The sequence below is a fragment of the Agelaius phoeniceus genome, chromosome 18 (assembly GCF_051311805.1).
Source record: "Agelaius phoeniceus isolate bAgePho1 chromosome 18, bAgePho1.hap1, whole genome shotgun sequence".
Taxonomy (NCBI): Eukaryota; Metazoa; Chordata; class Aves; order Passeriformes; family Icteridae; genus Agelaius; species Agelaius phoeniceus.
Genome location: NC_135282.1, coordinates 1,041,574 through 1,329,176, shown reverse-complemented (window position 1 = coordinate 1,329,176; position 287,603 = coordinate 1,041,574). Strand labels below are relative to the sequence as shown.

Below are 287,603 nucleotides of genomic sequence, written 5' to 3'. Positions count from 1 at the left end.
ATTTAAAGGCCATAGATTTAAAGGCCACAGGGGAATGGTTTAATCTGAATACCAGTCTTCATATTTCACTTAAATAAAATCACTTAGTATCTGACTCTGATAGCTAAGGTGACTTTTTCCCTCCCTTATCCAACTCCATGAAAGGGTCCCTTGGGTATTTTTATACTCCCAGGTGCCTTTGTTAATTGGGTAATTCATGTGCTGTTGTTGCTCCTGCACCACAAAAGCACTTAACCACTTGAACATTGCTGCAGGACCTGCTCCTGAAAATGCCAGTTACTAACCAGAGAACTGAGCAGCAAGAAAACCAGTAGCCTTGTCAGCTACTCAGGGGTCCCAGCAGGACAGGATCAGAAATAACTTTTTACCCCACCCCATAAGCTCCTGAAGATCCCACACTCAGAACAAGCCAGAGTCAAACACCAAGTCTGTAAAATCTGTGTAATTGTGTACATAAAGAATTTCCTGCATGGAGAAACGGAGTCCCCTGTGCTTTACTGCAGCAGGCTCTGGCAGTGATGCAGCTGGAGAAGCTGCAGCAGGCTCAGCACAGGGGACCCTCCCTCAGTGGGGCTGCAGGGTCAGCCTGGAGCCCTGGGCTCTGCTGCAGCTCAGCAGCACGGCCTGCACTCCTGCAGCACATCCTGCACTCCTGCAGCTCTGCACCGCGGCCTGCGCTCCTGCTGCTCTGCACCGCGGCCTGCGCTCCCCGCACCGCGGCCTGCGCTCCTGCTGCTCAGCAGCGCGTCCTGCACTCCCCTGCAGCACATCCTGCACTCCCCTGCAGCACATCCTGCACTCCCCTGCAGCACATCCTGCACTCCCCTGCAGCTCTGCACCGCGGCCTGCGCTCCCCGCACCGCGGCCTGCGCTCCCCGCACCGCGGCCTGCGCTCCTGCTGCTCTGCAGCACGCCCTGCACTCCTGCTGCTCAGCAGCACATCCTGCACTCCTGCAGCACATCCTGCACTCCCTGCAGCTCTGCACCGCGGCCTGCGCTCCCTGCAGCTCTGCACCGCGGCCTGCGCTCCCCTGCAGCGCGGCCTGCACTCCCCTGCAGCGCGGCCTGCACTCCTGCTGCTCAGCAGCACATCCTGCACTCCTGCTGCTCAGCAGCACATCCTGCACTCCTGCAGCACATCCTGCACTCCCTGCACCGCGGCCTGCGCTCCCACAGCTCTGCACCGCGGCCTGCGCTCCCACAGCTCTGCACCGCGGCCTGCGCTCCCCGCACCGCGGCCTGCGTGCCCTGCACTCCCCTGCAGCGCGCCCTGCACTCCCCTGCAGCGCGCCCTGCACTCCCCTGCAGCGCGCCCTGCACTCCCCTGCAGCGCGCCCTGCACTCCCCTGCAGCGCGCCCTGCACTCCCCTGCAGCGCGCCCTGCACTCCTGCTGCTCAGCAGCACATCCTGCACTCCTGCTGCTCAGCAGCACATCCTGCACTCCTGCTGCTCAGCAGCACGTCCTGCACTCCTGCAGCAGCTCCTCCTGCAGGCCCCAGACAGCAGATCTGCATCTGAGAGCTATCAGATCATTGCTTTCCTGACAAATGGAACAGCAGATCACTTCCTAAATATAGCAGAGGCACTGGTGTAGTACAGACCAGCCTGCTCCACACTCCTGTAAAAAATTTCCATGGCACAAGGAGGATGAGAAGGAGAAATTCTGTCCAGCATTGTGCTGGATTTGTTGGTACAGTTATCTCTGCATGGTCAGCCGAGGGAAATGAGTTGACATTTTAGCTCCCCATCACCCAGCAGATCCCTGTCCCTTTGAATCCCAAAACCTTGCATGAGATGAGCTGACTGATTTCCCAGCTTTTGAACTGGCACTGCTCCTGAGGCAGCACAAGAGAAGAGAGAAATTGGTTTAATACAGAGAAGTTTCTCAGAGAGAATGGACAAAAAAAGGAAATGTCACTGCCACAAGCTGCAGAGTGATACTTGAACATGGCACCTAATCCCAGGGGTCAGGTAAATTTGCTGTTCTACCAGAAAGCCCATTAGCAGAGACATCCCCTCCGTCCATCCACAGAGAGGGTTAATGAGCTTCCTTAATTAGCTACAATGGAGAGGGGATTCTGGAATTTCATATTTTAGCTCTGCAGTCAAACAAGACCTTCCCACCCTCGGGGCATTGTCTTTAACAAGAGCCAGCAATGTGAATAAAAGCACAAGCACAGGCTCCAGCAGGGAGAGACCAGACCCAGCCGGTTTGGAAGGCACCATTCACAGTGTGCAGCCCCAGCTTTGCCAGAACTCATCTTCTTCACCTCCCTGCCAGCTCTGAACTCCCCTCCCCGGGCTGCCTGTCCCCAGCCTGGCAGGGGCTCTGTGCCCAGGGGCCAGCAGGACACTGCTGGGATGGAAAACCTTCTGCTGGGTGCTGGGAGAGGGCAAACATCCCCCTGTTCTGCCACAGGGCTGGACAGGAGCATGTGGAGGCTGTGGATCCTCTCAGGAACAAAGCAAAGCTGCCCCAGAGCCTGGGGTCTGCAGCCACAGCAGGACAGAGGTGCCAGAGCTCCCTGGCAAAGCTCCTGCTCCCCCTTTGCCTGCTCCACCTCTCATCAGGAGTGAGAAACTCTTATTGAATATGTCTGAGCACTGGTTTGAAAGAGTTTTCAACAGTTCAGAGCATATTCCCTGCTGTCCTACAATCACTGGGGTTTCTAATCCATTTTGACCCAGATCCTACATTGATGTTTCTCAACTCACCTTCAAAAGAAAGGAGATCTGAGAGTGGCCAAGCACCTCAGAAAATTGGAGTGAATTCTTCACTGCTGCCTTGGCCAGGGCTCAGGCATCATCCTGCTTCTGAGGGAGGTGGATTGAGGCACTCTTTGTAATATGAAGGCAAAAGGGTTTTCTTTTCACAAAATTATGCAATAAATAAAATAAAGGGCAGAGTGTGATGCAGAAAAAAAAAATCCTACTGAAGGTGAAGCATATGGAGAAGTTGCAAATAGAGAGGAACAGGAAGAAAGGCTTTGTGTTAACCCATGTTCTGGGAATATCAAGTGGAAAAAAAGCCCAAAACTCAACAAGTGTGAGACAGAAACTTGATTTGTAACTAAACCCCACATCAGCCTAGGTCTGCCTATTCTCTGCTCCATTTGGGCAGCATTTCCAATTCTGCTAGAAGCTCACATTTCCTCCTGCAGTGAGCAGAGGGGGAATGCAGAGTCAGCCTGCCCACCAAACTGCCAGCACAGGAATAAAGATAAGTTTGGGTTCTTTAGTCCTTTGCAGTGCTTAAATGATGATAAATGCCATGCCATAATACAGCAGCGAGCTGAGTGTAATTGCTTTGACTAAGTCTAGAAAGAAATTCATTTACTCCAAATGAAATTATTCTGAGGACTTTAGGGGAGTGTTTTTAACTGGGAGCTGTTGAATCCCAGTCCTGCAGTGCCCCTGCAAGTCTGGAGTGGGAGCACAGGGAAGGCTCAGCCCTGGGCCTGTTTGGTGACAGCTCCCAGCACGGACTGCCAGGCACCTGGCACAGGCAGCATTCACCCCAGAAACCACTGCAGCTCCAACACACAAACCAACCTCTGCACCAGCAGCCCAGCAGATCTGCAGGGCTTTTTGGGACATTTTACAAGACTTTTAGTAAGTGAGTGAAGGGTTCCATGAGCCAGGCACAAAGAGGAGAATTTGCCTGGCTGGCTGCAGGTTCAGGGCTTGTTCTGAGTGTGGGATGGGGTAAAAAGTTATTTCTGATCCTGTCCTGCCAGGATCCCTGAGTGGCTGACAGGCCCACAGTGTGCCTGAGATGTTTGATGCCCAGGAGATGATGAAGGTCTGGATGCCTCAGGAGGAAGGAAAGTGTGTTAGGGAGATGTCCACAGGAGAAATAACATTGCTGCCCTCATTCCCAGAGACCACCTGCCATAGCATTTACTCGCTAATGAAAAATTTAATATGATTTACAGATTATAAAATATATATATTATTATATATTAGATTGGAAGGAGCTAATTCTGATCTATATCATCCATATAGCTAATTTTGATCCAATTCTGATCCATATCTCATCCATACAGCAAATTCTAATCTGATTCTGATCCATATCTCATCCATACAGCAAATTCTAATCCAATTCTGATCCATACAGCCAATTCTGATCCATACAGCCAATTCTGATTCAATTCTGATCCATACAGCTAATTCTGATCCATATCATCCATACAGCTAATTCTGATCCATACAGACAATTCTGATCCAATTCTGATCCATACAGCCAATTCTGATCCATATCATCCATACAGCTAATTCTGATCCATACAGCCAATTCTGATCCAATTCTGATCCATACAGCTAATTCTGATCCACATATCAGGGAAAACTCCCTGATGCAACACAGAGATAAATCAGAAGCAATGAAAAATACCCTAAAACTTGAGTTTTTTTTTTTTTTTTTTTTGTAAACCACATCAATTTGAGCTTTTGTTCAGCTCTGACCAGCTTGGCTTAGCCTTGCTCCCTGTCCAAGGAAGTGGCTGGTTCCTCCTCCTCTTGCAGGATGCTGTGCTGGAGCTGGGAGCAGCACCAGGCAGGGCTGGATCCCAACAGGGAATATGAAGTAAATGAGTAAATGAAAAGCTCCTCACAGCCAGGGCTGAGCAGAGCAGGCGCCAGAACTTCCACAGAAAGCAAGGGGATCACGAAGTGCAGCAAACTCCAGCAAGGTCAAAAAGCATTAGCAAACTTCAGAGGAGCTGCTGTGCTGGCAGCATTCCTTCCTTCATCCCTGCTCCTCGATGTGCCCATCACCCTGGGCCAGGCTGCTCCTGGTGCTCAGCCCGTTTGAAGTTTGCCTCTCACAAACACTCACATGGCAAAGGTGGGTAACAGAGCTGTTGCCTTGGCTCTTTCTCTGCACAAATGGGCTTGGAGAAACATTTAGAGCTACTCTCTAGCCCCTAGCACCTCCTTCTTCTTCAATAACTCTCTGAAATATAACTCTCTTTTAATTAAGGTCTCAGCCTTTGCTTCTTGCTTTCATCATGTCTCAGTCTGGTGCTTAAAACTAAATCCTGTTCTTGTCCTACAAAGATCCACAGCCCCTAAAGGAACGTCTGTAATGATGAACAAAAAGTACTTAATGCTGTATTAGCAATTAGATTAAAACTCAGCAAAACTTTGCAAAAGCAACAGCTAACAATCTGTTACTGTAAATTAATCTCTGACACAGCCATGAACTCAGAGCAGGGCTGCTCCTGGAGCAGAAGTGGATTCCTCACCCTTGCAGGATCAAGCACAGTGACTCAAGGAATACAAATATTTAGAGAGTTAGAAGGGCCTTAAGGCAGCCTGAACTTCTGCCTTCATTTGTGAAGGTGCAACTCCTGTCCAGCCACACCAGAACTGTTCCAAAGTGAACATCCCCACAATTCCTCAAAGTTTCTGCACTAATCCTGGAGCAGGCATGTCAAAATGCTGAATTCCACCTGCTCTCCACCCCAGCATTTGCAAACACCCCCAATTCTGTTTCACAAAGCCATCCCTTATTTACTGAGTTTCAAACATGAGGGTGAGAAGGGCCACAAAGCTGCCTGGCAGTTCTCACAGGTTCTCCTTGCTCCAGGATTAGTTCCACGAGCCAGTCACAATGAGGAGAATTTGGCTGGCTGGCTGCAGATTCAGAGATTTCATAGATTTCAATTAATTGCAATAATGAGGGCGAGCTGGTGTGGTGTTCTGGGGCCACACCAGGGACAGCGTGGGCTCTGTTCCTCAGGATCTGCTTGTCTGCTGACTGACAGCCAAAAGAAACACATCAAGGCTTTTCAAATAGCAAAAATTGTGTGATGAGCTCTGGAGATTTCAGAAAGTTGTGCCTTTTTACCAACTATTGCAGACTAACACAAAGACTGATGTTTCTGGATGGGTATTTCCCTTCCTTCTCTTGAGAACTTGCCACCTCAGAAAAACAAACCAAAAGGAGAAAGGGAGGTACATCTTCTGAAAATGGCAAAATAAAATCCTTAGAGCCTGGAAGGTCATCCCTGAATATGCAGATTCTGGGGAGTTCTCTGGGCAGGAGCAGAGCTCAGCTGGACTCCTGAACTCTGGGACACAACTGCACTTGATTCAAACACACAGCAGGGAATGCCCTTCAGGGGCAGGGCAAGGGAGATCACAAGTCAGCACAGAGTGAGAAAAGCATCGAGAAAACCCCAACTAATCACCGGCTGGCTGATGGGCAATAAACAACCCTGGCAATAGGGAGGGAGCCCAGACAGTGACCTTGGAGAAGGGGGAGGCTGGAGGCAGCAGCACCTGTCTGACAGAGGTGTTTGGGTGATGGATGGGCTCCAGGCTGTGCCTGGACATAATTGAGACTCATGGAGCAGAGGGGAGGGTGAGACTCTGCTGCAGGGATTGGGCTCCCGGGTGTAACCAACCTGCCAGGCCTGCATTAATTGGAGCCATTCAACTCCATCCTGAGCCCAGGCTGCTCACACCTCTCCAGAGTCTGATTAAACCCTGGGCTGGCTCACAGGCAAACAGGGAGCTGGCACTGAAAACACCCAGTTCCACTCTGGGCCCTGGGAGATGGGGCCAGGAGCAGGCAGGGAGCACTGGGCAGCAGCTTCTCAGCCAGGCCCAGCTGCAGAACAAGAACTGGGATGAGCAGGGAGGTGAGTGCTGCCCTTCCTCACCCCCAGCCCTCATCATCAACCTCAGCGCCTGGGAATCCAACTCATCCTCACTCCACCCAGAAAACTGCTTGCAGCTGGGGGTGATGGCAGACTCTTTGTGGCAGGCACAAACATCATTTCTACCAAACAAAGTGAGAAGGACACAAACTCACTGGATGAATAAACTCCATCATCATCATCATGCTTTGTCTTTGATACCTGAGTAACTGACCCAGTCCTGACTGTAGTTTAATTTTTAATGTGCTAGCAGTATTAAAATCCTAAACAGGGTCCTGTGAATCTATTTAGAAGCTTAGGAAACCATTTCCAAGTCAGTAGAATTGAATAGAGAGTGGAAGAATAGAGAATGCATTGATTTTCTATGTCAGAAATGAAGCAATTTAGCATTTCTTTTACTCAAGGTTCTACTGTTCTGTGCCAGCACTAATTAAATCTAATGTTTTCTGAGCACAGAAATGATGTTGCCTCATGGAGGACTAACAATATCAAATTGATGGGCAGAGACATTAATGGCCAATTGGTTATATTAGTGTAACTCAGCACTCCTTCTCCTTGCATAAACAAGTTTTTCATCAGAATTTACACTTTTGTGGAATGTTTTTAAAAACAGGCTGCTCAGTGGAGGGGATAGGAGTAGGAGTTAAGTATTTTACAACTCCAGAATTAGGAACTGCAGAAAAAGAAACTGAAAATTGTTTGGAGGTTTAAAACTAAATTTAAAAAAATTCACGGGACCGAAAAAGTGACTGGAGCTGGACTTGTTTTCCTTTGCACGTGGCAATGGCTGCTCACAGCCCTGTGAAACCAAAGGCTCTGCTCCTCCAGGGGGGATCAAGTCCCCCTAGAGCTGGGTCTGGCTGTGCTGCCCCTGTTGGCACTCCCAGGGCAGCACGAGCTGCCAGGGCTCTGGAGTGCAGAGCACCAAGGAGTGAACTCAAAAGTGTGGAGGGTGAAGAGCCAATTTCACTGAATTCATCAGTGTGAGGAACACCTGCACTTGGTACCATCTCCCAACTGAGATGCCTTAAATTAAAAACCTACCATGAAGGGTTACTTGCAGAAAAGAAAGCCTTGAATTTAACCACAATTATTTCAACTGGCTATCTGTTCTTTTAGCTCCTTTAATAAAAACACAAATCCAGAGAGAACAGGATTAGGATTTGTATTCATTACTTCTCTTCTTGATTGAGGGTAAGAAAAATAATGAAATGTGAGAATTTGCCACAGGACAAAAAAAATGTTCCCACTTGGGTTTTGTTAATAGCCTGTACCAACTCCCTGAAGGTGTGATCAGAAGGATCAGATCACTTGTAATTAGTTGTGAGCTGATCTGTGGGTAAGAAACCTTCCTGCCTTACCTTGGACAAAACCTGGTGAGGGAAACCTGTGGGGCCCCTCTTGGCCTCTTTTGATTCCAGAAGGGAGCCAGACAGGTCAATCATCTTTTGGGGAAATCCTCCTGCTGCTCTCCCCCTGGGGTCCAGATCCAGCTAAAATCCCCAAATTCCAGCTTGCTCCAGGGGGTGCCCTCCACCTGTGCCACAGAGGGATTTTGTGCCAAGCTCAGAATGTCCACGTGGATGGAATTGTCAGCCCCCTTCTCCCCAGCCCTGTCCTGCCCCTCAGGGGGCTCTGGGTTTGGAGCTCCTGCTCAGAGCCCTGCCGTGGGTCCCTGCAAGGATCCACCCAGCCAAGGGCTGCCAGGACCCCAGCACTGCTCTCTGCCCAGGGAGCAGCTCAGGGTCAGCTCACCTAGGGCAGAAAGCATTTGCAGAATCCTTCAAAAGCAGTTTTCCAGCTCCTGCTTTCAGTGGGAAATGGGGGTTTGGTAACTTGAACCAACATTCCTCATTTCAAAGGCCCAGTCTGCTTAAACAGCTTATTTTGGATATCATGAGCCTGTGCCTCAGTTTACCTACTTGTAAACAGGCAAAAAAGAGAAATACCTGCCTATCACCTACACCTACAGAGCTCTGCCTACTCTCAAAATCGATATGCTTGAACTACACATCCCTTGGGCAGAATTAGCTGTAGAGGGGCACAGCTGGTGGGGAAGGCTGGAGGAGGTGGATGAGAGCAGGGCTGGTGAGCAGAGGGACGCTGGTGTCACCTCACACAGGTGGCTCTGCCAGCAGCAGTGTCCTGGCTGTCCCACAGCCACTGAGACCCCACCATTCATTATCCTGGCATCACTTTGAAGCCCAGTTCTGAGGTGACAGGACTCATCTCAGCTCCTTAATTACCATTTGCCCCGGCTCCTGCAATCACAGACCCATAAAGGAATCCCAGCACAAATTGGTTTTGGCTAATAAATATCAGTCAGGGATAAATAATGAACCAGAGCTCTTTCACCTCTTTATTAATCTGGGATATTTGCTGTAAAAGCCTCCATGAAGGGAGCTCTGCCCTCACAGGCAATGAGGTGAGAAGGAATGCAGCAAGTTCTTGGGATCTGAGGCTGCCAGCAGTGACTGATGGGGTGTCCCTGCTCTGTGAGTCAGAAATACAAGACACAGACCCTGTCCCACTGCCAGGGTGTGCAGGATTCGTCAGTCCTGGCTGATTTTCACTTTGTCCCTGCTCTGTAAGTCAGAAATACAAGACACAGACCCTGTCCCACTGCCAGGGTGTGCAGGATTCCTCAGCCCTGGCTGATTTTCATTCCTGCAGGGCTCATTTCAGCTGGACACAGGTGTGGAGGGGACAGAGCATGGCTGTGACTGCAGCACTGGGCTCTCAGTGGGGCAGCCAGCCTGCACTGGCACACCAAACTCGAACCACATCACAGAAAGAACATTTTAGCAGAAAAAATGAGCCATTTGCTTGGCTGGTGTCCACCTGAACAACAGGATGATTCCCCTCCTGGCCAGGGTGAAAACACAGACATTTGTGGAGGCTGCAGGCAAGAGCTCTGTGGTCCCTGGAAATGTCCCAGCCAGGCTGGACAGGGCTGGGAGCAGCCTGGAATGGCAAAATCCTGGCAAAAACCTGGTGTGAGAGGGCAGAGCCTGAGCTATGAACTGGGGCTGAAATGCCTCCGAGTGTGTTTGTCAGACAGCAAAGAGAGCTGAAGAATGAAGCAGTAGAAGTCATTACCTGCTTTTATATAGGGGTTACACAATTTGAAAATGGCTCTTATTTCCCTTTAATCCTTAAAACCGCCAGGAGATCCCATATTCCCACTGCCCACACTTTGGCACCTGTGCCTCATTCACATCCCACAAAGGAGGATCCCTAAATGAGCTTTCCCTTCCAACTCTTTGCATTTCTACCTTGCCTCAACACTCATCTCGCCAAGCTCCACAAAGAACAACATCCTAAGGTGCTGGAGTAACTGGGGTTAAACTTTTGGGAATATTTCAGCTCTTCCTTTCTGGTTTTATTCACTTAAAAAAAAAAAAAACCAACTCCCAAGTTTGCTGTCTTGTTGAGGATTAATTCTGCCTTGGGTCTGGAGGCAGTCATGGCATTTTCTGACTGGCAGTGGAGGATTTTGGGCCTCCAGCAGCACGTTCTCCTCCTGTCTCCTCTGAGGAACAACCTTGAGATTTTTTTAACTCCAAAATTAGAATTCTGAACTTGCTCTGGAGCACCTCAAAAAAAAAAGCTCTGTGTGAAATAGCTGTTTCTTGTCAGGCTCCTAAAATCCCTGGCGGTTAAATGTAATTTTTTAAAGGCTTTATTTGCTATCAAGCACCTGAATCCTGTATATTTCACAAGTTAATGAGCTCGTTTTTGAGGAGAAAATGTAGCTGTTAGGAATATTAACTGAAGTTATGCTTACTGCTGGAGCGTGTTAGGGTGTGTGTAAAAATCCTGCTTTAATGTCTCATCTTGGAGTAAGTCCCAGAAGAGATTGATTCAATTTCCATTCATTATGGGAGCAAAACTTAAAACTACCCCCATGTACAGACACTCACTGCTGGCAGCATCTTCCAGGCAGCAGGGAAACCCTTCAAGTGCTGGGTAAAACCAAGGGTGGGAATGGGAAGCTCCAGGGCTGGGTCTGGCAGTGACAGCTTCCATTGACCCCCTTCTTAGGAAAGGCTGCTTAAATGAGAATTCCTGCTTTGTGCTGCCTTGGCAGCTAAAGCACAAGTTCTGAATAAAAATATTATCACTTAAAACATATTGATATATTTTGTACAATACTTAGAATATTTACCCATTGTCAGGTCCCATATTTGCTGTGAAGGCCCTTGTCTATCCCTGACCTTTGTGGGGTTGAGGCAAGTTCTACAAGCCAGAAAAACTACAGGGACTGGGAAATAAGCTGATCTTTAATAAGCTTAATAGACCTTAGTCAGGGACTGAATCCTGCAGCCACCAAGTGTCTGTAGCAGAACACAGAGCCAGGGCTGCACAAAGCACCTCCAGACAAGAAACATCCTCTGCCTCATTAAATCATCACCTGGACATGAGTGTTGACTCTGAAAGGTTTATTACCCTGAATGCTATTGATTAGCAATAAAACACTGCATTTCCTCCTTCACCATCCAGTGAATCAGTTCCTGACCTTCCCCAGCCCTGCAGGTGTGACACAGCTCTGGCTGCCCACCCACCCCAGCTTCCCTGGGAGCATTTCCCCCAATTCCCAAGGTCTGTGACAGAAACCTTTGGTTGAACACCACTTGCTGCTTCCACCACATGAGCAGTTACCAATATTTCGGGAGTTTTCCCCACTCACTCCCCAAATTACAAGCTCAGACTCCGCACACATCCTTTAACCTCAGCTGGGCTAACCAGGAAAGGGAGGAATTCCTGCTCCTTGAGAGCATCCAGGGGCAGCTGTCAAACACATCCCTCCCTGTGCTCACCCTCTGCAAGCCACAAACCCCCCAGCTGGGTTTGGGGTAGGGCTTTTGTTGCTTTGAGTATTTGCAGTTCCTAGCACCACTTAGACTGGCAGAGCTGCTTCCTCACAGAATTTTTCTGATTGGCGTCAAATCCCACCACAGAGGAGGAAATGTTATCAATCCTGCTATTGACAGGGTTGTAAAGGAAGACCAAAGACATGAGAGCCAATTAAGTGATCAAGAATCTCTTAATTGCAAGAGTATTAGGTGGAATCCTAAGTAAAGATAAAGGATTAAGAATTTAACACCACAAGGTCGTTTTCCTTTTATCTTATTTACTGTGTTCAGCCCCAGAGGAGCAATTTGTGTCAGTGGGGTATTGTACATCCTCAGATCCCACCTGGGAAAGTGGTTTTGAGAATAATTTCCCTGCTTCCACTTAGTGGGAGTGCAACCATTGTTTGCAGATTTGCTGCAAACACTATGATTACAAAACCCAGTGCTGCCTGTAAAGCAAGGCTAAACCAGCAGCATCAGGATAGCAGTGGACAGCTGAATTAAGGGTTCATCTCTTGGTTAGCACGTGCTTTGCTCACAAGGAGATCATTTCCCAGCACAATCCATCACAATTACTCCACATCATCTTTACAGTTTGCCCACTGCATCCAAATTCCACGCTGTGCTCTAAACCCAAGAGAACCTGCAGCCAGGCTGAGCAAGCTTCCCAAGGAGATGCACTCCCTCCATCCTTGGTGGTTTCTGAGCAACAGGAATCTGCATTTTCCAATCAAGGCTGACATTACATCTCAGGATAGGGGAGGGTCCTGCTGAGCTCCTGCCTTTGGCTGGGCATGATGGGATGGAGTTATTTGGGCAAGGTTGGATGGACTTCCTCTGCCTGGGTTGGAAGCATCTGGGCTGAACAGCCAGAAGGTGCTTTCTGTACATTTTTGTACAAAATCAGTACGTTTTTGGCAGCCCAGGTAAGAGTCAGTGCCTTTCCAAGCCACTCTGTGCAAAACTGTGCCCTGCTCCACTGGGCAGAGCTCATTAATGGGGCTCTAACAGCCAGGAACACCAGAGGGACATTTCAAACCCAGAAAGCAAAGGTATTTATGTGAGACCCAGAGCTGAAACACCAACTCACAACCCAATGCTTTTGCAATCCTTTCTTGGACATTACTGAATGCTTGGGTGTGACACACCATTGTGGCAATTATTTTTAAGGTTAGAAAGAAGCCCTACTGATTTTTTATTCAAAAAGTAAATTTCTGAAGAAGATTAAACCCAGAATTAACTCTTAATTAAAATTCTATGGTGCAAATCAAGCATTCAGACTCTAGGAGACTTCCAACCTCGAGTTTCCATCAGTTTTATCAATTCAGCTCCAATGTTTATTGTGTTTATTGATGTCCTGAACGCTCAGGCCATTGGAATGTGTCTCTCAATACAGAAATTAGAGGATGAAGTGCTTTATTATCCACCCATGCTGCCTAAGCCCTGAGGGCATCCTTCCCAACACCTCTGGAATCCCAAACCCTGCAGGTTCTTCCCTCTCCTCTCTCCCTGGGTGCTCCTTTGCCACGGGCTGGGGCAGAGGGGAAGGTATAAACCCCAACCCTTCAGCCTGTTCAGCACAGGAAACATTCCTTACAGAAAACAAACAAAAACACAAACACAAGCTGACAGGTTTCCCACACAGCTTGAGCTGCAGATTTGTCTTGTTGGTTTCGTTTGGGGTTTTTTTTTTTAAATCTAAAATTTCTGGAGAGCCCACAGAGACATCTTGTGCCTGGATGACACATAGCAAGTCAGCAGAGCAGGAGGGGTCACGCTGGGGATTCTGGAAGGAATTTTCAATGAGCTGGAGACTTCAGGAGAGGATGAAGTCACCTGTTGCTCTCTGAACAGGTAAACCCTGTCCTTACAGGGAAATATCAGTGCTGAGAGCAGCACAGCTCTGGGTGCTCGAGCAGCTCTGCTTGTTTGCCATTTGTCTTCACAGTGCTCTATGTGATGCAGGAGGGGAGGACCCAAAAACCTGCCAGGCTGTCCCTGCAGGTTCTTTTGCCATTGGGCACTGAAAACCTGCTCTGCACCCAACAATCAAAACTCTCCTTTCAATGCTTTTACATGAATGAAGCGTCCTGGCTTTGGGAGATAATGTGCCTGGCCAAAAACCTGCCTGGATATCCCACCAGACCTGCCTGGATATCCCACCTGCCCTGCCTGGATATCCCACCTGCCCTGCCCCTGAGCATCCCCCCTGCCCTGCCCTGCCTGAGCATCCCCAGCCCTGCCCTGCCCTGAGCATCCCCAGCCCTGCCCTGCCCTGAGCATCCCCAGCCCTGCCCTGCCCTGAGCATCCCCAGCCCTGCCCTGAGCATCCCCAGCCCTGCCCTGAGCATTCCCCCAGCCCTGCCCTGAGCATCCCCCAGCCCTGCCCTGCCCTGAGCATCCCCAGCCCTGCCCTGCCCTGAGCATCCCCAGCCCGGCTGGCTCAGAGCCCCAGGCTGGGCAGCCCAGAGGAGCTCCATGCACGGCTCCAGCCCCACCCAGGGAGGACTCTGCACTACAAGGAGACACTTTTATAGAAGAGCAGTGTTTAACTCCTCCTTGCTGCAAGTAGGGCGCTCCTGAAATATCTCAGCAGCTACGACAGGCAAGGTGGGAAACTCATAACACGACGAGAAGAGGCTTTGGAATGAGGTAAATGAGTATTTTAGGCAAGTGAGCAGGGGGAGAGCCAAGTGAGAGCCCAGCAGGCTGCTGTTGTCAGGAGCAACCCCACTTCCCCCACAGGCAGCCGTGCCCCAGGGCTCCCAGTTCCTCTCCTCCCTCCTGTGTGTCCCACTCTGTTTGCTGGCACCACAGGGATTACAGAATGTGCTGACGTACATGGAATGATTCCTGCCCAAAAGTGAAATTCCAAAATTCACAAATGCAAGAGACATAATTCCGAGAACAGGGAGAAAGATGGAAAAGAAATTCTGGTGGCAGATCCCAGCTCTGTTTAGAGGCCAAATTTCAGAGTTCTGGTCTATTCAAGTTCCTTGGTTCCCAGTTGTTAACACCCACACTCTCCATTCACAATGAGAGACTTTAACTGCAGACATTCTGTAATCCCCAAGAACCTCTCCCCCAAAGCCAGTGGAGATCAGCAGATATTAAATGAGCTGACACTCCTGTTTATTCCTTCATCCCCACATTTGGAGCCACAGCTGGCTGTAATGTGCTGGTGGTCGATGCATTCCTCTCTATTACTTTCCCCCTCTTGCACATGGAACAAAAGGCTACAAAGTGCAGACATCAAGGAGAAAAATCCAAGTTCCACTACATTAACTAAAGCTGTCTACTACTGAAAGCAGTGATAGGTAATCTATAAAATAATTTCCACAACCCCACCATAAAAGAATCCCATTGTCAATGCAATCCAATAGTACCAGCGGCTGGGAGGGAATTTATTCTGCAATGAAAGTTACTCCACATGAAAAAAACAAAACCAAACAAACATGTTTTTATCTTGTAAGCCACACGTGTTTATGATGTGTAGAGCAGCAGCTTTGGAAATCGCTGGGCATGAATTAAGGAAGCTTCTATCAAGATCAAAACTTGAGTGAGAGCAGAGAGATATGAAAACTACAACTGTCTATAAACAAAAGGAACACTGGTAAAACCAGGTTTAATCACAGTTTGACAAACGGGCTGGATGAGGAGCCCAGCTTACTTAACCTCCTGCATTTAGGATAAAATAAGTTTCCAAGCCACCCTCCAAAACAAGTCCAATTCTTTATTCCATCTTATAAAAACACATCCAGAAATCCAGAACTCAGTTCTTTGTCCCTGGTAAAAACCCCCACATCCAGAACTCAGTTCTTTGTCCCTGGTAAAAACCCCCACATCCAGAACTCAATTCTGTCCCTGGTAAAAACCCCCACATGTCTGCACTTTTCCCATCTGGTGCTCAGCCTCAGTGGTTTAGGAGCCAGGCTGGCTGGGCAGAGGCAGCACAGATGTGCCCCTCAGTTTCCAGAACAGAGAATATCCAGTGCCAGCTCTGTGCTGGCCATTCCCCTTCTGGCAGCACATTCCCAGGGCAGGGGTGCACACAGATTATTCAGGATGCAGAGCCAATACAGGAAACTTCCCAGAGAGCTCCAAACCCTGCCCTCTGTTACTTGGCAAACTGGGATTTCCCCTGTGAGCTGCCCAATCCCTTGGATTAAAGGCACTGCAGCCCCTTTGTTGCAAAGCTTGCAGCTGATCTTTCTGATCCAGCCTGTGTCCATCCCCAGCACGGCCCAAGGAGCAGCAGGACCCTGCTCTGCACCGCACAGAAACGAGCACCAGGGACAGAACAGGAGTCAGAGATGAAGGCAGCTGCTCCATCCGCCTCATTGCTGCTGCTCCTGACCCACCCCAAGGCTCTGGGCAGGCAAACTGAAGCAGCACAGCCCGATTGCAGCTCAAAGGAGGTGGGGCTGAGCCTCCCATCCTGAGCCCTGTCCACGCTCTGCCCTCTCCCATCTGCTTTCCTCCTGCACCCTCAGCTCTGGGCAGGGCAGATTTGGTGGGGCTGGGGCAGAGGGAGCCATGGGAAAGCATAACAAGCACCTCAGCTAACAAATGTGAAGCTTGTGAGGATTTTATCTGGCCAAACCTGTTCCATTTCCAGCCAAAGAGCCAATGCAATGCAGCAGGCTCAGGAACCCAGCCCTCTGCTCCCCCAGCTGAGGCTCTGCAGAGTCAAACATTAAAATGATTCAAGGCAGAGGTAACACAGCTCCAGTCCCTGGCACAGCCTCCTCAGCTGCTCATCTTTCAGTGTATTTTGGAATTCCTGAGCAGTGGAGGAAGCAGCAGTAAAGCTGGTGCTTCATGCCTGGCCCAGCTACAAATGGAGACAAGCTATTATTTTCTCTTTCCAAGAACTCATTCAATCGAATCCAATTTCAAAAGCTTTGGAGAATAATTTGAAATATCAGGAATTCTGGGTTCCTTCTGAGCATCCACAGCACCTTGACACTTCTCAGTGGCTTGGAGGCTACAAATTCAAGTAGAACTAATGGCAAAAGAGCTTCTTTGATTACATTGTGAATGTGCAGCTTGTGTAAGCAAATATCTGTCAAACATTCCCACCTCTATGAAGCTCCTGCAGATACTTACTTCAAGTGGAAGTATTTTTAGTATAATTGCCATTAAATGAATTATAGGAAGCCAATATAATTTTACAACTGATGAAAAATATTGCCACTTTACATCATTAAAACGATTTTTAGAACTGCTGCGATCGCATTTTGCCCATATATTGTCTGTCAATAGAGCTGAGATTCATAAAAGCAGGCCAGCTTTACAGAACACTTGAAATGCACTTTATGTGCAGCCAGAGACACTTTATAGTGAGCAATATGTGCTTTCCTCTCTCCAGGCTGGAGGTACAGAGCAGATTGTGGGAACACAGAGCTTTGCCTGCGTCCCCACCATGTCCCCAGCAGCGGCACTGCCCCAGCCTTCCAGGGCATCCCAAAAAGGGCACTCAGCCACACAGGGAGCTGTGGAGCCCCAGTGCAGCTCCTGGATGCAGTGTGCCCAGCAGCCACAGGTGATTTTCCCCAGCACAATCAGCAGTTCTGTTTTCCAGGAGGGCAGAGCAGGAATTCCAGCCCCAGCCTGGCCCTGCTGCTGCAGCAGGAGCCAAGCCCTCAGAAGGGGCAGGAGAAATCATCCCCATCACCCTCAGCCCATTGCTCTCTGGCAGCCAGAGCTGACCCCTAACGCTGCTAGGGAACCATGCAGAACTTGGTTATTTTCTGCAGTATTTTTAGACTGTTGGCTCAGTAATTTTACAGTTTAATTCCCAGAAGAGAAGGGAGGCACAGTGTCGCTATGATATTTTCTGAAAAATCCCTTTGCCAGGATTTTTTTTCTCCTGAGAAGCCTCAGAAGAAAAACAGTAACTATCTGCTGCTGTGGAAGGCAACAGGTGCATCTGGGATTGGGCTCATGTGGTTGTTTTTAATTAATGGCCAATCACAGTCCAGCTGTCTCAGACTCTCTGGTCAGTCACAAGATTTTATTATCACTCCATTCTTTTCCTTTCAAGCCTTCTGATGAAATCCTTTTTTCTATTCTTTTAGTATAGGTATCATATATCATTTCCTTTTTAATATAATATATATCATAAAATAATAAATCAGCCTTCTGACACATGGAGTCCAGATTCTCATCTCTGCCCTCGTCCTGGGACCCCTGTGAGCACCAGCACAGCACAGGAGCCATCCCAGAGCAGCAACGAGTGCTGGGGGACTCAGGATTTGGATGAGCGGCCCCTCATTGCTCTTGGCAAAAACCAACCTCAACAAAGAGGCAAAAACCAATCCACGGCACTGAACAGAGCAAGAAAAATAAAAGTATTGCTGTTCTTTTGCAGGATAAAATACTTGAACAACCAACTGTGATATGTGAGCTCAGCAGTGATGGCTGGGTTTGCATTTGGGCTGTTCCAGTGGGGAGAAATCTTCCTCAAGTGACTGACCACTGTCACTGCTGGGGTAAATGACCAAAGACTCTAAAGATGCAAAAAAAGAGGGACAGCAGCAGAAGAAGAAAGGCCCAAGCCACATCCATGGAACCAACAGCCAAAAAAGCCCCAAACAAACACCCAGCATCCTTCCCCCAAACCAAGCTCCTGAGAAAAGCCACAAGGCATGTTTTGAAATGAATTAATTCTCTTCTCTGCTTCTGATTTCCTCTTTGGCTCTGCAGTGATTCCGTTATCAGGCTTCCCTAATGACACAGAAAAATAAATTCTAGTTTGCCATTCTTTTCCTTCAGATAATCTGCTCTAATTGAGTGTTTTACTGAGCAATCAATCGCACTTCACTCACTTTCCCAGGCTTGAATTACAGAATGAGAAGGGAAAAAAGCTTGCTTGTAGAGACCCCATTGCTGTGATCCTGGTGTCAGGATGCAGTTCACCATGGGCAGAGCATTCCTGTGCCACATTTAACCCCTGCTCTGGGCTGGTGAAAGGAAACCTCGTGCTCATCCTCTGGGTTTGAGCAGAGTTTGGGAGAAGCCAGCACCATCCATGGGATGGCAGCTCCCACTGCAGCACCGAGCACTTCTCTTAGGCTTTAAATCTCCAGGGCTGAATGTCCCTGATAAATAATGATAATACATGATAAGCAGTATTTCAAGGTAGGGGTAAGGAGGAACAAAACCTCATCCCAGCCTGGTTCTTTCCCTGTTTTCAGCCCCTGCAAACCCCTGAGGAAGAGCAGGGCCAGTGAGAGGGAAGGAATGGCTGGAGGCAAACAGAGCACTGCTCTGTAATTGATACACAACAGGCATCACACAAAAGATGCCATATTCCTGATTTAATAGTCTGCTATGTAAAAGTTGGAATTAGCTTCCAGTGCATCCTATTAGTGAGGCTGCAATGTGTTAAGTTAATGTGTGAAGGCATTTTTAATATTAGCTCTGGCTACAATTTCCCATCTAACTGAATGGAGAGGAGGGAAAGAAAAAAGGAGTTTGTAAATCTGCCACTGCAATGGCCAGTTACAAGGTTTTTTATGGCTCCCTTGTAATGGAAACATCAAGTCCACAGGTAAGCACTGTAACTGTGGGTAAAAGACATCAGTTTATTAGAGGATGTAAAGAACCAGAATAAGCTCCTTGCTCTCAGACTCATCCCAGTTCTTTATTGTACCAGAGCAGCACAAAGGGATGGCTTTGGCCTTTATGGAATGTGCAACACAAGCTGATAACTGAAATTGGTCTCTCACTGGTGCAGGCAGCCAGCCAGCCTTGGGAATGCCAGTGCAAACATTTGAAAAATCTGAAAAAGCCACGTAAAGCACAATGTTGGGCTGTGTTTGCAGCTCTCAGACCAAGCACCCCCATGACTGGATGATCAGAGCTTAAAAATACATTCAGATAAGAAGGTTGTGGGGGTTTTGCCTTAGTTACAGTAAAAACTACAGAAAGGTAGCCTGGAAAAGTAAATATTCCATAAAATTTACCAGCATGAGGCTCAGCTTGGGATGCCCACCATGGTGGTGATGTTCACCCTCACCTGAAAGATGCAGTGTGCTGTTTATTGTCTGACTGCCAGCTCTGGAACACACTGGAACCATCAAGCAGACTCACAACTGCTGCCTCATTATGTATTTTTCCATTACAGGGAAAGCATATTTAATTTCTTTCATTTGGTCCTTCTGCTTCAGGATCCTTCAAAGTCCAAGTGAATGGGAAGGTCCAAGAATGGTGGCATTTGTTCTGCAAACAGCAGATTTGAATGGTTAAATGGTGTGAAAATAATGAACAGTCTATTTCTTTTTCTTTATGCCTGTATCCCTGTAACTGGGAGTTCCTTCAGACATGGGCTGCTTCTCATCATGGGGTCCCACTGCAAAACAACAGAGGTGGGAAAGGCAGCAGCTGCAGCAGGCTCTCCAACACTCTGTCCACCTCTCCTGGGCTTTAATTCCAGGCTTGGGTGTCTCTAATAAACAGCTTTTACAGGTGGGGGTAAGGGGGAGCAAAAGCAGGAGGGGTTTGCTGGGGAGACAGCAAAGGACAATTCCCTCCTTGTCAAAGCAGGGATGGTGGAGTGACACCTGCTCTGTGCCAAGCTGTTTGCAGACTCAGTTAAAGGGAACAAGCCATTTTAATTAGCTCTCCCTGGACTCAGGGACATGAGGGTCCCAGGTGAGGGGGGAGCACAGAGAAATAAATATATATATATATATATACACTTAAATGGAGAGCAGGCTGGCCTTGTTGCCAGCTCTCTCAGCTCTGCCTTAATCACTTTGAAGAACACAAGTCCACAGTGACCTCTGTTGTTCCTTTCATATTGGAGATTAAAAGATGAAGCACCGGTTCTGCAGCTGGTGAACACACAGAGAGGAAATCAATGACTCTTTCAGACAGGTCCCTGTGCAAAAAGGGTTATTGCAGACACGAAATAATTAATTTTAACTCAACTGTTTAAAAATAGACACTACAGAAAGAGAAATGGCCTTTCTTTCTAAAAAAACAAGGCAAATGGATTTTTTTTCAGAAGCCAGAAAATCAGATGCCTCTCATTTTAGAATAGGCCTTCAATTATATATTTTTCCCACTTCTCATCCTTACTTTCAGGCAGCAGATCTGCTGGAGGAGAACCTCAGGCAGTCCCTGGGATGCTCTGCCGCTCTCCAGGCTCCCATCACCATCCCAGAGCTGTGAGCAGCAGGGGCTCAGGCACAGGATCCCGTGCAAGGGCAGGGGTAGCACAGACACTCCTGATGTGTCAAACAGCCAAACATTCCACCAGCACCTGCAGCCTGGGCTGTGGCTGCAGCTGGGGCAGCCAGGGAAGCACAGAGCCCTGTCCAGAGCCACCTCTCCCTGTCCTGCCCAGCAGGGAACAGAGGGCACAGAGCCCCAGGGCTGCACACCCACCAGGCTGGGGGACACAGGATGGCCTCAGCACTGGCTGGACCCTCCTGTCCCCCCCTCTCACCTCCTGGTGGCTGAGGTTGAAAAGGCAGCACCAGCTGAGCCTGGAGCTGGACCAAAGTCACTGCAGTGCTGCAGCCCTGCAAGGGGAGCCTTTGAGGCTTGCCTGCCTTCTGTGCCATCCCAAGCTGCTCAGGAGTGATAAGCAATTCCACGTGAAGAGGAGCTCAAGGCACTGTTTATTTTTCCTTCATGTGTAACAATAGCAAGCTGTATATTGATCCCATTTTCTGGAAAACAGCCTCCATTTGTGGCTCAGGAATTGCAGCCAGGTTAACTGCACAGTGCAGTTTGCTGTTTGACCTCCTATTTTCCTCTTCCCTGGCCATTTCCACAGCCCCTCCAGGGAGCACCAGATGTTTGAGGAGCTGATGCCACACAGCTGGATAGAGAGGAGCACACAGCCATGAACCCTGCAAACACTGAGCAATGCAAGATTTCCCAGCAGTGCTCAGGCTGCCTCTCACATGGCCAGAGCACAGTTTGTGTCTAAACACAGGAACAAGGACAAGCTAAGCAAAATGCCATAAAGGAGCTGTTGTAGGAGTGGAAGCCACACTGAACACAGCCAGTCCCAAGCCTGGGAGTGGAGAACAATCCTCCTGTTCCTGCCACAGGCCCTGGGAGTGGAGAACAATCCTCCTGTTCCTGCCACAGGCCCTGGGGCTCCCAGGCCAGCTGGGGAAATCACCCATGGCTCCAGCACCCCACAGCACAACCACACCTGGGAGGCACCAAGAGCAGGATGCCCCTGAATATTTCCCAGATGGGAAGGATTCCAGCATTCCCCCCATGCAGGGATGTGGGGCAAAGCTTCAGGCACCAGAGAGCTCCTGCTATTCTGAATTTCTGAGCTGAAGCAGGTCTGTTCCCCACAAAGAGCTGCACCCTTGGTGATCACAGGGAAGTGAGGAACTGTTTGATTATTTAAATGATGGGAGCTGAAGAGGTATGCTCAAAGTTGGGGGGAAATGCATGTTCCTTTTGATAATAATTTTATTTATTAATGAAATCATCGTGCTGTAATGTCACCTAAATTAGCCTCAATTAATTTCTGAATTAATTAGGTGTGTTCCTGGTAATTTCTTTCTCTTCTTACACTTTTCAAGAATCTTTAAATGATAAAAGGAATTCTAGTACAAAGAAATGGAGAGGTCTCTTTATAACACACATTCAAGATAAGAATAGAATAGGATACAGAAGGCAGGAGGGTAAATCTCATCAAACTGCTTTGAAACCACATATTTGAAGTCAATCATTATATCAAAGCCACCAAAAGTCATCAGCCTCATTAGCCACAAGTTTTGATTTTCAGAAGTGATAAAGGCTAATGGAACTGCAAGCTTTTCACCCCAGCTCCAAACCATCCCCAGCACCAAATCTGGACACTGAAAGGGGTTTTTGACTGAGGAAACATTTCTATAAATGTTGTGTGTGTGCCTGGCCCTCCATTACACAGCAAACTTTGAAGACAAATTGAGCCTGCTCTAATTTTAGGTAGAACCTGTCCCTGGAGAGGACCCAGACCCATGTGGATTAAGGGTTGGTGGTGCTTTGCAGCAGGGCAGATTTAACAGGGAGCAACCAAAATTCTCAGGGTGCTGCACACCCCATCGGGGTCCAGGGGCCCCTGGGTGTCCCCTGACAGGGCCCCAAAGGTGACACTTTCTCCCCTAAATCACAACTGGGGGTTCACACAGAACTGCAGCATTTAATCAGCAAAATGAGCCTGACAAGCAGCCTGCAGATTTTCTAGGGGGGGGTATGAGGGGAAGGAAAAAAAAGGCCCCAAAATCTCCTGGAAAGGAATTGTCCAAAACTGTTTTTTTGCTCTCTTCACCTTCCAAGGATTGCCAGAGGGGTCTCTGGGGCTGCAGCTGATGGGTACAGAGAAGCTGCTTTATCTAAATCAACCCCCACCGTGTATTACACATTCTTTACTATTACTCTGATGCTTCTAAAAATACAGTTGTGAAGCTGTATAATCTGATATGAAATTACAGCTTATTTTGCCACAGAAGGAGGAAAGAAAAAAGAAGAAAGGGAGAAGAGACTGATGCCACTGACACATTTGAGAACACACGATGTGTTTTGATAGCACATTGTATTTGCAAAGCCTGTCCCCAGGCAGGCTGTGCTGGAATGAATTTGGAATCAAAAGGCACGTGGTCAGGCTAACTGGAAATAATTCTGGTACCTTTCTTGCTGGCAGTACAGAAATGACAGAGGATCCAGAACAGGCATCCAAATATACATCCTCAGAATTTAATTAGAGAGAATTATTCTTGCCTACCTAGGATAATTGCAACATTATGTTGTGATGGCTGTTAGCATCACATATGCTTACAGATTAATAGTGTTTCTTCCGTGTCTGCTTTTGATTTAATCAGGCCATCACTCATTACAATCATGCATGGCTGGTTCTACAAGATGAGAATGCATAAAAAACAACTTGCCTGGCACCACAGAGCTGCAGCTCCAGGGCTCTGCCAGCAGCTGGGCAGGGAACTGGGCAGAGCTGCCCCCAGAATCCACACCTGAGCTGCACTGGCCACGTGTGCTGAGCGCTCTGGGCACTGCTGCCCTCACCTGCAGGGAGCCCCAGCATTCCCAGGGGATTCCTGCCCTGCCCTGCTCCTGTGGGCCCTCACACACACCTGGAGATGCTGGGAGGGAGCCCCCGTGGTTTGGGATGTGCTGCAAGCCCCAGGGCTGGGTTTGCGCTCAGCCCTCTCCAGGCTCTTGGCCAGCTCTGCCACACCAGCAAAACCCACCTGGGGACACTTGGGGAGTTCTGTGGGCCTCAGACACATTAAAAGGAAGGGAAGAAAAAATAATAAAGGTATGTGGCTACTTTGAAGCACAAGTGATCACAGAGGACCTAGATTTACACATAAAATATACATTTATACATAAAAGCAAAATATACATTTCTACTGTGCCAAAACAGAAACAGAACCTGTGTTTGATAGTAACACTGCAGTCCTGACCACAACAGAGCAATTCACAATGGTATTTGTAAAAGCAATAACAAGAGATATGTCAACCAAGTTAAAGCCTCCTGAACAATTCTCCCAACTCTCCAACATCACCCAGACATTGACCTGAGAACTGATCACAACTCAGATCAAAGCAGCAGACACAGACCCAGCAGAGCACCACAAACCCCCAGGGAACAGCACTGTGATGCCTTTTCCATGTGACAAACATGGCAGCGATGACTCTCATGCATTCCCAAGTACATTTTAAAAGTCTTTTTTGGGTAATAGTTTAACTCCACAAATTCTGGCTGAACAAAGCTGCTTCCACACTGTCCATTGTTTGGAGCTGCTATTCAGTGGGAGAACTTTTTGCCTCGTTCCTTTCCTGCTACAGGAACGCAACTCCTCTGAAATGAGGCATCAATGCCTAGGACACACATCTCTAATGCAGCCCAGAGGCCACGATCACAGCCTTAGAAAGAAGCAATCCGTAAAGCAAACCACACTCTGTGCCTGCATGCTAATGCAGCAATTAATCATTTTGATATCCTTGCTCTCTCCCCTGCTCATTTTCCCTTGATTTTTTTGATGTCAGAACCAACTCAGTAGAACAGCACACTTTTAAAAAATCATCTTTCAAGTAGCAACATTAAACACCTCAGAGTGGAAAGCAAACAAATCAATACATATTACAGCACTCATGGTATAGCGAGCTCCAGAGCTACAGTTGCAAAGACACAGAACTCTCTCTCTGAAGGGAGCAAAACCCACCTGAAATCCAGCAGCAGCTTTGTTCCAAAACCCACCCAGCATTCCTCCTTCCCAGCCCCCAAAGAACCCCACAATGGCTGTGCCACCAAAAAAACCCAGGGCTCTGAAGGGAAATGGGTCCCACTTATTCCTCCAGAAGCACAAAACCCTGTTCCAGGCAAAACTCTCCCATCAGCACAGCATGGCACAAAAAACACCACTGAGGAGGCCAGGAGTGACCCCACAGCAACAGCAGAACAAGAATAAATTCCACAAACAACACAAATATTCCAAGGGTTCTTTGAAAGTTGAAAGCCTTCCCTTACCTTTAGAAGCACAACAGGAACCAGCAGCAGGGCAGGAACCTCCTCCAGCAGCAGTAGGTGATGGAATGTTCTGGTGGTGGGGTTTGTGGGCTTTGTGGTGGGTTCTGGTTGGTTCTGGCACTGGTGGTGCCAGTAACGAGGTTGGTTCTGGTTGGTTCTGGCTGGTTCTGGCACAGGTGGTGCCAATAACGAGGTTGGTTCTGGTTGGTTCTGGCACTGGTGGTGCCAATAACGAGGTTGGTTCTGGTTGGTTCTGGTACAGGTGGTGCCAATAACGAGGTTGGTTCTGGTTGGTTCTGGCACAGATGGTGCCAATAACGAGGTTGGTTCTGGTTGGTTCTGGCACTGGTGGTGCCAATAACGAGGCTCATTATCTATAATGAGGTTGATTCACTGCACCTGTGGCCAGTGAGAGCCCCCTGGCCTGGGTGGGCTCAGCCAGAGGAGATGGCAATGCCCAGCTCAGGTTTAATGCATTCTGTGTTTGGATCCATACGTGGCAATTACCATTCATTTGCAAGAACAACGGGCTGATTAATCAGCTGGCATTGCAAATGACACACTTGCAGTTGAGGCTCGTTTTGTTTTGCACCGTGCATGGTATTCAGCTAAACCTGTGATTAAAGGCCAACTTCTGAGGCCTTGAGGAGTAAACTCCAGCTTTGATGTTGCTGATAAAGGCAGGAGTTTTCAGAGAATTCAGTCCTGTGGAGGAGTAAAGAGAAATTAGGTGTTTTGCTCTTTGTCAATGATTATGAAATCCAGGAGCATTTTAAATTCACTGAAGATTTGTGCTGCAGAGGGGGCACAGGACTTTATGAGCAGAGGGTATGATTAAAGCTGGGGTGCAGAAATCACAGTGACAGGAACACAGAGCTTTGCTGCTCCAGGTGAAAGCAGCTCAGGCTCTGTGGATTGATCCCAGGGCACCCAGAGAATGCCCTGCAGTGCCAGCTGCTGTGGATGGAAGCAAGGAATAAAATCACCTTGCATTACTCCTTGCTTGTCATGATATTTATCACGTCTTTATTACCATGGCTCTCTGATTTTCAACAAAGAGTTGATGTTGATTTATGGGTGAGAAGGAGGCCAGAAACAGGAAGGCCTTGGGGCACCCCAGCTGCAGTAGGGGTGCAAACCCAGGTTCAATCCCATGTTCAATCCCATGCTCCAGCTTTCCTTCCCAAGTGCCTCTCTCCATACAATTTGCTGCCTCCTCTCCTTGGCTGAGCCTGACACTTTCTGTCATGCTTTTGGTTATTCTCCTGCCTTCCTCCTGAGTCATTCTGTCATGCTTTACCTGACCTTTGCATCCCAGGTGCTACAGACCCACTACCAATGGGTTCCTGCTCGTGTGATCCACCCTCCTGAGCACAGCAGCTGCAGAGGAATCCTCAGCATTCAGGCTGAGAAAATGGTGATACTGCCTTTAAATGACTAAATAAAAGAATTCTTTAACTCAAGTGCTGTTAGGCTGCAGAGGAGAATGACCAGAGCTCCCTTCAAGGTTTCCTTCCATGGCCTTGGGTCTGTCTTGTTGATTACTTTGAATCTTTTGCTCATCCCTAGAGGATCAGCATTAGTCACTGGGAAATGGGATGAAATTCCCCTCCCAGTGCAGAGGGCAAACCCAGGTCTGTGACCAGTTCTGTGCCCCCTTCACACACGTTGGCAGCACCTCTCTGCACACAGATCTCACCAGATTCTGCTTTCCCCTGCAAAGCTGCATCACAGGAGCTTTCCCTCTGTCAGCCAGAGGAGGCTGAATTGGAAAGACTCATTCCCAAAAAGAATTTTAATAGAAAAAGGATAAGGCTCTCAACAGATACTGTTTGCATGAGATCACTGAACTGCCAAGCATCAGTTTGTAGGTGAGCAGCAGCCAACAGTCAAGGACTTCAGCCTTCAGTGTGAGCTTGCTAAGAGTAGTTCTTCTGATAATTAAACACTAATGTTCTTCCATGAGTACATTATAATGAAATAAATTGCTTCAAGGGAACAATAAACTACAGGCAGCATCTGAAGCATTTTAACAGCACAGAGCATTTGGCTGCTGCAAGATTCACTCAAAGGGGAGAAAGGTAATAACATCTCAGAAACCATTTAGAAAACAATTTTCTGAACTTTCATGGTTTGTAGGGACAAACTGGGGCACTCCAGTGTGTGATTTGGCTCGTTCTCAGTGGCTCACCTGGAATGGAAGCACACACATGGTGCTCACCTGTGCAGCACTGGCCACGATGGCCCTGGGCTTAGGGGTGGCTTTGGCACCTGTGCTGTGCCCTGAGCACATCCCAGAACGTTTCTCTTCAGTTTCTCTTGCTCATCTCTTATTCCAGCTCTTGCCTGCAGTGTTCTGGATGTGAAGGCTGCCTGTAACCCACCTGGGCAGGCTGGCTGTCCCCACAGCCCTCGAGCACTGTTCCCATCTCTGGGGACACAGCTCACAGCAAATTCAGTAACAATTCCACACAAAAGCCAGGCCCTCAACAGCAACATTGACTTCAACATTGACTTGCCTCCTAAAGCAGAATACATGAAATTTTCATTGTAACTTCCTAATACTTACAGTGTGCTATAGAAATATTTATAAAGAATTGAGAAAGTGTATGGCACATATGCTTCCAGTTGAATGAAACTCTGCACGTGCCTCTCTAATTTAAGATAATATCCTGACATTTGAAGATGTAAGTTGTGAGCACAACAATAATAAAAAATTTTAACTGTCTGTTTTCTCCCTGCAGGGCAGCAGTGAGGGATTTGTCTTTCTTGGCTTCTTTAACTTTTGGAGCTGATAGAAAATACATTTTTCTATCATTATGCTTGTTTTAAACACCAGGTTGAGCTTGTTCTGCTTGAAGAGTTAGCTGCTGCAAAGGGTTGATTGAAAAGAATAAATCATGTTCATGTTTATAGTGCAATTTGCAAGCAGTGATGAACATGTTCTGTGAATGGGAGCTGCACATGGTAAAAACTCTCTGGTACCAAATTCCCAACAGCCATTGTGAATGTAAAAATCCAGAGATCACTCTGAGTCATGGGCAACAAGAAAGAGAAATCTCCTTTCCTCTGCTCTCTCAGTGTGCCACAATTGCCTGTTCATTGGCCTTTAGCCAAGACAGATGGATTATCACTAAACAAATTTCAGTAAAGCCTCCTTGCATTTACATAATGTAAGTTTCTAACATTTAAGCAATTAAAAGGATTGGTGCTTATGGCTTTAAAGAACTTGTGGGTTAATTACGACTCACTCGTTCTGTGCATATGATGGGAGAGAGAAAATGAAGATTTTGGGAGTTAAGGAACTTGCTCACTGCTTTACCCTACATGGGGCACACTGCTTTGTTGAAGGACTTTTTTTGCTCGAGGAAGAATAATAAGGGTTGAATTTCAATTTGGTTTCAATGCACAAATGCCCTTCCATAAAATCTGCCTTTCAGAATGGGATTGACTTCTTAAAGTTGTGAGGATACAGTTTTGTCTTACATGAAGAAGCTAAAGACAGCCCTTCCTGGCTGTGTTCTCAACTCTACCCTTTCATTTGAACGTGTCCTTGCAGTTCAGATAAACCCAGGTCCCTTTGCTGAGTCTCCACAGCCCTGTGGAACAGAAACCCTGATTTAGGCAGCGCCACAGGGAGCAGGACCTTGGCTGTATCTGGTTTCCAGCAAGGTGAAATCTGGATTTTCTCCCACAGGAAAGGGTGGCATTCCCTGCAGTTGTGGGTACAACAGGAGATGGTGCCACTGCCTGCAATGGGCCAAGCAATGAACACAGGCACAGCTCCTGTTCTCACACAGCAGCAGGAACTAAGGCACAGCTGTGCTTTGCTTGAAGTTCCATCACTCAGTGCAGAATAAGTTTAAAAAGTATTAAATTTTTTATTTTTATTTTCAATGATCTCGGTTTCCTTTCTTGTTGTGACTCATTTCATTTTGGAGGTGCTGTTTCTTTTCAAGGTAGGAAAATAGACATTAAAAGTGGGTTCTGGTACACAGCATTCAACTATAATGAAAAAATACAGCAGGCAACTAAACTGTAGCACAGAAAAGCTTCACTGGATTCTGCTATTGAAACTGAATGATGGTTGTGCCAAATGTTTGCAAAACTGAATAAGTAGTTTTTTATTGTTAAAACAGGGCACAGAGGCACCAATCATCACCACTAAAATTCCAAGCAACTCTTGCAGTGTTGGGTGCTGCACAAAGATTGAGTCAATAGTCTGTGCTAATCAAATCAAATAAACATGGAGAACACATCAGGGGAAAAAAGAGAGATCAAAAAAGCCCATGGGTTTATGATTTATCAGCTGATTTACCCAAGGACATTTAGAAGGTCTTCACCTGGTATGAGCATTTAAATCCAGACCTTTGCAGCCCTGTTCTTTCAGTCCTTAAAAAACTTCCTGTCTCAAAGTGCAAAGAAAATTTTCCTGATCTTTTACCCCTTTTATTCTCCCCAATTTTATTACTTTAAGCTATGTTTAGAGGACACTGATTTTTCCTTTGTGAAAACTAAGTATTAAAGCTCCATCCTTTGATTTCTCTACATTAGATCAAATTTAAAACTGCATGTTACTCCAGAAAAAAAAAAAAAAAACCACCCAAAAAACCCCTAATCCTTTTTTTATGGAATTCAGCTCTATTTTTACTTACATTTTTATCCTTTCTATTTTGTTCTGTTCTATCAAAATAGGCCTCCTGGTAAGTAATACCAGTTAATAGCAATTACTTAAAGTATATTTTGTTTAGTAGAGAAGCAAAAATCATCCTTGATTTCTTGATGTGTTCTGTAATCCATGTCATATGGATGGCTCTGTAAATCTTTCTAATGCCTAATAAAATACACTACTGAATAGCACACTCATTACATATTAAACTGAAAATTCTGCTGCCTAAGTGCTGGTGTGTGGTTTGAAAACAATAAAACCAGCACGGAGTTATGAATTACAATCAGTTTTCTACATTTCTGATTCATAAAAATACATTTTTATGCTCTCTCCTTAGCCAGCATCTGAACTTTTCATCCAGCCTGTGCCAAATTAATGCAATGAAAGCAAACTGTCTTTATTTAGTGCTGCATAAGAAAATGTCCCATCTTTTCTAAATTTGACCCCACCTGAATGTTCAGAAGGTTGGGTTTATTTATTCTTGTCACTTTTTGTTTTGTTTTGCTTCCAGGTAAGGGCTCAAAAAATTTGAATTTCCTCCTCTAAATGTTTTTGTATTTCCTGTGTGCTGCTTTGGTATTCCAAATAAACACATTTGGGTTCTACATGTGGCTCAGTTTGGTTTGGTATTCCATTCCTCTCCCTCTCCTTCCAGTCTCTCAGAAGAGATGATTGCTTTCAGAACAACCTGTTTCAAAATAACCCCAGGAACCACAGACCTGAGGAACTCTGTCATTTCCCACGATTTCACCTTTCCTGAAGTCTCCAGCAGCACAAATTCTCTGTACACAAATCATTTTCCTTTTGCTCTAAAGGTGTCATTTGTAAAGGGAGGAGAGCAGCAGGAGCTGCAGCAGTGCATTGTGAAGGGGAGGCCCTCAGAGGACTGACACCATCCAATGGGGTGGTAAAATCAGAATTATCAGCATTTATTGTCAGCACTGGTAATCCAGATTGAAGTCAATGGCTCAGCACACGGAGAGGGAACAATGAAGAGGGAGGTTCTGCCCGATAGGTTGGGATGGGAATGAGCTGGGATGGAGTTCCCAGCACTGCAGCTCTTCTGGGGCTTGGCGCTCTCTGGGATGAACCAATGGCGCTCTCTGGGATCAACCAATGGCACTCTCTGGGATCAACCAATGGCACTCTGGGATGAACCAATGGCACTGTCTGGGATGAACCAATGGCACTCTGGGATGAACCAATGGCACTCTCTGGGATCAACCAATGGCGCTCTCTGGGATGAACCAATGGCGCTGTCTGGGATGAACCAATGGCACTCTGGGATGAACCAATGGCACTGTCTGGGATGAGCCAATGGCGCTCTCTGGGATGAACCAATGGCGCTCTCTGGGATGAACCAATGGCACTCTGGGATGAACCAATGGCGCTCTGGGATGAACCAATGGCGCTCTGGGATGAACCAATGGTGCTCTCTGGGATGAACCAATGGCACTGTCTGGGATCAACCAATGGCGCTCTGGGATGAACCAATGGCGCTCTCTGGGATGAACCAATGGCACTCTGGGATGAACCAATGGCGCTCTCTGGGATGAACCAATGGCGCTCTGGGATGAGCCAATGGCACTCTGGGATGAACCAATGGCGCTCTGGGATGAACCAATGGCACTCTGGGATGAACCAATGGCGCTCTGGGATGAACCAATGGCACTCTGGGATGAACCAATGGCACTCTGGGATGAACCAATGGCGCTCTCTGGGATGAACCAATGGCGCTCTGGGATGAGCCAATGGCGCTGTCTGGGATCAACCAATGGCGCTGTCTGGGATGAACCAATGGCGCTCTCTGGGATGAACCAATGGCACCTGGCAGATAAAAGCACAGAACCATCCCTGCAATGGCAGAGGAAATCCCAGGCAGCAATCAGCAGCAGCCCCACCAAGCCCCTGCTGGATCCCATCACAGGGGATGAATTCAGCCAGGGCCACCCGGCTGCTCCCATCCACAGCTCTGCTCCCGATGCCTGAGCTGGAAGGAAGCGGTTGGGAAAACATCTCTGCTGTGCCAGCCTCCTGCAGGATCAAAGCTGGGGGCTATTTTCAGTTTGAGCAACTCTGGCGGGAAGAACAAGAGAAAAAAAGGTGGAATCTCCCAGATTTTCCTGACAGTGCTGCCTGTGGCTGGGTGTCTGTCTTGGCAACTCAAACTCTGCATCCTTCTGGCTTTGCAGCACTTCCTGCTGGTGGTAGTTTTTTCCACCACTGCTGTCCTCATCATTTCCATTTTTCTGCTGGTCTTTTTCCTTTTGCCATCCCTGCCTGTAACCTGTAGCCATGAGACCCCAGGGAATTACAGAAGGGAATGAAGTTCCTGTGCTGGCAGCACCAGGTCAAGAGGCTTGAGAGGCAACTGGGAGTCGCAGAAGATATCCCAGCCACAGAGTTCAACTTTTCTCACAGGTCTGTAAATCCCTCTTCCCCCACATTTATCCATGTTGACCCATATTATTTTGGACACAGTTTTAATCTTTCTGGCCCCAAGATGTGGGGTTTTTCCTCTTTTGTTTGTATCTTGGGCAGCTGCCATGGTTACCCACCCCACCTCATGGGAGCTTCAGCTCTTTCCTCCACGTGCTCTGGGTGAAATGAAAAGTTTGGCTCCAATTAACAATTCCCAGCAATTGCTGAAGGGAGAGAAACAATCACTTCACTACAAAGCTGAATCCATCTGGGTTGTACAGTATTAAACAGAGCACAGAGGGTGCAATTTCTGGAAGAAAAGAGGATCTAAGGGAAAGTAACATCACTCAGATCAGGTTAAGAGATACTTGACCGGAGAAGGTCAGGAAAACTTTTAAAAGTTTTGGATAGAGAAATCTGCAGCTTTCTCAGCTGGGGATGACTGAAAACTCATAGTTCAACCTTACACCTCACATGAAAGCATTTCCCATCTGTGTAACAGCAAGACTGAGGAATTTTAGAGAAGAGGGCCTAGGAGATGGCAGGAGGATATCTGTGTTGGTCTGTTGTTGATTGTTAAAACATCCTCAGCTTCTCACCAGAATGTTTCATTCCCAAAAAGCCTCTTATCAGGTCAGTTGTCCTTGAAGAAACTTTATGACTTGAAAATGTGTAGAAAAGGATGAGGAAATATTAAGGGTAAGTACGGTTTTCCAACACCCCCACTTGCAAAAAAAGTCTGAAATAGCTCTCAGCCTCATTTGCTATTTGGTTTTTTAAATTTTTCTGATAAGCTTCCACATCCCTAAATATACTCCACTAGTTTAGCAAGGTGGCTGGAAAAATGAAGTTGGATTTGATCTGTGGATGGGCACGGCAGGGAGTGCTGGGACTCAGACTGATTCTGAGCTTATGCAGCAGTTAATTTATTGCTGGGCTAATTGAATAATGCATGAGACCTTCCACCTGAGACTGCTGAAGTTCCTTTATGATCTCCATGCAGCTTTGGAAGGACTGTGATAAACCTTTTCCAGCTTACATTCAGTACCTACACTGGAACATTCTGAGTGTCAGCTTCTGAAATATGGAGTAGTGATTGCATGCTATGGAAATGTGCTAGATTTGGCAAGTATTTCATGGTGCTTTCCATATTTTCCCCAGAATTTTTATCATCCCAATCAATTCAGAAGAAGATGTAACATTCAGATCTTAATAAGGCTGTAAGCAAGCATTTATTTCCTTTACAATTTTCTATTAATTACACAGCAGCTAATGACTTTTAAGAGTCTGCTATTAATTAATTTACATTGGCTGTCTTTAATTGCCTATTAAGTACCTGGACTCATTTGCGAGATTTACATGGAATTGTTGCCAAAAATGTCTTGTGCAACTGCACCAGATCCTTTTTCTGCCTGAATTCTCTATTGTTCCATGCCATATTTATCATGGTTACTTTCCTTTTGCACAGCTAGCCTCTTAGCAGCTTAGATCTAAAAGCATTTAAAGTAATTATCCTCTGTAATTACCTTCCTCCACTTCCCTGACTCTTTTCTAATAGTAAAAAAGCCAAGGAAAAAAAAAGCCCTGCTCAACAACAAAACAGATTTGATCAGCTGTTGGCCAGGCATTAATTATTTACAAAGAATAACTGTGTAGTCTATAACAAAGCATACAACTAACAGTTAAGACTTGTCCCTGAGGCTAAAAGATGAATTTATCCTCCAAGGAAAATTTTTAAATTGCAAAAAATTCCTGCAATTCCACGCTGGGAAGAAAATGAGCTATTTTTAGCATTTCAGATTGGGCAGGATATTTCCCTGGTCAGGGCCTGCAGAGATGGGAATGAGGTTTTCCACCTCAACCAGATTTTCCAGCAGAACATCCCCCAGCACATCCCTCCCTGCCCAAATGCCCAGCCTGGAGGAAGCTGCCAAGAAAACAGGGATGGTTTTGAAACTGAACCCATTGGAAGGTTCCCTGACATGAACACATCACTGCCAACCCTTTTGCTTCACAAAAAAGCATTTCCAGGGGAAGAATATTCCACAGGAAAATTTGTCTGCCTCTCAGTAATTGGCCATGCCTGGAACCAGGAGTGCTTCTTCCTTTTTCCCCTCTGTAATCTTATCTAACATAGCTGTGGATGTTCCTATTATCCATACAAATGTCTAATCCCTTTTGGATCCTACTAAATCCTTATCTGTCCCACAGGGTAAATTTTCTTTGTGTGAAAACCCTGATTCCTTTTAGCCTTTTTCAGATTTGTAAGTGATCCATCTCTCTTGTCCTTGTATGATGAGAAAGGGGAAGCAGGAGTTTCCTTCCACCTGCTGTGTGTTGTTTTGCATACCTCTTACACATTCTTATTTCATGAGCTCCTCCACTAGGATAATATCCTTAATCCTTTCCAGTCTCATTTTGCAGGGAGGGGGTTTGTTTAAACAGGACCTTTTTTTCCCTTTTGGATGGAGAAGAAAATAAAATTACGAGATGTGAAATCTATAATTTGACTGACCAGAACAGTAATTTTACGCAAGTGTAATTCCATTGAAATCAGCATCCCCTGATGTGCAAGGCTTGGCTGTGCTCTGCCTGTGCCTGCAGTGGCACCATATCATTTTCTGTCCTCTGCTGCACATTAGGGAGCAGTTTCCATCCTTTTTTTGAAGCACAGCTGTACCCTGAGCAGAAGGCTTCCTGTGACTCTCCCAAGGCTTTCTGTGACCTGCTTCCAAATAATTTGGACACTCACAGCGTGCCCAGGCAGAAAGCTCTTGGAGAGACAATCTCTGGGCTGATTTCACTGCTTCAAATATGCTTGGCAAGGAACAGGAGATGGATGGGGAGGAGGGAGACACCACATGTGACCATTTATTTTAGGATATGTAAATGGCTGGCAATACTCTCGTTCTATCATATTTTATACCAGCAGCTGTATCTTAATTCCAGAACAAGTTATATTTTATTTTTTGATATCCAGAACCCCCACCTTCACTTGGGTGAGGTGCACTAAACAAGTGTCTCAGCTACAACAGTGAGGATAAATGAAGAATATTTTCCCTGCTGCACAGATGAGACACAGGAAGAGTTAATGTTATGCCTGGAGGCTCGTAAGAGATTTGTTATGAAGGTGGGAGCTGGATCTGAAGTTTCCAGGTCCCAGTGTGGAAGTTTGGAGCCCCAGCACTGCTCTGCCTTGTTCCTCAGAGCAGACAAGCTCTGGGCCTTTGCTCCTCTCCCTGTTCCACCTCTGCCCAGCTACTCCTCCTGCTCAGGGCCTTCAGAGTTTTGTCTGCTTCCCTTCCTTTGATGAACTCGGTGTCTTTGGGGGTCTGGCATGGAGAGACCCCACTCCTGTGACACCCAGAGCTGAGTGCCTCCTGAATTGGAGTTGAACTGGAATTAATGAACACACGGGAGCTGCTCCAGCTCTGCTCAGCTCCACAGGAGAAGCAGAAGCAGCAGAGATAAAGCAGCTCTTTTTCTGCTGATAATTAAGTGACCTTGTCAGAAATTATAGATGTTTACTTATTCAGCAGAGAATACATGAGGACAAAAAAAAAAATCATAATTGCCTTTATATGTCAAATCAACTATAAAAAAATTCCAGCTTAAGATAGAAAAAGAAGGAAAATCTGTCACCTAAATCTTTATTTTCAGAAGCCAGTATATAATGGAACTAATGTGACAAAAGCTTGAAGAATACCTTCATACATTTTTTTGTTTTTATATATGCAAATCAAGTAAATGTAGGGCTTAAGGCTGCTTATTTAACAGCTGTATAATCTGGGAGCATTAATGTGCTTTGGCTTGAAAAATGCATGAACATTCAGGCAAAAAGAATTATTTCTGTCAATATTACTGTGTGGGTGATAGAGAGGTGTAAAAGAGGATTGATGATCCAAATAGCAGCAAGTAATTCCATACTGCCCCAATCAGTGGGGAACCCCCCTGATGCCTGCAATGAGTTCATTCCTGTCCCAAATGACAGAACTCTGTCCTTCCCCCAGGCCCAGAACACACCTGGGGCAGCCTCCACAGGAAGGGCTTTGCCAGCATTTGCTTTGTGCAGCCTGTGAGAAACCTGAGCTCTCCTTGGCCCGGGAATAATAAATCATTGTAATCAATTGTAATAAATGTAATAAATAATTGTTTGTAATAAATCCAGCTCGTGATGATCCCACACAGGCTCCACACCTCAGGAGGGGTCCATGGGTCCAAGAGATCCCAGATTCAGGGATGTGTCCCAACAAGGCTCCTCCCCAGTGCCTGGAGAGCTGGCCAAGCACCACGGGCTTGCTCCTCATGCATCAGTGAATTGGGCTCTCATGCATCCGTTAATTGGGCTCTCATGCATCCGTTAATTGGGCTCTCATGCATCAGTTAATTGGGTTCTCATGCATCCATTAATTGGGCTCTCATGCATCCGTTAATTGGGCTCTCATGCATCCATTAATTGGGCTCTCATGCATCCGTTAATTGGGCTCTCATGCATCAGTTAATTGGGCTCTCATGCATCCGTTAATTGGGCTCTATGCATCCGTTAATTGGGCTCTCATGCATCAGTTAATTGGGCTCTCATGCATCCGTTAATTGGGCTCTCATGCATCAGTTAACTGGACTCTCATGCATCCATTAATTGGGCTCTCATGCATCCATTAATTGGGCTCTCATGCATCCGTTAATTGGGCTCTCATGCATCAGTTAATTGGGCTCTCATACATCCGTTAATTGGGCTCTCATGCATCCATTAATTGGGCTCTCATGCATCCGTTAATTGGGCTCTCATGCATCAGTGAATTGGGCTCTCATGCATCCATTAATTGGGCTCTCATGCATCCATTAACTGGGCTCTCATGCATCCATTAATTGGGCTCTCATGCATCCGTTAATTGGGCTCTCATGCATCAGTGAATTGGGCTCTCATGCATCCATCAACTGGGCTCTCATGCATCCATTAATTGGGCTCTCATGCATCCGTTAATTGGGCTCTCATGCATCCATTAATTGGGCTCTCATGCATCAGTGAATTGGGCTCTCATGCATCCGTTAATTGGGCTCTCATGCATCCGTTAATTGGTCTCTCATGCATCCATTAATTGGGCTCTCATGCATCCGTTAATTGGGCTCTCATGCATCCATTAACTGGGCTCTCATGCATCCATTAATTGGGCTCTCATGCATGAAGTAAGTGGCTGTTCAGACATGCAGCAGCGGGCACTCGTGCAGAAGTTATTTGGGCACTCATGCATGAAATAATGGAGCACTCATGCATGAAATAATGGAGCACTCATGCATTGAATAATTGGGCACTCATGCCCAAATCAATTCTGTGCTCCTGCATGAAGGCACTGAGCAGTCATGCAGCTGTTTTTGACTAACTACAGGATTTTTTTAAACTATGCAGTGTCCCAGCTAGCCAGATGTTGTATCACTGTCAAGTCACCTGCCCAACAAAGTGCCTGAACTGAGAGATTTAGGAACTGAAAAGATTCTTCATATTAATTAAAATGGCATTTTTAGTGAATGGAGTAATTACGACATTTACTTGATCATATACTCCAGAAGCAAGTATCATAATTTCAAGTATTTTTAAAAATAAAATTATGACTTTTATGCTTTTCATAAACAATGTGATTCACCTCTAGCTATCATCCAGAGCTCCATGCCCACCTCACTGCTGTGCCCAAGGGCTCTGCAGTTGTACTGGAGAAAACCTTTAAAAAGGAACCAAAACAAACACCAAGAATCCAAACATACAGAGAGCCTGAGAACTGTTTAAGGCAAGCAATTCTTGGGCCTTGCAGTGCCTGCATTTTCTTAAATGTGATGGCTGTAAAACACACCTGGCAAATTAGGAACAGGGTGAATTTTAAATGCTGCATCAGGCCCCTCTGAGTTTAAATCAATGTGGCATAATTAACACTGTTCCTCCCAGATAAAGGTCTTCTGGGCTGTCAACATTTTTTAATACTCTTAGGTCTGAATAGAATGTTCTTTTGGCAGTAGATATTAGTTGGCAGGAAAAATTACTCATGACCTTTTAGCTTACACAAATGATTCAGGCTTCTTTTTTTGCTTAAAGCCTGCACACTGCATCTTCCAGAAAAAGTGACAAAACATAATGAAAATAATTCTATTTTAGCATTTGGTGTTGGATGGTTGTTTTCAGGCAAGAAAAAAACAATATGCAGTTTTGGTTTTTTTTAAGGGCTAAAGTCCAAGAGACACAGAATTTCATTATTAGACCATGTAAATTACTCAGTGGCCTGTGCCATTGGTACTCATAATATTTGGATTTTCTTCCTGCATTCTGAGCATTTCTGGCCAAGTGCTGGAAGCAGGCAGGCTCTAAGGTGCAGCAGTTGTGTGGATGGTGTCCCTCTCAAGGCATGGACAGCAGCAAGGAGAAACCTTGATCCATGTCACTGCCAAAGCCACCTTTGTGCCATAAATCTGTGCTGGGGTCCTGGGTTGTGTGGGGTTCTGTACAAACAGCTTGGGAGAGGGACTGAAAGCAGAGGAGCCAGGCTCAGAAATTCTGGTTTAGAGCTCAATCTCTGCAGATGTGCAGCTGATCAGCACCAGGGAGGCAGGGATGGGGAGCAGATGCTCCCTCCCAGACCCAGCTGTGCCTGTGGAAGAGGTGATGGCCCCCGAGTGCCCACAGTGACCCTCCTGCTCTGCTGGGAGTGCACTGGGCATGAATCACTCCATTTGTTCAAGGCCAGAATCTACCAGAACCTCTCAGATCACTTGTTCAAATCAGCTAAATGGAACCTTGCAAATCTCTGCTGAATTACTGGGGAGAGAAAACATCTGCCCAGAAAGTAAAAGGTGACTTCAGGCAGGAATGTCTCCAGCCACTGGGGCCAGAGCTGGAAAAGTGATTTTTGCTGGTTTTACTCCTCAATTTGGTGGCAGTGCTCACACACCAAGGGGAAACAGGGCTGAGTCTAAAGCCCTGACCCAGCAGCTCTTGCACACCCTGAGAAATTACCCTGCCAGGTTACCTCGCTGCTTTGCCAAATTCTCATGGTCCAACCTTCATAAAGACAGCACTTAATAAAAAGTTTTCACTCTGTAGTAAACTTCAGGCACTCTAAAATGTGGATATTTGTTCTCATCTTTTGGTATTCCTGATAAAAGCTGAAGTATTTCCCAAAATATTTACTGTAGTCAGTGTTCATTGGTTATTGTACTGCCTGGAGATATGGATAAAGTTGTAAATAAGGGTTAAATGTAATTTTATATAAAATCTGGGGGCTAGGTATACTTAAATTTGGGTATAAAGTTGTGAATAAGAGTTAAGTGTAATTTTATATAAAATTTGGGGTTAAGATGTACTTAAATCTGGCCATTCTGTCCAAATTTACATTTGGCAAAATAAGCAAAAAGCCTAACATTGACAGGAGGGAGAAAGCTCTGCTTTGCTGACTCCATGTTCCAGTTAACAGGAACAGAACAGAGCTGTTAAAAATTGTATTTTTCAGCACGTGTGGTCAAGAACAAGGCTGGATTCCCATCAGTTCAAAAACCCAGGGCCTGGCATCTCAACTCTTTTCCTCTGGCTGCTTTTGCAGTTCCCACACGTTTTTTTGCACGGCTGGTGTCAGCCATGGGGAATTTTCACACTCCATGCCAGGGCTGCTGAAATTGCAAGGAGCACAAGAGCAGCAGCAATTAGAGCCTGTTAGAGGTGGCTGAAAACCCCGCAGCAAAACCCAGAATTACCCAGATCTCAAAGCACTCTGCCTCCATTAAGAATGTAGAGTGAGGCCATTTTTCCGTGTAGAAAATAGAAAAGATTGAGCTATTTCCATGGTGAAGTATTGGAGGCAAGTAAAGGTCTGTGTTACAGAGATCTAGTATCTAGATTTATTTTTTCTTGCATATAGGAGCATGTTTTAGGCAGAAATAACCAAATCAGAGTCAATTTCTTCATATTGGGAGTGTTCTATCGTGCAAAAAACCCCTCAAACCAACCCACACCTTGGGCTTTTACCTGGAGGGAAATATCTTGTCAGCATTTCAAGAAAATCCAAGCTCTGTGCAGTAAAGCAGGAACTTAGGTGACAAATATCTTCGTTTCAAAATTCAACACCCACTCCCCTCCCAGCCAGGCAATCTTGTCCTGACTGGTTTTGTTTTATGGAACTGGGGGACAGGAGTTACTGACACTTATTTGTTCTAAACTGAAATCCTCTGCTTTTGCCATCTGCTCGGGTGAACAACTTGCCACTCATTAGTGCCTTTTTCGGGTTAATTAAGCTTTGCAATAGCCAGAGCCTCGAACAACACTGCCTGACACATCCAATTTATGCTGTGCCATTGCCACTGGATGGCATGAGTTAGTTGTGCTACAGCAATGGATGTGGAAGGCATCAATTAAACGTGGACAGCTTTTGCCAATAGGTATTAGAGCATTAAACTGGTTTAGTTCCCATTAAACTGGGAGCTCTCACTGTTGTATCAGGGCATGGCCATGGACACTGTGTTTGCCTCCCAGTGCTCATGAACTGAATGGAAAAGCAGTGTTTCCTCTTGTTGAGATAAAAAAGACAAATAACCTTGTCCTGGCAGTGATAACCCTTGGTACAGCACTGCTGCAGTTCACTTTCCCTCTCAGATTGGTGTTTCAGCTATGGTAACACCATTCCCTAGAAATTCCAGTTCCAGCAATGGAAACCACCGCAGGTCAGACCTTCATGCCAGCTTCAGAGCCCTTCCAAAATCCAAAGGCACCTTAGGCTGAGTGTTTGGAGCTAAGCTGATTGCTAGATTTCCTTCTCCACCAGCCATGTGTTTGAGGACCATGCCAAAACCCACAATAATCCAGCTGAAAGACAAACACTCTCAAACACAGCCCATTTTTAACCCTCCCAGCTGGACCCACACCATGGCACAGGACAGGGCTTTGTTCAAAGGCTGTCCCTGCGTGGGGCATTCCCCAGCTCCCATGGTGTTCCCTCTTTTAGCTGGGAACACTGAGGGAAATAACCCCAAAAACAAACCAAAGGGACCTCTGAATTATTTTCCCCCGTTCACACTTTTTTCCTACCTCACATCCAAACAAAAGGGAAAATACAGTAGCAAATATCTCTTCTCCTGTAAGAGGATCTAAATGTAATGTATTTATGAATCACATTAATAATGGAATAAGGAATTGATGCATAAGAATGAAAACATTTACATAGCACAAAGAAGCAGCTTTTACTATAAATTATTAATAGCCTAATAATGACAATATGAAATAATAATTAACAAAGGCACAGCTATTATCACCCAAACAAGAAATAGCTTGACTTAACAAAGGATCCTACATAACAGATATGCTAATCTTATTTTCCAATTTCTGGAAACATTTTCTGTTACTTTTCAAAAACTCATTATCAAAGTCACAACTAGGAAACTACTCAAACATTGCAATATTTTGGTTGTAAAACAATTTGATAGTTATTATAAAGGTTTTTTTTCATCTCTCCGTGGGAGAAGAGGATGAATTCATTAATGCAAGAGTAATTTCTTCCAGAGCCGTTTTGCGAGATGATTTATTTGTAGAGCGGGACAGGCAATAATAAAGTCTCAGATTTAAATAGTGCCTTTCATCCCGAAGGATCCCAAAGTGCTTCCCAAGATGTGTGTCTGCTCAAGAATGAGGGAAATAACCCCAGAGATGCCCAGCTCTGCAGGGATGGATGGGGCTGTTGGGCAGCCCAGGTGGAGGCAGGCACTGAGGGCAGCAGCACCCACAAAGGGGATCCCAGTCTGTTCCCAACCAGCATTTCCAGGGTAGCAAAGGCGGGTTTGGGTCCCTGGGCCTCCCTGTGCTGCTGCTGGGCTGTGGTTCAGAGCAGCTCCCAGCCCAACAGGGCACAGCTCTGCTGCTTCTGAGAGCCTCTGGGGCACAGCAGGGCTTTGGAAATGCCCAGCTTGCTCGGAATTGATTCTCCCAGCACAGCGCTCTCCCCCAGCCATGCAGAGCAACCCTCCTGCACACGTTTGGGAGCCACTTCCCCATCACAAATTCTCTGTTTTGTGTGCTCAAAAGATTTGGGATGGAAAAAAATCATCTGCCCTGTCCAGACAGCTAATCCCATTCTTTGGGATAACTTCCAGAATAGAATTTCTGACCTGAGAGACTGGACATGAGCAGTCCAAGCCCCAGGGAAAGCATTAAACAGCAATTCACTGCTAAGGAGCAGGTGACCATGGCTTTTTTCAGCAATCCTCCTGCTGACAAAGCGAGTGTTAAACACCAGCCAAGCACAGCAACATTCACCTGTTCCCCTGCTTTTATCCCAAATTCACTGCAGGCAGCCAAAAGGCTCCCAGTGCCTCCACTGGCTTTGGGCCACGTGGTGTTTTCTTTTTCAAGTCTTTTGGAAGAGAGGAATTTCTTTTTGCTCTTATTTCTTCCATGTTATCAAGCAATTCTTGAGTCGAGTTTCTGGCCAGGAGTTGCTGCACTCAGCCCAGAGGAGTCGTTCTGAAGCCCCACAGCTGCCAAGAGCAGAACTGAGCACAGACAGGATTGTTACGTGCATTGTTGCACCAATCCTGGTGATTAAAGCAGTTTAAAAACACCAGCAACTCAATAGCAGACAATTTATGCCACACTTGATAAACATTTCTAATGACACAGGAGTAGTAGTGGTGTAGTCTTTCCCAAAAAACCAAAGAAACTGGGATGGCACACCCAGAGCTGCTGGAGCACCGAGGTTTCCCACTGAGCTATTTAGGTCACAAGAATTACAGACAGGGAATTTAAGCATGGATTAATAAAAAAGCAATTTCCACTATCAGTGTTTTTCAGTATGCTTGATAATCCTTTGCTTTTCATGAGATATAACTGCCCTCACCCCCAGGTCAGTGCCCAAATGGTTTGCATAAGGCCTAGAGAGGATAATAAATTGGGGCTGCCATCTCCTGATCTTTGTTTAGTCCTAGAGCAATCTGTTGTGTGACAGCCCCACGCTCCATGAGCAGCAGATTCAGCTTATTTTACAAAAATCACAGTTTCTTGGGCAGGGATAGGAGCAGCATTCTGTGGGGTTTATTTTGTTTTATTCTTTAATAAGGAATTATCCTTTATGTAGAAATAATTGTCCTTTATGTGGCACTTGGGGATATGGGTGGTTATGGTGGTGCTGGGTATTGATGGCTGGAATAGAGGGTCCTGAAGGTCTCTTCCAACCTTGATGGTTCTGTGGAACATGGACCTTTTTTATTTATGCACTCTGCAGTTATATATAAGAGCCTTTCTGTATTTACAGCATGTAATTCAAAATGTCCAAGGTCTGCATTTCCTGTTCTCCATATCTAAGTCCAGAGAACAGAATTTCAATTCCTTAGCAACTTCTTGGTGTTTCTAAGTGTTTCCATCCCTTGGTAACAAAGAAATGGCTTCTGGACATTTGGAGGAGCCAGAATGACCCCACGCTTTGTATTTTCAGATTGAAAATTTGAGTTTTCCTCCCAAACCTCTCTCTTTCTCCCTCTCTCTCTCTCAAGGAAAGGATAAACATTCAGCAGCAGATGTTTAATAAAGGTCACTACATTTATAAGCATGAGCAGAATCCTCCAGTAAAGGATGAAATTTAATACTAAGTGTTTCCTGACAAAATGGAATTAATTACTACAGTCTTCCTTGCCTAAGTTCCCATTAAATTAGATTTTTAAATTATTGCAAATCTAAATAGAGCAAAGATGTGCTGAAGGTTTGTACAGGGGATTGTCAATCAAAGCCCTGCTCATCTAAGGGGAAGCCTAAAACTTGCTGCAGCAGCTGCTGGGAGGGGATTTAAGGTCAGGTTTGGAGTTGGTGGTAACTGGCCATCCCCAAATGTCTGTAAGGTGACATATTCGAGTGATTAGGCCCAGTTGGTGGATTTATTTCCAGACAACTCATTAGCAGCAGCAGCAGCAGACTTTTGCAAGGACATTTCCATGTATGGGATTTTTATAACATTTGATTGGCACTTCTGGACAACGCTGCACCATAAATATGGAAATATGCACACATTTATTTTTCCATTGTAATGGTGCAAAACCAGGATTTCTATGGATGTCTTTTCCAATATCTGCATAAAGTAAGGCTGTGGGTTCCCAGCACACACAAATACCACGGGCTGGAGTTCAGAAAGCAGAGGAGGTGTGCACAATGCAGAGAGAGGAAAAGCTCCTTTATTAACATATTCCTACTCATATCCCATTAGCATTCTCATCTCTTGGGAAAACCACATTCTTGGTGGGAGATTTAATCACTGTCAGGCTGAAACACCTCCAAAAAACGAAGGACTCCAGTACTAATAAGCTCTTAAAATGTATGGAGATACTCTGCAAATTGATGTAAAGTGTTACTCAATTAGACAAAACCAATATTATACAATGCCATTAAATGGTGAGCAGCAGAGTAAATCTCTTGATTCCAGCCACTTGTTGCTATGAAGGAGATTTTCCCTTCGTAGTGGTGATTCCCAAGGGGTTTCCCCAGTGAAATGAAGGCATGGAACCCAGGCAGGCACACAGGAGCCATCAATCACATGAACCATGGCCCTGGAATTGTCTGCCACACAAAGCTGCCAGGCAGAAACATCGGGGTCATTAAAAGCCATGATAGCATCTTGTGCTTAATGGAGTACCACAGAAAAAGGAAATGAGCCTTGAGAAGCTGAATGCCCTTTACTCAATCCCCAAACATTATTTGTTCTTGTCCTTATGTTCCAAATTAATATCTTGTTTTCCAAGCAGTGTAGCATTTCCATTACAATCACATGCCACTTTGGGTTAGCAGAATCATTAACCAAGCTATTTACATCAATTCCCAGGCAGCTCATTCTCCCAGGATCGCTGCTCATTCCCTCTGCTGAAGGTCCTGGTCTCAGAAGAGCCATGAACAGGCAGGAGGTGTGAGATGTGCCAGCACACTGGTGTAGCTGTTTGGGGCTTGTTTAGGGATTTTCACTCTTGTTTAACTGTGGGATTTTCTATAACTGTGGGATTTTCAGCCCGGAGCCATCCAGGACAGCCCCACTCTGCAAGAACAAAAATCAGCTCTGGGGTAGGATAAGAGAAAAAGCTGCCAGGGAATCTGAGACCTTTGGGTGCCTCCATCCCTCAGCATGTCCTGACCAGAATGTTCCTCAGCAAAGCCACGCCAGGCTGCTGTTCAGGTCATGAAGGTGTCACCAAAATCCAGGAGAAAAAGGAAATCCCTCTGGCACTTTGTTCGTAGTGATGGAGAACCAGGAATTGATTTATTCTGGCCATGGAAAACGTTCCACTGCCACCTCTTTGTACTGGACCTTCCACAGATTTATGCACACAAAACCAAAACCAGTTCTCCTTCACTGGTCCCAAAGGACACAAGTCTAAGGATTTGATTTCCCACTGGTCATTGATCCCTTTGTCTCCAATGCTGTTTGTCCTCATTCTGTGGTTCTCTCATCAGTGCTTCTCCAGCCCAGGAGTCTCTGAGCATGCCAGGGTGATGGTTGGAGTTTAAATTCATTCACATCCAACAACGGCCCCAAATCTCCTGCGCAGCTGCATGAACATGGAGATGTTCAACTCACCAGGCCTGACCCCGTGGAACAGGAAAATCCCTTCAATTCCCATCCCTTTGAGAAGAACCTTCAATTCCCATCCCTTTGAGAAGAACCTTCAATTCCCATCCTTTTGGGAAGAACCTTCAATTCCCATCTTTTTGAGAAGAACCTTCAATTCCCATCCTTTTTGAGAAGAACCTTCAATTCCCATCTTTTTGAGAAGAACCTCCAATTCCCATCCTTTTGAGAAGAACCTTCAATTCCCATCTTTTTTGAGAAGAACCTTCAATTCCCATCTTTTTGAGAAGAACCTTCAATTCCCATCTTTTTGAGAAGAACCTCCAATTCCCATCCTTTTTGAGAAGAACCTTCAATTCCCATCTTTTTTGAGAAGAACCTCCAATTCCCATCCTTTTTGAGAAGAACCTTCAATTCCCATCCCTTTGAGAAGAACCTTCAATTCCCATCCTTTTTGAGAAGAACATTCAATTCCCCTTCCCCTGGGCAGAGGCAGAGAACCCCCTCACCACAGCTACACAAACATTTTCAAAGCTGCATCATTTCCAGCAAAGGCAGGCTGGTTATGTCAGGCTCAGATTTTCCTGGGGGCACAGGGAATTTCCCCCAGGCAAGCAGTTCACTCCTGCAAATTCCCCAGGATGAAGAATCCAGCACTGTGCCCCGTTCCAGCACTGGGAAAATTCCAGCATCCTGAAAAAACTATAAAAGTAGGGACAGAATTCATTTATATGGTGACTCCTGCACTCCAATTCCTAACTTTGATTGCCTATCTCCACCTAAAAAACTCATAATTAAACTTTTTAAAATATAAATACTTTTTAGTATTTGAAATCTGCTATTTTATATCTTCAGGATTGATCTATCTTGTTGAATAAAGGCCAGAATATCTGGCAAATATATTGTGCAGGGCTCAAACTCATCTATTTCTAAAGAAGAGAGAAAAGAGAATGAACTGGGTTTTTTTCCAAATGAAAAATTGAAGCTGCCTATCCCTGAGAAAAATTGTCTGGACAGGAGTTGTGAGACCATTCTGATGATGCTTCAATCCAGCATATTTATTTATCTATTTATCTATCTATCTATCTATCTATCTATCTATTAATTTATTTTTCTCATATTTTAATATATATCATTAATCATGCAAGTGGAAACTGGACTGTTTTGTTAAAAAAAAAACCCACACAAATTGTTAATAAACATACTAACACAATTTCTTAATAAAACATTAGAAAATACCCTGTCCTCCTAAATTTAAACACTGACATGGCATCAGTTTGCTTTCTTTTCTCTAAACTTTTCCTGTGTTCTGAGGCTGACTGAAAACCAACAGTAATGGCCCTGGGTTTCTTGGCCAACCCTTTAAAAGTGGAGGATGCAGCCAAACCTGATTTGCCAATTTAAATATGACAGTTTTATTGCCTGCTGTTTAGCATCTGCCATAATTAGAGCCATTAGAGGAAAATATTTTATCATTATATGAGAATTTCTCATCTGTGGAAATATTTCTGCACAGCATCTAGTAAAGTATTCTTACACAGTCTCCAATTATTCAAATTTTTCAGTCTTAATTCTTTCTCTAAATCAATGTGGCTCATAATTATTTTAAGCTTTATGGAATTAGCTCTTTTAAAAGCACTGCTGTACATTCCATGACAGATTTGGGCTTTATTCTGTTTGCATATTACAAATATAATCCAGCTATAATCATCCACTCCTAAAACACGGCGATTTTTTAGTCCTCTAATGTATCAGCCTTTTGTTCCCAACGCCCTAATTCTGTGCTAAATGTGCTTTTTGCCTTTCACATTTTCATTTTGCTGTCAAAGGCAGCTTTGTGGGATCAAGCTGGTGCTGGGTAAGGGCCAGGCAGGAGGGAGCTGTGCCATCCCTTTTCTGGGTGTGTCCTCCCCTTCTCGGCAGGTCATGCTCCACCACACCAAGGATTGCATGGATTTTGCAGAAGTTGGAGAATTCTGTTGAAATCTGCTTGATTTTACCACCAGTTCTTTAATTCCCATTGCTTGGTGACCTACGATTTCTTTTGATTTCAGGGGCAAAGCCTGAAATTCTTAAATAAGAAATGTGGATCCTCTGGGCTTTGAGATGGAGCTCCCTCAGTGGGGTCTCAGAGAAAGCAGAGTTCTCTGAGATTTGGGATGAAATTTGGGATTTCACAGTGGCTTTTGTGCACATGAGAGTAAAAAGAACTTGAAGCTGAAGAGGAAGAGCAAACCCAGGAAATCTCAGAGGTTAAATCAGAGACTGAAGGTGCTTTGCCACTTTGGGAGGTTCTGCCAGCACCATGCATTAAGAGCAGGGAAGTGTTGATTTTTAGCTGAACAATGCTGGACAAAAATTACAGGGTAATTCTTAAAAAGTGCAATTTGCTTCTGCTCCAAGTGGTTGAGCACAGCAAACCACAACTCCCCGAGGAGATATGGAAGTTCTCTCTCAGAGGAGATTCGTCAAGTGTGGTATCAATGTCAGGATGTTCTCCAGAAGAGGAAAACACTCTTTTCTGGCAGGTACTTTCATATATTTTTCAAAGTACTTGGCTGGTTTGCACATTAAGTACTATTGGATCCCAAGTTATGCCAAAATTAGGCATATACCAGCAAATAAAAATAAAGAGAGACAACAGGCCAGAAGACTGCAAGAGAGAAAGGCAACTGGTCACAATTCTGTGCCTGTTTGGAACTGACAGATTTGTCAGACAAATATGAAGATAATGGGGAAGGAAACCAGCTTGATAATTTTGCACAACACAAAATTTGCCTGCAAACCTCTCTTAACACTGCTCCTTCAGTCACAAGGGCAGGGAACCAATAGGCTGGGCAAGGAGTGATTCAACAGCAGCAAATAAAAATATGCATCCCTTGGCATTTTGAAAAAAAACCCCACACATGTCACATCTAGGCAATTACTGGGCCTCAAAATGGACCATGCTGCAAATGGAAATGAGAAATGGCATTTACTTCCTCCCAGTTTTAATAACATATGCAGATATTGTGTAATGTGTGTCAAATGCCATTTGGCTCAGCAGAATCTAATTAATCTCAGCTCTTTCCACCACACCTTCTGCTCTGCAGACTCCACGCCATGGGGAAGATGTTCTGTGCCTGTCAGGGTTGACTGAAGAATCTTTAATTTCTCCTGCTTTGCTAGCCCTGCTTGTTGTGAGGCCTGACCCAAGGTGAGCACCAGCAGGGTCCCAGCCACACTCCAGTTACAGCTCCCAAATGGAAGGGGAGGTGGGACAGAGCTCCCACTGATTCCCAGAAGAGATGAAGTGCTCGGTATCTCAAACAACCAGGCTTTAATGGGAGAAATTGGATTTTCTTTTCCATGGCTGTTGTACGGCAGAGAGCCCAGCTGCCTGAAATGAAGTTAGAGCCGTGCCTGCCATGATTTCATTTTCCAGCAGGCAGGCATTGCTGGCATCTCGCTGGGGCCCTGGGCTTGGAGGCAAAAAAATGGGGATGGGGCTCCATGTGTCCTGTTTGACTTTGTGCAAGACACTGCACTGGCTCCTTGGCTTCTGCAGAGTAAAATGAATTTCATCTCTCAGACGAAACTGGTGACTCAGGAATGCATGTGGGCTCTCCATTCACCCCAGCACATTTCAAAACCAGAGCCCAGTGTCACTTCTTGTTCTTCCTGGAGATCTTTGATTTCTGTGGGCCCTAAGTCCTTTGGAAGAGTTAAATGCCCATCAAACTGTAGGTTGTTAGAAATGCAGGAGTACAATTGGTACTAGAAATGCAGCAGTTTTTAGCTCATCAGTGAAAATGAACTTGTGAATTGAAGTTGTCCCACAGAAGGTCTTTGGGAAGTTCTCATTTTTCTTACAGTGATGAGCATAAGCCTTGAATAACAGCACCTAAAATACACACCCAAGCCAAAAACCAGTAATTTGGAGAGGCAGGATACACTGCTTTTCATCCCTTCCACTTGGCACCAAAAATGTTCAGCTATTCAAATCAACTTTCAAGAATTTAGGAGCAATAAATCATGCTACAGCTAATTTACTTAGGATTTTCTCCTAAGTTAATTTTTATATTATACTTAAGGGAAACCAAAGCACTTATTTGCAAGGCTCAAGAATGTCACATCATATAATTTCTGTTTCAACCCTATTTTAAAAGAAATAGCAATGTTTCACTTGCATTAAATTTAATTTAGGGAAAAGAGAGAAATTACAGCAACAGTTTTCACCACAATATCTCATGCTAATGGTGAGTGCCAGGCATGGCAGGAATCCTGAACTACAGATCTGAGTCCTTATCACATCTCAGGGCCAGGAAGGATTTTTGCTACAGCTTTAAGAGAATTCCACTAATTTGTCTTCATAATTTGTCTTTTTGTCTAATTTATCTTCATAATTCAGCTTTTAATTACTGTAAAAGCTAAAATATCTCTGTAAATTATTGATTTTGAAATGCCTTATTTTCATCCCACACCACGAATTCAAATAAAAGTGTGATATAAGAAAATACAAGCCTTTACCCCTGCCCTGCTCTAGCTGTGATGTTTAATAAGCTAATGCTGATATCAGATCACAGGGGGTTTCCAGCAGATGATAAATAGTGGACTCTGAGCAGCTTTATTTTGCTGTCATAATTCTAGAATGTGTCACTAGCAGTTGCTGTATTTAGAGCTAATTTTATTTGTCTTTAGCTCTCACGGCTGCCCTACCTCTCTGTTTACATAAGAAAGAGATTTTAATACTAAAGAGAAAGGTAAAGTAGCAGTGAAATGCATTCTCCAGGCAACAGCTGTAAGTGTTTTAGAGACAGACCCCCGTGGAAAGCTCCTATTTTTATCCTGCAAGAGTCTCCTCTGACAGTATCTCACAGTCGGAATCTAAGGAGCCGCTTGAAAAGAACTTTGCCCGGCTTTAGGGGAAAAAAAGAGACTCGGGAAACAGAAAATCATCTTTTTTTTTTTTTTAAAGAACACTTGAAAAATAGCTGCTGACAAATCACAACAGCAGCCCACAAAAACTCTGCTTAGCAGCGGCTGCTAATCTGTGAAAGGGACAATGAAAAGAGAAAGGGGTTTGAAAGGAGGGTGCCTGGTGTGTCTCTGGTGCCTGATGTGCTGTTCTCCAGCTGTGCTCTCTGGAATTGGCATTTGGCTGATGTCACCCCGAACCCACCCAGAGCTGGAATGGGGCACAGCCAAAGCCCCTGTGGCCCCTGGGTCAGTGCAGGGCACCCACACACAGCAAACGCTGCCCCCGAGCCAAACACGGGTGGGAAATGGGACAGAGCATTTGTTAGCAAGGAGAAACCTCCACAAGGTTACTCTGGCCTCAGTGAAAGCCACCAAAGGCACTCACTTGTCCCTGGGCACTGCACAGGAGGGACATACCCAGCTGCCAAGGAAAGATCCCAGCATCACCAGGAGCCGGGAGCAGGATGGGATCCCGGCCTTCAGTCACAGGGATTCTGATGCTGGTCATCCCAACATGAACCCTCTTAACGTTATTCCGAGGAGCAAAGGAAAAGATAAAAATGATCTTGAAGTTGCCCTAAGAAGCAAAACCAATTTGCTTGAGTCTTGGCCTGCCAGACGCAAACTGCCCAAGTTCAATGGCTGGAAGTCTGTTTCACTCATTTATGCTCCCTTTGCCACAGCAATTGATGTCAAGTGTGAGCCATTGGAAAGTTTAGAAAGGCAGCAAACAAGCTGTAAACAAGTGACTGAGGGAGAGGGAAATGCTTTATGGCTGGCAGCTTGCATCAGGCTGGAGCGTGGTGTTTGGGAGTGCAGTGCAGTTACAGTGCACTCTGATTTATTGTGTTTATGGCAGCAATATTCCAGGGCTGTACAGTGTAAAGGAGTGTCAGCCCTGCATTACAATGGCTGTGCCATGCTCCATCTGGGTGATTTACAGGAAAACACATTCTGTCATCAAGCTTCTCCCACTTTTTTTCTTTTTTCTCTTTAGGAAATCTGACTCGAGTTCTGTGTTAAATGATGATTGCTCACAAACTGGAAAGGGTGAACAATTGCAACTGCAACAGAAGCTGAAACCTTCAGGGACTTATAATTTTATTTTTGGTATGAAACAATTTCACTTTTAGATGGATGTGCACGACTTGTAAGAGGAGAAGGAAACAAGGAACATGAGAAATGGAAGAGCTGGAACACAATAGGATCCAATATTCTGTGCTTTTGATCAAAACAGAGATGAATAATCCGGAACCAAGAGGCAACATTAGCTTGCAGCAGGCAGTGTTATTAATGGAGCTAAAGAAATTGCTGAACAAGAGGCATCCCCATGATAAACTGCAGGTAAATCACCACACCAGGACTGTTGGGTTTATTAATTGGAGGCATTTTTATTTGCTTTTCCAGGCCACTGGCTTCTCTGAGATTCTCTTTTGGAGTATTTTGAAGCGTATAGTCTAAATTTTAGCGTGCTGAGTGGTCAGAGAGCCAAGGACATCCTTGGTGATGAAGAGAGGAAGTCTCTCTAGCAAAGGGGAAACAAAGGCTAAACAGAGGAGTCTGTTCAGAGGTTTGTTGTTGTTGTTTTTTTTTAATTAACTACAGAAGAGCTCCACTTGGAGGAACCAGAAAAACAACTGGGAACCACTTCCTACTCAGGAGGCAAATCATCTGTGAGCAGGGAGAGCTGAATTCAGCCTGCTGCCCTTGCTTTGGCTGTGGAGAGAAGGGAAGGGAAGGGAAGGGAAGGGAAGGGAAGGGAAGGGAAGGGAAGGGAAGGGAAGGGAAGGGAAGGGAAGGGAAGGGAAGGGAAGGGAAGGGAAGGGAAGGGAAGGGAAGGGAAGGGAAGGGAAGGGAAGGGAAGGGAAGGGAAGGGAAGGGAAGGGAAGGGAAGGGAAGGGAAGGGAAGGGAAGGGAAGGGAAGGGAAGGGAAGGGAAGGGAAGGGAAGAGAAGGGAAGAGAAGAGAAGAGAAGAGAAGAGAAGAGAAGAGAAGAGAAGAGAAGAGAAGAGAAGAGAAGAGAAGAGAAGAGAAGAGAAGAGAAGAGAAGAGAAGAGAAGAGAAGAGAAGAGAAGAGAAGAGAAGAGAAGAGAAGAGAAATCTCTCCATTTGCATCAGTGAGCCAACCAGAAAACATCTACAGCCTGACCCAGGCAAAACACACAGAGAAAGTTTCTTATTCCTTTCTGTTTCTTGATGAAAACATAAATGGAATTTGATGATCTGACCCTCCATAAATCTTCCTAGGGAACACACAGCCCATTTTCACATGGGCAGACTTAAAGCTTCCACATGACTCTGAGTTTCTTTGAAAACAGAATAAAAACTAAAAAAGGGATAACTTGACACTCCAGTGCCTGAAAGAAGTTGCTGCATTTGCACAATAAACAGCAGCTGGGAGCTGCCTCCCAAATAAATATTCAAAATTATTTAATTGACAAATGCATCTCTTAAAGGAGGGAGAGAACTGTCACTTCCTCCACAAGGTGAAACCAATTAAAGTTTCCATTGTTTTTATCAGAAAAGAAAAACAATCCAGCAACAAGAGTAAGGAGCAATTATAGGTATTTCATGACAAAAGAGAAACTTGACAAAAAAGAAAAAAAGGTAGACAATTTTTATGAAAAAGTAAAGCACTTCATCTTCCCTAGCAGGGAGAGTTTGAATTATGGCTGCAGCTTACAGGTCTTGTGAGTGCAATTGTTCTTTTAAACTGTATTTTTTTATAGCAAACGGTGGTGAGAAGGAGCAAATACACATTTCTGGACATGAACAGAGGGGAGATATGAGAGCCCATCCCTGCAAACAACAGATGATGTGGGAAACACTTTTTGTTTCTAGCACAAATGGCAGATGGACCATGGAGAGTGGATTGGAGTGACCACTGTGTGATTCTCTATTCCTACACAGTGCCACTGGCTTCACAGCATCTGAAGACACCAACATAAAAATGTGTCAGAGTGACTCCTTTCTGAGCTTAGTATATAACACTTCAAGTGGAAGAAATAAGTGTGGGGCTCTTTTTATCTTCCCTGTATGTCCAATATCTTGGAGTCAGCAAACCCTCATTTTTTAAAGAAATCTCTGTCTCTGTGTTAAGGAAACTGCTCAGTTTGATCATTCCTGAGAAGAAGGAGTTTCTCAAATACAAGATCCTCATTAGGAAAATATTTATTTTCCCCTGCCTTCTGAGAAAATGCATTTCATTGCAATTAGATCCATGCTGCAAGCACTAGATGTGAGTAAAGATTAGGTTCCTGGAAGGCTGCTCTATAAACCCATCAGGATAAATTTGCTGGTAATGTTTTTTTGGATAGATCCTGTACAATTGCTATTTGTATTATGGTGGAATTAGAGGCTCTCAGTTGGAGATCCTTCATACTCAAAGCATGAAGTACCTGATAAGATCTCCAGTGGATTTCGTGGTTTTAATTGGGAAAAAAATAACTCAGAAGCAGCCACTTTCTCGTAGAACCGTGGGAGGATAACACCAAAAAGGTATTTATCAGGAGACTGCCCTAATCTCCAGCCTGTCAGATAAAACTGTCAGTATTCATAAAATCTTGACCATTTTCTTTCAGTTCTGCAGTGTTACCTCAGCATGTTTGGGGCTTTGCCCCCTCCCTGTTGCTGAGGGTGATTTGACAGGAGCCTGAAGGGGACAATGGAGAAGTTTCAGAAAACTCCTGAGCTCAGCACTTCCCCCAGTGCCAGGCAAACACTTCAAACCTGGACCCTGTGGAGGGCAGGAATTTGGATTTACAGGACATGAGCTCATGTGAATCAGCCTGACCTCTGTGTGAGCAAGCTGTGAAGAAGCTGACAAACACTCCACATGAGTTCAGTTATTCACTAATGCAGTAGAGGATCTGGAAAATACAAAAACTAAAAACTTAATGCATCACAGGGTGTAGCTGTCTCTCTCTCTGGGTAATTGAGTGGAGAGCATTTGCTGGATTTTTATCCTCAGTTAAAACGGGAGGCTGGAATGAGTGAGGTGTCTGTGCCATTTCCATGGGAGACCCTTTTTCCTGCCTGTAATCCATGGCTGCAAATCCCAACAATAATTTAGAGCAGTGATAATCCTCCACAGCACTCACTCTAAAGATCTTTATAGCAGCACAAATGAGATCAAAGGACAAATAAAAGTCTCTTAATCCCTCTAAGTGTGAGTTCAACCTAATCTTGCATTTCTGTCTTTTAATTCTCTCTAAATCTGTTTTTAACTTTGCTTAACATTCATTATCCTTTTTCATGCCCTAATTCTGCAAGGGAAAAAAGAGCCCATGTCCAGGAGTACACTGAACATTTCTCCATAGGGAGGGCATTTTGAACATGGCACACTGGTTTCTCCTGTCAGCTCTGGAGTGGGACTGGATGGAGGGGAGAAGTGGATGGAGGATGTGCAGTGGAAGATTAAGACTGATGAATGAGGTGCAAATCAGCTCCGTGGTGACAGCTCTGTCACTTGGACGAGCACAAAATCTAAACAACTGCATCTCAAAAACTGTCAGGAAAAAACAAAACCAAAACAAACCCAAACCACCTGAAAACCACGGACAAGAATTCCAAAAAAACCAAAAAACCCCCTCACCCACCCCACCCCACCCTCACACAGCATTCCTGGAGTTCCCTGGCACTAACAGACCATCATTAGCTATTTCTTCTACCTGGCTGAGCTCCTGTCATACATAAAAGATCTCATAGCTTTTGACTGTTTCATTAATGAGGTCCTGGATCAATTGTGCAGTGCAGCTCTTGCTCAGGAATATTTGGAAGCCATGCCAACATTTCTATGTTCCGCTGATTTGTGTATTTTGGGATATTGAAGGCGTTTTTCATTAAGCATTATTCTTTGCTAATGTGTAGTTAATAACTTAATGGAAAAGCTTTTAAACTGCTCTGAGAATTAATCCACTCATACTTGTTTAACTGCTTGATTTCCTAATGGATATAGTGCAGGATTTAATATTCTGCTCATTTACATTACTTACCAGAAGAAAGGAGACCTTTAACTGCCTTTTCTAAAAACAACAGTAAATCATGTTTAAGTTGATTGATTTCTGCATACATATTAACACAATAATGAAAGGCACAATGTCTTCATAATCCATCCATTGTGTTCAACTACAGCTGAACAGTTAGACTTATTTTTTTTTTAATTTTTATTTTTTACTTAGACTGGAGAAACAGCATCCCTACTGTCTGAATGTGACTTATCTCACAGCTGGATTCACTCCTTGGTACAAAGGGTGGTGCTCGTTTAAAATGAAATTCCATTCAGTCCATAATTAACAGAGCTACACTGATTTACATCAACCACTGCTCTAGCCCTAGACATCTGGTATCATAATTGAAAATCTTTCTTCAAATCCATCAGACATTAAAAAAACACTAAGGATTAGATGATATCCACTTAATTCACTCTGAGGAATACTTCCTCCCCTAACACAGTCATTGGGATGGACTCTGGATGGAGCAACAGCAGGAATGGAAGCAGCACACAGGGAACTCTCTCCTTTCAGCCTTGCCTCCCCTCCTGCAGTTATTTCAGCAGCTCTATCATGATGGTGAATTTATGGCACAGATTAAAATCTTCATATATAACCCCAGCCTGAAACCTGCCCAGCCAAGCCCAGTGAGGATGTAAAAGCTAACTGAGCACAAATCTCCATATTTAACTATCAACTTCATGACCAGCTAACATTCACCCACATCAGTGTCTCCAGCAGAGGAACAGCTCAGGGCACCTGCCAAGCACAGCTTTCTGAGCAAGGCCATTCTGCATTTCAAAGGTAATTTCAAGGTAAACTGGTGCAGGGTGATGCTGCTGGGTCCACAGCCTGCAGGTCTGGTTATCCTGCACCAGAGCTTCATCCTCCTCCTTGGAAGTGTCCCAGGATCTCAGCACTGCTCAGCATGAGCAGGACACAGGGGCAGGGACACACTCAGAGCTGATCACAAACCTCTCACCCATACCCCTAAAATAACCCTGGGATACCCCTAAAATAACCCTAGGATACCCCAAAAATAGCCCTCTGTCTGTGCCTGGGCTGTCCCAGCCCTCAGGGCAGTGGCAGAACTGATATCCCTGGGCTGAGCTTCCTTATGGAAATGCCACATTTAGAACCTTGGAAACCCTGACAGGTTTTACTGAGGACGCTGTGAAAAATTAGTGTCGTGAGTGCTCAAATAATCATAATCAAAGTGACTGAGAATTACTGCCATGAATGCTGAAACAATCAAATCCATAAAGAGCACCACAAAACTGAGGAGCTCCTCCAGGCCACATGTCAGGTTTGTCAGATGATATTGCTGCTGTCTGAGTGGCAGCTGTGGTTCAATGCAATCACACCCAAACGCCCCCATAAGCTGAAAGGCTGATACAGATGGTGTGACCTGGAAGAGCTGGCATCCCACAGAACTCTCCTAGGCAAACAGAACCAGCAAAGGTCAGAGAAACATCCAGGCAAATTAAACAGGATATGTGCAATCCTCTTCGGTTGTTAATAAATCTTCATTTTTTTCTTTTCTTACGAGGCAATATCCTTTAAGAGAACTTCTCAGGAAATTAAAAAGAAAGATGAATTGCCAGACAAATATTTCAGTGTAAAGATCTGGAGCCCTAAATCAGCTAGTCAGATGGCTCACACAGCACCCTGGGTTCCAGATGGGCACTGCCCTCCTCCCTGCTCCCTGCCAGGTGAGCCAGGACACAGGAGGCAGTCAGAGGAGGCTGGGCAGGATCCTGGGCAGGTTCCAGTGGCACCAGGGCACATCCAGGGCACCCTGCCTTGCACTGAGGACACTGGCACAATGCATCCATGGGGCCCCAAGAGCGCAGCATGCCGGTGGCATTGTGGCTTTAAGCTAAAGGAGGCTGGGTTAGATGAGATATTAGACAGAAATAATTTACTCAGAGGGAGGGCAGGCCCTGGCACAGGGTGCCCAGAGCAGCTGAGGCTGCCCCTGGTCCCTGGCAGTGCCCAAGGATGGGTTGGATGGGGCTTGGAGCAGCCTGGGACAGTGGGAGGTGTCCCTGCCATGGCAGGGGGGTAGGAACAAGATGAGCTTGAAGGTGCCTCCAACCCATTGTGTGTTGGAGATATGTTTGTGTTTATGCACATTGAGGGAGCCTTTGAGCTGATGGAAATGCCTCTGTAATACTCTGCAGGCCAGCAAAACAAAACTCCTAAATGCAAGGGAATCTGTTCCCCCTAAAGTCACAGGAGGGAAGGGGGCCCTCCATCATGGGAATAAGCAGCTGAAATAGCATCAACAATTCCATTTCAGCCTCAAGTTAATTATGGCACTGTAGCTGTCAAAAACTCATCTGAAGCACTTGCTGCCTGAATTGAAGGTTGGACATCCAAATTGAAATGTCATTTTTATTAGTGTCTGACACAGAGGAATAGCCTCTTCTCTTCTAGGAGGCTGTGCCCATTAGCTGCCATTAGTGCTAATGGATTTATGCACATACATCACATGCACAGACATCACTCAGCACCTTGGAACACTCCTGATGTCACATTGGATAACAGCTGCTTTATTGCAGCCTGCTAGGAAAGATTCCAGGTGAGGCTGGGCAGGGTCTGTACTGGTGCTCTCAGTGCCCTGACATCTGGGGCAAAATAGGGTTTTTAAATAGACACTGCAAAGAAACTCTAACCCAGAGCTGCCAAGCCAAAAGGGATCATATCTCAAATTTTGCCCAAATTATAGATACAATTTCAGAACTTTTGCCACCTTTCCCAAGGATTTGCTCTCCCTGCAGACCTGTGGCTGGGATGCTGTCCACACCAGCTTTGGGGATCACCCAAAACCTTCCAGCCACCAAAGCTGTGGCTGGACAATCCCAGATATCTGCACAGACATAGCTGCATTTCCAGTTTTAGCATCATTATCCTCATAACCCCCTGTTAGAACATAGCTGAGCAGTCTGAAAGCAGCCATCCCTGATGCCAGCAGCAGCACAGGCCATTCTGCCCCTGCCTGGCATGCCCACCGTGTCATCTCAGGAAAGTGAGTGCACAGAGAGGGAGCAAAGCCAACCCCACAGTGCTGTGGGTGTTTATTGAGCACTGTGCCTTCTGCCACAACCCACCATGCCTTCCATCACTGATTTATGGATTTGGCATTCCTGGCAGCACTTCTGCCACAACCCACCATGCCTTCCATCACTGATTTATGGATTTGGCATTCCTGGCAGCACTTCTGCCACAACCCCATCATTCCTTCCATCACTGATTTATGGATTTGGCATTCCTGGCAGCACTTCTGCCACAACCCCATCATTCCTTCCATCACTGATTTATGGATTTGGCACTCCTGGCAGCACTTCTGCCACAACCCCATCATTCCTTCCATCACTGATTTATGGATTTGGCACTCCTGGCAGCACTTCTGCCACAACCCACCATGCCTTCCATCACTGATTTATGGATTTGGCATTCCTGGCAGCACTTCTGCCACAACCCCATCATTCCTTCCATCACTGATTTATGGATTTGGCATTCCTGGCAGCATTTCTGCCACAACCCCATCATTCCTTCCATCACTGATTTATGGATTTGGCATTCCTGGCAGCACTTCTGCCACAACCCCATCATGCCTTCCATCACTGATTTGCCATTCCTGGCAGCCCTCTGCCAATAGAAGTTGAGTTGAATCTTTCAGCTGGAGGTGAAGTGTGACTAATTGCCATCTTCAATCAGCTCCTGCACTGAATTAATCCTTGCACTGAGCCACCATGTTTTATTAATGCTGGGATCCAATCTGCCACAAGGGCAGTGTGAAGAGTGACAACATTTTTACCTCTGGCTGCAGGATCAGCTCCTGAGGCACCTCTCACATACCTGCTAAGGTATCCCAATAAACTGTGCTGAGTTCCAGGCTGTGGGGTTCATTTCAGGGATCTCAGCTCCTTTTGTGCAGAGAGCAGATGGGATGGGAGCTGATTTCTGTGGCTCTGGTCATCCCTGCTAAGTGGCTGTCAGAAATGGCTGCAGGTGCTGTGGAGGCAGCACATGGTGATTCCTGAAAGGCTTTTATGGACACCACTGGAGAACACTTTCACCTCTGGGGCAGTGTGGTTGAGAGCCCTCCAGCAAGGCCAGAGAGGCTGTACAAAATAAGGATGGGAGAGAGCCCCTCACTGAGCCCTGAGGCTGCATCGTTTTTGGGACAGAAGTGGGAGGTGGAAGGGACAGAAGGGACAGAAGTGGGGGTTATGAGGGTAATGATGCTAAAACTGGAAATGCAGCTATGTCTGTGCAGATATCTGGGATTGTCCAGCCACAGCTCTGGTGGCTGGAAGGTTTTGGGTGATCCCCAAAGTTGGTGTGGACAGCATCCCAGCCACAGGTCTGCAGGGAGAGCAAATCCTTGGGAAAGGTGGCAAAAGTTCTGAAATTATATCTATAATTTGGGCAAAAATTGAGATATGATCCCTTTTGGCTTGGCAGCTCTGGATTAGAGTTTCTTTGCAGTGTCTACTGAGAAAACAAACCTGCCTTTAACACAAGGGTCACTGGGTCAGAGCTGCTCACCCCAGGTTCCAGCTGGTTTGGAAGCTGATCTCATGCTTGTATTGCAAGTTTATTTTGCACTGGTTTGTGGGGAGACATCGTGCAGAATGAAATAACTTAGAGACCAAACAGGAGAAAATGAAGGACAAGCATTGATTTTCTCATCATCTTCTCATCCCCTGGGCTCCTCAAGGCACACAGGGTGCTCTGTGGATGGGAGCTGCAGGAGCAGCCTGTGCTCTCTGCCCTGCTGGAGGGTGCCTGTGCCTGTGCAAGCTGGGCAATGCCCACCCAGAGGGGCCCTCACAGTGACAGTGCAGGTGAGCCCCGAGTGCCCTCCCTGTGCGGGCAGGTGTGAGCTCCAGCCTGGTGGGACCCTGGGCCTGTCCCCGGGGCCCAGGGCAGGGGCAGGGAGGGACAGCAGCACAGAAGGGCCCAGTCTGATGCTGCTGCTGCAGGAACTGCATTGTTGCTGCTGCAGGAACTGCATTGTTGCTGCTGCAGGAACTGCGTTATTGCTGCTGCAGGAACTGCATTGTTGCTGCTGCAGGAACTGCAGTATTGCTGCTGCAGGAACTGCGTTATTGCTGCTGCAGGAACTGCATTATGGCTGCTGCAGGAACTGCGTTATTGATGCTGCAGGAACTGCATTGTTACTGCTGCAGGAACCGCATTATGGCTGCTGCAGGAACTGCATTATTGCTGCTGCAGGAACTGCGTTATTGCTGCTGCAGGAACTGCATTATGGCTGCTGCAGGAACTGCATTATGGCTGCTGCAGGAACTGAATTGTTGCTGCTGCAGGAACTGCGTTATGGCTGCTGCAGGAACTGCGTTATTGCTGCTGCAGGAACTGCGTTATTGCTGCTGCAGGAACTGCATTATTGCTGCTGCAGGAACTGCATTGTTGCTGCTGCAGGAACTGCGTTATTGCTGCTGCAGGAACTGCGTTATGGCTGCTGCAGGAACTGCATTATGGCTGCTGCAGGAACTGCATTATTGCTGCTGCAGGAACTGCATTATTGCTGCCGCAGGAACTGCGTTATTGCTGCCGCAGGAACTGCGTTATGGCTGCTGCAGGAACTGCATTATTGCTGCTGCAGGAAGTGCATTATTGCTGCTGCAGGAACTGCATTATTGCTGCTGCAGGAACTGCATTATGGCTGCTGCAGGAAGTGCATTGTTGCTGCTGCTAGCTGTGAGCCAGCCTGGCTGTCACTGACCTGCTGCTCTGGCAGACGTGTGGTGACACTGCTAAAACTGAGCCACGGAGAAAGAACCAGCAGCTTGCCATGAAACAGGCTGGTCGGTCATTCCAGGGTTGAAAGAAGCTTTTATATTAATGAAATAGCTTTGTATTACAAGCCTAGTCTGGATAACCTGTTTAATTCCTTGTCATCTTAATTCATGAATTTACATTAGGAATTCCCAGAGGTCTGGAATGCTGGCCTGAAAATTTTAATTGCTTTCAAAATCATACATCTCAATCAGAAATCAAAATACAGTGTACCAAATATTTCTTAAACAAGTGGAGCCTGAAAGTAAATATCTCTCACGTATATTTTATGGATTTTCCTGTTGAAAATCATTGTAAATATTAAGTATATCACTTTAGTCTAAAATTCAGTTAAACGGATTTATATTACTTAGCAATTCACATGTAGATTTCTTTTTCTAATGGAATTTTCAAACGTAGATAATCCTCACAACATGTTCATGAATGCTATTTAAGCCTCATAATGTTCTTACAAGGCAGTGTAGAAGAATTTTCTCTTTCAACAGAAATATCTTGGGAATGGCAAGCAAACCTGGGAATCAGCAGAAATCACAGAATGTCTCTGCAGCCTGGATGTTTCCAGCTCCCAAATCCCAGTTATCTCCAGCACAGCTTGCTTAGAACCAATTTTGCTCTTCTAGGATTGGGAATGCAGCTGTGAGGTTCCACCCACCTTCAGCCATGGCCCTGGTGAGCTCAGCCCATCAGTAACTCCAAGCCATCAAGAGTTAATTTTTCTTCCCTTGGCAATGAAAAGGTTTTCAAAGGGACATTATCGATCCCCTCAATTCCCTCAGGAAAATGTTCTTTGGCTTACAGGAGGATGCTCCTTTATTTTGGGAGTGCATCACTGTGAGGTGACCCATGCTGCTGTGTGTGTTTCCATGGGTTATGCTGTCCCACACCACGGAGGCCAGCAGAGCCTGCAAATGCAATTTTTATTTGTCTTTGTTCTTGCTGTACAGCCGACACAGATAATACCTCCGGAGTTTTCTCAGCCAGCACCATCAGAGAGCTGGCTCATTTAAACAATCCCTGAACTGGATCCAATTTGGCTGCAAGGCTGGATTTTTCATAGCTCAGCACAGGGCAGATAAAGACCAATTTTTGCCACGGATTTCTATTCCCTCCCAGCTCTCTCTCACACCTGTACATCAATACATCATTTGGGTTATTGCTCAAAGCATCCCGTGCCAGTTGCACTTTTATATTTTCTGGGGTCCTGCTGTACTTTCAGGTGCAAACTGATGCTGAAGTGCTGGCAGTGACACGCACGAGGCTCCTGCCAGGCTTGGCAAGGACAAGGCTGAGGTAACCAGCCTATTTATACAATGCAAGACCTGCTAAAGACAGCTCTCCCCAGTGTGAGAACCAGGAATAACCCACACACCGGGCTGACAGAGCACAGACCTAAGAACTAACACAGCACAGAGCAGAATGAATGGGAATGCCTGGACTGGGCACCCTCTGACAGTGACAGTCCAAGGGAGTTTGATTCCTCCCTGTCATGCAGAGTTCCTGCCTGATTTCTCATCTGGCTGCAGCTCCAACAAGACACCACAGTACTTTTCCATCCTCCTTTTACCATTTCTGATGGCAAATGCCAGCAGTGTACAAACACCTGCTATATCACACCTCCCCCTGCCTGAAGGTGAAAGGAGGATATCAAAGCTGAGCTGAGGTGGTTGACTTTGCTTTTCCTTATACCAGCAGGCAATAAATGACCACAATGACCAGCTGAGAAGCCCTGAGGGATGTTTGCAAACATGATCTTGGCTGCATGTGCTTGTTTGTGCAGTCCCTCTGAGGCTGCACAGGCAAGGCAGGTGCTTTGTGAGAATCATTTCTAGCAGATGGAGATCTCTAGATCACCATCCTTCAGAGTGTTTCTGAGAGGAGCCAGCCTGGGCTCCAGATTGTGGCAGTCCCACAGTTTTACCATTCTTCAGTGCCCAAAAAGGCCCTCTCTAGGCTGGTTTGCTTCCTCAGGCACATGGAAAGCACTGCCTCTCTATCAAACTGTGCCCACCCAGGGGTAATGCCCCATCAAACACTGAGTTTGCCAGTCCATGCTTTGTGCAATGTGTTTGATTTACCAGATTTACACGTGCTTTACTCCACCAATGGCAACATCAAAGCGGTTGCTCTGCTGATTTATTTCATTTCATTTCATTTCATTCCTTACCTACTCTTCAGAATCTCAAATTTGCCCAGTATTTTCCACACTCCTGTGCTTCACCCTGTTCTTCAGACTTAGAGCTATTCACAGAGACTTTGCACCCTGGACAGCCAAACTCAGTGCAGACATACAGACCCCCTCTCTGTTGAATCCTGCCTATGGCTCTTCTGGTTTTTCCAAAAATTCTTTCCCAGCTACACTACTACAAATCTCAATTCTGCATGCCTATTCAGGGCAAGAAAACTGACATTTAAGAAGAACTAGTATCAATTTCCCATGTTTCAAACTGGGTTTGCAGATTTATTCACAAAACTAACCTCCATTCCTTTGGGATCACTGAATGGAAGAAGAAACCCTTCCAAGAAAATTGAGGCATGTTGAAGCAAATGCTTGCCTGAAATTAAGTGGTATTTTGGTACTCAGTTCTGCTTTCTCTACTGGGAATTGTGATCAGATATAAAAATCATCTGGCAGACATCTTTCACCCTATTTACATGTTATTTTAACATCATCTCAACCCTCCTTCACAATCAGAAAATATTTTGCATATTGTTTTTGCTCTGTATAGGAGACAACTCTGCAAATTGGTGCAATATGTGAAATTTGAACTATAGGGAATAAGTAGCTGATGATGCTAAATGTTATGACTTTAATTGCACTTTCTAGGAGGCAGATTATTCCACTTTTCAAAAATGGTTTCCCAAGACACTCTGGTCTAAAAATACTTCAGTTATTGTACTCACTTTTCTTGTCAGGCTTTTCAATCCACCCTTGAGTTTCTCAGCCAAACCATCCTAATGGGCACCACCTCTCCCAGGGCAGGTCCAGCCTGTGTTTCCATCCTTGGACACATCTCCTGGAGGACAGAACATAGAAGGATGGTCAGTGCAGATTCCACTGCAGGCAGCCACAGAGAGCTGAGCTTTCCTTTGGTGAGCTCAGACCCATTGATGCATTCTCAGAATGGACAGGCCCATTTTTATGGAGCGATGCATCCCATGCAGCCGCAGGAGCTGGCACTTTGTCACCCTAGACCTGTTTGAGTTCAGCTTGGCAGCAGATTTTGGCTTTCAGAGCCTCCTCTCTGCTCAGCAGTTGAGGCAACTCTTCCATGTCCCTTCTAAGCCCCACTGGCTCGTGAAGAAAACCCTGAAACTCAGCTGAGGCAACAGCCAGGAGAGAACACCTCAGATCACAGAGGAGGCATAGTTCCATTATCCATCTACTTCCATAGAAAATATCTTTCCTCTTTTATTTTTGTTGTTTGTTTTTGTTTGTGTCATTGCCAGGTGTATCTCTCCTCAAAGATAAACTGATTAGCTTTAGGAGATTTTAAGGAAAACATGCACAACAGCAAATTTTATCTTCACACCTGTAATATCCAAACACCAACCTGGCTCTAAAATAAATTCGAGCCATCAGAATATCAGCCATGTAACGACAGACAGACTCTATAATGCAGATGTGTGTAAAATAATCACTCAATTATGAAGTGTAGCTCTGGCAGTGTTTTGCCACACTACAAAATGACACAGCATGTAATATGGAGAAGCAGTTCAGTGCCCAGATTAGTGATTTTCTGCTGCCTGCCTTTGCAGCAAGCCCTGCTATTGCTGCTTCAAGTAGCAGGGCACTAATTCAGAATGCAGGAGTTGAATTGGCCTTCCCAGAATACAGAGTGGGCTGTTTAAAGAATCTGACAGAGTTTTTGCCTTCCTTTTCTCCTGCCACCCCCCAGCCTCCACACACAATCATATAACATTGTTTAGACAAATTGTTTCAAAGCAGCATTCCCATTTCTTTTTTTCCTTTATTTTTCTTTTTTTTTTTTCTTTCTTTTTTTTTTTTTTTCTGATGTGAATTTATGAGGGCACTCAGATCCACCACAGACCAGGAGCTAAACTAACACAGTACTTATGCACATGCTTTATTCAGCATCACCTCAGGGAGATTTCCTGCTTCTGAGCTGCTGTGCAAACAGCCTTTGCTTCATAGCAGCAGAAATCTCTTTTGTCAACATTAGCATTCCGTGTTTGGATTTATTACAGATCCTGAAAATAATAATCACGTTTTCCTTCTTTAAAAACACCGACCCATTACATAACTCCTGTCGCTGGCTCTCACCACAGCAAAGGGATTTCCCAGTCCTCAGGTGGGGAACCTGTGGCAAAAGGGGGTTTTCACAGCCACCCCTCAGCCCAGGGAGAATAGAACCACTCTTTGCTCAGCAGAACCCTTCTTTCTCAGCAGAACCCTTCTTTCCCCAGCAGAACCCCTCTTTCCCCAGCAGAACCCCTCTTTCCTCAGCTGAACCCCTCTTTCCTCAGCAGAACCCCTCTTTCCCCATCAGAACTCCTCTTTCCTCAGCTGAACCCCTCTTTTTTCAAGGGTCAAGAGACCCCACTGTGTCGAGCTGGGGTCCCCCAGCACCAGCAGCATCTCCTCAGCAGCAGTGAGCTCCTAGGCACTGTTAATTTGTCCTGTCAGAAGTTGGTATTAATTGATCACTTCCTCTCCTTAGTCCCCCTGTTTTTGTCCACACCAAACAATAACTTCCTCCACAGAAGCCTCCCTGATCACACAGTGCAGTGGGAAGCAGGGGAAGGTGACCAGAGCATGGCCTCTGTACTTGAGCTTTGACCACAATAAATAAATAAATCTCTCTGCCATCTCCTTTTCAAATTCTGGACTATTTCCTTTGGGAATGAGTGTTAGCAGGCCATGGCCAATGCCTGCTTAGAGTTTTTCCTTTATTTTCCAGTATCTACCACAAGAACTGCCATCCTCTTTACTGCTCATGGTGTAATTTTCTTTCCTTTCATTTGCTGCTTTGTAACTTCAGCCTCTTGTAAATCACATTAAAAGGACTTGCTTTCTAATAGTTTTTTTATTGACTAATATATTTTATTTGGCACCTGTTACCTTGGTGGAGATTTCTTCTTGCAGTAATTTACTGTATGTGCCACAGTCCCTTGAGCACTGGGCAAAGGAAACCAGCACAGTTAAACACGAGATTTACTTGATGCTCCTTGGGCTTGGGGTTAAAAAAGGAACTTGTTCCTGTTCAGAAAACCCAGCAGCATCCTCAGACCTGCAAGGGGAGCACTTGCCACCCTGAGTACTTACACCAAGCAGCTGGCATGATGGATTATCATCTACAAGTTGTTTAGGCATGCTGGGCCCATTTATCTGTTTAAAATATGAAATAACTCTTAGCTAACACAGAAGTGTTTAGTGAGACTTAATGAGCTGCTCATGTGTTTATTACAGAGATTCCTAAGAACCAAATGGCAGAATGTTGCTTTGGATATGAAAGATGACTAAAACATCTTGTGAAGTATCAATTTGTAAGTAAAAAAGGCTCCAGCACTGAAACCACATGTGCTATTACACTCCAGAGGACATGCCATAACGCCTGTGTATTTTAAGAATATTTGTTTAATTTTGGTACAATATTTCTTTATGACCACAGTTTATGTTTCTATTAGGGATTTAAGCACTACAAGCTCCTGTGAGATGGGGTTGGTTTTCACATATTCTGTCTGCTGAGCAGCATTTCCTCACTGAGTGAGGGAAGCGTCAGCTGAGTTCACATCTTTGTTTTTCCAGGTGCTGGTGCCTGTGTGTTATCCTGTGCAAGACACAGGTGTCAAAACTGTCCCACTCCTCCAGATTCCTCCTTTTAGGAATCTATTCCATTATGCTCTGAAACATCTAAAGGCTTCCAAATAGTCCCAGACGTGGTTGGCTCTCAGTGCTGTAAAGCGAGGCCTCCGAAAGGAAAGAAGAAAAATACCACAATCAAGGCAGAAAAAGCCTCCACTAAAGGGAGCTGTGACTAGAGAGAAGTTTCCCAGCCTTGGGCATGGCTGGCCCAGGTGACAGAGCTCAGCCCTGAGGGCAGCACCAGTGGCAGCTCTCCTGCCTGGGCCCCGGGCAGCAGGCCCCAGCTGGGCCTTGCAGAGAAACACATGGTTTGAACCAACCTTGGTGCATTCTGCAAGAAAAGAAGAAAAGATCACCCAGCTCCCTCCTCTCTGTCTGCCTCCTTCACCCTGAGCCCTCCCCACGGCAGCGTGGGTGATGGAAGAACATCCCTGACATCCATGGGGCAGGAAGGGCAGGGCAGGAAGGGCAGGGACGCCAGGGCACAGGGTAGGGCACAGACACAGCTTCACTTCCTGCAGCTCTTCAAAGATGGAGCACTGTGAAAATGTCATGGTAAGAAATGAGAAATGCCCTGATACTCCTCCTGCAGCCCAGCGTGGACAGCAAGGCTTGAGCACAAAAACATCAGGAGAGGGTGGGCACAAAAGCCCTGTGACCCAGAAATCATGCTACACATATTTGTACCAACATTGCATCTCCTTCCTGAGAGAAATGTGCCTGAGGTTGGTTTTAAACACATTCAGTTCCACCAGCCCAAAAGATCAGGTCCTTCAGCAGAGATCCCCTCACGTTAGAGCTGCCCTAGAAGAAACCAGGTTAAAATCACTGCAGTCTCAGGGGTTAGACACAGCCTAATGATTTTATCTCCTCTCTTTCAAAGCATGAGCACAGACAGTGCTGAGGGAAACTTCAGGGGGCAGAGAGCAAACAGCTGCCTACAGTGGATAGGGAAGAACTAAAAGAATGTGTGTTTGGAGGAGCCCTCTTTAACCAAGATCTTTTCTCTAATAGTTCAAGCAGACAAAATTTGATGACCTCCCGTGGAAATGAGTTCCATAAGCTGATCATAAAGTCAACAAATTCACGTTTCATTATGCCTGTTACAAATGAACAGCTCTTTGTGACAACATTTTGTTCCAGAAGAAGAGCAGCCAGATTATGAAAAGGGCTCCATGGCTTAGCAAAGCTTGTAAGCTTAGCGTAGTAACAAGCAGGGTTTGATTATTGAGGATTACTCCAGGTGTTCCTCCAAAGCCACCTCACCAGCTGACCCTCTGAATCTGTAATATCAAATGTTTTATGAGGCACATTGTAATGAACACAATGGAAATGGGAAACTTGGTGGCTAAGACAAAAGTGCTGCCTCCTCCAGCACTGTCTGAGATTTTTACTATTGTCCTGGTCATGATCTGTGAAGTCAAGAATGGCAAGCAGAAATAAAGGGAGAAAAACGAGCTCATGAAAAAAGAGACTTTTATTACATCCATGCAGGAATGTTATTAAAGTGAAAGAAACCTGAGGGAACAAGAGCTTTGAGCTATGATATTCTTTTCTGTAGAGCTGATGAAAAGAGACTATGAAAGGTCAAACAATTCTAATTCTCCTCCCTGAAGTTAGTCATTCTTCCTGTTGCCCATGTCCCTCTGTAGTGTGCTTGGCCAAGGCAGGATTGCATCAGCTCAGGCTGCAGCAGGAATGAATTAATAGAGGCATGGATGCATTCCTGCACTTCCCTGAGGTGCTGCCAGTCTCAAAGCCAGCCCCCAGCCCCTCAGAGCCAGAATTCCCCGGACAAAGGAGATTCCAGCTGTGGGAAGGAGCTCGGTTTTGTGCTTTGTACATCCCAAACCTCGCTGGGAGTGAGTGTTTGCTCCTGTTCCAGAGCCACTGCCCACCCCTGCTGACGTCCCTCCCACACCTCCTGCAGCACTCCTGGAGATTTGGGAAAAGGTGCAGAGCACATGACTCTGAAATAAAGTGTGGAATCCCAGCTTGATGAGAAACCATAGGGATTCACTCCAGCATGGTGAGGATTTCACCCAAAACACCAATTCTACACACAGATGAATGAAATTTTGTGTAATTTCTGGGATTTTGTAATGTCCTAAATCAGCTGGGTACAAAGGGTTAAAGATAAATATTTATGTAGGGAAGGAAGAAATTTTTATTAGTAGTATCTTTAATGAATTTTATGTCTCCTGCAGATAATATTTAAGAGCTTAACATTTCAGTGTCACAGGCATGTGACTGAATTTTCTTTTTGTGGAACACAAAACTGTGGTTAGGCAGTTGGAGAAGAAAATACAATCTTGCTTCCTTTCCATATTCATGATAATATTTGTCATAATAATTTAGTTTTGTTTCAGTAACAGGAATGTTGGTGTTTTTCCATTTCCCCGATGCATTTCCATTTTCACACTTCCCCATCCAATATTAAATACATTGAAAATGCTGCCAAAATATTCAACAACATTGAAAAAGAAGAGGAGAAATAAAATTACAGTCACAGATTTCACTTCACTCCTTTTTCTAAATTAATAAATATTTCATTTTCTTGTCTGAAGAAGTAGCAATGTACCCCAATGAACTTCCACTCCCAAATCCCAATCTGAAAATCTGACAAGCTGGACTGAAAAGCATGGCTTACCAAGTAGACTGTCCTAAAATGAAACCTTGATTATTACAAGCAGGAATCATTCCCATGAGGAAAAAAAAACCAATTAGATCTTGTCACATGATTCTAGCAATAAAACGTCTCCAGAGTGAGAGGTTTAACAAATAATTTCAGGTCACCTTGCCAATGGAGCCGTGGAGAGGGAGTGCAGGGTCACTGAAGCGAGGCACATCCTGATCAGGATGAGGTTTCCCTGTGCTGTGAAACTCCTTCCCTCCCCTGCTGCATAGCAAAGCCCATAGTGACACTTGCTGGTGCAGCGAGGAGCCTGAAACACAGCGCTGAAGGAAGCAGAGCTGCGTTTTTATTCCTCTCTTCCCTCGGGGATAAATGCCCTGAGGGCTCTGTTTGCTGCTTGGCCGAGCAAAGGATGTCCAACACAGAGGCAATGATCCTCTCCTGACCTGCAGGGCCAGCCCTGAAACAGCAGCCTGGGCTCTCAGGAGCAGGGGCCGCCTTGCTGAACTCAGTTCCCTCCATTTTCCCCTTTCCTCCCTTTTTAAAAGACATCTGAAGAAGAAAACGACCCCAATCCATCCCCCCCTTTGCCTCCTGCCCCTGTCCTTGAGCCCCTGTACCCCTGCCACCCCTGGGCTGTGAGAAGCTCTCTGTGCAATGAGCAGGGATTGCAGGGTGCCTCTCCTCCTGTGCCTGGGGTTCTGCAGCCCCTCAGCCCTGCTTGGGGCTCTGCCCAGCTCCCAGCAGAGCAGAGCATGGCACTGACCCTGCAGGCACAGCCAGAACCTCAGGATGTGCCCCCAGCCACAGCAACTTGCACAGTGCCACCAATCTTGTCCCAGCACAAGGGACATCGGGAGACACGAGCTGACCTTAGCTAGGGAGTTCTGCACTCATGCTATCCGTTTTGTAAAGCCACTTGGCCCGTAATATACTCTTAAAACCCCCCAAATTTGTGACAATATGAAAATATTTTAGCTGGGAAAACTCATATTTGTGCAAGAGCGGGAGCAAGTGCCTGTCCTAAATTCCTCTACAAAAGAAACATGGAGTGGGAGATTTAAATAGCTGCATCGAATGAAAGAGAGAGAGAGAGAAAATGATACTTCACCAAAGAAACCCAGGCTTCAGATATTGCCATATTTCTTCTGGGAAAAGCATTAAATAAAGCAAGCCTGAGCTACTGCTTAGGTGATACTTCAGAAATGCAAGTGGAGTCCCAGTAGAATGTCTCAAGTTGCTGTCAATTTATTCAGGAGAAATACGACTTAGCAAAAGCCATCAGCACAACAAGCTTCTGTTTACCCACTCCAGGGTTTTGATCTCTCCTCTTCAAGCACAATCCTAAGGAGAATTTCTGTTTGCTGTGGTTCAGGATTTCTGATCTTGATTCTTTTTTAAACAAGCAGGCCTGGATAGACACAAGATTGTGCAATCTAAATGCACAGTAGCCCTTGTTTGCAGCACTCCAGCCAACCAAGCACAAACTGAAAACTGTTGCTTTTCCAGGACCCAAGCATCAGCTTACCCGTGAACACCTCATGGCAAAACCAACACAAAAATGTGCTTTTTGCCCCTTTTCAGGCCCAATTCACTTACATCCTTTATCTTAGAGGCAAATCCTTGTGGCCTGGAAGCACAGTTTGTATTTTTTTAAGCATCATACAATCTTGTAGGGCAAGTGTTAGAGGCAAGGGGCCTATAGCCACTGTCTGTAAGCTTTTCCCAGCTCATCAGAAGCAGAAACCTGAATAAGGCAGGAGCTGAAAACACAGGGGGCACAGGGAGCTGCTGCAGCAGGACCTGCCTGCTCCCCTCCTGAGCTGTGGGGCTGCTGGGCTGGGACAGCAGCTCCTGTCCCAGGAGATGGGAAGGGTCCCTCTCCATGCCAGGGGCAGACCCTTCACCTTTGGAACAGAATGCTTGAAAACCAAGGAGAGAAAGCAGCTCTGCAGCTCACCAGGAGGAGATGCCTCTCCCTCTGCTGCCCGAGGTGGGATCTGTCAGCACAGCCCTTGGCCAGGAGACTGGGAGGGTCCAGAAGGCACCTGGAGCCTGGAAAGTGAAGAGACTCGTGAAAGCAGGAAATTAAAGGTGAGCAGAAAGCTGTGCTGAGGTAGCAGGCCTTCTCCTTTCCATGTGGGACATCCAGCATGCAGGGAACCTTTTTCTCTATAAGTCTATGATTGTGTCTGTATTTTCATCCATGATCCCACCCCAAATGCTGAAGACAAAACCTCAGGATGGACACAGACCACAGCTCCTGTAATACTTCAAAATACAGACTTGTAGCAAAACCAGAAAAGGAATCTTTCCTTGCAAAATGCTGATGAGAAAGACAAACACTGCTCTTGGGATTACATATGAGGGAATGTAGAACAAATTAAGTTCTCAATATAATGACATTGAGGTTGCAGAGAGCATGAATAGAGGTGAATTTGATGTTAAGAGTTTAAATAATTTGCTCGAGGTCACAATGAAGTTTTCTGCCTGCCCTGAGATTAGAAGCCAGGAGCTATTAAAGTCTTTCTTTTGTTCCCAGACTGCCAGACTGGGGAATGAAGCTCCCTGCAGGGAGGAATATTCAAAAAACAGAAAAAGAAGGATGGAGACTTATTTACTCAGTGCAAGCCCTAGAGTAAGAGCACATATGTACTGCCACCAGTGCTCCTCTGTCCCTCCTGTACCCTCCCTGACCTCCCCTGACTGACAGAAGTACTGACAGCTTCTCAGGAGCCATCTGTTCCAAGCTGAGGCTCAGAGCTTCTGGGGCTCAGCAGAAGGGGGCTGGAGGGTGGCTCCACAACCCCAAGTGTGAGAAATAACTTCCCCCCTGCCCCTCAGACATTGTGGGGAGCTGTCCCCGTTGGCAGCTGCCCTTAGATCCACTGAGAGCTCGACAAAGGCAGTAGCAAAGCGGGGCTGTTCCTCCCAGCCACTGGAGGAGCACAGAAAATAGGCCACCAAATCCTGACGTGCTCCAGCCTCCCACAGGCGGCCGTGGGAGGCGGAAGACGGTGACACATTTCAGTCTGGTCCTTCACTCCTGCAGAGCTGTCAACACTTCAGAGCAAGCACCTGCAGGAGCTCCCCCAGCCTCTGACTGCATCCTGCTCCGCTCCGTGCACACAACAGGCCAGCCTCTGGGTCCCAGCCTCTCTTCTGGAGTGCTGGAATTCCCACCAGTGCCACAGACACCAGGAGAGGACCCAGGGCCACCTGGTGTCCCCAGGGCAACGCCCCACTGCCTCCAGGGCTCCTGGGAATGCTCTGGGGATGCCGAGGGATCCACTCTGAGGGATCCACTCCGAGGGATCCACTCCGAGGGATCCACTCTGAGGGATCCACTCTGAGGGATCCACTCTGAGAGATCCACTCTGAGGCAGGTGCTGTGCCACGAGAGGGACACCTCAAACAGCCCAGGGGAAGGGAGAGGCAGGGAATCCCACCTGGAGCAACCAATCCCACCTGGAGCAGTCAATGCCACATGGACCAGTCAATCCATATGGACCAGTCAATCCTACATGGACCATTCAATCCACATGGACCAGTCAATCCCACCTGGACCAGTCAATCCACATGGACCAGTCAATCCTACATGGACCAGTCAATCCCACATGGACCAGTCAATCCCAACTGGACCAGTCAGTCCCAACTGGACCAGTCAATCCCAACTGGACCAACCAATCCCATCTGGACCAACCAATCCCACCTGGACCAGTCAATCCCATCTGGACCAGTCAATCCCATCTGGACCAGTCAATCCACATGGACCAACCAATCCCACTTGGACCAGTCAATCCCATCTGGACCAGTCAATCCCATCTGGACCAGTCAGTCCACATGGACCAGTCAGTCCACATGGACCAGTCAGTCCACATGGACCAGTCAGTCCCAACTGGACCAGTCAATCCCACCTGGACCTATCTTTACTCCATGCAGCCCAGCAGCACCAAGAATGTCCCATACCAATGAGTATCCCAGGGAATAGCACCAGTTTTTCAGTAATGGCTATGTTTGCATGGATTCATATTTCTGATACTGAAAATCAACCTTAACATGAAATCTTTTGGAATAACTACAGGGTTTTTTTTCTCTATCTGAGCAATTCTTACTCAACCACCGTGGAGATTTGGCCATTTACTGGGCCCCCAGTTTTTAAACTGACTTTACCTCAGTTCTTTGGATTATTTATTTTCCTGACAAATGAGGAACAGCTGATTAACAAATACGTTGCTCTTTTTACAGCAGAACTTTTTTTTTCCCATGCTGTAATGATTGAGAACAGAACACACGAAATCTGTCAAAACAAAATTTCTTTGGAATCGAGCCACAGAGGAGAAAATGAAGTTGCCACTGAAAATTAATTAGCACAAAGCACCAATTGATAGGAGGAATAAATCCTTAGACCTAAAAATACCAGTGCAATACAAGCTGAGAGGTTATTTTTAGTCCTACTCTTAACAAGAATACCTCAGTATGTTTAATAATAACAAATTGGACCTCCAGGGTGAGATACTGAGAAAAATTGTTTACAGCAAGCACTTCCAAATCTCAAGAACTTACCTCAACAGATTTTAAGTTGTTATTAAGGTTTTGCTGGCTTTTTAAAGAAATGGGTTTGAACCATTTTTCCATTATGTGCTTTCATTATTGGTTATAGCAAGTGGGGTTTCTGTGTAACCAAAAATCATTACAGCACAGCAGCTCCAGAGCCTGAGCCCCCATGAAAGCCAGTTTTCTGGAATGTATGTGTGAAACATGGATACACAAAAAATTGCTTTTCATGTAAAGAAAAGAATGTATTTTGAAATTAATTCAGAGTTCAATTAAATATCTTTCATCTTTCTTTTGTAATAAATAGCTCCTTATGACCAAGGAGATGGCAAGAATTAAATCTTCTGAGCTTCTTTTAAAAATCTATATCCAGTTCCTAAAAAATCTATATCCAATTCTAAACACATTAAACCACTGGGGCCTTGTCCTGGCTTCACCAGAGAGAGGGAAAAGTCTCATCTGCTGAGCCATGAGAGCTTTTAACTTTCTCTCTGGGAATTGGATGAAGCTGGATACACTTTGAAGGTTCTTAGTGCATCCTTCTGCAGCAGCTGGCAAACCCCACAGCTGTGCGCTGGGAACTCCACCCTTCTGCCAGGACTCTGGCTTTGTGTCCCCTGAGAAACAGAGCGAAAAATGGAGTGGAAAACACCTCTGTGCATCTCTACAGACACACAGGAGCTCTTGCAGCTGGGTGCAGGCAGGCAGAGCACATCCCTCAGCCCTGGGACTCCCCCAGGCCGTGGTTTGGCCCTGCTCCCTGCGCTGCTTATGGGGAATTCTCCCCTCAGCTCCAGGCCAGAGCTGAGCCCCTGTCTGCACCCCCTGGGCATCAAAGGGAGGCTTTGCTGCCACAATCTCATCTCAATTCCCTTGGAAGGCTCAGGGACTGTTCAGGGAAGTGCTGGATGGTTTTGCTTCCTGAAAGAGCACGTTTGAAAAAAAAACCAGCAACAAAGCTTCATGCAGTCTAAATATATGGGGCTGAAGTGTATGTCCAAGTGCTGGGAGATAAGTGGATTTGCACTGGCAGGAGGCACAGACATTCATTCAAACATAACACCCCTGTTTATTCACTGCAGATCAACCAGCTGAAGTGGACACATGAGTTAATTGAATGATTCTCTAGAAAGAATTCTTTTTACTTCCTCATGTAAGAAGTGTTTACCAATGGCTAAAATCACTCTTTAACATGAGGAACACATGTCAGAAGACTCATTAGTATTCAGGAAGATCCATGCATGCTGGAGGCATTTGCTCCTAAGAATTTTTGAGAATATTAGGCATCTTAGAATGAAAACTAAGACACAAATGTGCTGTGCAGGACAGAGAAATACCAGTTCCCTTGAAGGCAGGAGCCCAGGCTGGGTAGAGGTTGCAGGGAAGTGAGGTGGCACTGCCTGGGATGCACAGACAAGGCAATCCCAGTGCTGGGTGAGGACACACAGTGATGCTGGGAAGGTACAACCATGAATTCAGCCCCCTCCTGGCTAAGAAATCATGTGCAGGCCAGTCCTTACCACTGTGTGCTGGATATTCACAGCACTTCATTGGGAGTTTGGATATTCTGTGAATTTTTGCCACACTTTCTGTCATACCCCTATGCCAACTGTCCCTCAGTGATTGTTATTGTTTCTCTGCCTTGGACTGCCTAGTTAAAATTTCTGTTTTGTCTGACTAAAAGAGAAGAAGGGGAAAACAACGTTGGGCACAAATTCCTGAGCAATCAGTTGCCATGAGCTCTGGAACTGAGAGTTTCAAAGATAATTTATTAGGAGATGGGCAAACAGAATTAAATAGTCTGATATTTGCAATAGGCAGCTAAACACAATTTAAATCTGAGCGACATCCAGTGCATTCTGGATTTTCTCCTGGTTGCTGCATTTAAATGACAGATATTAGGAGTACCCTCCCATGACAGCATATTTTCTTCTCAGCACTCCCTCTCACGTTTCAGAGTCAGTGGTTGAGCTGTTCAATACATTCTGGATTTGAGGGCAAATCCAGCTTTTCCTTTCGTGGCTGTGGACATTTTCTGAGGAAGAATTCACCGACCACTTGCAAGAGGGCAAGTGAATGGAAAACAGAGCAGAGCAGGACGGGGTGAAGGAAGAGACAGAGGCCACTGGTTGTGAGATTCCTCCCAGCTCCAAAATGACTGCACGGGCCCAGGGGACTGCCCCAGCAACAGGACAAACCCTGGGGCTCTGCAGTCCCTCCCCACCACCTCTGCAAACTGCAGCACCATGGGAAGCACTGGGCCATGGCTGACCCCGATTTCAGCTCCAGCAGCTAAAATTCACTGTGCCAAGGGGAATATTGGGAATGTTCTGTGGGAATAAATTCAGTGTCCTTCCTGCTGGAGATGCAGCACCTTCTTGGGAAAGGGTCCTCTGTAGAAGATGGGAAGATACAGAGGGAGATGCTGTACTTAGTAAAAGGTTTGGATGTGCCACTTCTGCTTACCAAAGAAAATTGGACAGAAAAAACCCTTGGCTGCTTGATGAATTGTTCAAATGCTCATTAGCATCAATCAGATTTATTTGAACAGATAATTATCCCCATATTGTGCTTTCATCACTGGAATTGTTTATGTTAAACTGTCAAGCAGCCGTTTTCAGATTTTACTCCTTGATCTGTTGAAGTTCCTTTTACGGCAAGAAAAACAAAGAAGAGTTTATTTTTTTTTCCCCCTCAGCTCCATTTTAACCCTATTTGAAGTCTTCCAGGAGGGTTCTGAGTCTGCAGGAGCAGCATGGAGTGATTTCCATTTCAGATGCTCTGGGTGTGCAGGTCTGTGTGTCCTGCTTTAACCCCTTCAGGGCACAGGTGAGTGGCCCCAGCACGGAGGGTGCAGCTCACCAGGGACATTTCCCCCCTCCCAGGATGATCTGGCAGCTGCAGCCCCTCAGGGCTCACTTTGGGGTTGCCATCAGTGTGTTCAGGAAATGAGGTTGTGTTCAGTAAATCAGCCCCTCTGCACTTACAAGTGATCAGAGCCCCTGTGAGAGAGCAAACTGCTCTGCCTGGGTAAAACAACGCAGCCCCTGTCTCCAGGCTGCTCTCCATGCATTTATCTGCTGCTAAAGGACGAACTTTATGCCAATTTATGTGTCCTTCAAATTTTCTGTGGCTGTCAGGCCCCTTTATATTATATTCACAATAGAAGTTGATCTTGCTAACCAGTAGAAATCTGTTTCCAATGGTAAATGACTGGCCAAATGGAATAATCTTTGATGATTGTTTTCCCACCCTTTTACCTCCCACAGAAATAAGGAGAAATTCTTCAAAGGCATCTCTCAGGAAGATTTGTAATTATTCCCATAAAGAACCACTACATAAAAAAACAAACAAAAGCAAATAAAACCAAAACCAGAACAAAACCCCCAAACCTATTAATAATACCTTGAAAGGCAAATAATCCTAAATAAAGTCCAAATTTCCTACTCTGCCAGTTCTCTAACTGCAGCTATGTGTACTACAGAACTACACATGGGAGATACAACCAACTGGTAAATGGCAATTTTGATCCCTAACTCTCTGTCAATAAGGAGCAGAGAATTTTATCAGTGCTTCACACAGTTCTCAGCCTGAGAATTTAACAGCAAACAGGAAAACAAAGCGTTCACCAAGCCTTGCCCATCAGGCAACGAAAGACAAGCTCCTCTGTGGTCCCTGTCTTTTATCCTCATAAAACCCCTGTTAAGCATTTTTCAGTGGAAATCTCCAGTCTCATATTCAAAGTGCCCTGGTTGTGGCCAGCTGTGCTCTCAGTGAATCTCAGTGAATCTCAGTGAATCTCAGCACGCTGGAGCTGTCCAGCAGCCAGGCTCTACATCCTGTGTGCTGGGCAAACAGGCACCTCACCTTCATCAGGCAGGGCTTTTGTTGTTTTAGAGCAGAGGTAGAAGCCTGTTGAGGAGACATGGTGTCCTAGGGTGCCGTTATGATGCTTGTATCCCCATTCATGTGTTCTGTTAATGTTGGATATTATGTTCTGTACCTTTAAGACCGGCTCTGAAGAGGGAAAGTTTTGTTTTGGTTTTCTTGTCAGCCTGGCGGGACACAGAGACTGCGGCTTTTGCTTTTGCTGCTTTTGCTTTTTGCTTTTGCTCTCTCGCTCTTGCTTGCTTCGCTTCTGCTTGCTTTTGCTCATTGGCTAGTTTAGCTAAACTGTCCAAATTTCTTCCTGGACGGTTTCTCCTTTCCTTTTTCTGATCATTTTGAACCTGCTCCGGACTGGGACCCGGGAAACACCGAGAGTTTGCACCTTGTGGCCTGCAGCAGCTGGCCCAGCACAGGAGGGACTGAGACCAGAGTGACCACCCCCCAAGAGAGACTTTCTGAATTTGTCATCTTTTTTCAGAGTGTTGCCATCCGGTATTGCTCATTTTGTGTGCTGGGGGTGCTGTGCTTATTAAATAAACAGGTTCTTTCCACTCCTCTCCGAGGAATCCTTCCTGAACCGCTTGGGGGAAGGGGCTGTGTGGGTTTGCTTACTGGAGGAGCCCTAATTTGGAAATTCTCCTCCAAATTTGCCCTAAACCACGACACATGGAAAGCCCCTCCAGCATTCCATAGAGGAGCACATGAAGATTGGCACCACCATTGGGAATCCCCAGCAAGAAACCCTTGGAGCTGTGGGAGATGCCAGTGGCTGCTGGCCCCAGCCCCAGCTGTGCTGGCCCCAGGCACCAGCCTGGCACAGCCACACTCAAAGGCTGGGCTGTGCTCAGGGCTGCAGCTCCAGCTCTGCCCCAAGGGCAGCCACAGGAAGCTGCTCTCCTCAGGGCAAATAAATCAGGTGGTTTAACTCTATGGAGCAGAGGAACTTGCTTTATTAACTGTTGGTTTTGAGACTGCACAGGCAAGGCTTGAAAAATGAAGTGAGGATGGCGCCTGTGTTTTGCATTATAATTCAATTTAGAAATACCACACACACACACAGGGCTTTATTGCTAATGGATGCACCAAGCAGACCTGACTGCTCTACATCAACAGCAAAACAAAGAACTGCACATCAGCAGTAGACTCTCATTAGCAGTAATGTTATTGCAGAGCGTGGAGTATCTGTCAGGCAAATGTAACAGCCCTGACATCCACCACAGCTCCCTTTCCCTGGCTGGGATGATATGTTTCAAATTGAGGAACATCTGTTTAGGGCATGTGATGAATCATCTTCAACTATATTTCCTATTTCCTGCTATCCTGAGAGATCAGATAGTGGAAAGAAGTTACATAACACCATGATTGTATTGTTTTTCAGCATTTCTGAAATTTTAGAATTTTTTCTCATCTATGGTTCATTTACTGGCTTTAAAAAAAAATCCAACCCAAAAAACCCAACAAAAAACCCCCAAAAACAAAAACCCAAAAAAACCCCAAAAAAACCCAAACAAAAAACCCACGTTCCCTGAGAGGATATTTCCATTTCTAGACTAGCAAGAAGTTGAAATCAAAATGTTATGGACACCATTCCTTTCCTGTTGGTACTGAGTTGGCTGAAGTGGCTCACCTACCCCAAGATAACAATTCTAGAGAGGTACAATGATATTTTTGTCAGTGTCCTCTTCAGCTGATAAATTGTCTCACTGGATGTATTAGAATTGCAGCTGCTTGCAGAGGTGTGGGGGAGTAAGCAAGAAACAGGTAAAGTGTAAGGTAAGTGTGGGTTTAACTAAAACATAAAAAGAACACTGTGAAAGCTTTGGTCATAGAGGAATTTGGCAATGAAAAATAAGACCCTCTGATTGAAATGTAAAATTTCACACATCAAAAAAGGGATTATTATTCAGGCAATGGGACCTGACAGCATATCAGCACAGCACATGTAGCAAATTTAATGTAGCTCTAGTGTGCATGTCTTCTGCATTTCAAATGAAAATCGAGAGCTGTTGAGAAGAATCAGGATGTTTTAAATGTGCTGGATTGTGAGCAGCAATATGAACACCTTCATGCATGAGAAAGCACAATTTGCCAGCTCCCAGAAGGGGATCCCTGTGTATTTAGCTCATCCACCTGCTGATACACCACCACTCCTTTCTCTGGAATAGAGTTCATAAGTGTCTTTACAGGAAGGGTTTTGGACTGCTCAGCTGGTGGGAGGCAGCAAGTTCTGCAGCCTTTGGAATTCACTTTGGTTTCTGGACCCTTGACATTGTCCTGGATCACACCAGGTGGTTCTGGCTAAGCAGAAATGTCTCTTTCCCTCAGCTTCAGGTCCAGACATGGATCCCAGCTTCCCTTGAATTCACTGGAATGTGAAGGAATTAAATCAGGGATTTAATTGGGCTCCTAGGCCACCACTCTCCATTCAGGAGAGTCCTGTCCCTGAGCAGTTCAGAGCAGACTTGTTAATTCAGCTTCCAAAGCTGAATCCCTCACAGCTGGCCATGAGCTCTCCTCCAAGAGCAAGCTGCCACCTCAGCAGGGCATCAGGAGCAGCAGAGCATCTCCAGCAGCAGCAGCATCTGCTGTCTCCCACTGCTTTTCTCACCCTGCTAAGTGCTGCAGGTAAAGGAATTAGCACACAGAAATGAGCACAGTGGGAGCCCCTCGTGCCTGGCACTGCCACTGCCCTGTCCCAGCTCCCACCATGAACAAATGATGCCATTGGTCTCTTTCTCTGTGATCCCACGCTTGTCCACATCCAATGCATTCAGGGTTTGCTTTGCTTTCACAAGGAGGCTGATTTGCACCTTTTTGCTTGCAATCAAACTTGGGCTGCATGAGGACAACCTGGGAACCGTGACATTACCTGTGCAAATCAGCCTGAAGAAGTTAAGGAGGTTTGTGATCAGTCTGTACCAGATACTTCTGGAGAGGCTCCCTGTCTCTCACTCTTGGCTGCTTCCAAGGGTGCACCTGCAGCCCAGGTGCTCTCAGAATACAAAGAAGTTTTTTGGGCATCAGACAATGCTAAGGAGGAGATCACTCTTCAGTTCCCAGGAAGATCAATGACCTTGGGAAAGTGAGTTCAGTATTTTATTCATCTCTACTTTCTACAGTATTCTGCTTTATTAAGAGCGTGTAGTATCCCAGCTAATGAGGACCAGGAGATATATACATATATATATATACACACACACATATATGGCCAACAACTTCATCTCTTTCTAAATGAGTGTCTCCTGTGACTGAATTCTCAGGGAACGCTGCTCTTGAAATTAATCTTGAATGCTCTAATTAGAATGGTAGTGGTTACAGAATTCTCTAATGGCTACTTTGAAGAAACAATTACTGTCTTTATTATGATAACTCTCCAGATGAGATACTACAGTTGACAAAAGATTATTAAACAAGTTATTATTCAGTCACTGGCTCACTTAGGCAATAGCTTGTGCATGTAATGATGAAGGCCAACATGCCAGCACTTAAAAGTGTTCTAATACAGTGCCCAAGTTTTTAATACTTTTTGGACAGTATGATATTGCAATAGACTGGAGCTTTTTTTAGAAAATCGATGGTAATTGTACTATAATTAGATCTTCATAAGAATGTGTAAGGTGTGATTAGCATACGGAATTTTAAACCTTTTATTTTACGTCTCTCAGAAATTAGCGTAGAAGGTCAGAATCTAAGACAATGGGCTTTATTTCCCACAGTGAAGAATTTATTTAATCCAATTTGTGTCTCCTTATAGCCATAGCCATCTGTCAATCAGAAAAGGGACTTCAGGATAAACAATGTCAAGTCTTTGATAAAGCCTGAAAAAAAAAATCAGAAGGAAAAATTAAATCCTGACTTGTACCACTGAAAGCAGCATAATTTGGGCTAAAGTAATTTTTATTTCTACAACCCTTGGGTTGTATCTGCTTGTAAAATATCTTGGCAAGAAAGGCATTGCAGGAATGCAAAGATGTTATCATAAGACTACCTATAACCACTTTGCTCAATTATTCTCCCTAGGGGTGGCTGTGTGAATAAGTGAGTAGTCATCGAGATTTTGAATTAGTCTTGTGTATTGTAACCTCACTGCATAGCTCATATTCCTCTGCTGTGGAGAACACAAAGATCCTTTCTAAAAAGGCAGTGCACCAAGTTTTTTAATCAGATTCTTATACCCTGGTGACTCTGCAGACCATTTTCTGATAGAACTGAGGCATGGGCTATGGAGCTAAAATAGAACAGGCTATTAAAAATGTTATCTCTATGGAAGCTTATAATAACAATACTAAAACAATTCCATGATAGAGAAGAACCTGCTTGGAAAAACGATGCATTAATTTAGAGTCACAAAAAGCTTCCAGAGAGAAAGAGATCTATAGAAGGAAGGTCTGCTATCAAGGAAAGCAGCTGCATCTCTAATGGCACAATTCAGTATACTAGACAACAGCTTTTTTTAAAAAAAATCGTGCAATAATGACTGAATCACTGGTGATTGTTTTATCTGATCTCAGATTGGCTGTGTAATTACAACAGTCGTACTCGGGATTCTCTAAAGACGAGCATACATATGAGCAAAGTCTAAAGAGAAGAAAGCAATAACACAACAAGTGGGAAAAACGATTCCCTGCATTTTGATGTCCTTGGATGCTCTTTTGTTTGCCTTGTGCCATGTGCTGTGCTGGCAGAGCTGCACCCAGTGCTCCCTGGGCCCAGCAGGCTGGGCTGCATTCGGATCCTGGAGAGAGCAGCTGCATCTTTCACCGCAGGGCACGGCCGTGTGTCAGCAGCAGGAGCTGCAGCTCTGTGCGTGCTGCAGGCAGGGCTAAGCTGGGAAGGACTCTGCTGATGCCCAGAGAGCTGGGATGGCAGCACAAAGGGAGAGGGGTTTAACACCCACATGGCTTCCAAGTGCCACGGTCCATCTCTGTGGTCTGATAAACAATTCTCCAGAGAGATTTCTTTCTCTGCAAATAACACTGTTTGCCTCCTTCTAGCTGAAGGTATGTGTGAATATATAATAATTAAACAAATATAAAATTAAAATAGCAATGCTTTGCCAAAATGGCCCACTGAACATCCACATCCTTGCTATCCTTCCATGCCATCATCTGCCTTTTGGGGAGGTGCTCACAGTAATCTTTTATTTTCACCCATGACTTAGCTATTTTGAGATGAACATGAGAGAAAAAAATACGAAAAAGGTGAAGTACCTTGGACAAAATAAACTCGTGTGCCCAACAATCCACACTCTACATCAGTGCTGGCCTGCCAGCAGCCCTTGCTGTGGGAGCCTTTCTCACCCAGCGATCTGCTCAAACCGCAGAGCCCATCTTGCCGCACCAGCCCTGGAAACCTCCCGACGCTGCTGGATGCTGTCCCTGGCCAAGGCCGTGTCCTTACAGCAGGGTCAGGCCCAGGGTGCTCGGTTTCCCGAGCAGGAATTGGGCAGCGCTCCCTGGCGAGGCTGGGATCAGCTCCTGGGCAGCCACGGGCACCCCTTCAGTGCTCTCAGCCGGGCTTCAGTGCCCGCAGGAGCTTTGCTAAAAAAACCTCATTAGAAACTTTCCAATCGCACCCACCCAACAGCAAAATACTGTCCGTTCACTGACTCAGGGAAACAAAGACTGCAGGCCCAGGTGTTAATAGAGAAAATAATGGTTTTCTTTGATAAGCGCGTTCACAGTCTAAGCTTGCACAGTCTGTAATTCACATAAACCCAGCTCAGGCTCTGCCAGGGGAGCAGCTCCATCGCTCGCAGGACATTGTGTCTGTCTGTGAGCCTTCCCAGCCTGTCAGCTCGGGAACCGACACATTCTGGGAAGGCTCTCCTGGCTCAGCCCGAGCTCCCTCCCTTGTGCAGCTCTTGGAGGGTTCAGGCTGCTTTGATCCTGCTCTCAGCCCTGGCCAGGGTCCCCTCGTTAGCGTTCCTGCAGTGATGACCCAGCCATCACCGCCCCGCTCCTTTGAAGCCGCCTATCTGAAGTTACTTTTATCTGAGTCATTGTCTTACATTTCCTCTTTGCTCCTTTAATAACTCGACAGGCTGCTTTGATTTAACTCCGTCCATGCCGGCAGGGAGCAATACGGAACTGGACATGCAAACACTAAGAACAAGAATGGGAATTGTGTTCCTGATGAGAAAAACGGGTTTTCTTTTTCTCCAACACCTGTTTCGTCTTCCTTCTTATGAAGTCAGAGGTGTATAAAACAACAGAGGCGTAGAAAACACTTCTAGCCTGTCCTGGGCCTCATGCTGCTCCAAATAATATTATGAAGTCAGAGAGGTAAGAGGAAGTGCTCAATGATTTCCACTAGGTCTGATCCAGAATAAAAAACCTTCTGTTTTCTTTTCTCTGCATACAAATGCGTCTGGTGAAACTCTGGTACCTCCTGAAATATTCTTATAAGGATCTTGAAAGATTCTTTTACTTGAGCCATTGAAAAATTGTTCTAAAGCCATAATCCAACAAGTCATCAATGAGTAAACTTCCTGCAAGTGTCCCAACAGTTCTGTTAAATCGGGATCAGGCATTTGCCGGATCCTTTCCTTGGATGCAGTTGTGAAGATGGAGCTCAGTCCTTCCCTTCTCACATCCAAGTTCAGGCCAGAGAACACCGGCTCATAAAGAACAAAGATCACGGCCGAGTTTTCAAACATCCGACCAGCCTTCTTGCCCTCCTGAAAATCAACCATATTCACTCAAAAACTCCATGGAGGAAAGTTCAAAGAAAATGCTCGGGCACCCTGAAAACACCAACCACAATCCAAGCAAGGACAGCAATTTGCAGTTACCTTCAGGTGTGAAGAAGGCATTAGTGGATCTCTAACAAGATAAGCTCATTTTGTCACTGCTGCTTTTCTAGATAATTTCGTTACAAGAAATGTAAGTTATTTCCACGGATTTGGCCTGATTGAAATTAAAAATGAGCCGGATGGTTTGTGAATATTTTGAAAGTGCAGGTTATTGGTGTAAAAAGTGCAAAAGTCACAGGTAGGCTCTGCTCCTACCTAATGAAGCTTGAGACAGGAGACTGGAAGTTTTGGAATGAGCTGCTCATGAAAAATAATTTCACAAAGTCAATCATTCGTTCTCCCACAGGTGAAATTCACTTGTGGTTTGGAGAAAAGTACAAAAGAGCTAAATCTCTCCTGCCCTGAGACTAAAGTTATTACTCAAACAATGAAATATAAATGAAAAAAGGTATCCAGTCATCTTTACCAATTGCCCATTTTCAGGTTTTCTTATGAGATCTACTCAGTATATTTCAGTTAAAGAGATTCAAGTATTTCTGATATTCTGGTTAGGTTTGCCTTTTACAAGTTACTGTGGGGTTTTTGGTTATGGGACTCAGGATTTTATTAAGTATTTGCAATTTTTTTGCCATTGCCTTCAGCAAATCCAGGATCAGCCCCCTTTCTGAAACTTTTACATGGCCTTTTATGCCTCTATTTTATTGCACATCAAGGCTCATTGATTTTTTTGTGGCTAGCACAGTGGAAAATGAATTATTCACTAATTATTATTCAAGTGGGTGTGACTATGTAGCACCACGATGTTAAAGCACTCCATCAAGTGTGGAGCATGGCACAAACTGATTAAACATGTCCCTTCTTTGATAAATGTGTCCTTCCCTGTCCATCAGGCTGGGACAGCCGGCTGAGTGAATGACAAACTCCTGTCATCCTCATGGAGGTTAGCCAGGAGGGAAATGCCTTTCTGATCTCACTAATTCACTTTTCACTCCAGTTTTGGTCTAACAGAGCATCTCAGGTCTGACGTGTCTCCTGCCCTCTGTGGATCGAGCACATTCGTTATGCAGCAATTGTCTGAACCCTCCTCAGTGCTCAGGCTCAGCCCTCAGCATCCTGGGCTTGGGTAAAGAGGACAGAACATGGACTTGCCACGGGGAGCAACTCCAGCAGAACATCTCTCTTACAGAGATGGCTTCAGGAAAAAAAATAAAAGTAATGTATTTCACAGGCCAAGGAAAAGGAAATCCCCAGGATTTTAAATAGAGATCTGCCTGAGGTGTAGGAAACACTCCTTGCCTGTCCTGGGCCTCATGCCCCTCCAAAACTACTCTGCAAGGCTCTATCTTCTCCTAACCAGCTTTTTTAGGCTTGTCCCTACACCAACTGATGTCTCCTCAGCTGGGCTCCATCTCATGCAACACCTTTGTTCTGAGGTACCAGAAACCCATGAGGGATTAGATCACAGAACAATCTTAGAGTATGCAGACAAAATATCTCGTTTCAGCAGGCCCCCAAATGACTTCTGCAGTATTCTCCCCTGTTTGGGGACAGGTGTGAACTTCCTTTTTAGGACTAATTTCCAGTTCCAGGTAATATCTACAGGTAACTTTACATTAATGGTATGTAAATACATTCCTGGCTCCAGCAGCTGATATAAACCAACATTTTTTCAGAGATTTCTGTGGTCCATGACTGAGAAGGAAGAGGGCTAGAAGAGCTGAAATGTGACATTCAGTTATTTTGCTTGAGACACTGGAAGAATTTACTTAACTGTTGTCATGGTGGTGGTTATATAAGGCCCTGCAGGAAAGAAAATAGAACACAAGACATCCAAGCATTTCTAAAGTGCAAACATTTAAATAGCAGCTTCTGTTTAGTTTGTAGGGTTTTCTCACCTCCTCACTTCAGTTACAGCTCTCCCACATTTAATTAGCTCCCTCCAAATGGATACCAGATCACGTCATGCTTAATGCAGGGTCTCTATCAGATGTTCTACCTCTAGCTCTGCCTCCAGCAAATATCCACTTGTTTTAATTATGGATAGCACTGCTGCAGTGATAGAAGAATGTAGGGTCCCTGGGAAACAGAGATTTTCATAATTCAGGATAGAATTTTAAGCACAGTATCCAAACTCAGAGTTTTAAATGTCTGAAAGGCTTCAGTGAAACGCCAATGGGAGTAAAATAATATTTGCAGCTTCCAACGACCATCTCCGATGTGTTAATGGCTCGGGCAATTTAATTTACATACAAAAGCACAAGTGGAAAGCAGTTTCCTTTGAACACCTGTAGTACTTTCTCTGGATATACTGGGGGATATTGCAAGTGCTTCCAGTGAAGACATGTGAGGAATGTACTAGCCAGAGTTCATTAACTTCTTCTACTAAATACCAAATAATCGTGTTTCACTTGAAGGTGTTTGTGTTCAGAGAGATCCAACTTTTATCTCTCAGTCTCCAAAGAAGGCTGTGGGAGGAAAGGCTCAAGCAATGTACTTTTCTTTTCCTTTAACTTGAAGGACACACATCTGAATCCTTCCAGACAAAGCTTCTTTGCCTTCTTTCTTCCTTCTAGAGAAAGAATATGCATATTTCATCACACTTTGCTCTTAAACTCTTTCACAGCTACCAGGAGATGTCTGTACTCCCTCAAAATGTGCTCTATTAACTAAAAGATACAGGCTGTAGCTGATTTCCATTATAAAAACCCCAACAAATGAAATAAACCCTGGTTGGGAACTGTTGACACTCCAGCAGTTCACACAAGCAGCTAAACTAATTTCAAGAGAAATTAATTGAGAAAAGCTTTAAATCTCATGCACACGCCTGAAGATTTTAAAAGCTGGGCCTAGAAAATAGTATTGGTCTATTAATAAATATCAAGGACATTTTTGCCAGCTCTATTAAATGCCTCCATCAGCTGAAAATGTGTTATTTTACAGTTAGAAGGGTGTTAACCTTTTAGTTGTGAGGGAACAATAATAAATCCATCCTCTTCTAACATGGTTTATCAGGTAATGATGATACTTTAATAAATTACAATGAGCTCTTTATTCAACAATACATAAAATATAACTAGAATTTTGTTCAATGACTCATAACAGTAATTCCTTATTTTGCTGCTTTTTTGTTCCTTTTTTTTTGCAATTCCCTGGCCTATTGTCCCTGGTATCCATAAGATACTCATGTGCAACCCTTAAGAAATGAGATTTATCATCATGCCTTTGAAGCACAAAGGATCACGGGCCTCTCTCCTGATGGCTAAGATGTATTTTTTAAGGCAGTGCACCATTTTTAGGTGTTTCTTTTCTCATTCACATCCCACCAGTGTCACTGCACTCCGCACTATGATTTTCCAGGGCTCCCATCTGTGGACAGCTGTAGGATTGGAGAAGGCAGGGGAGATCCTTAAACTGGTACAGTCAGTGTGGGGACTAAATAACTCTGTGCTCTGACATCTCAGACATTGTCCACATCTCTGGCAATTACAAATGACTTTTTCATATAATAAGAAATCACTTTTTAAAAGGTGATTTCTGTATTTGAAAATTAAATGTCTTTTCCGGAGTGACCAGAAACTTCAGATAATACCAAAGCTGTGATATCTCTAAAGCATTTCTAAGTGCAAAAGCACTTCCAGAGAGAATACAGAGGTCAGCAGCGTTTTCTGTCTAAGTGGAATTATCTGTAAATATCAGTTTTCCAGGAAAACTGATTCAAGATCCATGCAGCACAATAAAAGAAAGTGGTTTTTGTTTGTGATGAACTTTGGGCAAAGGCTGCTGACCTGGAAAGAGAATCCACATCCAAAAAACCACATTGAGGACCTGGCAAGAAAGGTGCCAGGCCTAGAAAGGAGGGACTGAGGGAAGAGTGAGTTTGTTTGCTTCATCTGGAAGGGATCCTTTGGATCCTTCCCATATCCAGGACTGAAGCTGGGGAAGAAAGGGAACAGCAGTGGCCCAGGCAAGCAAAGGGCTGTTTGTGGATATTTGATCTCAGAAACCACTAACAGCTCAGCTTTAGAAAAATGGAGAAAGGATGCTCATAATGGTTTTACTGGTCTTTCTTTCTCTAGAGATTGTGGGAGGAATCCAATCCAAGTCTGCTGCTGCTCTTGGTAGTGGAAGATACAAGGGAGAAAATGAGTAAAATGGGCATCTAGAGGGATGTTTTGGAAATCACTGTTCTTATGTTTTCTGATTGCTGAATTCTTCTGGCCTCCCTGCAGCTGTAGTTCTGTATAAAAGCAGCTAAGCTGCAATGTTGTGAGCAAAGGTTTAACAAATAATGGCCTGGAATCTATTTATTTCCATCTGCAAATGTCTGTGTCTTGCTATTCACATTTGCATGATGAAAAGTGTGTTAGAATCCAGATGCTCATCAGCTTGGACACACATTCAGTTGATTGGAGGGACAGTTTTGATGCCTCAGCTCCAGACCTGACCCACTGTGTTTGAAAGTCAGTGCAAAGTCTCCCATCCATTGATGCAGGGGTTTTCAGTCCTTAGCACACAAATTCCATGTCGGCATTTGAAGACTTCTCTCCAGCAACCACCTCTTCTCCAAAAGGTCTGAGCAAGCCATCTGCTCTCCAGGGTGATGAGAAGGTATTTCCAATCCCAAACTGGTGCACACTCACAATCTCACATTCCCCAGGAACAACACAAGGTTTTCTCAGACCTCCACTCAGCTCCAAGAAGGCAAGCCAGGCCTTTGGCTGCATCCTTGCATGTGGAACCAGCACCATTTACCTGACATACCAGGGGGCTGGAGAAGGTGTTTTACTTCCCTGCTTCTCCTTTAGTTTTTGCATTTTTGACTAGGCTGTATTCTCAAGTTGGAATCTGCTAGCTGAAGTGGAGCCTCAGTCTGATCAAGACCATTAATCACAGTATAACAACAAAAAAAGACATTTTAGTAAAATTCAACAATATTCTCACCATATCCATTCATACAGGATAGATATTAACCTATTAGTAATCTCATTTTCTTAGGTCCCAAACTAGCATCTTTAGAAGTGGAAAAGCATCAGTGTAAAGATGTTAAATAATTTCTCAATGCAATAATGAAATTGTTTTTGTCCTTTTCCTCAGTAGCCAAAGACTGTAATGAGTCACTTTATTTTTAATGAAGTCTAACACTCACTGTGTCAAAAAGACTTTTAAAGTTTCAAAGGAAGCTTCATTTTTACTTTGTCCCATAGTAGCAGATTTCCAGCACCAGTATTTTCAGATTGTTTGACTCGCTCTGGGGGCAAGAACTCTTTGGATACCATGTGATTTCTGCATCTGTTTGCACAGCTTTCTGTAAAAGTGTTTTGGTGGCTGTTCCAGCCCATTTTTATTTGTCACTCTGTTGCTCCAAAACCGTGGATCTTTTTGTATCTTTTTCTGAGTGGGGTAAGATGGAGCAATATCACATTCTGACTTTGTAATGCACTGCACATTCTGCACGGGTGCAAAAGATGACATGAATTATTACAGAAGCTTGTTAGAATCCCCTCAGTCAGAAGATACTATTTGTCCAACAAAGTAATGAATTTTACTACCATAAACCTGCATTTGCTCATCATGTTGCTAATGGCTGCTGCTCCCAACATGACAGGAAACAACCGCATATTGACAAATACAAGCAAGCCTGGAGCTGCTTGGAGTAGCTCTGCGAGGCTGTGGAAATGGAGGCAGTTCAGCAGCGGTGCCATTGTTGGTGCGGAGCTGTGCGACGGGGCCCTCTGCCGTGCGAACGGCACAAACCCGCCGGGCTGGGCCTTGCTGCGCTCTAAAAACCCCTTGGGGCTTTCCTTGGAGCTCCCAACGGGGCCAGACACATCCGGCACCCCCGGGAGGAGGCACAGCCACCTGCTGTGATTGCTGCTCCATCAGCTCAGCCCCGCAGCCCTGGAGAGGGGACAATGGCCCTTAGAATGGCCGGGCTCAGCCTCTGCTGCTGGGTTAAAGAGGAGATGCCTCTTGACCTTGGAAATGTGGCCTTTCACAGCGGCTCTGGGGCTGGAATGTGCCCTCAGAATACCCCAGCGCTCCTCTACATTATCCAAGGCAAATGTTTGTTTATAAAAGTTGGAGTAAAACATTGGCATGATCAAAAGAGGAACGAGCAGGCACCTGGTAGGTGCAGTAAAGAGATCCCTCCAAAGGGGAAACTTCTCCTGTCTCAGCTGAGACTGCTCTGACTCCAATTAGGACAGATGAAAACATTTCTCTCACTTAACTCTGAAATTAGAAAAAGAACAGGAACCATGGGGGGAAAAGAGCCAGTTGATATCCTGATTTGCTCTGCTGTGAGTGTGAACTGCTGATGCACTGCTGCCAAAAGCTGTGCCAGTCCATTGCAGCAGCTGGAGGCTGGACTCTGGTGGCTTCTCCTCGTTCCTTGGGGTACAGCTCCACAGCCCAACAACCCCCCAAAAGGGACAGACCTGCATCAGCTCCACAGCCCAACAACCCCCCAAAAGGGACAGACCTGCTTCACTCCACAGCCCAACAACCCCCCAAAAGGGACAGACCTGCTTCACTCCACAGCCCAACAACCCCCCAAAAGGGACAGACCTGCTTCACTCCACAGCCCAACAACCCCCCAAAAGGGACAGACCTGCTTCACTCCACAGCCCAACAACCCCCCAAAAGGGACAGACCTGCTTCACTCCACAGCCCAACAACCCCCCAAAAGGGACAGACCTGCTTCACTCCACAGCCCAACAACCCCCCAAAAGGGACAGACCTGCTTCTCCTTCCTTCCCCTCTGCCTCTGCCCTCTCATCTGCTCCCAGCTGCCTCCCCTGCCCTGGCTATGCTGCTTGTTTGGAATCTTCACTGAACTGATTGAATTTATCAGCTATCAGCTTCTTTATTTTTTTATTATTATTTTTCCCAATGGCTGGTGTGAGCTGGATCATTTTGGTGGGGAGCTCAGTGGAAGAGAACCAGGAGAGACATGCAGGGAGGAGGTGAAGAAAGCAGTGGAGCTGGTACAGAGGTATGGTGGCACAGCAATAAATCAGCAAGATCAACATCTGGTTTAGTTTCCCCATCCAAGAAGTGAGAATAGGAAATTCAGCTGAATGTGATATTTAAATCATTGTCACCATCAGAAGGAAAGAACAGGAAAAGCTTTTGTGAAATAAATGGCAAATGTCCTCAGGCTGACATTCTAGAAGATGGTGAACACTTCAGACTGTTCTTGCAGGTCAGGAGGTGGATTTTATGGATGTTTTTGAGAACAAGATTGGGACTGTTACCTTCCTAGGAGAAAGAAAGCAAGAAAGCAAGAAAGGGGCATTAAAACCATCTCCTGGCTGTTCTGGCAAGCAAAACCATCCCACAGAACAGAGAAAGTCCTACACAAAAGTCATTGACATGTCATTTACAGACAGGTTGTGAGTATGCAGTTATTTCCTTCCTCTGGATGGAAGTCATTGTGTTCTGGAGAAGAAAATGCAGTTGATATTTGAAATCAGAACAATGATTGTTTTGAAAGAACAGCACAAGTCTTCTTAGCAGAAAATTACAGAGAAGTTCAATTCCTACACTGCTGATTGCAAGCTTTTGTATCCAGACTTATCAGAGACACTTTGTACCCTGCCTTGGACAGACATGGCATGGCAACCTGCAGGTGCCAGTGCAATGTAATGATTTCATAATAAAATACTATTAAAATAATGCATAACAATATAACAGATAATAAATATTATTATAAATACTCTAGAGAAGAAAAGTGCCAATCAAAATACATTCTTAATAAAAATGCTTCTATTGTATTGACATTAAAATCAAAGTATTCTTGCATGCTGTCACATGTAGCTTTAAATGAAGCCTCATAATAAAATTAGAATTGAGTAGCAAAAGGCCTCATGTTCAACCCTCTTAGAAGCAGTGGCAGTAAGGGATTTGGATTAATGCAGTGTATTGTTACAAGATAATTTCCCCTGAAATAGAGTTCCTTAATTTATTTGGTTAAAAGGTGGTTAATACTCTGATGAATGAGAGCTTTTAAATTTCCTGAAAATGCTACTGTTGTAATTTCAGACGTTGTCAATATAAATTTCCTGTACTTTTATAACACTGCTGATAACTTCCACTGCTGGTGTCTGTGGGAAGGAGTTCCACAGACACTGCCTCTCTTCATAAGGGCGATTTAAAAATTGCTGTATTGCAATTCTATTGAATATCTCTTTGGCCTAACATTAATATAAAAATTAATGAAATTCCTGATTTACCTTTCCATTATTGTTCATTATTTATGCCATTTAATCATCTCTACCAAGAGCAATAATTTAACTGTTGACTGTTCTTACCCTACACTTAGGGAAAATGCAAGGTTGTCTCATGGAACAGTTGTGCTTTAAGTTCATGCATGCTTGAATGTAGTTGTGGAAATTTGGACAATCTCTCCCTTTCTACCTCTCAATTTGGCAGGGCCAGTGAGGAACAGCACTCCTGATATTATAAAAATCATGATGTCAGCCTTAAGTCTAAATTTGTAAGCACAGTAAAATCAAGAAAACTTATAAAAGTTCCTCCAGGAGTCTTTCTAAAGCTGTTTTTTGTGTTAGCAGACAAAAATGACTTCATGTACAATCTATTCCTGGCACTAAATGTGTGAGCCATCATTCAATGGAAAGATAACTCTCAGTCTAAAATGCCAAGTTTCCATCTTGGTACTTCAGACAAAGTCCTCCTGTTCTGATAGTGTGATTTATCTTTGACACTCAAGAGTTAAACAAGTCTGTCTGCTTCACATATGGCCCTGTTAAACTATTGATTAGAAGCCCTAAAATTTGTGGAATGCATCAGAGAATGCTTTGGGTCGGAAGGGACCTTAAATCCCACCCAGTGCCACCCCTGCCATGGCAGGGACACCTCCCATTGTCCCAGGTGCTCCAGCCCCAGTGTCCAGCCTGGCCTTGGGCACTGCCAGGGATCCAGGGCAGCCCCAGCTGCTCTGGGCACCTGTGCCAGGGCTGCCCCCCCTCTGAGGGAGGAATTATTTTGTAATGTCTGATCTAAATGTGCCCTCTTGCAGATCCAATCCATTCCCTCTCGTCACTCCAGGCTCCTGTGAGGATTCTCTCTCCATGTTTCCTGTGGCTCCTTCAGGTACTTCAGGTTGCACTCAGGTCATCCCAAGTCCTTCTCCTCTGTAGGTGAACATTCCCAGCTGTGCCAGCCTTTCCTCCCAGCAGAGCTGCTCCATCCCTCTGCTCATCCTGGAGCCTCCTGGAGCTCCTGCCTGGGCTGGGCCAGGCCTGGGGCAGCTCTGCAGGTGGGAAATCACCTGAGCAGGGCACAGGGGCACAATCCCCTCCCTGGATCTTTTCCCACACTGACTTTGGAGCAGCCCAGGACAAAGTTGGCTTCCTGGGCTGCCAGCACACAATGGAGCCCAGAGCATCAGAGATTATCCACACACCTCCAGGTTCAGTCTACTTCTTTTTTGGGCATCTTCAAGTTCCTCTTCTACCAACTTCTGTCTGCAAAGATGTTCAAAAAAGCAGCAAGCAGTGACAGAACAGTTCTGTGGAGAGCTCTCTGCCTTGATCTTGTTCAATCTAAATAAAACACATCACTTCAGAAACTGAGCTGCTTTTTGGAACCACAGAACCTGGTGTATGTTACTGAGGAGGGAAGAGCAGGCAGACTTACACACCCCCTCAGGAGCTCCTGTCGGTCCCTGGGGATGTTCTGAAGTTTACATCATCACTCTGCATGTCACAGCCTGCCAAACTGTGCTCTTCAGACCACAAATATTTAATGGGAACATAACTAATAGTCTCTGGCTCATCTGTAGACTCATATTGCCTTTCATTTCTAATTAAAATTCTCATTATAGTAACAGTGGTGGTGGTTCCTGCAAGAAACATTCTGGGCTGACAGCTATCCATTGATCCCACAACCTTCTCTAACACTTCTTGCCTTGAGGTCATCCCTCACTTTAATGTCCTACTCTCACTGCCAGTGATCCCTGTAGCATTGGTGACACTTGTAAATGAAAATTCATCCAGGTTACTTCTGTTGGTGCACTGGTAATTTCATGTAAATTAGTCTGGAGACATATTTATGGAGAGCTCAGCATGGACAGTTATCACTCTTTTCTTCTTCTTCTCCTCCTCATAATGTAACAGTGATTTTCAGGTTCCCATAAAGAACAGAACTGCAGAGTGTTTTAGATTGAAAGAGGCCTCTGGAGGCCATCTAACACAAGCCCTGAGACACCAAGAGTTGTATCTGGGGTGATTCCAGCATTTCTGCTGAGAACTGAATGCCCTGCTAGAACAACTTTGTAGCCTGTTTCAGGCCTACTAATTAATTAATATATAACAAAATGCCTGAGCACTGGACACTGCATAGTGAACTGAAATTGCAGATTTGTTATCCCCTGGAGACAGTCATAAGGTAGGGCTTAGTTCAGCAAATGCATGATTTTGTGATATGACTTTGGCACCTGGAGGGAGTTTTGGAAAGTAAATACATATATCCTAATATTAAAGGAAGTCTTTAGGACCTTCAGAAGAGCCAAGAGGCTGCAACAAAACAGTTCCTGCAGCATGTGCACGTGCTTCTCAAAACCTGTTTAGATGGCTATCCTAACCCATTAGATGCCTAAAGTGTTTTCCTAATACTCCTCTAGTTCTGGTTGTTTGTGTGGTTTTTTGTTTCAGGTTTTTTTAATCTGCCCTGTGACAGGCAAGACTCAGCACTCTTATTATTAAAAGACAGCTGTATCTAAAGTGCCATTTAAAATCTGTTTGTTGCAAATTTCCTTCATTTGATTGGGGAAAAAAATAAAACCAGGCAGAAGTAACATCTAAAAGTTCCTGCTCCTTGCTAGACTATTATTAATTTCTAACTAGGACTATCTAATTGCCTCTTCACTGATTTACAACAGTTATTGGCCACAGTAATCAAACAGCTATTAAAGCAATTTGAAGCATTATACCCTTCTAAGACTGCATTTGTTTTGCAACGTTTTCTTTATAAATAATATGCATTAGTTTGTAACATTATCCTCATCAGCCCAGAGGGCTGCTGAAAAGCAGCAGTTACGTGAAAGATTGAATTTCAGCATTTCAGGTCCTATTACGCTGGGTAATTAAATGAGAACCTCTTCTAATTGTAGCGCATCAAAGCCCAACAGTGCCCCGGCAGAAGCGGCGCGTTCCGTTCATTAGGCAGGGAAAATGCGCTGCTTGTGGCCGAGGAACGGCGCGGGATGGGCGCGGGGTGCGGGGTGCGGGGATGCGGAGCGGTGCGGAGATGCGGGGATGTGGAACGGGGTGCGGGCATGCGGAGCGGTGCGGGGATGTGGGGATGTGGAACGGGGTGCGGGCATGCGGAGCGGTGCGGAGAGTGCGGGGATGTGGAACGGGGTGCGGGCATGCGGAGCGGTGCGGAGAGTGCGGGGATGCGGAGCGGTGCGGGGATGCGGAGCGGGGATGTGGAGCGGTGCGGGGTGCAGGGATGTGGAGCGGTGCGGGGATGCGGGGATGTGGAGCGGTGCGGGGATGCGGAGCGGTGCGGGGTGCAGGGATGTGGAGCGGTGCGGGGATGTGGGGATGCGGAGCGGAGTACGAGGATGCGGTGCGGGGATGTGGAGCGGTGCGGAGTACGGGGATGCGGTGCGGAGATGCGGTGCGGGGATGCGGTGCGGGGATGCGGTACAGAGCGGTGCGGGGATGCTGTGCAGGGATGCGGTACAGAGCGGTGCGGGGATGCTGTGCAGGGATGCGGAGCGGGGATGCGGTGCGGGGATGCGGTGTGGGGATGCGGTACGGAGCGGTGCGGGGATGCGGTGCGGGGATGGGAGCGGGGATGCGGAGCGGGGATGCGGAGCGGGGATGCGGTGCGGGGATGCGGTACGGAGCGGTGCGGCGGTGCCGCCCGGCCGGGGCGCGGCGCTCCCGGAGCGCTGCCGCAACCACGGCGCTCCTCCTGCGCTAGGGGGAGCTGCGAGCGCTGAGAACCCAGCCTGGGGATCGCATCCAGCCTGGGGACGCATCCCCAGGATCCAACCCGGGAACGCATCCCCAGGATCCAGCCCGGGAACGCATCCTCAGGATCAGGCCGGGAACGCATCCTCAGGATCCAGCCCGGGAGCCGCATTAATGCCGGGACCGCATCCCCAGAATCCATCCCCGCGATCCAGCCCGGGACCGCATCCCCAGAATCCATCCCCGCGATCGGCCCGGGACCGCATCCCCAGAATCCATCCCGGGAGCCGCATCCATCCCGGGAAGCCATCCTCGGAATCCAGCGCCGCGATCCAAGCCGGGAGTCTCCCGGCAAGCCCAGTCTCAGAGCGGCTCGGCTTAAATCCGCCTGACAGGAGGCTTCTCCTGGCTCCTGCGGCTGTGCCTCGGTTGTCCTGTCCGAGGATCCAGTACTGACACGACCATTCCCAGAGCCCAGCTCCGTTCCGTGCATCCCTGGGTGCAGCTCCAGGGACCAGTAACTGTTAGCACGAGTTGGAGGCACTGGCTGAACTCCAGCTCGGTGTCAGGGGCTCCCCCGGATTAGCAATTTATCCTGGGCACAGCACTTGGAAGCGGCTCTCCTTTGTCAGTGCAGCCTGCAACACGTGGGGCTTGAGTATTCCAAAGGTTTGCAGGCAAATCCAAATATGCAGCAGGGAGGTGACAAACACCTTCGAAAATATTGTATCTGACAGATATTTTGTTTCTAGAGTAAGTACACATGAAGATAACTAATTGTCTTAAAGCTGAAAGCAGGACACTAATTCACATTGCAGAAAATATCCCAGAGTGCCTCATGGTATTCATACTTAAAGCTTATCAACAGATCTTAATTTATTTTACTTTATGTAAACAAGAAGAGAAGGAGTAAGAGGGATCAGAAACACTTGTGGGTGAATCATTCCAAAGGTCATTCATATATATAAATACTGAGAATACACAAATGAAAAGTGCTGTGTAAGGCACAGACTTAGTGGGTTATGGAATTCCATTGCAATAGAACCTAGAGCTCATAATTATTGCAGCATGGTCCTTCCCAAGAATATATAGTCCCAGGCTATAATACTTGGATAAGACAAAGAAACAAAGAGGAGAATAATTACAGATTGAAAAAAAATACTGCCAGCAGAACTTCAGTAAGTATTTGCTATATGAAAATAAATACTCATTCTTGGCTCTGTCCAAGTTCTGTTGCATTTGCTGTCCTCAAATGATGAAATTGTGTTTGTGTTCTGGAAGCTCATAGTCCCAAATGTTACTGGTAATTGAGTATTTACTGCCAGTGTGGGTGTTTTGGTAGCTGTGTTGAATGGTAGGAAGGAAGGCCACAATTTAATCCCTCTGGTCTCAGTGATTTTGATATTACTGGGTTTTTGTGGGGTCAGTTGCATTTTGAGGAGTGGTCTTCTGGTCCAAAAAGCCACCTCTTCACTCCTCAAGCTGAAGGTATCCACCTGTGGCACCCCAAATTTTTGATGCATACAGTAGATACCTATGGTGTACCAAGAAAGATCAGGTGAACTGATTCCTTTTGCAAATATTGGTACCTTGTGATCCCCAGCCCTTGTTAAAAACATTTGTCAGCCAAAGAGATGGCAATGCCAGGCCCTGTGGTAGAAAAACCCCTTTCAGATGTGCTGAATACAAAGCCAGGCCATGCTGTCTGCATGCAGCACCAGTGAGTAACTGTGAGAGATACAAGTGATATCTCTATTACAAGGATAGATGCTGACACTGGAGTATAATAAAATCACTTTAAATGGCAATACTCCTAACTGCAAACAAAGCACAGAAGGCAGAAGAGAGATGATAATGCACCCAGGCACAGGGATGGCATAAAACCGAGTGTTGAGTATTTTTGCACTCTATTCCTTTATGTGACTTCAGATCTCTGGCAGAATTTGGGGTGCATCCCTCTCCTGTTCTTCCTTTTGAATCCTGTATAGATGGGACAACACAGGATGTGATTTCTGTATGGACACTTGCAGTGAACTGGCCACAGTCACATTCTAAGGATTTCAAATTCTGTATTTAAAGAGAATGAGTTATTATAATAATGAATAATTCCACGAGGGAGCAGAAAGCTACATTAAATGACACAGACAGATACTCACCCAGTCTGACCAATTTAAAGAATAGCAGAATATATGTGCAGCTCTTCCCTCTCTGCATCCATCCCCAAAGCACGTGGTGTCATTAGCACATTTCACATCTGAGGACACTGAGGGACCTTGTTTAAGGTGACAGCAAAGCCAGAATCCCTGGGATGATGCAGTGCCAGGAGTGCAGTGCATGGCAAGCTCAAAGTGAGCAGCAGCTCCACAGGCCTTGGAGGAGCAGCCAGTGCTGGGGTCACAGACAGAGCTGGGGATCACAGACAGAGCTGGGATCACAGACAGAGCTGGGGTCACAGACAGAGCTGGGGATCACAGACAGAGCTGGGGATCACAGACAGAGCTGGGGATCACAGACAGAGCTGGGGTCACAGACAGAGCTGGGATCACAGACAGAGCTGGGGTCACAGACAGAGCTGGGATCACAGACAGAGCTGGGGTCACAGACAGAGCTGGGGATCACAGACAGAGCTGGGATCACAGACAGAGCTGGGGATCACAGACAGAGCTGGGGTCACAGACAGAGCTGGGGATCACAGACAGAGCTGGGGATCACAGACAGAGCTGGGGATCACAGACAGAGCTGGGATCACAGACAGAGCTGGGGATCACAGACAGAGCTGGGGATCACAGACAGAGCTGGGGATCACAGACAGAGCTGGGGTCACAGACAGAGCTGGGGATCACAGACAGAGCTGGGGTCACAGACAGAGCTGGGATCACAGACAGAGCTGGGGTCACAGACAGAGCTGGGATCACAGACAGAGCTGGGGTCACAGACAGAGCTGGGGATCACAGACAGAGCTGGGATCACAGACAGAGCTGGGGATCACAGACAGAGCTGGGATCACAGACAGAGCTGGGGATCACAGACAGAGCTGGGATCACAGACAGAGCTGGGGATCACAGACAGAGCTGGGATCACTCCAAACCCTCTCACACAGACCCAGGGCAGCTGAACTCTGCCTGAGTGACAGGGTACTGAGCAGGGACCACTTTCCATTCCAGGGTTATTAAAGTCACCATTGCAGACTGCAATGTCTTTTGCACTCAGGTATGTCAGGAGTGCTAAGCTGTGGGAACATCCCAGTCCCAGCTCCTGCACTCTGAACTTCTGTCAGGTTATTCCCTCTGACACACTTCTGCTGCCAGTCCAGTCCTAGGGTTGGTTGACAGGTTTCTGAATTTCTTTTAATATTGGTTAATATTTTAATATTGAAAGTCTACTCAGCACAAATTTTAGTCAATTTTTGCCTTAAATCCCCCACATTTTCATATTAAAAAGATTGTGTACAGTCTTATACTTCAATTATTTTTCCATTTTCTGATGAACATTATCCATCCCATGCACGGAACAAGACAACTATATAGCTTTTGTATTCCCTAACAAAAAAATAGCAATTTGGATGGCTATAGTACCTACTATCATGCTCAATCACCTACACAGAATGCTACTTCTCCAAGTATATGATCATGTTTTCACCTGAGAAATGCTGGTGAGATATATTTGATGAACAGAATTTCTGCATGACAAAATACAAAACACCCCAACGCCTGCACAGGGGGTGGAGGGTTCCTCTGGCAATTGCTACCTGCACATGGAAATAGGAGCTTTGATTTGATGGGTTTTTCTTTCTGCTTTCATTTGTTAGCATTGGGTCAGTGAATTGGCACGTGATTTCAACATCGTGGCTGGCAAAATATAGAGAGGGAGCTGAGAGCCCTCAAAGGCTGCATTTTCAGCCTAAAGTACATTATATGGTACATTTGAACATTTTTAGAGGCTGACTGACCTTAGGAAGCCAACTTTAGTGCAATCACTCTCCCTGCTTCTGAGCGTGATCCTTATTTCCTTACAGTTTTTGCAGGGAATATGCTACATGTAAGACTGAAAGTTTTGGTTTTGTCTATTCAAAGTCATGAGAGCCCATAAAGACTTCAAAACAAATTCCTGACATTCTGATGTTCTATAGATTCTCCAAACTAACCTTCAGCTGAATAATGTGAGGAGCAGCACAATAATCACCATTAATAAAATGTCAAAATTTCACTTTAAACGTACAAACTTACTCTGGAGCAATCAAACATCACAAAATCCAAACCTGTTCAGGATTAGAGATAATTTAAATGGCTTTGATTAATGTTTAGAGACATAATTTGGACTGTATCAAAGGTAGGTAATGACATTTTCTGTATTATTTAGTGTTACAGTTTCCTTTTTCAGGACTCCTACTATACCGTCCTCTGCCTTCAGACACACTGCTCTGTTTGGTGCTAATTGAGTTGTTGTCATAAACTATTCACAGCAAGCCATATTTTCATTATAAATGCATTAAGAAATAAATTAATCTGGGTTCTTTGAGTGTGATTTGTGTACTTAACTCCTTCAGTTGAAAATGCCCAAACAAATCATCTTAGGCAGAGCTGCTACTGAAAATTCTGGTCCTGAACTGCTGTACCTAGAAGGACATGAAATCAAATTTCACAGGAGTAAGAACAGTTGTAGCAAAACCTATTCTGTCCAGACTTCTTTACCATTTTTTCACCTGTTATTTGACTTCTGCCTCTTATCCATGGACTCAAGGTGCAAGTTGCAAAACTTTGTTCTCATACAAGTAACGCGCAGACTCCAGCTCAGACTCGATAAACAGGACCTCTACTGCCTGTCAGTACTTCTGAATAATCTCATATTCCATCTAATTTACATCAGACTGGTTTGTTTTTTCCACAATTCAAAGAAGACAGATGTTGGTAGTTTATGAATTATGAATATTATAGGATTGGGTTTTGGTCCCTTAGTGAAAGTTGCCTTGGAAAGAAATAGCATTTCTTGGCACCGTGGCTACTTTTTCTTATAAATGAGCTGAATTGTCTACATTATCTACAAATTTAAGATACAGGAAATAAATGTTTGATAGCTGCTGTGTTTTAGTGTCAACTGCTGGATTCTTATATTTAAACTCATCCAACAAGTACTTGTAGTGTCTAGTGAAATCTACAATCAAGCAGAAGACACTAAAGCAGTTACACATGTTTGAATGAATTTTTCAATGAGAAACGCTTCTTTATACTCTTGTGGGAAAAATTACATTGAAATTTCATCCTTATGATATCCTCTTTTTGCTTTTTCCACATTTGAATTAGCTGCTACTGACAATAAAATCATGTAAACCATGACAGCACAAAGCACACTCCTGACAAAGTTCTCTGCAGTTCCTCCCTGGAAATCTCTGTGCTAGGGAACTCCTTCCTGACTTGGCTTATCAAACCAGGATAATGTCTTGCACAAACAATAGGCTTTTTAGAATCTGCCAAAAGATGCTTTACTCATGTTTTTAGGCTAATATCTACTAACAAACTTTGACATCTTTTTCAGGAACTGACTACAGATAGAGCCTCACTGATTTTGGCCAGCTACAGGGCTGCATTTGCCTGAAGGATCAGAGCCTGATTTCTCAGGATAAAACCAGCAGATGGGGAATAAGCCACCATTTAAAGGTGTTGCTTTGTCACAGAGTGTTCGTGGAGGGTTTGTGGAAATACACTAAGGGCGGTATTTGAATTATACTAAGGGTTTTTTTCCTAAGCAGAGAAAAAAACCCTTAGTATATTTTAAATACCACCTTTAGTATATATTTCAAATACTGCACTTAGTATATTTCAAATACTCACTACTTTGATACCAACCTGCCCCTTGCTTGCTGTGTGCTACAGCTGTAGTAAATATCATTGAAAGTGTGTTTACTGTTGGGCCACAAATATTTACATTTTATTTTGCCACAAGAAGGAGGAAAGAGACGCCAGCTATCCAAGATGCCCAGGGGAAAGCATCAAAACTAAAGGAATAGGGATGAAACAGCTGCCTGTGAATTACTTTGGAAGATGGGACTGAGAACGTGTATAAAAGGCAAAACAAGAGAGTGAGGAGGCGGTGGCGGGGCCTGATGAAACACAGGTGGGGAAACACAAGTGGGGCAAACCCGGGCGGGCCCAGGTGGTCCGCGGTGGGTTTTCCTCTGCCCGGAGAGGAACGCACGCAGGGCATTCCCATCTTTTGGCAGGGCTCTTTTCCCGCAGCTCGCAGTTTTTCCCAAGCGCCGCTGCCCAGCAGGAGCGGAGGCAGCGGGAGCGCCGCGGTGAGGCCGGGGCCGGACCGCTCCGTCCCTCGCTCGGCTCCCGGGCTCCCCTGGCTGCCAGGGCCGCTGCCCGGAGCCCCTCTCAGCCCTGCGAGCCCTTCGCCCTGAGCCGCTGTCTCAGCGCATCGGCCGCGGGTCCCGCTCCATCGCCGCCTCAGCCGCGCGTCCCCGTCCCCTCACGCCCCTGAGGGTGGGGCTCGGCGGTGCCCCCTCCCTTCATCCATCCCCCCCTCCTTCCCTCCCTCCCTCCCTCCCTCCTCCCAGGGAAAAGTGTCTGAGCGCGCCGCGGCCCCTCACACGGGCGGAGAAAGCGGCGGAGGGCGCTCGGGGCCAGCGCAGCCGGACAGCGGCCGTGGGGACGCTCCAGCCGCGCCGCTTCTCGCATCTCCCCCTCCCTTTGCTCAGCCGCTTCAAAAGTTTTGTCCGGGGAGCGTCAGCGGTGCCGGCCGGGGCAGCCGCCATGGGCTCCGGCGGGGTGAGCGCGGAGCGGCGCTGAGGGCGCTGCGGGCGCGGAGCGATGGCGCGGGCGGCGGGCGCGCAGAGCTAACGGCGGAGCAGCCCCGCAGCCTCCGCGGGACGCGGCCCGGAGCCTCGGCCGCCCCTCGGCATGGCGCGGGCGGCCCGGCTGCTGCTCGGAGCGCTGCTCTGCGGAGGTAAGCGGCGCGGGCACCAGTTGATCTTGTCAGCCGTGTGAACTAAGCTGCCCCTTCCTCCTCTTCCTCCTGCCTTTTCCTTTCAGTCCTGCCGCTGCCTCTCTCTGCTGCTTTCTCGCTCGCCGGTTGTGTGAATGGTGGGAAACCTTGCGAGCTTGCGTTTGTCTAAGAGGAGAAACGGGCAAAGTTTACTTTCGTGCTTAACAATGATGATTTTACAGATGCTTGTTAATTACTGCGTTGTGTTAAAGGAGCGTCTCTGTGGGAGGGGGTGTCCCAGCGCCGGCTTGGGGCGGAATTTGGGCAGCAGTGAAAGCTCCAGGAGCGGCACGGTGACAGTGTTTGGGAATAGCGTCCTTTAAATTCTATTGGAATGGTGCGGTGCTAGCTCCGGAGCCTGGATGGAAGGGCTGTCACCTGGGTTGGACAAGATGCTTGTTATCTTGATTAAAGGGACAGCTGAGGAACAGGTTTGGCTTAGCGGAGGGGTCATTTGGATGATGTGCTGGTTTTTATCATCGCTGAACTTCTGTGATGAGAGAGTTCCTTTGACAAAGGCAAATCTCTTCTGAAGTGGCTCAGGGATGCAGACAGTGCATGCTCCCAAGGGAGATTTCTGTGCAGAATCGTAGGTGACTGCCGTGTCTCAACACTTCTTGTTTTCTTGCTCAGACGAAGCATGATGGTTGTGGATGCTTTATTAAACCGTGCCCTCCTCCTCGTCTGGGTTGGGAGGGTGTGGAAACTTCCTAAGCTATCTGCGATGCCTGCTGTTGTTGCCATTCCTAGGAATAAAAACATAATTTTGCCGTTTATCCTGCTGGTATTAGTGTTGCTCTTTGACTGTCGTAAGAAGATTACTCCTAAAAGACTCTTCATTGTTTAGCTCGGTCCAGCGCTGCCAACCTCTCTCCCAGGGCAGTTGATTGTGGAGGCAGCCGTGAGAGATACAGGAATATCTCAAGGGTGAAGCAAGAGCGGAATCAGGAGCAATTCATAAAAGGACTTTTCCCACCCCATTCGGCAGGGAAAACAAAGTACTCGGCAGAAAATTGCATGGCCTCTTAATGCCGGTCATTTCAACGTGCATTAAAATTAATGGACAGCCCGGTGACTTGACACGCTCTGAAAGTGCCGATGTGAGGAGCCTAAAATGCAGGTTTCTGTTCTGATTGCTGTAGCCTGGAGGTGAGAATTAGATCAGCCTCATGCTCACCTTCAGAGACTGCCCGGGATTAAGGTTTGTGAAGAGTGCCTGGCGTGGTGTGGGGCTGCTTTGATGGTCACCAGCGCTTCCATCCTCTGCAATGGATCCTCATCCTTCATATGCTGAGTTAGGCACCAGTGTATGGGCGCTCCTCTAGGAAGGTATTTGTACAACAGAAATAGGTTATGATTCTTCATGAAGGCAGGAGAAAGTGCTACAGGGAGAGTTTATAAACAACGCAGCTCCTGGAGCCCTGCTGGACCTGCCTCAGCCATGCAGGAATGGTGCCCCAGCCAGGCACTGCCAGCAGCTGCTCTGGGGGCCCCGGGGCTCTGCTCTGCCAGAGGAAAAGACAAAATATTACCTTGCTTCAGGGAAGAGAGGCAGAGGTTCTGAGCGGGGAATTGGCCTGAGCATTGTTGGGCACTGTATGATTTAGAAAAGAGCCACTTAATTAAACTTATTAAATAAGGTGTTTGTATAGTTTCCTGTGGCGCCTTAATGAGCGTTTCATTTGCGCTCCCCTCGTGTATTTGCGCTCTCTTTGTTGGCGTGTGAGGATAGTGATTGTTCTTGAGAGCTAAAGTCCAACTAAATGAAAGTCACTTTGTAGCTCGCAAGCAAAAACGTTTGTAAATGTGCTGAGAAACTTACTGTTATAGACAAGTTGTCGTTTGCTATTTAAAGAGCCATATTTACTTCTCTAAACTCATTAGCATCTCCTATCAGGCTTGAATTTCTAAGAAAATTCTCACGAAATGTTGCCTTAGGCCTCAGTGCGCCATTATGCTGGGGTTATTATCTGGCCAGTAATGTTAATTCATTCAATCTCAAGAAAGAAGCTTGGCATTTAATTTAAGCCATGCCTCTAGTCAGAGCAGGATGTATAAAAGTCAGCGTGCAAAAGTGCTCTTGCATTTAGGTGCAAGCACATGTTTTACATACCAATTATTGGATGGCTGCTCCTTAGGTGGAGAGGATGTGTGAGAAATTGTATTTACATAAGTAAATCCCAAGTGTATATATATTCCTTTCAGGAAATGACCTCTTTTCAGCAAAGTGCTAATGCATGTGCTTAAGCCCCTTTATAGCCTATAGGAGGTATTCATGAGCTTGAAGGAAGATTATTTATTTATTTTAATAGCTTTTCTGAGGCAGGGCGAAATGTGAACACACATGTACAGATTTGCTTCATTTTGTAATGGATAGGTAAGTGGGGATCTTCATTTTCCTATTAGCAGTGAGCTAGAACAGGGCTCACAGAAACTGCAAGTACACTGAGCCCTAAAAAAGCGTTTAAGGATGCCCAGCCAGAGAACTGATTTGTTTGCACAAGCATCTCGAAGTGCAAGGAAGTGTTGAACAGGAGCAGTTGCTCAAGGTGCGTGGAGTTAGCAGGATTTTAGGTACAGGAACAGTGTTTGAGCCCAAATGCAAACACAGCTGTGCATGCATAGGTTGGCACAGCACCTGCCAGGGTTCTGCTCTGCCCTTCTGCCTCCCACAACCCTGCAGTGCATCCTGGTTTTTGTTACACTGCAGTGGACACTGAGTCAGGCTCTTTATTTTCAATATTGTTTCTTTCTGATTTTAAATTAATCAAGCAGCAAGGTTTTTTTGTATCTTATTTTGGAAGTTCAGTAGCGTGGCATGCCCTACTGTTACGGAAAACTTCCTAAATTTCCTTTTTCTCAATTTCATCACGTTAGTGCCAGCCAAGAGCATAGCAGGAGCTTGCATTATGTTAAATTATAGCTGCGTGGAGTTTTTATAAGTGGCTAATCTCTCTTCTGGATAGAACCCTTTCCAAATGGAGATAGTGCTATTAATATTCCACTTTACTTTGTTTTCATATTTGGTAGTAGATCAAAGTTTATTAGACACTGTACTTACCTAGTAAAACACCCAGCAGTTGTACTACAAATGGCTGTTCAAAGCTGCTTCTAAGTGCATGACTGTGATATAAAATATCATCCCTGTAATCGCTTTTCTAATGCATAAATGTATGTCTGCCTCTTGAATTGCAGAACTAAATATCTGTGTAAAATTAAGTTCTAAACAGCACAATGTTATGCTTTCTTAAATGGCCAAATGTTAGTAAGCATTGACAAATTCTCTTCTTTGGGATGAAGGGATGGGGTTTTATTGTGAATTGGGATTTAGTTCTGTGTTTTCAAACTCTAATGACAAAGCAGAAGTTCAGCACTACTGAAAAGGTGGCTTGTAAGGAATAGCCAGAATTCTGAATGATGGCGAATTTGCCAAAAGTTTTGGAATACAAACTTTCCTGGTTAGAGTTCTCAAGGGAACGCCCCTCTGCAGTAAATCTTCCAGAGCTTTTGTTCCCAGGTGTGGTTAAGGTTGTGTCTATCTAAGACAGTTAAGTGACAAAAAAAGTAAATTAAAGCCTGCAATCTTCAGGGTGTGACCATGCCATGAGGGAGGTGTCAGAGATTTCTGTGCAGAATCCCAGTTTTCTCCAGGGCTTTGGTAAATTTTTGTTTATTTACTCATAAGCTGCACGCAAGTTTGTGCTGCCACAGCGAGATTTTGGCAGTGGTTCATATCTGGCAGGCTGCACTAGAAGTGTCCCAGCTATTCCCAGAGAGACAAAAAGCATATTATGATAAAAGATGTTAAAATGGCGACAAGTTGAGACAACTGGGGTGTAAAGGCAGTAATGGAAAACCATCCAATAGGGACGTTAAGAAGGTGAACTGAGGATGCTGGGGAAAGCAAATGCGTGTTTTGGGTGGCTTCCAGCCACACCTGTCCGTCAGCCTGGAGGGGACATTTCCCGTGCAGCAGGGAGAGCTGCCCACACAAAGGAGGCGGCTTTGGTGTGAGGGAGGCGTTAGCAGGGCTTGTACCTGCTCTCTGCTGCCAGGATTACCTCTGCCTTTCTACTTCTGGCAATCATTTTGCTCTTTGTCTCTTACCCACTGTGGTTGCCATTTTGCTGAAAGACTTGGCCCCGCTTTGGCCACCTTGTCCAGTGGGACTTTTTGGTTTGTTTATAACCTAAACAGTCCAGTGATAAAAATCCAGGCAATATTTTGGGATGCTGTAAGGTGTTAGCTTAAGGAATTTGGCTGAAATTTCACTTGCCTGTCCTTCATAGTCATTAGCAATAACTTTCTGGCCAGAAAAGTTGTTTTTGTCTAGTTCAAACTCTTGTCCTGACTTGCTCTTAGAGGCCTGAGTCCTTTATATTTTATTCAGCCTTCCTTACAGACTCAGTACCCTGGCAAAACAGTTTCACAGTGTTCAGCTCTTCAAGCAGTTGTACTGTTTTGTGTTCTGTGGACTGGCTCAGGCTCTAGTGACAGATGTGACCCCTTTGAAACAGGGACGGACAAATGGTGCATTCAAAGTTCATAGCTTCTGCAGTCTCCTCACTCAGAGGTATCTGCTAAAAGCTGCGGATGCATCTCGCTCTGGAAATCATTTCAGCCCAGCAGTGCCTGTGTTTTAGTTAGCAAATGGAAATACTCTCTCTTTATCTATTTGTTCACATTTTTTTGGGTCAATACACAGCCTCAGGTCAGCATTTTTCTTTTCAGCTGTATCTAGTGAAATTACCCAGTGAGTGTACTCTTCTATTTTCCTTGCTAGTCTAAAGCATATTAATCTGCAGAGCTTGGATTCCATAAACAAAGTGTCACCCCCATCACTAAAATTACTGGCAGCTCTGCAGCCCTGGTCAATTAAGTGAACTTTTCGTTAGGGGAGTACATTGGGACTAAGTGGTTCTTTCCCATTACACTTAAGAAATGTGCTAATGTCTTCCTGTTGCAGGCTGACATCTTGGGTCAGTACCTTTGTGCTTGCAGACAGCCTTTGCTGGCACTTTTTTTTGCTTGAATAACAGAGATCATGCGAGTTGTAGTGCCACTGTCATTAGCAAAGCCTGCTCTTACAACTGTGCAGTTTCAGCAGCTTGACAGATGTGAGCAGCCAGACGAGTCCCCTTAAGTGGACGCTTTTATTGTACATTGCTGCAAGAATTTAACCTGATTTTGCCATCCACTGGTGCTACAAGTGTCATGGGTGAGGTCAATTTACTTAGATGATTCTCTGTTTTTGGTGACCTGTTACACATCAAGTGACCATTTTGACTTCAAGCAGATGTATTCAGATATAAACTGACAGATATTCTGTTCATGTTTTTCTGTAATTTTGAATTGTATTGCTGTTACAAAAATGAGCTGGGATGAAAAGCCTTGTCATTCCAAACAACTGCTGAAAAGCATTGTAACTCTGTGTAACCATTTAATTTTTCCTCCTGATTAAGAGTGAAAGTTAACTTTTGAAATGTTCATTTCTGTCCTTGTGAAATTCCATTTTCTAACCAGTTGTATTGCCTGGGGGTGCTGTTCCTTACCAGCCTGAGCCAATGGAAATTGATGCTGCCAGGTTTCTGCCCTCTCCCAAACTGAGCTACCCTCTTTTTGTGTGCCAACCCTGGTGTGCCTCTAATTCCTCTGGAAACTGCTTCAGGGGAGATAAAGCACATAAAATACACTTTTTTATTAAAAAAAAAAAGAATGGTGAGTTTGTATCACCTTGGGATCAACTTACTGCTTGAATAAGCAGGAAGGGGGGAGGGAGAGCAGGGCTGAGCTGGGTCCTGCAGCCCAGCAGTTGCAGTGGTATGGCTTTAATTTATCCCTGGGACACTCCAGGAAAAAAAAAAGGGATTGTTCTGGGAGTTGCTTACATCATATATCCACTGCAGGATATTAAACACTGAGAGGTTAGAGAACATGAGAGGCGCTCTGTAAACGATGCAACTTTGATTTCTCTGTCCCGTGGAGTTTTTTCTCATTTTGCTGGTTCTGTGTCGTGTTGAACAAATAAAAGTGAGGCTTACATTAATATACTGCCATTTCCTCATGCAGGTAGAATGTGCTTTTTGATGCATAAGATAAACCTGTTTTCCTGAGCTCAAACCAAACACACACTATCACCACCCCCACAACAAACCAAAAAACCCCCAAACCCTGAGTTTCTTGCACTATTACTTCAAACAGGATTAATAGCACTACTTCTAACAGAGTTGTCATTAGGAGAGTTTGGTTTTAGTTTCTTATAAATTCCCCAACCATTAACTGTTTCAGCTAAAGGATTCTGTGCCAAGCATCTGCCTCAGATTGAATAAGTTTTTTTCTTTTCCAGAACTTCAGCCAAGAATTCAGTGGTTTACAAGAACAGAGCTCATGGAGGGGGGCAGGGGGGTAGAAACTCTGGATTTTCCTTTGTTTAAAAATAGTTGCTGGTCTCTTGTTTGGAGAGCACTGATACCCTGATGAAACACGCCAGGAGGAGACTGGGGAGACATGGGTGATTTGGTGGGATGTCAAGTTAGCAGTGTTGGAAAGGATAATTTTGCTTATGGCAGGGAAAGGGTCGATGTGTCCTTAGAGCTACAAGCTGCAGAGATTGCTGTGCCCTGGGCATGTGCCTGCCAGGGTGAGCTCTGCCCTCCTGGCAGCTCCAGGTGCTCTCTGCAGCAGGGCTGGGCCAGGGCAGTGCCCATCCTTGTGTTTTCCATGCCCTGTCCCTCCAGGATGCTCTCCTGGAGCAGTGCTGGGGGAGAAGCAGAGCAGGACAGGTGGGCCCAGACCTTCTGTGGTGTCTCCTGCTCCAGTGCCCCCTGTAGCCAGGTGAAACCTCCCTTGGTGGACATGGAGTCAGACCCTGCTGCTTTGGGGCTTAATTAGCAGTTTTAATTCCTGCTGTCTGAGCTGAATTCCCCTGTCAGTCATTGTGCAAGGCCATCACACTCGTGTGGAGACTGAAGCCTGACCAGTGGCCTGTATTTGCTGGGCTGCTGAAGTGTGTTTGATTCATGCACTCATTTCCAGCCATCGCTGGGTTGGTGCTGTGGGTGTGTGCTGGAGACAGCAGTTATGCCTTATCCATCTTTTTTTCTTTTAAATCATTTTTTCACGACTTGAAGTGGTGGTTTTTTTACTTTCTAATTTCATATCTCTCTGGAAACAGCCAGAATGTTTGATTTTTGCACTGTGGAATCAAATGACCTCTCACTCTGCTGGCATGAAATAAAGGGTACCAAATAGAATAAATAACTACTGTGGGGAAGTTAATATAGCATTGACTTCTGAACACCTGCTAATTTTCACTGATCAGAACCTGGGGGAAGAGAGAGATTGAATTTGGCTGCCCCTTAGTGAGGGGTGGATACCTACTTAGAATAATATCATTCTAAAAACTCATGAGGGCTTCAATTTTGCTACAGATTTATGTAAAATCTTGCAGAGCATCAATTTGTATTACAGCTTTGTCATACTTCATAGCATACTTTGTTGTTATTCCTTGCATTCCCACATTTTGAATGATGAGCCTAATCTAGGCTTTCTCTGTCTCTGCTCTTTTGGTGGGATGTGAACTTTGATGTTTCATGGCTGCAGGTGTGCAGCATTGAGCTGTGTAGATGGAGAAGATGCTTCTCTTTGTGCACAGCTGTAATTTGGGGTTTAGACTCGACCCATACAGCAGATGGGTGGTACAGCTAGAGAGAAAGGGCCCCTCATTTTCTGGGCAGTGTCTGTGCTGTGAGATGCTTGTTGGGTGACTGTGTGTGTGACAGGCTTTGGCACCAAGGAGCCAAGGAGAGCTGCACCTGCCTCAGCTGAGTGCAAAGCCTCTGCCCCCTGGAAAAGCTGATGTGACACTGCTTGAGCTTGGCATCCTTCTTGACTGGGTCCTTCCTCAGCAGGTCCATCCTGCTGTGTCTTCAAATCTTTGGCTTTTAGATGGCCTTGTTTTTACAGTTAAAAATAAGAAGTTGTGTTTTATTTGGCAGAGTGACTAATTGCTATATTTTCTGTCTTTAATAGGTGCTCAAAAAAACCAGTGTTTTATGACAGATGTTACTGAGCTCTAACTGTATCAAAAGTCTTTGTGCTTCTCTTTTTCATAATTACACCCTTGATAATTCTGGAGAGAAATCTACTAAAGGAATTCAGGAATAGGGAACTCTCTTCCCTGTATATGTGTTGAACACGCTCCCTTGTCATTCCATCACAGTAGAAGAGGGAAGAGCAAGCAATTCCAAGGGGTGTTCCCTATTTTCTGTAATTCTCTCCCCAGCTGTGTGTGCAGATGTGAATGCTGAGGTCACCTGGCAGATTTCATTTGTTCATCTGTAAAATGGAAATGACTGCAGCACTTGATTACCTTTTGTTATCATAATGTGGATAGGAAAAATATTTTTTACTTTGGGGTAAATTGCAAGTTCTTTTTACAACAGTACCTGCAGCTGACTGGGGAGTACTGTGAATTATTGCTGTTACATTTTTACTGAGGAATAACCCCAGTCTGATAAAAGATCAGGATCACATGATAGTGCTCAACAATTCACTGCAGGTGCCCATTAGTTACATTTTCATATTGATTCCATAAGCTGATGTGTTGTGCTTTGAAATGTCAGCAAGCTGGTAAAAGGAATTTTTCCAATTGTATGCGACATAATGGAATTAGAATATTCTCCTTTTTCCCTTGGAGTGTCACCAGGAGTCTGGAGATGAAAGGGTGGTGCTGACTGGTCTTGAAAGACAAATGTGGAAACACCTATGGTGCAAGGTCCATCTGGAAGGTCTTTATTGCATTATAGCTTTATTCAAAGCAGCAGAGATTCGTCTGTTGCCTTGGCTATTTCACGGATTAAAGTTGGATATCGCTCTAGTTCAGGCTCAAAGCTTCACAAGTCCTCAAAGCTTCAGGCTTCCATTGAACTTTAGTCTTGGTTTTGAAAATTCATTTAGAATGAAATTAGCTGTAGCGATGAAACGGTGGCACTTTAATAGGAATCATCAGATGACATTTAAACATGATCCTGTAGTGCAGTCATGTCAGAACTGGTTTGAGGTAAAAAAATCATGCCTTTAGGCAATATTGTTCAGGAAAGTCACCAAATGCAAATGGTTCCTTTGAACAGAACTTACATTGATTTGTTTTTGTTTTGAGAAGAGGCAAAGGATCCACCTTTGTCAGGTGCTGAGATGTGTCAATTGGAATTGAATCCACAGTTCTGAATGTCTCTCAAATTTGGATCCTGATCTAGGCCCTGAATTGCCTCTCTCAGCTTTACAGAGCAAATCAATTCAGCAGTGCTTCCAAGCCCATTTAGACTTTAGCAATGTTCTGACTCCTGCACCTCCTCCCTTCTTTTTCCCTTTAATAAGGGTGTGTCAGATTGCAGCTATGGCTCTCCAGAGCTTGCTGTTAGTTTCTCTTGACTTTTGCTGGTTCATTATTTTATGACTGTGGACTTTTCTAAAATTAAAGATGAGATTTTAATGTTAGAACCTGTACATAAGACCTGCCAAGACACTGGCACAAGCTGTTGGCTGGCAGAGTTTATTTATCTAACAAGTCATGGTTGCCTGGTAAATGCCTTCAGCCCACCTTGTTTTCCATGCAATTTCCCTTCCAATGAAGAAAACTGGATTTGATGTGTCATTTATTCATAGTGTTATTCACAGACAGTTCATAGTTTACAGCGATTTCTTCCCCCACCCCAGCATTTATGTATTCCTTTGTTGGAAGAGGGGAAAGTTCAGGATGTCAGGTATCATTTGGCACTGCTAGACTGTGTCAGAATCGAAGTGATTTTGGAAATTTCTCTCTTTTAGTGATAATTATTCTCTTTATAAGTGATAGGTGCAGTTCAAATAGAACTATTTCATTATCCTTCACTAGAGGATGTTTGAAACAATCTGAGTCCATTTGTTCGGCTTATTAAAGGGCATTTAATGCAAATTATTTGGCTGTTACAAGTAGGGGCATTTTAAATGCATTTATCCGTGATTACTTATGTGGTTTTCACCTCTAAAGAAATAAAATGTAACTGGAATTTTCCTTGCTCTGCCCTGTGTCAGAAATGCTGTAGCCTGGCACAATTTCTGGATGTAGAGAGAAGCTCAGTTTTGGTGGAATTTTGCTCTGGAGTTTATCAGCACAGCAGTTGCACATTTCATCAATGGCTTTATCAAATAATAAATAGTTCCTGTGCTGGTTTCTGGCTCCACCTGATGCTGAGAACTCCTGAATGTCAGTGCTCTCTCCAGCAGACACAGGGGTGATACCCAGGGAGGGTGGGAAGGAAGCACAGTGTTTTCATTGCTGGACTGGAGAGTTTGGGTGGCTTGGTTCTTACTGGGAATTGGGACTTAAAACTCAGTTTTGGTTCAATGTACTGGCCCAAGTTATTGTCACTGGTGCTCAAGGGAATGGCCTTTGCTCAGGAGGGTGGTTTGAGTACCCAAATGCAGATATGTGCTTTAGAGGGATGGGATTTGCTCAGGAGGGTGGTTGGAGTTCCCAAATGCAGATATCTGCTTTAGAGGGACAGGATTTGCTCAGGAGGGTGGTTGGAGTTCCCAAATGCAGATATCTGCTTTAGAGGGACAGGATTTGCTCAGGAGGGTGGTTGGAGTTCCCAAATGCAGATATCTGCTTTAGAGGGGATGGCCTTTGCTCATGAGGGTGGTTGGAGTTCCCAAATGCAGGTATCTGCTTTAGAGGGATGGATTTGCTCAGGAGGGTGGTTGGAGTTCCAAAATGCAGATATGTGCTTTAGAGGGACGGGATTTGCTCTTGGGGCTGCACCTGGAGGTGTTTTCTGTGTCCTGCACTGGTGGGAACAATTTAACCGTGCACAGGTGTTGGTAACAGCAGAGCTCAAATCACAGGTGAACTTTATTAAACGAATTATTTCTCAGTGAGCATGAGGGGCTGTAGCTCCTGGGGAGTGGGCAGCATTTTTGGGAATCCATCCCCCAGACTTGTAGATAAAGTTAAGATCCTGAACTGCTCTCTGCTCCAGTGATCACAGAGGAGTAAGGAATGCTTCCAGAGGATAATTCACATTGATGGGATGTTTTGACTCCCAAAGGAATTTCTTTCTTCCATCTACAGAGTAAGTTCATATTTATGGGCATCAATTTGGGGTGAAAATCTCCCTTTCTGTTACCTGTGCTCTGTTTTGTGCATTTGGTATCCAAATATTACTCTAAGTTATCAAACCTTCTTAGAAAACAAGGTGGAGTTGCCAGCCTCTGCTTTTGTTAAATTTCTGGTTGTTACTGAAGAAATATACTTGGATTTATATTGGAATTTACTATGCTAAAGCGACACAAAAGTAAATAGAACTTTACATAAGCACAGAATATACAGATCCCCTCCTCAACCCCCCCTTTTATAATTTTTAATTTGTCTCACCAGATTTCAGGTTTTAACTCCCTTGACTGAAAATGAAATCAAACAGTGTGAGCTTTTGGGAAACTGTTTTGAGGAACAGAAAATGCAAACCACATGGTACATTCCCGATGTGAAGATTTAGTGGAGAAATCTATTTTCATTGGGAAAACAAACTCCACTGGGTTTACTAAGTGACATTTCAAAGCAGTTTGAGATGAAAGGACTGTGGTCTAATTCATTGCATATGTGATATTTCCTGGTGGATAGGTGTTATGTTGAGAAAGAAGCCAGGGAAGTGCAGTAAAACTGAGAGGGTTTTGGTCTGAATTGAGAGTTTAAAAACGAGCCTAATCCCATTTTTCTATCTAAAAAGTGGCAGATACCCATGATCAGAAAGTGACAGAGTAACTGCGCAACACTTTGCACTGTAATTCTTTTAAAATGGGACTGTCTCGAGCTCAAGCAGTTTTAGCTGAGGTTTTTCCTGCTCTGTGTTTTCTGACTGATTCAGAAGAGTCTCTGTGAAGTGGTTCAGTTGTTTCTGAGAACAAAGGCAGCTGGAGAATCCTGAGCTCCAGCCAGCTAGAATCATTTCCAGGAGCAGCACTAGTTGGGTTAAATCCTGTGATTTTCACTTTTGGAGGCAAAGATAGATGGTGTTTTCCTTAATCTCTCTTTCTGAAGTGATGATGTATGAATGCTAGCATTCATTTTTACTAAGTAAGATTCATGACTGCAGATAACTCCTGCAAACATGTCCCTGCATTACAAAAAGGCACATAAAAAGGGGGATGAAAATATTTTGAGGCTTTTGGTCAAATTCCACACAAAATCTATTCAAAGACGCCAGACTTCTCGAGTCAGAAAATTGGGTTTAGTCTGCTCTTAACGCAGAATTGAGGTGGTGCAGCAGCATTATTCTGGAATCCTGCCTCTGGGGAGCAGTCTGCTTGTGGGATGGCAGAGCTGCAGGTGGGTTTTGCTGGGTTTGCTCCTCTCTGTGAGCCGTGCTGGGCCCAGTGTGCAGGGGGAGAGCAGCAGAGCTCTCAGTGCCTCCTTCTCCAGGGAGGAGGAAGCACTCAGGGCACACCAAGGGTTAAGGAACAGGTGCTTACCCACAGGCCTGCTGTCTCATTTTGCACACAGGATGGATAGCTTCCTGGGAAAAAATCCCAGTTTTTGGGCTGAAGGAGGGTATTGTCTGCAGGCTTGGGCTCTGTTTGCTCCAGGAGCTGGAGGTGTGGGGCTGGTGGGGCTGTGCTGGGCTCTGTGAGCAGCTCTGGGAATCAGTGGTGGGGCTGTCCCTGCTCTGCACACTCAGTATTGGGGCAGCATCCTAGAACATGTCCCTACCAGCCCTTCAAAGCCCACAGCCTTGTTCTGGAGCAGCTCTGGCACTCTGGGAATCAGTGGTGGGGCTGTCCCTGCTCTGCACCCTCAATCCTGGGGGCAGCATCCTAGAACATGTCCCTACCAGCCCTTCAAAGCCCACAGCCTTGTTCTGGAGCAGCTCTGGGAATCAGTGGTTGGGCTGTCCCTGCTCTGCACCCTCAGTATTGGGGCAGCATCCTAGAACACGTCCCTACCAGCCCTTCAAAGCCCACAGCCTTGTTCTTGGCCTCTGGAGCAGCTCTGGGAATCAGTGGTGGGGCTGTCCCTGCTCTGCACACTCAGTATTGGGGCAGCATCCTAGAACACGTCCCTGCCAGCCCTTCAAAGCCCGCAGCCTTGTTCTGGAGCAGCTCTGGGAATCAGTGGTGGGGCTGTCCCTGCTCTGCACCCTCAGTCTGGGGGCAGCATCCTAGAACGTGTCCCTACCAGCCCTTCAAAGCCCACAGCCACATTGTTCTTGGCCTCTGGAGCAGCTCTGGCACTCTGGGAATCCATGGTAGGGCTGTCCCTGCCCTGCACACTCAGTATTGGGGCAGCATCCTAGAACATGTCCCTACCAGCCCTTCAAAGCCCACAGCCTTGTTCTGGAGCAGCTCTGGGAATCCATGGTGGGGCTGTCCCTGCTCTGCACACTCAGTCCTGGGGGCAGCATCCTAGAACATGTCCCTGCCAGCCCTTCAAAGCCCACAGCCTTGTTCTGGAGCAGCTCTGGGAATCCATGGTGGGGCTGTCCCTGCTCTGCACACTCAGTATTGGGGCAGCATCCTAGAACATGTCCCTACCAGCCCTTCAAAGCCCACAGCCTTGTTCTTAGGAGCCACATGCCAGCCACAGAAGGAGGATAGGCAGGGGATATATCTTCTAGGCATCTTGGATTTCCTCTCTGCAATTTCCATTGGTGTTCAGGGCTATTTTCTGAATCCTTCTCTTACCTTCCCTTGCTGTAGCCAGAGTGCTGGGTAAGTTTGCAGGTTAACTTGTGTCTCATGAGGAGCAGGGACTGTAGAAGGACAAAGAAGTTCAGTAACACTCTGGGGAATTATTTTGGTTCATGTTCCTGCTGCACAGGGCTGTTCTGGAGAAAAAAAGGCACATTTCTGTTCTGCTTTGATTTCTTTTATACTGTCCCCAATGTAAGCAGGAGATTTGATCAGAACGTGCACTAATAGTGAATCCTTCAGAAAATCAGGCCACAGGTTTTCTAATTAGGCATCTGTATTAGCAGATGCTTCTGAGAGTGTAGCTGCTAATTTTGCTGTGCTGCAGTTCAGCCTTTTAAAATCATGGAAAATTCTGTTCAAGCAAAGGGCTGTGTAAGTAAATGTAATAATATTTCTGAAGTGTGCTGTATAGTACCATGATAAGCTGCCTAAAAAGTTTATCAGAATGTTCATAATTCAGTGCAACACTTGAATATTGTGTCTTGAATGACTGCATGGGGTTATACATAATGATAAAGAAATGGTGAGCAGCTGTCTGTGCTGTCAGCCTTGCTCACAAGTACTCTGGAAGAAATAAATTGTCATTAAAGGCTGGGTCTTTATGCATATGTATGTGGGGATGAATTAAGTTTAAGTCTGGATTTCCTTATTACTTTTTTAGTGCTTTCCTTGGCAAACTTAACATTCTTTTTTTGTGAAGGAACCTTCTGGCTCATTGTAGGCTATTCCTGCTGCTTTTAATATCCTTTGAGATTGATTCATGAAGTGCCAACATCTTGAGCTGTGGAAAAAGGGTAAGAATCCTAAAGAAAGACCCTGGATACATGAGAATAAATTTGAACTCAGACTCTTTCTGTGCCACTTTGATCTGAAAGAGACATCTTGTGATTCAAAGGAGCTTTGCTGTTAACTAAGACCATGAATTTAGTCAGTTCCATTTTGATTTAAAACTGATAGCATTAGCAAAATACATAAAAACAACATCTGGTTCAAGTTTACTGGAGTGATACTTTAGAAAATGAAAAGAGCTATGTCTGGTAGTTGTTGAGTGTGTCTGTATGTGATAACTGCTCGGAGGAGAAAACTCTGTGTGGCTGGGAGAGCTGGAGAACATTTTTACACTGGTGATGTTCAGTGATTATTGTGCTGGTTGGTAGAGGATGGGTTGGGCTGTGTCCCCTTCACTGCCTGAGAGCTCAGCACAGACAGGGAAGTTGTGAGGAAACAAAGAACATGAAATGCAGGATGGGATCCATCATGGAGGGTGTTGGGATCCCTGGCTGACCTGCAGGAGGAGGTGGTGGAGCCAAGTGCAAGGAGCTTGGAACTGTGCATGCTTTGAAAATTTACCAACAACCCAGGGTGTGGGAAGGAAAACCTGTGGCTTGTTGGCTTCTTTGGGTCTCTGAGCAGAGGGCAGGAAAAAAGCAATCCCAGAGTAAGATTTTCCTAGAAATGAATCAAGTGTCCCCCTCTGGCTTGCTGTGTGTGCTCTGAGCAGCATCAGGAGGAGCTGCCATTCCCTTTTTGCACCCTGCATGCAGAAGAGAGATTTTCCCCTCCACCAGAATTCAGATGTTGTAGAATCCCCTAAAAGCTCTTTGCTAAAAGCTGTCAGGGAATGAGGTTTCAACACCTTGCAGAAAAGGCTGAGCAGGTTGAAGGTCAGGAATGGCACTGATCTGTGTGGTTGAGAAAAATACTACAGGAACCTCCCCCAGTTTTTGATCTGATGTGTTTGTTAGGTTTAAATTTAAATTTTTTCTGGGCTTCAACCACAAAAGTCAGGCTTTCTTTAAGATCTTTATAAATATTCCTGCTAATTAAGCTATTGACAGTGAAGCTGAGAAAATCCACTTACAATTTTTTCTGAGTGTCGTGGTTAATGCTTTGAGAATTATGTTGTCCATTGAATGAAGTTCCTTACAGTCAGCTTACAGAATGAAACTTTATTTGAATGTCAAGTGGTAATTTCCTTCAGCAAGTAGCAGAAATAGGCATAAGACACTCCATTAATTAATTTATTTTAAAGGAAGGGAAATACTAAGTGTTTAGAGAGAAAGAAAAAAAGAAATGTCCTCTTTTAAAGTCTCAGAAGTCTGTTCAATGGCTCTAGAGTTCCTTGATGCTTCCTAGAGTGCCTGTCAGTGCCTTACCTGATGATATTTTCATCTGTTTACTGACACATCACTACGGAACTATAGTGCAGGAGGTTCTTTAGCTGATAAATCAAGCTTTTATCCTCCTATCCTTCTTGCAAGAGGGTTTACTTGAAAGAAAAGTAAATATTTTGTAGGTTCTTTTTACAGTGTGAACGGAGCTGTTATTTGTAGTTCTGAGGGCTTTCTTCTGGGACCTGTTTTGGTTTCCTCAGGAAATGTACCTTATTCTTTTTCCTCCCTTAAATGTCATAAACTAAAAAATCTAAGGGAACGGTGCTGCTCAAATAATTGTAACTGAGAACAGCAATCTTTGGTTCAGACAGCCCAGCAGAGCAGTCTGTGCTTCACAAACCTTCCTTTAATAAGCAGAAGTGGCCTGGAGGGTTTCTGTGAAGTTGAAGTGGTGTGATAGCACGGAGATGGGATAAAACCCAGCCTGAACTGCAGGTTTTTACTGCAGCTGTGGTCCCTGCAGCCCTGTGTGCTGTGCACAGAGAGCAGCCCCAGACTGCAGCAGGCACCTGGCTGAGGTGCTGTGCTCCCGCCCAGCCCTGCACACCCAGCTCCACCTGGCTCTGAAGGCAAACCCACCTATTCCATGCCAGGGTAGCAGCTGCAGGTTTGGGTTCTGGCCAGATCGTCCTTGACAGGACAGAGCTGGTTTTGTGCTTTGTGTTTTGGATGTGGCCATTAGGTTGGCCAAGCTCCCACAATAAATTATTTTTATGTGCCTAATTCATCCTCGATGAAAAAGAGCAATCCATTAAGGATTCTGCACTGTTATGTGTTCTTGTGGTGTATGACATCAGTAGAATGCCACAAGTTAATTACATTCTTAATTACAGCTTTGTATTGAATTAGGGTTGTATTATCCATAGAATAATTGAAAACCTGCTGAGATCATGTCTGGTAATATCTAATTGTATCCCATGATTTTTTCCCCTAAACTTTAAATAAAAACTGGCATTTCGTTTAGCATGGTTTTAATTAATTGACATGAGAAATGTAATTAGGGCTGAGGCAACAGACCAACTATCTTAAAAAAACACACTCAGAAATTACTGATATTTTGGGGAACAATTACCAATTTCCAGAGCAGGCTCTGTTCTCCTGCATTTCTGGAGAAACCTTGAGCAGGCACAATTGAAGAGAGGAGTTGCTGCTATCAGAAGAGAAGAGAAATTTGAATGAATGTTCAGAGACATTCTCAGTCCTCTTTCAACTTGAGGAAACTCGATCCGCTCGCAGCTTCAGGCACAAGAAACCTCAGCATAGCCCAGGAGGAGCACAGGGATGGGATGATTCTTCTGGGGCTGAGGAGGACAGGGCATGGCTGGGTTGTACCAGCAGCAGCAGAGCAGCCTGGAGCCCTGAAAGGCAGGCAGTTCTCTGCCAGCTTTTATGGACCCCAGTGGAATTTGTGCCTTACCTCTCACCTCAGCAGCAGTGAGAGCTGCTTGTGAGCTGGGCTGGTTCCCCTTCCTGCCTTGGAGCTTGTTTGGAAGCTGCTTTGCCTGCCAGCATCCCAAGAGCACTGCTTCAGGTAACAGGGAAATCTTGATTTCCTCTTTCCTTTCTCTCTGCACTTTGCTTTAGCAGATTCTTGTCCTGAATTTCAAGGCTGAGTTAGGCAGGACCCGGTAGTGAGAACAATGGTCAGGTACTTGGCCAAAACACTGGGCATCTTTTCTCTTTTTTGATAAAAATCTTGTCTGGGAACTTAAAGAAAACTCACTGGACTTGAAAGAAGTCATCTGAGAAGGAAATGCAGCTGAACAATGTGTTCAGTGTCAGAATTTCTGAGCCTGACTTTTAATCAGAAGCTTTGGGTCTGTCCTTCTTTTTCACTTTCCTTTTGTAGGAGACTTGGAAATTGTTTGGGTTTGTGTTTTGTTCAACAAATTATCATTTTTTTCTATTGGTGTTTTTCCATAGAGACAAAGCTTTTCATTTAAATATACCTACAACAAAGCTTTAATTCCAGGGTGAAGAACAATGTCCTTTGGCTGTTTGCAGAAAGATTTATTTGTTTCAGGACATGCAGTTATTTCCTGTGTATAACCTGACTTAGAGGTTTTTCTGTTTGATATCTCTGAAATTAATATGCACTATTCAGACCTGCCCATACATAAATCTGCATCTGCTTTGTCTCTGAAGGGAGAGCATATGCAGGGGTGGCAGTGCTGTGTGGGAGCAGGTTTGAGAGATCTCGCTGTGCTTGGACACCAGCAGAAAGCCCTGGGTACATCAACTGAAAGCTGGCTGGCAGCCATAGCACACAGAATGGAGGGAATGTTTGCCTAAAAGACTGGATTGTGTCAGGCGTGACTAAGCAGGAATTTCAGCTAAAATGCGTTAGCAAATTGAATGCTCGGAGCAAAAGAAGAACGTTCATGCTCTTATCTTTGTTCACTTGAGACTGGGTTTGATTTTTAATATAAAACATCAATGGAGGGAGGGAAGGGAAGTTCTGCGGAGTGTTCCTTGATTTTTAGGAATGCTGCTGGAGGTGACTGCTGACTATTTTGCCATGGCTCTGTTTACATTCCTTGTGGAATATGCGTGCCCTTTACTCGCCTGTGGCTCGTGGGGCACTGGGCTGTCAGTCAGGCAGTAAAATACTTTAATTACCCCCGTGCACCAGACAGAGCAGAGAGAAAGGGTGGGAAGGGATGAAAGGAGTTCACTTCAAGCTTACTTTCTGACTGTCAGAAGAATGATAAACTGTAAGTCCTGGCTATTATTATCCTGCTTTTCTCCAGGAAGGGCATTCCTGATGGAAAGAGGTGTTGGGGTGGATGTGCTTTGTAGGTCCTGCTTGAGTGTCCGAGGGTGTGGGAATGGCCACTGCAGAGTGCTGGCTCCATGGACTTGTATCCAGCAGCTCAGATAACCTAGAGCTGAGAGGGGGAGACATCTCCTCCCCCTGCTGCAGGACCATTATGTGTTTGAGAGGCTATGATGATCTTTTTCATAACTTTTTCTTCCCTTCAAACTCTTGATTTCCTTTTTGGTTTTTTCTTTCTTGATCTCAAAACCGCTTCCTCCCGGGTAGAGATCTTCCACAGTTAAATTGTGCTCACCTGGAATAAATGGGAGCCCCTGTTGCTATAAGGTTTATGGAAAGCTGTCTCAATTAATTAATAAACAGGTAGGAAGCTTTGCTGAAATACATGACCCTGCCTGCTCAATCTCTTTTTTTCTGGCCTGCTGTGTTCTTTGTTCATTACTTTTCTAATGATTATGTATGCAGCTCAATGAGCAAATCACCATATTCATATTTGTCCTCTACTTGGGTTTAGCATGTCAAACACTGCTGTTCTGGCAAGGTTCAGGGAGCTTCTGGAATGGGAGAACAGGGCAGCTGGAGGCTCACAAATTAGTTAAAAGGTAATTCTTCTGCAGCTTTGCTCTGCCACTGTATCCCAATGTTCTTGGGAATATAGGGAAAAGGGGATTTAGTAATGGAACAGATAAGGTGTGGTTACAAAAAAAAAAGGGCTTTGGGAGTTAGAAACCATTGCCTGGCAGTGAAGGAATGCACTCAGTACTGCCTGGAGAGAGCAGTGGCCATCGTGCTTGGACCTGGGATGGAGCTGGAAAATCCTCTGTGCTAGGAATAGCATTGGAGCAGTGGGGCAGGAGGAGTCAGCTGTGGGATATGGTGTCAGAAAGTTCATGCAAAGCTGGTGTGTTGGACTCACATTTCCAGAAAATGCTCCTCTTGTTCCCTGAAATCAGGGAGTGCATCAGTAGGGACGGTGTTTGTGCACAAACCTTGTGTCAGGCACAGAAAATTCCTCACTGAGATCACATCTGCATCCAGGCTGTTTGCTCTCAATTGATGCTGGGATCAGCTTTTGGGGGCAGAAAAAGGGATCCAGTAGCCTGAACTGGTGAAGTTAGGGAGCTCAGTTTTGCTTGCTGTGATTTCTGGCAGGTTCCTGGAGGCTGGAGAAGTGAGCCCATGGAGCGAGCTGACAGCAGTGGGCAGCCGTCTGTCCTCCCATCTCCCTCCAGGATCGCCTAAGCCTCCCGTTTTTCTGTGATAATGCTAAATGAAGTACGGGCTTGGACAGCAGCCAGGTGTCAGCACATGGCAGAAGGTTTTAATTCTGCTTTTAGAAACTAGATAAGTGGTGTGCTAATATAAGCTAATAAAAGCACAACCTCTCTTCTCAGTTGGACAGCTTGAGAGTGAAGATGATCGTGACACTGCCATGTTGTAGGGTTTTGTGTTGGAGCCTGTTAAAGCTCTGATTATTACAGCTGTCTCTGTAACGTGCTGCCTCGCTATTATAACATCTATTTGATTATATGCAATGACAGAGCAACCAGACACATTCATTCCCTGGGAGGCTTTTTGTCTCTTGATTATGTGCTTTTTTCACAGTTGTGTTCGGAGTCAGGCTCTGCTCAGGATTCATCACTGCTGTTGTCCTTTTCCCTCCCCCTCCCAATTCCTTTTCCCTCCCTGAGAGCTGTGTTTCTGAGCAATCACCAGGTTATTGCATTAACTGCTTCCTCTCTGAGAGTCCCCAGTTTCTTTGGATGTGCTGGAACTTGTGCCCAGGACAAGCTGATTATGCTGTAGTCTGTGCATTCTGGTGATCACTGCAGACATCTGGTTTCACTGAAGAAATTCAAACCAGAATGCCTGTGAATGCGCAAATGGACTGAAATTAGTGTTTTTAACATTAACTGCAGTAGTGCTTTTTAGCCTTTTTCTCTCATTCTCCACAGATTTTAACCCCTTCCACTCTTCAGCAAGTCTGTGCTTGAGTTTGTGTACACTCCTCTGTAGAATAGGAGAAAGGCTGCTTTAATTTTATGGCTGTTAAGTATTTTTTTGAAGATGTGGGAATAATGTAAATTGTTTCAGAGGGATCAATGAAAAGAAAGTGACCACCTCTCCCGCTGTGAGACTGGCTCTGCTGCAGGAGGTGAGCATTTCTCCTATACAAAATGCCAATTACAGAGGAGCTGGTCATCTGGCACACTTTGGGCACTGAGGAATTTCAGGATTCAAGTCTGGATTTGCAGAGGAGAGTGCTGTTTTCAGTGCATCAGAAAACTGGCTCTGAGTTCTGCAGTGCTGGATGGGTGCATTTAAAAGCTGCAGCTCCTCTGCTGGGGCTGCTGAGGGGACCCAGGACAAGCTGTGCCAGCGCACTCGGGAGCGTCTCGATGGCTCCTTTGCCAGGCTGCTGTTTGCCAGCTGAATTTAGCATTCTCCTTCCCCTGATCAATGAATAGATTTTTCCCTCAGATCCTCTTTTATTTTTCGGTTTCCTCTGCAGCTTTTTTTTCCCCGTGGAAGATGAAATCTGTCACAGGGGCTTAGATTTATTAACTGCTGCCTGAGTCGCTTTGTGTGATGTCAGGGCGGGAGAGGAACTGATTGTATCCTTAGAACTGGCTTAACAGAAAGGCTTTGGATAATGCCGTAGATTTTTAAGATGTTGTGTTGGCTTAAGTGATTAGTGTGAAAGCTTCAAAGAAGACTAAATATTTAAGGCTTTATTCTGCCCTTACTTGTACCCATGCATATCTCTGGATTTTCACGTTTGAATGGAAAAGTAATTCTGCATCTCCCTTTCACCCTTTCCCTTTTCACCTCTCCCCCCTCGGATTGCAGAGTTGGTGAGCAGCTGTGGAATACTGCCAGGTCCATGGGAATGGGGGAGGCAGGGCATCCTGGTGGCACACAGGACATCATCCCCTTCTTCAGCAGTGACTGCTGAGTGCTGCTCTTCTGATCCCATTTGCCATCTGTGGCAGTCTGTAACTAGGAACTGTTCGTTCAGTCAAGGTGAGAAGCTCACTGAGCCTGGAATGAACTCTTTACAGTCCTGTCAGGCATGGTGTGGTAGGGAAGGCAGAATTTGGGTGGGAAGGACTGACTTGATCCACTCTGTTCCCTTGGAGTGTCTCATCAGGGTTTTTCACAGTTCATGTGCAGCTGAGCTGTGAATTTTGTCTTTGCCAGGTGAGTTCTGGTCATGGCACTGCTCTTCAGCCCCCCTTTCAGAAGCTGATGCCTGCAGGGCTGGGCAGTGGTGCAGCTCCAGGGGAAGTGTGTATTCTTGCTTTGTAGCACCATTGCTGTATGCTGGGGTACCCAGGCTTGCTGCAGGGCTGGGCTGGGTGGCACAGCTGGCAAATGCTGCCAGCCCAGATCAGGTCTCCCTCATTGCCAGGGAGGGCTGCTGAATTGATCAGTAGATGTGTTTTCCTTGTTGGCCCTGGATCAGTAGATGTGTTTTCCTTGTTGGCCCTTGCTGTGGCTGGTGTGTAACTGCACCAGGAGCAGCCCAGCAGGGCAGCTATTTGCCTTCTGCCCACACAGCCCTTCCTGGTGGGTGTTTCCTGCCCTGGCTCTGTGTCCTGCCAGGTCTAGAAGTGTCAGCCCTCGCAGGAGCACTGCTGGAGTTGTTCAGAAGGACAGCTTGGGCAGACTCAGTGTGGAGATGCTTTCCCCAAGAATGGGCTGCTCAGACCCATTCAGCTGAGGTGTGGGAGGAGTCTCTCAAATGTCACTTGCAAGAAAATTAATCTAGTGGCTGTGGCCCTGAGACAGGTTATAAAGTGAGCTGCTGGTTAGCCATGTGTGCTCTGGTGACCTCTGCCAGCCACAGCAAGCAAACAAGGGCACTGCTGTAGCTGCATAAAGGAGGATGCTGATTGTTCAGGATGTGGAGGGAGTTCCACCCCTGGAGAAAAGCCTTAGAGGACTTTTTATTATAGCTTTGAAGGGCACAGCATTTGCTGCGGTGATTCACTACTTCTGCCAATTTCTAGTTGAAAGGTGGGCTCTCTTCATTCAAAGGGATTGATGGTTCTGAAGAAAGCAAATTTAAGTTGGTTTTTAATCCTTTTTTTCTTAAGTAAGAGCATTGCTTTTCTCCCAGCTGTGCAGAAAGTGAATCTGATTGCTTTCAGTTGTTCCTTTGTGGAATTCACTTGCATTCCCTCACAGTAACTGAGGAAGTGACTGACTTTTTCATTATACTTTCGATAGCACAGATTGGCATAGAAGGTCCCTCTTGATCTTTCATGAAGTGGAATTGTGATTCAGGAGAAGGAGGGAAGAGGGAGAATCTTTTTCACTTCTCCCTCTACCCTGCTCAAGTTCTTTCTATAAATCATTCTTGTGCAATGAAATAATTGCTACTGCTTAGTAAAATCGCTTGGAATTTATCACTCAGGTGGCAAATGGTGAAGCTGGAGGAGTCTGTGGAGCTTTGGAGCTGATGGTGGAAGGCTGTGAGCTCCAAGGGGGGTCTGACTTGAGGAATCCTGGGTCCCAGAGAGAGTCAGAATGACACTTGGGCCCAAAGGCGAGGAGCAAGATTCAGCTGATGCTTTGCATTAAGATTTATTGTAATTTGGCTGTTCCCCACTTGGTGCTTGAAAATAAAGTAAAACCTAAACTGAAAATGGAGCATTCTGTCAGAGTGGGTACTTTTGCTATAAAAGTCATTATTCTTACCTTTTGTAAGAGGATGAGGTTTCATTTTACCTCTGCAGTAATCAAGATGCAGCATGTCACAGAAACTAGTGCATTCATTTAGCTCTTTGCTTTGGGACTTCTTAAGAAGTATCAAACTGTGTTCCTGACTATTCCTTCCATGCAAAAAAAACCAAAAAAGTGTAAATATATTTATAAAAATATTTTGATGAGCTGCTTCTCTGCCTGCCTCCCGCTCATTGTGCCCGTGGGGGACATTGCTCCCTCGGGTTTGTGTGCTCACTGCTGCCCTGCTCTGTAACCTGTGGGATGAGCAATGGGCAGGTTGCTGTTCAGCCTGTGACAGATTGCCAGGGAAGGCAGGAGGGCTCCAGAGCCCTCATTGCTGTCCATCCATCCCGCTGGGGCAGCCACTTAGGAAATGTGCTGCCTGCTTCTGGGGATTCCTGGGGTCATCACCTTGGGAGAGCAGGTTTCGGGACAGAACTGCCCACGTAGAAGAGAAACTGGTGTAAGACCTGGTATTTCTCATGAGAATGTCATTTCACACGATAAACTTGGTGTATTTCTTCATCCTCATGCATGTTAATTCCTCTCTGTGGCTCACTCTGGAAGACTTTAGACAATGTGTTGGTTTTGAGCCCTCCTTCAGCTCCTCCCGTATTGCTTCCTTTGGTGTAATTTCCCACAGTTCGACCATCCCTCATCAACTCCCCCTTCTCACCTCACCTTTACTGAGCTGAAAGAAGAGTGCTGCTCTCACATGTGAGCAATCCTGGCAACACCTGGATTTGTACCCTCAACACTTTTTATCCTGCCTTTGTCCGTGAGGAGCCAGCCCAGCTCGCGTTACAGCCAGCAGGGAGCAGGAGCTGGGGGAATTTGGGAGCTCAGAAATGAGCTCATGAGCTCACTGCAAACACTGGGACCCCAGCAGCATCAAAACCTGACTTCGTTCTTTTTCAGAAGGAAGGGGAGAATGAGAGATGTATGTTACTGAGACACTGCCTCATTTATCTGTATCTTCTCTAAAATCTGGGTATTATTAAAATGCCACAAAAGTTTAGCTGGAGCAGAGGAATGTGGAATCTCTGTTAATATTGAAGAAGCCCTTTGACTTATACCAGTTGAGAATGTGATGTTGTATAAAGACTGTTAATAAGGAAGATGCTTCAAAGCTGGGTATTTTAAATGTATTTCTAAGTGGGAAAAGCATTTTTTTGGTGCTGGTTATTTAAGTATTGTAATTTGCTATAAATAGTGGTTAAGAGAATGGAGACATTTGTACAGTTATATTCTCCAGTTCTGGTGACTTGAACCTGTTTTCAGTAAAAACCCTTCAAATGCATGCTAACCTGCAAAATGAGATTGCTGCGTGCTTCATCATACTGAAAAGCATATTTTACCACAAGAGTTTCACAAGAAATCAATATAGAATATTGTACTTGTAGGAACTATTCTAACACTCTTCTATTAATGCTAAAGAAGTTCCCCTTTTTCCCCCAAGATCTTTGGGTTGTTTTACTTTCATTTACTTGCTTTGTGACATCTTCTTTACTTTCCTTCTGTTGGAGACTAATTGCAGGAGCTCAGCTATTTTGTGTTTTGAGGAATTAGCCATTAAATAGCCACGACTTAAAATCTTCTTTGATTGATTGCATGTAACTGTCTGAATTGCAACAGTAATTCAGTGTAGCAGCCCTTGCTTATGAGGTGTAAAGTAATTTATCCTGCTAATAAAACATCATTGTATGCTTGCTAAGAGAAAATATTAAATTCATTTCTATTACTTTGTATTTTTAGATCTTGATTCTGTTCGAATTTCTGCTGGAATATGAAAAAATATTCAATTGCTTCTTGTCAGGAAGATGACTTTGAAATCCTTTGCAGTGGAAAAAATCAAGACAAAGCGCTGCCAAACAGAAGTTGTATTCTGTGAATGTAAATAGGTTCTGCACCGTAATTAGTGATTTTCTAGGGCCGGGCTGGAGGCCCTGTGTTTTCCTGGGAAAACACGTTTGATGTGTACCATCCCTAATTTCTGCAGCCCTGAATGAGCCGGCTGTGATTCTGCTGTAATGAAGCATGTGTTAATGTCACAGCCTTCTGGCCAGCCAGGAGCCAGAACACCATGTCTGACTTTGTCATGAATCTCGCAGGGCTCTTGTTGGCTCCCTGGGTAGGCTTTTGTTCCAACCTGCCCCCAGATATTGCGAGTTTGCCTGGAGACCTGCAAGGCTTCCTCCACTGTGCTGGGCTTTGCTCAATTTGCCAGCTTTCCTGGAAAGCGTGAATGTTTCAAACCACTGGGGGAATTGTTTGTTTGTTTGTTTCCTTGTTAGTTTTCCAGCAGTGGGATTTAAAACAGGGGAACTGACTAGAACTGCTTCTGTTTCAGTAATGTTTCAGCTGTTTGTTTCCATTTCGTTTTCTTTCTTTTTTTTTAAGCTGTGAGTCACATAGAACAGAGATAAGGGTTTGCTGTGTATCTCAAGGTGGAAAGTTCTATTCTTGCAGCCATCAGTTCTTAGTGTCGTTCAATAATGAGCCCTTGTCCCTCTGTTCTTATCAGTAACTTTTGCAAGTGGGCTGTTAGTTTTTTATTCTTTTTCCTCAAATGATTTTCTGCTATGACGTTGTTTGGTTTTTTTCCATTTGAGCTGTGATTTGAAATCTTGCAAACAGAACACAAGGTTTGGCACAGGTAGAGCCAAGAAGACACTGATTGACTTCAGGGGCTTTTGGTATTGAGGGTGACTTACCAAATCCTACTCAAATGTGCAGAGCCCAGGTGAGTGGGATTCCTCCTTCCCTGCAGGAAAAGCTTGTGGGAGCAGCTGTGCTGTGCAGAGTCCCACAGCAGTGTTCCTCAAGCAGGGCTGCTGGCTCCCACTGGGATCACATCCTGGTGGCACCTGCCAGCGTCCCGGGCTTTGGGAATGGCCCCAAGACTGTTCCAGGTGTGCAGAAGGTGTGGGTGGCTCCTGCAGGGTGCAGGTAAGGAGTATGCAAGTGTCAACACCTGTGTCAGTGGTAAGTGCTGGGCTGTGAGCTGGGTTCCCCCGAGCTGTGTTGGTTTTCAGGCATGTGGATGGCACGGGGACTTTGCACTGAGTCTCACCAGCTCCAGCGAGCCCTCGGACTCTTTGTCTGCGGCTCCTCCGCATTAGCATAGCTGTTCTCCCGAGAGTATGTGTTCATTCATTGCATCTCAGTGTGGCAGTCAAAGAATTAATTACTCTGAGAAGGGACAGGCCTCTTGTAAAGAGTTTCACAACTCCAGCTTTTAATGGCTCAGTGTTCCCCGCTGGGGCTGCAGCACAGCTTGTCAAAGCATTGGCGGCGGCTGCACGGGTCAGCGGCTCCCAAAGCGGGACACTGTCCCCAGGAGCAGGCCCTGCTCCTCAGGCTGATCTCCCTGGAGCTGCACGCACTGGGGAACGGGCACGGGGGGGAAACTGGGAGCCCTCGAGGCATTGTTCACAGGAAACAGATTTGGAGATTCTCATTAAAACAAACAAAAAGCAGCGCTTTATTGAAGCCCGCGTTGGCGGCACGCTCAAGCGCTCACCTCGCTGAATCCTTCCCAAGCTGATTGTCTAAATGGCCTGGCCGTGGTGCTGCTGCATGTTTGTTTCATTATCTAATGTCACTTATTGATTTTCATTAAAAACATGTCAGCATTGATTTTTCTAAAGCACCCTCGGAAATGCATTCTGACCCTTTTTTTTAGGTTGAATCCACTGCAGAGTCTCCCACTGAATCGGTCTAAAGCAGGATTATTTCCTGACTGAGAAATGTTGATTAAATATTTTGATGTATGAGTGGTTAAGACTGCTTTAAGAACAAAGCGTGCCACGGGGAAATGAACTGAGACAAGGGAGAGGCTGAAAGGGAGGATGCTATAAACCAGGCACTTTGGCCATTCATGCATTGTTATTTAAAGTTAGCACTGGAAATAAGCTGAAGGCCTGGTGCTGTGTGTGAGCATCAGTTCCCACTCCACATTGTATTGATGTGATAGGAGAAAGGAGATATTACTTTGAAATGTAGTTAAAGCTGAGTACAGAAGATTATTGTTTTTTCTCTTACCTCACTGTGATGACTTTTCAGGGAGCCTGATGTATTTGTTGGGTAAGTTTTAAAATGCTGACAGTCACAGAATTTCAATTACCAGCTGATTTTGTCATATGCCCGAGTTATTATTCTCCTGCTCTCCTCCTCTGTTGTGCTGATTTCCCATCTCTGAGCAATGGGCTCTCAGACACTCTGGTGATGTGCAGTGACACATGAGTGATGCTTGGGTCCCACAGTAACTCCAGCACAGCTGCAGGACTCGGAGCTCACTGCTCCAAGACTTGTGCTCATGTTCCTGCCTTAGTTACCATTCACAGAACTGACACTCAGCTCAAGTTCAGTGACTGGAAAGTTCTGGTACTGCCAAATTGACTGTTGAATTTAAAGCAGTGGCCTGCTTTGGGTAGTCGTGTGCCACAGCAATCCAAACTCACATCTGGAAACAGGAACAGGCTTTCAGAGCCAGCTTTGTGTGCACCTCTTTCTAATGACAGACTAATTGGTTTCCCTATAATTTTGACTTGCTTCTCCCACCCCATAATCTGGATTTTGAGTAAATAATTTTGCTTGTTTTTCTCTAGATTTTTATATTTCTGAGGCAGAAAATGTGATTGTACAGCAGACTCTCAGAGCAACAACACTTTACATTCATTAGGTAATTAATAGGCTTATTTGCCTGGCTGTTGCATCTCATGTTCTTACACTGCATGAGAATGTGTTCTTTGAACAGCAATGCCATCAGCAGACTGGTGAGGCAGAGGGAGTGTGCTCACAGCTGAGGGAAACAACTGCTCTGTTGCTGGAATAAACCCTGCCACTGCTTAGTTAGCAAAGTTCAAGCTCAGTTATGCAATTTCTTGGGGCGAAAAAGTTTCATTAATAGGAAAGAATATAAAAAACCTCGGTATGGATGAACAGCTTGGTGTGTGGAGGTTTCCTGCCCTAATACTCCCTTTTTACAGGAAGGGAATATAGATGGGAAGGTCAGTTTGAGTCTCCTTCATGCTGAAAAATACCTGACCAGGTGTGACTTGTGTCACAAGCAGGGAAGGCTCAGGGTCTGCTCTGGAGTCTGTCTTTGTGCCATGGTGTCCCTTGCAGTGGTTCCTGACTTTTTGGTAGCAGATAGGCAAACCCTGATGTGGATGTGGATGTGGATGCCTCTCAAACCTCTTCACACAGAGCTCCTGTTCCCTCGGTGCTCATTAAGCTCTCAGCCTTTTCCTTGCTCTTTTACTGTGCTGTATTCCTGGTACCCCTGGCTGTTAGCAAGGCTCAGTGCTCTGCAGCACAGCAGATTTTTGGGATGGGCACCCTGTCAACACTTGCTGTGCTCCCTGAGGGTTTGAGAGGGGGCATCTCTGTAGCACCAGGAGCAGCTGAGCAGGTCCCTAAAGGCAGATGAATTGAGATTTCTCACCTCTGCATGGCACAGCTTCCTGTGAGCACAGCTGCTGCTGCCCAGAGCAGGGCAGGAGCAGCGGCAGGGAGCTCTGCAGGTTCAGGTGGCCCAGGAATGCAGCCAATTCCCCGGTGTGCCCAGCCAGCTGTGCAACCCTACACCCCTTACAGGCTGCAGGGAGGGCAGGGGCTCCCTCCTGCCCCCCACCTGTCACTTAGCTCAGCCCTAAGGGATAAGCTGATCTTTTGAAGTCCAGGCTTAAAATGGTTGAGGCTGGAGGGCATTTGTAATAGGTTACTGGGTTAGCAAGGAGCAGCAGCAGGCTGGGGATGGGATCAGCTCTGCTTTGATCACACTCTGGAGTGCTGTGCACACACACATGAATTCAACAGCTGCTGCTTGGTGCTTACCTGCACTGTTTGTGTTCCTAAATCAGAGCCAGAGGATGGCTGGCACCATCCTTTCCTTGGGCAGATACATCCAAGAGCTTTTCTCCAGAGTTAAGGAAGAGGTTCTTTTCCCTGATGGACCAGTGAGGGGACAATGAATGAACTTCAGTGTGTGGGTAAATGTGTATGAGTGTAAAATGTGAGGCTGCCCCAGTTTGGAGATTTCAATGCTACTGAAATACTAAAAATTAAAAGCAGGCACTGGCACAAACCTACCCAGAGCAATGCACTGCAAATAGAGCTCCTGAAGGGGAGACACCTTCCTTGCCCCTCAAACAACCACACCATAAATTCTCCCCTTCTTTTGGTTTTAGTACTGTTGTAAAAAGCCCAGGCCTGCTTTAAAAACCTGAAACTTTCTCTTACAATGGCTGGGGCTGAGCTTTGAGGCACTGCCACAACTCATTGTCTGTGGAAGAGCCCTTGCTGGGAAGGCTGTGATTTATATCAGCCTGCCTGTCATGGGGTGAAAGGAATGCCCGGTTTTTCATTTTGATCAAATGTTAGGTTTGAAAACCACCCACTGCTGTAAACTCAGTTGGAGTGGAGAGATGAGATGGAGCACATTGCATGCTTTGTTGCTGAGATAGTGTTTTAAGGCTGGCTGAATCTGTTTCCCATTGCTGAGAGCAGGGAGCAAAGATGTGGATTTAAAAAAGGGAAAACTAAACCGAGTTGGTTTTTTTTTTTTGTGTGTCTGCTTTCAGTGAAGTAGAAGATGGGGTGAGGGCAGTTCAGGAATATGTTCTGTCTTCAGTGCAGAGACGAAAGGAGGAGAAATCTTTGGTGTAGATGAGCGTGTAGAGAAGGTGGGGGTGGAATTCATGGAGGTGGAATTTTCCAAAGGGACTAGCAGAGATAATCACCTAGTCCCACTGAAAGCTGCTGGGCCTGCCTTCATGCCTAAAACTGGGAGGGGAAGACAAAATAATTCTCATCTGTAGTTGAGTTTATCTCCTTTATGAGGTTTTCAGTTTCTCCCATCCCCTCTTTTTTTGTTTTATTTTGTCTTCTGTTCAGCAGCTTTCACATGCCCTGTCCTTTTGAAAGTTTGGATGCTGATACAATTCCAGAACCATGATATTCTTTCTATTTAAAATGCACAATAGTTTCTGTGGCTTTTTCTTCTCTTGACTGTGCTGGCAACAGCACAGAGGGCTTTCCCAGTTTTGAGTTTCATCACAGATTTCCAGCTTGGACTGCCCTCAAGGTATAAAAGCATCTGATCTGAGTTTGTGGCTTTGAGTTTGTGACTTTCAGTTTCTGATCTTTCTTAGGTTAATTCTCATTTTGGCTGAATTTCATGATCTAGAGTAACATTTTTACCTCATTAATATGAATTTTTATTCACTTAGTCCTAAAATGAGCATCAAAAAACCACAATCTGAGGTCTTAAACTTAGAGAGCTGGGAGCAGTCCTTGCTAAAACTGTATTAAGTAAAAGCTGTGATGAGTTCCTATGGGCTCTTCTGTTAAAAACATAAATAATTCTGTGCTGTTGAGTGTCTGTAGACTCATGATCACAGTCTTTAGATAGTTCTGTGTGATGCTCATGAGCAAGTTTTATGATTAAGGATTGACTACTGTGAGTAAGAAAACCATTGTATCTTGCTCTGCTGCTGTTCCATTTGTAAATGTAAAATTAGGAGATGCAGATAATGTCCCTGCTCTGCCCAGGCTGTGCAACCTTGGGCAAAGCACTCTGTGTTCAGCTGGTCCAAGCAGGGATAATGCAGCCTCAGAAGGGTGCTTTGAAATAAGCACGACCAAGATTAAAATATTCTGGTGGCAGTGGTGCAAAAGCCCCCAGTGTGCCCCAAGCAGTGCATTTGATCAGTCCTCCAGGTCACAGGAGATTTAAAGGCCATCTGTGCTACGACTCCATTGACTTCTAGAAACCAGGATCAAACGTGATTCATGCATCTGTGTGGTCTGACCCCTTGGAATTCTCTGGTCAAGTTATGTCAGGAAGGGAGAGAAGCTCTGAGGTTTGCTATCAGTTTTTATGTGGGTCTTTAGAGGAAACAAAACCGTGTCAACAGCTGATGGGAGTTCTGCACTTTTGGTCACAGTTTCAGGGACACGAGGAGCAAGTTGAGATGTGCCTTTCAAGTTACAATAGAAAAGACCTCTGAATATTTTTGAGGCAGTTAATATGGGTGTTATAAAGGAAATTTATTTCCCCCCCCATGAAATAGTTCAGTGCCAGAGATGCTGAACTAGAGCACCAGCTATTATTTTAGGAATACAATTTAAACCCATTGCTTTTCCATGGTTTTTTTTTTAAGCCATAGATTGCACCTTTATTGGTTTTGCATTTCCAGACATAAAAGGGGAGTTACTCTGTGGCCACATAGCTCTGTCCCAGCTGGGAATGGCCAAAAGGGCTGACTGATTACAGTCCCTAACAGTGCTCCACAAAGGGGGTTTGCAAATCTAGGAAAAAATCCAAGCTTTGTTTCATCAGGGCATCAAAGGCTGAGTTTTTTTACCATCAGACTAGTACTGCTTCCCAGCTGGAATGTGTTAACTGCAGGCACTATTGTCAGAAATGGCAAACATCAGGTAACATTGCACTGTGGAGCTGGAAATGATTCTCAGACTTCTCTTACAGCTCTCATTCTTGAAATCCATATCCTGTCTTTTCCTCCATAAGGTCCAGGCCTGCATTTCTTGCTGTTTGGTATTAACTTTGTGCCTGCTCTGTTCAAGGTGTGATTTAGCAGTGAGCAGAGTACCAAATGTCAGCCTTTTGGAATGTTCTTGTCAGAGATGTGGGGTTAGGATAACGTTTGCTTCTCTGTTATTTTGGTGATGTGTTTGTACCTGGAGAATCAAAGCAGGGCTGAGCTCTGACAGGTCTGGCTCTGTCTGTCTGAGACTGTTTTGCAGATAAGGATTTTAGAGGTGGAGTTTAACAGCCGTTCAGAAAACACTTCAGGGCTCCCAGCAGTGAGATTTCTTGCTAGTGAGAGCAAAGGCCTTGGAAGTATGAGCTGAAGCTGTTTCTGAGTAGAAATGATGTTAGAACTGTGTCCCCAGCTTCTGTAATGAAAGTCTGCTCAGTGTATCTTGGTGTACCATCAGTAAGATTCTTCCTAGTTGATAAAAGGAGATTATCCATTGAAGAAAAGCAGTGTCAGTTCATTTAAAGTCCTCATTACATAAAATGGGAGACTTAGCATTTCTGCATTTTATTTTATATTCATATTTAGTTGCTGCATTTCTATCACTTGGATCAATCTTTGTGCACAATCTCATTTATTTCATTTGTGGGCTTTCTAGAAGAGAGGTAAAATTATTTGCAGCGAGAACTGAAAACATGGGAAAAGCAAGCTTTGATGTGACAGAATATTATCACAAAGTGGATTACTGCTTACTCTTACTTTACCTATGTAGATATATTTGATTCCTTGTTACCAGGTTAAAATGTTAATGATAACTATTGCAGGATAGCTGGGTACTTATAAGAAAAGGAAAAACTTTTGAATTTACTGCTAAATAAAAATTCAGTATAAATTAGGGAGTTCTTTGGACCGGTCCCATCGGGCCCTGGAAGTTTGGGGACCTCAATATTTCCTAGAAGCCACAGTCCTCTGATGGAGAGAGATCTGACAATAGCTGCAGGGTCAGCTCTGATCTCTCTGGTGAGGCTGGAATTTGTCCAGGGGGCTCTTGGCTGGGAGCTTCCCTCCCACACCTCAGCTCTGTGCATTTGTTGCACACATTTTACCAAGCAGAAAAGGAAGGCTGCTAAAAGCTGCCTGAAAAGCACAGGCTCTGAAGGGATCGAGGGAAAAGAGGGCAAATTCTTTTTCATTCCCATTTGTACAAATAATTCGCAGATTAAGGGTTTTGGCTGGGAAAGAGAGGCTCAAGTCTGAAATGTATGGCCCCCATGTGGGCTTCATAGGGAGCAGCTGAACAAAATGCTTCATTTCCAAAAGCCACTGCTCAGCTTCCCACTGTTCTCAGGGAGATGATGAAGAAGAGAAAAGACAACGAGTTTGCTGCTGATTAATCACTGGGAAACAGTAATCACTGGTGCTGTGTTTGGGATCATTATTCAAGGACTTCCAGACAGAAATAAACCCAAGAACTACCACAGTAGCTTTTTCTAATTATTTTCCTGTGCTCAGCCCTACTTTGTGTATTGAGCAAACCATTCCTCTTCTTCCAGTTTGTGGGCAGTGATCTCTGGGGCACAGACTCAAACCCTCCTGGGGAGCTCATTCCAGAAGCTGACTCAGTGTGACCATATTTACACCTTTGAAAGAGGCTGTTTGTTATGGAATTCATTCTAAAATCACAGCTCAGGGTTTATATAGCACGTTTAAATGGATATATCTGCTTGAAAAATAGTTTGAGATAGATCTTAGTCGTGTGTAAGCTGGCACAGCCTTTCCAGAGCAGAAAGAAACCAAATTTCCACCCACAGAAGTTTGGACCCCTTTGATTTTCCTTTTCTCTTCCGTGTGTATAATGCAGGGAGAGAGACGACAACCCTCTTTAATCTGGGGAGAATTTAGACACTCATCAAGCACTAAAGAGGCACCATGCCGGGGCTGAGAGCTGAAATCCCAAGGATGAAATCAAGTAATTGCTTTATCTCTTTCTTTTCAGACATCTAGAGAGACGCTTAAAGGCAAAACTAAAAGTAAATGAATGAATTGAGCCGAGTGGATTTAGGGGTGGGTGGATGTATTAAACTTGCAGGGAAAATAGCAGCAAGTAGGTGACATTCTGTGCAGCTTCCATTCAGGCTGCAGTGGGGCTCTCTCAGGCACCTCGCTGAAGAGAAAATACACTTCAGAAAGGACAAGAAGTTTGATCTCAGCTTTGCTTTTTAAAGTAGCCTGTAATCAATTAACTGCCATAAATACTGTGTTCAGCAGTTAACTGTCTTCATGTCTGTAATTGCTCTGAGATCCCAATATTTGCCCAGGCCCTGAGCTGTTGCAGTAGTGATTTAGTGATTTTTCTCATGAATATAACTTGAGAGATTCATATTTGCAGAAGGACAAAAAGTCTAGAGGAGGGAAGGCAGGGAAGGGTTGGGCACTCTTTTTAAATGAGCTATTGAGTCTGCATAACAACATGACCGTTTTACAGTCACATTCTGTTGCAGCCAGTTTTTCATACTTTGCAATAGGTTGGGATCTGTTTATTGCTACTGGAGGGCTTTTTTTTTTTTTCCCTCAGCCTTTTCTCATGTAGATGGTTTTATGCTTCTCATCTAGGTTAGGAACAAGAAATGCAAATTTTTTACCAGACTTGAATAACCAAGCTGTTTCCAAGGAAAAAAGTTTCAGGCTTGGATGTTAGGTTCTGGGCAAAGAATTTATGGTATTTTTGAGCTCACTTTGTGTAAACCAGTAAATGAATAGTGATACAGCAAACTTAGGTAAGGCTAGTAATAAAAAGGTTAAAAAAACCTATCAGGTTCTTTATTTATGGCAAGGAGGCTCCTGGCTTGTTGGGAAAACTACTGACAGCAACTTCCAGCTGTAAAATGAGGAGTTTACACTACAGACCAAATTGTGCCTAAACCCCAGGGCCAGATTTGCACAAAAGCTCAGGCTACAAGCTAAAAAGGAAAGAAATGACCAAATTTCTAGAGCCCTGTAGGCTGTCTCAGAATTGCTGCCTCTGGGTTCTGCCTGCCTCCAGACTCCAAATGTGGTAATGCAAGTTCAGCCTGAAAGTCTGCACCCTAGATGTGTTGTAGCTTTAATTTTGGCCCCTGAGAAGGCCAATTAACTCATACAGACCTAATGACAGCTCATCTGCACTTTAATTAACTGGGGCTGTGATGATATTCAGTACAGGAGCCATACAAAAATGCCACTCACATTTCACTTTAAGTGTTCTGTGTCAGACACCATCACCCAGGAATGAGCTGCTGCTATTAAATTTCATAAACAATCATTTGAAATAAAGAGTTGTCACAGGAGCAGACTTAAGCAGCATTTTAATGTTGCACCAGTGGCACTGCTGAGCTGAGAATTGCAGAACTCCCCTCCAGTCAGAAAGGAAAGGTCACCAGGTGTTGGTCACGCTCACCTGAGTGGCCAGGTGTTACCTGGGGCTGGTTTATCTCTTCCTTCTGGAAGTTCAGGATGTACTTTGGGAGATCCTGAGGCCACCAGCCCTCCCTTGGCATCTGCCCTGGGTCACCCAGAGCGTGTGTGCCAGTCCTGGCTGGTGCTGGGAGCTGCTTGCCACTGATCTGACTCTCCACAAGGAACAACTGTGGCAGCAGGGCAGTAATAAATTCAGAGCAGTCCCTGTCATGGCCAGAGTGGGAGGATATTTACATTTTGTTTCCCATCTCCACTTTCTAAAATGTTGGATTTAAGTGTACCATGTATGTGATGTGGCTGGGGGATCCCTGAGTGCTCCCTGACTGATTCCAGAGGCTGGAACAGAACAGCAGCCACCTTTTCCCCTTGTGTCCTGAGCTCCTGCTGCACACAGGGCTCAGGCAGCACACGGGGACCCTCTGCAAATGCTGGTGCTCCTTTTAGGACTGAGGAGTACTCAGATGGGAAATTCAAGGTGCCTTGAGGAAATAAATGATTCCTGCTCAGTGCAGAGCTGTGGAAGTTATGGCCCTGCCAAAGATGAGATCCATGACTGCACCTCCTAAACAACATCACCTTGCCAGAAGTGCAGGTGAGAGCTAATTCAGGCTCTTGTTTGACAGCTCTTTGGGTGTAGTATTTGGGGAACCTTGGTATTTCTGGGGAATCCAGAAATGTTTGGGTGAATCAGCTCAGTCACAGAATGAAATGTGCAAATGCACTGTTTGAGCAGTTTGCAGTTCACTCAAATTGTGAAATCAGGGCAGGGAAATGGTGGCATTCAACCTGTGCCTGTGTGGTATGAGCTACTGCCACAGCTCATGCCTCCTGGCATCATTGTTCTCTGCAGAAACAGAAATAGTTTCTGATAGTTAATAGACATTCAGTTCTTTGTTTTGTTGAGAATTACAATTATATCCACAAATACATATTTTTAACTATCCAATCACTTTTGGAGTTGCTAAACAGAGTTCTCCAGTTCTCTGATCCGTTCAGTAGGAATAGTTCTGTCTGTCTGCAGTAGGACCCCAGATCAGGCTCAGTCTCCAGGAGTTGGATACCTTGGAGCAAGTTCATGGATTCTAAGAGGAGCTGCCAACGCCATCTAGAGTTGAGGCTGCCTGGGATTTCTCATTATTATAGGAATTATTGTAAGGAAATAGCACCTATTTGTCAGCACTTTTGGCAGAAAAGAGAGAAATAAATATTACCCATTTCATGTGCCTTTTTCAGCCTCACACTGCACAAGGAGAGATGTGCTGCAAGTTCCTTCTCTTCACTTGGGGGCTGTCTTTCATTTTTCCTGAAGCAGCTTTTTGCTTCTTGAATCCTTTTCCTTTGCTCTTAACTGCCAGGTCTGGTAAGGTCTGACACACCCAGTAAATCCCCCTCATATCTGCAGTTACAAAACCCTGCAGAAATCCAGACCCACCATGGGACCATGTTGCTTTAATCAGGATTTTTATCAAATGTTTTGCTTCGCTCCCCCAAGTGTTTCAGGGCGCTTTCATAGTAGGTGCAAAGGAATTCTGGGAGATGGAAATGAGGATTTCTGTAACATGTGGGATTTGAGGGGGTTTAGGAGGAAAGATGAACTGGGGGAAATGTTCAGATCCCACCATTTCCTGCAGACAGTGCCTGTTTGTCAGGTGGGAAGGAGGGACAGAGGGAATGGTCTCAGATCCTTCCCTGCAGCATGCTGGGATCAGCAGGATGGTTATCTCATGATAGCAGAAAATTCTTATTTGCTCCATGTCATCCATTAAGAGTTTCATCCTGCTTTGTGTGAGGAATGTGGTCCTGAGTGCAAGTAGTTAGTTCTTAAATGAGATTGAAAACAGCCAGTATTTAGTATTTTGGTGAATAATCTAGAGACTAGGAGTCAAATCTAGGTGTGCCAACTTCTATCTTACTTCTCTGCCCATTAGCCTGTGCTCACCTTTCAAGGTTTGCTTCAATTGGCAGCATTTCTAATGAGAAATGCAGCTTTAAAGGCAGAATGTTCATTTGTCTTCTTTAGTTCTGGAGGTGCTTTATTGTGAGGCTCGTTATGGTTCAGTTGAAGCTTTTTGAGTTGGGGACAGTGTTGAGGCTGGAAGGAAATGAATGGAAAATGCAAAAGAGAAGGAGATTTAACAGGACAAAGTTGTTCATGTGGTTATTTGGTGGTTATGGGAATTAAATCTGCCCAAGAAGTTCCCTACTTGACTGTATCATACAACTGATTCCCACTAACAGAAAATACTAATATTCCATCAGTGAGGTTTATTTATGCTCTTGTGGTAATAACTTGAAAAATGCTATGAAAAATCCTTTATTTACATTAATAATGCCACCAATATTTCCTGGATCTGGTGAAGTTATTGCTTTTTGCTGCTTAAGGAGATATGGTAATTCAAGTATATAAGCTTGAAGGAAAAGGGGGAGAGGAGTTTCTCTGAGAGGAAATGAAGCTAAAAACTCCTAGGAAATATTTCTAGCCCACATCAAATTCAGACATCTCCAGCAGAGAGCTTTGGCAGCAGTGTTCAGTGGGTCTGCTCTGAGCAGGGGTGAGAGGCAGCACTGACAGGAGCCAGGGTTCTCCTGTGCTCCAGATGGATGGGACGGCCAGGGAGGATGAATCAGCTCTGCTGGCCATGGCTGAGGCTGGGAGAGACTCCCAGAAAACTGAATTCTGCTGGAAGTCTGCAGGGAGCTCTGGCTGTCAGTGTTTGAGGAGCGGGCTGGGCGGGTTTGTGGGTGAGGGAGGGTGAGATGGGCTGGAGACAGAGCAGCACCTCAGGCTCAGCCCCTCCCTGGCCCTGCTCTGCTCTGGGGGCACATCATGTTAATAATTGGGTCTGGTGGCTCATTCAGCAGCACTGCTCACAGCCTCGGACTGAAATCACCACAGAACAGTCCTCTAAGAGCCTCCAAAGCCTTTAAATGCCAGATAAGGTTGGTGTGGCTGTGAAATGCTGAGCAGTAAATATTTTGCTTGTTTGCTTCTACTTAAAATTGAATCTTGGAGGATTTACATGCAAATTCTATCAAGTACCAATCTTTGTTCAGCCTTTGCTATGTGTTTTGTTTTTGTTTTGTTTTTTTTTTCTTTGTCTCCTCATTAATTTGAAAGCATTTGGGAAAGGAAAAGAGCCAGTGTTTTCTAATTGGCTAACATAAAGGGAAATTGCTAAATCCATATGTGGGCACCAGACTGTGCTTTGTTTCTTAATGGGGCTAATTTTGCTGGGACCTGAGGGACCTGAGCATCACAAATCAGGTTGGCTGTGCAGGTATTTCAGTTGAAGGGGCTGGTTCAGTTCTCAGCTGTAGGGGCCCACCAAGGGGGCAGGAGTTACATCTGCATACTTGAGGAAAACGTTTGAATTGCTGCTGGAATCCAGATTATTTTCTATGATAAGATCATATAGCTTTGTATATTGGAAAATTTAATTTCTCCTGCCCAGATTTTCAGTCAGTTCCAAGAAAGCCAGAAGGAGTAAGTCCATTGCTGTGACTGAGATGCTATCACACACTTATTTTTAAGATGAGTTGGACTTTCTTTGCCTTCTGTAAATATTATTGAGAATGAAATTTGTCCCCTATTTGCAGTGAGACTGGTATCAAATACCTAACAAATTTCTGTCTCTTCTTCCAGCACCTGTGCTATTGCTAGAATCTATGTGGAGCTACGTGAACAAATAATGAAAATACATTTAAATATACATTTTCCCATTGCTGAGTCAACCATTAGTATATTGGTATACCTTAATATGTTTTGGTTTTATAATTTGAATAGTATCACTCTCCATTATATAATCACCCTTTCAAAGACCCCAAGGCATTTTTGAGCATTAGTTAAAGCTCCAGGCATTTCTTTCTGCAAAAGAACTTTTAGTGATTTTACTTTAGCTTCTGCCTATTAGAAATGAGTGGCCTAAGGTAACTCAGCATCCCTAGGAGAATGACAGATCTGGTGCCTCTATTGTGGGATTGGCTTATTTTGGGTAACAAACCTTCATCTGAATTCAGAGTTTTATCATCTTGGTCTAACTACAGTGAGGAGTCCTATAGGTTATTCCTGACCAGTTGATCTGAAATACTCTGGTTTTTCTCATCACCACTGCTTCCACAAAGGATCCCTTGCCTCTTGATCTCTGCTGGTTTCTGACCCGCAGTTTGAGAAAGACAGTGCATTTAAAACAGCTAAAAATCTATTTCCAGCTCTTTTGCATTGGACAGATCTTGGTCCTGTAGGAATATTTTGCCTTTAGTTCCCCTCTAGTTACCAGCATGAGAGCTCTGAGAGGAGCAGAGCTGACAGGAGCCCCTTGGAGCAGCTGGGAGCTCCTTGTGCCTGCTGCTGGGAGAGGGGAGGCTGGAGCAGCGAGGCACCAACCTGGCTGCAGTAGCTTTGCTCTTTACCTGTTCTGCTGGGGATTAAATGAGAACAGATTTTTGGCTCCGAGCATCTGCGCATAAATTCCGTCTGAATAGGAGGCGAGTTATGAAATGAGATCAGCTCTGAAAAGTAATTCTAACCACGGCTAATTTTTTTTTTTTTTAGAAAAAGGAATATAAATTGCTACATTTTGAGCAGCCAAAGAAAATTAGGGGCTGGTGTAGGCTCTGAGATGTTGCCAGATTTTGTATTGATTGGTGTTAAGTCTGGTTTGCCTGAAAGGGTGTTTCAGAATGGGTGTGAATTTTCTGCATCCAGAGGATAAATGTACCTTTACATGGGGTGAGGGCAGGTACAGAATGCTGTGCAACAGCTTCAGTTTGATCCACATCACCAACAGCCTCCTGTCTGAGCAGAGCAGGCTCTGCTGACCTTTCCTGCTCCTTGACTGTGTCTCCATCTGCATTTTCTGATGTGGGCACTGGCTGTGCTGGCATCTGTGCTCAGATGAGATAGGAGCAGTTACCAGGCTGTGCAGCTTTCCTCTGCTGCCTGGCTGGACTGCATCTGAGTTTGGATTTTTTCTGTTTTCTGAGCTGAAGGATGACAGCTGAGGAGAGGGCACTAGAGGGCAAAAGTAAATACTGGTCATGTAAGGAGGAAAACACAGTGACACCATCACGACAAATAGCTGTGTGTCATTGAGGGCAGTGCTCAGTGTGTGCCAGGAACCCTCTGCTGTGCTCCCTGAGAGATGGCCTGGGACATTTCCCCAAGTGCTGGGGGCTCCCAGGCCACTTCAAAGCAGCGCTCTGAGCCAGGCAGGCCTGCAGAGCTACAGCACACAGCAGTGTCCTTTGAAAGGGGCTGCAAAGGGCTCTCCCTGCTGCAGGGAGCTGATAGCAGGAACTCGGCTCTCTGTGACTTTGGGGGATGTTGGACATGCTGTTTGTTCCCTCAGTTCTGGTCTCTTGACTCCAGAGGGAGGAGAGCAGCACACCTCTGCCTCTGGTAAGGGCTGCAAGGCTCTGGGGCTGGTTACTGCAGCCAGCCAGGGGCTGCCAGGGCATCCCAGGGTGTTGATCCCAGTCAGGACTGAGGTTCAGAGGGAATGTGTGATCTGCAGAGTGCCTCTGCTAGAGCTTGTTCTAATTAGTCATTTTTATGAGCTCCAGAGTCAGACAAAAATGAGGAGCCCTCCCCTCGTGTAGTTTCCTGTTTGCTGGGTGCATGTAAAAGAGATCTGGCCCTGATGTATGTTAATAATGAGCTGATAATGTAAGCCAGCTGAGAGATGTGGAGTTAGTCTGGTGTGCTGCCAAGCAGGAGGTGAAAGTTCAGGAACTGACTCATGTTGCCAAGACCTGGTCCTGTGGAGAAGGTCTGCTCATTAATAGATTGAGTTTCTCATTAGGGCTACAGAGCATATGCTTACAGCTTTTGGGTTGCAGGCTGAAACCCAATCCCAGTAAAAGCCTGCTGAACAGAGAGGCAGATTTACTGGTAAATAAAGGATTAAAGGAACACTTGGCAGGGTTGTTGGACTGGAAACCTGACTGGCCTTTGAAGATTTCTCCATATTGTAGGTCCTCCCTTTAAATTTATACCGAGAAGAGACGTGCTCTGCTCTTTACCGTGCAGCCCAGAGGGCAGGAGCTTTCCATAGGCTGCTCTGTCTCCAGCAAGGGTAGAAGGTGCTTCTGTCTGTCTTCTAAATCAATGCCTGATATTGCCTTTAAAGTAAAAGTTGTTAGCTCAGAGGAGCCTGGTGTAAACAAGGCTTCCCTCCCACACCCCCCTCGCTCGGAGGCCTTGTCTGCACAGAGAACAAGGCTCTGCATTAGTTTTCAGAGCAAGCAGCTCAGCATTTACAGCATCTCTAAAACTACTCTTGTTCTCTTTGGTTTTTTGAATGAGAGTCTCCAGCAAACAGGCACCACTGCCTGCTTGGGTTACAGCCTGTGACGTTCATTACAGCTGGCCATGAATGGACTTCATACTTGGCTAAACAGCTTTAGCAAACTGAAATGCAGGCAGGTTCAAACAGACTTATAAAGGGAAAAAAATGCATGTATAGCAGTCCAAAAGCCCTACAGCTGACAAGAGTGCTAATACAGCACTTTGGGAATTCAGGGTGGCATTAGCTTTTTATTTCTTTATTGAAGGAAAAATGATCCCTATGGAAGTTTTGGTTCTTGAATGTGGATGATGTAATGGCTCTTGTAGCACTCTGCCTTAGCTGGCAAGGGTTACCTGGGGAGACGTGGAGCCAAAAGGAACTGCAGGAGAGGCACTGGAAGCTGGTCAGGATGATGAGTTTCCTTTTCTTGTCATGGAGTCATTGCTTTGTTGGCTAACGAAGGAGACTGAACTGCAGGAGTGGAGACAGCCTGAATTCTATCGAACCCCTCTTCCAGCAGAAGGGTTTCCTTTGTTCCTGCCTGCCCACAAGCCACAGGCATCTTTAACCACTGCTGAAATCCTATTGTCTAGCTCCAGCAGCCATGCTGGAGCACAGGTTCACTGCAGCCAGGGGTCTGACAGCAGCACAGCACACTTGGAGCAGGGAGAAGGTACCAGCCTGTGCCCAGCTCAGGCACCATGTGTCAGCCTGGAGTCAGTTCAAGAGCTGCATTCACACTTTATCCTGCAGGAACAGGCTGTGGTTGTGAGTGTATGCACAAATACATGTTTTACCTGGGCTTGTGCATGCAGCAATTTCCTTGTGATGGTGCACACTATTGCTGTTACACAAAGAACTGCATTATTTCTTTTGTGTCATTGAGAATGGAGTTAGAAAAAAATCCTTCTGTTCAAAGCCTCTATTGAATATCACAGACCAAGAAGTGGTTGTGGAGTCCACCAGGAACTGAAATTCACATCAGTGCTGGAATTCCTGCAGCAGAGAGGCTGCTGGGGATGAGCAGCTGGGGTCCAGCTTGGCTCAGTGTGGATCACAGTGGGTGTGTGGGCAGGGTTGGTGTCACCACAGCAGTGCCACAGCTCTGCCTGGCCCTGGGCAGGGGTTGTGTCAGCACAGCAGTGCCACAGCTCTGCCTGGCCCTGGGCAGGGTTGGTGTTAGCACAGCAGAGGTGACACAGGGTTTGTGTCACCACAGCAGTGCCACAGCTCTGCCTGGCCCTGGGCAGGGTTGGTGTCACCACAGCAGTGCCACAGCTCTGCCTGGCCCTGGGCAGGGTTTGTGTCACCACAGCAGTGCCACAGCTCTGCCTGGCCCTGGGCAGGGTTGGTGTCACCACAGCAGAGGTGACACAGGGTTTGTGTCACCACAGCAGTGCCACAGCTCTGCCTGGCCCTGGGCAGGGTTGGTGTCACCACAGCAGAGGTGACACAGGGTTTGTGTCACCACAGCAGTGTCACAGCTCCTGCCTGGCCCTGGGCAGGGTTTGTGTCACCACAGCTCTGCCTGGCCCTGGGCACAGAGTCACAGCCAGGTGACAATGGGGACAGCCTGGCCCTACAGCCCCCTCAGCCCTGGGTGAGCCTTGGTGTGCCAGCCCCTTGCTGGCAGTGAACTCCTGGCGAAATCAGCTTTAATTCAGCTTCACCCCAGCCCCTGCTCCAGGCTGTGCCAGCAGAGCTGCTGTGGCTGCAGCAAAGCCAGCAGGGTGTGAGTGCTGCTGGGGTGAGGGGACAGCAGACATTGCATTGAGACATCTCTGGCCAGACACATCCGTCCCTTAGAGGGCAGATAAAAACACTCCTAATGCTTAATAACAGAAATTTGGAGGAGATCTTATGTAAACACATTCAGTGAGCCCTCATTAATTTCCCTTTGGAGCCAGGCTGAATGAAAATGAGCTTCAAAGAAAGGAAGAAATTAAATTTGTTGTTAAGGACTGCACATGTTGGAAAAATTGTAGGAGGCACTGTGTGTTTTTAGCTGTGTGAAGTAGGGATCTGTGGCAGGGACGTGGGGGAGGAGGAAGGTTTGGAAGTTATATTAGGAAAGGATAAAAATAGGGCTTACAAAATGTATAGCAGGGCTCTATTGCATTGATTTGCAGGGAGCTCTCAGTGATTCTTGAGCACAACAGCACTTTGGGAGCACGACACATTCAACCTCTTAAAAAGATGGTGCAAGTCATTTGCTCTGTGCAGTTCTGTGGTGCTCAGCATAACAAACTGGCATCCATCATTGTCATTTGTCTTTGCCAATGACTTTAAGGACACTTGAGAAGCAGCAGGAAGGTAGGATTCTGCTTTCCACCCACCCCAGAAAATAGAGAGTTACTCTGATGTACCTTGAGAGCTGCACAGCTTTGCCTCTGGCATTAATGCCCTCCCTGAAGCTGCAGCAGACTCTGCTTTGAACATAAATGGATCCAGGTTCTTGTCTTCATCTGAGGCAGGCCTTTATCTCTGGCTTCTGTATGTGCTCCTTTTGTGTAAACATCATCTTGGGAAGCAGGACTTGGTCCCATTGGCTTCTGCCTCCTCATTCCAGAGCTGGAATTGCCAGAAGTGTTCTCCCAGGCACTTCCCTCAGGGATGGCACTGATGGAGTGTTCTGGTTTGGCCCTTCCTGGGCAGGTTATAGCAAGGCATTAGAGCAAATAAAAGAGACTTTAGAGAGAGAGACTTCTCAATCATTTCTCTGCCTTAAAAACAGAATTAAAACCACGTGTTCATCATTCTTCTGCTGCATTTTCTCACTGTGATTTAGCATTCTGTCAGGTCTGCTTGTGTTCCTCTGGAAGATTCCCTCTTCTGGATCTCATTTTCCCTTTTGTAGTTTTGCCTTTCCCCTTCTCACTGCCAACACCGCAAGCACTTTGTTCTCCCTGGCATTTCTGGCCCCGCTCGGATTTCTGGTGTGGGTGAGGTGGGAAGAGGGGGTGCCAGAAGGGCTGAGGCTGGGGTTTGAGGAGCCCCTTCCCTCCTGCCTCTGCTCCTCAGTACCGGGGCTCACCAAACCCAGGGGGAGCTGGGCTGCTCCCACAAAGCTTCTGAGCCAGGACAGGATACTTGAGAGCCAGAATTTGGGGGCTGGGGAGTAGCTGCTCACCCCAGGAGCCACAGTGGCCTTTGCTCTCTTAGCAGCAGCCAGGGCTCTTTAAACACAGCCCTTGGAGGTGCTGGGAGCACAAAGACACCAGCGCTCCAGCCATCCCTTTTGATTAATCCCTGGGAAAGGAGGTGTTTAACCAGATAAATTTCCGCTTGGTTTCTGTCCTGCTGCTCCTCTGGAATGATGAGTTGCTTTGTGCTCTGTGACAAAGAATTGCTTGGAGGTTAAAGGTGATGCTGAGTTCATTTCCCCAACAGGCAGGGCTGTCCCCCACCCCCTCAGCCTCCTTTCTCAATTAATCTTCTCATAAATCCTCATTGCATCTTTGAAATGGAGATGATTAGCAGGGCTGTAGCCAGGATATTGGGATATCCTGGCATGGTTTAAATCACAGTTTGCATACAAGCAACTGTTTAATACATGCAAGTATTAAAAATGTGCATGCATTGCATCTGTTAGTGTTCCAAATTCCTCCATGAAGGAGAGGAGGAGAAAGCAGCCAGTTAGTCTTCTTTCCTTTGCTCTTAAATTAAATTTTCACATAAATAATAAACTTCTTTTTTTTCAAGAAGCAATTAAAAGATATTTTTGGGGGTGGGCCATTGCTGGTATAGCACATGGTGGTTTTTCTGTCTTCTATGAAACTTTATTGATTTATACCAGTGGTGAGGCTTTCCTGAGAGTGGAATTCTGCAACAGTGACTGCTGATCCAAGTCAGTACTTCCAGGGCCTTTTCTTCTCCATGATTTAGATGTTTTACACCGAATTTGCAGATTCCAGGAGCCGCCAGGCAGCGGAGGTTGAGGCTCTTGGTTCCCACTCGGAAAAGCTGACAGACTAGAGTCTAATCTTGGCAGCATTTGCTGCCTTGCCTTGCCTTGCCAAGTCCCATCCATCAGCAGCAAGGCTCTTGCATCCTCTTACCTTCCATGCCCTGGTCTTTCCCCTGCTGCCCACGCAGTGCCCTGTCCCTGCTCCTGCTCCTTTCTGTGCCTGGCTTTGGTAGAACCTTCTGGAAAACTCAGCTTCACTGCCTCGGTTCCCTGTCTGGGTAATGGGAAAAATGATTGCAGCTGTTGGGTATTGAGTTGCTGAGGTGGGATGAGAGGTCAGAAGGGGTTTATTCCCAGCAGAGCCCAGGACCCTGGCAATACCAGCCCTGAGAAGTGAGTTCCCGTTAGGAAGGTATCAAGATGTGTGCCACAAGTGTATTACAGAGCCCAGGGAAAGCCTGGCTCAGGTCTGATTGCAAGAAACCCCTTTTTCCTTTTCAGCCTTGGCATTGCTCACTGCCAGGTTCTACCTGGCTCTTTGAGTAATGTCCCTTGCACCTGTGTAATGCAGAGCCCAGTGCAGGCTGGGTCTCAGTGTGGGATATGTGAGATAAAGTCCTGTTGTTCATGTTGCTGGCTGGCTTTATTTTTCATTAGTACCTGTTTACAAGAAAAAATACTCTTTTTCTTTCTGGATGGTAAGGGGAGAAACATTGTAATTAATTTCTTGGGTCCTCGGTGTCCTCCTACACTTCTGCAGCTGAAAGCTTCAGCCTGTGCAGGTCTGAGCTCTTTGGTGCTCTTGGTTCTTGTTGGTTTTCGTGGCAGTCAAGAGTGCTGAGCAAATTGCCCCATTCAGGCTCTAGGACTCTAATCTCTCTTTAAACAAGGAGCTGTGCAAAGCAATTCAGTGTCTAAACAGAGGAGTGAGTGCCTATCAGCATCTGACAGAGACTTAAACAGCAGAGCAAAGCACAGAGCTATTAAAAACTGGAGAAGGAGATACAGGACAAGGAATTGATTCATTGCCAAGGCCAGAACTTGTTCAAGTTTGTAACTTACATCTTGCATGTTCCCATTTTTATGACACTTGAGAACTTCAAAAAAAACCAAACCCAACTAACTGTGATATTCGTGTATTTCAATCATTATGGCATTCTGGCCAAACTTTAAAATGTTGGGCAGGCTTTGGTGAGCCATCCTGTAAAGCTAAATTTGATACATCCCCTGCAGAGAAATGTGTTTCATAGAATTGTACTGCCATGAAAATTAGATTTCTTCAGTGGATGAGCAGTCCAGGTCTCTGAAAAGGTGCTGCTGAAGGTAGAAAATACTGACCCCACTGTCTGCTTTTCCCCCTTTCTGGGACTGCCACTGGGTTGTTTCTGCCTGCTTTAAAGCCCAGAAACCCCCCCAGACAGACAATGTTTTACTTGGCCTTTTGTGTGATGAACTCCACGTGGTTTTGACTTGCAGGTCAGTCAAACTGAACGATGGCTGCTCTCATTTCCATTTCCCTGCCAGAGAACCTGGGCTGCAGAGGTTTCCTGTGCCTGCCATGAGTCTGTGATGGAGCTGGCAATGAACTCCAGTGTCCTAAATGCTCCTCTTCTCTCCAGCTATCAGACAGGACAGGCTGAGGTCCTCTTTGCTTTGTCCTTGTTGTGCTGGCACAATGGGTGGCTGCAGGATGCATGGGGTGTGCCACAATGGGGTGTGCCACAAAGGGGCCAGCAGGATCCATGGGGTGTGCCACAATCCCTGCAGCCCTGCTTGCCTCAAAGGCCAGCGTGTGACATTTTGCCCACCGTGTGCTGCTCACAGGACTCTGACATTTGCAGCCTCTGGGCAGCACAAAACCTGAACAGTGTCTGTATAGAAGTTTTCCAAGCCTTTTCTCTTAACAAAAGCTTTCATCAGTGGAAATTGGAGGTTCCAGGTATTTATCTTTGATTCCACGCAGCAAAGTGGCTTAAATAGGTCAGATGGCCTCGGCAGTGGAGACAATTGGGAATGGCAGCCCTGGGAGGGGGAGTGATTCTGGAAATCTTCACTGACCTTTGCATGTACACTGTTGTTTTACAGACTCTTAAGGTCATCAGCCAGTCTGAGAAAACCATTTATAGATTTCAGTCCTGAATGCCAGGCAGCCTTTGACTAACAGAGCTCTGTGAGTAGAGGGTCAGAGAGAAGACAGGCCTGTAATAAAAGGATATCTTGGTATTTTGGCAGCCAAAGGGGGGCATGTACAGAACTGCAAAAAGCATTGGAGGCTGTTATTAAAATATTGGAAATGCCTTTCTGATGTGCAGTTTTCTGAGAGTTCTGTGTTTCCAAAATAGACTTTAAAGCTTCTCTTTCCTGTTGGTGAAAAGGCTGTGCCTCACAAGCAGCTATTTGTGGTTTATACACGTGTCTGTTGTGTTGGTAATCCTGAGGAAAATGGAACAACCTGACAGATGTTGGATAAGGCTTTAGAATGCAGAGGTCTAATCCTGGCTTCTAATCGATGCAGCTGTAACAAGGAGTTTTACATGTGGTTAATGGCAGTGCTCTGCCTGGGCTGCACGTCAGTGATCACCACCCTGTTAACTCTGGGGCAGTTCCCTGGCAATGAGCTCTAGCATCGAGCCCTGCTCTGGTTGAAATGGGTTTTATCCCCTTGGCATTCCCATCGTTTAGTTTTGGTGGCCATGCCATTGGTCTGTGTTTTCAAGGAGTGCAGAGGTTGCTGGTGTACCTTTGTTCAGTCCTTGCTTTAGGAGCTTGTCGTGTTCTGACAGCTCTGAAATGCCACTGTGCTGCCTCTGCTGGAGAAGAATGGGGCAAATGTGCACTTCTGTACTAAATCCAGGACTGGCTGTAGGACTTCAGTGCAGGTTTGATCTGTGGGAATGTACAAAGGATAAATTCATTAAGGATATACTCTCAAAATGTGAGAGAAGTCTATTTAATAGAATATTATTGCAGTTTTTCATTTAACAATATACTGAATGAATGAAGTTAATATCTCCCACTGAAATAAAATAGGAAATTTGTTCACAATAACTGATTATAATATAATGTCTCCCAAAAATCTTTGCAATGTGGTTTAATTGAACTCTGATCTAGGCTAAATAAGACTGTGTCTATATCTGGGATTAAAATATGTCTGGTAACCAACCAGACTCCCTACTCCCATGGGTGTGAAGAATAGGAATATCCCATTTCAGGTCAGTCTGCAAAACCCTGCAGGTACAAACCTATCCTTGGACTTCAGCTTGCAGTTTAGGGAATCTGGATAAAAAAAACCTCCTAAAATAATTTTGTTAGCATTAATTTTGTTTGATGAAATTGCCCTCACCAGGTGCTCACAGAACATTGGGTAATAGGCTGCAATTTCCCTCAAATGTTTGCTCTGTGGATTTCTTGGCCAGATTGGTTTGCAGAGCTTATTTTTAACTTGACAAATTGGTCATCATGAGCATTTGACACTTGACATTGCCTGTGTGCAATTGGTTCCAGAGTCCCTGTGGTGGCTCAGAGGATGGGGAGGAACTGGGGCTCCTGCAGGTCCCCTGCCCCAGCTGATGTTTAGGAATGCTCACAGAGCTGCAGCTTTCAAGCCAGAGGGGAGTGAGAGTCTGAGCTCTGCCTGTCAGGGGGGAATCAGTCTGGATGTGAATGGCTGAGCCACTGCTCCCTTTGTTGCTGTATTTTATCAACCTCACAGTCCAAAATCTGTTCCGTATCCTCAATCTGAGCTTGTTTGGTTTAAGATTCCACTCAGTCTTTCCATCAGCAAAGTCTCCTATTTCTAGAAGGCAAGAAAAGGGGGCTTGGAGGGGATGAGAGCACAGCTAAGGTCATCCTGAGGTCTAAGTGAATGTATTTGCTGAGCTCTAGTTCTGAGCAAAACATTGCTACAAAGATTTCATACACTGTGAAGCCCTTAAATGTGACTGAGTGTGGTGCTGGCACAGAAAATTAAGGGAAAATGAACCAGCAAACAGAGCTGTTGACATTTTGGGTGAAGGAAACATTTGTGCTGATTGAAGAGAATCTTCCCTATTTCCATTCTGCTGTGCAGTTCCTGAGCTGGAATATGTGATTTGCTCTGCAGGAGCAGGACAGGTTTGTAGGGGAAGATGGAGTCAGAAGAGAATCCAAAGTTGGGATTTTGTGAGGGCATGGTTTGTGTCAGGGGCTCATCTGGGTACAGGGGCAGGTGGGAATGGGTGTCCATGGAAAGAACAGGGATGATAATTTACAGCATTTGCAGGGTTTTAGGTGATGGTGGTGCTGTGAATAACATTAGGTGGGGTTTATTTCTTAAAACTCTGGTGGCATGGAAGTGGAACAAAAATTAAAATCAGTGTGGTGCAGCATTCAATGATAGCTAGGTTCAGGAATAGAGGAAAGGTAGTTGGAAAAAGGAGGGAGAAGATCCTGCCTTAAAAGTTACAGAATTCTTGGTGGGAGCTGCAGCTGTGCTGGGGTTCCAGGAGGACACACAGGCACTGGAATCTCTTCAGCTCTTTTCCTCTGGCCTGTGTCCTGCAAGGACAATTATAAATGTGCCTCTGAGGGCCAGGCAAGGCGCAGGAAGGCTTCTCACATCACTCCCCCTTTGCATGGGCACGTGTCTTCTGCTCCTCACTGACTTCCCTGGCCCAGAACCTCTGACTGAGGGCACAGGCAGATGGTTGAAGGCTCAGTGGCTCATCCAGCACCAGGCACTGAAGATCTGTGGCCATTGGCCAGTAATCTCCCACCCACGAGCTAAAGCCTTCATTCCCTGCCCAACAGAAAGTCACTTCAAACCAACCTCCTAAAATAACAACTCCAAGACATTAAGCTTTTATGACTGTTCCAGTGAATCCAGCTCCATGTGAAATACCCCCAAAGAAAATTCCTCTTATGCTGGAATCCAAGAACTAATAATAATACTACAGATCAGAAGTCACTGTTTCCCATCCAATGAGCTCACTGGGTTGCAGGAATTTGAGCTGCTCTGTCACACTGGAGCCAGTGATGTGCTTAGCAGATGCCTGCTTGGGTTCAGATGAAGTGCTGCACAGGCATATGATGCCAGAAGAAGGATTAAAAAGTCACCAGGCTGTTACAAAGAAGAAATAATTACTTGTAAGCCTTTGCTTTTGTTCTTGGCTAATACTGGCTTTGTTTGATGGTTGTTAACCTTTTCCATGCAGGACTTCATCTCTGGGCAGCTGTGACTCCTGTTGGGTGATGGAAAGGGGTGTAAAGCATTTTAAAATGCAGAAATCTGTTCCGGAGCACCTGAAAGCACTGACAGGCAGAGCTGCTTTTTAAAAGTTAGTTTTTCAGGTCGAAAAAGTAAACACCGCTTAATGGTTATTTAAAATAATAACTTGTGCTGTGAAACTCAGGAAAACCCATGGCATCTTGTTTAAATAGATTCTCTGATAAATTAAAGAACTTTGAAACGGAGCTGATTAAGCATACAAAAGTGTTCTCTGGAAATGCAGGTAATTAATTATACCAGGATGTGAAAGTTATTGGGTAGAGATGAAGAGAATAGAACAAGTCCCTTAAGTGGTGGCCTGCAGTTGCTGATGCATGGTGTTGGTATTCTAAAAATAAAATGGACAATTTTAGCTACCAATTTTATCAGTAAAAGGCTTAAAGTGCTTAAATAAATTGTCTAAAGTACAGCCTTCAGTATAGAAATATAGGAACCCATTATGTATGGTATGAAAGTGGGTGGAAATCTTTTGACTACAATAAAAAAATAGTGAAGCTTTTTTCCTTTCTGCTGTCAGTCTGGCCACATGGGTTTTGCTGTTTGTGTTCAGCTTCTTAAGGCAGAAGTTGCATGACTGTTTTTCTTAATATTGGGCCAAGTCCTGCATACCTCCTGCATGTGACTAACCCAGGATAAATGAAGTGCCTGCAAAAGTGAGCCCACTGTCTGTCTGAGGGTAATGTGCTGCAGCAAAAGTCCTGGGAATTGCACAAAAACAGCTGCTAAGCCTCTAGCTTAGATCCTGACCAGCAACCCTTTGGAATCACAGGACTTCACTTGTCTCTGCAGCCTGCTGAGCTTATTTCTGATTTGTGTGGCTCTGTGGAAGGCAGGGATTCCCTCAGGAGCAGTGGGGCCGTGTCTGGAGAATCTCTGGGCATGGAAAAACCCTTCAGAAAACTTGTGAGCTTAAACCAGTTCATGCTTTCCTTCACCAAGAGCTCCTGTGCCTCCCCTAAGCCCAGCCCTGCCCTCTGGCAGCACGGCTGAGCAGCAGGACACCTAAGAAAGAAACTCTCACCAGTCACCGAGTCAGACTCAGGAGCCACACTGGCCCCCAAGGAATTCTTGTCCAGCAAGCCAGGTGTTTTCATTGAAAACCATGGGGGCATCTGTCCCAGAGGATGTTGGTGGCTGCTTTTTGCACAGGGCTGCAGGGAGGTGAGCACATCCCAGCAGGCTCATCCAGGGTGGGTGAAGGGGCTTGGAGAGGAAACTCCAAAGAAATCTGTAGGTTTTTCCTCTTCCCTTGAAAGGTCCGTGGTCCAACGTGGATCTCCCTTGTGTTCCTTTCAGAAGTGTTGGAATACCTGGGGATGGAATCCTGACAGACTCAGGTGAGGGAAATCAATCAGCTCAGGAGGTGGCATTTGTAACATCTTTTCCAGCAGAATTAAACTGTGTGCCAAGGACTGGAGACTTGCAGGGCTGTAACAGTGGGCTAAACCGATGTTTTATGTTTTAAATGTGATTCTGCCTGACAGAGAGGGTGTTGTGCTGCTAATTCACTGTTTCTTTTCCTTTTTTTACCTTTTCATTTTGATTTGTTTTAATTTCTGTCCAGTCATGGCAGTTTGCTCAGTTAGGAGAACAGTTCCATGGCGGCTCATGAATTAAATATGAGTGAACACATCTTAATTCCTTATTTCAAATTTATGGCTGCTGTCCTTTGAGAGTTCGGATTTCCCCCTCCTCTACATTTGTCTCCTTCTTTTCTTAGTTACCTCACACCTGCCTCCCCAAGCTCTTCATTCCCTGCACTCTGGCACTGCACACTCCACAGGACTGCAGTGGGGCTGTCTGTCAGCAGCCATTTGGTTTCATGACAGGTATCGATTGTTTACTCCTTACTTGAAAACATTTAATTAAATCTGACTGCATAATTAGCACGTTAGCAGCCAGACATGCCAGGGCAGCAAATGTGACTTGCAGAGCTCCCCAGGCTGCAGCCCTTTGTGAGGGAGGTGGTAAAGCAGTGTCTCTGTGGGCTGGTTTGGGATCCTCAGGTGTTCTGAGGTCCAGATTAATCTCTGCATTCTGTGTTGTCCTTGTGATTACTTTTATTCTTTAAAGAGCTGAACCTACACAGAACCTTAACTCTTCATTCTGCTGGGATTCCCTTAGGGCCCTCAGCTGAGGGCAAGCTCTGTTTTTTCAATACTCAAGAAGTCCAGCACTAGATGCATTTACCTTTTGTATCTGTGGTAAATCCCTTCAGCAGGGGTTAAGGAGAGGGGTTGTAAGCTGTATGACATAATCAACGTGTATTTGAACTCTTCTCCACTGTTATCTACCCTAATTTAGACAATACATTTTGCTTTTCAGCAATTTGTTGTTAATCTTAACAGGAAAACATTTAGATCAAAAGGGATCTGATGTTCAGCTGAAACTTGAAATTGGCCAGCACATGCTGGTTCTCTCTGTGTGCATCTTAGATATTTGTACTTGCTGAAATACTTCTGGGTTGTGATGTCCATCTGCATTTAAGAACATAGGAAATTGTCCGTATTTTACCACAGAGATATGGACTCTAGTGCCAGGAACAATAATACAAGAGCAAGGTTACTTGACAGAGAGAGTGAAATGGTTTTGTGTGTGTGTGTGTCCTGAGAAAAGCAGTTTCTTTGCACCTGGAAGAGAAGCTCCCTTTGATCCTGCAGGGCTGGCGACTGGCAGCCCTGGGGCTGTTGGTCATTGGGCTCTCTCAACATGCTGCATTTTATTTTCTTTTGCAAACATCGTACAGAAAAGAATTATCTATATCTAAACATGTCAATGCTCTTTGCATGGAATAATGCTTGAACCTAACTAAACACTGAAGTTGTGCTCAGTGTCCCATAAGCAGACTTGGTCTAACTCACCTTTTCTTTTATTAGTGACAGAGTGCCGAGGGGTCTTGGACAATAATCAGCGATTTTCTTCATTACCGACGTACCTACCTGTGAGTTACCGGCTCTTCAACGCCGAGACGTCTTTCTTCCTCAAAGAAGCCAACCAGGACTTCATGAGAAATTCCAGTTTGCAGTCCAGGGTGGAGTCCTTCTTCCCCTACAAAGCCAAGAGGCCGCCCGTGTTAAACGCCAGCTACGGACCCTTCTCGGTGGAGCAAGCAGTGCCCCAGGACCTCCTGCTGACTTCCAGCTCCTTTGGATCCGCCAACAAGTTCACCTACAACTGGAAGCTGCAGGCCTACATCCTGAGCAGCAAGATCTACCTGAGCAAGCCGCGGGTGCAGGTGCTGTTCTACATCGTGGGCAGGGACTGGGACGAGTACAGCCCCGCGGAGCGGCTGCCCTGCCTGCGCGTGTTCGCCTTCCGCGAGACGCGCGAGGTGCGCGGCAGCTGCCGCCTGCGGGGGGACCTGGGGCTCTGCGTGGCGCAGCTGGAGCTGCTGCCCAGCTGGTTCAACCCCCCCACGGTGCTCACGGGCCGGAAGAAGCCAGCGGAGCAGCTGGAGGGGAGCCCCGTGGAGCTCTACTACACGGTGCAGCCCGGGGACGAGAAGGGCGAGTGCACGGCCGAGGATCTCCGCAAGGGCAACGCCATCCGGCCCGGGAAGGATGGCGTGGATGAAAGCATGTCCCACCTGCAGAGGATTGGCTCTGTCAGCCTCTACCGTGGCCAGGAGGCCTCCCAGCTCACGGAGCTGCGGCTGGACAGCAACGTTGTGGTGTGGCTGCCCTCCAAGCCCGTCAAGCAAGGCGAGGTTGTGAATGTTTACGTGACGATTGCCAACAATTCCACCGTGGATCAGTTCATCCTCAGGTAAGGAGGTTGGCCGGGCGTGGTTCTGGCGCACAAAGACGTCGGGGATGCGGGATGGATCTCGGCTGATTTGAAGCTGATCCCCACTGAAGGTTGCTCCCAGTCACTGAAATACCTTATTTTCCTCTTTGCATGCTGTGAGGAGGATTGAGAGCCCCGGTCACGGGGAGGTTTTCAGCGTGTCTGCAGTGCCGTTTATCACAGGCCCACGGTGTGCAGCAAGGTACAAAAGTGCTGCTTTAGCAGGGCTGTTTCTGTGCTGTGACAGACAGCCAGGCATCAGGAAACTTCTCTGCTTTATGGCGCTTTTAAAACCAGGTTTTTATTGCGCAGGCATGGAGTTTGAATGTAGAAAAACTTCAATTACCTGCTTTTCTGTAAGTGCTCTGGCAGAGCTTGCCTCTCCCACACACAGAGTGGTTTTGTTAGGAGAGCTCTGTAGGGAGGGTTTAACTATCCACTTGCAGTTAAGCGGTGTTTGTCTTTGGCAGCACATTTGTCCTTTAAATAAAGCCCAAGGTGTTTGATATTGCTGCTGCCTGTAAGGGACTGTTAGAAGTGAGTGCCATTATTTTGGCCAGGAGTGGGAACACAGGAGCTGCCTTACTGGGTCAGATCACTTCCCTTTTATTTTCATTTTTAGCCGTTTCCCTACCGATCAGATGAAAATCCTTTGAGGATGACAAAGACTGGGAAACTTGTTAATCACTGAAGAATTTGATGTATCTTTTTTTAACTTGTTACCAGGCTTTAAATTCAGTGGAAATTTCCACGGTGATAAGCAACAATTGCTCTCTAAAGCCTCAGGGAATCAGTTTCCCAAAAGATTCTGCACATGAAAGAATTTATTTCTAAGGCTTATATGAATTAGATTAATACATAGTTGACAACCACCGAGGAGAATAGCCTTTAGAACAGGAAGTGTCGCTTGGCAGATAAAAGGCTTTTATTTGAAAAAAGGGGGATTTTAGTCATCCTAGAACCGTTGTGGTGTTTGCAGCTTTGGTTAAATTGGCGAGATAATCTCCCAGACACCTGTTTACTGAGTGAAACCTCTGTGCTAGAAGTATTTTCTGATGTTGTTACTTCCCTTCTATTGAAAATCCCTTTACACAAAGTAGTAGAAACAGAATACTTTTGCACATAACAAACATAGCTGTGGTGAAAGAAGAAATCCAGAGGCAGTGAGCTGGGTGTTTGTTGGGTGAATGGGAGTGGGGATCGCTCTCTGAAGGTCCATGTCACTGTCTTTATTTTCCTGAAAAGCGAGCTGAAGAGCAACAAGCTTGTTGAAATCTGGGGCTGTGTTTCTTTGCTCGGAAATGAGTCTGGCTGAGAGGTGCAGGAGACAGGGATGGGAATGGGGGATGTTGGAAGCTGCCTGTGTGACTCGCTGTTGTGTACAGAGAGAGGATTGCCTTTAGTGTTGGGAACATTTATCTGGAATGCACAGGCTGACACAGGTTGGTTCTGGGGCTGGAAAAGGGTTGTTCTGTCTGACTGAACTGTGAGGAGAGCTTGCTAACACTTTATATGGAGTTCAGAGTTACACATTAAGGCAGTACAGAATGTAAAAAAATATGAAAGCTAAAACTGAAGGCATCAGCAGAGGGCTGGTGAAAGGCTGGCAAAGAATGGAGCTTCCCATTCTGTGGTGGGAATCTGATGTCTTCAGAGCAGCTTTGAGGTGTGGAAGGGGTGGGGTGTGAGCCAGGAACCCGTGGAGTGTCTGTGTCTGGGGAGAGAGAGCCCAGAGAGCAGAGCAGCCAGGGAATAGCAGTGCATATGCTGGGCCTGCCTGGGGGCCCCCTTAACCTTCTCCCTGGCCATTTGCCTGCCTGGAGAGAGCTGTGTGCTCTCATCCTCCTGGGCTCCCAGCACAGCAAGCCCTACATCCTATGACATGCACTCACATTTAATCATCCTAAAGAAAAACACACCACACGTTATCCCCGGGCACAGTGGGCTTGTTTATTTTCTGCTCCTTGTATATTATTCATTGAGGTATTGCAACATGCAGAGCTGAAGCAAACAGCATGTGATCATTGCTTGGGGGGGTGGGAAATAATAGCTACAAATCTTCTCTGGCAAAAGGGAAGCAGACTGGTCTCAATGACCTCATAGCCACAAATCATGGCAAGTGAAAGCGTGGTCTTAAATTGTGTCTTCATTCAGAATCCTGGTACTGTATCTGTTAATTTATCAGTGTCCTTAAATTGTCTTAATTCAGCATCCTGGTACCGTATATGTGAATTTATCTGTGTCCTTAAATTGTCTTAATTCAGCATCCTGGTACCGTATATGTGAATTTATCTGTGTTCTTAAATGGTCTTGATTCAGCATCCTGGTACTGTATGTGTGAATTTATCTGTGTTCTTAAATGGTCTTCATTCAGCATCCTGGTACTGTATGTGTGAATTTATCTGTGTTCTTAAATGGTCTTGATTCAGCATCCTGGTACTGTATGTGTGAATTTATCTGTGTTCTTAAATGGTCTTGATTCAGCATCCTGGTACGGTATGTGTGAATTTTTCTGTGTTCTTAAATGGTCTTGATTCAGCATCCTGGTACTGTATGTGTGAATTTATCTGTGTTCTTAAATGGTCTTGATTCAGCATCCTGGTACTGTATATGTGAATTTATCTGTGTTCTTAAATGGTCTTGATTCAGCATCCTGGTACTGTATGTGTGAACTTATCCCTGCCCTTAAATTTTGTCTTCGTTCAGCATCCTGGTACTGTGTATATGAATTTATCCGTGTTCTTAAATTGTGTCTTCATTCAGCATCCTGGTGTTGTATCTGTGAATTTATCCATGTTCTTTAATTGTCTTAGTTCAGCATCCTGGTACTGTGTACATGAGTTTATCCACGTTCTTAAATTGTGTCTTCATTCAGCATCTTGGTGCTGTATCTGTGCATTCATCAGCCCAGGAGCACCAGTAAGGTCAGGAGGATGGCTGGTGTGGCAGGGGTGAGGAGGGTGGTGCAGGGCAGTGCGTTAATGCCATAGGAGCACCGTGTGGATAAACACAGCTCCTCCTTTCCTGCACCCAGTAAGCACAAGAGTGTGGTGGGAACAGTCCAAACCATCCTGAGAGGTTGTAGGTCCTGTTCCTGTCCTGCTGTGTCACCTCTGGTAGGTCTTCACAGGCATTTTCTACCTGCAAAACCAGAAAATGCAAACAGTTGGTCAGCATCACCCTTGGGAGTGTTCAGCCCTTTTGCTGCAGGACTTTGATTTCCTCTCATAAAGGGTTTCAGGTTTGCCTTATGTTACCAACAACAATATGAATGGGAAAATCTTGATGAAAGAGCTGAAGGAATAGAGAAGGGGGAGGAAAATATTGCCCTGCTTTCCTACCACTGGATTTCTGGGCTCCCAAAAGAGAGATGAATTGCCTGCTTGATGTACAGTAAGGAAAATTGCTGTTACCTCTAGCAGCTGGTAAAGTATGAACGGAAGGAAAGAAGCATCAGTAGAGGAAAGGAAATGAAAAAACCCAGCAATTTTAAAAATGAAGATCATTGAGGTCTTGTGTCCTTCCCAGAGCTGCCACAAATTGTTACCACTGGCTTTGGCAGAGCTACCAGGACTGATTGTCACCTCTCTAAGTGCTGTTGCCCTCTTCTCTAATGTGAGAATCATTTTGGGTGTGTTGTCTGTGAGGATTAGAAGCAAAATCATTAGGGCATGACCCTGTTCCTGACTGCTTTCATGAACCCTCACACCTGCCAGGCTGCAGGAAAGGGAAAGCATCATAAGCAAACTGAAAGGAAGGTATTCTTGTGGGGTTGACTTCCAGAAGTTCCACATAACTGGATGTGATGCTTGAAGGGGTGCTTGAAGGTGAGGAGGAGGCTGGGGAGGGGTGAGCTGAAGGCACCAGGCAGCTCTGAAAAGGTTCTCCTGTGGGCACTGCTGTGTGTTCTGGAGCTGGAGATGCTTCTCCAGGTGCTCACCACGACAGGACCCTGCCAGCTGTTCCTCATGCCAGGTTGTGCCAGTTTTTGGAGCTCAAAATACTTCTGCTCCATTTCTGGAGCTCAAAATACTTCTCCAGGTGCTGAGCATGGAAGGACCCTGCCAGCTGTTCCTCATGCCAGGTTGTGCCACGTTTGGCTGGGCAGAGCCGTGCCCAGCACAGGGCTGAGCAGAAGGGTGGCAGTGCTGAGTGCTGCCTGTCCCTGGGCACTCTGCAAGGTGCTGAACCAGCAGATAACCTGATTTACAGGAGCTATCGAGCGGGAGAAGTGAAGAGAAAGGGGATGAAGTTGTTACATCCTGATTAGAGAAAAGAGGTGTAACACAGGAGAGGCTTTTCCTTCCCTTCAGGCTTCTCATTAGAGATTTTGCAGTGCAGCTCGCTGCACCTGGAGGCATCCAGGGTGTAATCAGTGTCCAGCAAACAAATCAAGCCAACACAATGGATAATGAGGAGTAATAATAAATCTACAAATTGGATAAGGATAAATGCAGTGAGGAAGGCCATTAAACCCATGAGCTAGGACAGCTCTCACATGTCAGTGCCTAATGAGTATTGACAGCAGGGCTGTGTTGGGTGCTGCTGGCAGCAGCTGAAGGACCTGGAGGAGGCTGCATGTGAAGAGCAGCACCAGAGGTAGGAAAGGTTGTTATGGTCATAACATCTGTGTAAGTGCTTGGGAATCTCAATATAAAATCCAGTTTGGAGGCACTGGTCATGAAAAACAGGCATCTTCAACACTAACCCTGCCTGTTGTGCATGAAAGACCTGTTTGAGCCTCCCTAGGGAATAAACCTGTCCCAGGAGCTTGGCACTGCCCTCAGCTGCACCAAAAATAACCAAAAATAGTAACATTTTCAAGCAGCTACTGTTTGCTTTTAGATAGTGACATTTTCATCTTACCATATGATGAAATAACATTTACTACCCTGAGTTCTGTACTTAATTGTTGGTTCATTAGATCTTGACACTGCAGTGTGGTGGCATCATGGCAAACACAAGTGACATCCTGAAGCTGAAGATATCAAAACATGCAAACCTAAACCAGGGCTGGAATCGCTCAAGTTTTGTGTTAACCCAGAATTTGGGATGCATTATCCCAAGGATCTATTTTCCACAGTAAATGGAATGCAGTTTTTAAGCTCTGAGGTGAAGGGTGGTTTTGTTTTTTTTTTTACACTGATTCATATTTAAAACCAGCAGAGCTTGGAGTGAAATGAAGAGAGACAGAAGAGTTTGGTAGGATGCTCTTCTGGGTGTACATGTCCATCTCCAAATGGCAAGAATTGCAACAAAGCATTTTTCGTGTCCTATGCAGCTTTGCACTGCTTAAATATTGAAGAGTCATTTCACTGCATGAAAGCATTTCAGGTGGCATCTGAAGGGACAGGAGTTTGAATCTCATAATTTCAGGGTGTATTTTAATTGGAAAATTGAGTTGCTTTATGGCATTGATAGGGCCCCTAGAGCCAGGTGCTAGTCCAGAGTTGCTCTGCAAAAATGCCCAGAGGTGTCAATTATGACTTGAAGGGGTTTTATATATTTTGTTGACAGAGGTTTATATACTTCACTGTCTGCTGTTCAGCCTAGTGGAACTTTACATCTGAACTGATTTTTTTTTTGTTTGTTTTATTTTCCCTTCTGTAGAATGATTAGTAACAATTCAGTTGCACATCCACAGTGGAGCAGGTTATTGAAGTACACTGGGGGATTATGTCTTTAGCAAGTGCTGAGGTACAGCAGCACCTTGCAGTGCTTTGTTGAGATTTCTCCCAAGTAGATTCATAGCAGTGGTGCCATCAGCTTGGATGTTCTGCTCCAGTAAGCAATGGGGGCAGTCTGCTGGAGCACTCCTAATTACCATTTACTGGAGAAGTGACACACTAAAGGGGGAATATTTCCCAGTGTAGCTTTAAAAAGCATTCGTGATGTAAAAAATACTTCTTCAAAGAAGGGAACGTGTTAATGCTATTTTGAGAGAGTGGCATGCGCTCCAGTTTAATTTCATTAGCCCTTAGCAGGCACTTTTCAGGGACATTGGTGTCACACCAGAGGCAGCTGGGTCCTCCAAACTAATGACTCGTTCTCAGAACTGCTAAGCTGGGGAGGAGGATGTCCTTTAAACATCTGAGAAAGGTGCTTCTCACCAGAGCAAGGGAAGGAGGAAAGAGCTCACTGTGGCAGCAGCAGTCTGGTTTAATAAAGTTTTAAAAAGAACTAATTATTAACTTGAAATTGAAGCTACCTAGAAAAGAGGAAACAGGCACTCTCCCCTGACTCTTTAAATGCCTCTGAAAAACTGTGGAGCCTGAGAAACCTTTTGAACAATTATCCAACAAAATGTACTCATTACCTCTGAGAATAACCTATGGATTTATTGTTGGAAGGCTGATTCTGTGTCTGTGCTTTGGAAATCATTTGCTGATTGACCAGGTGGGTGAAGCACAGCTTTGCAGCCAGGAGGAGGCCCCAGACCCTGCTGAGAGCAGGAGCTGGGCAGGGAAGCTCAGTGCTGCTGAAATCCATGGAGACCTCAGGTTAGAGCCTCCCTTGGGAGAGCATCACCTGCACACCTCGGTCAGCTCCTGTGTGGTGGAATTCTGTCCCACAGAAGTGGGCAGGGATTAACTGAACTGGCAGGGCAGCACTTGCACAATGTGGGAGCAGGTGCTCCCAAAGTGAGGAGCTGTGGGTGCTCTGAGCTGGCTCCAGGGCTATCTCCATGGAGCTGTAAACAAACCCGAACTACATATCAATATTATATATAAATATATATACACACTACTATGTATAAATACATATACACTATATATAACTATATATAAATACATATAACTATACATAAATATATAAATAAATACATATATAAATGTTGTATATATATACACACACTATATATAACTATATATAGTGAATATATGTATATTTATAAATATATTCTCTGAGCTGGGTCCCAGGCTATCTCCATGGAAGAACTGTAAATAAACCTGAACTATATATAGACATTTATATATAAATATATATATTTATATATATATATTTATATATATAAAATATATATATTTATATATAAATAAATAAATATATATTTATATATAAATATAAATCGTTATGTATAGTTATAGTATATATATAGTTAGTATATATAATAGTATATATATAGTTAGTATATATAATAGTATATATATAGTTATGTATATATAACTGTACATAAATATACATAAAGATATAGACCTGTACATAAATGTACATAACTATATATAAATAAATACAAATATAAACATAGTGTATATATGTGTGTATATATATATATACCTATATTGTGTGTGAGTGTATATATATACATATTGTGTGTGTGTGTGTATATATCCACACACACAATATAAAATGGATTTGGATTTTTGCACTTCGGGCTTGTGTGTTGGAAAACTTTTCCTAATGTGTTGATTGGAGCAGTGGAGGAAATGGATGGGGGCAGTTGTAGGGATTGGCCGTGAAGGGGAGAGCAGGAAATCAGAGAGTTCTGGCTCCTGGTGCTGGAGCCAGGGCTGCCTTCCCTGCTGGCAGAAGTGTTGGGGTGCAGGGATTCGCAGCGAGGTGTGCAGATAAACCCCGGTGTGCGGTGCTGCCCTTGCCGTCCCTCCAGCTGTGGCACCGCTGGCTGCCCCCGGTGCTGCTGCCCTCCTGCCCAGGGCTGCCTGCAGCGGGACAAGGCGCCGCTGCTCATTCATTCCTGTTTAGACTGTTAGCCACTCGTGTGACTCGAGTTACAAGCGTTAATTAAATCCCTGCTTCCCTGCCTAATTAGTGACAATGGTGGCTCGTTAGGAGATCACACGGCGTAAACCCCAATCCTCCCGAGCCAGCAGAGAGGAGGGAAATCCCGCTCTGCTGGGAGTTCCATCGAACCAAGAGGATGTTCCGTGGCTGTCTGGAACAAGGCTGTGATCTGCTGCATCGGGGGATCCCCCGGGAATCCTCAGTGTCATTATCTGACAAGCTGTTGGGTTCCAGGGCCGCTGGAAGCAGGGAAGTGTGTGAGCCTCTGGGTCTGAATGGAAATGAGCATCCCCGAGAAAAACCGAGGCTTTGACACCTTCGTGCATCTGCTCGGGCTGCAGAAGCAGGAGTGACTTGCTGGAGTCATACTGGGGGGACAGCAGCAGCCCCAGCTCAGAGCTTGCAGGGAGGAGGATTTGGGGAGCAAGGATGAATGGGGGGAAATCCAAGAGCGCCAGCAGAGCTGTAAAATCTGATGGGTTTGTTGTTTTATTGGTGCTCGTGGGGCTTATTATTGAAGACAGAAAGTGTCAGATTGATTGAAGTTTCTGTTCTGGCAGAATGCTGCTCCTCACTCATGACAGCACAGGCACAAAGAAATCACATTGTTGATACGTTCTTGTGGCACTTCACAGTTAAAACTCCCACAGAAGGCACCAGGATCTTGGGAAGAGCTGCTCTGCACCACTCTGCACTCAGAATGCTGAGTTTTCCTGTAAATTATAGAGTGTTTGACTCCAAGTTTTGCCACCATTTCCTTTGGGACCCCCTTGGGTGTGTTTCCTTGAAATCCCACCCTGCCCAGGTGTGCTGTCTCTTGAGGGAGGTGTGTGTTGTTGTGTTTAGTATTCTCTTGAAAAGCAAGCTGCATTTTTACAGACTTTGAACGCACAGAAGAGCTGATTAATTCATGGTTGAGATGAGACTGGGTTAAAAGGAAATTCAGCAATTTTTTTGTTGTTTGTTTGCCTGGTTCCTGGTGTGTTACAAAGTGTGTGTATTAGCAAAGCTGCCAGGGGGTTAATTTACACTAACAGCCTAATCATCTCCAGTGACACCGTGTTAGGTTTTCATACTGCTGCTGAGATCAGCAAGGCTAGAGAGAGGAGGGCTTGAGGAACAGCCTGGGTCTTGGGAGGAGAGAAAAATGGGGGGCAGCACTTCAGACACAGCCCTCTGCATTTCCAGCTGTCAGGCTGCTTAAAAGAATCTCTTTTTCATCCAAGCTCTGGCTCTCAGATGTAACCCTTCATTTCCAAAGTGCCACCAGAGCGAGCTCTTTGTACAAGACAGACAGGCTCATTAAGGGGAATATGTGGCACTTTCCAAAATGCAGAGCTTGCTTCCTCAACCTCCCTGATTAGTTGTGAACCAGAACACATAAATAGTTGTGGGTCATGAATCACAGCTTGGTTTTGCAGATAAAAGAGTGTCTGACAGACCAGACCATAAAGTCATGGTTCATCTTCCATTCACCCCAGGAGTGCTGGGATAGAAGTTCAGCCCTGCAGGTGATCACTGAGACAAAAATGTGACTGACCAGCCTCAGGGGTTCCTCATTTGGCATACTGGACATTCCTATTTTGAGGAACCTGAATTTTCCTATGGCTTGCATGGCTGCTTGCTCAGGGCTGTGAGCTTGACTGCAGCTTTTAAGAAATGAGGTGGGGTGATGGTAATTGCTGGAGTCACTGAGTCACTCCTGTGCCTGCTCTCTGCAGGTTCTACGGATACCACCAGTAGCAACCAAAATATTTTTCTGCTTGAGGTGATGTCTAGCTTAGAAAAAGCTCTGATTGCATTGAGAATTCTTCCTGTGGAAAGGAAGCACCAGCCCTCAGCAGGAGGCTGTCACTTAGGAACGGGCCCAAATTTAGTCCTGTGGAAAGTAATGAGGATATTCACAGGCTTTAGGCTACTTTTTATTCCTCTGGATTCCAGACATCCATGACAGGCCACATTAGCAGCAGCCTCTGATTTTCCCTTCTATAGCAGCCTGATTACAGTTTTCCAGTAGAAAGGAATGACAAAACCATTTTTTGGGTATGTACTTGGTCACTGTTGGTTGTGTGATGATGACTGTGGACAATGTACCCTTGTAATACTGGGGTTTGAGACAGAAGATGATAAAAGGCTGATTTTAAAGCTGTGGCTCATTTGTGAATAGAACAGAGCTGGCCTGAGCAGAGGCTCAGGGCAAACACAAGAAAGAGCAGGGAGTGTGTCACAAGCCAGCCATGGGGACAGGAGTGTCCCAGTAGTGTTCAAGGAGGTGGCTTTGGGTCCTTGGGACTGGACTTGGGTTTGTGGGAGGGTCCTGCTGTCCTCAGGATCCATGAGGGTGGTGATTCCAGGTGGAAGGAGCCTCTAGAGGGAAGCCCCAGCACCTTGGGGCTCAGGTCCCTCGGGGCTGAGCTGGGTCACCCTGCCCTCCCAGGAGCTTCCCAGTGCCTTTCCTGGTGCTGTCAGTGCCCCAAAGCACAGGAACAACTCCCCCAGTGCCTTTCCTGGTGCTGTCAGTGCCCCAAAGCACAGGAACAACTCCCCCAGTGCCTTTCCTGGTGCTGTCAGTGCCCCAAAGCACAGGAACAACTCCCCCAGTGCCTTTCCTGGTGCTGTCAGTGCCCTAAAGCACAGGAACAACTCCCCCAGTGCCTTTCCTGGTGCTGTCAGTGCCCTAAAGCACAGGAACAACTCCCCCAGTGCCTTTCCTGGTGCTGTCAGTGCCCCAAAGCACAGGATGAACTCCCCCAGTGCCTTTCCTGGTGCCTGAGAGTGCCCTAAAGCACAGGAACAGCTCCCCCAGTGCCTTTCCTGGTGCTGTCAGTGCCCCAAAGCACAGGAACAACTCCCCCAGTGCCTTTCCTGGTGCCTGTCAGTGCCCTAAAGCACAGGAACCCCCCCAGTGCCTTTCCTGGTGCCTGAGAGTGCCCTAAAGCACAGGAACAACTCCCCCAGTGCCTTTCCTGGTGCCTGAGAGTGCCCCAAAGCACAGGAACCCCCCCAGTGCCTTTCCTGGTGCTGTCAGTGCCCCAAAGCACAGGATGAACTCCCCCAGTGCCTTTCCTGGTGCCTGAGAGTGCCCTAAAGCACAGGAACAGCTCCCCCAGTGCCTTTCCTGGTGCCTGTCAGTGCCCTAAAGCACAGGAACAACTCCCCCAGTGCCTTTCCTGGTGCCTGTCAGTGCCCCAAAGCACAGGAACAGCTCCCCCAGTGCCTTTCCTGGTGCTGTCAGTGCCCCAAAGCACAGGAACAACTCCCCCAGTGCCTTTCCTGGTGCTGTCAGTGCCCCAAACCCCCTGTTCAGAGCCCTGTGCAGCCAGGATACTGCAGGTGACAATCCAGCCTGGGCACAGCACATGAGGATGATGTGTAACCTCCCTTCTCCAGACTCAAGGGTACTGCTGAAGAATTTTTCTCTTATCTCTCTGAGACAATGCTACTGTAATTTGTACTGGGCAGAAATATTGAGAGAGCTGAATGAAGATTTTATCACTTGGTTGTAGATAGTGACAGCTGGGTAATGTTAATATCTTCTGAAAGATCTTTAAAGGAATCTTGAATAGTTGTGCAGAAATTAATATGCCTCATCCCTCTTTGTGTTACTGAAGTGGGGCTGTGCTGTCATCTCCAGCCTGCATTCTTTAATTTTCATAGCGAGGCCTGATGGGCTCTCTGTCCATTGCTATGGTAACTGCTGCTTTATTTCTTACTCAAAGAAAACATTGACATAAACCCCACCACAACATGTCCTTTTTATTCACTGTGCACACCTAATGGATGCCAGAGCTGTGCAAATATGTCATGATTGTGCTGGATGGAGAGCAGTAACCTGCAGGGCTCCTGCCCTGGTGGGGAACTGGTGTCACCTTTCAGCACACACAGAGTTTTATGTCAGCTACTTCAGCTCTGCTTTTATTCCTGCCCATGTTTAATTAGATTTCAGACTCTTCAGGGTGGAAACAGTCCCTGGCTGGGAGTTGGGAAGTGCTGTGGGGGAACGGGCTCTAACAGCAGATGAGGCATGTGAACTTTGGTTTTGCTCTTAAACAGCTCCATTTTGAAGTGGAATTGATCCCATGAACTTCTGGCAGTCGTTCAAAATCCCTCCCAACCTTTTTGTGAGCGCTAATGAAGGGAGTAGAGGTTCTTTCCCTGTGCTAGTACTTCTGTTTTGTTGCCTTAAAACCCCCAAATGTCTCATGAAAAGCTCTACAAAACTGCAGTAGCCTAAGTCCCCTCCACGAGGTTCTGCTACCCAGTTTGCTCCAGATTGCTGCTCCTCACATCCTCTGGGAGTGATGCAGAATAAAGTGTTCCCAGTTCCTCCCAGCGTGGGCAGCTTTGAGTCCCCACAGCCCTGAGACATCCCTGCCAGGGACAGCTCTGAGCTCTGGCTCTTCTTGAAGGGAAAAATTCTCCTGGAAAAATCTTTCTGCAAGTGTTTTCCCTGCTCCCTATCACAATTATCTGATAAGTGTGGCAATTATCTTTTCATCTTAGAGTAAAAAACAAATTAAAAAGAAATAATTAAAATCTAATCATTATCTACAATAAGAAGAAGCTTGCATATTCTGTGTTGCATTCTGCATGATTTTAGATGGAACCTCATTAAACATCTTTACACCTCTTAGGTTCATCTCTGCTAACCCTTCAGGGGTTTCCCAGGGGGAAATGACTCTGTAGCACCTTGCTCTAAAACCTACAGAGTTTATTCTGACAGAGCATTTTGCTGGAGTGCTGGCATTAAAGATGCTGTGCATGGAGAGCAGTGTTTGCAGGGCTGAGCCCCAGTTCTGCACTGAGGTTTTCCTGCAGATTCTGTGCCCTGCGTGCAGCCCTCCCTAAATCAGGACTGTGCTTTCTGAACTGCCTCACCCTGCAGGTGGGAACGTGCAGTGACAATTGTGGGAAGGGTCTCAGTGCTCCCCTGGTTGACAGGGTGATGCTTTTGTGCCTCTGCAGGGTTATTTTGATCCCAGAGTTTGCTGTGGTTTAAATAGAGCTGATCCTGCTTTGGGGGCACTCCTTTAAATGCCGGTAAAGCAGGAGCAGAGGGTGGAGTTTTGGATGTCCTGCACTGAACAGGAGATGTGTTAGGTAAGAGCCACTCTCTCTCCTCATCCCTTAACAGCTCTGTTCTCATCTCCCCAAATGAGGGTGAGTCATGGCCAGATCTCAGCTGGATGCAAGAGCAATTCCTGCAATGGGAAAGGTTTGAGAACTCCCTGTTCTGGGGAGCTGTGCTTGTTCAGAGGCAGCGATTGTCCTGTTGTGTGTAATTACATCTGCCTCCCTGTACCCACTGCTGCTCGTTCCTGGCTGTGTTCTTAGCTAAGTCCTGCCTGTTCAGAGAGGAAATTTAACAGCAAAAGCAGGTGAAACATCCACGTGTCCTTCTCTGCTCAGAAAACATCTAAAAGGATAAGGAATGTTGCTTTGATAATTATTTAAATGCTGCTTAATGGGCCTCCTGGACTGGTTAGATTCGATTGTGATTTGCCTTTTCACCAAATACTCAACTGATTCAGCAACATGAAAGAAAAGGGGGAAAAGGACAGGAGGATTGTGGTAATTGAGTCTTTCCAAATGTAAGAAAATCAGTCAGTTCTATTGAAATTCACAATTGCCAGTCTGAAGCGTACTTAAGTGTTTGTTTAGTGGATAACTGGTTTTACCTTTTATTTGCCTTTTCCAGAAACACAAAAAGGATAGAAAAATAAGAAACACAAAATGAGTTTAACTCAATCTGAGCATGTTCTTAGTGGCTGAAAAAAAAAAAAAGAAAACCAGCTATTCTCTGTGTTCTATTAAAGCTTCGTTATTCAGAGCAGAAAGAGCCATGAGTGGGAATTCATTTCAGATGGGTATTTTGGAGCAAATTGGAATCTGGATTGATTTTCATAGGAAAGTCTTAAAATCTGGCCATTTATGCTTTTTAACATCTTCCTAGTGTGTATGTAAGGCTTAAAGCACCCTTAGAGAAAAGTTTCTGTAAGAGTCCAAATGAGTGGTGCTGTCCTGGTGGGTAAAGCTGATTGTGCTTAATCGTCAGAATTTTTTTTTCCCCAATTTTCATTTCAATTAAGTTTTTTTATTCTGATACAGGTATTTACATTTATGTGAGTAAGTTGGTTGTACTAGAACTTGAGATTTATACCTTTCCCTAAGTGTGTGGTTTAGTGTCTAAAATCCAGTGCACCCTTTTGTAGAGCCAAGTGGACTGTTGTTTTCTTGTTTGAGTTGGCTCTTCTGGCTTCATCTGGAGCTGTGCCAAAAACATGAATATTCATTACACTGTTAAACAAGATTTTTATTGAAAACAAAAAATGGATCTGAAGCTTTCATTTGTCATTGTGAACTCAGCTAGTGAAAGCCCTGTGAACAGGCACATTTATCAGGGAGCTTTTTCTGGGGTTTTTTGCTTATTGAGTGAAAATTTGTTAGAGACCAAGAGTATCTCACTGGGCAGCGAGCCTGCTTTCAAGGTATTTCTGTGTACAATATGAATATAATAGAAATGAAATATATAAAATTGAATTACATTATTTTATATGTTGTATCAAGTAGGAAATGCTTTGACAAGTGCTGAGCCTCAGGGAAGGTGCTACAAGCAGAGGGCAGATACAAAAGGCAGTGCTCCCTTTTTGCAGGGCTGCTGGTGGTGTTCCCATCGCCAGCCTTTCCTTGGGATGGCATTCCCCAAGCTCAGAGCTGATTCTGAGTCCCTGTGCAGTGGCTGAATGAGAGACACTTGTTTCCCATGGATGGATGGATGGATGGATGGATGGGGAAAGTGAGGAGATGAGCAATCAGACAGGTTGCTCTGGCAGCCTCTGGCCTGTACAAGAAATTAAATAGGTTTAGCTTTTAGATGACACATGGAACTGATTTGAAAGGTCCTCCCTCATTTGTTTTGCAAGGTGAAGTTCTCATGAGAGCTGTCTGACTGTTCCACCCTGCAGAGCAGACTGGCTAGGGTTGTTTCCTTTTGTGTGTGTTATCCAGAAGACCAGTATCCAGAGATTACTGGGAGTTATTGATATTCTCATTCAGTCCTGCTGGCCAGTCCAGTGTGGTGCTTTGACAGCCTGCTGCCCAGCGTGTTAGGCTGGGTGGTGTTCATTTCTAAACTAACAGGAATGTTGTAAAAGCTGTGTAAGCTGCAGTGAAACAAGGGTTGGTTTTTTTTCAGGTATCTTAAACAATTCTCCTCTGAGCTAGAGGAGGAAGGCAAGAGCTAATTCCACACAAATTGCTTTGGTGTAAAAAGGGCATCAATGAGTGCAAGAATGGAGGACATAGCAGGGCAGGAGATCACAGCAGCTCCACAGTGAATGCTGATTTCCTCTGCCCTGAGATACCTGGCCCTGGGTTATTTTTCCCCAGCTGCAGTGACGGCAGGGCAGGAGGCAGAGTTTGCCTGCAGGACCATGGCACAGGCTGGGGCATCCCTGGAGAAGCTGTGGCCAAGGAAGGAGGACTCCCAAGGTTTGGAAACCAGGGGGGCTCTCAGGGTAGAGCTGTGGGAAAGAATTGCTATAACAACAAACTATTTGCTCTTAAAGAGGGGAAAGTATGTGACACCATCAAAGGGGGACAGGGATTCAAAGGGAAACACATGTCTGAAACATACGGGTCAAGTTTATTTGAAAGGAAAATTTGTTTGCTTTTGATTCTTTATAACATTTCCCATAGAGACTAGCAAATATAGCTGCCACATTTTTGGCAAAGGGTGTCTTATCCTAAACCTGAAACACTTAAGTACACATACTTACATAAATATGGTCTCTATTAGTTTCAGCTGTGGGACTTCTAATCCCTGCCTTTTGTAGTTTTTTGGTTTTTTTGTTTTGTTTTCCTCTGTTGGCTGTGTTTGAAGCTTTAAAGGGTTTGGTAATAAAAAGATGTTGTTACTGCTTTTTTAGAAAGAGAAAGAAGGACAAGGGGATGAAGAGAAATCTTTGTCAGGGTTCTGGTGTCTGACAAAGGTGAGCAGGAGTGGGACACTGGTGATGGCCTGTACTGTAAAACCTTTCTGTGGGGTGCCCGAAACCACCCGAGGTTTGTAGTTATTGAAAGTGGTTATTAAATCTGGTTGGCTCTTACAGAAAACATGTGGGGAGCCATAACTCAGGAATCCTCTCTGGCTATGCTTTCCAAAAAAATATCCATTAGCAGAGCTGAAATTTGAAGAAGGAATAGGGTGAAGTCAAATCAGCCCCTAATCACTGAACCCTTCTAGTCCCAGAGCCTTCCCTGGGCTGGAATAAAGCAGTTTTTAATTTTCCTTTTTCCCCCAAATGGTGCTTCCAATCCCCCACCACTCTCTTTGATTCAGTTCCCTTTGTTTATTTTTAAATAAACATATGGCACACTCATCTCTCAGCCAGGCAAAGAGCTCTCCCTGATGTCAGTGGGAGCTTCACCACCTTCAGGATGGGAGTGGGGATCAGTAAAGGAGCTCCTGAGAGCTGGCCAGGCTGGTATTCCACTAACGCAGGGTGGCTGCAAAGCAAACAATCCAGTGAGACCTAATCAAGTTAAGTGCATTTCAAGCACCCATGGGGCCTGTCCCCAAGGGCTTGCAGCCAGCAAGGATTGATGGAAACCTTTGAGAGCCTTGGTGCAGGAGCTGGGTGTCGTGAACGGCGGGAGAAATGCGACACACCATATGCGTGAATAGCAAATCTCAAAGTTTATTGAAAACTCACATATATTTATATTGGTGTTAATGAAGCTTATACATATTGCAAAAGCTGAGTTCATTATTGGTTAAAGCACACTTAGATCAACTACACTTACTTCTATCTTTTAATAATTATTTTGCTTCTATGTTTGCATTCTTCTAGCTTCTCTACTTAAGATATCTGCATTTTTTGGCAAGTGATTTTCACTCTTCTCGTTTCAGAGAAAGTCACTGTGCCTTTTGTCAGTGATAAGACACTAGTTGCTTAGTTCTCAGCTTGTTTCTCTTATCTTTATCTATCAGTATCACATTGAAATGTCTTTTCTCAGCTAACTAATTATCTAAAAAGTTCTCTACAGCTGGGCACGCTCAGGCAGAGCCTCCCAGCTCAGGGCCCTGCTCTGTTACCCTGCTGACAGCAGTGTGTGTGCACAGACACACAGATGGGTGTGCCAAACCCTGCTGACAGCAGTGTGTGTGCACAGACACACAGATGGGTGTGCCAGGGGGTCAGCAGTGTGTGTGCACAGACACACAGATGGGTGTGCCAGGGGGGTGAGCAGTGTGTGTGCACAGACACACAGATGGGTGTACCAAGCCCTGCTGACAGCAGTGTGTGTGCACAGACACACAGATGGGTGTGCCAAACCCTGCTGACAGCAGTGTGTGTGCACAGACACACAGATGGGTGTGCCGGGGGGTGAGCAGTGTGTGTGCACAGACACACAGATGGGTGTGCCAGGGGAGTGAGCAGTGTGTGTGCACAGACACACAGATGGGTGTGCCAGGGGGTCAGCAGTGTGTGTGCACAGACACACAGATGGGTGTGCCAAACCCTGCTGACAGCAGTGTGTGTGCACAGACACACAGATGGGTGTGCCAGGGGGGTCAGCAGTGTGTGTGTACAGACACACAGATGGGTGTGCCAAGCCCTGCTGACAGCAGTGTGTGTGTACAGACACACAGATGGGTGTGCCAGGGGGGTGAGCAGTGTGTGTGCACAGACACACAGATGGGTGTGCCAAGCCCTGCTGACAGCAGTGTGTGTGTACAAACACACAGATGGGTGTGCCAGGGGGTCAGCAGTGTGTGTGCACAGACACACAGATGGGTGTGCCAGGGGAGTGAGCAGTGTGTGTGCACAGACACACAGATGGGTGTGCCAGGGGGGTCAGCAGTGTGTGTGTACAAACACACAGATGGGTGTGCCAGGGGGGTCAGCAGTGTGTGTGCACAGACACACAGATGGGTGTGCCAAGCCCTGCTGACAGCAGTGTGTGTGTACAGACACACAGATGGGTGTGCCAGGGGGGTCAGCAGTGTGTGTGTACAAACACACAGATGGGTGTGCCAGGGGGGTGAGCAGTGCCAGCTCCTGATGTGTGTGCTCAGCTCTGGTGCCTGTTCTTCAGCCAGGTCCTTCGGGTCACAGAGTCACACCCTGGGCTGGGAGGGACTCGAGAGCTCACCCAGCTGCAGCCTCTGGGACAGGGACACCTCCTACTGTCCCTGGCTGCTCTCAGCGGCTGCCCAGCACCTGGGACTGGCTCTAGGCTGGGATTGGGGTTTATGGGTCAAAGCTCTTGCCTTCCCCTCCGTGCAGATGCTGCTCTTGCCTTTTCGTGCACGTTGCAGCACTTCTAACAGCCGAAACAAGAGACAGCAGTGACAAACACGGGGACAATTGCCAGGCTTTGTTTGGCTTTGTTTCCTTTCTCTCCACAGCCCAAAAGCCAGGGAGGGAGAGGAGGAGCAGGGGATTTGGCTGTTGGCCAGTTTGCTGAGGGGTTTGCAGAGAGCAGACATCTGCCCTGAGGATGGATGGCTGCAGAATTCTGAGCAGGAGGTGCCAGGGCAGCTCTCAGACACTCCCTGCCCTGCCCAGCCCTGCCCTGCCCTGCCCCAGGTGATGTGAACTGCCTGAATCCCCCTTCTGACTCCTCACAGTGCCTGGGAGTCAATTATCAAATGACTCTTAATCAAGTTAAACCAGGTGTGGGGCTGTGCTGTGTGTCCTGAAGTCTAATTTTGTTATTTTTACAGGGCTATATCTGTGATTTTGGGTGACTGATAAGGCAGTAAATATGCACAGATTGTGTTTTACACACATTGAGATAAAAATCTCTTCCACTGTTGGGCTTCTTTACCCAGAAGGAATATGTTCTTTAAATATTTCTTCACAGCTAAACTCAAGCTGAAAGATTCATCTGCCACAGAGGCAGTCTTTGTGTGCAGACCTGGTTTTCTGTTTGGAACTTGGTGGGTGCTGGACTTGGGTTCTAAAACCTTGAAGTCTCCTGAGCTCTGAGTCCCAAATGGCTCAAGTATTTCTGTGCTAGAATTTTTATTACACTGAATAATAGAATCAGTTTTCCTCCTAGGAGTGAATCCACTCTTTGGGTTGCTTGCAGTTGGGTCTCATCTTCATTCACTTCAGATACACCTTGATGCCAGAACAATCATAAAGTTTCGTGTTGTCAGTGTTGGGGTTTGGCCTTAGAGCTGAGGATGGATTTAAGAATATTCATTCCTGCTAACACTGGGATATTAAGAGATTCTGAGCTACCTCCAGGAGTGATGATAAAGAGGGTGAAACATTCTAATGAGCCTTTTCTAGCGCTCTGACTTCTCTCCAGATATACCTACATTTTGCTTGGGAAATACAATCTCCATAATAATTTAAAATCTGTCAGACTCCCTTCCCAGTCTTGTTCTGAGTGTGTTACACAGTAAACCTGAAGGATGATCTTTTTTAAGGACAGCCCAGGATAAAAATAGTATCTTTCTCACAGAAATGGGTGAAAGAGTTTTCACAGACCCTGCCAACAGCGTTCCTGGCTCAGAGCATTTCTATTTATCCTGCTCTTCTGAAAGCACTGAATTCACTTTCAAGTTTGAAAGCATTTAAAAAAAAAGAATAAATTGGAGATCCAGATTTGATGGTGCACTTGAAAGATCCAGCAGGCATTAAAGTTCCATCTCATATTTGAGTTGTTCTCAGCACCAAGCACCGAGATGCCAAATTCTGGGATGCTGGCGGTGCTCCCATGTGCCTAGCAAAGCAATCCCATCATAATTAATGTGGGGAGCCTGTTTGGGTAGGAAAATATTTATGGGATCTGCAGAGCCCACTAAATGCACCGGAGTAACAGAGCTCTGCCAGCTTGGGCTGTGCAGATTAGGGACAGGTGGCTGCTGTGGCTGCTGCTGGCACCGTCCTTGGAAGGCTGGTTCTGCCCTGTGGCCCTGCCGTCCCTCCTGCTCCCAGCTGCCACTCCCAGGTGCCAGGAGGGACCAGCAGGAGCTGCTGCAGCCCCTCCCCGTTATCCCAGCCGGGGTCTGTGCACAAATCACAAACGGGACAGGACTGCTGGGAACTGCCTTGAGCTGTTTGATTTTCCAGCATCAGCCTCATTCCATGGTTATGGCAATGGGAAGATGCCAGCAGCTCCCATCCCAGGCAGCAGACACAGAACTCAATGTTACAACTTCCTTTAAAAGTTTTGTGACCAATCCCACAAAGCAAAAGCACATTGACAGTAGTTCTATCCAACCACTATAAGCACAGGTACCTTTGGTTAAACAATGCTCACTTATTTCAAATACAATACCTGCTTGTGAGCCTTAAAACACAACACAGAGCTCCATTATTAAGCTAGAACTTCCTAATATCTCGCTAGATAAACTTTTCTGTAGCTTAGGGAGTTATTCTAGACAAGCATTAATACACAGAGCATTGTTCTGTTTGTCCTTGCTTTTCTACATCTTACATAATTTTCTGCTGCCCAATCTCATGGCTACTGCTTAGCTCTAATGACAATTCTGCCTTTTGCAGCTTTCCCAAAACCCTCTCAATTTATGGTTCCCACACCCCTGAGCTCAGGGTGTGCTCTGAGCTCAGGTGAGCAGCTCCAATACAAAGTGACACTCAGCTGTGTCAGTACCTCCCTGTCTCCTCTCTCTATATTATATAAGCTCCTCACAGAAATAGTTTGGAGTTTCTCATTATCCCGATTTCTTGTAGAAGTTCTGCAGCCAAACCCATGTACAAATCTGCTCTAAATGTGGAATAATCCTGCTAAAATCACCAGGAAAGAGAACGGAATTTAACCCAGTAGATCCAGATTAAATAAATCCTGCTGGAAAGACAATTAAAACTTCAATTTCTGTGTTCATTACTTCAATGTTTTACTTTTAAAAATCTGTCCTTAGGGGAAATAATACTGTAGAGTGCTTACATTATTTATTGTTGTTCTCATGCAGAAAAGCTGGGTTAAAGGCTGCCCAAAATTACAAATGATTGTTTATTTTTAAAAAACGGTGTTTGCCTCACTGGAAAGACGTTGGCATTTGGGAATGGGAAATGATGGGAGATGTAAACAGAAACATCCTTCATTGTCAGGGCAGCCTCAGCACAGAGGCATGTTCAATCAGCACTGGCTCCTTCTCATTAAGTGGTGTCACTTAATTACAGCTCCAGGTGAAACAAAATGATTTGCAATACCCACGTCAATTTAATTAGCATGATACAAATATAAACCTTTTGTTTTTTTCTCGTTGCATAATGCATGGCCATGACCTCTTTAAGTGTATTTACTTTTATTGACATCTTAATTGGCCGCCCACGCGGTGCCTCTGTGCGGTGATTTTCATAGCAACAAAAGACAAATGACTCTGTCACTCACAGGGGGAGCCACATCAAATCCCATTGTTGGCCCCTTCCTGCTTCTCTTCCCGAGGGCTAAAAGCATCCTTAAAAATCCACGGTGTGAATAGCACAGTAAGGGAGGACATTTGTGGGTTTTAGCAGGACCTCGCAGGGCCAGAGGGAACCATGGCCCTCTCTGGGCACTGAGGTGGGGGAAACTGCAAAGCACACCCAGAGCAGTCTCAGAGGATGCTTCAGACCCATTTCTCTCCTTTGTAAAATCAGACATGCTAAAGGGAATCCAGAACCAGAGCAGCTTTCCCTTGTCTCGGACTTTTTCCTATGTTGCAGTTTGTCGATACTTTTGTGAAATCCTTTAGCGTCAAAAATTATTTCACACTATATATATATATTTATACGTATGTGTAACATTTATTTTTCCATTATTTAAACCATTTTCCTGTTCTTACCCTGGACAGAGTACTTAGTTCCATCTGTCACCCTCTGTGGAGGGTTGATGGGTGCAGGTTCTGTAAATTAACTGACCACGGATCAGTATTTCAGAAAATCACCTTTGAGGTGCCTGAAGAGAGCTTATAAGGTATCCAAACAGAATGAGTGCCCATGTCTTCCTGGAACTGAATCTTTGTTAAACTCCAGTAGGTGTTTAATTGTTGCAATAAAAATCTGGGTAGGTCTTGGTGTGATTTGTGAGCTCAGCTAAAGGTGCTCTAAGGGAAGGAGTTGAACATCTTGCAAAATTGCTACTGAAGCAGTAAAAGCTCTGTAAGGTCAGAACTCAAACCTGCTTCTGTGTCTTTACCAGGATGATGCAGATAGAAAAGTCAGGCCTTTTTCTCACTCATGGAAAAAATTGCTTTCCTTCTGTGAGCAATAGGATTTTGTACCATGCCCCAAATGGTCAGTGCTGTTCCTCTGCCTAGAACTAATTCTCACTTTGCCCAGAAATCATTTGAAAAGCTCTTAAAATTTTTTAAAGTAGGAATATGCCCTAAAATGTCATTGCAAAACCCACAACACAGAAGCAAGTGGAAATTCCCAGCAGAAATGACAGATGTGGCAGAGACCAACCTGCACGTTACCACCAGTGCTTCTAATTATAGGCCAGCAAAAGAAAATTTTGAGCTGAATTTTGCCAACATTCAGCCTACAACAGTCAGTCTATGATTAGTCAAGTCATCAAAATATAAACAAAAATAATTCAATCATCAAAGCAGAAATCCCATCTGCAAGGGGTGTAAACACTAAGATGAAAGAGATGCTGCCTTTTAGAAGGACAGAGCAGGATCATGTGTAACTTCTGAATGCAGCAGAAAAGCTTCAGAAACTGTATAATGTGTATGCACAATCTCCAACCTGGCTGAAAACACAATCAGAACTTCATTTTATGGCAACATCCTGACAACCAAAGCGTTTGGCCTGAGAATCTGATGTTTTCAGAGTGGCAGAGTCTCAGCTAGAAATTAATGTGTCTAAGGACTAGTTTTGTTTCATAGAGCACAGCTAATATGAAAATTTGATTAGTTCATACTCCATCAACATAAAAGATATGAGGTATGAATATTCTATTAACATCTTCAAACTGAACAAATGGCTGTGCCTGCTCGCTTGCACACCCTGGATTGCACAGTCACAGAGAACTCCTCTGTTTGTAACAAAGGCTGATACATAATGCCAGCTTCAAGTATTTATCATTTTGCAATAGCACTGCTTGGACAGTTCATGGTCTACTACAGAAGCAAAAAAAAAGGAGGCTGGAGTTATAAATGAGAACAGAAAATGTAAAAAAAGTCTGAACTCTCTCTGCTTTATGATTTTCATGAATATAATGAGAGATGGGTGGGCCATTTGAATAGATAAATGATGTATGATAGAAGTACAGAGAGCATCAGGAGAGAGAGGCTTTTGCTCTGAGCATTTTAAAATGTCCCATTCTTGTGATAGAGGCTGATTTTTAGGTGAAGTGTAATCTAAACCCTCAGTGGCTACAGTGGATTAAAAACTCTTTCTTGCTCCTTTTCAGAGGTAATGTTTTAGTGTCATTCTTTTATCTTCTCAAAGTCCTTTCTGTAGCAGCAGTTCTAGAAACAGTTCTGCTCTTGCCTCCAGTCCTATTTCCATGAAATGCTGTGTGGCTCCCTCTTTCCACTAATGGAAAAAACTCCATTGTTGTGGTGTTTATAGCTCTGGATTATTAGGAGCTGAGTTTGGCTGAAATTCTTGGCAAAATGATGTGTTCAGTGAAGAGTACAACTTTGAGGCAGCCAAAGAAATTAATATGTCAAATTTTAATTTAAGAAAGAGCTGAACAACCTCAAAATGAAACAGGGCCTTTCAATTTATGAAAAAAAAAAATCATTTCATCCAGTAACGTTTTTTCCTGCCTTCTGGTAAATAGCAACCTCCAAAACCATTTTATGTTGACAGTAATAATTTTACCTCTGTTAGTGGTTTAGTCTGACCAGCAACCCCCAAACCAATTATTCACAAAGTTCTATTTCTGAGCTTTTCCTTTTTAATATCCTTTAGAAATGCGGGGAGTTCTTTTCATGGCTTGAAGGATCCTCCTGGGGAAGCAGCATTTCTGCAGTTGTGTTCCTGCTGATCCCACACTCTCCTGTGCTGAGGCTTTTTCCCAGTCACTTCTTGTTGCAAAGGGCTTCCAGGTGTGGGGGGAACCAACTGTCCTTGGGTGGGAGGGACAGGATTTCCAAAATCTTCATGAGAGCCAACCAAGTCTGCTCATTTTGTGTTTAATGTTGAATTGCAGTGAGGGTGAGGACCCCTCTCCAGGGAGGAGGTGCAGATGGAATTTGGCCCTGAGGTCGCTCACAGCAGTGTGTGTTTTGTGTATTTTTGTGTCAAGGTGCTACCATGCAAGCACTCTGTAACAGAATTTTCTTGCTCCTTATGCATGAAAGAAATCCAAGCGTAATTATTTCAACACAATTATGCTGGCAAAATCTCCTCAAAGTTTCTCTTTGAGTCTTCAGGTCAATGTCATCTTATTTATGTGTCTCACACATGGATTTTCCTTTTTTGGAAGGCAGGACAAGTCTCTGCTGTTTTGTGCTGTGGCCACACTTGAGCCAGTGAGACCATCCCTTAATGACATTACCAAAGTGGCACAAAGGAGGAGGAAAAACATAATGCAGGCTTTTGGATGAGAGTCCTGAGATGGAGATAGAGCATTTCCTGGCTCCCTAATGGCTTTATTCCCTTTCAGGGAATGCTTTTATCAGCTTTGAAGGTCAGGTAGTAAAATCAGAGGTTAAGCAGTTTGGCTTTAGTTTTGGATGCAGCTTTAAAAATTCCTGTTTAAGGGCTGGATTGAGCAGCACACAGTCACTTCTGCCTGCTCATGGATCTCAGCTCTGGAGCATGACTCCAGAGATTAAATCACAGAATCACAGAATGGTTTGGGTTTGGAAGGCTCCTCTCAGCTGGGACCTCTCCTTTGAAAGCCATAAGTTCAGGCAAAATTCTAAACCCACCGATAAGCAAGCAGAGCCCTAAAAATACAGCAGGGTTGTTGCTTTCCACCTTGGATTTCTGTCCACTTAGAACTGATCAAAAGCTACAAACAGCTGTAGCTGGATTAAATCTGAGAAATTGGAACTGCAGCTGCCTCCTGTAGGAAACACCCAGCAGGACCCAGCCACCCACGCACTGCAGCTGGGGTGCAGCCCCTCTGTCCTGTGCTGTGCACTCAAAGAGGAGGGAGGAAGGCACCTGCACCTCCCTGAAATCTGGCAGTTCAGGTCGTGTTTCTGCTTTGCTGCTGAGCTCCGTGTGATGATGAGCAAATCTCCAGCCCCTTTATTCACCATGGGTTTCTCAGTGGCTGTGGCAGCACTGAACTGTTCGGTGGGACTCAATCTGTTGGTGAGTGTGGTGATAAGGGCCATGTGATAAGGGCCATATAAAGTCACTGTCATGGCTAATCTGAGGTTGCTGCTTTGGAGTTAGGCCAAGGATTACAGATTGCAGTTGCTCTTCCTGGGTTTGACACCATGGCAGTAAAAAAGCCTTTCTCAAATTCATGTTGGCTTTGCTGCTGCCTCTCCTGCTTGGCTCACTGGCCATTCTGTTTGCTAAACCATTTCCCACTAAGCTTTCTATCTGCTCCTCACCTCCTGATGGACAGTGCACTTAAGGACACCTGGTCAAAGGGCAGAGTGTCTCAGAAGGGATTTCTCTGCTCCTTGATTTCCCAACAAGCAGGCTTAGGCAGGCTGGTGTTGTAATACATGGCTTATCTTGCTCTGGGAGTGACCCACAGGTTGCTTTGATTATCTTCCCTTTTTTTGGAGGTGTCTGAGTGTTGGCTCTTGGCTCTGGCTGGTTCAAGACTCTGTTGTACAAGTAACCAGAGTCATTTTATGCCTGACACTTGTCTGTGCTTCTGGGTCAGTATAAAAAGAAAAGGATGGGAAAAAAATTTAAGTAGAGTTGAATAAAGAGAGCATTTTGGAATAAACCAATCATGTGACCTCTTCTATTACAATACATTTTGAAAATTCAGTTTATGTAGCAAAGTGTATTATTTATTTATATAATAGCAGTTTATTTGGAAGCTGAGAATTACCCTGGGTTTGTGCAGTGAAGAATCTGCAGTGATTCTGCTGTGCCAGAGAGTGGAGAAATGGGTGCAGTTTGTAAGAGAGCCAGGTGTGCTGGGTGATGGGCAAGAGCAGAACTGAAAACTGGGAGAAGTGGGAGAAGCTTAGAAAGTGAAGCAGTTTTGACATTAAAAGTGAGTCATGTTCCTGCCTTTGAGGTAGGGTACTTGAAAGTTTCCGCTTTTTTTTTCTTTTTTTCTTTTTGGTCCTGCTCCATCTACATTTGTCCCTGCCCTCTGTGGAGAGAATCTTTAGTTGGAAACAGAATGGATTTTCTTTTCTGAAATTCCATAGATTTCTGTATCAGCCTTTAGTGTTTCCACCAAGATAATTCTGTATTAATGAGGTTAACTGAAAGTGCAGTTGTGCAAATCCAGATCGTCTGCATTGCTCCCTGAGGACTCTTTTGAAGCTGGGCTTTGGATCTCTCTGGCTATAAAACCATTTTGTAAAAACTCAGGGCAGGTTTCTGGGCTGGTTTCCTCCCTTTGCTTCCAGCATTCAGCTGTTTGTGATAGCAGAGCAGGGAGGGAAGGAAGAGGCAGCCCTTGGCGACTGAGCAGGAGAATAAATACATTATATTACAAAAATTCACGAGCACTTGAATCTCATTAAGGCTGTGTGGTTCTGAATCTTTGGGTTTCCTCAGTAGGAGGAAACCTTAGCAATTCTGTTGACATTTGAAAGAGCAAATTCTCCTCCCAGGGCAGTGTGTAGTTTTTATTTCACTTCTGCATTACCTGCAGCTGATTCCCGTTCAGGCTGAGCCCTCAGCAAGGGGAGGAAGGCCCAGTGCAGGAGCTGCAGCAGTGTCTCAGTGAGCAGCACCAGCACTGGGGGATTGATTATTGATTATGCAGCAATACCCTGGTGGTACCGAGTGTGAATGAAGAATCCCAAACTGTGAATTTCTGCTTGCCTCAGATGCATCCATGAGCTTTGTGGAACACCTCTGTTGCTCCAAAGGCTCCCACAATCCCTTGGATGGCCACTGATGGCAGCCAGTTCCCATTTCAGCTCTCCCATCCAGGCAAAGGGGATGTGAAATGTGCTGTGACTGGGGGAATAGCATTATCTGTCAACCCAGGCAGCTTCCAATAGGCACAAATGACTACTTTGTAGTGCAGGATCAGGCTTTGGGATTTCATTTTTAAGTAGCAGAATGATATAGCAATCAGGTGGGGGGAAATCCTCCTCCCACAGCCTTCTCATTTTGAGTTTCAGACACTTTCCCCCACTTTTATAGCAGCTCTATATCATATTTACAACATCTAGCATTTCAAGGTTAGATGGCCAAGTGTTGAGTCAAGAAAAAAATTGCCTTCCCAGGGATACTCAAATATTTCAGTTCATGTCTGGGAGACAGCACTGATGTGCTACTGCTTGATTTCATTTCAGAAATGGACACCACAATGATTCATCTAGAGAGTCACAAAGCTGATCTCCACCTCAGCCCTCACTTTTCAAACACAGTCCATGATCAGATGTCTTGGGTGCAGGCAAGGAATTTATTTACCTACAATGCTGCTTTGGAGGTTTCCAGGTTTTTGAAACCATGTTTCAAATACAAATGCAAAGTGTTCAGTTTGTGCCAGGGGGGCTGAGAGTCCCCATCAGGATTTCCTGAGTTTGGTGTCACTGGGTTTTCCTGATTCACCTGCATTGCTGTGTCTGTAGGAATTTAACACCTGGCAGAGGTAAGAAAATGTGGCTGTTGCTGCAGAGTTCTGGAAGTTCTTTTCCTGTGCAACAGCCTCTGTGAGAGAGAAAAAACATGGGAAAAGTTCTTTTCCTGTGCAATATCCTCTGTGAGGAAAACAGGGCACCCCTGGCTTGTGTGGCCTGGAGAGGAGGAAGGATGGAACAGGGAGCTCAGGTTGTAGAATTGATGTTTTTTGATCTAGAATTGTAGAACTGAAGGATTTCAAAATGCAGCAGCCCTGAGCAGCCTGCTCTGAGTTCAGTGGTGACCCTCTGAGAGGAGGGGACAGGAGGGGGGTCCCTGACCTTGGCTTGTTCTGTGCTGCTGGGGAAAGAATGAGAATTAATTAAAAAAGGGACCTGGAGAAGGTTGAAGGGGAATGTGAGAATGGATGTACAAAATCAATTAGAGAGCATAAAGCTAACTGGAATAAAATATGGATCACTTAAGGACTATCTATCTTAATGCATCATCTTTTCTTTTGCCAATTAATGTAGAAGTGGATCAGCAAGTTAGGTCAGACCAGGAATGACCAGGGACTGTTGCAGATAATTCTGACCCTTTCCTGCTTTCCCTCTCTGTACAGTGGCTGTTGGCTGCCACATTTCCATCCTTCCTTTTAATCTCTATCACTTCTTGTCAATAGGATTTAAAGTGCCCATAAAGGTTTAATGAGCTCAGTGTCTTCTCCCTGGCATTCTGTGTTCCTAACTTTAAGGAGTTCTGTCTAAAACCCAACGTTTCCAGCACATAAAAATCTCCCTTTGCAGCAGGAAAATGAAAAGATTTTGTCTCCCTGCAAAGTCCTGGCTGTTCTGCAGACAGGAATTCTCTTGATTCCCCATCCTTTGTGGTTGGCCACAGAGGAAAATTGGAGTTTTGGCCACTGTTGGTGGCTGGAGCTTGGGTAAGCTCTGTCATTTACAGGTGTGCTCCATTTCTTGGAGTCATTGATGCTGAGCTCAGGTGATTGGAGTGACCTTCTTGGCTTTAACCCCTTCCAGCAGTGATTTCAGGAAATTCAAAGGCAGCACAAACAAATAAATGTGACAATTATATTATAGTAAATAATTGTAAATTGTAAATATTGTAAATGTGACAATTATATTATTGTAAATAAACACGCTGGAAAAGATCCCTTACATGTTTTATGCCTTCAGCATCAGTGTTCCTTCCCAGGGAGGGATGTTTTAGCCCATGATATTTACTCCTTCTTTTTCAATATAAATAGTTGCTATGTTGGTTCCTGCTAATATTTATATATTCTCATTTGGGAGCAAGACATTTATCAAATAAAGGCATAGACACCTGGCCTGATTCTGTTGTGATTAAAGTAAAAATTAGGCTAAATGATCTATTTTTAATAACAGAGCAAAATTTGGAAACACTTGAATAGCTTAAGAAATTATTCAGAAGAAAATTAATGCTTTCAAGGGAAAAATAATATCTTAAATTTAAATCTCCAGAAGCTAGGAATTATTTTATATCTAACCTATAAAACAGACCTATAAAACTGCTTTTCAGGTGACAATACATTTTCCAAGAGTATAACAGAATTCAGAAGGGTCTACACTCTGCAAAAAAACGTTACTTCCAAATTTTTTTAAGCATTATTACCGTAACTTCTGATTAAAAATTGAATATATTCTTTTAAGCTTTAGCAGCACACCTTGTTGCCAGTCCTTGGCTCCAGCTCTCAGTGTGCCTTCCCTCACCTGTGTGATCAAAGATGAGTGTTCTTGAGCTGTACAGGTGCCAAGCCCTGCTTTCATTGCAGCACTTGGATCAGTGGAGATGCTGAACCTCTCTTGCATAAAGCTCTGAAAATGTCATTGATGGGGCCAGTTGGTGCCTCCCTGCACTCAAAGTTGGCAATATGAGACCTGCAAATTTACTTTTTGGGGTTTAACTATTGAGTTTTAAAGGCATCGAATGGATTTTCAGATTGAAAATGCTTTGTGCAAAAATAAATATCATAACATCTCATTAGCAAGAGTGGTTTCCTTCAGGTTTCCATTGGGAGGTCAGCAAACAGACGCTCATCCCTGCCCTGTTTTCCTGCACAGCTGTGCTGAATTGTGCTTTAAATTATCCCATCCTGAAAATGCTGCTCCTTTTTTATCAGTTGAGAAACCTTTACAAGCATCCTAAGAGTCCTTGAAGCAGTTACCTTTGAACAATTACTCTGGATTGGTATCCATTTCCCATACTGTTTTTATTGCCTCTCTGAGGCGATCTGGGATTTTACATCCCTGCTTTTTCACAGGGTCTGCTTCTCCTGACAGATGCTTGCTTCCATCTCCCAGGAACTCTAATGAGAGCCAGGCATATGTCTGCTTCCCAGCCTAGACCTCCTCATGCTCCTTCTGCATTTATTCTGCTTTCTCCTCAAGCCTGCCGTGCAGGCAGAGCAGGGCTGGGGCGCTTCCATCCCAGCTGTGCCTTCCCTGCTCTGCTCTGCTCATCTTCAGTGAGCTGCAAATTAACGACACCAGCTTGCACTCACATTTAATTCCTGAAAGAGTGGTTCTGACCGTTCTAAAAACGTGCAATAATGGCAGTAAGCTGGGCTTGCACCCGGGGATTGGATGTGGATCCATCTCTGCTGTTAGTCAGCTCTGTTCTCACAGGTTTCCCTGTGCCTGCTGCTCTCTGCTTGCTGTGCTGCTGCCATGCCAGCACTCAGCAGCCCTGGGCAGGAGATTTAATTGTGTGAGTGCTGGCAGCTCAGGTGAACTCCCAGAATGTCCTGGGCTGGAAGGGACCCCCAGGGATCAGCCAGTGCAGCCTTGGCCCTGCACAGACACCCCAACAATCCCCCCATGCATCCAGCAGCAGTCACAGCTGCTTGCCTCAGATGCCTCCCTGTGGTTTGTGGAACACCTCTGTTGCTCCAAAGGCTCCCACAATCCCTTGGATGGCCACTGATGGCAGCCAGTTCCCATTTCAGCTCTCCCATCCAGGCAAAGGGGATGTGAAATGTGCTGTGACTGGGGGAATAGCATTGTCTATCAACCCAGGCAGCTTTCAATGGGGACAAATGACTACTCTGTAGTGCAGGATCGGGATTTGGGATTTCATTTTTAAGCAGCCTGGGGGCTGTGCCCATGCCCTGGGGCTCTCCTGCACCCCAAAGCAGCAGTCCCTCTGTCTGTGCAGGGTTTGCAGCAGTAACAGCTGGGTCAGGAGGTGTTTCAGGAGTGATTTGTGTGTGTCTGGCGGTCCAAGGCTTTGTGGACCTTTTGGTGCCCACAGGTGGAGGACATGGGGGTTCCCCCTGCATTCCTCCTGGGCAGCAGAGACAAAGCAGTTTATCCTGGGCAGGCTGCAGCACCAGTCTTTGGGATTTGTCTCCCTGGTGGGGTTCCCTCTGCATTCCTCCTGGGTAGCTGAGACAAAGCAGTTTATCCTGGGCAGGCTGCAGCACCAGTCTTTGGGATTTGTCTCCCTGGTGGGGTTCCCTCTGCATTCCTCCTGGGCAGCAGAGACAAAGCAGTTTATCCTGGGCAGGCTGCAGCACCAGTCTTTGGGATTTGTCTCCCTGGTGGGGTTCCCTCTGCATTCCTCCTGGGCAGCTGAGACAAAGCAGTTTATCCTGGGCAGGCTGCAGCACCAGTCTTTGGGATTTGTCTCCCTGGTGGGCAGGTAGGAATTTCCCCTCCTGCCCGTTTCTCTGGTGTTTGATTGTGACTGGAGCCCCCGGGCATGCAGCAGCACAGAACATGACCCTGTCTGTGAGAGCTGGAGGAGCTGCAGGGCTGGAGCTGCTGAGAGCAGGAGGAGTTCAGGGGCTGTGCAGGCAGCCTGTGCTGGAGCTCACCGTGTGTCTCATGAGACCTGGCTCTGTGGTTTAATCCTGCCTTTATCTCTCTTCTAAGTGCTTCTGATACGATAGGAGTTGCAAGAGATCTAATTAGCTAATGCTGCTACATGGTGTTCAGATCTCAGATAAAAGCCTGCCCACAGCCTGCAGAAGGTGCCAGGAGAGAGTTGGGAAACTTTTGTGATGCAGAGTGTCTGAGATTCAGATGGCCTGGGATGATGGGGTGACTTCCAGTTTTCATTCTTACATGTTTGCTTATTAAAAGGAGTAAATAGCTGCTAATTAATGTGGGCTGTTCATTTTGCTGTCTTAAAAATCTTTCCCTGGGTTGTTGAGAATGTCAAGAACTGCTTCTAAGTCAGGCCTGTTTAAAGAATAGTGTGTACTAAGCCGTTCAAGACTGGCTTTGAGTATCAACTCAAAAACATCCTGCTAAAATTCTTTTATAATAAAGAAAAGATGTGGAAAAAAATCATTGCTTATTTTTCACTTCTGTGCACCTGAGCTCAAACCTTGTTTCAGCACTAAAGCAAACAATATTTGGCTGCTCAGCTCTGGGGAGGTTGTTCATTCTCTGTGGTTGGAACTGTCTTCTCCAAAGCCTTGACACAGCCCTGTTGAGAAATTTCACTGCTTGGCTGCAGTGCTGCTCCCACTAATGCAGAAAAATCATTAAGAAAGTGGATGGAAAATGCAAAGCTCCTGTGCTTCTTAAATCCCCTAATCCTATTTTGAGGACTTAAATGGTGAATAGGCTTCAGCCTGGGGGTGTGCAAGGCAGTGAATTTCACTGTAGGTGAGTTAAAGTCACATCAGGAACAAAACAGGCTGGGTTTGTTCTGCTGCAGATCTGTGCCATCCATTGAGCTTATCCCATCCTGGAATGGACTGGGAAATGCCTGAGTTCTAAAGCTGTTTTGGAGATGCTGCATCATCCAACCATATTCACAGAATATTTGATGTTGACACACTAAAAATGTTCTTATAAAGGGTGCCACAGGTGTCACGAAGGACTGACAGCTTTGTAAATTGAACAGCTTGCAAAATAAGAGTGGAAATTACTGTGTCAGTATCAGTTGTAACCAAAACCAACAGGTGAATGTTCTGGACAGATAAAGCTGTCAGGAAGCTCAGCTTTCACTGTTTGTTTGTGTTTGGGATTGCACAGAGGGTCTGGGAAGTGCCTCTGCCCTGGAATTCTTCATCTGCTTACGTGGCTGTGGAGTGTGATGGAGGAAAACTTTAAGTTTAATCAATAATATCTCACACAGGCATTTCATGGCTGAACTGGTGTTGCTTCTGCTCTGTCACTCACTTGTTCTGTGATCTTTGCTTGGGGAGCTCAGTAACAGGAGACCCTTCCTGCTGTCAGTGGAGACACCCAGCTCAGATGTACAGAGCAGCCACCTGGTAACACTGGATTTCATGGTGTCCACCTCAGCAGAGGGGAGGAAATCATTATTTGCCATTCAGACCCTGTGACCTTGGGTGAGCCAACCCTTCTGAGCTCCCTGCCCTCTCCAGAGCAGTGTCAGCACACCTTGGATCATTAACAACAACGCTTTCCCTGCCCGCAAGGGCTGCACCTTGGATAATCAGCTAGAAATAATATTCATATGGATCATATTTGGATTAGAACCTCAGCCATGAAAAGGCAGCATCAGCACCAGGAACTGCCTGTACTCCAACCCCTCTCATTTTTATTTATATGCATTGGATTTATCAAGCACCTTCAGGTAAGACAGGAATGCTGAAATGCACAAATGCCTCCAGCTCTGCTTGCATTGCTGCTTCCTGCTGAATAGAAAAAAATGAGGTGTCTGTGGAGGTTTTCTGTGTGCTGTGTGCTCCTGATTTTCCCTTGTTCCACGCTATTTATGCAATCACAAAGCATTTGATGAGAATATGCCAATCTTGGGCCAGGGTAATGGACATTCCATTACTTTATCTCTGCAGACGTTGCTGGAAACTGGAGGTGTAAAATCTGATTCATTACCCAGGTCCTGGAAGGGAACAGGACATTAATCCTAGCCTGGCTTGTTAAATTTTGTTGCTCATTGCCCTCTCCATTTATTTAATTCTATTTCTGTTTCCCATTCAGAGGACCTGCATGGTCCTTTCAGACACTGATGTGTACCTGTGGAATGTGGAGCTGATGTAAAACAGCTTCTGCTGTCAGAACACTCACAGGGTAGAGTTTTTTCATGCTTTGCAGCTCATGTTTGCTGGTTCCAGTGGTTCTGCAGAAGGTGCCCCCTTTCCCACATACACAAATGGCACAAACACAAGCTCCTGGTGGGAACCAGCAAATAGGTTCCATGTTAATGTTTCCTGAGGAATCTGATACCACCAGTAGAAAAGGGGGAAGATATCACTCTTCTGTATTTTATTACAGCCAATGGGGAAAAACGAGGCAAAAAACGGTAAGAGAAGAGCTAATTTAAGAGACAGTGATGTGCTCTGCAGTTCTGGGTGGTTTGATGTTGTGTCAGGCTGTTTGTTACAGCCATTCCTGTTCCAGAGTGTTTCAGAGACTCCCAGTTCTCTCTCTGGTGCCTGGGTTTTCCATCAGCCACCCCCTAAGTGTGAAACAGCAAACCAGGGGCCTCTTACCTTTGGAGCTGCTGACATGTGAGTCTGGAATAAAACCAGACTGCATGGAAATGAAGCTGTTTGCTTGGGCAGTATTTTAACCAGGCAGACCCACTGAATGAGTGTTTTCAAGAGGAGAAAACCCTCTTGCATGCCACGGCCTTTTAGTGCAGTTATTTTTTTCCAGGTTGTTCTCAGTTTTAGACTTAGCTTGATACTGGGATGAGCGTGGGAGGAAACATCAATTTTTACTGAGCATAAGTCAACTGCATTTCTTGTCCAGGACCTGGCATCAAAGAAGTTCCAGTGTAAAGGTAATCTCAGTGCCTGAGGCTGCTCTGTGCTTTTTGTACTCGGAGTGCTTCTCACTGCTCTGCCCTAAAGCTCCTGCCTAGCAGCACTGAGAGGAAGGTGAGACAGCCCCGAGGCAGGGAGGGACTGCCTGGGGAACGGGGGATTCAGACAGAAAACTGCCTGAAGCACGGGAGAACCTGAGCAGAAAGGTTCAAAGGCTGGAGAGGTCCCAGCTCTCAATCGATCCCCTCTCCATAAGGTGTGTGCTCCTAGGCTGGGCTCTGCTCCTCTGCCTGTGCCCTGCTGCAGCCAAAACCCAGCCTGACACCCCTCAGTCTTTATCCTGCCTGCAGACAAGCTCAGTGCAATTTGTAGGATTTTAAGGCAGCTCCTGCCTTGCTTTTTACCATCAGTGGTGCTCTGAACACTCACCATTTCCTCAGGAATTTCAGTCTCATTTATTATTTTAATAGGAGCATCCTCTGCTACAGCTGAGGGATGGCAGGAGGACTGTGACTGTGACTTCACGTTATAAAATGATCTCTTGAGCCCTTATTTTATATTTACAGAGGAAATTGCCCCAAGAATTTGAAGGATAAACTCAAAAGAGGAGAACTTATGGAGTTCTTTTTTATTTCCTTCCATCCATGAGATCAGGGATCCCAGATCACTGTGTTTTGAACTGTTGAAATTACCAATTTTATATTAAAAAAAAAGCCTGTTGTTTGTGGGTGCATCTATTTCAGACCACCCCCTGTGCAACATGCTACAAGAACATGTGCACTCGTGCCATGATTTCAATTTTATTAGAAAAATAGCAATACCAGAAGAAAGTCTCTTGCCTAAGGCATATTCCATATGTTACTGCTCAGTGCTTTATTTTTCAGGCCTGCAAGAGACAAATGCACTTATTCCATTAATAAAGCCAGTGACTTAAAGTGCAGCCCTCCCCTGGAAAAAAAAGAGAAATGTGAGGTTCTGAGTTGGTTTTCCATCAGTAGCTCCTCCATTGAATTTGCTGAGATTCCAGATGAAAAGCTGCTGTTATTTTTCAGCTGTGAGCCCCTGGGCCGTGTCTGTGTCTTTCATTGCAGTATGGAAATCTCAGCACAGCAGCACAGATCAGCCCCACTCTGCCTGTGCAAGGTGACTGCAGGATTTCAGAAGGTTCATGTTGTTTACTGCAGCCTCTTTTTGCATGTAGATAGAGGGCAAATCCTCCTCATTGAAATACACTCAGTGCTCAGCCAGTGGAGCACAAACCCAATCTCTGCTTTTCTTCCCTCGCGGAAGTTTTCACACAAACGCAGAAATGCAATTTTGTTCCTTTAAACCCTCTGTGATGCAGCAATGATTTCATAGCCCCAGTTCTCAGCCCTGTGCCTGGTCACTGGCAGGGAAATCTCCCCTGTCCCCAGTGCTGTGATGGATTTATGAGCCTCCATTCCCCTCGGCTCAGCTCAGCTCCTGATTCCCAGCAGGAGCTCAGGACAAACCTGGGAGGATCTGACGTGCACTGGGGAGATGGATTCACCCCAGGGCCCTCGGCCGTGTGAACAGCAGAGGTGGAAATCAAAATGAAAAATTAAAAATGGGTCATTGCTCCTCCGAACGCCACCCTTGCAAACAGAGGCTGGGAGATTCCAGCAAGGAGGGCTCTGCTAAAAAGCCCAAATAAGCAAATTTCACATTTTCAAATACACTCCAAAGCACTAAAGAGTTGTTAGGGGCTAATGTACAAAGTTATCACTTTGAGGAGGGAGGAAGCAGTAAAAGCACGTGGTACAGGCAGTGTTTGTTTTCTGCATCACTTGCAGTAAAACCTTTTTTTTTTAGAATCCCTGATCTAATGGGATTAGGAGGGCAAAGGTTCTTAAAAATTAGGAAAATTGGATTGAGAGAGCGGGTTGGTAGTGAAAGACTAAATTAGATGACAACTAAAAGCATGGTTCATGGATTTGGGCTGGCTGAGGGAGGCAGCCCTTCAGAACAGCCCTGGATCTCAGGTACCTCTGCTCAGACACCCCTGGGGTGAGTGTCTGAAACTGTCACACCCAGCTGAAGCTCTTACTCCAAAGGACTCCAAATAAAATACTTCAAGTGTTCACTTTGATTTTTTTCAGCTAAGTTCCACTGCTACTTTTCCATAACAGCAATTACACATTTTATTATTTTTTATATGCTGAAAGGGTGGCCTTAAAATTTCCTAATAAGGTGTAAAACGTCCTTGTAGCCTATGACATCAAATGAAGTCAGGGGTGATCCTGTGCACTGGGACACTGCTGTGGGTGGCTCAGGATGACACCATGGTGATGTGGGCTCATTGCAAGGCTGGCACACGCTCTGCATATTAACTCATGGCAGCTCTGCTCTTGATATTTATTCAATTTACTGCTGCTTTGTGTTGGAAATCAGCACTGACTCTCCCTGCCAGTGGCAGAAACAACAGGGACTGGGACTGGGGTGAATTTTCAGCTCCATGTGTAAACAGGTAATACCTGGAGCTTGAGTAGTTTGATCCAAACAAGATCAGGGCTCTTCTGGCAATTTATGATGTGAATTTTTCCCTTTCTCCCCCCTTCAACAAACCCTTCTGGGGTATAAACCCTGTAATAATGCATTGGTGTGACAGCACAGCAGAGCTCCCAGCTTTCCTCTGGAGGCTGCTGTTCCTGCTGATAATAATGACATGCTCCAAGCTCTGGTCTGCTGTGGGTTGCCTTGTCACCTCTGTGTGAGCTGAAAATGGGCCCACAGTGACATGGCTACATTGGCATTACACCCAGCAGTGCACAGAGCAGGGGTGCCTGTTCCAGTGCCTCTGTGTGATGTTCCAGTGCCTGTTCCAGTGCCACTGTGTGATGTTCATGTTCCAGTGCCTCTGTGTGATGTTTATGTTCCAGTGTCCCTGTGTGATGTTCCAGTGTCACTGTGTGATGTTCCAGTGTCCCTGTGTGATGTTCATGTTCCAGTGTCACTGTGTGATGTTCTAGTGCCTGTTCTAGTGCCTCTGTGTGATGTTTCAGTGTCCCTGTGTGATGTTCCAGTGTCCCTGTATGATGTTTATGTTCCAGTGCCTCTGTGTGATGTTTCAGTGTCACTGTGTGATGTTCATGTTCCAGTGTCCCTGTATGATGTTTATGTTCCAGTGCCTCTGTGTGATGTTCATGTTCCAGTGTCCCTGTGTGATGTTCCAGTGTCCCTGTATGATGTTTATGTTCCAGTGTCCCTGTATGATATTTATGTTCCAGTGCCTCTGTGTGATGTTCCTGGCACAGCAGCTCCTGCTGAGAGCTCCTCAGCATCCCAGGGATGCGGCCCTGCAGATCCACAGGGACCAGGAGCTGGAGTTCTCAGGCAGCTCGAGGTGCTGGAGGCCTGACCTGGTTTTCAAGCACAGCAAAGCAGACTCAGAGCTGGCCCTGAATTATGTCTGTGTGGCACTGCTGTCGCTGGGAGAAGACTCAGTACCTGATGGCCAGTCCTGCCCCCTTAATGTCAGTGCCACGAGCTGTGTCAGCCCTAAAGGACACAAGATTGAGAGCATCAGTGCCTTGCTTGAGGGAAACGTGTGTGGAATTCTGTAGAAAGATCTGTGAGACTCAGTAATTTGTCTCTCCTCCTGGTGTGCTCGGAGTGTGAAAGTGTCTGCTGCTCACAGGAAAAATAAATGTATAATTGCACCATCAGCTGATGAAATCAAAGTGAAATTGCTGGCAGCCTTCTTCCTGCCCTCCCTGTGTTTTTCTAGCATTAACATTCCAGCTTTGTCACCTTTGATCAGGGGAAGATAAATCCTTCCTTTTGTAAGGAGCAGAAACACTTTCCCTGGGTACATAGAATAATGGCCTCTTCTGTATATTATTCATATTCCTCTCTTTGTACTTGTCATTTCTCTCTATCCTTGTTGTATACCCCATAACTCTTGGCCATTTTATCTAAGACCTTCCAGATGAGGAAGTAGATGGCTTAGGAGGCAGGGAGAGCTTTGCTAAGGCATTCAATGGGCTGGCACAGTGAATGTGCAGGTCCTGTACCACCACCACTCTCATGGTGCTGAGCATCCCTCAGAGCCACACCTGGGGAGCACGGCCAGAGGGAGAGACAAACCAGGTGTTTCTCACCTGTGTCTGCAGGTGCTTGGCACAGCAGCACAGAAATGGAGCCTGGCTTGGGCCCACACCAGAGTGTGCAGCAGCCTGGCCAGCCCTGAGCACCTCTGGGTGAGTGGCAGGAGGATGTATGTATATATATATATATATATTTATTTTATATATGGAGTGGAAGACTCCTCCCTTCCTCACTGCTTTAAGGACTTTTGCCCATTCTTCTTTCCAGCAGCTGATCTCAGCAAAATGATTTACCCAAGGGAAGAAGGAAACACAGCCCTGGTAGCCCCGTGGCTGATGGCAAAGCTGTATTCATGGCAGCTGCTGAAGGGGCAGTGAGGATGGGATTAAACCACACAGGGACTGCATGGGAAGATTACTCCAGAAAATCACTCGGGGTCTAAGTAATAATCCTAATAACCACTGCAAACAGTAAGTATTCTCCTCAGCGCTGCTGTTGCTCTGCCAGCTGGGGGAATGTCACAAATATGCAGCTTAGAGATTTTTCTGGTAATAATAGAAACTGGATGTAGTAGGGAAATATAATCTCAAAGCATTTACTTATCTAAAAAGTGTCCCTGGTGGTCCTATAAAATAGATCCATGAGCTTGTGTTTAGCATGTGCAGCTGAATCTGTGCTCTGGATTCACCCTGGTGGGGTTTTTATTTACACAACACCCATCTCTGTCTCCTCTGCCTCTCTCAGCAGGCATGTGTTGGTGTGAGGAAGATTATTCCAGCTGCCTTTGTGACAGCAGAGCAGCTCTCCAGTGTCTCCCCATGTGATGAATCCATAAATGAGTGTGAATTCACCCAGATACTGGTCCCACAGCAAAGGCTGTCCAGGGATTTTACCTGCATGTGATTATGCTTCAGCTTCTTTCATTCCTTGCAGAGTGCCTGAGATGGATCTGTCACTCAGCCATTAGTTTGTTTGAGTTTCTAATCAGAAAAGAGCTTTGCTGCTCATTCACCCTTTAAGGAAAGGGAGAACTGCAAGCCCAGACTGTCCCCATGTCAGCTGAGGTCAGGCATCCCCAGTGCTTGGGATGAAGGGAACAGAGGCTTTAAAGCACTCTGCAAACCCCCCTCAGGCTCTGCAGGACTTTGGTCCTCTCTGTAATTCCCCTGCATTTCCTGTGAACCCAGGTTTTGTGCTGATTCCATGAGTAAAAGGTGAAGGGCAGTGAAAAGAGGGCTGAACTCACTGGCCTTGTCCCCTGTCCTAAATTCCATGTGATAATTTAATCAGCAAACCTGCTGGTTATTCACATGTGCATTGTAAATTCTGGGAAGGAGCCCTTCCTTCCAGCCTGGGACAGTGTTTGGCAGGAGGGGATCTCCATCCTTCCAACCCAGGAGTGGCCTTTTCTATCCTCAAATGCCAGGCTTAGGTGTTGCAAAAAGGAAAAAGAAGGGATTCATGTTCTTGAAAACACTTCTGCTTTCAGTTTTCCCTCTTCCTCATTTCTTATTAACTGGGAGGATTCATTGCACTGGGAGCTGAGGCTTAAAAACCCACAGATATCCAGCCCTGCTGTAGTTCATGTGAAATGGGGGGATTTGGCAGCAGCTGCTCCATGCACAGCAGTTCCTGGGGCTGTGGACTGGGCACAGAGGAAGGGAAGGTGTGTGTTCAGCTGGAGCTGGTTTTGGTGCAGGCTTTTGCTTTTGGCCCCCCCCTTGTCTCCTGCCTTGCTGCTCGGATCGTTTGAGCTGGGTTTGTCACCAGAGTGTCCCCAGAAGAGCAGAGCTGTCCCAGGCTCATGGAGCATTGCAGGAGCTGCCTGCAGCGCTGAGCGCTGCCCTGGCAGGGCTGGGGGAGCCTGGGCTGCTCTGGGGGTGCCTCTGCAGGCAGGGACTGAGCTCAGGGACAGCTGCTGGGAGCTCAGGAGTTTGCAGGGTTTCTCTTTGCTGCAGGGAGGATGTTAGCAGCTCGTAAATTCACATTGCCTCTCCTCGAAGCTTGCATGACAAATCCAGATTCTCTGTGTTGGGTGCTTCCATCCTGCTTTTGGTTAGAGATTTTTTTTAGGATTTCCCCACTCCTCACGCCCCTTTCCTAACCCCTTAAACTGGTGCAATTAAAATTCAGGGCTGCAGAAAGCACTTTTGCCATAGATCTGTCAGGTTCAGTGACTGACTGTGCCTTGAGTAGGGTTATCCAAACTTCACAGAAATCACCTCTCTTTGCCTTTCTTTTAAAACTCAGTAATGGGATGCCTGGCTCCTCAAGAAGGCTGGTAATGTTAACAAAGAGTTAACCACAGATATCAGCCCAAAACCCAAAAACTCTGTCCCTGGAACATCCCAAAATACATTGGATTTCTTTTTTGGAAAAAAAAAAATAATCTAAAATACAGCTGACAGCATCCACCTCGTGCCTTGCAGCTGAGCTCTCCAAAGCTTCCTAAGGGATGTGAAGCACCTATTCCTATTGAAATAGGAGACAGCTGATTTTCTAAGGGTCTCAGGGAATTTCAGTTATGTAAGAAACACTGCAGAAGATCAGCCCTTGAGCTATTTTAGATCCCAGGACTCCTCACTGGCAATGGTAGAATTTGTACCATTTTGATGGACATGAAAGTCACCAGAATATGCAGTTTTGGGCTGAATTTAGTCCAATTTGCCAGACTGAGGAGGTTTCAGAAATACTGAAGTGTGCCTCAGCTGCTCCCTATATTCAAGAAGCTTAAGCATTCTCATTTGGAGATTCTTAAAGGATTTTATTGCTGCATTTTCAAAGTGAAATATTTCCATTTGTTTTGTTTTGACGTGTTCTCTTTTCCAAAGTCATTTCAAATAGACCAACCTTGTGGTCTATTGGAAGTGAAAGGAAAATTGTAAGGAGTGAAGAGCAGGAGCTGTGTGCCTAGTTTAGCTGTTTTGACATTTTAAAGGCTGTTTTCTCTTTTTCTACAAAAGTGGTTTCCTGAAGGCCTTTTCTGGATACACCATGAGAGAGAAGTGCCTGAAGCAGAGAGGCTGCTCTGAGCAGCAAGGTCTTTGCTTTTGCTGATGATTCCTGCATGGATGGCCCTTTGCAGCAGCTCCTGAGTTGGGGAGCAAATCTGAACTGCTGCTTTTAGCAGTAATTCATTACCTGATCCATTTTGTGCCTAAATCCTGCAGTTGAGAGGGGGCTGTCTTTTCCTGCTGACGTGGGCTTGTGGCTTGTAAATGAAAATTTCTGCAGGAAAGAGGAGGCCACAGGGAGCTCTGGTGACCATCTGCAGGCTGGAGGGGGATGATCAGCCAGGGATCCTGTGTGGAGCCCAGCAGGGAGCTGGAGCTGAGACCTGATCCCCAAATGAATTCCCTGAGCTGAGCCAAGTGTGATGCTCCTCAATCACACTGACCCTGCCCGTGTGTTCTGCAAATTAAAGGCTCATGTTTGAAAGGCTGACCCAGCTAACCAGGTCACCTTCTGTTCCACCTCTGGCTTCTCAGCTTTTCATGAGGAATGTTGTGCAGGCAGATGTTTGTCCTGTTCCTTCATGGCTGCAGTGAGATCTAGCGACTCATTTCGTACAGAAAGATGAAAGGGAAAATATTTACTTAATAAAACAAATCTTGCTTAATTGCTGTGGTCAGTCTCTTGCCTGGCTTTTATGGGTTCCTGCAGCTGGCTTTAATCTCCTGACTTACTCTGGGAACAAAGGAGGAGAGGAGTGAATCATGGCAGGAAGAAGCTGAAATTTTTCTGGCAGAACTCATGAAGTTTTGAGTCTTCATTGCAACGTGCAGTCCAGCAAGGAGCCACCAGGAGAGCTGCCCTGGGCTTCGGGAGGCGCTGAGGGAATTTCTTACAGCCTGACCTTTACAGCCACAAAAGTCAGGGGCTTCTGAGGGAGAGTTAGCCAAGAGCAGGAGAAGCAGCGAGGCTCGGAGGAGGCTGACCAAAAGGGGTCAGCATTTGTTCAGCTGAAGCTCCAGGCTGAGGGATGCCCGAGCTGGGATCGCTGTGGAGCAGGAGCATCCTCGGGGACAGCCCGGACAGCTCCGAGCTGCTGCTGCTGCTGCTGGCCCTGAGCTGGAGTTTGGGATCCTTGTCTGGAGCAGGTGTGAGCTGGAGAGCCCAGAGCAGTGCCCTGCCCTGTAGGCAGGATGCTCCACATCGGGGACGTGTGGCATTTCCAGGGGTGCAATAGCCCAAAAAGCAAACAGCCTGGCAGGAAACACAGGGCTTAGAGGCTGGACCACTCTCCAGACACCGTGCAGCTGCTCACTGCTTGTAGGAATTGAGTGTTGATTCAGCTGCTTGTTCTCTAGAGCAGCCCTGCTGTGGAAGCTTTGCTTGGAGTGCAGGAGTGAGAGGTACCTGGTGCCTGCTGCTGCTGCTGAGGGCATGGCCCTGTTCCCCCTCCAGCCCCCAGTTCTGCACCTCCAGGCACTGGCACTGCTGCATTTCCAGGCACTGCTGCATTTCCAGGCACTGGCACTGCTGCCTTTCCAGGCACTGCTGCATTTCCAGGCATTGGCACTGCTGCATTTCCAGGCACTGCTGCATTTCCAGGCACTGGCACTGCTGCATTTCCAGGCACTGGCACTGCTTCATTTCCAGGCACTGGCACTGCTGCATTTCCAGGCATTGGCACTGCTGCACCTCCAGGCACTGCTGCACCTCCAGGCACTGGCACTGCTGCATTTCCAGGCACTGCTGCATTTCCAGGCACTGGCACTGCTGCATTTCCAGGCACTGCTGCATTTCCAGGCACTGGCACTGCTGCATTTCCAGGCACTGGCACTGCTTCATTTCCAGGCACTGGCACTGCTGCATTTCCAGGCATTGGCACTGCTGCACCTCCAGGCACTGCTGCACCTCCAGGCACTGGCACTGCTGCATTTCCAGGCACTGCTGCATTTCCAGGCACTGGCACTGCTGCATTTCCAGGCACTGCTGCATTTCCAGGCACTGGCACTGCTGCATTTCCAGGCACTGCTGCATTTCCAGGCACTGGCACTGCTGCATTTCCAGGCACTGGCACTGCTGCATTTCCAGGCACTGGCACTGTTGCATTTCCAGGCACTGGCACTGCTGCATTTCCAGGCACTGGCACTGCTGCACCTCCAGGCATTGTCACTGCTGCCCTCCCAGGCACTGGCACTGCTGCATTTCCAGGCATTGGCATTGCTGCATTTCCAGGCATTGGCACTGCTGCATTTCCAGGCACTGCTGCACCTCCAGGCATTGGCACTGCTGCATTTCCAGGCACTGGCACTGCTGCATTTCCAGACATTGGCACTGCTGCATTTCCAGGCACTGGCACTGCTGCATTTCCAGGCACTGGCACTGCTGCATTTCCAGGCACTGCTGCATTTCCAGGCACTGGCACTGCTGCTCCGCTGGTCCTGCACTGAGCCACAGCTCAGCTCAGCCCTGCTGTGGATGGTGCCAGCTCAGGAGGACAGCTGGGGATGTTCCCAGCTCCCCGTGCTGCCCAGAGCCTTGCCCAGCACAGCCCACCCAGGCAGAGCAGCTCCCCTGGGTCTGCTCCTCTGCAGAGAGAGGGGAGATGCTCTCTGGTGCCAGCACACTCAGCAGAATCCTGCCTGGGAAGGGCTGGTGGGAGCTCTCAGCACTCTGTGCCCTCTCTGTAGCACTGCTGCAGGTAGCACAGCCCTTCCATGGCACAGCACTTCTGCAAGATTAACATTTAAATTTAAATAGGAAGCAATAATTTGAGCTGCTTAAGTCACATCTCCAGCTCTGGCTGCTGCTGATTCGATTGCCTTTTGGTTGCTGTCTTTAATAGCTGTACAGTATTATATCTAAATACTGCTGACATTTCTTGTAATTTGAGGATAGTGAAATGCAAGAATTAGATTTTCATCTGCAATTGATCAGAATGCATTAATTAGAAGCATCATTTCTGGGTTTGACATGTTAGGAAGGTGAGGTGCTAAATGGAAATCTTTGTATATGACTGAAAGCTTCAAGTTGAAAGTGAAATATTTGCTTGGAAATTGCACATTTGCTGTGTGATTGTGTGAGTAAATAAATGCTTTTACTTGGTCTCAACACAAATTAAGTAATGATTCCTGGGTAAGCTGCTGGAGACTCTCTGTAATATCTTTGAGATGCTGCTTGCTCTGCTTGCCAGCAGGATTTTTAATTCTCCATTGGAGAGATTTAAAGAGAGACAGTTATTTTGAGACAAAGCTGAGCCAGAGATTTCCTGTGCTATGAGTTAATAACCTCAGAAGTTCAAGCAAGAAAATCCCCCCTTGTTCTGGGTGCCATGTGCTCAGAGGGCCTGGAGCCCACTCAGGGAGGGAATCCCTTCCCCAGGGAGGGCTGGAGCTGAGCTCTGCTGGGCTGGGCTGGGTTCCAGCTTCCATTCAGGCTTTGCTTTTGTCACGAGATCAAAAGCTGGGCTTAACTTCCAGCTCACAGAGCATCACCCTCAAATGCACGAGCTGCTGCCCTTGGGCTTTGTGCGTTTTTAGTTTCATGCATTTTCAGTTCTGTGCATTTTTAGTTCTGTACATTTTCAGTTCCATGCATTTTTAGTTCTGTACATTTTCAGTTCCATGCATTTTTAGTTTTGTGCATTTTTAGTTCCATGCACTTTTAGTTTTGTGCATTTTTAGTTCCATGCATTTTTAGTTTTTTACATTTTTAGTTCTGTGCATTTTTAGTTTTGTGCATTTTTAGTTTTGTGCATTTTCAGTTCCGTGCATTTTTAGTTCTGTGCATTTTTAGTTCCGTGCATTTTTAGTTTTGTGCATTTTTAGTTCTGTGCATTTTTAGTTTTGTGCATTTTTAGTTCTGTGCATTTTTAGTTCCGTGCATTTTTAGTTCTGTGCATTTTCAGTTTTAGATTTGGTGACACTCCCAGGAGGTTGTTTAGAATAACGTTGTAGGGGAAGATTTTGGCTCCACTTTGGGTGGAAGTCCAAGCTGACAAGTTCTGGCTGGTGGAAGCCTGCAGGCCGTGGAGCTGTGCAGAAAAGCCTCTGTGTGAGGACAATCATCTACCTGTGGGTAAGCAGGAACAGCAAAGAACTTCCCAACTGCAGTGGGGAGCCCCATCAGCTGTTGGTCCTCTCCATTTATTGTCACCCTTAAGTAAACACAGTAGATTTCTAAATACTGTGAGGTTGGCTGGGTAAATACAGGAGCCTGTCAAGTCATTTGGCCTCCAGGTCCTTGGTCTTGGGGTTTATTGAGGTAGTATAACTTACAGATTTTTAATGTACAAAGTTGGCACTATTGATTTTAAAAAATGAATATTTAATCACAAGCATCCAACAAGGTCAACAAATCTTTGGTAAGTAATTAAATAGACTTTTCCTTGCTAGCACTCAAACACCAAGTAAATAAAAATTGGAGTGAAAACATTTGTAGCATATGTACAGATTGCATTTGGAAATGTGTGGGGCTCAGTTCTGTCTGACTTAATTCTGATTCATCCATTGACCTTGTTATGTAAAACTCAATGCCCTTTTTAGAGGCAGAGTTGCAAATTGTGCTTGTGCATATTTATTTCGGAAGTTCAATCTTCTGGGTGTTCATACCCTCATTCCAGTCCTAAGTGCAATCACAACATTGATTTTTCTCACTAAACATAACCTACTTTACCCTGGGATGGAATTTTTTTTTAATGGGCTTTATATAATGGCATATGTGCAAACCACTCAACTTAATGCCCCATCCTGTAGTTAATTAACAGAATGGCATTGCAGCCATGGTCTGGTCCTCTGGCAGTGTATCTGACCACTAACCCTGGCCATCCATCCACAGTGTCCATCCTAATTAACAGGAGCCCAGGTATTGACCGTGTCGAGCTCCATGGTGGAAAGAGCAATTTGCAGCTGCTGACAGAGCTGTAATTCTGTTGGAGATCCAAGCCTCATTTTGAGTGGTGTTCTGTCATTTCAGAGCCTGCCTCAAGGAGCAGCTGAACAAAGTATAAACAATGAGGTTTTGCTTCTCTCCAGTTGCTAAATTGCAGTGTCCTAAAATACATCCAAAGATCTCCTAAAACACAGATTGCCATAGAAATACTGATGGGTTTACACAGCTTCAAGATTGGCAGGAGTGTTTTATAAATACTGAAACATTTATTTATTGTTCATTTATTTGAACTGTAATACACTGGAAAACCTAATGGGACTTAAAGCTTTAATGAACCTTCAGGAATGAATTTGATTCTTCCTTTGCCTTTCTGTTTTTGCTTCTGAGTAATTCAGCTGAAGGCACAAGAGATTCATCAGGCTACTTTTGCAAGAGCAAGACAGAATTCTCTAAAGCTTCGTGGTGTTTCATGATACAAATGAGAGAATTAATCTTTTATGCTTTTATACTGGGAAGAAAAAAACACCAACTTTTCTTTTTCAATACCTTAAATTAATTGTGTTTTGTTGAAAAACTGCAAGAAGACAGGTACTCTCAGTCATTGCTAAGGACAGCTTTTGAGTGTTTTATTGGCTGAAAATGCAGCAAGACCAGTTTTTTAAAGAAACTTAGGTGCCAAGCCCTCATAAATGTCAGGAAGATACCAGCATCTTGCTGGATGATGATTTCTGCCCAGTGACTAACGTTTTGTGTTGCATAAATATTTTAGAAAACTGTGATTTTGAGTTCAGCCTCTGTGCTGTGGTGACCTGTGATGTTTGATGTTCATTGGAGTCAGGCTGCCCTTTCCCTTCTTCCTCTGAGGATGAGGCCACGCTGCTCCCAGGGCTGGGGACTCCTCAGTGGCCTCCTCCTCCCCACATACTCATCATCCTTCTGACCCTCCTCACTGCCTTCACAAGAGAAGGGCTGCAGAACTCTTCATCTTCCCCATTCCTGGTGCCTTGTGATAGAGCTGAGCATCAGCAGTTCAGCATTCTGCACCCAAAACCACCTTTGCTGAGAATCCTTTGTACAAATGCTCTTACATTAGCAAGTGTTCTGTAATTGACCTTCCATGCAGTTGTTGCTGATGTTGTTAGCATCACTAGATAAATACAGTTAACTTTTCCACAGGGAATGACAGCTGAGAGTGGCAGAAAGCTGCATCCTCTAGGAACATCTCTGGGTTACAGAGTCTTGTCTTAACCAACAGCTGCATTCTCTCCAGGCTGGAGATTTCAGACAGAAATTTCCTTGGGAATGTGCAGGAAAGAGGCAATTGTCAGGCAGAGGAGCAACAACCTGTCCACTGATACCTAGAAGGATTTCATCTGGAATAAAATGGGTTATTAAAAAGCCTCCAGTGGAGTATTCCTCTGTGTGAGGCACAACTTTGTCTTGATGCAGACAAACATGCCAGAGTCCTCTGTGTTGGGACAAGCTTCTCTTTGGGAAAACAACATTGCCTGAATAGAGAAAAAGGACCTTGAGTGCAGGTTTTCCTACTGTTCAGTTTGACTCCTAAATCCAGCAGAACATATAAAGGCCCTGTCTGGAAAATGTGATGTTGCCACAGGTGTGCATTCATGATACCACTCTCCTATTTACTGCTGGATCAGAGGCACACCTGACACTATCCTTAAAACTGCTCTGCTGAGATCCCTGTGCCTGAGCTGCATTCACAGACCCCTGAGTGAGGCTTGTAACCCTTTCCCATTGCTGTTTCTCACAGAGCAAAGGTGAAGAAAGGAGTGAACATCCTGGGCGCAAGGACGAGCGACCCGCGGCAGTGGGACGTGAAGCAGGAGGTGGGCAATGGTGGCAAGCACTCCACCACCACAGTCCTGTGCCAGAGGATAGCCCCAGGCTCCAGGAACAGGTATGGAACCTCCTCTTCTCGGCACATTCAACTCTTTTATGTCCACAATACCATTCAGGGCTTGAAGGGCTCAAGGCTCATAGCAGCAGTGCTCACAGCTATTAAAGCTCTGCAGCCTGGAAACGTGGAGGCACTCAGGGTAGCTGTGGTACCATCTGCTGACCTGCAATGGGTAATAAAACTCATCAGTTCAAAGGAAAAAATTAATAGAATGGGCCTGCACAGGGGCTGGGGGTGGTGTCATTTTGGCAGCAATATGAATATTCTGAATTCACAAGGCTTTACTGAACCTTTCCTTTTTCTGGCTTGGTAGTTTTGACCTTGTTTCTCTGAACGTAGCACAGCCTCTGGGGCTGGTTCATGGAGCAAGCAGAGAGCTCTTCCAGTGAGCCACTGTGCAGGGTAATTCAAACCTCCCAGTGGGTAACACAGAATAATCCTCTGTGCCAGCCAGTGGATTGTTCCAAAGGAGCTTCCTTGGCCTGCTGGGTGACTGCCTGAGGCAGAGCCCTGTGGGGATGAGCTGGGCTGCCACTGCCTGCTGCCTGTGTGCTGTGTTTGCAGGGGCTTGGCCTGGCTGTCCCACAGCACAGAAACAGGGCTGGCTCCATCAGCAGGGCTGTCTTCCATGGCACACAGTAAAGTTGTGTATTTTCAGTGGAAATCCTATTGCTCTCCTCAGGAATCACAGTGAATTCTCATAACGCTGCTCTACATTAGCCCATGCAGGGAATTCCCCACTGTGCAGGTCCAAACAGTGCTTGGGTCACAGCCCCAGCTCTGTGAGGCTGTCACCACAAACCTGGGCTCATGGAGGAGCACCATGGAATCCTTTCTGGGTGCTGGGCTGGTTGTTGCTTTGTACCACACCTTCAGGCACAGAGAAGCTGGGCAGATTTTAACTTCTCCATTCTGTGCCCAAATATTGGACATGAGCAAAGTGCAGAAACTCCTCTTGCCATGAGCAGCTCCTGGTGAGCTGATGGTCTGAGTCAGTGTATTTCCTCTTGGTGACTGATCTCTCCCTGTCTTTATCTCAACCCTCAGCTTTCATTCTATTTTTTCCTCCCTGTCCAGCTGAGGAGGGAGAGATGGAGCTGCTTTAGTGGGCACCTGGCATCTGACCTGAGTCAACCTACCTCAGGACTGGCAAAGGGAAAGGAAAAATGCTTAATTTGAGGCTGCCAGGAGTAAAAACTAAACCAGTTTGAAAGGGAGGACGTAGCTGTAGAACAGCATGTAGCTCTGAGCAGATTTGCAACTGCAGAACTATAATAGTCAGGTTATCAAACCCCAAATTAAATCTCCTCAATCCAATTTGCATGAAGTCTAATTAACCCATAAAAATATTTTTGGCACTAATTATGCAAATAAAACTCAATGTTTTAATTAATGCCTCTCTCACTTGTGCATGTAAATAGTTGCTGTCTTCTGAAAGCGTGATGAGCCTTGGTTTGAGTGAAATGTTTGTGTACAGGGAGGAGCTGGGTAGGGAAACCTGAGGGGAAGCCCATGGTGAAATGGGCATTTCTGAGTCTCTGGGTGTCACTTGGAGCCCTCTGCACAGAGCACAGGTACTCCATTGGGCTAATTTAATGTGGTGGAGGACTCTGAGTCCCTATGGGAATTTTCTGTGCTGCCACCAGCCCTTCCAGGCTGGTTCAGCAGGGTGGGTCACAGAGGGGATGTGCAGCTCTACACCAAGGTCAGGGTGGGTGTGAGGAGCAGCTTTGGAGCTCCAGCACCAGCACTGCCTCATCCTCCCTGCAGCTAACTCAGCCAGCTCACAAATATGTTGGTTAATTGATGCACTAGAAGGAGCTTTCCACTGTGTTTGCTCAGAAATCTCCCTGCTGCACCATGGAGAACCAGTGCACTCTCTCCCCTTCACGGCCCTAGAGACAAGTAAATAAAATACTCAATGAAAATACTGATTTTTGTTTCCAGCTTTTCCTTTCCTGTACATTTCTCTGTCATTAGTGTTGGATATAATTACACTGCAAGCACTTTGAAAGAAGCAGTTTGAGTCTGAATGCAGCAGCAGCTAATACACCTTTCACATTATATAAATAATAGAACACAAGAGATATTTTAGATACATCACATCAGTAATTGTTTACCATTACCTTTGGAGAATTTAAGTGGGTCATGCTTCTTTACTTTTTTAAGAAATACTTTGTGGTGCTCAAGCCAGGAGCCAGAGTTTACTTTAAAATTATTCAGAAAGGCTTTGCAACTATGGCAAGTAACTGCAAATAGCTTGAAATCAGCAATGTTTGTGTGCCTCATAATGCAGTTTCTGCTGAGACTCAAGCAGCTATTGATGAGGATAACAACAGTGTTGATTAGTGAAAACAAGGCTTAGACAACTGCTTGGTTGCTTGTTTTCCTTTGTTGCTTCTGCTTCTGGAGGTTTGCTGTGTGTGCTTGGGGTAGACAAAGAAAGGATATTTTTGGTCAGTCCTGGACCCAGTTCCATCTGTCAGTATTGCCTGGTTTGGTGCAGCCTAAGGCTGGTGGGATTTGTGAGGTGCCACACTCAGCTGAGAACAGCCCCCCTGGAAGGGCTCCTGCTTTCTGGGTACCTTATCCTGCCTGCCCACAGGGCAGGAGAGCTGTTCCAAGGCACAGCAAGGGGTGTTTGTGGTGTTTGTTTTTTTAAAATACCAAACTTCAGTGCAGCAGACCTCTGGCTTGCTGTGGGGATGAGGAGCAGGGGGGAGCAAGGAGGGCTCAGGGAATTTTTAGGCTGCCTTCTGAGCCAGAGCACCAGAGCATCCTGTGGTGGGTCTGATCTCGGCCTGCCTGCTCTTGCTGCTGCAAACCTGGGCTGTCCTGGAACAAGCTGCCCTCAGGTTGGCATTTGTGCTCAGAAACACAGTGGGGGAGAGCAGAGAGATTTAGAAACACTGACAGAATGGAAAACTGCAGTGATGGAGCACTTTATCCTCTTGGCCTTGAACCTTTGGAGAGGCCTGTGGGCTTCCAGCTCTGCAGCCATCTGTCTGATAGAGAGGCAGGCTGGGGAAGAGTGCTTCCAGATGTTGTGCTGATGTTTCAGGCCGTGTCACAGCCACTTAGTGCCTCTCATGTGCCACATGTGCACGTTCTGTTGGGCTGGGGTTGTTGTGGCTGGTTTGGAGCCCTGTTTGGGTATCTCTGCATGCCCATGCAAACAGTAATTATGCTCCCAGGCTGTGTTTGGTATCATTAGCACGTGGAGGAAAGCAACAAAGCCGCTGCAATTCTGTGCAGATCCCTGCTCTGTCTGCTAGCACCATATGCTGCCAAGGGATGTCAGTGAAATCAATTCCCTTGTGATTGAAAAACAAAAGTAAAGTGTGTATGTACAGCATGAGTCAGGCTTGGAAACGTGTGAGCCATGTGGAGTGTGTCTGCCTGCAGCAGAGCATAGCCAGCCTGTGCCCAGGATGGGAACAGACAAGAGCAGTCACACATTCTGAGCAGGGAAGATGTTATTAATTATTTCAGAATCTGGGTCACCCTGCCCTGGCAGTTTTGGGTCACAGTGGTTTGCAGAGCTCAGCAGAGTGGCAGCGGGGCCTGCTGACCTCAAAACCTTGCAGCCCAAGCAGAGAGCGTGGTTCTCACAAGGATTCAGAGGTTTGTGCTTGTGGGTCAGGGTTTGTTCGTGCCACTTGTTTATCCTTTTGACTGATAATTGAGGGAGGAGCAGAGCTGAGATGGCACATGCCACTGCTGTAGGTGCTTGGGAAATTGTGCATGTCTGCAGGGACTGAGCTGTACAAACTGCTCAGACACTCTGGGAGGAGCACCAGCAATGGATGTCTTACACCATTAAACCCTGAAACAGAAACTATTTCCATTCATTTACAAGAAATTCACATATGAGCAGGCATTGTATATAGATATATGAGCAAAAGGAGAGCTCAGGAGAATCTCCATTCTTCACTGGATGTGGGGGAAACACCATGACAAAGGATGAGGAAGAGGCTGAGGTGCTAAATGCCCTCAGCTGAGCAGAATGAAGCTCCATAATTCAAGGGGAAATTGGGAGAAGAGCCTGGAGGTGTTGGCTGGCAGCTGGCTGAACATGAACCCGTTGTGTGCTCAGGTAGGGCAAGCGGAGAAGCCTCAAATTGCACCAGGGGAGGTTCAGATTGGATAGGAGGAAAAATTCACCACTGCAAAGGTTGTCAGGCACTGGAACAGGCTGCCCAGGGAAGGTGTCCCTGGAGCATCTGAAAAACAAGTGGATGTGGTGCTTGGGGATGTGCTTTGGTAATGGACTGGGCAGTGCTGGGAGGGTGCTTGGACTCAACGACCTTAATTAAAGTCTCCAAGCTCAATAATTCTGGCCCCTTGTTTGAAGCATTGTGCACATTCCAGTGCAGCCTTTTAGGCTGCTGGCAAGTGGCTGGAGCAGCCCTGGGAGCTTCCAGCGTGAGTCATTCCTGTGCTGAGCATCTGGGAGCTTCCAGTGCCACTGGGAATGTGTGTGTGGCTGTCCAGAGCTGCTCCAGCTGAGCCTTCACCTGCTGCTGCAGCCACCCTTCCCCTCCCTGCTCATCTCATCTCATCTCAAATCTCAGATAACCTCTCTGCCTGCTGGCCTTGCACTGGGAGGGCTCTCCTTGGCAGGATGCCTGCTGCAGGTCACACAGGGCACAGATGTCTGCAGTGGGCAGGGGAGGTGCCAGGACACATCTGCACACACCCACGGGGAGCAGGCAGCTGTGCCTGGAACTGGGTCTGCTCCAGGGCACACGAGGCTGGGGTCAGAAGGGGCCTTCCCAAAGGAGCCTTTCACATGGCTCCTCTTCTGTGCTTTGGATGGCAGCAGTGTTCAGCTGAGCCCTGAGCCAGGAGGAGGATGGAGGATGGAGGATGGAGGATGGAGGATGGAGAGGAGCCTCATGGCTCCTCTTCTGTGCTTTGGATGGCAGCAGTGTTCAGCTGAGCCCTGAGCCAGGAGGATGGATGGAGGATTGAGGATGAAGGATGGAGGATGGATGGAGGATGGAGGATGCAGGATGGAGGATTGAAGATGGAGGATGAAGGATGAAGGATGGAGGATGAAGAGGAGCCTCATGGCTCCTCTTCTGTGCTTTGGATGGCAGCAGTGTTCAGCAAAGCCCCGGGCCAGGAGGAGGATGGAGGATGGAGGATGGATGGAGGATGAAGGATTGAGGATGGAGGAGGAGGATGGAGGATTGAAGATGGAGGATTGAGGATGAAGGATGGAGGATGAAGGATGGAGGATGGGTGGAGGATTAAGGATGAAAGATGGAGGATTGAGGCTGGAGGATTGAGGATGGATGGAGGATGGATGGAGGATGGATGGAGGATGGATGGAGGATGGATGGAGGATGGAGGATTGAAGATGGAGGATGAAGGATGGAGGATGAAGGATTGAGGATGGAGGATTAAGGATAGAGGATGGAGGATTGAGGATTAAGGATTGAGGATGGAAGATGGATTGAGGATGGATGGATGGAGGATGGAGGATGGAGGATGGAGGATGAAGAGGAGCCTCATGGCTCACCTGAGCTTTTTTGAAGGCCAGCTATTGGGTGCTGGTAAAAGGAATTTTCTTGTTGGATTTCAACAGAACCACTGTTAGACTTAGTCCTGACCATTCAAAAAATATTATAATAATCTTCATACATAACTTAAAATAGTATTAGCCAAGGAGTAAGGCATGCCCATGAGATTTTTTATCTAAGAGAAGAAATTAATTAGTAGAGATGAGATAAGAAAATGCATTAGAGATCTATCCATGATCTCTACAGAACTTTCAGTTGCAATAATTGTTCTTTTTTTTTTTTTTTTTTAATCTACTTTGGAATCCCTGGGTCTGTTGAGAAGCAGCAGGGCTGAAGCTCCAAGAGAAAGGGCATTCTTCACATATTTCTTGCCCAAATGAAAGCATCAAATCTGTTTGCACAGCAAATTTGTATCGTTTAGAAAAGCTTTTTACATGCTTATCAAAACCAAATGCTGGAGGCTCAGCCAGTGCCTGCAGTAACCCAGCCTTCTGAGAGCTGCAGCCAGTGCCTGCCCTGCTCCCCAGGCAGGTTGGATGAATTGTTTTATTCCATTATAATGTAAATAGAGCAGAGCCCACACAAACAGAATGGATGTGCAATCATGGAATAATGGGACAGCAGCTCTCCATCCATCCAGACTGATGGACAGGTTCAATAATAACTGTAGCTCCTGATGTCCAGGGTCAGAGGATTTTTCTGACTCTCTGACAAGGTAATCATTTCTCCAAACACTCAGGCTGCTTTTCAGCTTTCACCTGGGCCGGGGAAGGTGTTCTGAGGCACTCCTGGGACATGCAGGAGGAAAAGCTGCCAGTCCCACTGGCATCCTCTGCCCCACCCTGCTGCCTCCTGGCCCCCTGCACACAGCAATCCCATGTCAGTAATCTGAAACTCACAGTGAAATTACTCCTGAGAATCCTCTGATGGGCCCAAACCTGCTGTGACCTTCTGCTCATCTCCTCCTTGCACTCTAAATCTGCTCTGGGGCAAGGTCAGCCCTTATTTCTGGGCGACACTCTTTGGATGCCTTAGCAGCTATTGTGATGGAGCCTTGCTTGTGGTTTGGAGGCAGTGGAAGATAAGAGACAAAAGATGCAGGATTGGGGAGGAGGAATTTGTGCGTGTGTATTTTTTTCTCCCCCTGCCTTTGAAGCAGAAACATCTGCTGAGAGCCACAAACAGCTGAGTTCAGCAATAGCACATCACGCTGCCAAGCAACTCTGCTTTGCTCTGGAACTTTCACAGCGCAGGAAATAAATCAGTCAGGCACTAAAGAATGGAGAAAATTTAGGAAAAAGTGCCAAAAGCCAAACCTTTCAAGAATAAAGTGAATAAGAACTTTGTAAGTGTTCGGTGAAGCGAATTGAAATATGTTTCTTACACATGTAAGCCCTCTGTGCTTGAGGAATTTTGTAATAACAAAACTCCTCTGAGCTAAAGACACTTTAAACTGGTGAGGAGAGACCTCTGGAAAGCTGGCTACAATATCACAAAAGACAATTAGATTATTTAAAATATTTTTTCCATCTCGTGTCTCTGTCAGCTCAGTCACAGCTGACCAGCTAACAGTGGTCAAGTGCCTCCATTTGTCTGAAACCCTTCCATTCCTTACACAAAATGTAATATATTGGACAGCTGAACCATTTGTTTCTGCACTGGCTTACTGAGATTTACTCTTCCAATCAAAGTTACTTTGGTTTGATGTGTTACTGCCTATTCAAAGTACTGAGAAAAATCTTTATTTATTTTGTTATGTAATAACAGGGACTGCTGTATGGAACAGGTGGAAAATTATTACATAAACGCTGAGTCCTTGTTGTAAATTGTAGAGGTTAAGCAGGGATGGTTAGAATACCACTTGGTGCTGGCTGGGGGGATTTTGGGATGTGCTGCTGGTGCTGTGGGCTCCTGCTCCCCCCTGGCAGCAGAGCTGTCCCTGCAGCCCCATTCCCGCTGCTTCACATCACTGACATCAATTCCCAGCTGCTCTGGAAGTCCCAGTTTCCAGGGGAGTTTCCAGGGAAGAAACCTTGTCTTCATTGAAGCAAATGGCAAAATTTCCTTTGCAGACTGAATTTGAGCCCACATTTAGAAAAATTTTGACTTTTCTCTCCTTTCTCCTCTCTGGTGGACAGCTCAGAAAACCGGGTGATTGCTTTTCCATCCAGGGCTGTGACAGCAGCTTCCACACCCCCCTCCCACGTGTACACCCTCATACATGATGGTAATTATTACAAAAAGGAGTTTGAAGTAGCACCCCATTGATTTTTGGTTTGCATGCTGCAGATTAATGGACTGAGCACGCACTCTTTGTAATCACACTGGTAGAAATTCAATAATGACTCTGCCAGAGTACTCAAGTGACCTCAGACACTGAATTCATCCCTATGTCAACTATTTTTAATGAGACTGGCATGTTCAGCAATGCCATCAGGTGGTTTGGAAAGCCAAGTGTCCTGTCCACCAAAGCAATACTGATGGGTTGAATTCCAGTGTTTACATCTGTTCTCTTAGCCAGAATTCACAGTGTCTGTGTGGCATGGAATTCATTCACTGCAATGTACTGAGCAAAAGGAATCTGTGATGTGTGTGATGTGCAGGCTGCACTTCACTAGAACAAGATTTCAGCCAAATCAGAGCTCAGCAAGCACCACTGACAATCCCCAAAGGAGCAGGATCTCTCTGCTTAGTTTAGCAATTGTTCACTTGGGTTTGGAGGCTTTAATTGCTTGTGATTATCATTTCCTGTGGCATTTTTTGTCATGTCTGAGAAAGCGCAGGAGCATGGCCAGCCTCTCCACTTGGAGATGCTATTTGTCAATTTTTATCTTGAGAAATGCCCAGAGATTTAATGAGACTGGTAAGGAATATTTAAAAGCTGAATCTGTTCACTGCTGGGGAAGTTTGGCTGGCTGCATGTTCCACAGTTTGGTTATGCCTGCTGTGATTTCCTCACCAGCTGTACAACTCCTGTACATTACAGATAAACATTGTTTAAATGCAGGGTAAATTCCCAGCAGAACTCCTGGAAAAGTTAACCTGGAAGTGTCGTGGTAAGGGCAGGGGACTTGCTCACTCAGAACTGGCCAGAAACTCAGCTTTTGCTACTCCCAGAACCTCCCAAGAAGGGCATTGTTGCCATGTTCCGTTAATTAAAGCTGTGTTAATTATTTTGACAGGCAGCCTCTCCTGTTCTCTCCAGTATTTCTGGTGCTGGTAGAGTTGCTGAGGTGAGATGAAACACAAAGTCATCAAACATGATATAATTGCCACATCCCCCAGTGATGCAAATCAGTAGAGATTTGCTGTGGTTCACTGTGGATCGCACATTAATTCCTTGTGTGGGTTTATTAAACGAAAAAAATCCCACAAGATTTTTCTGAGTGGGATTTCTTTGAGTAGAACAGAGTTCATTTGGAGCAAAGCCACGACATGGAGGGCAAGTGGCATTTACGTGTTGGGCATAAATAGGCTCTGACTTCTTAAATGTTGGGAAATATCAGCTCCTCACCACCATCTGCTCCCAGGGGATTCCTGATTTCCCTGGCTTTGCTCTGACCTCAGCAACTGATTTGGAAGAGTCGTGTCTGTAATTGGCAGCAGGAGTTAAGACCCAGCTATGAGGATAGAAAGAAGTAACCAGGTTTGTAATTTGGAGCCTGATTCAGCCTTTAGCGACGTGTAGGGAGGAATGTCCATCAGCTTGAACATCTCTGTGTTTGTGGGAACATACATCTTTAATTTGGGTCACACACTGACCCTGGAGCAAGGGCACGCCGTGGATGTGCATGAGCAGGAGGATCCTTCCTTGGGCATCACCCACGCATCAGATGTTGAGATTTTTTAACCACCAAAGCACAGTAAATCATTTCTATTCTTTATTATTTGCCATCTTTGCTGTGTGTTTCCAGTTTTCAGTTCCCTGTGTACATGTGAGACACAGAGCAGAGTTTTAGTTTCAGTGACACTCAAGACAAACCCCAGCCCATGTGGAGTGAGCAGCTGGCTGGAGAATTTATCAGGCTCTATTGTAGCTGTTCCTGCCTTCTGGAAAATTATTCACAAATACACAAGCATGACTTCATTTTGCCAGGAAGCAAGACCATTAATCCTGCCTACTTTGAAGCCACATCTTTTGTGGACTGTGGTGGGTAACTTATCTGAACAGATTACTTAGATTGTTGGAGACTTCATCCCTTTGTAATGGTAATGACTGCTGAGTAGCTCAGCCCTGCATGAGAATTTTTTTTCTTATATTTAAGACTATTTTTCTTTTCCATCTTAGTTTTTTCTTATATTTTCCTGTATTTGACTGTGCTTAGTTCTAAATTCTTGCATTACTTATTTTATTATGTATTTAATATTTTTTAATATAATAAATTCTCTTAAAGGGGATTTGGTTTCTAAGGAGTTAATTGTTGTGTGCTCTTTTACTCATGAGCCAATTGAATCAGATAATTTGCTGTTTCCTGAGTAATGTCAGAGAGTGTACAGAAAGATCTTTTGTTCCACTGAAGATGTTAAAGAGGGTTTGAGGATTCCTTTCTCTGCAAATCCTTTACATGAAAGATTTACAGTATGTACGCTCCAAGATTTGGAAATGCTGCTATTTAAGCATCTACACATGTAATTAGTCACTAATTGTTAGCAGCTCCTACTCTCTTTAGCTTTTTTATTCTACCTATTCCTGATATTGCTGAAATCAGATTCAGGACAGTGTGCAAACCCTTCAGTTTTATAACTGCTGCTGCTTCTTCACCTTAAGCAGGGAGAGATGGAATTTTCCAAGGCATTGGAGTGCTGAGGTTCTTGCCCCTGGCATTCCAGAGCTTTTGGCTGATTGTAGCCCCCAACTCCTTGTTGTGGGACCCCAGCCTGGTCTGTGCTGCCCTGGGGACACCTCCCTCTTCCCAGCAGCAGCAGAACTCCCTTGTTCCATGTGTACAGAGCACAGTGGTGGCCCTTGGATGCCCCTTTCTGTCTCCTCCTTCTCACTGGGTCCGTGCTGCTGGTTTTCATACAGAGACTGGCACCAAAATCCTGGTGGAGACACCCTGGGGAGACAGGATGAGCATGGGTGAGTGTGAGGGATGAAGGGCAAGGAGCAGCAGCTCTGGTTATGGAGTGGTTATGGGATCAGGGACAGGGAGCAGCTCTGGAGCAGTGGTTATGGGGTGGTTATGGGATCAGGGACAGGGAGCAGCTCTGGAGCAGTGGTTATGGGATCAGGGACAGGGAGCAGCTCTGGAGCAGTGGTTATGGGGTGGTTATGGGATGAAGGATGAGGAGCAGCTCTGGAGCAGTGGTTATGGGGTGGTTATGGAATCAGGGACAAGGAGCAGCTCTGGAGCACTGGTTATGGGGTGGTTATGGGATCAGGGACATGGAGCAGCTCTGGAGCAGTGGTTATGGGGTGGTTATGGGATCAGGGACAAGTAGCAGCTCTGGAGCAGTGGTTATGGGGTGGTTATGGGATCAGGGACAAGGAGCAGCTCTGGAGCAGTGGTTATGGAATCAGGGACAGGGAGCAGCTCTGGAGCACTGGTTATGGGATCAGGGACAGGGAGCAGCTCTGGAGCACTGGTTATGGGGTGGTTATGGGATCAGGGACAGGGAGCAGCTCTGGAGCACTGGTTATGGGGTGGTTATGGGATCAGGGACAAGGAGCAGCTCTGGAGCAGTCGTTATGGAGTGGTTATGGGATCAGGGACAGGGAGCAGCTCTGGTTATGGAGCTCAAGGAGCCCTGGCTGCAGCCTGCCCGTGTTCCTCGGGGTCCAAGCCTGCTCTGAGCACTGAGGCAGAGCTGGGGTTTCACCTCCCAGGCTTTTCCTCAGCTCAGAGCTCAGAGGCAGTGCAGGTCTGCCTGAGCTGTGCATGGCTCACCAGAGCCTGTGTCCCTTGTCCCAGCAGCCAGGATCTCAGAGCACAAGGAGCAGGGGTCAATCAGCTGGGCCACAGGTGCTCAGGCTTGGAGGGAGTGCTGCAAGGGAAGGGCTCTGAGTAGGCTGGAAGGGAAGAGACCAAACCTCTCCTGAGCCTTTAAAAGTTTTCTGTCTCTCGTTGTAATCAAGTGTAGATGATTTGGGCATTTCAATTTCATTCTTCCATGTCTCTGTATTGCTCTTTTTAAAATCTTAAAGCTTCTGACTCCAATAGCCAAAACATCTCAATTATTGTCAGACTCCAAGGAGCTCAATGATAATAATCCTCTACAGGGAAAAAGATAGTTTAAGTGAAAGGAAGAGATTATTAGATGCAGGAAAGATATGTCAACAGTCATTCTTTCTTTGCTAAGTACTTGTAACTTATATTTTAACAGAAAGTATTGAAATTACTGCTCTTCAAAGAGAATACAAAAGGATAATGGTTGTTCTTTTTCTAAGGAAAGTCACATTTCTCCTGGGGCTAATGCCATAAGGTTCTTTCTTTGTACTGAAAACAGCAGCGTGCTAAACAAAGACTGAAGATTGAAGTTATTAGAGGGAGATCTGTGCACTGATAATTTTATAGCTTGCAGTCTGCCATTCCTGGTGTTGGCTTCCTTCTGTGCATTCCTACTCAGCAGGCTATAGAAACAATTTCCATATTGCCATCAGCCAGTGACAGCATTTTGACATTTGTCCAAGGTATGTAGGTACCCAACCCCAGGTTGTTTCTGCTGATACCTGAAAACTCTAGATTTGCAAGTCTGGAACTTGCAGGCTTTCCCAGAGTTTCCTAAAGGTGTATAAAGTTAACCTTCAAAGTCTTTGTAGGACTGGTGTCCCTCTAGTCTCTTCTCTAAGCCAGTTTCCACATTCATCTGTCATTTTGCTCTGAGACTTACTGATGTGGGTAGAAATCCCCTCCCTAACTTCTCCCTCTCCTGAGATATATACTGGAGATAATGGCCCTTATTCAGTGCTTGACATGCCAGGTTAAAAATACCAGAAGCACTCAGCTCAGTTCCCTTCCAGCTCCAGTCACTTTCTGGGAAGGACATTGATCTGATTAATTACCCATTTGCAGCAGGAGAGGGCTGGAAGGTTCTCAGGTGACTCTGATCATGGAGTTGCTGCTGCCTGGGAAGTCCCATCACGAGCAGAGCTTTGGCCTGGGCCAGCTCAGGTCTGTTGGGTCAGAGGGGGAAGTGCTTGATCTCCTGAATCCAGAACATTCCCCTGTGCACTCTGTCCTGGCTGCTGCTTCTGTCCAGCCCTGGGTCAATGCCCTGCTGTCACTATATATATATATACACATTTCTGCTGGGCACTGAGGAGACCCCAGAGGTCAGAGCTGTGGTGTGGGGTGCTTGCAGCCTCTGCACTCCACTGCCAAAGCTGTGGCAAGCAGGGGAAGGCTGTGCTGCTAATTCTGAGTGTTTTCAATCTTCAGTTCTCTCCTCCCCACCTTTAGCTTGCTGCCTACAAGTGTCCTTTAGAGGAAAAAAGCCTCAGTGCTGCAGGACTGGCTGGTTTGCCTGCACAAACTGCATTACCCAAGTGCTCACTTGTCCTTTGAACACGAAAAGACAGACAGGTGGAGCCTGGGGTGTTACTTGGTACAAAGCAAACATTTAAAAAGCACAGAGTTTCAGGTCCTTGCTGGTAATGGAAAGTGCTATTTTCAAAAGTGCCATTTGACATTTGGAAGATTAACTGGCATTGACTTCCTGTGTGAGTTGGGCTCCTGAGTATCTGAGTCACTTTTGGAAACCTGAGCTGGCCATCTGTTTCACTTAGGCTTTGCAGTGCCAAGTGAAGCAATGCATAAATACTTGGATGACTATAGTTTGTAGTACCTAAATTTAAAAAAGCAGTTATTTCAGCAGCCAAACACCTATTGGAATTTTCAGAACTTCTGGGGCCTCGAATTCCCAGTGCCTGGGAGAAAGCAGAGGCATTTCAAAGCAATCACAGCCTGAAAGGAACTTGTGTTCTTGAAAACCCCAGAGCTGCCCCAGCACTTTGGAGTGTGGCAGCGAGGTACTTCTGGAAACTTCACCTGCATCCCAACGAGAATCTTGCAACAGACTTAAACGTGAAAGCAAAGTATAAATTTCTTAAAATAGAGCCCAAAAGTGAGGTGTAAAATGGTGACATACATAATGGGGACCTCCTGGTGCAAATTTGTGTGCAGATTGAGATGGAGGAGGAGAGGAAATGCTGGGAGCTGCCCTGTATGGGGCTGCAGGGAAGGGCAGGCTTGTGCTGAGCAGTGGATGCTAGTTTTTGTTAAAGATAGCACTGCATTTTTTCTTTTATTCCATTATCAGTAACTGCGTGTTGATTGTTCTAAAGGAATTCAGAATAATGGCTGGTGTTTGAGTTTATTCCTGCAGCTGGAGCAGGAGTGTGGAACAGCCTCAGTTTCATGATTTCTTAGCTTTGACATTAATTAAACAATCATTGGACTTTCTGGGTGAGGTGGATCTGGTTAACATGAGAGTAGATGCAAATAATTTTAAAAATATTTGGTTCCTGCTGTATAACTCACTGATTCCCTTTATTCCAGTGTCAGAGCACTCAAAGCCTCCCTCACACAGCAGGCAGAGCTCTGCAAGCTCCTCAGGACTCATTTTAAACACGGGCATTGTTCGTGTCCTCATTTCTCCCATGAACTCCTGCCTGACCTTGGGCAAGGCACTTCATTTCTCTGTCCCCCGTGTCTGATAACACGAAATAGGTTAAAATAGGTTCTGTGCTGTGCATGGAAATCCTGGCTGAAAGCAGCAAGAGAAATGCACTGCAGTCGTTGTTGATGTTATGGATCTGTTTAAGCAACGTGTCCTCATGGGCTGGGGCATCCTGTGAGCAGGGCTGTTTGCACACTCAAAGTGGCTTGCTGGACAATGGCCAGAAAATGAACAGGGATGAACCCATAACCAGCAGATACTCCCCAGGGCATTTAGCAGCAGGAATGATGGGTCAGAGCCCCTTAGGAGGGTGCTGAGATAGATAAATAATTGTCATCAGGATTTAGGCATTCAGGAGGAGCAGTCTGCTTTGCATGTAAACAAAATGTAGGTCTTGAGGGAGTCTGTGTCTCAGCTAAATCTGCTCATGTATAAATCCTCTTTTTTAGGCTTTATATTTTGTAATCATTGTAATTTAAATTCAGCTACAGTCCACAGGATTTGCACATTTTACCACCATTAAGGAAGTCAATAGGCGCCTGCATCCCACTCCCTGTAGCTGCCCTTCAATAATTAACTCCTTCCCCTCTCCTAAATCTGAAATTGGGGACATCAGCAGCACTTGAGACAGCCTTTGAGAGCGTTCAGCCTGAGAATCTGCATGTGAGGGACAATGAATTCAGCTGCTGTGTGTTTGTCTCTCCTGGCTGCCGCCCTGGGTCAGCCCCAGCCACCAGCAGGAGCTTGTGCTGTCCCCTGGTGAGTCCATGCCAGGGGACCAGACTGCCATCAGCCCTCTGGTTTCCTTCTGGTGCTTGTTTGGCACCCTTCCATCACACCCATCACATGGAATGAACCAGCTCCACGTGCCCTGCCAGCTGAACAAACTCCTCACTGCAGGAACAAACTGGGGCTGGGACAGGAGCCCCAGTTCCCTAGAGCAGCGCTCTGTGTTCCTGCCATCCCCCTGGTCCTTCAGGTGTTTGCATTTCCTGGGCAGAAGCTGTGTTCTGGAGCTCTCCAGGGGTGCCAGATGTTGCTTTGCCCGCGGGCACAGGAGGCAGACTGAGAGGAGAGCACCCAGCCTCACCCACCAGCCATGGCTGATTTATCTTCCCTGCAGTTAATCGTGTGGAATTCAAACCTGCAGGAGAGGGGGTGGTGAACATCACCTCCATCGTGCCTGCTAAGTGTTAGAATGGCAGGAAAGGGAGCCTCAATGTCTGTGTTACATGTGGAGCATTTTATTAACTCACTGAGGCACTTGGGCTTGGCTTTTATTCCCCCTGGAGGCAATAGTAAAATTTGACAGGTGATTTTGTAGATGAAGACAGTAAACAGCTGTTGAAAATGATAATGTCTGAGTGGTTTTGTTGTTTCTATGAAAACTTAGTTACACTCATTTTAGATTAATTTTTCATTGTCTTGTGTAAATGAGAATTGCTTACATGGCTGCTTCAAATGGGACTTTGATTGCTTTCCATCTACTGCCAAAACCCTAAAAGACTAAAAAAAAATCAAATGCATAAAACCACTTATGAGCAAAGATACAATAAATTCGTGTTACAGTGCATTTTAATTTGATAAAATAAAGTTTTGCTGTGCAGCAGTTTGTACTCATGTGTGAGAGAGGCATATACGTTAGCCATTTAAATTCAGCACTGTGTTAAACAGCCATAAAAGCAATTCTGGCTGCTATTGGGAGCTTTTGGTGTGGTATTATGGAATTTCCCAAAAGTCTGAGAAGCAATGTGGGAAAAATAAAATGAAATGTACTCGTGGAAAAGGAGGTGCAAGTGCAGTGTTGCAGCAAAGACACCAGAGAGGGGTGGAGGAGGTGGAGTTCAGCTCAGCCCCGCATTTCTGTGCTCCCTTTTTGGGGGCTGTGGGAGGAAGGGGCTGCCCTTGCCCTCCAGGCACAGCGCTGGGGGCTGGCTCCAGGTGCTTGGATCTGGCAAATCTCAGTTTTCAGTTTATCAGTGAGCTAACAGACATCCCTTCTCACTTCTTGTTTGTTCAGTGTGCTCACAGAGTCCTGGTGGCTGAAACCATCTCAGTGTGAGACACCACTGAGGACTCTGTTGTGGCAGCATTGAAAAGAAGGAGGGAACACAGCTGGACAAAGTCTAAGCCACGGCTGCTGCCTGCTTTGGAGTAGGTTTGGTTTAAAGAGCTGACTCCCTGCAGGGGGAGATTTCACCCAGGATGGTCTTTGGGCCTGGGGAAGCGGGCAGGACCTGTTGTTTGTGAGTTCACTGAATGATCAGGCAGGTGTGAGTGCAAGTCATCTGCTCCTCTGTCAGATCACACACTGAATAACACTGAGTCCTGTGCTGACCTTTTGCACAAGTTTCTTTTGGCATAAATGCCAGGAAATGCTGCTGGAAATGAAAATATTGATAAATATAGTGCAGGATCTAAATTGTAACTTCAGCTTGCTGGGGAGCAGCTATTTGGGCAGCCTTCATTTGGTTTTGAGACATTGTGCATCACCCAGTCCTTCACATCAACACCTCTGAAAATGTTTCTAGCACACAGCACTTGCCTTGTAAGGCTTCACACCACAAAGAGCATTGTTCAGAGAGGGAAATCACTGCCTCTTTAGCAAATTGATACTTCAAAGTTCACAGCAGAGCCATTTTTTATAACTTCTTCACCCAAGGAAGTTCAGCTCAGATGTGCCAATGCATTTTTAAGGAGCTCCTGTTTTCCTTGCATTGAGCCAGTTCTCCTGACAGGCTTAATAGAGGCCAGGGAAGACAAATGCCCGGAGTGAGATCATGCAGCCCCTCCATGGCCCCACAAAGGGCTCTGACACAGGCTCTGAGCACCACAGGATCTATAAATATATAAATATATATATATATCCCAGAAGGCAGCAGCTCATGGGGCTGCCTGCTCCTCCCAGTTCCAGAGCCTGGGAGGGGAGAGCAGGGGGCAGCGAGCAAGGGACAGAGTTTGTCAGCAAACAGAAGCTGTGCTGAGGATCCCTGGGGCAGTTTTTCAGTGCACACAAATGTGCTGTGGATGCCCTGTGGCAGGGTCCCCCTGCAGGGAATACCCAGGCTCTGTGCTCAGTGTCACAGGAGCTTGGCTGGCAGAGGGTAATGGGAACTGATGGAGGATTTGAGAACTGGAGTGGGGAAGGGGAGCAGGGACAGCCTCAGCTGGATGAATTCAGCCTGTTTGTGTCTGTGTCACTTCCCCTGCACACTCATTCACAAGGTCCATGTCCTCAGCCTTTGGCTTGTCACAGAAGGTTTTGTGCTTGCCAGTAAATGACATCAGTGGTTCCAGAAGCTCCTTTTTTGTGTCTGCTGGCACAGGTAGAACATGGGAGTACTCTCTGGTAATTTAATACAGCCAGTTTAGACATTTTCTGGTTTTTCTCTTCCCTTTCTCTGTCCTCTTCACCAAGGCAGTTAGTGTCTTGTTGGTGATCTGTGAACTACATCATCAACAAGAATAATTGAATAAAAATCTACTGATGTCGGAAATAATGTCAATTTACACTAGATGTCATCTACTGAGGATGAAGAGACAATCCCTGATAGCCTGTAGCATTTCTTACTTGCCTTAGGCATAATTTTGTCTTTATGTTTGACTACTTGGAGCTGAGTAATCCTGTAAATCCCTTTTTCTATATTCAAAAAGCTCCATCTGCTTTGGGAAACCCTTTAAATTAGTCCTAAAGGCCAAGTCTCTTTATAGAAATAACTGGATAGCACAGATATCCTATCTGCAAAAAAGCCAGCCAAATTCCCAGCAAAAAGTAATTCTTGGAAGAGTTGGCAATGCTGCTAAAAATTATTAAGAAAACATTTGTCCATTTTCAAAAAGCTTTTTGATTGAATGTCATGTAGATAGGAGCATGTTTGGGATGTGTAACAGGCTGTGAAGATTCTCCCACCTAGCATGGGAGAATCCTCTCTCTCTCTCTGTCTGGTACAAGCTGCATTCTGAGGCAGGCACAGCAGGATGTTTGCAGAGATTGGTGCCCTGTGTGGACCCTGCTGGCTTAGCCCAGCTCACCCTCCCAGAGCAGCAGAGCTGAGCACTCCTGGAGGTTCAGCTCCCAGTGCCACATTGCCCTGCTGAGCCTTTATCTCTGCATTAGCCACAGCTGGGAGTATCTGAAATTTCTGTTTCTGGTGGAACAATCCCCAAGCAGAGACAGAGTTCCTGTGTCCTGTGCTGGCCTTTGCCAGGTGACAAAGGGTGGCTCAGCCCAGGCTGCTCCCAGGGCAGGCAGCAGCAAAGGTGTGCAGCAGAGCAGAGCCTCACTGGGAGCCCAGTTCATTGAGGAGAGGGCCAGCAAAAGGAGAACCAGGAGAGCCCAACCCTCCTGCCAAGCAGCCAGGGCATCTGTGGGAGCAGAGCACTGAGCTGCTGGAATATTCAACAGCAGCCTGTGAGCAGCTCTCTGCTGCTGGAAAAGGTCATCTCTTGGTTTGCCTTGGGCTTTAGGAAATACTTTCAAATTGTCCTGGCTTCTCCAAGCTGACAGTGCTGCTGGAGAGAGCCCCTGGGGGTGCAGGAGAGGTGACACCGGAGCAGTGGCCCCACTGCCATCAACATCAAAAGCAGAACCACCAGTGACTGCAGCCAAAGTAAGGTCAGGCCCCAAGTGTCACAGGAGTGTGGCTCAGGGCTGTCACCATGCTGCTGTCTCAGGCACAGGGGAGCGGGCAGCAGCACTCACTGAGCAGCCCAGGACTTTGGAGAGACTTGACACAGCTTTTGCTGCATGGATTGTTTCTGCACTCTCTGGTTTCTGTGTTTAAAGGAAGGATGGATTGTTTCTGCACACTCAGGTTCCTGTGTTTAAAGGAAGGATGGATTGTTTGTGGCACACTCTGGTTTCTGTATTTAAAGGAAGGATGGATTGTTTGTTGCACACTCAGGTTTCTGTGTTTAAAGGAAGGATGGATTGTTTGTGGCACACTCAGGTTTCTGTGTTTAAAGGAAGGATGGATTGTGTGCTGCACACTCTGGTTTCTGTGTTTAAAGGAAGGATGGATTGTTTGTTGCACACTCTGGTTTCTGTGTTTAAAGGAAGGATGGATTGTTTGTGGCACACTCAGGTTTCTGTGTTTAAAGGAAGGATGGATTGTTTGTGGCACACTCAGGTTTCTGTGTTTAAAGGAAGGATGGATTGTTTGTGGCACACTCAGGTTTCTGTGTTTAAAGGAAGGATGGATTGTTTGTTGCACACTCAGGTTTCTGTGTTTAAAGGAAAGGTGGATTGTTTGTTGCACACTCAGGTTTCTGTGTTTAAAGGAAAGGTGGATTGTTTGTTGCACACTCAGGTTTCTGTGTTTAAAGGAAGGATGGATTGTGTGCTGCACACTCAGGTTTCTGTGTTTAAAGGAAGGATGGATTGTTTGTTGCACACTCAGGTTCCTGTGTTTAAAGGAAGGATGGATTGTTTGTTGCACACTCAGGTTTCTGTGTTTAAAGGAAGGATGGATTGTTTGTTGCACACTCTGGGTTCTGTGTTTAAAGGAAGGATGGATTGTTTCTGCACTCTCTGGTTTCTGTGTTTAAAGGAAGGATGGATTGTTTGTTGCACACTCAGGTTTCTGTGTTTAAAGGAAGGATGGATTGTTTCTGCACACTCAGGTTTCTGTGTTTAAAGGAAGGACGGATTGTTTCTGCACACTCAGGTTTCTGTATTTAAAGGAAGGATGGATTGTTTGTGGCACACTCTGGTTTCTGTGTTTAAAGGAAGGATGGATTGTTTCTGCACACTCAGGTTTCTGTGTTTAAAGGAAGGATGGGTTGTTTGCTTCACACTGAGGGGAACAGCAGTGTGTCCCTGGTTCACTCCTTTTCTAATGGCCCTGAAGGCAGGGCAGCTGACGGGCTGCTACCCCAGGAAAACCAACCCAGTGGGAGGATCTGAGCTGGGAGGAGGCTGGGAGGGCAAACCCCTCTACCTTGGTGCTGTTGATTTCCAAGACCACCCCATCTGGCTGGCTGGCATCACCCTTCCCCCTGTTTAACCTTTTCTCCATATTGCAGGGCTGCTGTGTCAAACAAGGACCCATGAGAGCGTTCTTGGGTCTGCTGTGCCTCCAGCTGTGTTTGGCACTGGCAGCTGAGATGGGAGCAGGGACAGCCTGGGCTGGCAGATACTGAGTGCTTGTCTGTGAGGATTGTCTCTCACGTGGCATTCACACAGCTGTGCTCTCACTGCTGCTGCTCTCCTGCTGGAACAATTCACAAGTGTAAGAAAATTTCTCACCATGCAGGCAAAGGTGGAAATGCAACTGAAAGGTCCAGAGGAGCTTCTGATTTTGGCTTTGTGTTTCCCCAGAGCCATGGGAAGCTGGACTCCATCCGTGCAGTCCTACCTGGGATCAAACAGAGTGTTCAAAGTCAGCAAGGAGCAGGAGTGGTGACTAATACTGTTGAAGATTTCAATAACAAAGGGAAGGCTTGTGTTCTTTAGAATATTTTTTCTTTTTTTTTGGACAGTGTCCCCTAAATGTCATTTGTATAATTACATAGAAACCTGTTTTGACTCATCTAGTGCAGAAAGGCATAGAAAGAAGGGCATAAAAAGGCAGCAATGATTGCTTGGAAAAAATCACAGCAGAGTTAGAAATCTTTGCTCTGGGCGGTGAGGCAAATGTGTAATTCTGTGCTGCATGGAGGGATTCTGTGCTAGGCTCTTGTTTATTACTTTCTGCAATAGAAATCTTGCTGCTGTTTACAGAGAATTCTGATATCATGGAGCCTGTGGTTCCCCCTAGCACTCCTGCCCCTCTTCCTGGGGGTCAGGAGAAGATGAAATTGCTTTCCTAGCAATGGAAAGTCACCTCTGGAGAAAGCACATCTCTCAAAAGCCCCATCCACAGCCGTTGTGTTTTCTTGCTTTGCCTGATTTAGCTCATTTGAAACTGAGGTTTCCCAACAAATGAGACATGGCAATTTCCTAATGGAGGTGCTGTGGGGGAAAGGCAGATGTGGACAGAAGCACAGATGTCAGAGGCATCACTTAGAGCTGCTCTTTGTCTGCAGGTGTGGTGGCAGTGAGGGGGCCCTTGCTTTCCTCCCAGGCCATTCACCATCAGGCTCATGTCCCTCCATCTGTCCTGGGGGGGTACTGGGGACACGTTCTCCCAGTGTGGAGTGTCTGCAGCCTGCCTGGAGAGCCATGGCACCCCCAGCTCTGAGCAGGAGCCTCCAGCTGTGAGCACAAGCGCCCACACGTCCAGAGAAATCCCCAGGAGTAGCTGCAGTCCCCTGCAAACTTTGATGGACACTTTGCTTACAGACAGATTTTCTGCTATAGCAGATTCCTTCTGTATTTTCCTGCCTTTCCATTCTGTTCAACAGCAGGGTTGGATTCAAATGCCAAGGAGCAAAGATCCAGGACTTCTCCTCATGAACAGAGTCCAGACCTGGATCTCCTTCCTGCTCCTGACAGTGCCTTCATTCACAATGCACTGTGACTTCTTTGTTAATCCACCCTAACACCAAACAGCTCTTGCCCCACAACTTGCTTTTCTCTGAAAAACAAAGTATTTTTCATTATGAAAATTGCGACTTGTTTGTGGAAAGCAGAACATTTAAAAAAGGAAAACTCTGCTTGTGATACAACATTAGTGATGGAGTGGGGGAGAAGTCAGAGAATCCTAGAATGGTTTGGGTCAGAAGAGACCTTAAAGATCCCTTAAAGATCATCCAGGTCCAACCCCTTACCTTGGGCAGGGGCACCTTCCATCAGACCAGTTCCTCCAGGTCCCATCCAGCCTGGCCTTGAATGATAAATCATAAAATGATAAATCTGTAAAATGATCCAATTTTTATAGTACCCTCAATGCAGTAGACATAAGGAGAAAGAAAAATATAAATATCCAGGAGTGAGAGGGTGAAGTTGCTAGTGAGTGCTGAATTAGGCAGAAATCCAAACGTGGATAGTTGGTGTGATCTCAGATCTATCAGCCGTGACAGTATCTGTTTAAATGAATCCTTAAAAATGTTAATTGCACATCATAGGCACTTCAGCAATGACATTTCTGCCACTGAATGTCATGGGGACATTTTCCCTTTTATTATCCTTGAACAGGAGGAGTGAGCTACCACCAGATAACTGTATCATGAAATGTAATGGATCTACCTCCAGTATTTATGCTGGTTCCACTTCCAATAAGCTTCTTTTTAAATTTACAATGAGCAAGAGCTTTGGATGGCATTAGGAAGGCAGTGTTGTTAAGCTTTGCTTTATGAACTGTAAAATAAAGGTTTGTCCATCAGACTTCCAGAACTGCAGCTACTGAAAGCCCCAGGGTCTGTGGTTTTTGTAAATTTGAATAAGAGCTGGTTTATAACTGCAGCCTGAAGTTGGTCACATTTTTGTCTGATTTCCCCAGGACATCCACTAGCACCAGCTCATTCTCTTTTGTTTTACCATTCATAAGAAGGAAAAAAGACAGGGAAAGCAGACAGGGAATTGTGGAATCATGGAATGGCTTGGGTTGCAAGGGAGCTCAAAACCCATCCAGTTCTGCTGACCTGGCTCCTCCCAGTTTCCACTGGTGCCATTCCCATTTACAGGGAGTTCCATGAGCTCAGGGTTTATCCCACTGCTGCTGCTCTGGGCTAGGACTGGTTTGGGTTTCTGCTTCACTCTGCTCGTGACTTTAGCATGGGAGAGACCATGTGAGCAGCACACAACATTAGAGAGAATTTACAACCAAAGAGTAGGGTTAAAGGAGTAACACAAACATTCTGCAAGTACAAATAAGGGGAATAATAGGGTCTGAGACAGGAGATACAGCCTGACATTGAGGGAGAGGAATACACCCATGCTGCAGAGGGCTCCTTAGTGAAGTTTGCAAAACTATATTGACTTTTTAGAAAGAAAACTACTTCTTCACCTTCCCCAGACTGGTATTCTCCAGCTTTGGGCTGCACACAGTATTATTATTCAATTCCCTGCAGCTCCCAGTCCAAGGGACTGCACACAAACTGGGTTTGCTGTGTGATGAAATTGCAGCTGTTGGGTTATTTCTCAGAGGACACAGCTCATTTCAAGGTCTTTTTCTCTCTATTCAGGCAGCTTCACAAACACCCAGAGAAGCTCTGCAGCTGAGCTGGAGCTCTCTTCATTCTGCTGCCATCGAGCAGTTGTGATCATTGCTTCTGCTCTGAAACAGCCCTGGCAGAGGGAACCTGGAAACACACACTGCAGTGCTGTGCACAGGGGGAGCCTGGGGCTGGCACCCACAAACTTGACTCCTCCTTGCCCATGCCCTTTGTCCATGGCCAGCAAGTGTGACAAACTACTTCAGTTCACCTGAGTGGTACTTTCTTAGTTGTTTCACCACAATATTCATCACTTAAATGCTGCTTTTCTCCTTACTAAGCCATTAAATGTGTGCATTCTTTAAAATCATTTCCTCTGTGAAATGCAGATATTATATCAGCTTTACATGCCTGTGGATGGTTGACTTGGTAGGTGTTTTTCCAGCAGGCAGGCTCTCTGTTGAGAAGGAATGGGGACCTTTATGCACAAATATTTTTGGAGTTTTAAACAAAGCCAAACACCAGATACAGTGGCAGGGGCGTAAAAAACCCAACTCAGTAAGAACTACAGGAGCTGGAATCTGAATTCACCTGACTTGTAAATGAGGTGTGCATACCCCACATCTGATCTGCACACTCAGTTACATCTAAATGGGATTTTTCTTGCCACCTGGTTCATGATGCAGCTTCATCCTCAGTTTGTTTCAGAGCGAGTGCCTGGTGCTGTGACTGGCCCAGGGGCCCAGCAGGCAGCAGCGGGGCTGTGTCCCTGCCTTTGGTCACTGTGTCACCTGGGCAGAGCTCTGCCCCAGGGCCAGGGCCCAGCTGGCACTGAAATCAACTGGTCATGGCAACAGCAGCTGCCAGATCTTCACTGGGCTGAACGTGGAGGCTGAGCCTGTCCAGCTCACAAATGGATTTGGTAATTGGAGTTCTACATCATTTCCAGGGTACTGCTGCTTGTAAGTGCAGTAAAACACATGTGCAAGATATTTGTGGCCAAAAATGTCTTATCTAGACTGCTTTGTCAGAGGTGTTCTCCTGCCTCTGAAAATGTTTCACTGGCTGCTCCCAAGCTGTTAAAGTCAGCAATTAAATGGGAATGATAAAACCCCTTTGGGGTATTTGATCTCATCTTGCTGCATCTATCAAGCTGCAAGAGCCATGGAATCTAAGGCTGATGATGAGATGATTCTGCCTCCCCTTCTCCCTTTGAAAGCTCTGGGGTTGGAGTGAGTCTCTCTGAAAATACCTGCTCAGGGTCTCCTTTCCAGTGCTGTCCCTTGGCAGCTTCTCAGTGCTTGCACATTTGCTGTCCCCAAAAGAGGAAAATGCTGCTTGCTGCTGGTGCTGCTGGAGAGCTTCCAGCCCTGAATGAATCCCAAGTAGAAAATGCCCTTCTCAGAGGCAGGAGGAGGTGATGGATCACTGTGAAAGTGATTCCTTGACCAATCTGCCTGTGAGTTTTGTTCTCTGCAATTGTAATGAAGACATTAGCAGCCTGTACCTTGAGCAGGGGGAGTGGGGAGTGAAGTGGTGGTGGGAGATGGTGGCAGCTCAGGAGCTGAGTTTGCACACAGCCTTTTCCAGTCTGAGGCAGAGGCTCGCACACCTGATTCCTTTGGGAACAGGGAAAATCAATCTCATCTACCCTGTGCCTGGTGTGATGTGGTGTCAGAGAAGACTAATGAGCCTGCTGTCCTCACTGCAGCCTTTATTGGTGATTAGTGACTCTGAAACCTGCTCTGCATGGCAGGAAGGGCTTGGGGATTTACTGTGATCCCCAGTCAGCTCTCCCCCCTTCAGGGCCTGCCTTGTTCCTCTCAGGAGAGGAGCATTTCTGGTTTGCTGGACTCCAGTTAGCAACGTGACTTTTGCTGCTTGTTCTCAGTGTAACATCACTGACATTAGCATCTCTAGGCAAGGCTTGCACAGGGAATCCAGGCACTGGGTTGTTTTTTTGTGAGACTGGAAGAACAAATTATTCTCCACCTTGTTCCCCTGGGAAGTAAAGGCCCAGAAATGTCCCACCCTAGGCTCTCTCTGTGCAGGCAGTGCATATTTATTAGCTGAGAGTTACCCTCCCACATGGCAGCTCTCAGCAGCTGAACCAGGAGTGCTCTTCAGGTGTTTGCCAGCCCTGCTGGGGCTGAAGGCAGCTGGATCCTGGGCTCCTGGCAGCATGGCAGGGTGGTGAGGTGGGGCAGACAGGCACCAGAGGTTTCTGGAGCTCCCCCATGCCTAATGCCTGTTGATTTTATTGCAGCTGCAAGGATCTGTATCTTCGTGTCTTGCCTGAGGTCGTTCAAGGATGCTGTGGAAGAGCTGGGAAGTGAAATGAGATTTCCTGTCCTGGTCCAAATACCTTAATCAAAAAGCAATGTTTTATATCACAGTTTATGACAAGAAAGCCAAGAAACCTTATTAAGTAATCTAACTCTGATCTGGACTGTACAAAGAAATCAAGTGCAGCATTATATCATCCTCCTGAGGATACACACGGAGATTATGTTATGGTGATCAAGAGTTTGCTCAGTTATACCTTGGGTATTTTCCTTTGGAGAACTTCATAACACTTTTAATGTCTTGGATTTCCATGAAATTATGTCCTCACTATCTGTTAATGTCAAAATAGATCATCCTTTTCTTTATCCTCTGCTGGTTTTTATGGTTTAAAGGTGAAAGCTAGGTTAATACTGCAAAATAAGCTATTTAAGCTGCATTTTGTCTCCAGTAGTTAGCATTACTCTGTAATTACCACATCCTTTCCCCAGTTTGTTGAGGGGGTTTGCTTTGTAACAGCTTTTAGTAAGGACCTGCTGAAAGAAACTTATTTTTAAGCATTTGTGCTCCATGTGAGGAAGTGTTTCAGGTGGGCAGTGGTGCAGCAGCCTGGCCTGGTTGAAGGGGGAGTGGAACTCAGTGATTTTTAGGATCCTTTCCCCCCAAACCATTCTATGATCTTTAGAGTCACCTTCACTCACACTCTCCCAGACCGAGTTCCAATTCTGTGCCATTAATTCTCCTTCAATTGCTGTGACTCAGCCTGGTCCCAGGGTGTGTTCCTTCCAGAAATCCCCAGCAGCAGCCATGGTCAGGAAAAGGTGCAGGAGATGCAGAATGGCAGGAACACAAGCCCTGAGCCCTTCTCCAGGGTGAGCAGAGCAGGAACACAAACCCTAAACCCTTCTCCAAGGTGGGCAGAGCAGGAACACAAACCCTGAGCCCTTCTCCAGGGTGGGCAGAGCAGGAACACAAACCCTGAACCCTTCTCCAATGTGAGCAGAGCAGGAACACAAGCCCTGAGCCCTTCTCCAGGGTGAGCAGAGCAGGAACACAAGCCCTGAGCCCTTCTCCAAGATGGGCAGAGCAGGAACACAAGCCCTGAGCCCTTCTCCAGGGTGGGCAGAGCAGGAACACAAGCCCTAAACCCTTCTCCAGGGTGGGCAGAGCAGGAACACAAGCCCTGAGCCCTTCTGCAGGGTGGGCAGAGCAGGAACACAAGCCCTAAACCCTTCTCCAGGGTGGGCAGAGCAGGAACACAAACCCTAAACCCTTCTCCAAGATGGGCAGAGCAGGAACACAAGCCCTAAACCCTTCTCCAAGGTGGGCAGAGCAGGAACACAAACCCTAAACCCTTCTCCAAGGTGTCTCAGCTGTGACTCAGCTGCCCCACAGAGTGCTCTGGGGTCCAGTTTGACCAGCAGCAGCCTCTGATGGCTTTTCCCTGCACATGGTGAGAACATGCTTCAATTCATCCCTTTAGTGAAGAGTCAGATGTGTGCTGTAACTGGGGGATGGTGGGGTTGGTGCTCTTCTCCATTTTTTATGTCATTTGGTAAGTGCTGATCTTGCATTAAGATGTCACTGTCAGAACTGGAGAGCATTAGAGAAGAAAGGAGTTGCTGAATTTCCAGCAGGTCGAAGTATTCTCGGATCCCTGGGCACTTTCAGTAAAAATCTGTTGAAATAAAGGATGGCTAAAAAATGTTTTTAATCTAGGGTTTTTAAAATTTCTCTTTTGAGAGTCACTGTAATAAATCGAAATTATTGATTTAGCCCGTAGCAGTGCTCAGATTCACTCATTTCAGAGTGGAAACTGCTCTATTACTTGGAGCAATAACCCAGCACTGTGAAATCTCTCATCAGAGACTGCTGGGCCACACCTGCAGATGGGCATGCAGCAAAGGTTTCTGTCTGCTGATGGCCCTGGCAGCAGCTGAGCTCTCTGTGCTTTCCTTGGTGCCCCTCTGCCCCAGGAAACCTTTGCAGAACAGGCCTGGTCACTGATGCTGGCCTTAGTGATCACTGATGCAGGGCTCAGTGATCACTAATGCTGGCCTCACTGGTCACTAATGCTGGGCTCAGTGGTCACTAATGCTGGCCTCAGTGGTCACTAATTCAGGGCTCAGTGGTCACTAATGCTGACCTCAGTGGTCACTAATTCAGGGCTCAGTGGTCACTAATGCAGGGCTCAGTGGTCACTGATGCTGGCCTCACTGGTCACTGATGCTGGCCTCAGTGCTCACTGATGCTGGCCTCAGTGGTCACTAATTCAGGCCTCAGTGGTCACTAATGCTGGCCTCAGTGGTCACTGATGATGGCCTCAGTGGTCACTAATGCAGGGCTCAGTGGTCACTAATGCAGGGCTCAGTGGTCACTGATGCTGGCCTCAGTGGTCACTAATGCTGGCCTCTGTGGTCACTAATTCAGGCCTCAGTGGTCACTAATGCTGGCTTCAGTGGTCACTAATTCAGGCCTCAGTGGTCACTAATTCAGGCCTCAGTGGTCACTGATGCTGGCCTCAGTGGTCACTGATGCTGGGCTCAGTGGTCACTAATGATGACCTCAGTGGTCACTAATTCAGGCCTCAGTGGTCACTAATGATGACCTCAGTGGTCACTAATTCAGGCCTCAGTGGTCACTGATGCTGGCCTCAGTGGTCACTGATGCTGGGCTCAGTGGTCACTAATGATGACCTCAGTGGTCACTAATTCAGGCCTCACTGGTCACTATCCCTGGCCTCAGCTCAGCCCTGGGCAGGTTTCACGTTGCTCCCCTTTTTCCAGACCCCTGAAGGAACCAGAATCTGTTTTGTGTTCATTGTCTGTGGCATTACCCCCAGTGTGAGCTTAGCTGGGTTGTTCACCCACTGTACCAGGTTTTAAATCCCCTGCATTAAATTAAGTACAGCTTTGGATAGAGCCAGTCCTGCATGTGAATAGAAGGAAAATCTTCTTTCAAGGGTAAATGTTTCTCAGGGCACTGAAGGTTTGAATGATCAATAAGTACTTGCAAAGGAATGCTTAATATCATACTTGAAAATCTTCTAAAATGAAGAGTGCTGGTGCAGTTAGCACTGCTGATCTGCCAAGGGTGTGTGCTGCCCACACAGCTGGCAGCAGCTGGCAACTTCCATGGCATTTTCTCCTGATGTCACTTCTGTTTTGCTTTTTATGCATCTTTTATTATCTCTCCATTAGCAGAACACTTCCATTCCACCTTCTTTTCCGAGCTGTGCTGCTCAGAGGCGTGCAGGGGCTCTCTGCTCTTTGCTGCCAGCCTCTGCCAGGAGTGCACTCCCCATCCCTGACCTGCAGGCTCAGCTGTGGGCACCAGCATCTCCTCAGCATGTCCCTGTGCCTCAGCTGCTGGCTGATGTCTGTGCCCACACCTGCCCTGCCAGGGCTGCTCAGCACATCCAAAGAGCCCCCACTCCCCCGTGCTGGCTCCTGCTCCAGTCTGGCCCTGAATGATTTGCATTTCTGTGAATTCAAATAAATCCAAGGAGCGACCTGGCCCAGGGGAGCTCTCAATCCAATCAAATTAGACTCATCTATCCACCCTGGAGCAATTCCTTGGAAGCTCTTCCTTGAGGAAGCTTCATTTGTAATCACTGCGTGCTGTGTACTTTAGAAAAGTTTTATAATTACTTGCTGTTCCGGCTGCTGAGCACTCCTAAATGTGGGATATTAAGGAACTGCTGTTTCAGTCAGTGAACAAGCTCTGAACATTAAATGTGCTTCAGGAGGAGCATTTTTTCCTCAGCCATTACACATCTCTGAAGGCAGATTTTTTTTTCAAGTGGATGCTTTCCCAGCTGTTGCTCGTCTCTCTGTTTCTTCTGTGGGAAGAGGGAAGGAGGAAGGTGATGATGGTGTGACATTGCATCCAGGCTGCTGTGCTGTGGAGGGTGCCTCACTCAGGGATGCAGGCACTGGAATGGTGATGCAGGTCAGCCTGGAGGAGCACCAAGAAAAGCTCTGTCTTGCACCATGCACATTTTTTGACATTTTTTGTATCTCATGTTCTACAGAAAAAGATGCTTTAGCATTAATCAGTTCTCTGATGATGAATTTTGGTACCATTTTTAAGGCCCTGCACCACTAAAGCAGCCTGTCTTTGTCATGGGCCAGGGGACACCTGGCCAGGAGAGCTCAGTGACGCCAGTGCTGGGGAGAACTGGCAATCCCAGCTTGGCAGGTGTTTTGGAAAAGCTGATAACAATGATTTCTGTCCAGAATGGCTCCTCAAACCACACCTCAGGTGCAGGATGGTGTTAGGATGCTGAAGGCCATTCCAGAGCCCAGTGCTGTGCTCGCCAGTGCCACCAGAACTCTGGGCAGTGCTTAGGAAGGACTTGGCAAAACCCAGCCCTGGTCCTTACCTGGGCCAGCCTTCCACGTGGCCTGGGTGTGTCACCAGCCCCTGCTGAGTCCTGGAGCAGGGCTGGGACACGCAGGGAAAGGGAGAGGAGGTTTGGGAGTCAGGGCTGGCTGGAAATGAGCTCCTGCCCAGCTGCAGGGTCCCACCTGCAGCTGCCAGCAGAGCTGTGGGGCTTCTGCTGGAGAGCTGCACAATTTCAGAGATCCCTGGGGAAATGCATGCAAACCTCTTCATCTGGACACCTTTCCTGGAGTTCATTAACTCTTGGAGCAGCTCTGATGTGTGCCAAGATTTATTCTCCATTTGGTGGGAGTGAAAGCACTGGGGTGGTCAATCACATGGAAAAACTTTTTCTCTGCCAGCTGCTAAGAATCAGAACTAGAAATGGTGCAAATAATGTCATTTCAGGTGTCATTAATCTGGGCCATAATGGTGCCTGTAGCAGCCAAAGGAACACTGCAGCTCAGGTGATTCAGGTGCCTTTGCATGTGCTGATGTTTGCACAGAAATGACCGAGCTCCCTGCAGCGTGTGTTCACTGGGAGCTGTCCCAGAGGAGTGTAAACCCCAGCTCCTGCAGCTGCCTCCTATTTACAGGCTGGGAGATTTATTTAGTAGGAGCTCTTCAAGTGGCAATAGGCTGGGCTTGAGTTATGAATTGCTAAACCCATCCATCCATCACATTACTGCCCAAAATCACTCTCTAAATGCAGGCAGGAAATGTGCCACTGTCACAAAAGTGCTCCAGTGTCTCTCTTTTGACACAGCAAGAAAACAGCAAGGAAATAAATTTCAAGCATTAGGTAGTATTAAGACTTTTCAGAGGGAGCCATCCAAATGAAAACCCATAATCAAAATAATAATTATCAGGGGAACCATTTGCTTTCAAAGGAATCACGCAAAGTAAAGCACAGAATATGTCTTAAGTAGCAAAAAACGGTGATTTCAGTTCAGAGGGAGAAAGAAGGTCTGGCACTTGAGATTTTAAGTGCTTTGTACATGATCAGTTCTTGATGGATTCTCTCAGAAATGGGCCTTCATGTATTGTATGTAAAAAAGAGAGGAAAAATGGAAGCTGTTACGTGATGAATGCAGGCAAAGGTGTGATGAGGCTGGGATTGGGTTACTGAGCTGGGAAGTTACCTGTCATTCCCTTCATTTGCAAATCATTTCAGCTAGGGTTGGATTGCAGGAATTTTCAGTGGAATATTAACACTGTGGGAAGGCATTTAGAAAGTTCCAGGGAATTTAATGGATAATTTCTAATGAAGGGGATTTAAACTTTTTTTTATTTTTTTTTTAATTAAGCCAGCAGCTAGGCCAGTAAATATTTTTCATCTATTTTTATTATTTCTGGTGTAGTTAAAGAATTTAATACGAGGGAAACATTTCCAGCATGTCTTTTCATATTTGTTTTTCAAATTCACTTACTGAGTTTGTGGTGTATTTTACCTGCCACAGATTTTTTCTTTGTTTGGTCTCAGTTGCCTGAGATTTTAATCTCCAGAGAGCACCTCTAAGGTTAGACTAAAATTGTCATTTTTTCATTTAATCCTGTTAATTGTTTAATGGCTTCCCCACACTAAGCTTCATTGCTGAGGATTTCTGTGATTTTTGTGGTGGACATCTACAAAAAACCTTGGTTTTCTTTTTGGCTGCAGTAATTCTGGGCTCCCCCACACTAACCTTCATTGCTGAGGATTTCTGTGATTTTTGTGGTGGACATCTACAAAAAACCTTGGTTTTCTTTTTGGCTGCAGTAATTCTGGGCTCCTCAGCCTGCATCAGCTGCACTGGCCTTAACTTTGGTTGATCAGAGTCCAGATCCAAGGCGGAGTATGAAATATGTTTGAAATATCAAACAGAACTTGGAATGGAATGTGTGTTATAATAAGCTGGATTTCATCCCTCCACAGTGCCCATAGCAGAAGCTTGGAGTAATTATGGATAATGCCAGTTTGTGTGCTCTGAGGCAGTTGTAGATTGCAAAAAGTCTTGTAGAAGTGTGATATGCTCAGGTAACCACCTGCATTGGCAGTGTTAGCTGGTTCCCTTCAGCAGCCCCAGTAATGGCTCTGTTTGCTGTCCCCAGGAGCACCAGCCTGTTCCACGAGGTCGTGCAGCTGGAGTTTGAGATCGCCAGCTTCAGCAGCCTGTCGGGCACGCAGCCCATCAGCTGGCAGGTGGAGTACCCCCAGCACGGCTCCTCCGAGCCCGCCCTGGCCGAGATCTTCATCTGCCAGAAGGACCTGGTGGGCATCGTGCCCCTGGCCATGGTAAGAGCCCCTCCCAGCCCGTGCCCACCCCGTGCTGAGCCAGGCAGGGCCAGCCCAGCCTCAGCAGGGAGAGCTCCCTGCCCTGGCACTGCCTCTGGAACCATCCTCACTCTGTGCACAGCACCCAGGTGCTGCTACACTGACCCCACAGGAGAGGGATGCTCAGAGGGAAGGGGTGCTGAGAGGATGGGATGCTGAGAGGGAAGGGGTGCTCAGAGGGAAGGGATGCTGAAAGGAAGGGTTGCTCAGAGGAAGGGGTACTCAGAGGGAAGGGATGCTCAGAGGAGGGGGTGCTCAGGAGGAAGGGATGCTGAGAGGGAAAGGATGCTGAGAGGAAGGGATGCTCAGAGGAAGGGGTGCTCAGAGGGAAGGGGTGCTCAGAGGGAAAGGATGCTGAGAGGAAAGGATGCTGAGAGGAAGGGATGCTCAGAGGAAGGGATGCTCAGAAGGAAGGGATGCTCAGAGGAAGGGATGCTCAGAGGAAGGGATGCTCAGAGGGAAGGGATGCTCAGAGGAGGGGGTGCTCAGGAGGAAGGGATGCTGAGAGGGAAAGGATGCTGAGAGGAAGGGATGCTCAGAGGAAGGGATGCTCAGAGGAAGGGATGCTCAGAGGAAGGGATGCTGAGAGGGAAGGGGTGCTCAGAGGAAGGGATGCTGAGAGGAAGGGATGCTCAGAGGGAAGGGATGCTGAGAGGGAAGGTTGCTCAGAGGAAGGGATGCTCAGAGGAAGGGATGCTCAGAGGGAAGGGATGCTCAGAAGGAAGGGATGCTCAGAGGGAAGGGATGCTCAGAGGGAAGGGATGCTCAGAGGAAGGGATGCTCAGAAGGGTAGGATGCTCAGAGGAAGGGGTGCTGCCTCTTCAACCATCTCCCTCATGTTTAAACCCTCAATTTCTTGGCTTTTCCCACAAAACCCAGTAGATTTTTCTTCCTGCTGCTGATTGCCTTGAACTTGCAATTCCAGAGGGCCTCAAGGACCTTCTGCTGAAGGCCAGGTTGCTTGGTCCTTGGTAGGCTGAGGCTGATACTGATTCTTCTGCTTCATGACCTAATAGTGTAAGAACTTCTGGTTTGAGGTCAAAAATAGAAAACAATAATAGCCTCAATAATACATTTAAGAACCATGAAGTGCAGACTTTCCTGTGAGTAAATGGTTTGGGTTAAAATCTGCTCTCTCTGCTCAGTGTTTTTGGAAAACAAGGAATTTCACTGGATTCTCCAGCATTTCAGCTGTGCTGTTGTTAGGCAGGCATTTTATTTTCTGTTGGTCAGGATTTGGAAGACTTAGACATTGCTCTATGCTTCTTGTGAGTGTTGTCCCTCCAGTGCATCATCTTGGTTGCAAAATTTTGGCAGTCTTTTCTTTGAACAGTGTTCAGCAGATAATTAGATGAGTATTATTTCCTGGAAGTCCCAATCTTCAATATATTCTTCCCCTTTGAAGAGTGAAACTGCTGCTCATATCAAATGAGGTCATGGCCAGCAATTTCCTGATCCACAGTCTGTCAAGTCAGCAGAAAGCCTGCACTGCATTCCAGATCTGAGGGGGAAATAATTGTCCTCATTACCTGTCAGCTTGAGCAGGGAATATTTATTGGAGCATCTGTCCTCTAAGGACTGGAGAACGTGCACGAAGCAGAATTTTTGTGGTCAGATTTTATTTTGAGATAGATGCCTTCCACTGCCAAACAACAGGCATGTGTCTTCTGGCAGACTTTCTGTCTTCTTGCTCTTTTCATGAAAGAATTCATCAGCTTCTTCTCTGTGTTCCATATCTGAGGGAAGGGAGGTTCTGATATCTCCTGTCAGGGTGTGATGCCTCTGCACTTGCATTCAGGGTTCTTGCAGACTTGTGTCTATCCTGCATTAAAATTCATCTGCCTGCGAGGGTTCCTGTAAGAACTGAGGTCTAAAAGGATGAGTTTAGTGTTTTATAAATCATGTAAGGCAAGATCCTTTATTCCCAGCAGATTGCCAGTAGGCACTGTGGGTTCAAACAGAGGGTTCAAACAATGAAATCATTAAACCTTTCTCTTCACAAAGCTTTCTTGTGTTTATCTCATTGCTGTGCCTTGTGATAACACTTAGCCAGAGCCAAAATACACTGTGTTAACAGAATGCAGCTGGATGGAGCACCAGAGCACAATTGGCTTTACTAGCAGGATGCTGGTAGATAAAGGGAATTTTCACTTCTCTCTCAGCTAACCCTGCACATCCAGCCAGGGTGCTTCCTTCGTGCAGGCATTAATCTCCAGCTGAGCTGCTGAGCTGGCAGCTCTCCTGCTCAGGAACAGGAGTCCCTGAGAGCACAGAGGGTGACCCTGGCCCTGCTGGGGAGGCAGCTCACAGTCTGTATCTGCCTGCCCAGCACAGCAGCAGCACGGGGCTGTGTCCACAAATGAGATCTCAGTGTTGAGCAGCAAGTGGGGTTTGTAATCCTCTGGGGGAAAGGAGATTTTGTTGATTTTAAGCACGGAGCATTCCAGGGTAGAACTGCAAACATGCAAAGCCAAAGCTGTCACTGCACTTTTTTAAGAGTGAGCAGGAAAAGGAGCTGCCCAAGGACACTGCAGTGTCCCAGCTGTGGGGGCTGCTCAGGTCCCTGCCCTGCCCTGAGGAAAAGTCCCTGGAAAGTCTCTCAGCAAACTTTTCCCTGCTTTGGGTGGAGCAAAGATAAAGGCTGCTCTGACCCATGGACTGGAGCTCGTCTCCTGTGAGCCATTCCAAACTTATGAAGCAAGGAAGATCATGTATCTTTTATTGCCCTGTGCCTGATTACATTACAAAAAGAGTTGTAAGATGAAAACCAAGTGGTCTTCAAAAGATTAGTGCAACTGTTGCTATGGCATTCTGAAAGAGATGAAAGAATTGACATTGTCAGCAAGAACTGAACCTGAAATTTTAAAATGGCCTTGTAGGGCTTGGATCAGTGGAGCAAGTGTAGGGTAAATCAGCAGATCCATCTGCTGAAGGGAACTGATGGGAACTGATGCACCCTGATGCAAACTGAATCCTTCCCTGTGAAAGAACACCCTGTGAGCTGCTGCTTGATCCAGTTTCCAGTTTGCACCCACAGGAGCCTGGCAGTGCCAGCATCACTGTGAGGCTGGGACTCTCAGCTGCTCATCAGGCACTGTAGTTCCTCGAGTGCTCTTTGCTCAGTTGTGCTTGGGTTGTGTTTCTGTGCATTCTGAACTCACAGTGTTGGTGCTCCTGCTGCAGGAGCAGGGGCTGGACCCACTGCAGAGCTGTGACTCAGCCAAAACCACTTTTTGACAGTTTTATGTGTGCTTGTTAACTGGCTTTCCATTAAAACAGAGGTGATCAAAACCTTAGCTCCCAAAGCACTGTTGTTTTATATACACATTTATGTCTGCTGTTCCCTGAGGTAAGGATTTTTTAAGGTATTTCATTGTAATGAAGTCCCTGCAATACCATTTTAAAATATGGACCTGAATAAATAGAGTTTTCATCCCTGCACAGTGTGTGAGTTCACACCATAAAGCTCTATCTAGTTCAAGGGCACACAAGTGCAGAATTCTCACTCTGGTTCATCTTTCAGTCTTTGGTGAAGTGGAGGCAACAGGCACAGAGGAGCTTTCCAGAAGGAAAAATCCATTTCCTAATTTGCTTATCACAAACAAACAAATGAACAAACAGATCATCCACGTGTCAGACTTTTCAGCTGACAGGTATTGTCTCAGATAACTCGGTTATGACTCACATGGAATAAATACTGGGAGGTAAGGAAATTTATTTTATGCAAAATGGAGTTATTCTATTAATAGTAGTGACTGGGACAGCTTGGATCAGCTCTGCAGCCCCGAGCAGAACCTGAAGTCAGGAGATTTCAGAGTGAGAGTGGAAGAGCAGAGTTCCAATGTCCTGGAGAGAAGGGACACACAGAGATGCTCCTGTGCCTCCCACTCCCCCAGTGCAGGCTGCTCAGAGGAGAGCAGCCCTGCTTCCTTCAGGATTAGGGGGATGTGACTGCATTACCTGTGCATAAATTGTTGGTATCAGCTGAGGACTCTGGACCTGCCTGTTCATGTAAAGCACCAATGTCACACAGGGACTGGGACCTGCAGTGCTGATTGATTCACCTTATCTGGGGAGAATTGGCTTTTTGTGCTGCCTGCCATCAGGAAACAAAAGCAAAACATGGACAAACCGTTGTTCATTGATCTCAAATTGGTCAGAAGGTGCAGACAGCATAAAGAACCCAAAATGGCTCAATTTAACGCTGCCTTTTGAAGTCCCAGAGGTCATTTCTACAGCCCTTGCACTTTGCCTCCAGCTTCTGCTTCCCTCCATTTACTGCATTCCTGCTTTCTACAGTCCCATTCAGCCCTACCTTTTGCAGGAAATGAGAATGGATCAATAAGGCTGTCCCAGCTGGCTGCAATGAGTATTTCCATTGGTTCAAGCTGAATGTCATTTTCTATGAGTATGTGCAATTTCCTCTTGAGCATCCCCCAATCCAACAATGCTATGGGATGGATTACTTTGGGATTTTTAAGATGCTGAGGAGAGGTGGGGCCAGCTAACTTTCAGGTTTTTAAAGATCTCTGAGAAATGTTAATATGAGGCTTAATAGATGCTCCTTAGTCTCGACAGGAGGCAAATCCTGCCAAGCAAACAAAAAATTGCAGAACAACAAGAATGTGCAGGGATACACAAAGTAAATGATTGGCTGCTGGGTGTGCTGATAGCAGAATGCTCCCCTGGAGGAGCAGTGCCAGGAACCTCTGGAGAATTCTGTGAATGAGCCAGGCTGATCCAAGTCAGGCTTGGGTCAGGGTTCAGAGAAGCTGAGCTCCCTGAGGGGGAAAGGAGGGACAGCAGGGCTGGCAGGGGGACACTTGTGTCAGTTCCTGGCACTGCACTGTGTCATGTGTGAAGTCTGGAGGCTGTGTTGTCTTGTGGTGTATTTTGGGGGTTGTTTTAAGTGTTGCTCCAGCTTTGTGGTACTGCCCCACCAGAAGAAGACATCTTAAACAGCAGTGAATATTTGAAGTGACAGCTGATGAAAATTCGTGTTGTTGAACACAGGCACAGAGGCAATATTCCAGCTGCCACACGTGCCAGCAGAGCCAGCAGAGTGAGCTGTGCTCAGGAGGGCACTCCAGGGCTGGCCTTGCTGCTGGAGCTGCTCAGGACTGTGCCCAGCTCAGGATTGTGCCCAGCTCAGGACTGTGCCCAGCTCAGGATTGTGCCCAGCTCAGGACTGTGCCCAGCCCAGAGGAGATGCAGGAGGGCAGAGGGCGCTGCCAGCAGGAGCAGAGCAGCTCCCGAGGCTGCTGCTTGCAGAGGTTTGCAGCTGGCAGAGAGCTGGAGTTGGAAGGCAGGGGAGTCCCTCACTGGTGACCCATCTGCAGCCTTTCAGGCTTTGCAGAGCTCAGCCATGGGCAGCTCTGCAGCTGGGGCTGGTCTGGCTGCTCTCCTGCAGCACAGAGCTGCTGCTGCTGCCAGGGCTGGGGAGCAGGGAGAACATGGCATGGCTTTGTGTGGGAGAGGGAACAGCACTCAGCAGCCTCCATGGCTGGATGATGCCTTCTCCTCTAGAATTAATGCACCAGTTCTCCATAAACTCAGTTTTCTCATTAGCTGTAGCTAACAGGTGATTGTCTAGACTTAACTAGTAAATACACATTTACTGTCCAGACTAACTCCAGACAGCAAACATTTTATTTTATTTTATTTTATTTTATTTTATTTTATTTTATTTTATTTTGTTGTATTTTATTTTTATTTTATTTTATTTTATTTTGTTGTATTTTATTTTTTATTTTATTTTATTTTTTTGTATTGTATTGTATTGTATTGTATTGTATTGTATTTTTTGTGGTTTTCCCTGGAGGGTAAATGGTCTGCAGCTCCTCAATGTGTCCCTCCCTCAATGTGTCCCTCCCTCAATGTGTCCCTCCTGCAGCTGAGCAGGAGCTGCCAGGGCAGGCCAGGTGCGTTTGCAGACAGGGCAGTGTCTCAGCCAGGTGAGCTGAGGTGGGATGGATGTGACCCATACACAAAAGCAGAAGGGATTTCTCTTCATTGGCAGCTTCCAGTGGTGATTTTGATCTCTGTAAAGAGAGTTCTGGTGTTCCTGGGGGAGGCCTCACTCTTCAGCAGCAGGTGAAATGTTTGCTTAGCAGAACTGTGCATTGTTTAGGCTGAACTCCAGTTGATGAGGTCTGAGGTGTTCCTGCTTGGACAGTGAAACGATGGAGACAACAGAAAGGGCCTTTGTCTAATGGGATGTAATGAGGGAGCATGGGGTTAAAGCACCACCATGATTTTATAAGGCTCAGTGTTTTAATGAACTGCCCCCACACCTTAAAAACCCAGGAGCTTTTCACCTTCAATTTGCTCTGGCTGCGTGTTTGCCTTGCCCTGCTCTCAGTTTACAGTTCATTATCCAGACAGATGCTCATCACTGGGGATGTTTGTCATGGAACTCACTCAGAATCTGCACTTCAAACTCACTGGTTCTGCTTGAGGAGATAAAGCACAGGAGAGGCAGGGCAGGGTTCAGCACAGTGCAGGGGACAGAGCTGGTGCTGTGCTCTCCTCTGCTGGAAGGCAGCAGCACTGGGGATGGCATTGGATTCACCCATAACCCCAGAACCAGAGGGGTACCAGAACCTCACCAAAGCTTGGACCCCCAAAAAAAAACCACTGTAAAAGATGCCCCAGCTGTCTGTGTGATCCCATGTGCTGAGGGAATTCCCAGCCCAGCCCTTATGGCCCCATTGCTGTGGGGTGTCCTTAGGCCCCAGATAAACTGCAGAGGGAATCCACACAAACACTGGACTTTCCCCTCAGAAACAAATCATGCCTAATATTTAATGCTCCAGCACTGTGGCATGACCACCAGCACGCTGGTGAGAGAGGGAATTTCAGCAGGCAAATGGAAAAAAAACACCACTGATATTAATTTTAATCAGGTCCCAATCATCTGATTTGTCCTCTGTATTTTTTTTCCTCTAGCAGAGCTGATTGTCTTTCTGCAAGATTTGTTACCCCACAGAACAATAATGCAGGCTGTAATGATGTAATTTATGGCTGTAATTTGCTTTTGGAAATCCTCTATTAGTGAAAAATAGCAACAGTGCAGTTTTATTAATTGCAGGAGGTGACTGTTGAATGCTGAGTGTCAGTGCCAGAGGAGTGACTGTGCTGTACTCTGCTCCCCAAGGGCCTGTAGGAGCAGAGCTCTGTGTCCTTTGGAGGCTGTGGAATGAGTGTTTTGCTTAAACTAAATAAGTGTAAAAATAATTCAAGTTCACCGGGAAGTTTGAGGAAATGACAGAGGGAAGCATTAGCCTGTAAATTCAGGATTGAGAGGCACAGCAGAGTGTTAGTGCATCCCATAATGTGCTCACACAGTCATGGCTCTGCAGAATTGCACATTTATTTACACCTTCTACCCCCAAACTGCTGCTTGCAGTTCAAGCCTTGAGCTTCATTACTGAGCTGCACTCTCGGTGTGCCATGCCAGGGAGAGCCACTTCAGCTCCTTTCCTTCTTTAATGTGGACATTTTTTACCCTGGCACAACACTTTTATTTCCATTTGCATAAACCAGACTTTACCAGGACGTAGCTCGGGGGAAAAGCGTGCGGGCAGAAATCACCTTTGTGTGATTTAAAGGTGAATTCCCTTCCTCTTGTGTTCTGGAGCAGCCCTGGGCTGGCTGAGGGCCAGGCTTGCTGTAACCTCTGTGCTCTTGAGCTCTGGTTTTGGGGAGCTGACAGAAGGCAGGAGCCTCCTGCTGCTCAGGTGGTGTCAGCAGCAGAAAGCAAAGCCATCCGTCTCAGCCCTGGCTCCTCAGCATCACTTTGTCCAGGCTCCTCCGTGCCTTTTTTTGGGAAGTTTTACACAGTTTGCTGCTTGGTGGGGCCAGCAGAGGAGCCTCTCTCTGGAGCTGGGACCAGAAGTCAATTGGAAGCGTGGAGAAGCAGGGCTGGGAGTGCCAGCTGGCACAGGTATCCCCAGGCATGTGCTGTAAGGATGCCTGGGAGCTGCAGGAGCCAGCCTGGTGTGGGAATAAATAAACTCCAGGCTCAGCCATTCCTCCTCGCTGCCCTTACCTCATCCAAAGGATGGGCTGCTCATGAAGCCCTGGGAGCTCTGACAGCAGAAACAGGAATTGTCTGGCGGGGTGGGAGCCCCATGTCTGTCTGCCCTGGGCTCTGTGGCTCTGTGGCTCAGGCCCACTGCACTTGGCTCATCCTTACAATGGACATGGACGTGCATTTCCTGAGCAAGGTTTGGCTGACAGGATCATTCTGTACTGCTGCTTCTGGGGGAAGGAAAATTCCCTGCTTGAACGGGGATTCTGGTCTGCCTCCCCTGCTCCAGCACTGGCAGGGCAGTTCTGGCCCTGAGGGGTAAAAATCAGAGTAATTCCATAAGTGAAGCCAGCTTTGTGGCTAGAGGTGATGTCTTTTATTAGGCCATCCAATAGAGCTGGGAAAAAAGGCCAAGCTCTCAAGCACACTGATCTTTTTTCAGGCCTCTTTGAGCTGGAAGTTGCTGTGAGATGCTCAGATAAAGTTAATGGTCACTGGGATTGCTCCAGGTTACACTAACAGAGAAAATGGTGCTTTAAACAAATGGGTTTGGTCCCTTGGCCTGTCATATCCCTGACTTACACAATGATCAGAGCAGCCCCTTTCAAGGATGCTTCTCCAGCCAGGAGCCTGCAGCAGGGTCTGGACAAGCAGCCCCTGCAGGTAAAATGTTTCTGCTTGAGGAAGGGGGAGATAATTGCATCTGTGGTTATACATACTGTATAGATTTAATTTTCCTCCTTCTAGATGTATGCCAGGTTTGGTTTCTATAAGGCCCACCAGTCTATCAGACATGTGTCTGATCAATAATTTAATTTTCCTGTGTCACTCTCTCATCTTTTTAACCACAGTGAGTTTCTGATGTCTGTACAGTATCTGCTCCCATTAATGCAATAATCTCGTTCCTGCCCTCTGTGTGCTTTGTTTATGTAGAGCTGCTGTGAAGTCAGTGAAATCAATAAACTATTTGAAGAGGAAAAATAATCTAGGTGCAAGGATAGGAAATAATAATGACTATTTTCTGCATTTTTAGGACCACTTTTTCAAGAGTTTGTGGTGGTTTTGTTACAGATTTTGCTTATCAAAAATTAAAATTGTACAGCCAAAATAAGAAAAAGAGCAAGTAGAAAATTCCTCTTGCTGATTTCAAACCAGACTAAATGAAATTGAAATACTGAAGCAGAAGCTGCCTGCTTCTCTTCCACTGTGGTTTGAGAAGGGCTCTGACATCCCCAGACTTCAGCCAAGTGCACGGCCAAGAACTGAGGATTCAGGAGCTTGTAGGACATGAGCTCTGCATATTAGAAGGAGAAAGCAGCTCATTAATAATCCATGGCATATTAATCTACCCAAATAAAACAAGTTCACAACCTCCAGAGCAGCCATAAAAACCACCCCTGTACCACGCAGCACCCCAGTTCTTTAAAACAAGGAATTGTCCTTGGGACTTCATCCTTGAAGTGCATGGAGCATTTAAAATTCCTTCAGCTCAGTGACAGAGTTCAGATCACCCTCACAGCCTCAGGTTAATGCTCTTCATGTGTTTCCCTCCACTCAGTTTCCCAAGCCCTTGTCTGAGGGTGCTCAATCAGATAAAAAATTCTGTGTATGGCTACATATTGCAAGTGTTTTCATACATCTGCCAGAAATTAAATGTGTATCATTTATGCACTGCATCATTGCATAAAACCAGAAGTTTTCAAGAGAACTTAGGACAATTTACTGCTTGTTTTATCAAGTGTAAGTGTGCTCAGAAGTACCTGCAAGTGTACTTGGATCCATGAGCAGCAGTGCTCTGAAGCAGCAGCAGCAATGGTTCTCAAGTGTGTTGGGCTCAGAATAAGGGCTTTTAACCTGTCACTTCACTCATTTTCATCTGTCTCCATTTCCTGTGCTAAAAGAGCCAGTTATGGTGCTGCAGTTGGAATATCTCAGGTAATCACTCACATTTCCAGCCATAACTACAATTTTTTCTCTCTAGATAATGTTTCCTATATTAGTGCTTTCATTTCTGAGTCAATTTAGTTAAATATTGAAAGTGAGGACTGAAATGGCACAAAGAGGAGCAGGTAGTTTCCTGTGTTACAAATAAGCCTCTTCTAAAAAAATCTGGGTTTTTTTCTTTTTTTAGTTGAGGTATATGCTTGGAGAAATAAAATGTAGGATTCTGCTTCTCATCTTCTCCACTCACTTTTATGTCCTTATTCTATATTTTAAGTGCCTACAGAAAGATGAAATGTGGGATTCTGTTTCCCGTCTCCTGCAGTTGTCCTGAAAGGTTTTTGTTAAGTTTTAATGGGTTCCAGAATTGTTTCCTTTGAAGTCCTTTTCAGTTCCAGACTCTTCCTCCACACAGCAGGAAATGCCATCTTTCTTTGCAAATGCAGATTGGCCACGGAATCCTGGCATGGCTGTTCAGCCAACAGAAAGCAGCTTTGGTGTAATACTTGGGTTTTCCACATTTAATTTTATTCCTTTATTTAGTATTATTCAACATTTGAGCTGTTCCTGGTGGGATTTGGTGCCACAGCTCCAGCAAGGCAGAGAATGCTCAGGTGCTCAGCCAGGTGTGCTGGGGATCAGCTGATCTGGGTGCTCTGGGTGCTCACCTCAGTCTCTGCTCAGCACTGACACATGGAGCCAGGATGGGGCTGATTTTAGAGAAATAATAAATTCACATCCAGGCAGTGGAACTTTACTGGTAGAAATATTAATGCAAGTGCTTAGATCTTTATTTCACAAGGGAGAGGAAATAAGATTTCCTGGTTAGTCTCAGTGCCTGTGGCAAACTCATACAGCTCCAAAATTAAGTTTTGAATTGGTTTTATGAACTGCATATGATAAAGTTAGTATAACAAATACAGTGAAGTAAATATTTACTTCTGAAACCAATTTGTTAAAAAAAATCGGAATTTGATTCTCAGTTGTTCAGAAGTAGAAGTGACAGGAGCTTCAGGGGCATTGTGGTTCTGGGGTTCTGGGTTCTGGGGTTCATTGTTCTGTGGTTCTGTAGTTCTGTGTTCTGTGGTTCTGGGTTCTGGGGTTCTGTAGTTCTGGGGTTTGGGGATCTGTGGTTCTGTTGTTCTGTGGTTCTCTGGTTCTGGGTTCTGTGTCTCTGTGGTTCTGGGTTCTGTGGTTCTGTAGTTCTGGGTTCTGTGTCTCTGTGGTGCTGGTTTTTGTGGTTCTGAGTTCTCTGGTTCTGGGTTCTGTGTCTCTGTGGTTCTGGGTTCTGTGGTTCATGGTTCTGTAGTTCTGGTTTCTGGGGTTCTGGTTTTTGTGGTTCTGTGTCTCTGTGGTTCTGTAGTTCTGGCTTCTGTGGTTCTCTGGTTCTGGGTTCTGTGTCTCTGTGGTTCTCTGGTTCTGGTTTCTGTGTCTCTGTTGTTCTGGTTTCTGTGTTTCTGGGTTCTGTGGTTCTGGTTTCTGTGTTTCTGGGTTCTGTTGTTCTGGTTTCTGTGGTTCTGTGTCTCTATGGTTCTGTGTCTCTCTGGTTCTGGTTTCTGTGGTTCTGGGTTCTGTGTCTCTGTTGTTCTGTGTCTCTGTGGTTCTGTGTCTCTGTAGTTCTGGGTTCTGTGGTTCTGGTTTTTGTGGTTCTGTGTCTCTGTGGTTCTGGGTTCTGTGATTCTGTAGTTCTGGGTTCTGTGGTTCTCTGGTTCTGGGTTCTGTGTCTCTGTGGTTCTGGGTTTCTGTTGTTCTGAGTTCTGTTGTTCTGGTTTCTGTGGTTCTGTGTCTCTGTTGTTCTGTGTCTCTGTGGTTCTGGTTTCTGTGTCTCTCTGGTTCTGGTTTCTGTGGTTCTGGGTTTCTGTTGTTCTGGGTCCTGTGTTCCTGCCTCCCTGGACCTGCTGGCTGTTAAGGTTCTTCATTGCACCTGGCTCTGGAGCTGGAGGTCAGAGAAGGGCTGCTTGTCCCCCCTCAGCAGGGGCAGAAAGCTGCCCTGTGTGCCAGCATGATTCCTTTCCCATCACCTCTGCAGGAGGGGCATTCCCAGCAGAATTTACAGCAGAATTTCTCAGGATTTGTCCCTTTGGGAAGGCCCCTCCTGCTCCTAACTCAGGGTGTGCCCGTTGCTCCTTTCCCTGCTGGCCAGAGCCATTTATGGCCTTTTCACATGGAATGCTGATATGATTTTACCTTTTTGTTCACAATTACAAAACTCCTGCTACAAAACAATTACAAAACAATGATGTGGGCAGAGCCCAGAGCTCTGTCCCTGGTTCAGGGTGACCTGGGCAGTGCCAGCCTTGCCTGTCACCACCTGCAGACAGAACCAAGCAATTCAGGTGCTCCAGTCCCTTCTTCCTTTGCAAGGGATGCTCACTTGTGACAGATGATAGAATTACATTTAGCAACACAGTCTGCATCTGCTGAATCAAAGTAATCACGGGTGATGCTCCCTCCTGCATGTCTGGATGCTAACAGGATGGATTCACTGAAGGAAAGTGGGGATTAGTCATCCTAGGATCCAGAGATATTTCTCTGCATCCCTGTCTCTTAATATATTCTACATCCCCCTTCTCTGTCTGCAGAGTGTAATTTATCAGGACTCCAAAATTCCACTAGCAGGGTATTTGAAAACTGTGCAAGCAGGGAAGAGAACTGAATGGTTTGTTGCTAATGTAGGGGGCCAGTAATTAAGATTTATCTTAATGTGGAGACTAAGCAGAGACAGGATCCTTGATGAAAAGGGCATTGCATTTGCAGAACACTGAGTTCCCATTCTGAAGAGACACTTAGATCTTGATCATAAATTACACTGTCCACAAAAGCTGCAGAGAAGATTGTGCAGGGCCCACAGAATTCCCACCCCAGCTCTGCTTTCTCTGCTGCTGGCCCCAGGAAGCTGCCCCTGTGTTCCTGGCAGGGCTCCAGCCCAGGAGGAGCTGCTGAGGGGCCCCAGCCCTGATGGGCTCTAAATGCCAGAGTCACCTTGCTGGGCAGTGGGGAGGATGAGGCTGAATCCTCCTGCCTGGTGTCCCTGCTCTCCATCCCCTCCCTGCCCCTCTGCAGGGCTCCTGGAGCCTGTGGGGAGACTTCTGGAACAGAGCACCCAAATCAACCAAACCAGACTTCCTGGGACAGAGCACCCAAATCACCCAAACCAGACTTCCTGCAACAGAGCACCCAAATCAACCAAATCACCAAACCAGACTTCCTGGGACAGAGCACCCAAATCACCCAAACCAGACTTCCTGGAACAGAGCACCCAAATCAACCAAATCACCCAAACCAGACTTCCTGGGACAGAGCACCCAAATCACCAAACCAGACTTCCTGGGACAGAGCACCCAAATCAACCAAATCACCAAACCAGACTTCCTGGGACAGAGCACCCAAATCACCCAAACCAGACTTCCTGGGACAGAGCACCCAAATCAGCTCATCCCCAGCACACCTGGTGAACACCTGAGGCTCCTTGTGCTCTGAACAGATCTGGGGATGAGCCAAACCCTTCTCAGAGCCTCCCTGGCCCTGTGCAGGGCTCCTGGAGAGCCAGAGCCATCCCAGGATCAGGGCTTCAGGCAGATGCTGGGCATGGCAGGGGCAGCAGTGCCAGCCCCAGCTCTGGGTGTGCCCAGGGCAGATGTTTGGGCTGTGCCTGTTCTTGGGGCAGGTGCTGCCCTGAATTCCTGTGCCCTGTGTGGTGTTGTGTTGAGCAAAGCTTTAGCAGAGAGGAGACTCCTCACAGTGCAATCACCACCCAAAGGAAGCTTTGAGTTCCTTTGTTCTCCTGTCCTCGGCAGGAGCAGACTGCAGCAATGGCAACTTCTACTCACAAGTCTGTTTCTTATGTAGATTTGGAATGGCCTGATTTTTCTCCACAGTTCATTTGTTCCTTAGCTGACATTTTCCATGGCTGTGTGGACCTCAGAGTCATGGAGTAACCTGGATTCAAGCTCCAGCCATGGAGAACGTGGATTCTCCCCGTTTGGAGGCTGAGGATGCTGTTAAGGCAGCAGGCTGCTCCTTTTGGTGTCACTCTTGGACAGCATCTCCCCATTTCTCCTGCAGCTGGTGTCCCTCATGAAGTGACAGCCCTTGTATTAGAAAGTGATCAGTGAAGAGCAGCACTGAGATGTGGTGGGCCAATGGTACTGAATCAAGTGAAAGAGCAGCCCCAAATCCACCCAACAAAATCTGCCCTTCCCCACTGCTGCCAGGGGCTGGCTCTGCCCCAGGGGTCCCCAGCCATGCCACCCCCTGGTCTGTAGGAACCCCTGCTCTCCTGCAGGCTGTGCTGAGAATTTCCAGAGCAGAATTCCTTCCCTCCTGCACCCAGTGCCTGTGGAGGGGGGGGTCAGAGGGCCCAGCTGGCAGAAAGCACAATGTATAATTTACTGTTAATCGTGGGATTTGGGGATCAGCAGAGTCTGCTGCCTACCAGTGTTGTTCCCTTAATCAGCTGTAATCTCAGGAGCATTAATGACTGAACCCACAGCCACTGTGCTCACCCAGCAGCCCCACAGCTGCCTGCAGAGCAGTGCAGAGCAGTGCAGAGCAGTGCAGAGCAATGCAGAGCAGCTCTGTGCCTGCTCTGGGGCTGAGGCACAGCTCAGTGCCCCTCCTGGGCTGCCTGGGTGTTTGCAGCTTCACATCTCCCGCATCTCCATCTCCTCTGGCACACATCAGTGTTCCCAGGGATGGGAGCCTCAGTGGAAGCTCAGCCCAGCTCCTGGAGCTCTCCTGGGTGGGCTTTGTCCCCATGCAGCCCTGTCAGCAGCCAGCACTTGCTGCCCCTGTGCTGCTCTGTGACACAACTGCTGGGTTCATTTCAAGGGTAGCAGTGCCCAGCTGCCCTTTCCCACATGCTCCTCCAAGCAACTCTCCCTATCAAAGCATAACTGGCATTTTTGTGTCGGTCCTCCAGGTCTGTGCCACAGGTTTGTCACTGCTGAGGTGCTGTGGCTGTGAGAGGGACAGATCTGAATGCTGAGCCATAATTAACATCATCCTGGGAGACTCCACTCGCAGAATTTCCAGCCTGCACACTGGACCATTCTCATGACCTCAGGCTCCCATGGATTTCTCTTGATAACACCATCTAATCAGATTTAGAGTTTAATTAAACAGCTGTCACTTTGCTTCCTCATTCTGCCACAATTTAATGTTGAATTAGTTCCTGAATCAGTCATGGCTGAATGCTTGCCTTTTTACAACTGAGAGCTTGGATGAGCATCAGGTTTGCTCTTCAGCTAAGCCCAAGCAGCACTTTGTGTTCTTGCTCTTTGTGCAGAGCTCCCACTGCCCTCAGTGCAAGCTCCCTGACTGAAAAGGGGTGGAATAAAAAGTGAGATTGCTGCAGAGTCAGCCCTAGGGGTGCCTAGAACACATTTGCTCTGGGGAATTCTTCCCCCTTGCTAGGAAATAGGTGATGTTTGTGCAGAGCAGTCCTGCAGAGTTTGCTGTGAGCAGGGCAGTGGCTGCAGCTGGAGAAGGAAGGGCTGAGGCCAGTGGACTTCATCCAGATAAACCTGAACCAGGCCAGGCCAGAGCACAAGAGCAGCTTTGTGGTGCTCTGAGCTCCACAGCAGCTCGAGGAGGAGAGCTTGGAGACCTCCTGCACAGTGGTGGGTTTGCATTAAATTCTGTCAATACATTTTAAAGGAATTTCTTACACGCAAAATTCAATAATTTGCTTTCAGATATCTCCTTTGATACCTCCTTGAGCCTAACCACTAGAGTTTTCCTCTAATCATTAGAGGGAAATTTGTTCTTTAATTATACTATTTGTTAATTAAATGCGTTTAAATAGTAATTATTTCCTTCACATGTTGTGTCCATGGAAGGGATGCCCTGGTAACAGGAAAAACCTTCTAACACTTTGTAGATGTTCTTGAGGCAAGAGAGGCAGCCCAGCCTCTGCAGTGGCAGTCAGATGTTGTTGGGATTTGGGCATTGTGCTGCCAAGACAGTTGGAGGCTTCCAAAGCCAGGGCTCCAGTCTCCCTTGTTTCCACGAGGATTATCTGTGTAGCTCTGTTTCAGCTGTGCAGGTGCCAGTCCTGGCCTTTTTAGAGTTTGCAATTCACTTACAGGAACTTCTTTCTGACCTGGATATTGATGCTGACTTACAGTGCATCTTCCTTGTGTGTTTTTTCAATTTACTCTACTTCCCTCATCTTTGAATTTCTTGGGGAACAAGTCCAAACACTGCTATCAGATGCTTCCAATTTTTTTGTCACATAAAATAAATTTCATTTTAAAACTCTACTTGCTGCCTGTGCAGAAAGTAGATTAGTTCTTGGGGGATTTTAAAAATTAAAGAATGTGGAAATGGCCAAGATATTGTGATTTTGAAAAGTGCCTTCATTTTAAATGAATCTGTAGTCTCTCTGAAAGTTTCTTAGGAATGCTGTCTGTGTACTCCTGAATTAGCCTGCAATCAGGGCAGGATATTGCATTGAAAAATGAGACCCAGAAGCCCCCACCCTGCTGCTGCTGCTGGAGAACAATTATTGTCCTGGTAGTGCTTGACATGTCCTTGAAGATGGGATTTGTGCCTGTCAGAGGCTGTTCAGGGGCTGGGAGAATGCAGGGAAGCAAATCCGGGTGCTCACGGACAGACAGACAGACAGACAGAGTCTGCTTGACTCCTTTCATTTGCTCTGTTTCAGTTCAGCCTTTGGGGAGGTTGGGCTGTGGATGTTTCCTGTGCTGTGCAGAGTTTTCTGTCAGGTTTGTGGTGATTGTCCCTGGATTGCCTTTGGCTTTATTGCAGCAATATGAAGAACACAGAGCAGGCAGCAGTTGTGCCATGAGGCTGTTCCACATCCAGGGATGGAGGATACACAATTCTCTATTTTAGTTCTAAACAAAAAAGACAATAAAATCCAGGCTTTGTTCCTTGGTCTCTTTTTCTGGTTTGTTGTAACTATCACAGGGCACTTGGAGCCTGAGGAAGGGAAGTGGCAGAGCTGAAAATTGCTTTTAGTGTGGTGTGTAATATATTAATTGCTTACACATCAGTATTTCTTAATCTGTGTAATAGCCATGAGTTATGGCTGCTTTCAGGGGAGGTGGAGGCAAAAGGTTTCCATCTCTGCTCAGGGCTGTGGCTGGGTGGGCACCAGTCCCCTCCCAATGCTGGGCATCTCTCGTGCTGCAGTAGGAATCATTGAGGGTTCTTACCTTTCTAGAACAGCCAACATTCCTCTTTAGCATTTCCTTTTAAGTTTGATGGGATTTCTTAAGAGAGCTGCAGGAGAACCTGAGGAATAACAAGTTGCCAGATGAAAAGGAAATCTGACCTAAATTTCAGACTCACTAAGCTTGAATTGAAAACAGTATCAGCAGTGTCAGTGCCCCGTTTTGCTGTTGACATCAGTGGCTGCAGTCCTCATGACTTCAGTGCTGAGGAATTTGCTGAATATTTTATTCACTTTATATTGAAAGCTGAACAGTTGGAGAAAACTTTGAAGTTTTTCCTGCATGGGAATCTTGGGAATACATTGATGCTGACATAGTTCAGGAGTTCCAAGTGTTAGCCTGGCCGGTGGTGCATTGAAAGGCTTTTATATGGCACAGCCCCAGCTCAGACTTCAAATTTCCTTGTTATTTCCCCTGCAGTTAACAGCATCACTGACTCCTTCTGGATTCCTTACATTGCTTCATTGGCCATATCAGAGGAAATTAAATAATCTTGAAACAGTTCCAGACACAAAGTTCATGGAGAGGCCCCGTCTCCGCAATGGGCTTGGATTCATTTCTGCTTTGGAGGCTCTTTTATCCTTACCCGAAGGAAGCAGGCTGTCCCCTTTTGGTGCCACTCCTGGACAGCATCTCCCTCTTTCTCCTGCAGCTGGTATCACTCATGAAGTAAAAGCCCTTGTATTGGAAAGTGATAAATGAAGAGCAGGATTGAGAAGTGATTGCCGGTCAAGTCAGGATTGAGAAGTGATTGTCAGTCAAGTCTACCTTAGTAAAAACTCTGAAATCACATGTTGGAAGGTCAATATTGGGAATAACCCCTCATATCTGAAAAGCAGAAGATACCTGTGGGCTGTGCCTGACCTGAGTTTAGAGAAAGGTGCTGTTGAACAGAGTGCAGCACTGAGTGTTTATCCAGCAGATTAACCAGGGCTGGGATTTCACTGCCTTTTACCAGGCTGCACTTCTCTGGGGGTGAACTGAGACACCTCAGGCACCCAGAACTGATGTGAGCAGAGCTGCTGTGCTCTCTGGGCATGAGCTGAGATTTTCAGCCCCTTTTGCTGATTGATGTGAGCAGTGCTGGGGTTCCATTGCCTTTCACCAGGCTGCCCCTCTCTGGGGGTGAGCTGGGACACTTTGACCATGCAGAGCTGATGTGAGCAGTGCTGGGGTTCCATTGCCTTTCACCAGGCTGCCCCTCTCTGGGGATGAGCTGGGACCATGCAGAGCTGATGTGGGCAGTGCTGGGGTTCCATTCCTTTCACCAGGCTGCCCCTCTCTGGGGGTGAGCTGGGACACTTTGACCACCCAGAGCTGATGTGGGCTGTGCTGGGGTTCCATTCCTTTCACCAGGCTGCCCCTCTCTGGGGGTGAGCTGGGACACTTTGACCACCCAGAGCTGATGTGGGCTGTGCTGGGGTTCCATTCCTTTCACCAGGCTGCCCCTCTCTGGGGTTGAGCTGGGACACTTTGACCATGCAGAGCTGATGTGGGCAGTGCTGGGGTTCCATTGCCTTTCACCAGGCTGCCCCTCTCTGGGGATGAGCTGGGACCATGCAGAGCTGATGTGGGCTGTGCTGGGGTTCCATTGCCTTTCACCAGGCTGCCCCTCTCTGGGGATGAGCTGGGACAATGCAGAGCTGATGTGAGCTGTGCTGGGGTTCCATTCCTTTCACCAGGCTGCCCCTCTCTGGGGGTGAGCTGGGACACTTTGACCACCCAGAGCTGATGTGGGCAGTGCTGGGGTTCCATTCCTTTCACCAGGCTGCTCCTCTCTGGGGGTGAGCTGGGACAATGCAGAGCTGATGTGGGCAGTGCTGGGGTTCCATTCCTTTCACCAGGCTGCCCCTCTCTGGGGGTGAGCTGGGACACTTTGGCCATGCAGAGCTGATGTGGGCTGTGCTGGGGTTCCATTCCTTTCACCAGGCTGCCCCTCTCTGGGGGTGAGCTGGGACACTTTGACCACCCAGAGCTGATGTGGGCTGTGCTGTGCTTTGTTTGGTGCAGGACACAGAGATCCTGAACACGGCCATCCTGACGGGCAGGACGGTGGCAGTGCCCATCAAGGTGGTGTCCATCGAGGAGAACAGTGCTGTGACAGACATCTCCGAGTCTGTGGAGTGCAAATCCTCCGGGGAGGACGTCATCAAAGTAAGTTCCTGCCACCCAGTGACTCCTGGGCTTTCTCATTTCACAGGAAAAAGGAAAACAGCCTGGGAATAACCACAGCCTGGGCTGCTGCAGTTCTCCAGCCACTTGTTTGGGAAGAATTTGTTTTCCTGAAGGACCCTGTCCTTTGATTAGCACCTGGGGCCTTGCTGTGCTCTTCTCCTATTTCCTGCAGAAATAATTTACCTGCACTAAAAGGGTTCCTTCCAATGATGTGTGCACCATCAGAACACTTTGAGTGGCTTCAGGAGCCTCCCCTGCCTGGGGCACTCTGAAGCTGAAGTGGAACAAATGACTGGAGGTTAACACAGCATTTATTGGTACCAGCCAGGGACATTTTCAGGTGTAATTTCTCTCTCTTCAGGGCTGGTTGGAAATTGCTCAGATGGTGGGAGAAGGTGTCTCCTGTGTGTTTGGAGTATATGCAGAACCTCTGGAGGGATGTGGCTGTGGCACAAGTGCTCACTGCTGTAAAACATACAGCTGGCTGAAAAACACAGCTCAATTAAGTGCTTGGAACAAAAAGGTTTGCTCATCTCATCATAGAGGAAAAAAGGCTTTTTCATTTTTTTTTTCATCTAGAATGTTCTTGTTTCCACAAAATTTCTTTCTTTACGTAGGGAAGTGGTTTGGGGTTCAAGGCAAATTGACATCTTCAATTGGTTCAGATTTTAAAAAGCACTCAGAAAGCTTCAAATGAGCACAGAGGCCTTTCATCCTTAATTCATTTTGAAATTCTCCATCAAGCTTTTATGTTCAATTCTTTAGAAATATCTTCCTCTGTGAAAACCTGGTGTAGAGACCTTGTTGGGAGTAACCTTTCTGCTGCAAAATAAAATCCAGTCTTCATAAATTTTGTCTTTTGGGCAGAGCCCATGGTGCAAGGGCTGTGTGCATGAGTGTACAGCTCATGTAAAGCCTGTAGGTTACCTTAAAGCACAAACTCAGGAAAAGAAAAAGGAGTTATTGATGAGAGCTATTGAGAGCTATTCAATATTTCTCATATTATCATCTCAAGGTTCAGGCAGATATTTTTGTGTGCTTTGAATTGTGTGGAATTTCTGGTAATTTGGGTTCAGCCAAACCTGACAGTGAGACCAGAAGCTGAAGATGCTCAGTGCCTGTCTGCACTTGGCCTGTAATATTTAGTTAGCAAATAAATGTCCTTTGTATGGTTCATGTAAAGAGCTTATAGGTAATGCTCCTGCCCAGCAATTGGCCATCAGCTCAAAGCTTATTTATATTAATTTTTACTTCAGTTGGGCTGAATTACATTGTTCTCAGTAACAGAACCCTGTGGAAATTTGAGTTTAAGATCTCTCTGCAAATAGCAGGTAGGAGTTTCCCAGTGATCCTCATGGTCCTAGGGCAGTTCAGGGCACAGTTTGAATGTGCTGACTGCTACTCCTTTTACTTCTTTTATTGTCTCATAGTTCCCAGTCTTTATTTCCAAATTTACAGCTGATTTCATGAACTTTAAATGCCTTTGAGTGCTCTAGACCTTCACACAGTGGTCCAACCTTTTAAAAGTGAACACAAAATTTATTATGGCACTAAAAAGGAAGCAAAAGCCAAATTTTATTTTGCCAAGCTGGAATTTACCAATAGGATCCATCTGTCTGGATGCATTAATGGCAATTGCAGTTGCATGCAGGGGCTCCTTGCCATCTGCTGCAGCTCAGATGGGTTTTGCTGCTTTTGCTGCTGTTCTGTGCTCTTTGCTCAGGAGCAAGCCCTGCTCAGGCTCCTGCAGAACAGGTGTGGTGCTGCTGTGAGGAACACAACAATCCCCTACCCTGAAGGTTTGAGGTTTGTGTTCAGTAGCTGAGGAGCTGCCAGTGCAGTTCCCACTGACACTCCCAAAATAACCTGAAAGCCCTGGGACAGCAGCAGCTGCATCTCTGTGAGTGCAGAGGCAGCAGCTCCATCTCTGTGAGTGCAAGGCAGCTCCTCCATCTCTGTGAGTGCAGAGGCAGCAGCTCCATCTCTGTGAGTCCAAGGCAGCTCCTCCATCTCTGTGAGTGCAGAGGCAGCTCCTCCATCTCTGGGAGTCCAAGGCAGCTCCTCCATCTCTGGGAGTGCAAGGCCTCAGCTCCATCTCTGGGAGTGCAAGGCAGCTCCTCCATCTCTGGGAGTGCAAGGCAGCTCCTCCATCTCTGTCAGTCCAAGGCAGCTCCTCCATCTCTGGGAGTCCAAGGCAGCTCCTCCATCTCTGTGAGTCCAAGGCAGCTCCTCCATCTCTGGGAGTGCAAGGCAGCTCCTCCATCTCTGTGAGTGCAGAGGCAGCAGCTCCATCTCTGTGAGTCCAAGGCAGCAGCTCCATCTCTGGGAGTTCAAGGCCTCAGCTCCTCCATCTCTGGGAGTGCAAGGCAGCTCCTCCATCTCTGGGAGTGCAAGGCAGCTCCATCTCTGGGAGTGCAAGGCAGCTCCATCTCTGGGAGTCCAGAGGCAGCTCCTCCATCTCTGGGAGTCCAAGGCAGCTCCTCCATCTCTGTCAGTCCAAGGCAGCTCCTCCATCTCTGGGAGTCCAAGGCAGCTCCTCCATCTATGTGAGTCCAAGGCAGCTCCTCCATCTCTGGGAGTCCAAGGCAGCTCCTCCATCTATGTGAGTCCAAGGCAGCTCCTCCATCTCTGTCAGTCCAAGGCAGCAGCTCCATCTCTGTGTGTCCAAGGCAGCTCCTCCATCTCTGTGTGTCCAAGGCAGCTCCATCTCTGTCAGTCCAAGGCAGCAGCTCCATCTCTGTGTGTCCAAGGCAGCTCCCTGGCTCTCTGCTGGCTCCTTCATCCCTTCTGATGCTGTGTGAACACAGAGTCACTTGTGTCAAACTGAATACCTTAAAAGCAGGGGAGAAAGTCACAGCATGGAAATGCCATTGTTTGCTGCTCTGAACTCTGTGACTTTGAAGGTTTTTCTTCTGGCAAATGTGCTATGTTATATTCTGAACAGGATAACAAATGGAAACTCCACCTCCTTGCCCTCCTCCCTACTTGCCATAGTGCTGTCATTTCTGGGATCAATATATTCAGCAGAGCAGCAGAACTTGAGAGGAGCTTTACAGAAATGAAGCTTTACCACAGCCTTGTGTCAGATGCCAGCAGACAACCAGGGCAGCAGTGGCTGGAGCTCCCACAGGAGCTGTTCTGTCAGGAATGGCAGCACCAGCCTCTGTGGAAACTGCAACTCACAATGGGCATGGACTGGGATACATTCACAATGGAAGTTGTCAATACCTGGCCATCACATCACAGGCAGAAGTTTCAAGGGCAGCTGAAGAAACTTCTAAACTGTATCCTTGCAGACTTCCCTCCCCTGTGCCATCACCCAGCTCTCTGCCTGCCCTGGGGATGGAGAGCCAGTGCAGCCCAGGTGAAAAACCACAGCAACAGCACCTCAAGTTCCACAGGAAATGCTTCAGAGTCACCTCCAAAGCTCCAACACCAAGACTGGGAAAAGAAATGGGAGAAGCAGCACCAGTGTTGTGCCGGGTGTGATGGGAGCATGGTCAGTTTGCTCCAGACCTGATGAATGCAGTCAGAAGAGAGGATGGTTTGATTCTGCTTTGCTTTTCTGCCCCTGGTTGTAGTTTACTCACTGTGAATCTGTGCATTGTACATACACACTGAGTTAAGGAGTTACAAACACTGTGATGGAAATGCACAACCACTGCCCAAACTGTGAGATGGAATTAAAAGCGATTCCACCCTGGGATCTTGCCTTGCCAAGCAGGAAATCTGGGGCCATGCTGCAAATATGGGCTGCCACATCCCCAATGAGCAGGAGCCAAGCTCTCTGTTTGTCCCCATTTCCAGAAATTGCTTGCCTGGAGAGTGCACAGAGCACGGCAGATTTTGGGTTCTGTGATAATGCGAGCTGCAGAGAGCTCCTGTGGCTCAGCACAGCACAGCCCAGCCTCAGAAGCTGGTCATTTGGGAGCAAATAGATGCCCTCCAGTCCCAGCTGGCATTCTGTGCCCCTTTCACTCTCTCAGTTCTGTCGTGGTGAATGATATTCAGTTAGTTAAATGTACTGCTGCTGCTCTGCAAGGCTGCCTCTGAAATCTCTGTAATGAGATTAGATAATGTGCAGCCTTTGCCCTAAGAAAAGCTCTCTTGCTTTGGGGGCTTTCTGCTTAGTTTTGCTAATCTGGCTGCTGATACTGAAAGTGCAGCCCCTGCTCAGCAGAGAGAGCCCAGATTGCACCCAGAGCATGGCCCTGGTGTTACCCAGCTCTGCTCTGCAGGGCTGGGGCTCCCAGCTGTGCTGGGCTGGCATTGCTGGGAGCCTTGCCTGAGGACTGGATCCACTCTGGCATGGGTCTGTGTTACTGATCTGTGTTACTGATGGATCTGTGTTATCTGTCCTGAGGACTGGATCCACTCTGGATGGATCTGTGTTACTGATGGGTCTGTGTTACTGATCTGTGTTACTGATCTGTGTTACTGATGGACCTGTGTTACTGATGGATCTGTGTTATCTGTCCTGAGGACTGGATCCACTCTGGATGGATCTGTGTTACTGATGGGTCTGTGTTACTGATCTGTGTTACTGATCTGTGTTACTAATCTGATGGATCTGTGTTATCTGTCCTGAGGACCAGATTCACTCCATGATCCTCTGTGTTACTGATCTGTGTTACTGGTCTGTGTTACTGATGGACCTGTGTTGCCTGTCCTGAGGACTGGCTCCAGTCTGTGGTGTGGAGCTCTCAGCAGCACCCAGCCCCACCAGCACCCAGCCCTGGGTGCCTCTGAGAGCTGCAGGCTGCTCATTCTGAGGGGTGCAGCTGAAACCAGCTCATGCAGGCAGTGCTGCCCTGCTCCCTGTGCCACAGTGGGAATTGTTCCTCAGCTATCCCACCAAACAGAGTCATTTTTTTGGGGGATCACTGTGGAAAGGGCTCTTGGGGTTGTTCCTGCACGGATGTGAGCAAACCAAGCCTTTGCAGTGCTCAGGTTTGCCAGCCTGCAGGGCTGTGTTTGCCTCTGTGCTGCTGGAGCAGCTCTGGCTGCCCCTCCTGAGCCCCTGAGCAGCTCCTGGGATGGAGGTTTCCATTCTCAAGGCTGCTCTGACGTTGCCACAAAGCTGTAAATAATAGCATGGAAGAGCTCAGGTCTGATGCTTTAACTTTTAGCACACTTTAACAGTCTAATTTGAAAAAATGAGTGTTGAGGGCCTTGAGACAGCTTCAGTTTTCCACTAGGTTACTGATTATTCAGGATTATGCAGCCAGGCATTGAAATCCTTCTTAGGAAGCCTAATGTTCCTGTAGCAGAGGATTTCCTTTGTGTGAGACCATGGTGCTTAATTGGGATCAAGGCTGGACAGCCACACAGAGTGTCTCTTTCAAAACCTGGAGAATTTAATAGAGGATGATTCCCTTTCTACAGAGCACCTTGTTAAAAAGAAATCTTGGGAGAAATTCTATAGCAAGGACATGAATATCCAAAAGAGTGTGTGGAATTATCACAGCCTAATATTTCCTGTAAATGATGTGTTGGTCTGTGGTGAATCAGTGATTCTGGTGCTCCTTAGTGCAATGAGTGGCTGCTCCCAGAGCCTGACCTGATGAGCTCCAGGTGCCTTCCTGGTGTGCCAGAGTGATGGCACTGAGCTGAACACAGGGATGAAAAGTGCTGAACACCACTATTCTTTGCTGATTATCCTGTAATTTATTTTTCTTTTTCACTGAAATTGAGATTCCTTTAAGAGGCACTGGAAAAAGCTCTCTGCTCACAGAAGTGCTGTCATAAATATTTAAACATTTATGTAACCTTTGAATATGTTAGCAACATTTACATTGGTATAACAGAAATGGGTAAATGGGTTTACAGACAAAAATGCAAGATTCTGAACCTGATGAATACAAGCAGGACATCCACTGTAACCTCATCTCCCCATTTCTGCTCAGCCCTAAAACCACACAGATACCTGGAAAATGGACTGATGCCTCCCAGTTTATCAGTCTCCATAAACCTGACAGGATTGCTGCACTGAAAACTTCTCTTTCTGTCCTTCTGAACTGGGCTGGTATCTCCAGAGGGGAAAAGCACTGGGAGAATAAACCAGCTTGGACTGGAGCAGACTCACAGAGGCAACCACTCATTTATTTTTAGGTTTTACAGTTGCCATTCTTTCCACTCCTGTGTGCCACAGGCACAAACCAGTGCCCTGAGTTCTCCATCCCTTGAAAGGCAGCCTTAGCTTGTGTTTGACATTTGTCTTTCTAAAACTGCCTGTAAGTGAAGGGAGATTTCTCAGGAGTCTGTAGTGGGATTTAACCTGGCAAACCCAGTGTTCTCCAGAGGTGCCAGCAGCCCCTGTCTGGCTGTTTGTCCTTGTCACATCCTTTGTGGTGACCTCCAGCAGCTCCTGCTCCCTCCTTGCAGTCTGCAGTGCAGAGTCAGGGGGGATCAAAGCTTAATCAGAAATGGGGAAGTGCAGGGAGACCCAGGGGTTCTGCACTGGCCTGGTAACAGTTCCAGAAATGTCCTTTCCATTCACTGCAGCCCATCTGTGCTTGCCAGGGGTGAGGGACGTTCCCTCCCCAGATCAGAGTGCCACAGGTACCACCCAGGAGGGACTCTCTTCATTTCCAGGCAGCAGTTTTCTCTGGCAGCTCAATAAAATGTGATTTGTTGCAGAGAGAATCTGTCCAAGTCATCTGGAAAGGCAATGGCCTTTGTTACAAGGGGGCACAAAAATACAATGCCAGGAAAAAGACAAAGAGGAAGCCTCCAGGGAATTGTGCTTAGCCCTGGCTTTGCTGTCTGCTTCTTTATTTCAGTTTTAATCTGGAGAAAGAAGTTAGGAAAATAGAAAAAAGGGAAAAGTAGCTGAATGCAGCTTAATAATGAAAGAAACTGCTGAAATAGCATCAGAGAACTCTTTAAAATGCAAAACTTCTTGCTGATCTGCTAAGCAGGAAAGAAAAAACCCAATCACTTAAAGGTGGTGGCTGAGCAGGCTTTCCCTTCATCATTGCTCACTTCTTCTGATGGCAGAGATAAAAAGCACTTTCAGAGGGAGGATGTTTTCATAGTAAAAGCATAAATACTACAGGAGATGAGAGACACATCAGTGCTCACAGAGTCTCCAGCCACTGGTAGAAACTTTCTTGGCCTGGAGTGGGCAGGACCCAGAGCTCAGAGGTTGTCCCTGCACTGCTCCCTGTCCTTCCAGAATGCTGGCAAAAGCCTGGAGGAAAACAGAAAAGCACTTCTGGCTATCAAAAACTCTTCAACAAATGTATCTTTTTAATTAAAAAATAAATTGAGTTCTAATGTGACACATTTTAAAAAAAAATCTGCTTTCTATCCTTCCTCCATGGCTCCCTGTGCCATTGCCTTTGGCTGTCCTCACCAGCCCTGTGTTTCCATCCAGGAGAACAGAGCCAAGCAGTGTAGCCAAGCCTGCCCTGAATAACTGCAGATCCAAGTTGTCTGAGTTGTCTGGGATGTTATTTCCACCTTAGTGCTTTTAGATTGGATCAAAGAGACATTCTGAAACAGCCTGGTGTGAACTAAACCTGTTCCTGTATTGCCATTCAAGCTAATGGATGGCAAAATAGGCCATGGCATTCATGGTGCTGAAATGAAGGTGCTTCTGTCCCCTTCAGGGTTTTAAACTGGCCTCAGGTGGTCTGAGGGAGGAGCCTGAAGGGAGGGATGGCTCAGGTATTGCAGCAGTGGTAGTGCTTCAGTCAACAGAGCTCTTGGAGCATGACCCTCTGAGGCAGCCAGGCACAGAAATGTTTGTGTTGTCTTCTCTGAAGTTTCTCTTTGCAATCTCATCATCAAATATTTTACCAGAATATGAGCAGTGCCTAAACCCAGGAGAGGATACAAATGTGGTGTGTCAGAGTGGGAGCAGTTCAGCTCCTGCATCTGTGGCCACAGAGGACATCCATCTGCTGGGTTAGTGTGGGGACACCAGCGCTGCCAGCTGATAATCCTCATTTGAATAAAATGGGGTTGGGAATGGGTGGAAGGGAGCAGATGATAACATAAATACATGCTCAGGTGGGAGATGCATTTCCACCATTACCAGCGCTCATTAGGGGTGATGAAATAGAATTCTGACAGGATGGGAGCAAGAGCAGGAGCTGGGATCTGCTGGCTTTGCTGTTAATTTCTGCAGACATACCAGCTCATTTAGTAATGTAACAGCTCCCACTGCTCACCACTTAATGTATGATTAATGTGCCACTGGATTTCCCCAGACATTTATGACACCTTTAGGAATAGAAATGACAATGACTTTATCACATGGAGTCACTTCATACTATCTGCATCTCTCTTAATGATTTATATATCCAGGAGTGATTTTATCACTAGTACTCAGTAACATAATAAATGAGAAAACTCAATGGTCTGTAAATTACAACACTGATTAAAGAAGTGATTACTGATATAACTCTTACATGGCTATGATAATGCTTGCTTATATTCCAGGACAGCATTTACATATTAATGATAAATCTACTGTAGTGTTTAGAAATACTTTACAGCTTTAATCAAAATGTAAACATTTACAAACAGATAATGTTTATTGCAGAGGAAATGACTTCTGTTACTCTTCAGTGGGTGAAATCTACTGCAGAGCCAGTGCTGAAAGCAGCATCACCCCTGGTGGAGGTCGTGTTCAGGGCAGAGCTTTGACTGGCTGCTTGCCCCTGTGGAGCCCAGTCTGGCTTTGCTGGGTTCCTCTTGACCAAGCTGGGAAGAGCTTTGCTCATTAAGGATTCCCCAGCCCTGCCATCAGTTTGGAGCTCGCTGCACTGCAGAAAATCAGCTGCAGGCTTCATAAACAGCATGCAGCCCTTAGGCATCTCCAGCACGTTGTGTCCTGAGCCAGGGAGGGGTTTTGTGTTCAGCTGCTCCCACTGTACCAGGCCATCATGAACATGCATGAAGAGAGGGGAGCCTCTGCTGTTTGTTCGGGGTTGAGCCGCCCGGGTGACACTTGGAGCTCATTTTGCCACAGTGATCACCTTTTCTCCACCTTCTGCCACAGTGATCACCTTTTCTCCACCTTCTGCCACAGTGATGACCTTTTCTCCTCCCCCTCTCAGGTTTCTGACAGGTGTGACTACGTTTTTGTCAACGGCAAGGAGATGAAAGGCAAGGTGAACGCTCTGGTGAACTTCACCTACCAGTACCTGAGTGCCCCCCTGCAGATGACGGTGTGGGTGCCACGCCTGCCCCTCCAGATCGACATTTCCGACACTGAGCTCAGCCAGATCAAAGGCTGGCGAGTCCCTGTGGTTTCCAACAAAAGGTGCGTTGGAGTCGCTGCATTTTTGGGTGGTTTGTAAAAGGAATGCTCCCAAAATGCTGCCTCTTGCCCTGAGGAGCAGCAGTCCTGGTACAGCTTTGCACTGGGCATCTGCAGATACGATAAAGCTGGTAAAGCTGTGGGACTCCTGCTTCTGTGCATGTGTGTGTCTTGGGCAGCAAAACACAGTGGGGGACTCTGGTAAGGTGCCCTGGCAGAGGTGGTGTTGGGAGGTGGCAGCACGGGTGAAAAGGTGGCACAGGGCTGTTGTGTGGTCCTTCATCACGAGAGGTGGACATCCATAGTCCAGAAATCCAGAAATCCAGGCTGTGTTTGAGGGGCACTCTCCACTAGCACTCCAGTGTTAATTTTCAGTGATGTTTTGAGACCGTTTTGAGGCCGTTTCTCCATGCTGTGCTCTCTCCTGCCCCCAGGCCCACGCGGGACAGCGATGACGAGGACGAGGACGAGCGCAGGGGCAGGGGCTGCACCCTGCAGTACCAGCACGCCATGGTCAGGGTGCTCACCCAGTTTGTGGCCGAGGACTCGGGGCCCTGGGGACAGCTGAGCTACCTGCTGGGCTCAGACTGGCACTTTGACATCACTGACCTGGTCAGGGACTTCATGAAGCTGGAGGACCCGCACATTGCCAGGCTGCAGGAGGGCAGGATCCTGGTCGGCCGGGAAGTGGGGATGACCACCATGCAGGTACAGCCCTGGGCAGTGTGCCCCTCCTGCCATGCCCCAGCTCAGACATCTCTGGGGCTACTCGTGGGAATCCTGACCAAACCAGTGCACAAAGGGGGACAGAGCTGATGTGTGTGGGTGTGAGGAAGGTGGGGAGGACAGCATGTGCATGAGCTGCCTCTCTGTAGTTCCTGAAGAGAGCAGCAGGGACCTTAGTTTCAGCTAAGGGAAGGATGTTTCACTGACTTGATGTTCCATCAGAAACAAAAAAAGCTGGAGGAACAGAATTTCCAGGCCAAGAAATGAAGGACAAATCCTAGGCTGGTAACATCCCTTTGGAGCAGTTGGGAGGTTTAATGAGCTCATCCACATGGGAAGACAGAGTAACAGAAGAGAATTTTAAATCCACTCTCGTGGTGAAATAATGCAAATAACACAACTGGGACAGGACAGCTCCCAGTCTTGGATGGTTCTCAGCCATAACCTGTCCAGTCAGGTTTTCTGACCCAGCTAATGAAATCAGACTGCCTTTCCTGTGCTCTTCATTTCTGTGCTAAAGCTTTGGAGACAAGAAGGGACGATGACCTTAAGAAAGGTTTTATCAATTGATCAGCTTTTTCCTAAATTGATTCTTCTGTGTTTCTCCAAAGGTTTTGTCTCCTCTGTCTGACTCCATCCTGGCAGAGAAGACAGTGACTGTGCTGGATGACAAAGTGACCATCACAGACCTTGGGGTGCAGCTGGTGTCTGGGCTTTCTCTCTTCCTGCAGCCCAGTGCAGCCACCAGCAGGGCCATTGTGGCCACGGCCGTTGCCCAGGAGCTGCTCCACACTCCCAAGCAGGTAAAGTGCCCTCTGAATTCACTGGGTTTGCCCTCTGGGATGGGGCAGGACTTCATCAGTGTAAAGTGCAGATGAGAATTCATGGCCAGTGTAGAATTTTGATTTCAGGTGTAATCCATGTCCATGTTAATGGCTTTTCCCTACAGATCTCTGGCACTGCCTTGCCTTTTCTTCCCTTCAATAGGGACTTCAGTCTGCAGTAAAGTTCTAAGTGCACTGAAGTTTATGCTGTTTACAGTTTCAATACTTTCTGTACCTAATGAACCTGTGTTGTTTTCACTGCACAGGCAGTCTTTGGACAGTGATCCTGCTCTGCTTGATTTCCCATTCTGGAGAGCACAGAGCTCTGTGTGTCACAATTTAATATCTTCAAGAGCTGGAAAAGGCAGAAGATGGCCACATCCATTTCTTTTCCCTCCTGGAACCATGACACACTGCCAGGCTCATCTCTCCTTTTGTTTTTCATGTGGATTTTGGGGAATTCATCATCCAGTTCATGTGCTGATCTTATTTAAGCCAGCAAATTCCCATCTCTCTAAAGGGGGTCTCAAACAGCTTGTCTCAGGTCACAACCTCTGTGGAAAAGAAGACTGGAGAACACCACCAGATCAAGGCCAACAGTCACTTTGGCCCAGAATAAACCCAAGGGCCAGCACTGGAACGTGCTTCTTTGGTCAGTTGATTTGAGGGCTGGGACTGGGGACCATGCAATTAAATCTGTCCACAGCTACTCCATTTTTCCTCTCACATAGATAGGGAGAGATCTCAAGTCAAGTTTTATGGCCCATTTTCATGATTATTGCTACCTAATTTTCTGGAACATAAAAATAATCAAGTTTGTTTTATAACTTAGTGACAGGGAAATGTCCAAACTAGAAGGACACAGTGCCCATCTGTTCCATTTGTTGCATCCTGTAAACATAAGAATCTTATGTAATTAACCCATTTATACCCTTCTTCAGGGCTTAGAAACCACATCTGGCATACTGTCTTCAGACAAAGACTGTGAAAACAAAAACTGGAGCCCTCCTGACCCAGTCCTGTCCTGTGGGACAGAGCAGCACCAGTCCTGCAGCAGCCCTGGAAGAATTGAGGCTCTGATTGCAGAGAGAAGGGCCTGTGGATCTGGAGAGGCTGCCCAGTGCCACTGTCAGCCTCTCAGGTTTATGGATGGTCTGTCCTGAGTGTGCAGAGACATTTGTCAGCATCAGGTTAAGGAGATGGTGCCAGGGGTGCCCCCTGTGCCACCTCCTGTGTCTATGGTGTGGCAATGCGGTGTGACATGTCACTGCATGTCACTGCAGCTGGCACGTTAGGAAGTCATACAGAACAGTCAAAACATGTGAACATTGTTTGGGTTTAAATCATTTCTCCCAGCATCCGAGTTCTGAAGTAATTTTGGTGAAATGTGTGGTTTAAGCTGCTGCTGCTCTGCAGGACTGTCTCAGGTTGCTGAGGGTGGCTCATTTCTGATGCACAAGTCAGGCCCTGGTCCTGATCTCCATCACCAAAAGCAAGACAGGAATAGATTTCACACTGGGAAATAAGTGGAAGGAAATGCTGTAGGAGTGACCTATAGAGTCACAGACATCTTTTCCTTTCATTGCAGCTTGAATGAAGGATGTAACATTTAAGTCACTTTGCCTTAGAAAAATGAATGCAAATGTGGGAATGTTTGTGGCTAAATTTTGCAAGAAGTGACTCATGATTTGGAGTGCATCAGCTGAGATCCTGACTGAGCTGGAATTCTGAAGGCAAATGCTGAGTGTTTTCTGAAAATCAAGCCCTTTTGAAAGAGGGTTTTTTCCAAGGAGACAGCCCAGGACTAAGCCTATACTTGAACATTATGAGGACTTCATTATTTAAGTGTGTCTTTTCCTCTCAAGCAAATTTATAAAAAGGCCCAAATAACTCATGCAACCTTACTGATGCACTGGAAAACAAAATGCAGAACTTTTGCTGTGGCTTTCTTTCAGTGACCATAAGGAGTGGATTACCTCAGTTCTAATGACCACACCTTGTCTGCACACACAGCACAAAGCAGCCAAAGCACAAGTCCTGAAAAGCTGGCAGTTTCTCCATAAATACAAAGCACTCTAAAGAGGATAAGCCAATTTTTTTTCACCTTGGATGCTTTAAGTTAGATACCTTTATCTATAGCTGAGCAACTAATTACCTGCTGTGACAAGGTGACCTTGAGGGATGCTGAGCCCATGTATTATTTTTTAATCAATGGGGAGCTCATTGGCACTGAAAAGTGGATCAGTGATTTAGATGCCTAAAAATAGACACAGGTTGACCAACTTCTGAATATCAAAGATGAAGTGTCTTCTGGAAATTCGGAAACTCTAGCTGTGAGTAATCTATTTCTGGAGGCCATCTGCTCAGGTAGGAAGGCTGCTCCATTTGGCTTGCTGATGGTTGTTAAATCAGCATTGTCATCCTAAAGGCTTCTCCAAAATGTAAACAAAAGGAAACCTACAGTGTTTAAATGTTTTCTGATCTAAGTGAGCTTCAAGGACTCTCAAAGCTCATCTGGCTCTGCAGGGGAACTCACAGCCATACCCAGCTTTTCTGTCACTGCAGGGTACTGCATGGGGGCTGATGAACTGAAATGGGTCAGTGAAGAAAGAAGAAAAAGGCCTTTAATAAACAGTTCTGTGCATTGAAGTGTCTCTCAATGCTGCTGGGGAGCTGCAGACACTTTCCCAGGGATAAAGAGCAGTGTTGGTGCTTTCTCAGAGCCAAGGTCTGGTGTTCCCCAAATTGTATTTATATCTTATAACAGATATTAGCAGTATTATTGTGGTGTGGACTCATTGCCCCATCCTGGCAGTGGAAGTTACACCCAAATTGTGTTTATATCTTATAACAGATATTAGCAGTATTGTGGTGTGGGTTCATTGCCCCATCCTGGCAGTGGAAGTTACACCCAAATTGTGTTTATATCTACTTTAAGCTGACAGAGCAATGGAGTGGCTCACAGAATGACAGAGGAATTCAGCAGCATGGGAAAGGGAGAAGGGATGCATTGTTGGATAAGAATCTGAATTCTTCCCTTCGAGCAAATTCCCACTGGAAAGGAATGTCACATGAGCAGATTGGACAAAAAGGAGAGAGAGGAACCCACAGTGGGAGCAGGCATGGTTTGAATTAAGATCTGAGTCTTGGCTGCTTTCATTTCCACATCATTACGATCAAGCCCAATTTTTACTACACAAGACACAGGCTTAAAAATAAATGCACATGTAATACTTTGATATTTCATGTGATAAAATTGCCAGAGAAATCCATTCCAGCACTGAAGTCCCCAGACAGAGCAATCAGAGCTGGTCTAGCAGAAGCTGCTGAGAACAATATTCCTTTGCCTTTATTGAGGGAGGGATGTATTTGTTTTCTGCAGAGCCAACCATTTCTTCCCTCTGATGTCCTGCCTCACTCCAGGACCCTTGCAGCTGACCCCAGCAATTGAGGGCTTATTCACAAATACTTTTTATTTGTGCTGTAGTGAATGGAGACCATTAAAAGGCCACTTTATTCTGAGCATGGAATAAAATCAAATATCCTGATCTGTGTTTCTAATCAGCAGAATTCTCTAAAATGCAACCAGTTTATCCAAGAAGATTTATCAAATGGTATCTTTGCACTGATAAGCCACAGTGTAATTCAAGGCCAGGAATGGTGGTGGAACTGCCACAGATCAAGAGCTGAAAATACACCTGTGATGGGGGAAGAGAGCAGCAGAGGCACAAGGGAAAGGTTGGACAAAAGATGTCTTGATGAAGTGTTTTATGTGCTTAAGGAAAGCCTGGTGGTAATCAACAGTGGCTGTGGGAAGCAGTTTCATCATCTCTGGGCTGGATTTTGCTGTCATTAGCATGGCCTGATGAGCATCTCTGACCCCACAGCACAGTCAGCCCTGAGATCCTCCTGCTCTGGGGGGAGCACTGGCACTGGTGTGTCCCTGTGGTCACTCTGTGTGTGTCAGAGAGGAAGAGTGAGGGAAATAAAGGCTGGAAAGCAAGAGAATCCCTCCCACCCTTTGTTTGTGCTTGGTAATTAAAGAGCACAAGCATTTGTCACCTCAGTGTTGAGGGCAGGAGACGAGGGGCAGCAGCTTGGCAGGTGAGAAGGCTCCAATCCATCTTCATCTTCTGAGAGTAACTGGAGGACCTTGTCAGAGATTTGGAGGGGATTTATTGATGTGGTACACAGGATTTGCAGAAACAGCTCCTTGAAGGACATGGCACTAAATCATTTCCTTTTTCTCTCTTCTTTTCTTTTTAGCTTCTCAGAATTTATAATCATTTGGGAAATTCACTTCCTTGCCCTGCCTTTGGCTTTCCTTTAATGATGTGAATGAGAGGAAATGATCTCTTGCCAAATGGAATATTTGGTCTGATACAACATATTTTGGCAGGATTTTTAACTCTCTCCTCTTTCTCTCATTTGTTTTCTTTCCCTTTTAATTAATGTTGTCCATAGCATGGGCATGACAATGTTGTTTTGTGAAAAGAATTGGTTCCTCCTATAAAGAAACGTTCTCCTGGAAATAAAAAATGTCAATGCTGGTGGAAAATAATGGCTAAGCCAGTGCACGCCTCTGTTACCTACAGTAAATCACAAAGTGTGCCTGCAAATTTCAGCTGACTGCCATCCCATTTTTCTCTGTCTCTGCTTCATAAAACCAGGAATGCAGATTTGTAGAGCAGTGGCATAAAGAATAAAAGTTGCTTTGAAGTTGGTGGCAACTTTGTCCGAATGCACGGAGGGTTCAGCGAGGTGAGTCCCGTGGTGGGGCTGTGGAGCTGGGCCTGTTCCCAGCTGGGCAGGGGCACAGGTGCCCTCATTCCCAGCCCCACCTGAGCAAAATCCTGCAGGAATTTATTTTCTCAGCCTGCTCTCCAGAGGAGGGCACACAGGCAGGCAGTGGTGATGTGCTGGAAGTGATGCTGCTGTTTTCCCTGGCACGGGCTGCTGCAAAGTCCGTGTGCCTTCCCCATGGCACATGAGGCTGACCTTTGTTTTGGGGAGAGGGGAGGCAGCAGGATGCTGAACTGCCTGAGGAGGTGAATCCCTTTCTCTCTGCACATATCCATTAAAAAACCCCTTTGCTTTCCTCTGGCCGGGGTTGCTCTGCTATAGATTTCTGTGATGGAAATTCGAGCTGTGCCCTGCAGCTTTGTGTTTGTTCAGTCATTTCAGGGTTGTTTCTCTAATGAAGGATCAGATGTTTTAATTTCCTTATGCAGTTCACCCTTCCCAGCTTCTGAGCTACCCTGGCTCCGTTTCAGCACTTTGAAGTAAATTTGAATCACCAAGAACTTTGCCTTCTTTCCTGTTGTGCCACAACTTATTTTTCTTCTTTCAGTCCCTCAAGTACTTGCTGATAGTGCTTTGGAAATCAAATATTCAGTATGGCCCAGCCTTCTGCCCAGCTAAATGCCCCTTGCTGTTCTCATTGAAAAGCTCTAAATTCAACTGGAAGGGTAGCAATTCTCTTTGTTTATAACCATAGCATAACAAATTGCAGCCAATTGAAAAGCATATTAAGTTGTAGATTTGTATTATGAGTGGACATTAACAGGGTGGCAATGTTTTTCCCCAGTGCTGGTTTTCCAGCCCAGTTGTTCTGATGTACCCAAGTGTGAAGTTATTAGAGCCATTTGTGGTTGAAGTGTGGGAAGGAGAGAACTTCACTTCTGTGGGAAGTTGCACTCTGGCAATCTGCCTGGCCGTCTGCTGGCTACGCAGGCAAGGCACAGAACAAATGAAAAATTAAAGAAATGCCCTGCAAAGAAAGCTATTGAGATGGGAAGTAAATATCTGTGTCATCTGGATGGGATTTCACAGGGCAGAGAGCTGACCTCTGGCTTTGTGTTTGCTTCTAATGATGACTTCTGACAGTGCTACCTGCAGAGCACAAAGACAGACCAATTAAATCCAGGCCATTTGTATTTTTATTGCAGACATCATGCCAGAATCCCCGTCCTCCTCTTCTTGACACAGAAATTTGGTGGACTTTTTAATTATCTCAAGGATAAAGTGTGTTTTGCTTGAAACAAACCTTTCTCCAGCAAAATGGCAATTGTTCTGTGAGGTTTTTTCTCTCAGATGAATCCTGTGCTCCAGCCATTTCCAAGATCCTGCAGTAGCTCCGTACTCCTGCTAAGATCCTTATGCCTTAATTTGACAGCTCCTCATGGCACCTGTGCATGTGTTACATGAGGGAAATAAGTGTTCTGTCAAGTGCCTCTGGTAATTTCTGTGATTTGCCTCTTTTGGCTTTTGTACCACAGGAATGACTTTCCTTACAGAGCTTGTAAAATTGTACCTTGCTAATGGGCACTTGGGTAATAAAGACATCTCATATCAATTATTTTCTACGTCCTTGTGCAAAACATTTGCAGGGAGAGTAACAGTGGAACCTTTGGTGACGAATGTGGCCAGTTTTGTGCCCCATCAGTCGAGGCTTGGTTTGTTTTCAAACAGTGCAGAGTCCCATTTCCTCCAGCTGGGAGATGGATGGGCTGCAGCAGACTGGGCTGATTTGTGCTGGTGTTCACAGGGGTCCCAGGACGAGGGAAGAGATGAGAATCTTGACTCCATGTTTCAGGAGGCTGATTAATTATTTTATGATATATATTATATTATATTAAAAGAAAATGATATGTTAAAAGTGTACTAAAAGAATAGAAGGATTTCCTCAGAAGGCTAGCAAAGAAAGGAATGAATGATAATAAAATCTTGTGACTGACCAGAGTCCCACCACAGCTGGACCTGTGATTGGTCATCAAGTAGAAACAACTCACATGGACCAATCAAAGATGCACCTTTTGCATTCCACAGCAGCAGATAATTATTGTTTGCATTTCGTTTCTGAGGCCTCTCAGCTTCTCAGGAGAAAAAGTCCCGTCAAAAGGATTTTTTCATAAAATATGTCTGTGACAGAGGCCTGTGTTTAACCATGTCCCCGTCCCTCAGGAGGCTGTGTGTGACCATGTCCCTGTCCTTGCAGGAAGCTGTGTGTAACCATGTCCCTGTAGGAAGCTGTGTTTGACCATGTCCCTGTCCTTGCAGGAAGCCGTGGTGAGCACCTGGATCCAGTTCAGTGACAGCTCTGTCACCCCTCTGGACATCTACGACCCCAAGGATTTCTGGCTGTCGGCGGTGTCTCTGGACGAGGCCGTGGTCTCGGTGCACCAGAGCCCTGCCCTGAGGTGGCCCGTGGTGGCGGCAGAGGGCGAGGGCCAGGGCGCGCTGGTCAAGGTGGACATGATGATCTCCGAGGCGTGCCAGAAGTCCAAGAGGAAGAGCGTGCTGGCCGTGGGCAGCGGCAGCATCAGGGTGAAGTTCGGGCAGAACGACGCGGACGCGGAGGCGGGCGGCGACTACGACGCCGACGAGATCGAGAACCGCGCCAGCGACCGGCGCCACAAGGGCCCGGAGCCGGGGCACGACGGGCGCTACCACGGCGGCTCCTCGGCCGACAGGGACCCCGAGGGGCCCCTCAGGAAGGCCAGCACCACGGCCAAGTCCGTGCTCAAAAACAAAGTCATCAAAAACAACCGCCTGGACGGCGGCAAGCTGTCGGACGACAGCCAGCTGCAGAACATCCCCATTGACTTCACCAACTTCCCCGCCCAGGTGGACCTGCCCAAAGGAGGTGCTGGCATGGAGGACAACGACCTGGTGCAGACACCCCGGGGGCTCAGCGACCTGGAGATCGGCATGTACGCCCTGCTGGGCGTCTTCTGCCTGGCCATCCTGGTGTTCCTCATCAACTGTGCAACATTTGCACTCAAGTACCGCCACAAGCAGGTGCTGGTGGAAGGACAGAGCACCATGACGCACTCCCACGACTGGGTGTGGCTGGGCAACGAGGCCGAGCTGCTGGAGAACGCGGCGGACGCGTCGCCCCAGCAGGACGAGCACACCACCATCATCGACCGGGGCTCGGGCGCCGAGGAGAGCAACCAGCTGCTGAACGGCAGCGCCCAGAAGAACACTCAGAGCCAGCTGCACAGGGCTGCAGACCCGGGGGGGAGGCTGGGCAAGGAGCACAAGGTGGAGCCTTTGCACTCGCCCACGTCCAAGAGGAAGCGGGTGAAGTTCACCACGTTCACCACCATCCCGCCCGACGACGGCTGCCCCACCGTCAACTCCATCCTCGGCAGCAATGACGATGACATTAAGTGGGTGTGCCAGGACATGGACCTGGGCGACTCCAAAGAGATCAGAAACTACGTGGGGAAGTTCAAAGACAAAGCGTAGCTCCCTGCTGGGGTGTTTTTTTTTGGGTTTGACCACACCTTGATGCCTTCAGTTCTACAGTATATATTGGGATGAAGGGGAGGGGAAGGGATCGCCAGGAGGAGAAACAATGAGGCAGTTTTTATAATCAGGGAAAGAAATTTGCCAAACTGTCCGTGGTTTGTTTTTGTTTTTCGCTTCGTTTTGTTGGGGTTTTGTTGTTTGTTTTTTTTTTTTTCCCGCAGTGGTTATTCTGCTACTCATGGATTTAGGAAGTGGAATACAAAAGGAAAGGAACAAGGAAATGGTATGACCAATTTGAGGAACTCGGCAAGATGAGGTTGTGAAAATTCATTTTATGGGTCATACAAATAATAACGATAGTAATATTTCACAGTACCAAAAATATCTGTAAAAAGAAATGAGAGAATATAAGAGCATGAAAAGAATAAGCAAGAGGCAAACAATAACTTGTTCTGGTTGCAATAAAACATCACAGTTATGGACATGTGACCCACAAGGAGAATTTTTATATTGGTACTCAAGCCATTTCTTTTCATTCCTTCATTTGAAATGAAGATGTGTCTTTGGCATTACATGTGAAGGAGGAAGAAATTACCTGGTATTTGCATTTTTACTTTTCCATTTGTCTTGTAAATTGAAACAGAATCATTTTCCCTCTTGTATTTTTTCTTTTAAATATCTTGAAAACAGGAAAATTTAAAATTCAATAAGTTCACAGTGGGACAAGAACATTCTGTTTCTAAGGTAGCTGTAAGCAGTCTCCTGTCATTTAAAGAATTCAGGGGATAAGTATTGACTAATAATTTCCACGTGGTGTCTCTTCTGAAAGCCTGAGCCTCCATTTCACCCTGGCTAGAAAGATGTTCTGTTTGGAAGAATTTTCATTTTCCTTTCAGGCTGGGGTTGTTTGTTTAGTTGCTCGTTTTAAATTTCCACAACCAAAGTTCCTGTGTTTCACCAAGGGAAGGAGGTGCTGTTTTCTGGTAGCTTTTAGAAGTACCAAGCAAAGGGAGTGCCCCTCTGGTGCATTGTAAATGTTCCTGGAACTGAGACCACCACAGGCCAAATATGCACAGCCTGGAGTTGGGTTGGTTTGGGGTTTGTTTTTTTTGCCAGGTTCATGAATTCATAATTTTGTGCTGCAATTTTCTGTTTATTCTGGTGTCCCCAGCTCTCATCAAGCTCTGAAAGCAAGAAGAGCAATGGACAGAAGGATCCTGATTGCCCCAAACATTTATTCCCTTGTTCTGGGAGAGCTGGCCTCTGGGCACACTCTTGGGAGGGAGGGAGGGAAATGCTGCTGAAGCAAGAACAAGAAATATCTGGAGCTCTTTTATAGATTTATTTTTTTTTTTGCCATTGGACCAGCAAAGACTGAAAAGTTTCGACCAGATTGTAAATCTGAATTTTGAACAAACAAATACCAAGGCAGTAATAAATCAGAAGCAAATACAAAATAGAGATTTAATAAATACAAAATAGAGATTTAATTTGTGGCGTGAACTGGCAGAACTGTGCTGGCTCAGTGCCAGTTCACATTCATGGAGGGCACAGATCAGAATCCATTCAAAGAGGAACCCGGTGTCCTCCCAAGCCTCTCCTCACTGGAAGGAGGAGGCAGAGCCAGCCTTTGGAAGCAGTATTATGTTAGCCAGAAGCACTTGCATCGTCCTGTCTTCGCCATCAATTTCCTTGGTTTGGGTTTTTTAATTACTAAACTCTGTAGTTTGGTTTTTTTTTTCACTTGGACAAAGTCAATCCTGCCACCCAATAACATAGATGGACGTTTTAACAAGGTATGCCTAGTATGCATTGTAGACTGAAAGAATGTAATATTTATTTATACATGTTATATGGATTGTAATTAAAATGCTTTACACGGCTTGACAAATTAACCTCTCTTTGCTCAGGGGGTGCTCCTCTGTCATTTCTGTGCAGTGCTGCATCCCCTGCCCTGGATTTCTGCCCCTTTCTGGAGGGAGGACAGAGACATGTGGGAGCCTTTCCCTGCTCTGAGCCTTCCTCTCTGAGCCGGGTGATGATGATGGATGGCAGGAGCAGCTCAGCCAGGCACAGGGCAGGGCAGTGCCACAATCCATCTTCCTCAGTGCCTGCCTCCACCAGCACCAGCAGCTCCAGGACTCTGCTGCTGGCATGGGCAACCCCTGGAATGAATTTATTTATTTATTAATTACGTGGCTCTTCCTAGGAAAACGCAGGTGTCCCTGAGGTGGAAAAGGCATTTACAGCGTGGAGCTGCAGCAGACAGCAGCAGAGGAGGCAGAAACACAGAACTGGAGCAGAAATGATGGTGTGGTGGCACAGAAGGTACCAGTTCCAGGGACATTTTTGAGGAGGGTGTCCCTGTGCACCCACGAGGGGTGGTGGCACCTCCAGGACCCCAGGGCTGCTGGCTGGACAGGAGCAAGGTGACCAAACCCTGGCTCTGGGCACAGGACAGGCTGCATTTGAAAAGACAGCAGAGGGAAGTAAAAAAAGAAAAAAAAGGGAAAAACCTGAGCCCTGCCTTCACATTTAATTTGTCTGAAGCTACAGAACATGGGGCTTCAGAGGCCAATACTGAAACTTTTCAGTTTATCTTGCACCAACCAAAAATTCTGTCACAGCCCTGTTCAGAGTGAGCCACCACAAACGATCAGCTCAGCAGGGAGGAGAGCTCTGGGCTGTGAACATCATTTATTGGGGACACACGGGATCAAGTGGCAGCATTTACATCTCTGGAGCTCCTGGTTGCAGAGACACTGAGCTGGGCACGGGAGCTGCTGGAGCCACTGGACAGGAGAGGGAACCTGCCCGTGCCAGGGTGCAGGGCTGCAAAGATAACGGGGTGCAGAGATAACAGGGTGCAGAGATAACATCCTGCAAAGATAACATCCTGCAAAGATAACATGTGCAAGGTGCATCCCCTGTCAAGGAGCCAGGCTAGACACTCATTAATCACAATTTGCACGTGGAGGAGAGAGAACCTTTCATCCGAGGAGCTCAGTGACTGCCAGTTGTGAAGGGTGGGTGGAGATGAGAGCGGGCTGAGGTGTCCTGGCAGGTGACAGTGCTGGGTGAACACCATCCCCTGGCAGGGGACAGTGCTGGGTGAACACCATCCCCTGGCAGGTGACAGTGCTGGGTGAACACCATCCCCTGGCAGGGGACAGTGCTGGGTGAACACCATCCCTGGCAGGGGACAGTGCTGGGTGAACACCATCCCCTGGCAGGTGACAGTGCTGGGTGAACACGATCCCCTGGCAGGTGACAGTGCTGGGTGAACACCATCCCCTGGCAGGTGACAGTGCTGGGTGAACACCATCCCTGGTGCCTGGAGCAGAGCACTGAGTGCAATCACCTGAGCAGGCAGCCGGCTGAAGGTCAGGATTGGTGGGGCTGGGATGGCTGTGATGGGAGGCACCTGTGGCACAGGAGAGAGCAGGTGGAGGTCAGTGGAGCTCCTCTGCTGCTGAGCCACGGACAGGAGGCACTTCGGGGGAAAAAAGTGAGTTCTGCTCTTTCTCTTTTTCATTACTGAGCTCTGTTTGGAGGGAAGGGGAAGTTTTATGGTTTAAGTGTGGGAATCAGCAGGAGAAACTGTGTTTATCCTGCCCTGGCTTTGGGAAGGGAATGAGGAGCAGCCAGCCTGGGGCATACCCATGGGAGCCCCTGCCAGTGCTGGCTCCCAGGTCCTGCTCCTGCATCCCAAATCCTGCTGGCTCCCAGGTCCTGCTCTTGCACCCCAAATCCTGCTGGCTCCCAGGTCCTGCTCCTGCATCCCAAATCCTGCTGGCTCCCAGGTCCTGCTGGCTCCCAGGTCCTGCTCCTGCACCCCAAATCCTGCTGGCTCCCAGGTCCTGCTCCTGCACCCCAAATCCTGCTGGCTCCCAGGTCCTGCTGCTGCATCCCAAATCCTGCTGGCTCCCAGGTCCTGCTGCTGCATCCCAAATCCTGCTGGCTCCCAGGTCCTGCTCTTGCATCCCAAATCCTGCTGGCTCCCAGGTCCTGCTGCTGTGGCTGAGCTGCTGGGCAGTCCCTATTTTCCCTCCCCAGCACTCTCACTTGCCCTCAGCTCTAGAAATACTTTGAGACTGATGAAATGTGAGAGGTGACCTGAAAAAGGGGAGCAGCAGGCAGTGAATTCCTGGTGCTGCACCCCACGTGCTGGGAGCAGGGCAGTGACCCCCAGTGCTCCCACTCCTCCTTCCCTTGCCAAGCTCCCAGCCCAGGCAGTGAGGGATTGCTGTGCTTTGAAATGCTCCTGGGCCAGATTTCAGAGCCCAGAATTTCAGAGCTGTCAGCAGAGATGCAGCAGCAGACAAAGATAATGATGGAAATTACCAGATAAATCTCCTCTTGATTACTTATTTGGGACAAACTCAGACCCATTCTTTTCATGCTTCTGTAGAGAATTAAAGCTCTTGGTGTGAAGCAGCAGTGTCAAGGGCAGCCTCAGTCTTGGGGAGTGCCTGGTGTTCAGCTGAACCCCGGGTTGCAGAGCCACCCTGTGCTAATTGCACAGACCCTGTGCTAATTGCACAGACCCTGTGCTAATTGCAGGCACCTGTGCTAATTGCAGGCACCCTGAACCAATCCTCTGCCCTGCCCTGGCTGCTGTGGGGCTGCTCTGGGCACTCCAGGCCATCCTGCACGTTTCTGGAGCTGTTTTCAGAGATGCTCCCTCCTTTACCCTCGTTTTCCCCCAGAAATGGATCTGGAGGTTTTTGGGCCATGGAGGGGTGGGAGCAGCAGCTCCCCAGCCCCTCTGAGCCCGAGCTGCCAGGGCCAGCTTTGCTGCCTGAATTGCAATAATCTGAGCAGTAACTGAGTTCCTGGAGGCCGCAGCTCGGGCTGCAGCCCCTCCTGAGCACCTTGCAGCCCTGCCATGACCTGGGCCCCTGTCTGGCTGCCAGGGCAGCTGGAGGGAACCTTGCAGGGGTTTGGGGGTTCTGCCACAACCTCCCAGCGCAGGGGCCTTGGCTGAGGATTGCCAGAGCTGCCGTGCCAGACCCCGAGTGTTTCCCTCAGTGCTGGGAGCTTGGAGCTGCCCTCCAGCTCCCTGAGGCTGCAGATTTACCTGTGCCAGGGAAAAGCCACTGGCTCCAGTTCATTATTTGCATTTGTGGGAGAGGGGAGGCGCAGAGAGCTGTGGACAGGCTTTGTGGCAGAGGTGAAGAATGAGAGAGCAGCTGTGTGAAGGGTGGGTTGTTTTCTTAGTTTGCTTTCTGTAATGTTTGCAATCATTTCCATGGCTGCTGTGCTCTCTCCTGGTCTGGAGTGATAATTTTAGAGAAATTCCAGCTTTGGGGGTGAGGTCTGCACAGCAAGGGCTGTTAATTCAGGGTTTGCTGAGGCTGGGGAAGGTTTTGGTTCCCAAACTCAGTGGTACAGCTTGTGGGGCTGCTGGACAGCTGCAGTGCCAGTGGGAAATGGTGCCTTGATTTGCCCAAGTGCCTCTGTTGGAGAATATTAATCTCTGCAGACAATGCATGGGGAGGCCCTGCAGCTATATCACATTAAATTAATGGAGTGCCATCATGGTGGTGGGCTCAGCTCAGCCCTATTGGATGCGTGGTGTCACCAAGAGCAGCCCCTGGATCATCCTGCTCCTGTAGCAGCTGCTGCCAGGTGACCCTGATGTGGCAATCCCGGGATTCTGTCTGTCTGTCTGTCTGTCTGTCTGACAGGCCCTGCAGCTGTCCAGCAGCAGCTCAGGCTGTGCAACCCAGATTGCTGCGATTGCTGTGTCCCTGCTGAGAGGCTCTGAGGCACACGGAGGGAGCCCAGCCGGGCCTGATGTCAGCTCCTGGCTGAGGTCATGGCCATAAAACCCTCCCTGTGCTCGGGAGTCCCTCGAAGGGAGGGTACTCATCACCTCATCGGCCCATTCGTCTCTTCTCTCATCAAGCACCTTCTTAACAACAGTGATGAGTCATTTCTTGCCTAAACCGGGAAGCTAGCAGGTGTAATGCCATTACTTGTGCTTTGGAGGTATTTGAGACGGTTGTCCTGCTCTTTAGAATAAATTCAATTCAAATTCTGTCTGGGATCCCGAGGAGAATTAACCCAGGCTGATAAAGGGAGCTGCTGTGAGCTGGAGAGAGGGGATGGAGGGGTTAACCCGGGACAGTTCCCAGTGCCGGGGATGCAGGGGTTAACCCGGGACAGTTCCCATGCCGGGGATGCAGGGGTTAACCCGGGCCAGTGCTGGGGCTGCAGGGGTTAACCCGGGCCAGTTCCCAATGCCGGGGCTGCAGGGGTTAACCCGGGACAGTTCCCATGCCGGGGATGCAGGGGTTAACCCGGGACAGTTCCCATTGCCGGGGATGCAGGGGTTAACCCGGGACAGTTCCCGTGCCGGGGATGCAGGGGTTAACCCGGGACAGCTCCCGCTGCTGCCGGGGATGCAGGGGTTAACCCGGGACAGGGCCGGGGATGCAGGGGTTAACCCGGGACAGGGCCGGGGATGCAGGGGTTAACCCGGGCCAGTTCCCAATGCCGGGGATGCAGGGGTTAACCCGGGACAGTTCCCGTGCCGGGGCTGCAGGGGTTAACCCGGGACAGTTCCCGTGCCGGGGCTGCAGGGGTTAACCCGGGACAGTTCCCGCTGCTGCCGGGGATGCAGGGGTTGAGCCGGGAGGTGGCACTCGCAGCCTGGCGTGTGCAGCACGGCCCTGTTGGGAAATGTTCCTAAATCCCATTTATCGCGTTCCCAGGAGCGGCTCGGGAATCCTGCCCTGCCCGTGCTGCTGTGGCCAGGGCGTGGCCAGGGCGTGGCCAGGGCGTGGTGTCGGAGCCGAAAACAGAATCCCCGTGGGCTCCCTGGGCACGGCCGCTCTGTGCTTCCCTGGCTCAGGGCCGTGTTTGCATTTTAGTGCAGGTCTAGGTTGTGTCTTAAACAAAAATCCCCATCCAAGACCACTGAACGTGAGATATAACCTCGTTTATGTAATGACCATATTGTATATATATATGGTATTTATATATATTTCAATATATTATATATATATATAACATTTCTATCTATTTCTATACTGCCTGGCCCCAGTCTGTACTGAATTGTCCTGAATTCCTGAGAGGTTTCATTTCATTTCATTTCATTCAGAAACCACCTCCTCCTCCCCCATGAAAAGCAGCCCTTGCTGGGCTCCCTGCTCTCCCCAGCTTGTTTGGCATTCAAGGATGCAAAGGGGAACAGAAATAATTTGATATTCCCAGTGCCAAGTGCAGGCACTGCCGTGGCCCCAATTTCAGCAATGGAATGGACAGTGAGTTATCTCAGAGTGTGTTCTGAGATCAGAGCTGATCTAAAGGTTATTCACCCCAGGAGAAATTATGCTGTAATTGAATTTATCTTGCATTTGTCTATTCAAGGAAACATAACTGCGGTTTAAGGGAGAAAAATACATCAAGGAGGTAAATTTTTATCATCGGTTTGTATAAAAAGACCCAAATTATCCCAGCAAACTTCCTCCACTGAGCTGTGTTGTTTTGTGCATAATGGAAGCCCAGAGTGGAAAATAAAGAGACATTTTCAGCACACCTTGGACCCAGAGCAGATGAGAGTGGAGCAAGGGAGCACAGAGCACTGAAATAATGAGGGTAATGTGGAATGAGTCAGGAAGTCTGGGAAGGGAAAGGAGAAAGGAAAGGAAAGGAAGAGAAAGGGGGAAAGGAAAGGAAAATGGGAAAGGGAAGGAAAAGAGGAAAGGAAAGAGAAAGGGGGAAAGGAAAGGAAAAGGGGAAAGGGAAGGGAAAGGAAAAGGGGAAAGGGAATGAAAAGAGGAAGGGAAAGGAAGGGGAAAGGAAAGGAAAAGGGGAAAGGGAATGAAAAGAGGAGGGGAAAGGGAATGAAAAGAGGAGGGGAAAGGAAAAGGGGAAAGGAAAGGGAAAAGGAAAGGGAAGGAAAAGGGAAAAGGAAAGGGAAGGAAAAGGGGAAAGGGAAGGAAAAGAGGAAAGGAAAAAGGGAAAGGAGCCCTAGAGTGACGTTGTGGTGTCCCAGAGGGGCTGGGCAGCCTGGCTGGGGCACGGACACCTGGGCAGAGCTGCAGCAGCTCCTGAGTAGGGCTGGTGCCACCAACCCCTCCCAAGGAGCTTTTCCTGCTGCTGAGCCCGGGCTGCTGCACCCCTCAGGGTGTTCCTGTGAAGGAAAGCAGGAGTTCTGAAGAAAACTTCAAGGCAAAGCAGGAAATCCTGCTGCTTCTGAGGCTCTGCGAGGCTCCAGCCCTTCCCTCTGACATAACGAGCAGTGGGAGAAGTGCAATAAAATGGATAATGAAGAACAGGAGGATTAATAAGGAATGTGAGAGTGAATGAGGGAAATAACTCTTCCATTGTTAGAATGGTGCTGGTGGCAGCTTTATAGCAACTTATCATTTCTATTTAAAGCCTGGTTTGGGGGCCATAATCTCTCAGCTGTTTTCTGTACCATCTGGCTGAAATTTAGCATAAAATTTGTTATCTCAGAGGTAAATTAATTCTTTTCCCTTTATCAAAATTGCTGGATTGGGGCAAAACCCCCCCAAGATATAGAAACCCACATTCAGGAGGGTTTTTATCAGCTAAGATCCACGTTTGCTGTAAAACCAGCTCACTGAGATAACCTGTGATGGGGAGCACCTCCAGCCCTGCCAGTGCTTTCACCACTGTGCTGTGAGGGGCTGCAGGGAGGGCTCAGGGCTGGGACAGCCCCAGGGCAGTGCCAGGGACACAGGGACATCCCCGGGTGTGCCCTGAGCCCTCGGGCACAGCCCCCATGGGCTGGGGCTGCCCAGGGGCCAGCAGCACAGGCAGGGGCTGGGCAGGGGCTGGGAGTGCCAGGGGCAGCCCTGGGCAGAGCCAGGAGGGGCTGAGGGTGCCAGGGGTGTCCCTGTCACACCCAGCAGTGTCTGAGTGTGCCAGGGGCACCTTTGTGATACCCAGCAGTGTCTGAGGGTGCCAGGGGTGTCTGTGTCACATCAGGAATGTCTGAGTGTGCCAGGGGTGTCCCTGTCACACCTTGCAGTGTCTGAGTGTGCCAGGGACACCCATGGGCAGAGCCAGGAGGGGCTGAGTGTGCCAGGGGCACCCATGGGCAGAGCCAGGAGGGGCTGAGTGTGCCAGGGGTGTCCCTGTCACACCTTGCAGTGTCTGAGTGTGCCAGGGGCACCTTTGTGACACCCAGCAGTGTCTGAGTGTGCCAGGGACACCCATGGGCAGAGCCAGGAGGGGCTGAGTGTGCCAGGGGTGTCCCTGTCACACCCTGCAGTGTCTGGAGCTGCCAGGGGTGTCCCTGTCACACCCTGCAGTGTCTGAGAGTGCCAGGGGTGTCCCTGTCACACCCAGCAGTGTCTGGAGCTGCCAGGGGTGTCCCTGTCACACCCAGCAGTGTCTGAGGGTGCCAGGGGTGTCCCTGTCACACCCTGCAGTGTCTGGAGGTGCCAGGGGTGTCCCTGTCACACCCTGCAGTGTCTGGAGCTGCCAGGGGTGTCCCTGTCACACCCTGCAGTGTCTGGAGCTGCCAGGGGTGTCCCTGTCACACCCTGCAGTGTCTGGAGGTGCCACCCCTGCCAGCCCCAGCTGCCCAAGGCTCCCCAGGCCCAGCTGAGCCCAGCCCTGGCTCTGCCCTGGCTCCCCTGACCCTGCTCCAGCTCCTTCCAGCCCTGGCACAGCCCCAGAGGGGGCAGGGGCTGAGCCCAGCCCTGTGCCCATCTCCTAACCCGAGACAAAGCCTGGGGACAGCCCTGGGGACAGCCCTGAGCCCCCCAGTGCCCCAGGAGAGCTCCCAGCCCAGGCTGGGAACACCAAAGCTCCATTTCCAGTTTCACAGCTGAACTTTGCCTTTGCCTTTTCCCTTTTCCCTTTTCCCTTTCTCTCCCCTCTGGCCCAGCCTGTGCCAGGTGTTCCCTCCTGCTCCCACACCGCCTGTGGACAATCTCACACTCTCACAGTGATGCCTTTCTTTTTTTAAGAATTTTTTTTTAATATTTTCAGCCCTCCAGCTGAATCTTTGTTCTCTGTGTGATCCCGAGGGCACTGCAGGAGCACCAGTCGTTGTTCCAGTGCCTCATTGCAGTCTCCCCTGTTGGGATAACCCAGGGAGCTGCTGGCAGGGCAGGGCAGAGCCCTCTGTGCAGGTCTCAGCCAGGCTGGCAGGGGAGGGATGAGCTCAGCCCTGCCCTGACCGCTCTGTGCCTGCAGCTGGGCTTCATCTCCTGCTTCTATTTCACATTTTAAAGTGCTACATGTATATGAAAAGCAAACAATGGGGCTCTGTGCCTGCCAGGGACGTGAATCATGTCAGGGAAGTGAGAATAATAAAATATTGTTTAATATACTGCAATAGACACAGCAGATGTTTAACTTTCTTTCAATAAAAATGACCCCATATCAT

General features: G+C 46.4%; 1 protein-coding gene and 1 long non-coding RNA gene across 3 annotated transcripts; both read left to right on the top strand.

The window, feature by feature from the left end:
- The first annotated feature begins 96,284 nt into the window (after positions 1–96,284).
- On the top strand, positions 96,285–98,297 carry LOC143695465 (uncharacterized). Its single transcript, XR_013184673.1, has 2 exons — positions 96,285–96,367; positions 97,149–98,297. It is a non-coding gene; the product is annotated as an uncharacterized LOC143695465 (long non-coding RNA).
- Positions 98,298–103,360: 5,063 nt separating this feature from the next.
- On the top strand, positions 103,361–279,123 carry TMEM132C (transmembrane protein 132C). Of its 2 annotated transcripts, XM_077187983.1 has the most exons (9): positions 103,361–104,019; positions 157,767–158,655; positions 206,495–206,641; positions 238,582–238,765; positions 257,987–258,130; positions 267,220–267,425; positions 267,857–268,130; positions 268,760–268,951; positions 276,032–279,123. In XM_077187983.1, exons 1-9 carry the CDS (start codon positions 103,974–103,976, stop codon positions 277,223–277,225), a joined length of 3,276 nt encoding a protein of 1,091 aa, XP_077044098.1. In that variant the 5' UTR covers positions 103,361–103,973; the 3' UTR covers positions 277,226–279,123. The 2 variants fall into 2 exon arrangements, with proteins under 2 accessions (XP_077044098.1, XP_077044099.1); XM_077187984.1 differs by lacking the exons at positions 103,361–104,019; positions 238,582–238,765 and having other exon boundaries at positions 158,469–158,655.
- The last annotated feature ends 8,480 nt before the right edge of the window (positions 279,124–287,603 follow it).

What these genes read in the sequence shown, in the direction of transcription:
- TMEM132C (XM_077187983.1), top strand. Translation starts at nt 103,974, where the DNA reads ATGGCGCGGGCGGCCCGGCTGCTGCTCGGAGCGCTGCTCTGCGGAG. An exon ending in CCTGTGGTTTCCAACAAAAG is followed by an intron (nt 267,426 to 267,856) that starts GTGCGTTGGAGT and finishes TCCTGCCCCCAG; the next exon opens with GCCCACGCGGGACAGCGATG. An exon ending in TGCTCCACACTCCCAAGCAG is followed by an intron (nt 268,952 to 276,031) that starts GTAAAGTGCCCT and finishes CTGTCCTTGCAG; the next exon opens with GAAGCCGTGGTGAGCACCTG.